This window comes from Cygnus atratus, chromosome Z (assembly GCF_013377495.2).
Source record: "Cygnus atratus isolate AKBS03 ecotype Queensland, Australia chromosome Z, CAtr_DNAZoo_HiC_assembly, whole genome shotgun sequence".
In the NCBI taxonomy this organism is placed as follows: domain Eukaryota; kingdom Metazoa; phylum Chordata; class Aves; order Anseriformes; family Anatidae; genus Cygnus; species Cygnus atratus.
This window is the reverse complement of record NC_066396.1, coordinates 43329272-43617629: the sequence shown is the minus strand read 5'-3', so window position 1 is coordinate 43617629 and position 288358 is coordinate 43329272. Positions and strand designations below refer to the sequence as shown.

General features: G+C 39.6%; 1 protein-coding gene and 1 non-coding gene across 9 annotated transcripts; both read right to left on the bottom strand.

Annotated features, from left to right (window-relative positions):
• Positions 1–48906: 48906 nt before the first annotated feature.
• TRNAL-CAG (transfer RNA leucine (anticodon CAG)) lies at positions 48907–48989 on the bottom strand. Its single transcript has one exon. It is a non-coding gene; the product is annotated as a tRNA-Leu (tRNA).
• Positions 48990–62438: 13449 nt separating this feature from the next.
• On the bottom strand, positions 62439–268524 carry NTRK2 (neurotrophic receptor tyrosine kinase 2). Of its 8 annotated transcripts, XM_035565266.1 has the most exons (18): positions 263271–264240; positions 245993–246067; positions 245685–245756; positions 239632–239700; positions 235814–235968; positions 221575–221711; positions 218463–218595; positions 216600–216899; positions 211640–211672; positions 206949–207049; positions 205372–205471; positions 181652–181723; positions 144327–144515; positions 112174–112304; positions 106130–106302; positions 102778–103012; positions 65898–66056; positions 63159–65081 (listed from the first exon to the last, which is right to left on the bottom strand). In XM_035565266.1, exons 1-18 carry the CDS (start codon positions 263489–263491, stop codon positions 64896–64898), a joined length of 2541 nt encoding a protein of 846 aa, XP_035421159.1. In that variant the 5' UTR covers positions 263492–264240; the 3' UTR covers positions 63159–64895. The 8 variants fall into 8 exon arrangements, with proteins under 8 accessions (XP_035421160.1, XP_035421159.1, XP_050572398.1 ...); XM_035565267.2 differs by lacking the exon at positions 181652–181723 and having other exon boundaries at positions 62439–65081; positions 263271–263818; XM_050716441.1 differs by lacking the exon at positions 211640–211672 and having other exon boundaries at positions 263271–263818.
• Positions 268525–288358: the final 19834 nt, after the last annotated feature.

Here is a 288358-nt window from a genome sequence, read left to right as displayed (position 1 = left end):
CTTCATGTCTCAATTATAATGGCCTCAAGGAATGCATTTTATGCTACATACATGTATTATACATGCACCTTTCTCATATCTTTACTCTTGGTCTTATTAAAGGTAGTTTGTCTGTTTGTTTTTTTTTTTTTTCTACATTGGCATTACTGTACTAAGTGGAGTGCAACAAAATGGAGTTAAACAGGTTTACACAGTCAGCAAGAATTTGTTTTTGCAAGAATGCTAAAATGCTCAGCTTAGTATTTCTGAAGCTCTGTAGTTTACCGGTGTCTCATAGCCTTCCAGACAACACTGCAGAGATCAAATAAGTTCTCAGACAACCTTCTTGTTCTGTCTGATCTCCCACTTTCCTCTCCTCATTGAAGGACTCTGACTTCATTGAACAAAAGAGCAGACCCAGACAGTTTTCTGTCTGGCAGTACTTGAATTGCTTAGGCAATTTGCCTAAGTGAGTGGTTTATCCTCGTGATAATGTGTTTTCATGTAGAGACTGAAATGAGAGGGCTTGAGGAGCATGCTATACATCAAATGCATGAAGGGCAAAGCCTTCTTCCTCTGTGTGACGGAGTGCTCCCTGATTATGGGGAGTCTGTGTTAAAAATACATTAAAGAAATCATTTCTGGCTGGCTGATGAACATTACAGAATTGTCAAAGTTTTCTAGGGAGTTGTTTTATTAATTTTTATTGGCAGAAACATGAGAAAACAAAGTAAGTTATATTGCTTTCAAACTTGGTTTCACAGACCTTACCCACTGTTGGTTATTTTAGAGATTCTGGAAGCTAAATAAAATTAGAGTGTGAATTTTGTCATGCTGTCAAAAACAGAACATCTTTCCCTATTTTGAAAATGTCCTTAAGAGCCTGCCATGGCTCACAGATCTTTCAGGGCTATTTAGGCTAACACACGAGAATTATACTAAATGGAAGAGTTAAGCCCAAATGACTACATGGGAGTTAAAAGTCGCGCATTTAACTAAGTATATTCCATGTTAACAAAGAAAGGTCTTAATTTTCAATCATTTCATTAGCACTGAACAATTTCAACTTCAAATATGGGATACTTGCTGCCTTAAATGTTATCAGATTGCTTTGAATGGGGTGTTCAAACGTAGATTTGAGTGCTTAAGAATAGGCAACCATATTTGAAAATATGACCCTTTTCAAACAGGTTTAAATAGAATACAGAGTTTTCTGCCCTCCATGGAACAGAGAATGAAAGATTCATAGACTTGTACCTTAGCCATAGCCACATGGCTTTGCTTTTTCTTGAGATGCTCATGAGAGTACACCACCTTTACAAACCAGATGTACTGACTGCTTCGAAAAAGTGCAGTGGTTTTACTCAGGTGCGCAGCTGAGCTCCACAACTGCTCTCTCACTCTCCCTCCCTGAAAGGGAAGAAAATAAGATGAAAAGGTCTCAAGGGCTGAGACAGGGACAGAGACATCACTCAACAATTATCATGATGGGCAAAACAGACAAAACAGAGGGAGATTAGTAAACTTTATTGCCTATTACTAACAAGCTAGAGAAGTGAGAAACAAAGGAAAGAAACTAAAAACACCTTCCACCCATCCACCCTCTTCCACCTCCTCCCCCTGAGCGGCCCAGGGGAATAGGGAAGTGGGGGTTGCAGTCACTCTATAGCACTTTGTCTCCGCCACTCCTTCACGGTCACTCCCTGCCCCTGCTCCACGTGGGGTCCCTCCCACGGGATGCCTTCCTTCCCGAACTGAGCCTGTGGGGGCTGCCCACAGGCAGCAGCTCTTCAAGAACTGCTCCCACATGGCTCCGTACCACGGAGTCCATCCGTCCCCCAGGAGCAAACTGCTCCAGCACGGGCCCCCCACGGGTGGGTGGCAGCTCCCCCCAGACCCCCTGCTCCTGCGTGGGCTCCTCTCCACGGGCTGCAGCTCCGGCCCGGGGCCTGCTCCTGCGGGGGCTCTCCACGGGCCACAGCCTCCTCCAGGCCACATCCACCTGCTCCACCGGGGGCTCCTCCACGGGCTGCAGCATGGAGATCTGCTCCATGTGGGACTCATGGGCTGCAGGGGGACAGCCTGCTCCAGCAGGGGCCTCTCCACAGGCCGCAGGGGAACTGCTGCTGCATGCCTGGAGCACCTCCTGCCCTCCTGCTGCACTGACCGGTGGGGGCTGCAGGGATGGTTCTCACTCTTCTCTCTCCCAGCAGCTGTTGTGCAGCAGCATTTTTTCCCTGTCTTAAATCTGTTCTCACAGAGGTGCCAACTACATCACTTATTGGCTCAGCTCTGTCCAGAGGCGGGCCCCTTTGGAAATGGCTGAAACTGACTCTTATCTAACATGGGGCAGCTTCTGTATTCTTCTCACAGAGGCCACCCCTGCAGCCCCCTGCTACCAAACCCTTGCCATGTAAACCAAGTACAAAAGGGTAGGCATGCCCCACGTAAGGACAGGTCCAGGTTAAGTGTCTTTATATGCAAAGAATCCCAAAGTGAATTGCTAACAGAGCAGGGAGATGGTTGACTGTATTATCAGAAAGACTGTGTGGAAATAGTCCTTCTTTAGAAGCTGGAGTCCTGAATGACTTCATCTTTTTCTACTCTGTCCATTGGATAGCAGTGGGAGCCAGAGTTTCTGATAAAATAAGGCTGCACAAACTTTATTACTGATTTTCTCTGTCCATATCTTTCAAATACTAGTTTGGATGCACATTATTGCTGTTATTTATGAAATATGTGAACAGCTAAAGCATTTCCAAACTGGCATACAATCTGTTCGCCCATGGCTGATGTGCTATAGGATGATGTGGAAAGGATATGGTTCTGATTTTTAAAAACTACACGTTTAAACAAATACTCCTTGTTAAGACTCAGTCCTAAACATCTAAAAGACAAAACATGGGATGTTCAGTCTGTGAGGAGATGCCAGATTATTTTTATCTGTTGCCTCATATGTGATTTCTACCATGTCCCTAAAATAATTTAGGAATCTCTGTGAAGCTGCTCAATCTAAGACTGCTTTTTCTTTGCTGTCTATAGGTGGCAATGCCATGCTGTTGACAGTGTTACCACCAGTGACCAAGCCTTTGACACAAATACTCTTGCAACTATCCAGTTCAGTGAAACCCGACCTAAATACAATATGTGACAGAAGCACTTTTTTTTTTCTTTTTTTTTTCTTCTTTTTTTTTTTTTCTTTCTTTTTTTTTTTTCTGAAGTACTTGTCTCTTAAAAGCAAGGTCACATCCTTGGCTGCCCTTCTGTGATTCTGCTCTGCACAAGCAGCAGTGATGCACAAACAGGTCCTGCAAAAGTAGCTTGCGCAGTCACCTTTCCTGCTAGCATAGAGAAAACATTTTTGTTGTCTTGTGTTTCAGCTTTCTGCATAAGGGCCATTTCTGGAGGACATGGAAAGCAGACAGTAGGCATGTCTTTCTGTGGGGTGGCCACATTCCTGTGGCCATGGGAGACTTGAAGGACTGAAGAGCAGGCACGTAGCTCAAAATGTTTTAGAGGGAAGCTCTGAAGTGCCTTAAAAGCAAAATTTATTACCCTGTCCCTGCACTTTATGCTAACGCAGTTGCCTAAAAACACATCATCATACTTTCACATATATACTTTCAAATTTCCAAGCCGGAGAACAGCTTAAACAGAACATGCACTATCTCCCATTTCCTTCAGCATCATAAGACAGCATGGTATTACATCCACAGTATGCAATCCTGTCCTGTATGCTGAAGTATCTGACTATACACTGAAATGGAAGTGATATGTCACTTTGTGCAGGCCACCTCACTATGAGCATTAAGACAAAAAATGGCTACTACTAGAGTTTGTAAGTGGGCTCTTTGAGTGTGTTCAACATCACTGATATGTTTGCACATTAGAATAAACTTCCAGTGGGTGGGTGACTCATGACAACTCTGCTACAGCTCAGGAGTCAACTTTTTGCCCCGTACTCCCAATGCTTTCAGATTGCCTGAATGTTTCAGAGTCTGAGTTACAGATAAATTGCAGAGAAAATATCTGATGAGTGACCTCAGAAACATTTTGACAAAAGTCAATACAATGGAAATGACTGTAGGTTAAGATAACCAATTACCCATCTCTTTCTAGCCTGTTGACCACAGCAGGCTAGATCTTTCTGGTGCCAGCCTAAATTACAAAAGGGCCAAACCAGTTAAAGCCAAGCATTCATTTGGGTCTACCTGATGAAATTGATTTTGAAACATTGGCATAGTTTGGAGTGGTTGCAGATTTCTTTCTAATTTCCTCCCAGGCTTACATGGCATGGTGTGAGCCTCTAAAGGGTACATTCTGAAAAGTTTTATTAGCAAATGTACTGATTTTATGTAGTATTGTGTTTCCTGCATGCTCTTCAGAGCTCTCCAAACTTAAAAATGAGAATGACCTCTTCCACTTCAAAGATCTTGGAAGAACATTACATAACTTACCATTAAAAGTGAACTCTATATTCTTGTTGTGAGGGGGCATTAATAAATACTTCTATAGTGGAGACTTTCCCTGTTTTCAGTTCGATGTCTGTATATATCAGAAATGGTTTATCTAATGGTTTTCTCTCAAAGAGAAGGATGCTGTCCCCAAGAAAGCATGTGGATTTCTCCAGGGTATCATAGCATCATTTTTACATTTTATGTAATGTTATGCACAAACCTCCTTCAAGGCAAATATGTAGTCTAACTCATACTCAGTTTCTTCTTGAAATAATTAATTTTGCAGTTCATAAGAAAATACTCTTAGTGTCAACTGACAAGCCACAAAACATTTTTGATATGTCTTGAGCAACACATGGAGCAATTAGAATGCACAGTAATAAAAAGAGAAAACAGTCTGATGGCATCAATATTTTGTTTTTAAAATCTTCATGCCCCTCACAGGCCAAGAAGGTGGAACACCAATGGCACTCCAGTGCTGCTAGAAGTTTCTGTAATTCCAATATTAATTCTTCATGTCATTCTGTACTCTGATCTGGGATCATTGAGTCTGTTTTTTGTGGAGAAGATAAGACAAAGAATAATGTCTCGGTATCCTCTTACCTTAGGTGATGGTAGTTCTTCTCTAAATATAACTCTAATCTGTCCCTACCCTGATGATGGTATCTGTTTTATGAAATATATGGAGCACTTCTTGGACATGAAAGACCTCTTAAATAAATAAATAAATATTATTAAATGAAATGAAAAACCCTCCAGCTGAGGAGGTTGCATTCAATCTTAACTGGCATGAAAACAAGATAAAAGTGTCGACACTCCAAGTATCTTTAACCTGGGAAAAATGCTGGAAGGTCAACACAGTTTTTGACACAGATTTTTCTTTTTTTCACAGAAGAAACATGGGCCAGAAAATTCAGTGGCCTGCTGTTTCCTTAATCGCACTGCACGCCTGTGCCTTCTCTGGAGAATGTTCTTCAGGGACACAGTTTGAGAGCAGATGCAGAGGGGATGCTCTAGAGGAGTAAATGGGGTTGCTGGCAAATATGAAGTTGCCATCCTGTTCACTGGCAGCCACGGTCTGAGAGGAAGCTTGCCATTCAGCTTGCTAAAAGGGGCCATGGAAACAGATCTGTGCACTGAATCCATGTCTCTGAATGTGACACCACCGACTCCCTTGCGATGGAGAATTGCTGAGACTATAATTTGTACATTCAGCCCCTATGAAGAGCTGACAGAAAAGACAAGTGTAGTGTGAGCCTGCATCTGTGCTATTATGCCAGCTGTGTATGTTTACCCCATGCACTTATGCACTGAAGTTCTTGCAAAAGGCGTAAATACAATGAAAGTCAAAATAATGAACTCTGATTCATCATGCTTTATCCTGACTGAATCAGAACAAGAATATGCAGTTACTGTCCTCATCTTAAATTATATCTTTTGAGCTTAGATAACAACCTTTATGAGGCCGAAACTGCCACTTAGAGCTTCACTGAACAAATGTTCAGAAATAACACCAGTATCAGCAGCAATGATAACAAAACCAAAGGAAATCTGAGTGAGAAGCCCATCTAGGAGCCATGCCTGGCCACAGCAGTGATGCAGGACTCTGCATTCCTATTCTGCTCTCCCTGTGTGGGCGCAGAGCTGCTTCTCTGCCTGAGGAAGCAAAGCTTTCTGACTTGCAGCATCCCTACACAATCCTGCAAACCCAACGGTGGTAGTACAGTGAATATTGCACATGATGCAAAGTCTAGCCAAAGAGTCTAGGCAGATCAGGGTTTTTTGTTTCCCCAGACAGCAGAGAGAAGGCTGTTCTAAAGTGGTATTTACCAACAACAGATGCTAAACATTAACATTTGCATCTGCATTACAGAATAAGCAACCCCTTTGAAAGCTATAGACGTAAATGCATTTGAATTTTCGCTGTCATTATCTAAAAAGTGTATATATATTTAGGTGTACATAAGTTACACATAGTTTGGCTACTTGGAGGAAACAAACACGGAGAGGACCTGAGGCTGTGGTAAAGTTATTTCAAATACTCACAAGTCAAAGAAAACAGTCTTGTACTTAGTTTTATTTAAATCTTAGCTAATGTCTAGTGATGGTCACAATTTTTTTCCCCATTTCTTTTGCTTTTAAATTCCAGACTTAGCTGAGTGACAATCACATAAACAGACAATAAAATTTCTCCAGGACGAATGAAAGCTATTGGTTGGGATACAGACATCTGTTACCAGTGATTTATCATCATACTGGAAGGTTATATTGAGTGTGGTACCACAGAGGATTTATGCTAGATGATGAATTTGCAACTAATGAGCAACATGATGGAGCAGAAAGTATGTCTGCAGATAGCACACAACATGCCAGCAAAGTGGGAGGTACTGCCACCAACTGGAGGCATGGGACAGGAATTCAGAACAACCTGAATAAACTGAAGAATCTACTTTTGAAAAAAGAAAGGATGGAGTATGGCCGAGTGCAAGACACCTTCGTAAGTAAAGGGAGGGAGATGGAACAGCTTGGTAGAAGTGCTGCAGTAGTTGGTGTAAGAGTTATGACGGATGGGAAGCCAAACACAAGTCAGTAGTGTTGTGCTATTGTGAATGAGGCAGACGTTGCAGACATTGCAGAGTTTTAATTGGCTTATGGCACATGTGAAGTAATCTTTCCAAAACACCAAGCCTTAATAACTGCACAGTGTCCCATTCACACATGGCACCTAGAAAAAGCTGACAACTAATTAGAGAGAGGCACGAAGAGAACAGCAAAAATGTTCAGAGCTTTCAAAAATAGGATACACAGGAACTTGAAAGAAATGGAGATTTTGAGCTTCAAAAGAGATAAGGTGAGTGGAGGGGCATGACAATTCTTAAAAGATATTAAACGATCTTGCAAAGCAGAAGCAAATAGTTTTTCTCTGTGGGAGGACAGTTACACACTGGAAAAGTTGTGCTTTCTCTGCCTAGTTGTGGTTTTTAAGAATAGGGGAGATAAACTAATCTAAGGAATGAGAAAAGCACGGTGATCCAGCACTGGGGCACACGCATGGACAAGATGACCTCTTGAGAGCTTATTCAGGTCTATTTTCTAACATTTACAGACAGTTTGGAATGCATGGCTGTGATTTCATGGAAATGGAGAGGAGCTACTTGCTCATCTTCTTTGCAGTCTGAGCTGGGTGTCCAGTTATTTTGGATTCCTTTCACAACGCAGACTCTTTGATTTGGTGATTTGACTTACTGCTAAGCAAGAAAAAAAAATTTTTTTTTGACCCACACTAGAATTTCTCATATTGGAACAGGATTAAAAATGCAAGGTAGGTCATAGAAAACCTTCAGCCCGCTGTGAAGGAGAGTGTTTTCAAGTTACCATCACATGAATTCAGGGCATTTAGCAGAGTCCAGATTAACCTTCTTCTTAGAACAGGTAGATTGAAAACCATTGATCCAAGAAAATAAAGGACCTACAGGCAGGAGGAAAATCTTAACTGTTAGGACTTTTAAAAATGGAGCGGTGTTTTGTGATACAGAGCTTTATGCTAATATTGTGTAAACTCTCTGATATAAAAGAAAAGCATTTATGCAAAGGTAGATTTACCAAGGCAAGCTAAAACTAACAAGGGCATGTGATGAATGCAATCCTCTGTCCCATGATTCACTGAGGCATGATTCCATGCTTTGTTGAGAGCTAGTAGATAGATGTGTACCATGCACCTTCAATCACACCTCTCCCTGAGCTGCCATTGTTCTTCCCTGATCCAGATAAGCTCTTTTCTTGCCTATCCCACAGTGGCTCTGATGTTCCCTTCAGGCACATGAGCTTACCAATCCTTGCTGAAGTTAGTGAGGAGCAAGGGTGAAGTGCTTCTTCTTTCTAGAGCCTGCCACCTCCACAGTTTGTTCATCTTCAGGCCTGAGGGTTGTTTGGAGCAGGGCATCATACAGTGATACAGGGATGAACCAGCTCCTTAGTGTTTCTGCTACCATCTCTGAGGTAGCAAGGCCACTGAAAGGGAAGAGAAAAGATAGCACTCAAACTGCAGAACCACAAAATACAACTCCATTTCCTCCTTTCCCATCTTTCCCCCCAAAAAAAAGACTAGGAAGATTTTATGTGCCTTTTTCATCCAAAATGACCATACTGTAAGTGAATGAGCTATTACTGAATCCAGGGCTCATGCTGCGTAAAAGTATGTCCAGGACAATGTCTGTACTGGACTAAGGTATGACAAGGTAGGCTTTCATTTGCTTAATCCCTCACCATTTACGTGTGGCTTTTGAAGCTTCTGCATTCTAGAGAGGTCAGCCCAGACCACCTTACGTTACTTAAACAATGCACAGGCTTTGCTGTATTTTCATTAGAACTGCCAAAACTCATTTATTTTTATTTTTTAAAATTGATTTATGGATTTATTTATTTTTCTTGAAGATGATCTATCAAGTGTGCTTAGTGAGGCCAAGGCACTGCTATTTAAAAGATGTTTGTCCGATGTGACTCATAGTTGAAGATAAGATGTGAGAATTTTCCTTAGGAAGACTTTACAGACACTCTTGCTTTCATTCCTCTGAGCAGAGCTTTATCCTATCAGGGAAAACCACAAGGAAATCAATGGCATTTATGTTCTCCAGCATGTAAGTATGGTAACATCTCTCTCTCTCTGTACCATCATAGTTTTCTAATGAAAGATGAGTACTGGGTCCCCATCCATTATGTCACTGTTACTATTGCTGACACTGGGTTGGAAATGTTTATAGGCATTTAGGTTATTTATAAGAGTGGTGACATTTATGCTTCCACTAGCATGAGTTGATGTCAGTGTTCATTATCCTTCATAGCCTGCTGTTCTTGTCAACATTTTCTGAATCGATGTTTATACCTCATGCAAAAACATTTGCATTGCAATGGACCTGTCGCACCAGAAGTATGAAGGAATCAATAAGAAATCTCAATGCTCTACTGCTTTAGGTTTGTTTGCCTGGCTTCTGCATGCTCTGAGGATGTACTCATCCCACAGGGGATGCCCAAGCTGCACCACAAACCAAGGGAAGAAATCTCTCACCTGTGAGCAGAAGGGAGTTGTTGAGATATGCAGTCTGTGCTGAGCTATACAACTCTTCTGGCTAAATGCAAATGCTGTCATGCAGATGACACAAATCCCGATCACCTGAAACTGTATTTCTTTGTAAAATTAATCAGAAAATCACTCTAACATTCTCATCTGGATCCTGTTTCTCCAGCTAAAACTCCTTAGCATCTTCTACATGGCCCTTTGTTTGCTTGTTTTCCAGTGTTTTTCTCCTTCCTTTGAGGGTACAAGCCCATTTCGACCATGAGATCAGGGCTTTAGGGTAGCATGCCATGATTGTTAAGGCAATCCCAGATTGTCATTCCCGGGCCCCTGGGAGGTATGTTTAGCCCACAGCATATTGAGCAAAGTCCATACCAATGAACAAAAGCAATTGCTCAAACCTGTTCTTTTCTATCAGTGCTGCAAAGGCACAATTTAATAACTTGATGAATGTGTGTCAAGATAACAGTGGCAGAGGCTTATATTCAGAAAACAGATTATCACTTTGCTCTCCACAGCAGAGCTCCACTCTGAATCCAGACTGACTCTGCCTTTACAGGAATGAGAAATGAACTTACGATTCATCAAACTCAAGGCATTCCTAAAACACCCAGAACACTCAAAAAGATCCTTTTTTTTTTTTTTTTTTTTGGGAGGGTGGGGAGGGGGAGGAGTGGTTACTTTCCTTGGTCCACCAACCATCACTCAGTCTCCTCTGGGGACACAGAGTTTTCACATCTCCCTTCTGGTCTGTGTTTCAAAAAGAGATGTTAGTTCCTGTGAGCCCTCATGCCATCCGTCCACCACAGCCTTTATACGTAGGCAAGGTAATTGCTCACAGAAAACCACATCTGTGATGGGCAATGCATTCACAAAGGCAAGGCCTTGATCTCCACTTCTTAATTGTTGGTGTTTGGTAACCAGAAATTAATGTTGTCATTGAAAGGGTGCTCCCGGGATTCTTCTAGGCAGACTCAGACCGTCTTGCCTCCCAAAGACCTTTCATTACTTAACTCTGGAGCAGTTGTCTCCCACTATAGATTTTTTTTGTCCCCCTACTAAATGCAATTGCAGCTAAATTACAGAAGTTAAATGAATGTATAATGGAAGCTTATTTTCTTCCTGTGTGTGCATACATGTGTGTGAAACTAACAGGGAAAGGCAGAATGAAAGAGAGCAAGTGTGAGAACTCATTGTTATGAAGCTTGTATTAGCAAAGAAAACTCATGTAAAAATCACCACTGCTGCCTTCGGCAACCAGGTGCATTGATCAAACACACTGAAGAAACACACACGGTGCTCTTCTTCCTGTTCCTGGTAGCTACACCAGAATTTGGCTCAGAGCTATAGCCCAGCAACAGGGCAGGGACAAAAACCCACAGTGCTACACATGACTAACACTGAATAAAGCAAAACCTCTGGGGTTTGGCTTTGCTTCTAGTCTTTTTCCAGATCAGAAAATGTCTGTGGGCTTGATAAGCTCATCTGGGTAGGAAGCACCAGCAGGCTAGCCAGTGACCCTCATGAGATAACCCACTGTGTGGTGCAGGTTGACCTGGTGATTTGAAGGTCTCTTCCAACTTAAATGATTCTGTGATTCCATTATTCTAGGTGTCTGCAGACTGTCTTCAGTCCTTAAAGAAAGGCACAAGCAACTCAAGTTTGTTGTCAGCTACTTCCAGACAAAAAGAATAAGCAGGCATATTTGCAGTCTCATCTCTTAGACCTGATCAAGAAAAAGGGTCTTCAGTGACTGTTCCAGGCAAGGTGGGATTCTCACTACCCATTGCTCCTGAAAAGGTCAGGAAGCTGTCAGCTGTGGTCCCAGGGAAAGACCAGGGTGCAGACTCTGCCCTGTTGCTCTCACCTGTGGAACACAGGGCTGGAAGCATCTGTGCCGGAAAGGGTAACACTGCAGACTCACACCAACACTGCATCCTGTAAAGCTGTATTATTTAGGATTTATGTGAGTGAGAAAACATTCATCCTGTGTGGAACATCAGACAAATCCTCATCATTTTGTGTCCAAGCTTTACGTAAATCCAGATGTTCCAATGCACTGGGAAGGACAGAGTCAATATGCTGTACAACACATATGTTCCCTCTTTATTCCTCCAAAACTTCAGAGGTAAGACTGGATTTTAGACCAGCATGACACGGATCTGTACAGAGATAAGGACATGCAAGAAATCTTACTTTCCTCTCGTTTCACTGTTGTCTCATCCAAGTTACCTGCCTCACATTGTCAGAGCCTCCAGTCTCCTCCTGGGATGTCTGGTTCCCTGGGATCCTCTGTGGGGGCTGCAGCTCATCCACTGGACAGTCTTGAAAACAGGTTACCGTGTGGCTTAGGGTGCAGGATATTTTCAGTGAAATGGGAAGCTGTTTTTGACTTTTAGGTAAGCACAAAAATTATGTTCATTAAAAGCCTTATGACGTGGCTTAGATGAAATGCTTTGGATCTCAATGTGGACTCTTCCCTCTCTGTCTGTTGTGTTGTGGCCAAAAGTGGGCTATTTCCTCCTGGGCCATGAGTAATGGTGGGATAATCAGAGCAATTTGGTTTTAGCAGAGTCAGAGCCTTAGTCAGGTGTGAAAGGTGACAGCAAAGCAAGAAGATGCCTCAATGGGAATTTATTCTCCCAATCGTATCTGTCACAAAAAATGCCATTGACTGACAGTCCTTCCAGCCATGCTACCTGCCTCAGATGCTGTGCCGCTGACTGTGGAAGTTACACAGTGCCTTCCAGGCAGCCCCATGGGGCATCTGCACAGCTGGGGACACCTTGCCAGCCTTGACTTGAAGTTCACATAGTCCAGGATGGTAGAGAGCCAGATACTTCTTTTATCCTTATTCTTTAGAACCTGATACTCAGAATTGGATCTAGATTGTAAAGCATGGGTCTTGTCTATTTTCTGTATGCCATATCAAGGTGAAACAGGGATGCTTTTGTGCAGACATGAATGCCCAATGAATCATTTTATCTTTTGTTATCACTGCCTATTACAACTCTGTTCTCCTGAGCGTTTTGGGGACTTTTCCTCATTCCCTGTCATCTGTCAAGTCAGAACACCAAAATATGTTTCCTCACAGACTCAAGCAATAATGATGAAAACCTCATCATATGTCTACAGTTTTTAGTGTGCTTCCCCTGAAAACATTGATAAACAGGTGTTTATCAAGAAAGGCTAATTACACTTCAAATGCAGAACATAGAAAGAAGCAGCTGCATTCTTCGGATAGGTCCTAAACCTTGGGGAGGGATCCTAGACACCTCTGTAATCAAACCAAGACCTCTGGATTGTGTTCTCAGAATATATGAGAAAACACATGATTTAGATTTGAAGCTCACAGCTTTAAAGCCTCTCTCTCAGAGGTATACCACATTCAGCAGCAAAGTTCCTCAGTTTTTTGCATTATACAATTCTTTGAATTATCCCTGTATACAAATTACCACTGACAGACCACTATCTCTCAGAAGAAGGCCTTTAGTGAATTCTTCAGTGGTTTTGAAGGTTCATCCTACTGGGCCCTAAAACAGTTCATCACACTTCAGTTATTTCGCATATATGTATCCCACACATTTTCATAACGACCTCCATGAGTAGAAACCATATGGGATAATTGCACAATATTTTTCCCTACCCTGCATTCCCTTATTCTCTTTAAAATAATAATAATAAAAAAATGCTACTCTTGGCTGCTCCTCCATGGGTCTGTTCTTGCCAACTCCCCGGTCCTCTGTGACTGCTGGTACTGCACACCCCAGGGGTAAAATTGCTCCCTCTTGGTCACAATTGACAGCTCCAGAGTCTGCTTCTAAGACCACCATTTGAGGGCTGGACACTCTCGGATAGGCTCAGGCATCCAAGAAGATACAGCACAGATTCATCACACAGGTGTTTTTATCCAGGGTGCTGCGATAGTTTCAGGCACCCACCAGTGACAGCGGTGCCCACTCCCCCAGAAGCCTGAAGGCAAAGAGTCCAGACTGTGTTCTCCACTAAAATGTAGTTAACTGGTTGCTCAGACATTATCTTGCACATTCTCATTTTACCTTTAATCTCACATTAGGAGCCTTTCCTGATCTTTCTAACTGATTAGTTACTTTATCCCCATCCTAAGTTCACATACAAATGTCAGCTAGTATCAGAATCAGGAGGTTGGTTCTTGCTGACAACTTTTAGTACATGCATCCTCCTACAATATCACAAAAGTCTTGCATAGCACTGATTAATTCTTTTATAGATTACAGACATTCTGTTTATTAGTCCATTCTTAGTTAAACTCTCAAACTCTCACTACTGTGGATGCCCAGGTACAGTAATTAAATTTCATTATTTTTTTCCAGCTTTTGTAGCACAGCTTTAACTTACATTTGTGTTAAAATTTGAGGAGCAAGGGACAAGAGACAGAGATAAAAAATGGGCTGTTTTCTCTGTAAGTGGTGCTGCTAGCTGCTCTCCTGGTAGTTGGAAGAAGTGGAGACAAGTGCTCCAAAGCTTTTTAAAACCTTTAATGTCCTAAGCAGAACTTCATCTACCTTTAGTGCTGTCAGAGGGCTTACTAGAGTTTTGCTTTTTGTGATCCATAAAACCAAATAGTTTATGGGTTTCAAAGCTCAACTGCATTATCTCTGCTTTAACCACATTAATATATGTCTAGTACGATAGCAGTGAGGAAAAGTTACCAATTATGCAAGAAGAATGATTGTCTGCTTCTGAGCAGTTTCAAATGCTGTTCAAGAATTGTTACAAAAACCATGAGGGCATGACAATGACAACTTAAATGCTGAACATTTTATATCCTTTTCTGTCCCTTCAAAGTTAAATCAAAATTAAAATGTATGAATTAATTTCAGGAACTGTCAACACAAAAGCTGATACTTCTCATCTCTTGGACTGACTTCTCAAGCTGGCCCATCAGCCCCAAGCAGCAGATAATTCATTCAGCCTGAGTGCATGCAAGGGGGCTAATATTTTGGTTTTAAGAATTTTTTATTTTCAGACATGAATTTTAGGGGGAAAAAAAAAATCTGATTCCCACAAACTGCTTTTGACCAGCTCTGTTGAGGGATAAGACAATGCAAGCAGTCAAACCAAACACTGCCTGAAAGCAGAAACCAAGGAAATGATTAGTCTTAAGTGCAGATCTCTTGTGAGATCTCTTGAGCCTAGATGACGCAGTTATGTAAGTTTAATTTCACCTCACTTGGTAGCGTGAACTCCGTAAGTGATAGTTGTGTATGAAAAGTCTTCTCATTATATTCTGCACAGAGATTAGCATTTCTGACTGTGAAATAATATTTGAGGATAAATCACTGCAAAAGATCCCATTACTCTTTGGAACAGTATGAACCAGAGGCTGATAACTCTGCTGTAATGTTGTCAGTATAGGTTTCTCACAGTTACATTACCATCAAGGGAGCAATTTTGAGAATATTTGCCTGATCAAAAATAAAATTTTGAATTGCAAAAATATTAGAGTGTTAAATAAGGATGCAAGTGTCACTTTAACATAACCAAACTTAGTTAATTTTAAAGCCACGGTTGTCTTTTGGTGTACAAACCCTCAAAGTGGTAACAGTAAATGACAAGAGTTAGCAAAACACTTTGAAAACTCAATTTCCTTTGTTTCTCAGTCCTGCAAAAGTGAAGCATTACAAGCATGTTGCATACTTGCATATATGTAAATAATAAGTAAGGTACCAATAGATAGCACTTGATAAAAGTTGGCATCATTTTGAGCTTTTGTAAGACCAATAAATATAGCAGCTGTGCACAGCAAACAGCATCCTTCAGTTTCTCTTTATACTAACATTTAACAGCGTACTCCCTTTTTTGACCCATTTTTGTCATTTTTGACAATTATGCAAACTGCCACATATATAAACTGTGTATTTGTGTTGTGATGGTTTTACTCAGGTGGGTGGCTGAGCTCCACCACAATCGCCCTCTCACTCCCCCTCCTCAAAGGGAAAGGGGGAGAAAAATACGGTGCAGAGGGCTCAAGGTTTGAGATAAGGATAGGAAGATCGCTCAACATTTGTCGCAACTGGCAAAACAGACTCAGAATAGCGAGATAGTAAGATTTATTGCCTATTACTAACAAGCTAGAGAAGTGAGAAACAAAGGAAAGAAACCAAAAACGCCTTCCCCCCATCCGCCCTCTTCCACCTCCTCCCCCCGAGCGGCACAGGGGAACAGGGGGAATGGGGGTTATGGTCAGTCTATAGCGCTTCTTCTCCGCCTCTCCTTCTCGGTCACCCTCGTCCCCTGTGCTGTGGGGTCCCTCCCACAGGATGCAGTCCTTGCTGAACTGATCCGGCGTGGGCTTCCCACAGGCAGCAGCTCTTCAAGAACTGCTCCAGATGTGGGTCCGTACGACAGGGTCCATCCCTCAGGAGCACACTGCTCCAACATGGGTCCCCCACAGGCGGCAGCTCCCCCCAGACCCCCTGCTCCTGTGTGGGCTCCTCTCCACGGGCTGCAGCTCCGGTCCAAAATCTGCTCTGGCGGGGTCTCTCCATGGGCTGCAGTCTCTGTCAGTGCAGGTCCACCTGCTCCACTGTGGTCTTCTCCACGGGCTGCAGCGTGGAGATCTGCTCCACCGTGGTACTCCCTGGGCTGCAGGGGGCAGCTTGCTTCACCATGGTCCTCACCACAGGCCGCAGGAGATTTCTGCTCTGGCGCCTGGAGCACCTCCTGCCCTCCCTCTTCACTGACCTTGGCACCTGCAAGGCTGTTTCTGATTCCTCTCACTCTCCCAGCTGCTCTGTGTGGCAGCATTTTTTTTCCCTGTCTTAAATATGCTCTCACAGAGGCGCAAAACAACATCGCTTATTGGCTTGGCTCTGGTCAGCAGTGGGGCCCTTACCTAACATGGGGCAGCTTCTAGATTCTTCTCACAGAAGCCACCCCTATGGTCCCCTGCTACCAAACCTTGCCATGTAAGGCCACTACATGTGTGTGTTTGTGCTTAGTTTTACACAGGAGTCGTTCAGACTTAGACTGAAAGATATCTGCCTGGTTCTATCAAATTTAGAAATTGAACATGGTTACACAGTTCTTACGTAAAACTGAAAAAGAGATATAACATAAACTTAAACCAAAAAGTCCCTGCCACAAGTAATATTGCTTTGCGCAAGTTTACACCATTTATTCAGAGGATCAAAAATCACTTTTCATATATTGTAAACCAGAGGCTAGTTTGCATGGAGCCTTGTGTACATGGTAATAACATATCAAGGAGAATCAAGTGAGCGGGGAAGTTTCTAAGAAACTTGTTACATACATGTGAAATACTAGATAATCTTAAAAATTGTCTTAATCAATTTCATTTTGATGTAGAACTCTATTTACTGAGACAGAAAACTTGGAACACCTCTTGGCGATTTTCCTGTGGTTTAATTGCCACCACTCCCACTCTGTGCATACTCCTGGTTTGGGTTAGATTCTCCAAGCACTGCAGTAATAGAAGATTCTGGGAGAAAAACCCTAAATCCTTTATGAACATTTTTTCCCTTACCAAACTGCCTGACATGCCTGCCTAAACTGGGCACCCTCCTTCTTTTCTGAGTGGAGGCCCAAGAGTCTCACTGTTTGGAACTAGAGATGCTACCATAATTTACTCACCTTAAGACTACAAAGATATCAATATGCCTGTAGCTATACCATCCATGCCTATGACACACTACTGAAATATATTTATGTACCATGAACATTTCTACTTATCAACTATGAGGTTATTCTTTACGTATTTATATTTATTCCTATTTTATATTTATCCTATATACATTTATATTTACATACAATCTTTTTTCTTTATTCTCATCCAGTTAGAACTTCGTACTTTGTCATTTCATATCACTCTCAGTTTTGACCACTGGTAATAAGGATTACTAAAACTGGCACCATTATTTGGTTGTAATATTTGCTAAAACAAGTAAGGAAGAAGCAGGGATGTTTCTTCTGAGTTATTACAACAAGCTGCACCATAGCTATTTTTAACTTCAACCTCTTCCTCTTCATTTTTCTGCCTTTAATCCTAATTCCTCCCCACTGCACGACTGGTAAAGTGATGCCTGTGATTCTGTCATAGTTCCTGTCCTATTGCATGCTTATCTTTCAGGAAGAGCAGATGTTCCCCTATGTGCCCTATCTTTATCCTCTGATGCATTTGCTTTGCAAACAGAAGATTGTATTTCCGTTGCCCTCTGTGTCTGGAGAAAAAGATACAGCATTAAGGAGTTTTTCTGTGTTACTAATCAACGGGCTTTGTAGGCAACCAGAATGGTCCCTATCCTACTTTGTCCCCATTACTACTATCCTCAGGTATTTTGCCTTAGTATTTGCTCTTTTTCTCCTCTCTTCTTCAAATCTTCATTTCCTCTGGTTTTCCATTCAGCTTCCTGGTCTGATGAAGGAACAAGAACTTGCCTGGGTGCACAAAAGTTATGATTCCACCTTGCTTTTATTTCCCCCATGTTCTAAGCACTGCCTTCTACCAACATGAGCTGCTGCAGGAAAGCTTTGGGCTTGATGACAAGCCACAGGTGCCATATGTGATTTACTGCTGCCTGACTTCCGTGCAGACAGAACTGTCTGGGAAAGTGTGGGAAGACCTGCCACCTACTTGGAGGGGAATGCAAATACAGCTGCTTTGGAATGGCTCTGAAGTCAAGATGTGACTCCATGCTCACCACAAACACTGTTTGGCGGCCCTAGGTTCCCATTTTCCAAAACCAGTCCCTATCCTTCCTTGTGTTCCCCAGAAAAATTCCCAGCTCTGCTCTGCACTTACACCTTGTCCACAAAAATCCAGAGTAAGTTGGACTAGATGATCTTTGAAGGTCTGAAGTATTCTGAACTATCCTATGTTCCTAAACAGGCTCAGATTAAGCCCTCATGTTCACGCCCCAGGCGGCTCTTCCACTTCAGCACATGGGGACTGACAACCGGACGATATTCTAATATGAACTAATCTCAGTGACAACACATTTCCTTGCCTGTTAGCAAAGACAGTGTTGGGAGACTTATTTATATGAGCAAAATTGATCATAATTGTAAATTATAGGTATATTTTAGCTTTTGGCTCAACTGCTTAAAGGCACTGGCCAAATGACATTGGCAAGGAGTACAGCACAAGACTGCATCTGTAGAGCAACACATGGGATGTCAACAACCCGATGTCCACACTGTATCCTTTACAGGAGATTTATTGCAAATAAGCTGCAGTCTGGGGCTGTGGCCTAGACACCCCTGAGAGGCTTGGACTCATCTTATTGCTCCATTTGCTTGTGGAGAATGCCCTACGATGAGAACCAAACCATGGTAAACAGGGCCCAAGGAGAAGCTCATTTCAAAACACACACCCCAGCTGAACTATTATGAGAACGTAAACTCATTTAACAGCCTTTAGCAACCAAAGTTTTCTCTTGGGCTATATGGGAGTTTGGGGTCTAAATATCCTTCCAGATCTATCCTCAGCTGCTATTGCTCACTGCCATTATTTACTGTAGAAACCTTTTGTTCTGATATTTATTCCATAAAGCATTTCCAGATACAGCTGGCATCAAGAATGCTGCACAAAATGAAGTCGTATTGGAGATTTGGAGATTTTTTCCATAAATAGGATGTAAGAAGCTCAGTATTATTCCTGCCTAGGTTATTATGAAAAGTTAGGCCTCTTATGAAATTTCCATAACCTTAACAGTTTAAAATGACTTCTGCTTTTTGTGTTATGGCAGGGAGTACACATGGATGGCAGGGCCTCATCTGGCATTCAACTACTGCACCCTGCACCACTCCAATCCCCAAAGGATATTGCAAATTAGGCAGGGTCAGAGCAGGGCACAAAAAATTATTAGGCACATGAGAAAACTGGTTTAGAAAGACAGATTAAAAAGACTGGGATTGTTTATTTGTGAAAGGCTGTGAATGAGAGGAGATACGATAAGAGCATACAAAATAATGAACGTTACCAAGAAAGCAGAGCAGGAGCCTCTATCCTTCCTGTCTCATAACATGCGTGACAATGAAGCATTCAAGGAAATCAAAAGGTGGCAAATTCAGACCTGATAAAAGGAAATATTATCCCATACAAAACATAATTAGCCTGTGGAAGCCATTACTGCTGACTGCCCTGCTGGCCAGGAATGTAGTTCAAAGTTAAAGTTCAAAACGAAAAAAGAATGTGTTCTTTGTATAGAAAGCTATATAATGGTAACACAAAAAGAAAAAGGTGTCAGAAAATCTTAAGTATTTCAGAGATGCAAACCAGTCAGTAGCTAATAGGACTAAGAGGAGAGAGGCTATGCTGTTTCCTATCTGCTTTTCACTTAGTTTTGTTTGTTTTTTTTTTCACTGAAGGTTAACAAAACCTTCTTTGAAAGCATATGGATTAGCTGCTGTCACAATGCATCCATCTGGCATCACATATGGAAAACTAAACACACGGCACCTGAAATTAATACATCAGGCTCTGAACTTCAATGCTAAGGAACCTGCGGTTACTACTATCACTGTCCCCTCAGCCACAGCGAGGGTAGCTGTCAGCACATGGAGCACAGCATCTTAAATTGCCTCAGCTCGATTTACCACAGCTTATCTGGAAGCACTCTAAGGCAAAGTGAGGCAAAATGCTGTCACACTTAGCTGGTTGTCACTTCATGCATATTTCATAGTCACAGGAAAGGTCTTTTCTGCTGTCTCTTCCACTGCTGATATCAGTTGGAGAAGAAACATTTATTTTTTACAGCTTGAGATCCTTCAGTACAAGGATACCTTGTCACAGCCTCTCGAGCGTTGGGTCTGTAGCATTCCACACCTCATGCACATGCGACAGAGGTTACAAATGAGAAAAAAAGGCCCTAAAGCTATAGCAGAAGGTAAAGATTGTGGTTATTTTGACATGATACTTGAAGATTTTTATCAATTCAGCATCCAAAAGGCAGGATGTTTTAACTTCTCTATCTCAAGCTTTACACAAAGGAATTTGTTCCATTAACATGGCAACAAAACCTTTTACTTACTATCATGCCATGACGGTGCTCTTCCAGTTCCCCCAACATTTTACAGGTTTTCTTCGTCTCTTTTTGCCTGATTTCTAGGCATTGAAGCAGCTTTAGGAGGAGGTGTGGAAAGAGACAGATGTGCCTTGGGAGGCGAGAGGAAAACTTTTGTGTTTTTGAAAAGAAGCAGTTAGAAGTGACCTATGGGGACAATTCAGTTCCTTGGGAAGGCTGACCATTGTTGAGATGAACGCTTCCTTTTGGGCAAGATGAATATAGGAATATATGTGACCATTTCCCTTACACATGAAAAGAACACTATGTGGTCTGGACCATGAATTTTGGATGAGACAGCAAACCAACAGTGCTCTCGATGCAGTGCTTTGGGAAAAGGCAGGGAGGTAAGTGATGACTTATTCCTGCACATGTACCTCAAAGAAAAACACATTGGACTTTCCTGCCCATGTCTATCTTGTTAATGAACAACCATCAAGCATCAGACTAAAATATATGTCCTATATCAATGTTTCCATTGTCTACAGTAGTATTCTGTGATATTTTGTTATAGAATTAAAGTGTTCCACCTCAGAAGTCCATATGTAACAAAAACAAGCCTAAGAGTCACTCGTACACATTCTAATAAGACAATCAAGGTCTGCATTGCATTGTGACTGACCTAGCTTAGTTCTTTGTCATGTATTTTATGCTTTTTCACACATAATCTCTTTCTTAAGAAAGATCTACTCATGATCTGGAAGACCACAATAAGTGACCAAGACTTGACATTTGTGTGGGGAGTTTGTGATGGTGCTTGTGTCTGACACTGTACAAAAGGGGAGTGACTACACGTGCTCCCTCGAGATCAGCCTGCAGTTCACCTATAAGCCTGAAGTTACTAAAAGCAAAGACATCTGATGCCTTTGGGAGTCCTGGAGACAAAAAGTGCCAAGTGGCCTTTTTCTGTAATTGAGGTAGCTTCTGTCTTCATTAGTTATAGCTGAATCACACAATGTCTGAGGTTGGCAGGGACCTCGGGATGTCATCTAGTCCAAGCCTTCTTCTCCAGCAAGCTCATATAGAACAGGCTCCCCAGGACCACATCCAGGCATCTTCTGCAGATCTCCAAGGGAGGAGACTACACAACCTCTCTGGCCAACCTGTGCCAGTGCTCAGTCACCCACACTTCTTATTAGTGGAAAATAATGTTAGCCTTTCCTTGGTGTAAGACTTTTCTACTGTGTATGGGTGTATTCTAAAATCACATAAGGTGTGTTCTAAAGACATGATTTTAAAACAGCTACAGCATAAATATAAACACATCACTTCAAGACAATTAAATCTGCAGTTTGGTGAGAAAAATAAAAATCATCATCTAAATAAGGACGTCATATGCACATAGAAAATAACTGGAAAGTAAATAAGAGATATTACAGGTTCAAAGTTTGAGAAGATCTTACCTTAAAGAATTTTGGGGAGTACTAAATCAATATTTTGTTATTAAAATGCCAGAATACAAAGCTTACAGAATATATGTGACATATGGATAAGAAAGCTGAACGATGATGGTAGCCCATAGTAATAAATGTACCAACCTTAAAAAATTGCTGTCTGTCAAGTTTCTTTTGGTGCAACACTGAAAATGCACACCAAGAGGCTATATACTCTCCACTAAAAGCATTAGCCTCGTCACTTCCATTTCCACCCTGAATTTCTAGGAGATATGCTACATTAGTTCTGCTGTTGCAGAACAAAAAGCAAAAAAAGAAATCTTTGAAGTCTCAGGTGAGAAGTTCAGACCAAATAAAAATGGCAGTAAAAGGAGAGTCAGACAGATTCTCTGTACCAAGCAGTTTGTTAATATTAGCATGCATATTGCCTGGTGACCACAGTGCAATTAAGTAGGTACATGTCCATAGCGTGTCTGAGAACAGTGTAGCAAAATAACAAGGTAAATAATCCTTTACTTCTTTCGGTGTGGATGCATGAAACAGGTTGAGACATCACAAGCTACTTCAGTGCAGCCTTTCCTTCAATCATTATTGATGTATTATTCAGATCAAAAAAACACAGTGGAAGCTCTTGACATTTTTTATACATGTATTATGCTTCTATCTCTCTTATATATGAGGGATAGCTTCAGTAGAATTCATTTTGATCTGCACCAGAATAATCAAGAATTACTAAACCACTTAAAGTTTTTTTTTCTAACTGTGTTTCTGTTTTTCAGCCTGCTTCCTGCCTTGGAGCAAGTTTTGGTGATTATTAATTAATTGCTTTATAGATTTAATTAATGAAAAAAGAAACATATAGAAATCAGCATGTATTTTAAAAATCACATAAGCAAAATGAGCACTATTTCATTTAGGATATTTAGAAGTAGTTGTTTCCAACTCCAGTTTTAAGTGGAATTTTCTTTTTCATGCCAGAAACAAAAATGTCACTTTAATCTTTTGACTGGCTCTGAGTGAAAGACAAGTAGACCAGGGAAAATTGGTTTCAGTCAACCATATGGTATGGTTGAAGTAGAGTAATTTTCCAAATCTGCCTACAGATCTTGGCCTGACATTCAGGAATTGTTGAAGTATGGGATCAAATGAGGATGAGAGTTAGTGTGTTAGGCAAATGCTTCTTAGAATTTCAACGTCTTCATTTTAGCAAGAGTATTTTTGTTGTTGTTGTTGTTTAAGTTTAAATATCCAAGAAGAGAATGTATTTATAGTCAGTCAATTAAGATCAGTAGATATCACAGGCTGTTTGCAAGAGTAGTGTTGACTTATTTTCTTACTTGTGAATGATAAGTAGTTCTACAGGAGTGGAGTACGAATAATGTTGCTGGGGAAAAAAAAAAAAGGGAAAAAAAAAAGAAAGGAAAGAAAAGGCTGCTGTACATTTTATTTGAATCAAGGAAGGTTCCTGCATGCTGTGTGCTGGGTGATCTGCCCCACTGTTCCACCTGAATGAAACGGAGCTCCACTATCCTCATCGAAGCTATTAGTACTTGTTATGATTACTGAGTACAAAAAAACTACATAGGGTTGTTTCTTCCCTTGGTTCAGAGAAAGTCTCATTTTCTTAGAATACCATAGCTCATATAAATGAACACAATGATTTTCTGTTCTTTAGACCCAGTAGTTTATCCATCGTCTCTTGAAAGGAGAGAAAGAGAGGGAGAATTCCCATTCATGGCAGTTTTTCTCACACTCAGCTCTTTCTAAAACAAAATCAAATGGTTGACCTCAAGCCACCTGTTAGTATTCTTTAAAGAAATCTTCCCAGTGTATTTTCGTACCCACCCAGAGAGACAGAGTTCCTGGAACTTTTTATCAGTTCAATGAGAGCTGGGAGGCTAACGAATATAAAAGAGACAGTGTTCTTTTAGCCAATTTCTTCCTGTTTTGATAACATCATCCTTAAAGAAAATAAAAGGTCTTCAGTTTCTGCTGATTCAGGGCCTTGGACTAGCTGTATAATTCAGATCCCAGTTTGAAAGAGACATCTCCATCTGCATACACAGACAGTGAAAATAAATGGGAAGAAGGACTGGTTCTCATACATTGTGTAAACATTTTGATAACTTCGGGGAAAGTTAGTCTCAATTAAGTCAGAAAGTGACATGAAAAAGCAGCTCAGACCCTGCTGTATGTCTGTGATCTATTTATATATGTTGTTGCCAAAGCCATTAACATAATGTCAAGCATGTAATGATAAACTTTAATAAGATATCTCTGACAATGGAATAGCACCTAAGACAATGAAGTATCATGGTTTAGTGCATTACATACTATAATGTACCATTAACAGCCTTTGTATGCCAGCCACACAGGGAAAGGGATACTATGGACAACCAATGAATTGCTTCCACACCCTCAGAGGAACTGCTTCCCCTCAGACTTACACCACTCAGCCACTTCAGGGACAGCCAGGTGTTTTCATCAAACCAGATGATTACACCCTGGGGCAAGGGATAAGGGGTGTGAATAAACTATTATTATGTGAGAATTTCACCTGGCAATGTGGTTCTTTCCTTACATATATTATTTTTAGGGCTTTATTTGTATTTATCTTCTTATATGTAGCAAGCAGTGAAGTTATCTGAAGCAGCTGAACACTTTTGCTTTTTTTGCACAGAAAGATTTCAATACTGCTGAAACAAGAGTGCATACACTCTTACTGTCTATCTCAAATGTGTGACTTCAAAAAAAAAATATATTTGGTTTAGCACATCATCAGAAAAAGCACAAACCCATTGGCCTCCTTCTTACATGACTCTCACTTCCACCCTCCTGGTGAACTGCTTCGATCTATCACAGACCTCCTCATGCCGTATATAAAATATGGATTATATATGTCAGATCTCTATGTTAGGAAAAACAAACAAACAAACAAACAAACAAAACTTTTTTAAACTTTTTTTTTGAGTCTTTGGATGTTTTTCAAATTCCCTGAGACAGCAACAAGTGCTGCAACTATGATCTTAAAGCCAGAACAGTAGGTCTTCAGCTCAGCTCAGAGAGGCTTTGAAGTGTCATTGAGGCCGTATACAGCCTTGGCTGATGATGCGTTTGGAAAGCAAACCAAGCTGAGTATCCCTCACGGCAAGTCTCCTTCTCTCCTCCAAAGCCCTCCTTGATGGTCCAATCTACCTGTGTTGTCCCTGCCCACCCCAGAGCCAACACCCCTACCTTGTCACCTGAACATCCCCAAGCCCTGTCTACTCTGGACCCCCACACCCCACACCCATTGTCGAGGGGGTCCCTGAGCTTGCCTCCTCAGCAGCTGTCCTCACCTCCCTGCCACATCTGTGGAGAGAGCCACCTGGGAGGGAAGCAGACTTCTGGCCCTTTGGCAGAGGTAAAATGTTCACGTGTCTGTGCAAGCAGTCTGTATACACTGCTGATTGCAGCCAGTCCTTTCTCCTGTGATAGCATTTATTTCCCACTGCTTTGCACAGTGTCTGGCACAGCAAGCTTCCAGCCTTCAGGGTCTCTACAAATAAAAAGTGGGTGGGAGGGAGGTTCTCGTGACAATTTAGCAGTAAGTTAACTACTCTATAATAACAGGTGAGGGCAAGCCCTACTACCCACGTCTGTTTTTGCTGCACCATTTTTCTGGTCCATGCATGAACTGCAGTGATTGCAGAGGCCCTTCCCAGCCTGAAGAGTGCTCTGCTGATTTGCTCTACGCCTCCTGAGCTCAGGGCCCTGCTCATATTCATGGGGGAATTAGACCTTGGCTGGTGAGGAAGTGCACGCCAGGAAGCTATTGGGGCCATTCTGTTGCTTGCTTTAAAAGATCATTTGGCTGACTGACCTTCCAGCACTACAGAGATTTAATTTGCTTCACGTGCCATTCCAGTATTTCTATTTCCCGTACACAGTGTGGTTCACGTGCCAGCGCAGTTAGTGCTACCTCCTAGAAGATGATGATGGGCATGGGAGTAAGCAGATTAAATCCTTTGAGGGCAAATGTGATAAACACAGCCGGGCTTTATAAGTGAAACAAGTCTGGGGGGTTAGCTTAGTCTCATTAAAGGTGCAGTAACATCCAGAAAGCATCTCTTGGAAGAAGCTGGAGTCTCTAATCAGGAAAGACCAAGGGAAAGATGATTGACAAAAAATGAAAGATTCAGAGAAAAACTTGCCCAGCATCTGTTCTCATTCTAACTAGCTTTGTCAGCTCCTAACCCATATGAATAGCAAAACTGCACCTGAATTTTGAAAAATAGTATTTTGAAAGAGAAAAGAAAATATATACGTCATGTAACAGATATTGAGATCAACTGTGTAAGTAAACTTTCTTCAAATGTGGCCAAATAGCAAAGAAGCAATATTTTTTCATAGAAACTAACCACTGTTTAAAACAAGGTCTCCCTATGAAGGATGTGAATGATCACAAGGTCAAATTAGCCACAAATGGCATGCTACAGGCACACGGTAAGCAGGCCATTGAAAAGCAGGGTATTAACTTTTTGATTTAAAAAAATGTGCCCCAGATTTCCCTTGAAGGTAAGGCATGGGGTATGTCATGTAATTTGTTTTTCTATAAAACTCCTTGATCTTATCAAACAGGAGACATTTTGCACTCCTATTATCTTATAATGTGCTTTTATGTTTTGGTAACCATCAAGTGAAATATAAGAACACAGGATTTAGAAAGCAGCCTGTTTTAAATAAAGATCAAGGCAAGCACAGTTGATCTGAAAGTTTCACTTCACCCTCAATATGCAATTTGAAGAGTTCAAGCTTCATTTGCTAATTTTTCTTTGTCTCACTCTTGCTCATCCATGTACGATACTATGTTAATTTTTTTAATCTACCATAACATTAACGATAAATATATAACAGTAGCAATAAGTGGTAGCTAAAAGGGAACAGAAGTTGGGTTTTTCTTCCTTTGTGGGAACAAAGGTGCTCACAGAAGAAATAAGGATGAAAAATTCTGGCTGTAGACATTTGTGCTTCTCAGGTAGGCCAGGTTTGCAAAAGAAGATCTTAGTACTATTAAATGTCCCATCACCATTTTCATGGAAAAGCATTGGCTCAACCTAATGCAAATCATCATCAGGGATTTCTCTTAAGACTCCCTGCAACTCTCATCCCACCTCCAAACCTCTGTGTTGCTGCCACAAAAGCTGTCCTGGTTTCCCTGCAGTGTTTCTCTAAGGCAATGAAAGTTTTCCTACCTGCATTCCTCTGTGCTTGTCAGGCGACCTGCTAGCTGCCCATTGCCTGCAGGACTAGCACCACGTAAATAACTGATATTTTAAGCAAAAGGTGTTGTGGACTGAATGAGGAGTTTTGCTTGACCTGAAACAAAATGTTTAGTTCAGTTCTGGGTATTTGAGTGCTTTTCAAGTGTTATTGCTAGATAAGTTTTGGGAGAAAAAATAATAATGTTTCTCTAGAGTGAAAAATTGAAACATCTCCATCTGAAAATGTCAAAACACTGTGTTCCAGAAAAGATATATTTTCTTTCTGTGTGAGCTACTTGACAAACTAGACACAAATTGAACAATGATTTTGGACATTCTAAATCTTCATTTTTTTGGCAGACCTAATTCCAACCCTAATATTTCACATAACTAGAGACAGTAGTGTAAGCATAGCAACATTCAATTTTAAATGCTGTGGGCTCCCCTGAGTGCCCCTCAAATTTTAGGGCCAACTTTTCTGATGCCAGCAGACATATTACAATGATCTTTTTTTTTCTATATCTTTCCTCTATGGACATGTGAAAGAATGTAAGGTAATGTAATTTGGATGTCATTTAATGTACTTGGGTTAGAAATTGCTTCACGTCTACAACAATTAGATTAAATAGCTATTGTCAGTGCTATGAGGGAAGAGCTTTCTTTTTCTAAATACAGCTCAGTGAAAACTGCTAGAAGTAGAAGTTCTCAGCCTAAATCTTTCGTTTTCCCTTACCAAACACACTTGCGCTCCTCTGAAGAGGAACAAAACCCACAAGGAACACTCCTGACAGCTGAGTCCCTGACTGTATCTTTCGATACAAGACCTCACTGGCAGCTCCAACATTCATGCAGGCAACAGAAACTTTTCACACTTGTTCAGAGCACTGGCAATTTCCTTAGGATGCCTCCAGCAGCATGAACTAATCATCCTCCTGTATGAAGGTGGTTAGAGGATACAGTGCTGATCCCACATAGTCTAATGCATCTGCTTGAATCCTTTCAGGAGAAAAGTCCAATTTGCCAGTAATTAACTTTTTGGAAGCTGCAAGAAGAACCCCGAGGACATGTATTCTTAATGACTATTTCAATAATTAATTTGCTAAAATAATCTATGAAATGCAGAAGTTTTGCTACTTCCAGACATGAGTTCCTGCTAGTCACATGTTTTCGGTTTGCAGAGGACTGCTGTCAAAATCTTGTCTTCCATAACTCATGTATCTCTTTAAAGAGTATTCCTCTTCTGAACTGTCAGAGGTGAATTTTAAGCAAACGTACGCTTGACTTTGAACAGTTCATCAAACCCATGGAACATGAAGGGCATAGATGTTAACTCAGGCAAATCATTGGAGATCGAAGGCATACAGAAATAAAACATGATCCAAGACCTCAGGTCTTAACTGAGATCCAGGAAGAACTAATTTCAAACTTATGTGCCTCTGTAGGCTTTCCATTTGACCAGCGAGAAGTTGTCATGGCCAGACTCTTTTTTTCCAGTATCAGAGTCTTTGAATGAAATGACAGCCAACAGTAGGTCTCTTTTTACATGGGTGTTTTTGAAGGTGGGTAAAAGAAAAGTTGTAAAAAAACAAGTATTGCACCAACTTTAAGATTACAAAACACTAAGATGGGTGGCTATGCAGATCAGCTACACCTGCTCTTATGGCTTGTGTGAGTCTGGCAGGTGTGGAAAGCATTACAGCCCCTCTGGAACATGCAACATATCTGAACAACTGTGATATTTGCATTGATTCTTCTGTCTATTCTTTGTTAACTTCTGACATTAGGAGCTGATTTTACAAGTGTAAAATATACAAATTGTGCTGAATTAAGTTTTCATCTTCCCTAATGCCACAGAAGCTCTTAAAACTATTTCTTGGAAATTTTATTCCTGGATCACTTTACAAGGATTTTTTTTTTTTCTATTAATTGGTAAATACCTCCATGTCTTGGCTGTCACTTTCTCATAGCTAACATAAATTAAGTGTGAAGTCACCATTCATTTCATGAATAATGTCAAGTAGGAAATGAAAAATACACTCATGGATGCTATTCCAGATATATACGTTGCGGAGAGGAGGCACAGATTACACTTGGTTTTCATGCCTTGCAGAGAATGAAGAAACTCCTTGGATTTCTTTGTCTTTTTGGAACAGGAATTTGACATCATCTTCTACCCATTACTCCTGATGTGAGAAAACCCTATATTTTTCTTTCAGGACACAATACAGATGTCCTTACTAAAGTTGGATGGGACTTCTGAAATTCACACAAAAGGAACAAAATTTTGCCCGGTTATATTATAGATATGTTTCTGGAGAGAATAATAGCTTTCCAACAAGACATTTTGTGCTAACAATCAAAAATATTTAACTGCAAGCATATAGACAATGCAGTTATGTATACATACATAAGTTCACACCATGCACACATAGACACATGTAGTTTTACATGTTTAAAATCATACTCAACAATACAGTTTAAATGTATCTACTTCATCTTATTGATATGTCTATGACTGCAGACTAAAGCTAATTTCTGAGAATTGTCTTTTGCAATGGCACTGCTTATCTTCAAAATATGCATTGTTGTGTCCCCTTTGAAATAATTAGGACTTTGACATGTCTATGCAGTAGTCAGCTGAACCATGCAATTTGGATTCCAAACAAGCTGCAGTGAGACACAGTTAAATTTTCTCTGGAGGTGGTTGATTGCTAACCTACAACTGGGGATAAGCAAAGGTATGAATTAACCTTTGTGAAACCAGTTGCTTTGTTAATAAGCAATGAGATTTTGTGGTGGATAGACTAGCTGATCTGCTTCATCGTCTTGTTGTTTTATATTTTAGTGATATGTCGGTATTTGCCATTATGGCAATCTTTGTCAGGACCAATGTTCATATGGAAGTCGCAGCTTTGATTAGAAATGAAGCCATGTAGTCCTGTCTACACTAATCCACTTAACTGTAAATAACATGTTTTTCTATCATTCTCTGTCCTTTCTATCTCCTCCCTATTCCTTTTATTTTATTTTTTCCCACTGTGACCACAGAATAAAAATACAGGAGAGCCCTGAACACTGAATCTATATAACATATACATAGCTAAGTAGAAGTACAAAGGCTTATAAGCCTTTGCTGTTTCTTAGTATATGGATGAATTTTCAGACAGCAGCTATTTTCTCCAAGACCAAGTCACCGAGGCTGTGTTTTTGTCATAGACATTTTCTCTGATCCTCTTTCTCTTCTTCCTGGCACATGTACCTCCCCGTTTCCACAAAATATGGAAATACCATTTTCCCTAGCTTCAGAGTTCAGTCCAGAGGTGAGCACCTTTCAGACACCACAGTGGGTCCTGATTAAGCAAATGTAGTAGTTGGGTCAGATGTTGAATATGAATAGCTTCATGGAAGTCAGTTGGATTGCTCTCACTGTGGAGAAGACACATAACTCAGTGTAATGCTTTGGGCCACTGCAAGCATATTTCACATCAGACAGCTGAATACTTCAGTGTACCACTCCAAGATGGCGTGTTACTAACCACATGTAAAATCCAGGCTTCACGTCAGGACAGGAAAGCCCTGTAATATTCAGGTTTTTTTTTTTTGTTGTTTTTTGTTTTTCTTTTCTTTTCTTTTTTTGTTTTGTTTTTGTTTTTCAAAATTTGTTTTCAATAGTCGATAACTGTTCCAAAAGAAAGCACAGAAGAGCTTCTTTCCTGCATCAAAATACTATATTCCTCTATCTTATAAATGAAGTTGTTGAAAGTAGATAATATCAAGACTGAAATTAACTTGAATTCTCTCCTTTATTTTGATACATTTCCTTAATATACCCCAGGTACAGGTTTGGATGTAATTGAAAGACATATTTTTGAAGACAAAATGCACTCCTCCCTGCAAGTACATGGACTGCTTTTTTACTGAAGAAGTGGGAAGCAAGGTCTCTTTCCACAATGTCCTTGTTTTATTTAGGAACATTGTTTACTGAGTACTCGTTCACATTTTTAGAGAGGCGGTCGTCCTCCCATGCTTATTATATAACATTGCTTTAGTACTACGAAAGAGTGAGACATATGCTAGATCGCTATGCTCTTCAACACAGTGATCTGCTGTCTAACAGCAATGTCAGGGTACCCTTTGAACATTTTGTTCAGTATTATATTCAGGATATAACCTGAAGTCCATTTGTCTTACTAGATTGGAAATCTTTGGTACAAAATCTGTTTTTACATTGATAATCAATAAATAAAAAAGTAAAATATTAAAAAAAAATTAAAAAGGAATGTATTTTCACTTGCTTAAGAATAATCAGAAACTCATCAGGTGACACATAGGTACTCTTTTTAGTGGACTACATTTGTGTGGGCATGTATGCATATTTGTCTATAAATATGCACATAAAAATGCATAATATCAAAACGTTCACATATATAGGTATACATGTGTATGTACATGCTTATATTTGTGTGTGTATAGATAGTACACATAAAATAAATAATTGGAATATTTACTGACAGATTTTATACAGGAGATGATGTGCCATAAATTCTTCATCATGGCTGGCACTTACAGTTTCTGGTGTATCTATGCACCCCAGTCCACTCTTTAGTTACAAAAAGATCTTCCAGGCTTTCCAAAGGTTCAACTAAGCTAGAACATTTTACAGTTATACACAAAATGACCGTGTTTAATTTCCATATGAGACAGGCATGCCAAACTGGGTTTTTAAATGGTTGAGGCAGTCTGAGGATGACCTACTTCTCTCTTGATAAAAAGAAGCCAGTTGAATCACCAAGAGGTGCCAAGTGTTCAAAGATAAACACCTACAAGGAAGTGATATCCTGCATCAGAGCACTAAAAGATGTTCTGCTTCAGACTTACAGACCAGCAGGAAGCAGGCTGGTCCCCAGCAGTCAAGAAGCCAGTGCTTTTACTCATTCAGTAACAAGGAAGTTTATCAATGGGGATTTCACTTTCCAAGGACATGTGCCTTTCCCTGTCCTCCTGAAGAGAACACTGTTTTTGGAACATATTTTAACATTTTTTGGATATACTTGCAAAAAGCCACATGCATGCATAAGTTAAGGCCAACCGTCCCTCTGGGGCTCATAACTTTGGTATCAGACATGAAGAAAAAGGTCATGAACTAGATTCTGAAGGAGTACAAAAACTATGTATGAAAGTGAAAGCATGTTATTCACCAAAACGGTCTGGAAATAGTCCTTCCTTGGCTGGTAAGTTACAATATTTGTCTTAGGCAAACAAGTAGCATGGAAAAAAGCACTTCTGCCAAGTACATCACATAGAATAGCACCTTTATAACAGAGATAGAGAAAGGTAACTCTGGCACTTCTCTGCAATACTCCTCTTTCAGCTAAAAGAGTTAAATGAGTATTAATGTACCATTTGGGACATTTCTTTAAAACCAGCAAACTATCAAATCATCACAATACAGCTAATTTATTAACAGAAGTGGGAATCATAGTATTTAACAAACCTGAGCGATCTGTATATATCATGTTAGCTACTTTTTAAGGTAAAATGAAAAGGAGATAAGAAGGAGTCTTTCAACAACTCTCCAGGTGTCTCTTACAAAAAGAGGAGACAATAGACACAATGTTTGAAAACAAACTCTACTCTAACTCCTTTGCTCAAAAACCCCGTGTTTGGAGGAAATGCTTGAAGCTCGGCCTTTTAAGAGATGTGGACACCAGTGGAACCATTCAGGTGCCTAGGAGTAGGTGCTGAATGCCATCTAGAATGCCCATGGGAATCTTGTCTGGTTTCCAGTTCCTACCCCAGAGGGAAGAAGATCTGGTGTGCGTGATATGCTGCATGTCAGGAGTACCGGGGAGAGCTAGAATCTGTCATTCTTCCAGGTGCCTCAAGATCCAAGTTCTTTACTTGAATTTTGTCCTACATTCTTAGACACCACTCAAATGTATAAGCCACTAAGGCAAATCATTATTATTATTTTTTAATTGCTGATAACGCAGCGAAATTTCATACAGTTGCTTTTGCATGTTGTAAGTGGCCAAAACTAAAATTTCTTGTTATTATTTTAGTCTTGGTCCCTGTGTAATATAAATCAGAGGACTTTCCTGAGTCAGATCTTGCTCAGACTACAACATAACTTCTAGAAATTTATGTCAATGCTATTTTAACATTTTTATTTATCAATGGTAAAAAAAATCTACCCCAGCCTTTCACAGATTCTTTCAATAATGTCAATAATATTTAGTGCATTAACTTTCCACTTAATTTTTAACATTGGTTTGGCCAGTTCTAGCTTCCAGACATTAAGTCATAAACTCTCCTCCAAAAGACCAAACACGTCAAGAGTTTGTTCCTCGTGTAGGCAGTCTCAGAAGTTTTGCAGCATGTCAATCCTTAGCCTTATTTTCGGTCAAGTAAATAGATGATGATCCTAGAGCTCTTTTTGTAAAGCATGTTTTGTTGTCTTTGATCGTACCATTAGCTCATCTTTGATCCTTCCCAGAACTGGACACACTATTCCAGCAGTAACTTCAAGGGAGTTAAACATGAAGACTAAAACATTTGTCTACTGCATCTGCTAAAACTTTTCCACATTCACAGTTTTCTCTCAATCAGTCCCCAGATCTGTAGGGACAAGCTATATCTTGGCTTTATGACTATGAATTTGGCTCTGTTAAAATGCATATGTTTGGGTGGCCAGGTTTACCAAATGGTTCAGATCACTCCCTCTCAAAGATTTGTCTTCTATATTATGTAGCTCTCACCAATATTTGTGTCATTTACTGTCTCTGTTGGTAAAGATTTTCATTCTTCTTCCACGTCATTAATAAATAGTATAGCCAGCTTTTAATTCACTTAATGTGGGCCATGTTGATTTTGTACTGTTCTAATTTCTTAATCAAAATGTCATGTGGTATCAGACCAAATGGTTTACAGAAGTCTAAATACATTACATTAACACTATTACCTTTACCAGTCAAACCTGTAACCCTAGCAGAAAAGATACCAAGATAGTGATAGCTTTACATGTGTCTTTTAAAATAAGCTTATGTGGATTGTACCACAGACCACTACTCCTCTGGGTAGCCACACTAATGATTTCCACATGAATAAATGACCCTGAATAATGTAATTGATTTTTTACTAGCACACAAAAGGAAAACTGAGAAAAATGTATTTCCTACAGCTATCATCCCACTCCGTGCAAGTATCTCTTCCCTACATTAGTTGCTCTATTACATAAGGTTTTAAGAAACATATTTTAATGGATTACAATTCAGCCCATAGGGATTTGGGGATGGGGAGTAGATGGGAGGTAGGAAGAAGGTGCTTATGGGTAGAATATCTAAAGATCTATGTGCCACTATTTATATTAACAAATTACTGCACTTGCAGTGTCAGAGAACTTTTTAAAGTAAATTAAATCTAGAATTCACTTTTTTTTTTTTTTCAAGCGCAAGATAGGTTTGATAGGTTTTTTGATATCTAAACTGATTTAGAGGCTGATTTTTACACATTCACAAAGAAGGTAAGTGTGGCAGAGTAACTCTGTCCCATAGTAGGACTGCAGAACATTCTTACAAGAAGAGTATTTTCATAGCAACGTGATACGTAGCCTACTACAGCCAAGGACCAATCAACTATTTATAATTAAAGGAAGTTAAGGGTTTGTGTTTTCCATATTATCTTTCCTGAAGGAATCATATTAGGAGAATAACACTTAAACACTTACAAACAAGGGCACAGTTAAGACATTCATTATGAGTTGTGAATAGGATTGATTTTAATGATAATTCCACTTGCCTACACAGTGTTCTTAGATGTGAAAAAAAGCCATGGGATTAGGCCAAATATTGTCATGGTAACAGAGAGAAAGGGAAGTCATTCTGAAAGGGTTTCCAATAAGCAAGAGCAGCTAGCATTCTGTAAGTAGCCTCAATAGAAGTTGACATCTGTTATTCATTTGTTGTTTCTAGGTTTGAAGAAAAGCAGGATAATTGGAAATAGTACAGTGTTCTGGGAACATATTGAGTGAAAGGGCTCTTAGTGCTCTTTAAATATTGGTCTATTTATCCTTAAAAACATTTAGCATGTACCTTCTTTGTCCATTTATAAATTGGACAAGCTAGTTGGAAGGTTGTCTAGACTCAATTATGCTCAAGCAGTGGAAGATCAAAGCAAGCCTCTTGCTTTTAATAAGGGGAACTACCACTTCAGCTGATCAGGGAACACCTATTTCTAGAAACTAAGGAGAAGATGAGTATGAATAAATGGTATAAAGTTATGTATTTATCTCAAGTTGGGGATAGGCTGGGAGACACATTAACCTGCACTAGAAACAGGCACCAATACTGTTGTGTTTCACTTCTTTTTCTCCGGCATACTACTGAGCCTCATTTAAGACCATCCTCACAGCTCTACTGGTAAGAAAAGGCAAATTGAAATCCAGCTATGGAACACAATTAAAAAAAAAAAAAAAATCAGATGTTCTTAACACTGAGGGTGTTTACCAGTGAAACAGGGTACCATTGTATTTTACTGTATGTGGAATTTTAAGACACTCTTCACAACGTTTCTCAAAAATTTGATGAAAGTTTCATCATGGGCTGCTAAACATATTCTGTCGTATGTTGGAAACCTTGTTTGATCACCTAGACTAGGCAACTTACCAAAGAAAGCCCTTTTATCCTGTGAATCCAAGAGATGTTTATGCATCTACTTTCTAGGGAAGTAGTTGATATGAGACACTTTTTGCAGTATGAGCTTGCAAGTTAGTTTACAGTTAAAGGCCTGGTCATCTGGTAGAAGTAAAGGAAAGACAAACAGCAATGACTTTGTTCATTCATCCTGAATATTATTTCATTATCTCTTCTCTCTTCATTATCTCTTCATAACAACGATGACAAAGAAATGTGAGAATAATACAACCTTAAACCTTACACCTTACCTGCTTCTACATAAATCAGAGGTCTGGAAGGATACTGCTTTACAAAACATTGATAAATTTTCAGGAAAATGCAAGCTAGCTGAATTTTGTACACTTCTGCCAATATTACAGGTATCTTGGAGATTTCAAAGGAAGTAAAAAAAAAACCTCTGCCTAAAGAAGTAACTAATGAGCAATTCAGTAGTGTCTGTGAAATCTGATTTTTTTTTAATAATTTGATCTTTAAAATATCTAGCCCTTTCTCACCTTAGGATTAGATAGTGCACGAACACAAGAGAAGACAGAAGGATAGAGTTGTAAAATGTATGTAAGTGCCCATGGAAGCACCCAGTGAAATTGTCAAAAGGCTTTTAGCACACACCAGAATGGTTAGATTCTTAATAATATTGAATTTATGAACAAATATTCCTCCCATAAAACAAAACAAAACAAAACAAACAAACAAAAACAAAAACCAGTACTGATTGAATGAACTTCAGTTATTCTGATTCTTTTTAAAGCTTGCAAACAATCATAAATTTGGCAAAATGAGAACATTCCTTGCTTTCTCACAAGCTAGAGCCACTAAATTAGCCCTGAAGACAAGCAATAAAAGGTTCAATCATTACACATAACTACCTGACCAAACATCTATTATTCATCCTGTTCATGCTTTCTACACAACACACAGGGGTCTCAGAGGTCCAAACTCAGTAAATGCTCCAACACAAAAATCTTCTCTGTGATAGTATGGGGTGATGGATCTGTGCAGGAGACATCAAATTGGCATTTATTTTTATTTGGCTGGCTTTGCTAGTAAAATCAACAAGTGCCTGGGGCAATGTGCCTGCAGGATAGCTCCAGCATCGCTCTCTATATGAAAGCATGTGCATACATGTGCACACACACAGCTGTACTCCCACACACTCCTTGGAAAGTCCCAAATCAAGGAATTAAATGTGTGGCATCCATACAAAATAAGATGTAAGCATAGAAAGGTAGTGATGTCCTGCTTCAATGCTATAGTTATTTTTTTCAACATATGCTCAGAGGAATAAGTTTCTGCCTCAGGGTTGCACCGTGCTCTTTGCCCTGAAGCTCTGATCATCTTTGCAGCATCCTGAAATGTCATGTTGCACCCCACAATAAACAGGTTTTATTAAACATCAGTACATTGGGTTTCACTTCACTTGCTTGCAATTTTTCTTGAGAAGGCAATAGCACATAAAACACTTGAGTCAAGAACCAACAAAAAGCCATAAATGATCACCTTTCAGTTTATAAAATTAAAACAAAACAATGACCAAAAAAAGTTCCAAGAAAAAAATTCCACAGATCATTCTGAAGACTATTTTAAAAAGAATATAACTGTGTCATGGCCCCAGTTTCACCTGCAATGTTGTACTTGTACTCTTGTTTTTTTTTTTCTTCCTTTCCAGACTATAAATTTTTTTTTTAACATTGATTCTCCCAGTTCTACTCATTCAGGCAACCTCCAGGGCAGCACTAAGCTGGCCAATAACTATAGATAATGTGCTAGATGCAATTTCCAATTTGACAGCAGAGTGTTGGAGCACTATTCCAAAAATGGCCCATGTTTCAAAGTGATTTCATTTCAGTCTGCATTCTTTATATGCAATTGTATGCAGACGTTGCCCTTTGGATACAGTGCATCCAGATATCTTTGCTCTAGCCTTCAGCTGAACTGTGTGTCACATGGGTCACATCTTTTGCATCTTTATCCCAAAATCAGGTTGTCCAAGTGTGTAATTCATGCAGTCCCCAAATTCTCTTGAGCTAATGTTGGCTGTGAAGGTAGGTGCTGCTCAGCTGAGACTCACTGTCCTGCGGGCTGCGGGGGAGCAATTAGATTAATAGCTACATATACTGGCTGTGCAACAGCTGGGGAATTCTTAGCATTTGTACAGCTTGGGCACAGTCAGATAATATTTGTGTACATGACAGCAAAAACAAGCCCCAAAACATAAAAATGATTGAGTGTGGGGGGCTTTGTTTATAGAGACATTTTGAAAATTTAGCTCCTACTTACTCTTGTGACTATTTGTCAGTGAAAGTCCAGCCTTGATTTTTATTTTATTTTATTTTATTTATTTATTTTATTTTATTTTATTTTATTTTATTTTATTTTTATCTCAGTTTACATCTCTGACAGTTCTATATTTTATTGCATTCTTCAGCTTTTGCCTGCATATGAACTTCATGCACTGGACCGACTGCTATCAAACAGGGATTATCACTAATGAGGGGCAAAACCTGAGGTGCTTTGTTCTCACTGATTGGCTTTCAGGGCTATAAGGGTTTTGTTGTTTCACACTGAGAGGTGGTGGGATGTACTTGGGCTGGTGCTGCCTGCCCCATGCCCATGGACCAGACTCGGCCCAGGGGGACCATCCATCCATCCTGCTGCTCTTCCATGGAGGAAAAGTTGCAGCCAGACCACCCTTGTGTCTGCTCCCATCACTCACCATTGAAGCAAACAAGTTATCTCCAGGAGTCAAAATGTCCGTGGGAAATGGAGAGGGTCCCCTGTGTGGGTTTGCTGAGAAAATGCAGGGCAGGGTTTAGAGAGCAAAAGCCACTGGTGTCGCAATGATCTTTACTGCTGCATGGAAGCAACTTTACCAACTTTAATACATGTCCAGAGGTAATCACCATATTCTGCTAGCTGTGGAAATCGCCTCAGATCACTGGAGATTATATAATAGGGCTGGAAATGAAATAGGAAGCTGATTTATTCTCATTGTCCATTACTGCAATTCAATGCAATTTATTTAAGGCCACTATCTCTCACTCTAAGGGAAAATGCAAACATTAATCTTCATAGACTGTATCTTGGATACCAGTGGTCTGGATAATCAGTTTGTTACACTCTGTGCATGCGCAGTCCTGTCATGTTCAGCCAGAAAGACAGAAGTCTAATCAGCTGCAGTGCATGTGTGGGCTTATGTACACACCACAGTTTAAACAAACAGGAGATAGTTATTGTCCGGAAATCAGTGATGCCCTCAGTTTAATTTTAGAGACATTTATTTCTGTTGAGTGGTACTTGTGTTCTCACATTTAAAACCTCAGTGGTCCTACAGAAACCTCATTTCTCTTTCTGGAGTTCTCCAGACATCTTTGTTGGGTGAGATATAGCTGAGCTCAGGTGATGGCGCAAGAGTTTACCTCAATTTTAGGACAGATTTTGCTCTTCCTGTTTATCAGTAAACCCATAGTTTACCTGTCCCACACAACACCCTTCTGGTACATTTCAAGGTGCAGCTACATCTTGACTACAGTGCGCATGTTTCATTTCCTGTGGTCCTGGAGTCCCAACCATTGTTTTATAAAGATGTACAGACTCAACAAGCAGGAGCCCATCCTACTTTACATTGAGCTGAAACAAACACCCCCAGTGGGAAGACACTCAGAGACGCTGACAAAAGCAAAAGTCATTAACTTTAGATTTCTTCATGACCCTACAAAGTATCTGTCCACCCATGCAATAGTGGCATGGGGTCAACCCATGTGACTTCTCCCACTGTCAAAGATAAAGGGAGGCGAAACAAAGAGAGGAGGGGTAAAGAGAGAAGAGAAAGTCAACAATGTCTCCAACTTGTTGGATTGGGAGATTTTTATATCCTTTGCACTATTCACACTTCCTCCTTGACTGCCATAGGCCTGGGACTAGAGCATGTGTTTTTGCTTTGCAGAAGAATGTGTAATGGGAAGGGGAAGACAAGCCACCCAAGAGACTCAGCTCAGGTAGGATGAGGACTCCACCGGTCTTGTGAATTTACATGACAATTCCTGCTTTCCCAGGCAGCCTCCAAAAGATCACATGATGCTTCAACAGTGTCAAACACCAACAGGGAATAAGACTTAAAAGTAAGCCAAAGAGAAAATCAGGTGTAGATAGCAGATAAGGGAACCAGATAATGGGACATTTGCAGAACAGTCCTTTGTGTACTAATCATGCAGAGCCATGCCCTGTAAAAACTGCTCTTCCATTGTGAATTTCACATCACAAACTAGTACAGCTAATTAACACACAAAGATATACACAAGGAGCAAGCCCTCAACAGCCAAATTAAGGCTGACCCAACCTTGCACCCTCCACAGAATCCCCCTGTAGGTCCCTTTCCTGAGCATGGCAGGGCTGGCTCTTTGAGCCCCCCTACAGCCAAAAGGTCAGGGGGTGTTTGCAACCCTGCAGGTTGCATTTCACCTTCTGACCTTGGCCAGAGCAGTGGGGCACGAGGGCCACAGCCCCTGCACTGTTTGGTCGAGCCCTGACACGTGGTTTCACAGCCCCTGTAATGCTCATCAATCCCTGCTGGCTGCTACCGCGCTGTTTGCGGTTTGTTCTCTAAATGTCTATGAGAAGATTAATAGTTTTGCTGCTAATGGGCTCCTGATTATAACTGAGGATCAGCAAAGGCTCTGGGCCAGATTTTCTAGCATCCGCTTGCGCAACGGAGAGGCACAGGAGAGGCGTGAGGGGAGCTGGGTGAGGCACCCCTCTCCCTGCGCCGTGAGTGTGGACCCCTGCACATAGACGCACACACGTGTGCACAGATCATGGCAGCTCCATGCCTGTTCACCAGTCTGCTTGCCTCAGACAGTCTGCAGCCTCGTGCAAAGCCAAGTCTGCTTACGCTGGTGTTGTCAGAGGAGGGACCCCACGGGCAGCTGGAGCCCGTAACAGTTCGGAATTAACTACTGCCGGTCATTATAAGCAGCATCCTTACACATATCCCTTACCCAAATATTTATAGAGGGCTGAACTTTGAGCAACCCTTTGTAAGTGCAAGTGTAACTATCCTGTAGACAGCCCTCGCCATGGACTCGTGTAGATTAGGGCCGCTGGAGAATCCCAGGAGACTCTTACAGCTGCAACAAGATACGTGCAGCTTGGATTAATTTAGGATTAGTCTCTGTCCTCTCTTAACATTTAAGTGCAGCCAGGAAAAAGAGCTCACACTCCATTTTTGGATGACGGAAGTAAAATCCTTGTGCGCCTCTACACATTTTCCTGCACAGAGCCACAGAAAAGTAAGCCTGGGGAAGCATTTGTTTTGCCCTGTGGTACCAACTTGGCATGTGTAAATAGGTCCAGGGAAACAGCAGGAACCAGTCCACAAGGCTGATGTCTGCCCCCATCAGCTATTGACTTAGACTGAGGGTCTGTGATTGATACCAACTGGAGATTTGGCTGCTGGTCCACTTCACGTAGCACAGCACAGATTAACTGTTGGATCAGCCAAAGTGACTTGTGAAGTTAGGTCTATTTTCTTGAGCAGTGTTGGCTGAAGACAAAGAAAATAAAGAAACACTTCTGGAAGCACAAAAATGCTTTGTTTTGGGTTTGGACCTAAAAATCACAAGGAGTCACAGGCTCTCTATGCAGTGAGAATTTTATAGGCTTTACACTTGTCTCAAATCCAAGCTCTGAATATCATCAAGGCAGGAACTGAAGCCAGGTCTCCTGTGTCCAAGAATGCTATTTAATCCCTGGCTCAGCAGGAGGAGACCACTGCTGCTTTCTCCTCACCACCTTTGTGAGTGGCAGCTGAAAAGATCAGAGAAATTACTTTCTCTGGTAATGTGCCCTGGGAGCAACACGGTGAGGAAAGCATCCACTGGTGACAGACTGAACTTGTTCTGCTGCTGTGACTTCATCGATGCCCTGCACAGCAGGAGAGAAAGCAGGCTAGCCCTGCTCCTGCACCTCCTCCCTAGGCACATCACCTAGGGAAGCAAAAGAGAAGCATGTTGGGAGTGGGGAAAAGAGATTTCTCTGGAGGAGGAGGCTGAGAATTGAAAGAGTTCAGGAAGTTCTGCCCTGCCGTCTGTTAGCTAAACATCAGGATTTATTACCAAGGATGGGTGTGTAGTTTGTACCTAACTCTAAGAGAGACACTGAAGGTTGAGAGAAGATGACAATTATTTAGATGTCTCTCAGTTAATTTGTTGCTTTGTAGACTGAAGACCCCTAGGCCTACAACCTGGAAAAACATACAAGGCACAAGCTGATCTCTCCAACACTCGCATTAGAAAGCAAAGCAAAACCATGACCTCTGTAAAGTCAATGTGAGTTTTTCCACTGGTTCCAATGGAGCCAGGTTTTCACCCTGAATTTTCCATAATGAAGGCCAGAATGTCCCCTTGATTTATGAACCATGGGATTTTTCCAGCTTCAGTGCATGTTGTCTCCTGTTTCCCAACAACACATGCAAAAGCTGAAGCACACCTCCATGAACCAAAGGGAGATACACAAATGCACTTAAATAAAATAAAGTTTATAACACTGGGGCACAGTGCTGACTGAGTTCACTAATTCCACTTCGTTACTGGTATAAATGCAAACCACAACATCACTTGTTTTCACAGGCGATTGCTGCAGCCTTAGAAAAGGAAGATCATGGTATTTACCTTACGTTCAGGATGAACAAACTGACATGAACAAAGAAATCGCATGGTGCCTATCTCCAGTTAACTGCTTGTTTACCATGTTGTCCTGCTATATTTAGTTGAGAAGAATTACAGCTTTTTTAGAGAAAACATTTCAGTAACTTTTTGCAGTTCTGCTAAGTTTTGTGAGTCCATCGAGGTCTCCAGTTCAACAAAGTAGTTGTTTCATTTTTAATACCTCAAATTCTAACTCAAATAATCATTTTTTCTTCTTTACATGTTTTCAGTCTTAATGAAAAAAAGGCTTGGAAAATATGATGTCACAATGCCACAGGCCTAGAAGATTCAAAACTAAGAATGGAAACATCACACAAGATCTTATATTTTGTTTTCAATTTTTTTAATTTTTTTTCTTGTACTGTGAATATTTGAGGTCACCAAGACCAAGCGCACTAATAGACCTTAGATTCAGGGAACTGAGTTGCTTTACAGTGCATTAGCACTTCCATTTTCAGTGTGATTGTCAGGTGGCATCAGGCTGAAAGATGCCATTTATGGGAATGTGCTCTAGAGTTTGGTGGTTTGCTCACCACATAAAGGAAACAGTTGATTTAAAAAAAAAAAGAAGAAGAAGAAGAAGAAGAAAAATCCATACAGCAGGGCCCAGGGGCAATTAAACAAAATGTACGGTAAGTGCTGGATTGTGTGCTTGGGAGCAAAGAAGGCAGGCAGTCCTGAGAGTATGTCGAAATGTATCCTTGGACTAAATGGCCCTGAATGGGCATTAGGGGACATAATGCATAAAGCAATTCAACATGAGAAATTCCACTGACGTGATAACAAAGTTAATAAGAGCATTGAGTGTATGAACAAGGAAGAAGTGAATAGGAATGGAGATAAAGGTAATTTTACCTCTCTGTACAGTTCAAAGCTGACTACTAGGAGAATCTTGCACAATAGTAAAATGATGTTGAAAAGAAGCTGAAGAAACACAAAGCTGATACTAGAGCTGAAACAAGTAGAGCATTTTCCAGACAGAAATGTAATAAATTTAGTTCATCTTATCAGAAAACAAGTGAAGCAAATAAACAAGAAATAATCTGATCATGGAAAGAAAGTGGGGAATGCTCACAGAATCTTTATTTTAGTACATGAAGGCACAACAAAGCCAGCATCTGGCATATAGTCCAATATATTTAGATGAAAACTGATGGAACACCTTTCCTTACTTGATCCAAGAGATCAGCCACTAGACACACTTGCAGGGGAAGTGATGAGTACCCTCCTCTCGCTGACCTGACTCAAGTCTAGCTGCCTTACAGGAAAATAGACATAAATAAAACAAAGCTAAAGAAGCATAATACAGCTGTAACTGGATGAAATGTAGTGGCTTGTGATGTACAGGAGGGCAAACTAGATGATCTAATAATCCCTTCTGACCTTAACCTTTGTAAATTGTTTCTCACAAGCTGCCTTAATGAGCTAGCTCCCTATTTAGGCCTGAACTGGCTCTGAGCTTCTTGGTCCAGTTTCACTGCAAGGACAGCACTTGGACACTTTCAGGGCCAGGAGCAATGCAGGTGGCTACAAAGGAGTTCATCTCTGGCATCCCACCACATCGTCATCAGCAGTGTTATGTAAGAGTTGGTTTCCGGGCTTTTTCTCTTGGTGGTAGGTTTCTGATAGTGGAGCTGGTGGTAGTAGAGCTGGTCTTTGGACTTTCATTGTGTTTATTAGCTTATCTCCTAAGAATTGCATCTGTCAAAGGATCATATTTTCCAAACTTGCTTTTGGGAAATCCTGTGAGGTGGTACCCACATCTGTGGGGCCACACATGAACGTGAGTGTGGAATTGCTTTGACTCTATGCTGAACAGGTAGCATCAAACCACAAGCACGTAGTGAACAATATCCTAAAATCGGATATTTTAGGGAAGCTCTTACTTAAGGCTATTTGTCTCATTTGAAAAAAGTCTCATCACTTGTTCCTCATGGGGGTCCTCCTTGCTTCAGCAGCTCTGTTGAATGTAGAATACGCTTTTGTTCTTCATCCTGTCAAGCCCTCCCATATATCAGTATTTCTGTGTGGAGCTGATTGACTTGTTAAGAGATTCAGTTTCTCTAGGCATCACAACAAAGACAGACGTCCATCAAGTTTGTTAGAAATTAGTGATCTCCTTTCATTCAAATTTAATCACCAGTGAAGTTTAACTTGCATTTGTGAAGGATGAGGCATTCTGATATGGCTTTATGGTTACAAAAAACATATAATGATTTTGATGCTGGAGCCAAAAGGACATCATCAGACAGGAAGAAATTGTCTCCTTGGTAATATTTAAAATATTTTCAAAATCAAGTGCCTTGAATTGAAGCTTTGCCTGCTCTTGAAGGGCATAAGAAATTCTCTAATGTATTGGAAATTATATCTAAATGTAATGAGCAAAAGCACTAGTACAGTTTATTTCCAGATGAGACCTTGAAATTCTACCCTATTGTTCAGATATCTTTGTTACACTTTCATCCTGTTAATTAATTATTTAACAAAATTATCCCTTCTTGTTCTCCATGTGAATAAGTAGTTGACTTAGTTATATTTGAAATCACAATCTGATGCAGTTTGCTGACTACAAAAGTCAGTGTTAGCTTCTCATGCTTATATATGTAGAAATACATCTGTGCAGACATATTTGCTCATATAATATAAATGAAAAATTATCTTTCACTTATTAAAAGAGATAAACAGGTACTACACCCTTCACAGGCTTTTATATTACATTTACACCGAGTAATAGGATGGAAAAATATTTATAATACTTATGGATTCATATATGCATGCCTGTGTGTTTTTCTGTGCTTGTATAAGATGTTCATAGTGTTTTGACAGGTGCCAACATTTACTGCAATTAAAACTGTAAAGAATTAAAATGAAGGTAAAGTAGAATAATGTTTTGTTTTGTTTTGTTTTTCAGAAGTGACTGAAAAAATATTTAGTTCCAAATATATGTGACATAACATAGTTCCAAAATACTTATTTGTATAAAACTGAACAACAAACCATCCTTAAATGCCTTTTTGATTACTAATTTGAGGCTTGACTTCACACCAGAATGAATACGCCTATGGACATCCCTGAACTCTCAACAAATTAATACACTTTCATGCAAGTAAGAAAGGTCTGGTTTAGATAACAGTTTAGCCCCACACTCTGCACCATAGTGGAGTGAGACAATATGCTTAAGAATAGTTTTGTTCTGCTTGCTTCTCTCTGCAATACAGAAGTGTGTGTGAAGGAAAGTAAGATTGCATTAATTGTCACAGAGTTTGGGGGATACTTTAAATGGCTTGCAGCAACAACTGAATACCACCTAAAATATCAAAAAACTTTTTACTGGAAAAAAATATTTTTTTCCTCAAACATATTCTTTTCTATGAACAAAGTTTTTTTTTTTTTTTAATGTAATCAGGGAAGTACAGCACAAAGCAAGATCTGTGTGTTTTAAATGGTCACCGTATGAACCATGGTTGAACCATTTGAAAATCATAGTCCTGCACTTGGATCCACATGTCCTGTTCTTGAGCAGAACTGGATGAATATGATTGGATAACCATTACTATTCCTTCTTTCTTCAATCAAACTAAAATATTTGGGGAATATTTAAGCAAGCAAGAAACTTGTTTGGTTTTGAATTATGCTTCTAGAAAAATTGTACATCTTTGAAAAATTTGTTAGTGAATGACACAGAACCAACTGGAAATCAAATTCCTTCTTTTTATGTATTTCATTACTGTTTTAAATAGTGTTTTTCAGAGTTTTTAATAATTTGCATTTAGAAAGAATGCTCAGAATAAAATTGCTGTCCTTCTCAGATCAGTATTTTCCATTAGCAGTGTTCCTTTCCCTCTGCTCTGTACAGAGACATTTCTGACTGACATAAAACAGATGAACTCAGCAGGCTGCTCCTACATCCTTGGGAGCAAACAAAAACAGAAGGCCAAAACAGAGAGGGGGAAAAAAAAAGTCTCAAAATAAAATGAAGCTTTTGGCAAGAAATTCTGTAATGTGTCTAGAGAACAGCACTCAAGATTACCAGTCAAACATTGCTACTCCTGCAAATCTAGCATTAACCTTTGTCATTTTGTTGATTTTTTTATATATTTTTTTTCAAATTCTGTGAACAAAGCATTGAGATCTTAATGAGGGCCACTGTCCTCTTGAAGGTGATTTCACAGACCATTACAGCTTTGGTGTTAATTAGACAGAAGTAACAGATGAAGACTAAAAGACAGTTTCTGCTTTCAAAAATGCAATATTTTCTCTGTGTACTTTTTTTTTTCCAGTAGTAAATTTTCACTTGCTGCTGCCACAACAGATGTATTCTCTTCAGTTTTCATTTTATTATCTTCTAGAGTTCTTCCAGTCATGTTCTAAACTCATTTTGATAACAACTGAATTACACCTTAGAAAAATCAGTTAAACTGCAACATTTAATAATGTGGGTTTTGTTTTGTTTTGTCTTGTTTTGTTTTTCATGTATTCTTCACTACCCTTTTCCTTGATTATTTGGTCAAAGCGGTGTTTGAAACTCCAGGACAATTCTGGGCTGGGCAAAAGATATAATTTGCAGGAATGGTTGTAGATGACTTTGCCATTACTTTGAAAAAAAAAAGATGCTCATGAAAACACAACACAATTTGGGAGTCAATGTGTTAACAGGTTCCAGATGTTTGCAGTGTCTAAGGAGGGATGTGCAGCTGTGCATATCCCTGTTTCCCAGCTCCTACTGATGTTATTCTGCCTTTACATCAATCTGTCCTTATTTTCTCTGCTAGCTGAGAGAGACAAATCAGCACAAATAGCAGAACAACTGGTATCGTACGAAACATTAATAAACATGCAAGGTTTTAAAGGAAGCCTTAGTTTCAACATGTATAGCAGTTGTGAAGATTCTAGTGAACTCATATCTTCACAGGAATGCCACTGATTTCCTGTTCTAGGTGCTCTGGACACAGGCATTTAGAAAGCCTTTTAGTTCAAGTTGTTAAGGAATTTTGCTCTAGCATGCTACCACCCAGTAAACAGGAGTATTATTGACAAAGGGATCTTGCAATGCTTCAATTCATAATGGCAGTCCTGGACAGTAGTGACATTTCACTGTATTGAAAAAACACAGTGCCTGTATTAAAGTTTCTAGGCATGGTCTCTGAATTGAAGATTATGGGCTAGTTACTTATTAGTGATTGTTACAGCGAATATCCCATCCTGCAGCATTTCTGCAAGGGGCTCTTCATACAGGAAGAACAGTCGATGCTCACACAGTTTGGATGGATTAAAGCCTCCCAAGCTTAAGCAGGAATGAATTAGTTGTCTGCCATATACAATGTAGTTAGCATGTAATGAATATGTAGTGAACAGCATAAGGAAAATCTCAGCACAATTATCTTCCTATTAAAGGTATTATCACTGTATAAATAACTTAACAGGGTGAATGGTGGCCTTTTAAAATAGGGAACATATAAGGTGGTTGTTTCTTGCCTGTGTTGGATTGTCTCTGTTATTCCTTTCTACAGATAATCATGATCCCTTGCTGTTGTGAAGACAAGTGCCCTGTGCAGTGTCAGGCATCCCACAACTTCCCTTTCACTTCAGGCAGTCAAATATCTTTTTAAGAAAAACTGCTTTCTGACATTACTGGTAGTATTTTTTTTTTTATCAGGCTGCTAAGGTTTCTCACTCTTTTTGCCTGATTCACCCTTTATGTCCTGCTAAGATAGACATATCTTCAGCATACCTTCAGCGCAATCTTTATCACCTTCATTCTCTGGTTCATCTTCATGCACTCTTACACGTGCTTTTTTCTTTGCTTTTTTTCCTTGCCAACACCAGAGCCCAACACTAACAATAAAGCAAAAAGACAACCAGGATCCACCGTGTATTAACACATTCACTTTTTTATAAATTTAATTTCTGTCTGATGTTCAGAGTCAGAAAACATCCTTTCTAGAGGGTGAAACCATCCGCTATGTAAACTTCTGCTTGAAACACTCATGCAAAGAATGTCTTCAGAAACGCCAGTAAAATTGCTGTTATTTGTTACTTGCATTTCGTTTGGTTTCATTTTCATTTGTAATGATGAGCATTCTGTTTACTCCCTACAGTTGGTACAGCATGGCAGAAATACTCACACAAAAGGCAGAGGCGGGCTTTTTAAATTTTTCATAGAATCAAGAAACAGTTGAAAGTGAGAAAGGATGTCTGGAGCGCATTTGGTCCAACCCCATGGGTCAAGGTCAAGCAGGTCCACCCGGAGCAGGCTGCCCAGGAGCACATCCAGGTGGCTTTAGAAAAGAATTGCTGCTTGTCAGAAGTGGGATTCGAACCCACGCCTCCACGGGAGACTGCGACCTGAACGCAGCGCCTTAGACCGCTCGGCCATCCTGACAACATGCATATTTCTTTTTTTTTTATTTCTCCAAATCATTAATTATTTGGTCTTCTGGACAATGGTCCTTTCTCTGAATTAATGTCTTAAATATATTGTGCTACCCAAATTTATCAGCTTTCAGGAAATGAGAGAGGTGGGGTTTTTGTTTATTTGTTTTCTCTCTCTCTCTCTCTCTTTTTTTTTTTTAATTTCAGCTTGTAGAAAAATGTATAACGGCATACAAAAATAATGAATAAACAGATCAAGTTTAAAAGAAACCTCAGTTTTAATTAAAGTGTCAGAAGCAGAGATACTCGTGAGCTGTTCTGCTCACGGCTACAGAGGAATGTCACCATTCTTCCATTTTGCATACCATGGATACAGGTGTTTATAAAGGTGTATAGACTATATTAGCAAGCATGAAATGACAGCTCCACATACATAATCCTGAGTTTTGAAAGCTTTGTGACATGATCCCCTCACTGTGTAAGAAGTCTGGTATTCCACTGAGAGTACCAGCTGGATCACAGACCATTGATCCCTGTCATCTTGGAGGCATAGAGTGGTCCCATGCCATGGAGATCTAAATAGATGGCATACAGTGTGCAATGCTTTTTTCATCTGACTTTTAATAGGAAAACCATTCACTTAATGTCACTTCTGTCTAAGTGCTCTACCTGTCACTGTTACAACAAACACCTGGCTGAGATTTTTTTAAGTCGCCAGGGGGATAGGAGTTGTGTGTCTGGGTAATCTCAGGCAAAATTACTAGATGATAACTGAAAAGTATATGAGCAAAATTTTTTCTCTTCCATCACTTTGTTTCCTTTGTATACACTTATTAGTAGTTTGCATATTACTACAGTTACTTTCACTACAGATTCCAGTTACTTCTAAACATCTTTCACATGAGAAAAACAAGTAGAATATAGGAAAACAGTTATATAAAAATCATTAAAATTGAAAAGAATGCTTATGAGCAAGAGAAAGAAGCAAAAAAACTGACTCCATTTAATGAGGTTGTGTCTGAGGAGATTTCATTAAAGATTAAAATTACTTGAATGCAGAGGCATAGTTTTCTAATTATTCAATCTGAGATTTCACTGAGCATCATCTGATAGCAGTGATGTTTTAAAAAGTATATTGTTAGCATTGTGCCTAATACCTCACAGTTCATGTGAAACCCCTGTTGTCAAAAATCATATTTCATAACAACAGCCATACCATCCCCTTTTGCTGGGAAATAATCAGGTATGAGTGGTTGTACCCTGTCAGATGAGAGATCTCCCCATGCCAGAGGCCATCTGTGGCAGGTGCTTGGAGAAGGTTGCCATGACAGGAGGAGCACACAGTAATAACCAGTATCTTGTCCCAGAATGTAAAATAATTGCAATGGAATCCCCTCATTTAAAGATTGTCTCACGTTTTGAAGTATTTTTGTAGATTTTTCTTATGATTAATTTGTTCAGAAACATATGGCTTGATTTTGGGGTGGTCCTATGTGGAGCCAGGAGCTGTACTCGATGATTCTTGTGGGTCCCTTCCAACTCAGGAGATTCTATGATTCTAACTTCTGAAACCACCTTCATCCCTGGTGTGCACAAGGAACTTTGGTCACATTAAAGCTTTGGCAGCTAGACTGTAGATGTGTAGGTTATCTTATCTTCTTGTCTCCGGAACAACCTCCTATTTCTTTTCAATGTCTCTCAGTACTTGTATCTGAAAAAGAGGATGAATAATAATGCCATACTCATTTTCACCAAAGCAGTCAGGTTTTGACAGTTCTCCACTCTAACCTGGAGAATTCCATTGCCTTAAATGAATGCTTTACCAGGCCATAAGGCACTCCCCAGCCACCACTCAACCGTGAGAAAACCCCAGTGGATGGTTTGCTTATCCTGAGGACTGAGCACATATTAGAAGCTTTCACTGTTAAAATAAAGTCAGCTATTACACAAGTAAGTAGCTATGCAGGCTGTTTTTCATCCTGAATAGCAAATTCTCTCTCTTCTCCTACTCTCCTAATCAAGTCGATGGTCAAAGTACAGGGGAAAAGCCAATCACATCTTCTTTGTTTTTCTTCTTTTATGATCAAGATAAATCAAATCAATTATGTTAAAAAAAAAAAGTTGAAAGTTTTGAGGTTGAAAGATTTCAGCTCATTATATTTTTCCATATATGTCATTTTTTCCACCTCCCCTCTTCTCTATACCATAGTTGCTTTTCTTTTCCATAGAACTTCTGGTTGGCAAGAGTTGCAGAATTATCTCTACTCCTTTCATTGCTCACCCACCCCGAGTCCACCAGCTGGACCATTAGCTGTTTGGAGGTTTCTTCCATGACCTCTCTGTCTCCACTATTGGAGCTCTTCCAACATGCAGGAAGATTTGGGAAAGTACAGAAGCGTAAGAAGGTAGCATAAAGAGGTATTGAAATATATATATATATATATATATATGCATGTTTTTGGATATATCCATATATATAGAGAGAGAATTTCACTCTGAGGGTGGTGAAGCACTGGAACAGGTTGCCCCATCCCTGGAGGTGTCCAAGGCCAGGCTGGACAAGGCCCTGAGCAACGTGATCTAGTGGATTATGTCCCTGCCTACGGCAGAGGGCTTGGAGCTAGATGATCTTTGAGGTCCCTTCCAACCCAAGCCATTCTATGATTCTATGAATTTAAAGTAACAATTACAGTTTTAAATTGAGATTTCTTTTAGACAGAGAAATGCTATCTCTTACAGTCTTAGCAACACTAGTTTTGAAGGAAGTCTGTATCAACAGAGAAATGTTACCAAACAGCTCACCAGATTTGCTTCCGGACTATGCATAGATTCTTGTATGAGGACTTTTACCAGAAACATACTTTAGCTGTTAAAGAAAAAAAGAAAAAAATAGATTGCCCTAAATAGGTGGAGAATCTGTAATAAAGAGCAAGAAAGAATCTGTCACTAGAAAGTTTAAATCATGTTAAGAAATGTTGTAAAGGCAACATAGAGTCTTTTATCCCCACTATTTTTTGTACATGCTGTTGAAACAATTCTCCTGTGTTTTGTTAAACCTTGTTTTGGTCCTAGGGTATGTCTGGATTTGCTATATTTCATATGGATTCTTCTCTTTTTTTTCCCTATTCTGTTCAGCACCATGTAGGTGACAATTTTTTCTCTTAAATAATGCATCTTTCAACACCAGCAAATAAAACATAGTGTTTTCGTGATGCCAAGATGCAAGTTAACAATATCACTCATACTTTTTCTCATATATCAATTTATTTTAAATTCTCTTTGTAATCCATTGTTTTTCTTTTCCTTTCTTTTCTTTTTCTTTCTTTCTTTCTTTCTTTCTTTCTTTCTTTCTTTCTTTCTTTCTTTCTTTCTTTCTTTCTTTCTTTCTTTCTTTCTTTCCTCCCTTCCCTTCCCTTCCCTTCCCTTCCCTTCCCTTCCCTTCCCTTCCCTTCCCTTCCCTTCCCTTCCCTTCCCTTCCCTTCCCTTCCCTTCCCTTCCCTTCCCTTCCCTTCCCTTCCCTTCCCTTCCCTTCCCTTCCCTTCCCTTCCCTTCCCTTCCCTTCCCTTCCCTTCCCTTCCCTTCCCTTCCCGCACCTTCCCTTCCCGCACCTTCCCTTCCCGCACCTTCCCTTCCCGCACCTTCCCGCACCTTCCCGCACCTTCCCGCACCTTCCCTTCCCGCACCTTCCCTTCCCGCACCTTCCCTTCCCGCACCTTCCCGCACCTTCCCTTCCCTTCCCGCACCTTCCCTTCCCGCACCTTCCCTTCCCGCACCTTCCCTTCCCTTCCCGCACCTTCCCTTCCCTTCCCTTCCCTTCCCTTCCCTTCCCTTCCCTTCCCTTCCCTTCCCTTCCCTTCCCTTCCCTTCCCTTCCCTTCCCTTCCCTTCCCTTCCCTTCCCTTCCCTTCCCTTCCCTTCCCTTCCCTTCCCTTCCCTTCCCTTCCCTTCCCTTCCCTTCCCTTCCCTTCCCTTCCCTTCCCTTCCCTTCCCTTCCCTTCCCTTCCCTTCCCTTCCCTTCCCTTCCCTTCCCTTCCCTTCCCTTCCCTTCCCTTCCCTTCCCTTCCCTTCCCTTCCCTTCCCTTCCCTTCCCTTCCCTACCCTTCCCTACCCTTCCCTTCCCTTCCCTTCCCTTCCCTTCCCTTCCCTTCCCTTCCCTTCCCTTCCCTTCCCTTCCCTTCCCTTCCCTTCCCTTCCCTTCCCTTCCCTTCCCTTCCCTTCCCTTCCCTTCCCTTCCCTTCCCTTCCCTTCCCTTCCCTTCCCTTCCCTTCCCTTCCCTTCCCTTCCCTTCCCTTCCCTTCCCTTCTTTCATTTACTGATTACCATCACTGTGTTATAGCAGTTCAGAAATGTAAGTACCACACTCTGGTCATAACTGTATGAACTGTTCTAATAACAGGAATGTGCATGTGAGCAGGCAATCTTTTCCCAAGTAGCCTGCTGTGGCTGGTATCAGTGAATACATGGAGGTCCTTATAGTACTGGCCTGCAGAACTTGTTCGGTGGCACCATATGCAACTGTAAATGCTATCCCTTGTGGTTGCCTGGCACTGCTGTGGCAAGTGTGGCCCAGAAGAGGAAGACCCATGCCATGGTCATACATACACCATGCCCCAGCTGTGATCCCAGGACTGCACAAATCAGCTGGTTTTCCAGTCACTTTCAGATGCTTCCCATTCTGGGGAAGGAAGCTGGTGGCGCTCCCTCTGCCTGGTGTACCACCATGCGCCCTGGCCTGGTGAGATCTTTGTCCTGGCCTGCAGTGCTTGGAGTCCCACAGGCAACACCAGCCACGATCCGCTGCATGATAAAACACAGCCTTATTCAAACACTGTGAGAGTTTGCACTTCTCTGAGAATATGGGCCAACTCCAACACCCAGTACAGTCAGGGGAGATGGATTGGCCTCTCCATGGAGAGCAACCTTGTTAGTGGCTCTCATTTAGCAGTCAGAGCTCTGCCTTTCTAATCATTCAGCAATTCTGCTCTGTTCCTTCCCAAGCGCCTAGCATTTCCGATTTGAAGAATTGCTTTCCCATAATTAAATGAAAAAGAGTTAGTTGCAGTCCTCTGCACAAATTACTACCCAGTGAATGTGCAATAACGTATTATAAGTAGTACCTTATTCTATTTATTGTACAGGTATTGATGTGTGTTGGATTTGTTCTATTTTGGAGGCACTGCCATGGTAACTAGTCTCTCCTGACAAAGGCTTTATGTCAGAGCAGAAGTGGAATACGCAGAAACTGAACTTCGGGTAGCCAGCGAGATGAAGGCTGCCAGCATCAGCCTCACCACAGCATCACCACAAAACTCCCTGGTGTTCCCGTGTTCCTCTGAGCCCACTGCTCACTGGGGAGTCACAGGGGAACAGAGGCAAGGCAGCAGCAGCTAGCACTGTCTTTTTAAGGTAAAACTCCACAAATCAGTGCTGCCTTGTTTTTTAAGGTGCCGGCTGCATGCACAGATTTAATCACGAGCATGTTTTTAAAGAGGAAATAGCAGCATGAAAGGGTTACCTTGTGCTGACAGCAGTACTCGGTGCCAGCAGAAATACTTCAGGTAACAAAACAGCCAGGAGAATGAAAGCAACACCAGTCATGTGTTGCTGCCTTTCACTGCTGTTGTTCCCACTCTGTGTGTAACAGCTTTGCTGCTATTTCAAGGTACCACTGCCGAATGCCATTTTTAGCTTTTGGGGGCCAGCCCTGGGTTGCTTTCTGAGTCTGGCACAAGACTGTGTCTACCTCAACCCCAAGCCCTTTTCTGCCACACTCACTCCCCTGAGCACCTCAGGTTTTGATCTCTGGAAGGCAAAACAGCAGTGGCAGTGTCTGATGCCTGGGCAGGGTCCAGGAGACATCCTCATCTCCCATGCCATATCCTGCCCTCGCTGCTGGCTCAGGCTTTATGCCTCCGCTGCCACCAGGCAGTGTCTGTGCACTATTGATCCTGGTGAGACCCGGCTGGTGCTGCAGTCAAAAAGTTTTTGCCCGTTGGTTGCATTTCTGGCTTTTAAAACAAAACCTTGATATGGTCCAGAGGAAGCTGGCAGCCAAATTTGCCTCACATACCATTCTGGCTTGAGAAAGCCATCTTCAAACCCATTCCTGAGTCACATTCACAAGCAGGTGTTTAGCATAGTCTGAAAATAACTGCCAAGCAACATTCCTCCTGTCATGACACTGCTATAGGATTTTGCACAGCTTGGGAAAAAAACACGACCTGTGATTGATACTACACACTCCTCTGATCCCTAGCCGGTTGCCTAGCACTGAAGCCAGTGATGCTATACAACACAAAGCGAGCCAACGAGTGCTGGAACAGCTTGCAGAGCACTGAGCTCTTGCCAGATTGATTAGTCCCCCACTGGTTAAAAAAAACGACAGCATTTAGTGCAAATAGGTGTTATTTTAACCAAGCAAAGTGCATATTTATTTAGTGGCCTCTGTGGTATCAGAGGCACCATGTTTACTTTCCATCTGCTTTCTCTCACCCAAACCTCTTCAGATTCTGGGTGGTTAAAAATGACTGGTGCTAATGACATTTCTCAACATAATTCCCCGAATCATGGAGCTGTGGAAAAAAAAAAAAAAAGCATAAATGAAAAGAGATGACCTGTGTTTGCAATGGATTGTTTGCAGAGACTTTCTTTCTTGTGTAACAGCTTGGAAGAACTGGAAGACAAACAGACTCTGTACTGAACCCCCCATGCTCAGGATGATGGGGAGAGGGGAACAGGGAATATGAGTTCCATATGTTTCTCTTATTTTGTCTCCAGAAGACTTGCCATTCCTGGCCATGATTTTTCTTGAAATGTTAATTATAGGCACTAGGGATATCAGCAGTGCTCTTAATAGACTTGCTTAGGTGCTGAAAAAAAATCGCTTGATGAATAAAAAGCCGGTTTCAGAAATAGCTGCTGCAAGAGCAGAGTGCTTGAAGCAGAGGACTGTCCTGCTGCCCATCCACATTGTGCCCAGCTACGGGTCTGTCCGGCTCCCAGCATGAGTGGTGGGAGCCCCTCGGGAAGAGGAGGCAGCAGGAGCCATACCAAAGAGCCAGAACAGGTATCTTGGTATTTCAATCTCAAGATTGTCGGAGTGGCAAAACTGTGCCAGGCAGAAGCGGGACAGAAGATCCAGAAGCTGGAGGGGTCACAGGAGAGGATTGAGAAGGACTATCAACCACAGACTGGCCACGGCCACACTGCTCACGCTAGAGAGGCAATCTGCTGCACCCAAGGGCATCCTGTGGGACTTCTCCAACTAGCTGTAGATGGACAGGAGGCTTGTCATAAATGAGGGATCTGTGGATCTGTAAAGACAGGGACTTCTTGGTGGCCAGCACTCTCCTCAAAACCCACATAAGCCAGAGGGCTAAAGAAATCTGTGCTCTCCTGCACAGGGATGCCCATGCCGTGTGTGGTCTGTCCCTCACTTACTGCAGGCTACGCAGGGACATTTGTTTTCATTGAGAAGATGTGCATGCTGAGCAAAGACCTTCCCATTTTGCTCCTTTGTAGGCACCACATCACTGACTTCTCAACACTGCACAGGGGCTCTAGACCATGAGTTCATCTTCTGTCAGCTTTGTAGGCTGCTTTAACTGTCATTCACATTTCTTTTTTTCCTCTCTAGTTCATGGACAACTATCTGCTTGTCCTTGTGGGTATTGAAAGCATCTGCCATCTTCTCAGTAGCAGGACACAGAAATTAAAGGGCACTTACAGGTGTGAAACCAACTGGTAAGGTACTGCTTCAAGTCCGATAGTGATTGCCTCTGCCAAATTTGAAGGTTTCGCCCAGGTAATACATTCTGGGGAGGAAGAGGTTTTCATCTTAAATGTTACCCATGAGTTGGGCTGGTAGGGCCAAGACGGCTTAAAGAAAGGTGCTCTACAGAGGAGGCTTTTTCTTTTGATCAGCTGTCACCAAAAAGTTGTAAATTACTTTCAGACTGTGAACAAGAATCTGATAAAGACCTTATCATTCCTGTTGCATCCCCAACCTTCCACTGGAGGTCTTGGGTGACCTGGAGCAGGAGACAGCTGTGGGAGCTACCTGTGTCAATATTCCCCTGCTTATTCCCAATGGCTTCCAACTGTGCCAGTTGGCAAACTCATATTATTTAACCTTGGAGACTGCTTTGATGACACTGTGACATACAAAACAACATTATCAGCTTTTATGTATTTAAACAAATTCATCCAGAAGGGAAAAAAAAAATAAGAGTAGCAGACCTGGAGTTTCCACGAAACTAGCAGTCATCATACCATGACAAAACATTGCTAAGCCTAGAAACATTATCTTCTGCATCAGAATTGCCCAAAATATGCATAAATAATTGGTGGGGTCTGTTTCATTTGTCTTTAAGCTCAGAATCTGGGACAGTAAAACCACACATTTCTGATATTTACATCACATTTTAAATAAGGGATTACTCATTTACTCTCTGATCCTGTCCCATACAGGTCTTCTTCTACTTGCATACCATTTAATACAGATCTCAGAGAGAAAAGAGCACAAACATTGAACTCTTTTATTCTTAGCATCCTCATTTTTCTATGTTACATTCAGTCCTTCCTACCAGAACCTATGTTTTATCACAAATATTGATAAGCTGCTTTGGTAAACTAGCCTGTCATTCAGTGTGGTAGAGTCTGCCTGACCCTATCCTAATGATATTTAAGTGTTGGTTTTATTTATTTATTCATTTATTGTCCTTCCTAGGGCCATCATTCTTCTTTGTAACACGAACATTTTCACTGATTTCAGAATAAATTATTATAGCCATTAAAAATAATAATGGGAGTAGTCAATAGGCACTGTGAATCACTCTAAAATAATACAGTGATCAAGATGATTGATTTTCCATTTACTGAAGCATTTAGCACAAAGACTTCATCACAGAATCAATTGTGGGAGTTTGTTGAGCCTTAGCAGAAGCAGGAGCAGGACTTGTACTGAATATCCCCTCCTGGCTGTTTTGGTATTTCACAGCTCTCTTTGGAGTTTATGCAGAAGGCAGGCACAGGAAGTGCCGGTGTGTCCCGGACTCTGCAGCTGGCTGTGGAAGGCTGATGCTGAGCAGCATCCAGAAGGGTGCTCAGCTGGTGGGTCACACAGTAGCAGAGGCCAGTGATCTTAAACATGCTATCTGTTTCATCTGACATGTTTTGGAGCACTAGCAAGCTCTTGTCAGCTTTGTTAAAAGGCCTTCTGTGAGCCCTTGTGCAGCCTGAACTGATACCTTTATACCTGCAATGTTGCCCGTCACTATTTTTAAGACAAGGCTCTGCTCTGTGACACCATGCTCTTGCGCAGGCAGAAAAGACAGAAACACACTGAAAACTGTTTCCCACACAAGGAGAGGTGAACAAGGGCGTCGAGGTACCATCATCGCCTGCTGTGCGCACAAGACCCCGTCAGGGGAGGCTGTGACAAGGCGTGAAGGGGCCATGGGACACTGCAGACACCAAGGAGCAGCAATGCCCGGTCCTGCTGCTGCTGCTGCTGCACACCCCTTGCCTTAAACCCCCCAGGGAAGGGGGAAGGTGTTTGTGGGGTGCCCCCTGGCAGCCCTTGCTGCTGGGACTGCAGGGCAGTGCTTACACAGGCTGGCCCTGGGGATTTCTGCAGCTCTTGCTTCTTCCAAACACACATCATTGCAAACAGAGGTGTTTCATTTTGGTATGGCAACACAACCCACTGTGTCTGGAAGACAGGCAAGCCTTACTGTGAAAGCAGGCAGGGCAGGTTTAAGGCACTGTCTGAACACAAACTGCCAACAAAACTTTCAGGTGTGGATTAGGGTTGCTTTCATATCTTTGGACAAACTTTGTTCTGAGGCTTCTTCTTTGTGGATTATTTCATTTTCACCTTTTGAACCTTTACAGCCTTCCTGCCTCATCTCTCTCATCAAGAGGTCTCTTGGCAGAGGGAAGCAGGCACAGTCAGAAAGTGGCTTTCATATTGCTTTGCCCTAATCTTGATGGGGGTTGGTTTAAATCAATAGCTCATGGAGGGACCTTCAAACAAGTTGCTGAACCTTCTTTTGGATGCCTAAGCACTCTGTGTTCTGAATGTTAATAATCATGTTCTTCAAGGATTTGGGTTTAATGCTCTTTTTGTTCACAACATAGGCTGATATGAGTTAAAAAGAACAAACGTGTCCGCTGCTACATTTTTAATCAGGCTTCAGTTTAAGAGACACATTTTGAAGGCCTGTTTATGCTAAAGGATAAACAGGCATTTGTAAAGCCAGCTCTTCAAATGGACTAGTGTTCAAATAGGATCTTCAGTTTGAAAAACAAATAGAAAAAAAGACTCTATCATCACATTCAGATTGGATATTTCTTTTTCCTATTACTATGGGTCTCCTCTTTCATCAACTAAGAGTTCAGGGTCCTTTTTTTTTCAGGGTCTTAGAGCACAAACATGTCATGTTTCTAATCACACTAACCTGCTCCTTAACTTCATATTTTTCATAAAGAATGTAGATAAACAAAGACATTCAGACAAAAGAAAACACAACACTTCATGAAAATTGTAGGTTTTTTAAAGTAATCATTTTACCTTTCTTTTGGATGACATTGTTTATTGTAAGACATCATTTTATTAAATACACTGTAATACAAGAGACTTTCCATGTCATGTCGAGAGAAGCTGGTCACATGATTCACAAACAAAACTTTTAACACTGATAACTAGGCATCACTTTGAAATCAGCCAAGATGCAATGAAGGTTTTGAAGCAATGACTGGTTATAACAAACTGCAAAACAAGAACCACTAAATATTTGCACAGAGACATCACATTAAAAGAGAAAAAAAGGAAAAAAGAAAGAAGAAGGATAGCTCTACACACCAGGTCACAGTTTGGTGACAATATAGAGATTTATATTTATGTGTAGGTATCTTCCTCTTTATCTCAAGTGACAAAGAGAGAGATATCTAGAAATATATATATACATATAGGTGGAGAGCAGGGCTGGGACAAATATTTCATAATTAATTGATTCTCTCTCTATTCAATTAAACAACAATGTTGAATTAAGTTACTTTTATATAAAACATTCTTAGCTGCTTTTCTTTAAGTTACAGAAAGATACATATAAGCTGCAAGATATAGGCCTCTGGAAAGATTTGATTTGATCTCTTTTTTCCTACACATTCCAATCAAATGGCCTCACTACTGGCAGCTTCTATTATCCTTGCCCAAAGTACTCAGTGTTTATAAAATACCAGCCGGTTGTCACTCAGAACCTTCTACAAGCAAACAAAAAATCCCCACAGACCTGGTCTAGAATGCATAGACGGTAAAATAATACACCCATCGTTTCCCATTTCTTCTCCTGAGACATATGTTTAAAAGATGGCAAAATAGTCACTCGGTTGCTATTGTGAAATTCACAGTGTTTTCCCTGCAACATGTAGAGTTTTTGTTGTTGTTGTTGTTGTTGTTTTTTTTGATTATTTTTTTTTTTGCTTCATATTTATGATGAATGTAGCACCCCCCACCCCCCTGCCCAAATAAAGGTGTTTAACTAAGGCTGTTAAAGGACCTCTTGATTCAAAGCAGCAGTGGTTCATCCCAGCCCTGACAACAAGAAAATACAACTTCCTGTGCTATCAAAACCTTAATCTTTGATTAGAAACCCTGATCTGTTCCCCAGCCCCTCCCTGCTCCCCTCCCTCACATTTTATAGCAGTATTTGAAATTCCCTTACAGGCTGCAACAACCCGGACACAGTCTTGTTCTAACACATATACAAGGTACCTTACTCATCCAGTGACCTGATCATTTTATTGGATTATTTTGTTTCTTTTAAAAGTGGTTTGTAAAGTCTACATCAACCATAACAAAAACAGTGTCTCAGAAAGGTGGGGAGGGTACACAAGAGGGAGGGGAGAGGGAAAGAGTGAAAGAGAAAGGAAGGAAAAAAAGGGAAATGAAAGAGAAACAGAAGCAAGAAAGAAGAAGGAAAGAAAAGGAGAAAAAGATTGAAAGAAAAAGTGAGGAAGAAATAGAGAGGAAAGACAAAAAAGAAAGAGAAAAAGAAAGAGAAGAAAGAAAAAGAAAAACAGGCATTTGCTTATTAAACTGTAGACAATATATATTGGTTTACAAATCAAAATGAGTGAAGTCTTTTAAGAAAGGGTACACTCCATCAAGCATCACGGGTGCTGTTGCTCTACAAGTATCTGTTCTCCACGACCACTTCTGAGTTCTGCAGATCTATTGAAAGTGAAGGACAGAACGTGGTGATAGCTGCTACTATTACTGCCGAATTTTGGCGTTCTTGATGTCCTACAAGTCGTGTTGCAGTCTGAATAGTCCAGCTCATTCTTGGAATTATTTCATTACTGCAGACAAGTATAAAATGCTAATGGAGCTGCACTGTTATTTTAGGACAATAAAACAACAATAGCACAAACCCAGAAATGACAGTCAAACTCTGCTTTTGGAGCTTGGGAGCTTATCTGTTCATTTCCTCATGAGAAATAAACAAGTGAGATGGGAATGGAAGAGATGTTTTTATGCAATCATTTGGGGAAAAAAATGTGCTTGTTGTTATATCTCCAACATTCTAGCACCGCCTCTGCTGCACACCAGTTAAAAAGTTGAATCTTACAAACATAGAAAAAGAAATATCAAAAGAAAAAAATTATTTTGGTTACTCAGCAGACTTTTATCAATTTATTAATAGCACTCTAATTATCATTTGTAATAACGTAGGTGTATGTAAATTTATACATATACACACAGCTCATACATAATGTGCATGCATGTCTGCACATATATAAATAAAATACAACAGACATAGGCATACATGTATATGCTATGTGTGTGTATATATATATGCCATATGCAAACACACATATATAATATATATTATATATATGATCAGTTCATAGCACAGTCCAGAGAGACTTTTTAAATGAGCCTGATTGTCATATTTATTCAGTGTACACAATTTAGCGGACAGTGCAAGCATGATGAATATGCACATAAACTCACCCTTCATTGTGATTTGAGCATATTTCTTCCACCTCTGCTCATTCTGCTACACTTAAGCACCTTTTCATGAACAAATGCAAAATACATATAGCTACAGTTTATAGCTTTTCTACTCTGATTATACATTTTATGCACTATCAAGAACATTAATGATGTAGGTCAAGGTTATCCATACTGGTGGCTCTGTAGAACATTTGGTCCTTTAGAAGTTTAACTTACTGCTATGTTATTGCACAATGCATTGTAACACTATTCATTCTCTGAAATTATTCTAGTAGTCTCACAAGTAAATCAAAAAGAAGATGCCACTAACTACAATTTCAAGGTTTTGTGGGTTTGTTTTTTTTCATTTGTTTTGTTTGTTTGTTTTGTTGGTGGTGGTTTTGTTTGGTTTGGCTTGGTTGTTGGGTTCTTTTTTTTTTTTTTTTGGTATAAATTCTTTCAGTGTTTGCAAAACCCACCTGTTTGCTTTCAGGCGTGAGCCTGCTTTCGAACAGAAGCATCTCAGATGCCATTTTCTGAAGCTCATAAGAAACTAAGACAGAATACAGCAGTCAGAAATTCAGCACCTCCCCCTCCACCACCTGCAGCCTTCTCCCACTGCACAGTATCAGTGGACTCTGACACCTTTCTTTTCTACCACTGTTATTTTGAAAATCAGTTCCAAATTTCTTTTAAAAGATGAAACTCAGATTCTCACGTGAATGGGTTTCACTGGACGATCATTCTTTATCTAGCTTTTTGTGTGAACTCCAAGACAGTCTAGATAAAATCTTAAGGCCCATTTTGTAGGAATCTTCCTCTGGCTTTTTGTGTGTTTCCAGTTCAGTTGCAATTAAGAAATAACACCTAGTTTCTTAAAGAAATACTGAGTATGGCTTTATAGATACACTGTCATGTTTATTTGTAATGCTGCCTTTTCAATGACATTGAGAAGGGTAAAATTCCATCACTGTCCAGTGAACAGTTTTCTTCTGAAAATGTTCAAAATCTTTATAAGCTAGCTCTAAAAGCTTCTGAAGAAAAAAACTAAAGTGCCTCAATAAATAATATATGCATGCAAATTATATATTAAGTGTGTTATGGGAACACTTACAAAAATAAAATGTTTAATTTATTAAATAAAATATCCCCAACGCAAAAATGAAGGATTATTTTGATCTGGCTCATATCAGTAAGAGATAACAAAAAGAGAAAAAGAAAACAAAGATTTTTTTTTAAATTTTTTTTTTTTCAGTAACACCCCCTCACAGAGGGAGGCAAAAGTGTTGAGGAATAGGTAAGATAGGTTTTCTTTTGTAAGAATTCATATTAAAAATAATCCTAACTCTAAATTTGAAATCCTCAGCTTCCGGTTTGAAAAATAACAGGTATGTCCATGCACTTGTCATCAACACAGTGGCCATGCAAATGTACACAAACAATGCCCATCCAACCAAAAATAAATTATTTAAGAAAGACTGGATGTCAGTAATGACAGCACTAGTACCAATACAAACATGGTGCTGAGCTCAGGGTCTTTGCACTCTGAATAGTAAGCCATAACATCAGAGTTATTTGTTTTCCCCAAGGATCTCACTCTATCCCCGCCACGGTTCAAATATAACCAGTGAACTCCATGCTTTAGATTATTCATGTAGTATCAGCCTATTGTATCTGTAACATTGTAAAGACATTTTAACATAGCTAATGTCTTTCATTATCCCCATTTAATGAAATATAAGTTATACTATTATGAGTTCGCTATGCCTACTAGAGAGTACTACAAGATGAGTGATAGTTTCTGCACAAAGGGCATTTATCGACAGAGACCATGCACAGTTTGCTCGCACGGTTTAAAAAAAAAAGAGAAAGGATTGAGGAAGGAAGGAATATGCTGCTGGACAAGCAGAGTGTAAGATACACCTGCTCCAGCATCTATAGCTTGTCCTGTCTTATCAAAATCCTTAGTTTTGATGTGTGATCCTGAAATTAATGCTGTACATTAATAAGCCTAGCTTCAGTCTTTATTAAAAAAGACTAGCTGGAGAACATTTTATACCAGTGGCATGACAATATCCTTGCAGAAGACAAAATAAGGGCATGTGTTTACTTTTCATGTTGTAACATAATTGTGTGCAGTGCAGGCAGCATCTTTTCCCTTTTACCATAGAGTTGTATCTGGCAATGAAAGGTACTGGCGAAGTGCCTCCTTGAACAATCCCTTTACTCTTCAGAAAGACTCTCCAGGGAAAGTGTTAAACCTCCTCTTGCCTTCCATCAAATCACTTCAATGTTTTTAGTGGGGTTTGATGCCATCTGATCCCATAGTTCCTCCAGATAGTGGATCACACAACACTGTCTTGTTTCCATCTGGCTTTATCTCCTCAAGGAATACTCGTTATGTAGAGAATACTAGTCTTCTTTTTCCATCCACATACTGAAGCAAAAAAATTGAGGTGAATCCATAGAAACTCTCAGTATCTTTACAGCAAATATCACAAAGTTTGAGTCAAATATATTTTCCCTTTTTTTCATCCACATCAAAGGCATGAATACAACAAGGCATTGTTAGTTGTGGTGAGCAAACTGCAGTCTGCTGATATAACAGATCAGGTTTTTAAGGCCTTTGTCTATGCAGAGTTACAATAATGCAGAAGCCAAATTGATTAGAAAGACAGGAGAGAAGAAAAAGATGATAGGAAATGAAAGAGGGAGAGAGAGAAGAGATATGTCTCAGTAATGTCTAAAAAGTCAATACTGTGTCTACAGATGGAGAAGTGCACATTGCTTGCCCTTTGAAAGCTTCTCCGCAACTTTGTCATTAATACTGTCAAAGTTAAGAACACATTTTAATGGAGTTCAGCGGCAGTTGAACACATTCATTCACACAGCCTGTAAGAAGAAATGCTAGGAGACTTTAGCCTAAAATATCCAGGTAGACTGGAGATGCCTTGGCCAAGTTCTGGAGGAGGGAATGGATTTCTTTGATGTTGAGCCTCATGTGAGGCTCCCGTTGCCAACAGCCCAGCATCAAGTCATACACTTCCTTGGGGCATGTGCGAGGTCGCTGCAGGACTCGGCCCTGAGTGATGCACTCAATCACCTACAAGAAATCACAAGCAAAGGATCAGCACAGCTCTGCGAACTATATAGGGCTCGTCTATGAAAGAGCTGCTGACAGCCCCAGCAGCCTCACTGGTGGCAGCCAACTGTGCAAAGGGTTGCATTTCTAGGTAGATGCATGGCAGCATCTAGAAAAAATCACTGTAAACATATATCACCAAAGAGCAGTAACTTCACTGATACTAACTTCATGCATGTCACCCCTTCTACCCTTAAGGAAATGATGGCCAAGAAGCACTCCCATACATTCTCTTTCTACCCGTCTACCAACCTCACTTCATCTCAAAAGGAAGCTAAATTTTCACCTTGCTCACACAGCACTTCAGCACCCCTTACATCCTTTGAGTGTTGCTGTGGCTAATTTCTGGAAAGGGGTTACTTCTGATTCCCTGTGCATTAAGAGATCTCCAAATTCCCTCAATCTATTCAGGAGTGGTTTAGGACAATCACTTTGCAGCAATGACATGTAGTTGAAATCAGCCAAAGACTGTTCTGGAGTCTGCTAAGCTCCTTTTCATTACCTCATGGTCCTTCTCAGTAAACAGAGCAGACTCTATCAAATACAAATGAAAAAGCTACATTCCAACCTAGTTCTGCTTGGTCAACTTCCATCCACCTTGGGGAAAAAAGGGTGAAAAGGAAGAAATTAAACCACAATGTTTATGACAATAAATACTTGACATTGGGGTTTTTGCCTTTACTAAATAAATTTGTTGCTGTCTTTGCTCGAGAGAAGCCATACCATCAGTTTCAATGCAAGCCTCTCCTAGGCAGTTTGAGAATGTGTTATACACACCTCGTTGTTTGAGAGCTGATACCATGGCTGTTTGCCGTAGGTAAAGATTTCCCATAATACAACCCCCAGGCTCCAGACATCACTTTCTGTGGTGAACTTTCTGTACATGATACTCTCTGGAGGCATCCAACGAATGGGCAGCATGGTGTGACCCCCAACCTGAGAAGAACAAATGAGTCAGAAATAATTCTTCCAGACCCTCACAAAGTAGAGTATCAAGATGTTAAATTACACAAATACACAGCTTCTATTTTTCCCATATGTTGCCATTTGCTATGCAGAGCTTTTAAGAGTGTGGAGCTGTGATCCAAGCTCCTCTCCTCAAATGACAATCCCTACTGTGATAGGTTTTTCAGTAGAATCTCCACAGATACTGTTTCTGAAATACGAGCTCACCTTTAACATTCACTTGGAACCCCTGACCCAAGGAACTAGATGTTCTATAAAATTATTAACTAATTCAGCCTAGCAACCCACTTCAAATTAGGCTAGTTTTACTCTCCATTTTAAGACTCTGGAAACTATAAGAAGATTCATGCAATGAAATCTGCACTGAAGATTTTTTCTACAAAATCAATGTTATCAACTGAAATCCACACTGGTCTGACTGCTTGACATAGTAGAATTAAGTTCTTTATGGTTTAATCTCCTAATTTTGATTGAAAACAAACAAACAAAACCCAACACTGTTTGCTGATAATTTCCAAAGTTAATCAGTGCATCAAACTATTTTTTCCCACATTAACAACCCAGTCTTACATAGCTTTACAAAATTTTCAGTTTTTTGGATATATTCCCTTGATAACAAAAAACTTGTAAGACGTGGACTCCCATCTCAAATCAAGTCATGTTGAATTCACTATTTTTTTCTTATTGAATGAATGCCTTTCTGAAAATCATTTAAAGCATTTTTCATTTTCCCCAGAATGCTTTCCTGAAGTCCAGTTACCTAACCATAATTTAAATAAATAAAACAGTTATTTCCAGTTTCTAAATAATTCATTTTTCCTGATATGTCCCATTCTGACCAGATCACATCAATAAAGAAATCCACTCAAGTACTTTTTAAATAGTACAACTGGCTCAGCTACTGTGATATAGATATATAGGCATTCTGATTACTTTTACATCAAGACAGCTGTGAATATTTCCAAGGAAGTGAGAAAAAATGAAAGCTTTTTCAAGGACATCTAACTTTTGATTAATTCTCATTTTCCTGTCTGAAAAATGTGTTTAGTTATGAAACCACATTTGCACTTTCAAGATTCTGTCAATTCAAAATATCATTTCTCCTTGTGGGACTTTACATATGTTGTTATAAATAATGCCCTCCTTGTTCTCATGTAAAAACAGCAAATGGAAGGAAGACCCAATAGAAGTTCAGTCAGGGTTCACATTATTTCTAAATCACTCAGAACATCCATTTCCAGCTATTTGTCAGCAATTCAGTGTTAGTGCAGCATACCAAAAACACAGCTATGGCTTCTAGAGCTCAGTCCTGTTCCATACATCACCACGAGTCAACTGTCACTACTGATTCCATAAAAACAGAACATCATGCCAAAATTTTCATGGACTTTCACGCCTAGCCTATTACAAGGGCACTTCTCCTCCCTCTATCTGAGATGCCATGCAAGTGAGGGAGGAGTATTTTATTTATTTATTTATTTTTGAGATATCAGATTAAAGGCAGGGTTCCCAAGTTTAATTCCTGACTGCACTGTGGATTTACTTCTGACTCATTACTGGCTGCTCTGCACAGATTTTAGAGCCCTTCAAAAGGGGACCCAACTCCTACAGCTTTCAGTCTAACTTAAAAACATACATGTCATCAGTCCATTGACAGAGTGGATACGTACTTTTAAGTGATTTTTTCCATCAGGCCAATTTGTCTCTGTGATACAGTTTACCCCTCTGATAGGCACAATTTCTGTACAGCCCTGTTCATTAACATTCTTAATCGTCTTTGACCAAGAATTCACTCAATGGCATGGAGAGTTTGAAATAACTCACAAACCTGCTGAGATGCAAGCAAAGCTTCAGTTTCCCACCTCATCATAAACTAGCTGGTGTGGCAACCAAACAGCTCCAAATCACCACTTTTACTCCTGTCTTGAGAGGTATTTCATTAGAAAGTCAGAAAAGTTAGTCCCTTTGAAACAGGCAGTCACATACAAGCGGCCAAAGGGCAAGTGCCATTAAAAGATGATTAGTGATGAGAGGCTTTTGGTCTCATTAAATATTGAAATGGCTCTTAGTTCTGCTCATCATATAGTCTCTACAATTGGTTCTTTTCAGCAATTTCTTTGACTCATTCCTTAAAAATTAATGACAGCTATAAACAATAAAATAAGCCTCTCTATTTTTTCTTATTTGTCACATCCTACATTAAGAGATTTTTTAAAAAGCAATTAAAAATACCACTTTCCAAATCTTTCCCATCGTTCCTTGCTACAGAAGCACAGTGTACTTGTGGTAGAACTCTGTGCTTGGTTTCCAGTGTCGTTCAGTACAATAAATACCTCTACAGCGATTATGACATATGACCACCAAATGATGGATTCACAATGAAGTGATCTGTAACATCACAGGCCTAGCTGCCTCTCTTCGCAGTCATAGCAAGACTGACTCATCAGTACTGATTCTTACCAGGAATTCAATTTACAGATAAGCACAAACCACAGGGCTCTTTGGTGTTCTTCCCACATCACCTTGCCTGAAGCTGTGTCCATGTCTGTCCCTGAAGGCAAAAGACTTCACTGTGCAGAGTACTGTTTCACTAATGAGAAGTCCTGAGGTGTCCCACCTCTATCACTGTCAATATCTATCATATCAGCCAAAGTTACCTCCATTGCCAGAGTCTTTGTGACAATAATATTAACCTCCTTGCAAAAATACTGATACTAGCATTATAAGGGGTGCTTTCTTGACAGATGGCATTGCAACAAGGAGAGGCAACACTAAGCATCACCTGTGGCAGGCTGAGCATCTTCTATCCCTGGTCCAAGAGCACCTTTAACTCAGATTTCAGTTCAGCCACATCAAAAACACAGGTCAGGGCCTGGCCAAAGGCAATTTTTCTACATGCACATTTCTTTCTCTATTAATGATCAGTGGTTACTGAGTCAACAATTACTTGGTTCAGAAAAGCACTAAGGGCTGTCTTAGGTGCATGCTTAAAATGAAGCATGTGCACCACAACCTTCTTGAACTGAAGCCTGGGGCTTGACATGGCAGTTCTCAGGCTGCCTGAAAAAAAATTGCCAGTCACTTGTGAGCTTCTTTTGGTCCTTACTGGACTGCTGAGTCCAAGCACTCACAGCTGTGTCATAATAGCAGCGAGAGATAGAGTGCCTTCCAAACTGTTGCTTCCAAACTCTCAGCAAGGTTAAGGGGTGTTTCCCAAGAAGAATTAATGAAGGAAAACATGAGTACACTGACTAAACTTTAAAGGTTCTGGGTGCTTCAAAGGTATACCTTCTGCGTATGCTTTAATAAGAAATGCAAGTATTACATGGCTCTCAGATACCAGCATCCTGCAGGATTCATCCCTGATGTGCACACTGTAATTGCAGTGCTGCTTGATACATATCATTTTAAAATGCTCATGTGCTAAGCAGACTACCACTGCAGGTGAACAACACCTTTATATTCAATCTAGCTAAAGTTGTGGCATGTTTAAAAGGATTCCAGTTTTAACTTAATATGCTATAATTTTAAAATCTGTAATATAGCTGTAAAAATGCTGCAAAAATGACCATTTTATGGATACAAACTAGGATATACTTTCTTTATGCTCACCTGAAGGCAGCTGCACTACAATGGTTCATTTTTTTTTAGAATTGCACTTCTATGAATCCTTTTTGTGACTTAAGTATTTATTTCTATATGTCAGTGTATGCAAGCGAGCTCTCCCTAGCCCTGCTGTAGCCTTGTATTAAGTTTACTAGTTATGTTTACTAGCAATATTGGGCTAGAATGTAAACCAGAAAGCATAGTGAATTAGCTTCTGCAATGTGCAAACTATCCACAGGGAGGAGACTACTATGCCAGATCAGTGAGCTATGATATTGTTCTCCAAAAAAGCACTTAAGGAGAAACTGCCACATCGTTCCATGTATAAGATGCTACATGTTTGAAAAAACAACATCATTCCACTTGTCACCACTTTCAGCACTCATTTGTTAAATTAATTTAGTACTTTGAAAAGTGCCAAATAAGCAGATCTTGAACACTGTTTCCATCTAATTACAAACATTAAGCTTCAAGTAGAATCACCATGTCTTAGCCTTGAAGCAGGGCATCTAATGCCAGAGTTAGCTAAAGTTTGATCACTCTCTGGCTTTGTATGTTCCATATCCTGCTTTGCAGGCACTACGAGATTGTGAGGCTTGTCTAATGTGGCAGCCTCTGTTTTAAGAAACTTGGCCAGTAGTAGGTAATTCTGTGGAAGCTGATTGTTGTTGCCCAAGAGTTTGCACATGTCCATCTGTCTGACCATCCATCCATCCATCCATCCATCTGATGTAAAACCAGCTTTCTGGCCATTAATATTACTGCTACAGACATGAGCCTTTGGCTTATCAAGCTAAAGGCAGTTGGCCAATGCGATTGCTGTAATACCATGCTCTGGTCACTGTGTCGACTACCACTGTCCAGCCACCATGGGAACACAAGGCTCTGTTGCCTGACAATTGTGAGCAAATGGATATGCTCACTCACAAAGAATGAGCACTGGCAAGAGGAGGGTGTGGGTAGAGCCAGGGAAGCCAACCTACAGAGATGTGGAAGAAACAGACTGTGTGTGTGGCTACACAGATATGACACAAAATAGGGACTGGGAAAGGTGCAAGAAATGTGCTAAGATGGCCACTCAATCTATTCACACCAGGCTTACCCCTTACTCATTTGTACTTGGAAGAGGAGGGCAGAGTGGATTGGCCACACTTTTGCAACGCATGCCAGCTGCAGCCCAGTCTTACCGTACTAACAGTGCAGGCTGTGGTGCTAAGGTTACTACAGAGGGCTTTGGGGCTTCAAAGCCATGCGTTAGGGTGCTGTAGGGGCTGATCAGTGGAGAAGGCCTAACTGAAGAATGGCGTAATCTCCCTGCCTACTAAATGCTGATGGCAATATTTGGAGAGGCTCCAGTGCTCCTTGAGGGGACACCAAATCCAACCTCCAGCTTTTGCAGGTATTTTATGGTATAATTCTTTTCTCATATTTCAATTGCCAGCTTCAAGTAACTGAAATCATGTAGTAAAATGTACAGCAATCAATTGCACAGATGGGGAAAACAGGCTTCCTCTTTTATGTTCACTATTCCCAGTTTCCCATGATTCCCTCAGTGTGGCATTGCAATAATGTGTGATAGTAGTTTGCACATTCTCTAAAGACCAGTGATACTCCTTCTGTCAACAGGATAAAAGTAATGTTTACTTGGTCCACCGAATGAATCTTAATGACTCACCCATGGGCTTCTGCCCTTATCCTGCCCAATACATTGCCTTGCTTGACTGCCGCATTTCAGAGTCCCACTGACCTCAAGCGCAGGGCAGACCTTTTGCAATTGAAGTCATGAAAGCAGCAACACTGCCCAGCACACGCTTAAAGCAGCTGCCATGTGACTAATATGTACCTAGTCTCTTTAATGCAGCTTGATTTTAGTTTGTCAAACTGGAATCAAGCTACAACTTTTCACCTATCTATTTACCCACTCCTAACAAAGAATGTATCCTCCTGGATACTGAGGGCTTACAGCATTTCAGGGTACTTTCCACTATTTATGTTTTGGTCTACTGACTTATTTCCCCATCTCAGGATGATATAACTGCAAAGAAATGTTCTCTGCAAAGACTATCACGTCTTACTGCTAAAACTGAAAACCTCTCCTCTCTTGGTGTACATCTGCTCTCTCCTCCTCATAAAATGCTGGCAAGTGTTTCTTGCAGCACAAGAAAAAATCAATAATTGTTATTTTCATTTCTTCCATGCCCTGGCCTTGCAGACAAAGTCAATGTCTCCTCTTAAAATATCATCAGTCCTGCCACTTGCAGAAAAGAAATATATTATTTTCACAGTCTCAGTCTGGATAACAAGCACATGAGGTTATGAATTATGAAATAAATTATGAAATAGAGCAGATTATATGCAATAACTAAAGAAATGTCCTTTCACTTTAAAACTGCTCTAGCTCATCTTAATTCAAGAGGGGCTCATGTCTAAAGTTCTTAAGTAATTCTACCAGGTCTTCTCAGAAAACTGAAACAATGTCCAGAATGACATTTATTACACTTTCAATTGTCTCTTAAGTTGCTCGACATGAGTTCAGTATTGTGTCAACTTTGTGTCACTGGAGATAAAATTCTTCTCAATAATCTCTGTAAAGCCATGAGTGGCATGGAGAAGACGGAGAAAGAACAATTGCTCAGTTTTCTGTAATGCGAGAACCACAAAACAAGAAATGAAATTTGTAGATGGCAGGGTTCATAATGAACAAAACCAGGCACTGTCATGTAACATACAATTGCTTGTGGAACCCATTGCCACAAGATACTGCAAATACCCAGGGCTTAACTGGGATCAAAAAGTGATTAAGCAGATTCATGAAGGATAAAATCTGACTAGGGCTATCAAACACAAAGATACAATCTCTGGCCCAGCAAGTGCCTGAGCAGTAGACTGCTACAGGCTAAGAGAGTGGATGAGGGAAATACTACTATATGCTAAAGCTGTTTTCAGACTATTCCTCAGGCACCCATTACTCACACCATCCTGGAGGAGAAGAGCTTCTCCTTTGGAGAACCTGCTCATGTGTCCCTGTGTAGATAGGACATACGTTTTTGGAAAATACAGTTCTTAATCAAATGTCTCAGCAACACTCATGGAGGGATAGAAGCAATTTTGCCAAAAGGATGGAATGAAGGAGATTAACCAGATGAAATTAAAATATGTGAATGACCCATTCTGTCTTATATCTCAGCGTCTTCCAAACCTCATTTAAAATGCTAAGTTGAAAGGATAAACAAACTATATCTATCACTGTGTTTTACACAACACAGCATCATATTGGATTGGCCAAACATAAAGGAAAATTAATAATCTGTCGTAGTTACAGAGCGATGGAGAACTTAGCTTTCCAAGAATGGAAGATGAAATGCCCTTGATGTAAGATAAGTGCTGAAGAAAGTGACACGATCTGCATTTCTGATTTAAAGAAAAACTTGTCCCAAGTCAAAGGGTCAGAAGGAAAGTTAACTATATAGAAACGCAGCAATGAGATGTAATGTATTACAGCTCATCAGTGCCCCAGGATGAAGGCTGAGTGAATGAAAAAAAAAATTGATTCCTTTAGGTTATCATTACTTTTACTTTCGGATGAGAAGAATTTCTATTCTTAAACAATAAATTATAATTTAAGTGAAAACAAAAGGAAGTACACTGTGGCAAATTGATGGGAAAGGCAACTGGAACAGAGTATTTCAATGAGTTCAGTGGACATCTAGATTAATTTTTGAAGATGGGAATTCAGGACCCTGGTGAACGAGCAGGAAGGGTTTACCATGGAAAAGCTGGCCTGTGGAACCAGATGTTTTTGTTATTTTTCCTAAAAACAAACAAACAAACAAAAACTTGTATTCTCCTAACTTGCCATATCAAGTTATGCCACAGCATACAGTTACTGATCACTCCAGCGTCATGACTGGTAATTCACAATATTGAGCTCATGGGAAGTCCTGTGTTCTGCTTTACAAACCGTGGTTGCTATGACACTTGTACCCTATTAATGTTCCCTTATAAGCACCCGAGTATCTGCTGCTTGTACCCCTGGGGATGAAGAGAGGTATCAGGTACCAGCAGACAAGCAGCTGAAACAGGGCATGTTAAAACCCTCACAGGCTCAGGGGTGATCATCTAATGTGTCCAAGTAATCAGCAAAACAAATTTTCAATGCAATATTAATGAAATACATTACTGTCTTTGTGATTTTCAAAGCAAACAGTTTATAAAATATCAAATTCCACTTTTTCCATTAACCCCAGAGAGTCTGGGCTACCAGGGCCAAAGACACATTAAAAGTAATCTTAACGTGCATTGGAAAACAACTCTGCAAGTCTCTACCATAGCTAAAATTCTAGTTTCTGTTTGCTCTTACAAGAAGGGGGGATGAGGTATAATGTGATGAGATGCTAACTGAACTGCACGGTCAATATCAACAAGTAGCAGGTACACTAGGGCAAACTCTGAAAGCCACTTCGTGTTCACAAGAAAATCTCCACACCTGATGTCAAGTCTGAAGAACCCTTTCCCATATTTCTTTTATTGAAAATCACATTTTATATTTTTTTTCAAATTTACTGTACTGTAGGCTAACATAGCATGTCTGGCTCTATTGGTCACATCAAATTACATCATGGTAGAAGAAGGGAGCAACAGAGTTTGGTTTGTAGCTTTTCTTCTCCTTTGTGAGTCACAGAAGAGTTTCTGTAATGTACACCGCATGGGAGTACTACAATTTCTAGTTGAATTGTCTCAGATATTCACATCCTTTCAGTGTTGTTAGATAGCCTTTCCCCCTTTCCCTGGATGGTTAACTTATGTAGCTTATAAATACCTGACTAAAAAACTGACACACATATGTGAGGCAACAAAATGGGTAGTCTTTAGTTTCAAAAATACTAAAATATGGGCATATCTACTGAGCCAACACATCTTTTCCACAGGTGGAAAAGGTTGTTTTGAATCATCAGTGCAAAATGGGGATAGGAAATTCAGTGATTTTATGTCAGCTATTTTGTCTTGTTCACAGACTACATGCATGATGTTGGGCAAGTTATGTCAGATCAAATCTACCAACTACTGACTACATGAAGAGAGTCCAGAGATGTACTCCAGTGGGAGGCATCAAGAAGGCAGAGCGAGGCTTCATGATTCAAAGGAAGAAAAGTAACCTTACTATTTCAGAGCAAACGATCTTTTCTGTGCACACTTCTCTTGATTTGCCTAAAGAGCAAGTAAATTATGACCTCCACCACAGTACTGATCTGTCTTCAGTGCCCACATTGAGAATGTCTACACTGAAGCTGTCAACAAGGTAGTCTATGCAGCTAGTCATCTACATAAGCAGGTAGCTGAGGGAGGAAAAACTATATTGGTTCTCAACCAGGTTCCAATAAGCAAGTGAATAGTAAGGCCTTTGTCATCCTCCTTATCTTCTGCAGTCTTACTGATGCTTTCTGATTCTCACTTTCTCTGGACCATAATTTCTTTACATAAACTGGGAAGAAAAATAAACGTTTCACTAAAATAGAACATAAAAAAAAATCTCTATTGTTTTCTTTCTGTGAATTCTAGGTTTTGACCCCTCACCTGTACCATGACATCACTCTAGGAGTTGAAACAGGCATTTGCTCTGGAATAAGGTGTCCATTAAACAACATGTAATATGCTCAAATGATACACAACATGATCATTAAAAATACCAATAACTGCTATTACAGAACAAATACATTACTCCTTCTTATGGAGTTTGCAAAATTTTATATTGATATTATCTAATTCATATGTTGAATTATTCCTCAAGCCATGCTTAAAATATTGTTCTTGGACACAACAGTCAAAGTATAGCCCAAGCAGTGATGAAAATGTTTTATAGCTCTTGGCTGTATTTCTACACTGGTGTTAAGGGAGAATTTACACCAGCACAGGGCCTGGAAGCATTACTTTGGTTTGGCTTTCTGACATAAAGCCTGTTGAACTTGTTCGTTACTAGAGGATCCTGCGGCACAGAAGAAGATCATAGCCATCTTTGAAAGGATTTTGGACTCTACAACAGGATTGCTGTATTTCAGGTAGGGGACATCTGTATTTCCAAACCACAGCACAGACTGAACAGCATATTCCGCACATCCTTCACCAAACACTGGTGGTGTATGGGCAATGGAGAAGAGATGGGTGTGAAGGAAGTGCCCAGCTACACCTACTTGCCATGTTTTTCCCTCACACAGTTTGCAGTACCTTGTGGGAGCATTCTGGAAAATCTGCCACCTTCTCCTAGGATAATGCTACTCTTTACTGTAACCATGCAGCACTGAGGTCGTGCCTTCTTCACGTATGCTCACCATCTCAGGATGAAGAAGAATCCCATTAAAGATTAAGTCCTCTGCTTGCTGCACTGCTGCGATGCTATTAATAATTCAAAATCAGTGCATAAATGTAATTTTAAACTTAGTTTCCAAAAGTGCTCACATAAAAGTAGGATCTGTAGGAAAACTGAGACCTTGGAGGTTTGACTCCCCCGTCCCCCTTTTTTTTTTTTAATGGCTCAGAGATATAAACCAATGATATTGCTGCAATTTTAAACAAAAGTAGAAAAAAAAACAAATCTAGAATCAAATCAAAAATTAAATCAAAAGTTAGATTTTTTTTTTAAGATCTCTACCTTTACAAGCACAGGTTAACTGTATGATTTTCCATACAAATATTGCATACAGGATTTCCAGACTCCAAAGCTCCCTAGGTTCAAGGAGGTCCTTGAGATGTTCAAAATAAGCCAAGTGTGAAATGAATGAATCAGTGAACACTTTTCTTAAAATATGAATGTCTCAAATTACTAAGATAATATATATATATATTTTTTTTCCTGAGATTGACTACAACCCCAGTGTTTTGCACAATTAAGGAATAATTTGGGCTAGGGCTCCCAAATCAGAATGTTTGAAAAATTGGTACTGAAATAAGTCATATTTAAACTAGCCTGGCACTCGGATTTTGACCAATGCTCATGTAATGCCTAAGTCAATGAAGTCCCGATCTATGCATGAATCTCATGAACACCTTTGTAGTACATGTATTATATAACAATAACACTTTTTTTAGGCACGTGTTAAAAATCATGAATAGGTTTACTTTAACTTCGTTATGTGATAGTGAGTTATTGTAGGCCTACTGCTATTTGTGAGTCATGTGTACTTCAGAATATTTTTTGTCTGCTTCAGATGAAAACTTTTGAAATATTGTTCCATAAAGCCTGCATTTCCATTTAAAGTCATGCTACTTTTATAACATTCTTTGGACATGTTTAGGATGATCCACACAGTGCACTCAATGATGTTCTTATTAAAATGTTATGTGCTTCAGGCCTCACTGTATAGTTTTCTTTGTTTTCTTGCCAGGCAAATCTATTATTCTCTTCGTACATTAGGCTGCAACCTTGACCCATCCCTCAATCCTTGCTCCTATGGTTATTTCCATTGCAAACTTCAGTGGCTCTTGTATCCATCAGAATATTTTTATGTCTCACCATGGCCTACAGAAGGGGGTGATTATGGGATTCCCATTAGCCTTGACCTTGTACTTAGACTGCAACCCCATTTTATTTTCCTTTCCTCTCTGTCAGATAGAAGTTCCCCTTCAAGAAAAATCAGCCATTGAGATAGCTAGGAGGCTTTGGTTAACAAAAAGCAGATGCACCACTAAATTCTCTTCTGAGAGGATCTTCCTCCTACCATAGCAATTCTGAGTTTAGAAGCCCATGGTATTGTGCAAGATCCATTCTTTATGCATACTCTAGCATACAGAAACAAGTGTTATCCAAGTCTCAAGTTCACTTTCCTGGTTGGCTTAGCACTAACTGGCTAACAGTGACAAAACAGAGTGCCCTACCAGCATTATAATTGCACATGGATACTGACATTTTAAATTAATGTCCTCCAAGTTACTGAACAGTGGATTTGTTATGCTTCTATTTGCTTTTTAAGTCTTTTGAAAACTTTGCATAGTTATCGGCATGAGAGATTGGGTGGTCTGCTGCTGAGAACTATGAACTTGGTAGTGAGGAAATGGAATTAATAAAGATCATGAAAATTCCGTTGTAAAATGTATGTCACTAAATTTTGACACATTACCTACATCTGCTTATATAGAACAATATTTTTAGCATAATAGTAAAAGTACTGTAGTTTATTTGGTAAAGATATTTAACTCAATGAGATCTTGCTGTTATGGTCAGCATTAAATATCTGATGGAAAGCAAGAGGTAACTCCAGATTTATACAAGAATTATTGAGCTAGGGAAATAGTCAGGTGGGAGTTAATCATTTGAAACCCTAAAATAATGTTTCCGGAACTTTCTTTGCCTGTTTTAAAGAGACAACAATGATCACTGCATATGGGGCAATATACCATGTAAAGATCATGTTTTATCAAACAGGAATGGTCTGACAATTCCTAAATGAAATTCAATCCAACTTCTTACTCTTCAAGGTCAGACAGCTTCCCAGCATCCATGTCCCCCTGTGACAGGCCTGACATAATAACAGCAAGAGAAAGTTATCATCTCCAAGACTGTCTTGGCTCTCGAGAAAGCAAGGGAGACCTCTCTCTGTTGAATAAACCTAATAGGATTATTCCCTCTGCCAGTACTTAATCAAATGAGGACCTCTTACTCTAATTAGGGCCTCTTTATGTTCAGGAAGACCACTTTGATGAAGAAACATCTATTAAAAATGTAAAAACTCAATACCCTTGTCCTGGGGGAAATGGGGAATGGGGAAAGGAAACAAGATGAATACCAACAGAAGAGAAAAGAGTTTGGGGATGTGAGGAACACAGAGGGTGAACAGGAATTTGGAAAAAAAGCAAAATGGTCAAGACCAGGCATGAGGGAATGAATCTATTCCATTATTTTACAATCAATCTATTATAAAGCATCTCCAAGAAGCAACCAAAGAAGAAAGAAAGAAAGAAAGAAAGAGAGAGAGAAAGAGAAAAAGAGAGAAAGAAGGAAGGAAGGAAAGAAGGAAAGAAGGAAAGAAGGAAAGAAAGAAGGAAAGAAAGAAGGAAAGAAAGAAGGAAGGAAGGAGGGAAGGAAGGAAGGAAGGAAGGAAGGAAGGAAGGAAGGAAGGGAAAGAAAAAGAAAGAAAGAAAGAAAGAAAAGAAAAAGAGACAGAAAGAAAGAAAAAAGAAAGAAAAAGAAAGAAAGAAAGAAAGAAAGAAAGAAAGAAAGAAAGAAAGAAAGAAAAAGAAGAAAAGAAAGGAAAGGAAAGGAAAGGAAAGGAAAGGAAAGGAAAGGAAAGGAAAGGAAAGGAAAGGAAAGGAAAGGAAAGGAAAGAAAAAGAAAAGAAAAGAAAAGAAAAGAAAAGAAAAGAAAAGAAAAGAAAAGAAAAGAAAAGAAAAGAAAAGAAAAGAAAAGAAAAGAAAAGAAAAGAAAAGAAAAGAAAAGAGAAAAAGAAAAGAAAAGAAAAGAAAAGAAAAGAAAAGAAAAGAAAAGAAAAGAAAAGAGAAAAAGAAAAGAAAGAAAAAGAACATGTTCTGCTCATTACTGCACATCTGCACATTACTGATGTTTTGAAAAACCCTTGATTCTGTATCACGCAAAAGTACTGGACATTTTCACAAAATTGAACTGTTTTAAGGAAGAAAAGTTGAAATGAAAAATTTTTGTTTTCCAGCAAAACAAAACAGCCTGGTGCTCCCAAAAGATTTCAGTTTGAATGGAAATTTAAAACATTTTGTGCTCAATTAATTAAAAATAAAATGTGACTGACATTAAACACATTCTACAGCGTTATTTTTTGATACTGTGCATCTTTGAAACTGGTTCTGAAGTGAAGCAACAACCTACAAAGTTTTCTTAAGAAAAGTATCAGCAGTGTCTACAGCAGGAGACCCCAGGAAGTAGAGGGGAGAATTATGCTTTTTTTTTTTTATGCTTTTTGTATCTTCCTGCAGACAGTGGCATCTCCTTGAATACGAGGGAGCCCAACATCCAGGGGATTCCCTGCATGCTTCAGGTCCTGGCCAGCATGGCAGAGTGAGGGACACACCACTACTCCCTGAATCATTTCTGCTATCACTTCCAGAAGGAATTCCTGGAGGAACTGTTCCTCTGTCCAAAAGTGCTCCATGTACAACTCAGATACTGAAGATCTGTGCTGAGGGAAAGCTTGTTTTACAGAGATTCAAGAGAGAAAAACAAGTAAACAATGCTTCACACAAGATCAATAAACCATGTCTTAAAACAACTGGAACCCAGATAAGGCACTAAAACATACTATAGGGACCAAAATATATTGGTAAGGGGATGGATTATCTGACGCATGAAAAAAAAACAAGCAACAGCAAAATGATTAATAGGCAAGTCTTTCTGAAATTTCTTTGGGCAGATTCTATCCATGGAAAGTGAAATGCTGGGAAAAAGCAATCAGTACTTATTTAAAAAAAATCAAAGTGTGAAATAGCACCAGTCAATGTACTATTAAGATACCTAGACTGTTTTCCTTTAACAGATTAAGTATTTTAGCGTGTATACATCACAACAGAATTAATGATTCTAAGAATCTCTGGCTGTCGCATTGCATTGTTTATCCAGAAACACCACAAAACATTTATAGTTCCTGTTCAGCAGTATAAAATACACACACCTCTGACTGAAATATTGTCAACACAGGACAAAATATTGCAAGTGTTTAACAGAGAAATTTAAAAACACACATACACACAAAATTGACTAGGCCAAGAAATTAAGAAAAACACCATTCCAAAAGAAACCTGATGCTCTACAGGAGGGGAGAGCATGTCTCTCATCATTGCAGCTGGAATCTAGTAGAGCCCTGCCTTCTGTAACCATGAGAATGCATCCTTCTGTCCAAGCAGCATCTTTTCTGTAAGTCATGTTCTACCATGTGCTGCAAGCTAGCTGCAGCAGAAAAAAAATCTCTTTATCTTCATCTGATTTAATGCTCCCCTCTCTTTCCTCTAACTCTTGTTCTCCAGCTGAATGTCACCATGATATCTGACCTATTATCAAATGCAAAAAATTGAGAGGGTCTTCCTAACTTTTGTCCCTGTTCCTGGACAACAGAAAATTAGGGGTTTTCCAATCTCTGCAGCTAAAAGCTAAAAGCTAAAAGCTGCAGAGCTCATCTGTAAGACAGCAGAGGTGCATGCCTCATGAGGTACCCTCCCTTAGCAGGCACGCCACTGCCAGAGCAAGTGCCAGCTATCCTTCAGCTCCCTCCAGCTGTAGCCAAATGCTTGTGACTCCATTTCTCCCTGGTCTGCCATGCAGCCGGGGCACCCCTACCACTGCTCACTTTTGCAAACACTGCCTGCCACAGCAGCTCTGGCCCTGCATACTAATTGGCACATGTAATGATTTTCTCTTGCTCTCCCTCCTGTCTCTTCCCGAGCTGCCGTCTGGGAGCAGAGGAGCCTGGCTGCCATGGAAACTGAGCATCCAAAAGCCCCAAACCTGCCTACCAACCTTTGGAGAAAATTCCAGTGGTGAAGCTCAAAAAGGGGATGCTTGTGGGGGTATAAAGGCAGAGGAGTGGGAAGGAATCATGCTGACCTAGGTGGGAACAAGGCTGAGCTGTTCTGCCAAGAAACCATGGAAAATGACTGTGTAGTGGGCACAAGTAAAAAAGATATTTAGGGCAAAAAGAGATTAACCTTCTATAACATACATTTTTATTCAAAATGTTTCAAATTTTTCAACCCCCTCTACCCCATGCATTTATAGTATGGATCAAATACCCAAAATGAGTGTGCACAGGCTACATCATCAGGGGGGTTTTGAAAACCCCAGATACGACTTTCACATTTGAAGGACTGTTTGTAGCTATCAAAGTGCTGTTTACAATAAGCAAAAGGTTCAAAGGGGCTCCAGGTCCTCCAGAACACAAGCTGGCAGAGGCCAAACCCCTGCCTAGGCAATAAGGCTGTGATCCCGTGCCCAGGCTTTCAGTCCTGCCTCTCTTTCCCAGGCTAGCAGTGGGACTGCAGTCACATGGAAATGCAGCCTTTGTGGTACTGTCTGTGTGCGTTGTTGCTTTTTCTGGGCAGGCACATAATTCAACTTCAGCACCGTGCTCAGAAATATTCTGGACCCTGCTTTCTGGCTGTGTGGCAATGGGAACTGCGCTTTTGTCCTCAGTTCTGCCTCCTCGGGATATCTGGGCTTGTAAGGGGGAAAAGTGTACACTTAAAATTGAGTTAGTACCCAAATCTCAGCTTTTGAAGGACACCTTCACTTGGTCCCAGACTACTTGTAAGCTTTAAGGCCACTAATGGAGTATCTCCTTGGATATCATTTTTTCTAAGCAAAGTTCCCCATGATATAATTTATTCATGCATGGAGCCCTCAGAAGGTCAATAAAACTGGCGTGCTCCCAAAAATACACCAACAAACAAAGCAAGGGAAAAAACAAAACACTGTTCTTTTAGTGGAACACTGAGAAAATTTTAGACTGGGTCAGCACATTTCTAAAGACTAGATGGAGCTGATTATGTCCCAGGCAGACCCTCTCATGCAAAGGACATAACAAATGTTTAAAGTCTCATTCTCTATCCCAGCAAATTGAACAACCAGCTTAATGTTGGGAATTCAATTCAGATCCAAGTCAGAATGTGGCTTGCCATCAAGCAGTACAAAATGTTGAAGCTGAAGTAATCAGGATAACTAACAAAGGCCCTGTTTGGTATTCCTGGGAGGTAGGGAGAGGTCCACTGCAGGGAAGCACAATGAGCCAGGTTTGGGGCTTGACAGCTAAGGACAGTCCAACCTTCTTCCCATAATGACACTTCCTTGTTAGCTAAGACCAGCAAAAGGAGACTTGTGTTTGGATTTTCACTATCTAGGTACTTTGTTTATGTTGTCTTGTACCTGATCTTGCAGTTACAGAGCTAGAATTCCCCCTGACTTACAAAGGACAAGGACTGGACCATTTAAATTTCAATACACTAGATCGGTCACACATGAACTGTTACTGCAGCACAGATTGGTGCATAAAAGATCAAGGAGTGCAGAAATGGTGTTTGTGAGTCACTTTCAAGAATACAATGCAACCCAAGAGGGAATACTATTTTACAGAATTTGCAGCATACGTGTAAGCCTCCTCTCTCAATAAATCAAGTTACAGTGATTTTATTAAATAACATTTGAAACAGAAAGTGCTATAGGATTTAAAAAATGAAAAAGATATTTATTTTTTTTTCAAGGAAAAGAGTATTTGGTGGTTAATGTTACCAGGACCAAATGGCATTCACCAAAATCTGAAGGTATGCAGGTGGGAAAACTGCAGGTGTATGACTATCATTATAAAGAACAACTGTACCAGAGAGCTAATGCATTACACATGGATAAAAACTGACTGTCTGCATCTTTCTGAGCAGAGTGGGAAACAAAAGCTTCTTTAGAAAGTGATTCCTTCCTACCAGCCAAGGAGTGACACAATGGGGAGTCAAGATTCATCTAAACAAAGGTGATCCAGCAGGCACATGTGCATTTTCAAAACAGCTGTGATAAGGCTCTACATCAAAAATTATTAAATAAACTAAGCTTCTGCAAGGTTTAGGTAAGGTCTTTCCATAGACTGACTGGTTAAAGGAAAAAAAAAAAAAAAAAGAGCAGGACTTGAAGGTCACTTCTCAAGACAGAGAGGTGACAGTAGTGAAGTACCCTCTAGAGGTCAATGCCAGGACCAGCTACATTCAACATCTTAAACAGTGGGCTGGAGATGGGAGGGTACTTCTGCTTAATCCAATTTTGTGGGTGATACTAAGCTCTCAGAGAGGCTTTATTGGGAATGATATTGCAAAACAGAGAGAGTAGGCAGTAGGTGAGCTTCAATGCTGATAACTACATGTGTGATAAACAGCTGTAGTAACCTAGTAACCTGTATTTATACTCAGAACTGGCAGCTACAGCTCAGGCTGGAGATCTTGGAGCTAGCTCTGAGAACTCAGTGAGCAGCAGCAGTCAGGAAAATCCAAGACACTGAGTATCATCAGCACAGGTACTAACAACAAGGTGTAAGTGCATAATTCTGCTGTGTGCCATTCTGCTGTCCACAGCTCAAAGAGGATATAATGTGTTGAAGAGGCACAGAAAAAGGGAGCAAAAACGCTTAAGTTGAGGCTCATAAAATCACGAAAGTGATGGATAAAGCAACAACAACTGAAGTACTGTTATTACCAAATTCTGAAATACTGTAACAAGAGGACACTCCGTGAAATTAGTAGGACATAAGTTAAAAAAAAGATAAAGTACTTTTTTACATAATGGATAGTAAACTTATGGAACTTGCTATCACAGTTGTGAAGACAGACAGTATCAGTAGGTTCAAAAACGAATTAGACAAATTCATGAACAATTGGTCCATAAACATAGTAACAGGAACTGGAAGGAACGTAAACATAGTAACAGGAACTGGAGGGAACGTACCTAACATCCCTAATACACATATTATAGATTCTAGAACAGTATAATTAAATGCCCACAAAAAGTGTCCCTTGATTTCCCCAAAGAACATATCCTACAACCATGTCATTGACAGAATACTGGGCTAAGTAGACTATGTGCTGTGACCTCATGATACTCACAACACCTTTCTTACATTAACCAATGATATAACCAGCAATCACTTCCGGGCTTAGGATACTTAATTTCAGACAGTGAAACACTTTCATAACTTAATACCTTGGGGGGGGAGGGATGGGGAAGAGAAAAACAATTTAATTTCAAAATAAATCAGAAACACATCTTTAAGAAATAAGTATGTACATAAGGCATTTTCATTCTTGGTGTTTTCACTCTGCTACAGTTCTAACCAGGGAATATCTTGGAGCTTTTCTGTAGTCAATCCAGAAGCCATCTCTTGCCTCTGTATTTCCAATGACTGAACTGGGACAACTGGGAAGGGTAAACTTTGCAATTATTAGACATGGACTACATAGAAAAGTAGCTCGTCATAATTTTCTCTTTCTAGTATCACTTTGGAGAGACTGCAGATCGCTTAAAAGCAAGTGATTTATGCTTAAGAACCTCCATTTTTTTGAAAGGCTGGAGTCTCATGTGGATATTGAGTTTGCTTGGGCAGGTCAGACAGTCAGGACAACATCTGCCTCATCAGAGGAAATCAGGCCAGAATGGGGTGTCCTGTTTACCTATGAGATGTCTCAATTTGAAGATGGCCCAATTTGCTTCTCATTTTCCATGCTTCTTCTCATGTACCATGTGCATTTCACATTAGAATGACTGAGTTAAACCTTCCATTTGGTAGGGAAATGTGGAAAAATCTCCCCTACATATTGAATTAAAATGTAATGGAGTTTGTGAAGATCTTTGGCATTTCATAGCAAGAACTGAAGGTGCTGGAATCTTGAGCAGACAAACATAGATATATTCATTCCAGAGTGAAAGATTCTGACAATTGCCAGCTCCGCCAGCACTCCAAACGTGCATTACGGAAAACAATTTTAATTACACGATTTAATAATATTTTTTTTCCACAGGACCTCTGTTTAATTCTGTATATTTGCTAGACTGTACTCAGGATACAAAGGAACAGTTCAATATTGTTTCTTAATCTCATCACTCAAGTGTGTGGCCACCTGCCTGAGTTCTTCCACATCTAATTTTATGCAAACACAACAATTCCTTGCAACGTGTCATCAATAGGATTTGACCCTGGAAGGTTTAGAACTGCAGCAGAGCCAACTGGTTCCTCTGCTATCCTACTAACTATACTATCTCCTATACTAGAAGAATGTAGAATAGGTCAGCACTGAGACCAGACACTGGCATAGTCATCACAGCAAACCTAATCATGTTGCCTCTTTGCTGACTTTCATGAGAAAGCACACATCCATTCCATTTTGGTGCATGTGGGATCCCCAGCAGGAGCATAAGCTGCTTTGGGAGGAATAAAATGGTAAATCTGTGGTGGAAGGGAACATAGCCAATGTTCCCTACTACTGATGTAGGAGACAAGCTCTTCCGAGTAGTGTCCTAGAATGGCTTGAGCAATCATGCTATCCCAAGCAGTGTACTGGAGAAGGTTAGGAGGACCTTTAACATTGATAAGTGTTTAGCAAACCACCCCCAGGAGAATAATGTACAAATCTGGGTATGCACATGCCTCTGCTCTTTTATGCACACGGAGGAACCAATTCTAGTGTTTACAAATCAAAACTTATTGAAAGCAAGTAATATCTGTGTCTTTTAATTTCAGGACCTCAGTATGACACACTGGAAACTGTACTGATGAGCATTTTTTCTACAAAGCAGAAGAAAGTGTTGAGGTGAGGGCTGAAAATTGCAACTTATTAGTCGAATGCCAGAAAAAATCTGGAAGGAGAAGCAAATTTTTTTTTTTGTTTTGTTTGTGTTTCATGGGGGTGGGGGATTTGCCATTCAGAGGGTAGTAATTTTTAAATAGTTCCCCGGTAATAACTATAATTTAACCTGTCTGTCCCCAGAAGTCTCCAGACTCCTTTTAAATTCTGAGTAGTTACTCTATAAAAGGCAGGGGATCATCCTATATAATTAAAATTACAGCTGCAGAGAGATGCTCTCTGAGATTTCATTGTGGAACAAAAGCTCCACTGCCACCTTGGGACATGTGTTTCCTGCCACTCAAGGTTCCCACTGCTTGCAATGGAGAGCAAGACTAGACCAACACACCCAGACACCTACTAGAAATCAAGCAACTGATCTCAGTGCTGTTCAACCTGGTCCAGGCTCAGCAACAGAAGAAAGGATGAAAACAGTAAGTGAAATTTAAGGCAACAACCACTGGTCCCTTTATAATAGAACACCCTTTATTCTAGGTGGTGCAGGGAAACAGGGAGTGAGACAGAAGTACTACTCACATTTTGAGAATAACAGATAGAGGTTTGCTTTATTACATCCTCTGCCATTCTGTCCAAGATGGGAATTAGCCTTTGTCCAGTTTAGCCATCTATACTCAGGAAGACTTGCAGATGGGTGTTCTGATTGTCATACCAGTGCTGAACTGCTGTTAGCTTCATCATCAGATTGGGGATCTCCAGAACTTGAAAACTCCAGGCACTGGCTAAGGCTATAATGGTTTTGTGCTCTCTGTGGAAGTATTTTGGAGCAAAGCAAATAGAATGTAATGATGAGTGTGATGAATTTGCTATACATTAAAACTCTAGTGAGAACCTGGTATAAACCAGCATGGAAGCCCCCACTTGCATGCAAAGCTGTAACTTTTTGACCTAAGAAACCTTCACTGAACCAGCAAGGGTCATAGTAAACCTTGTCACAGACATGCTACTCATGTTTTTGAGATGGCCATGGGCTGAAAAGATGGTAAGTTCAAGTTGTTGCCTGTCTTGAACGAAATGAAGATGTGAAGAAAATAGAAGGAAGATATAGAGGGAGCACAAGAAGAACTATTTGCTTGTATTCATCCTTTAATATCTTCTCCTGACTTCACCTTATGATAAACAGAGGACACTGGGAAAAGACAATGACAAATAAATATTTGCTCATCTTATGGTCAGACAAAAGCATTAGTGAAACTAGAACCCAACCTCCCTACAATTTTGAAGGTTAAAGTCTAATAAACACTGATCAAAGTAAAGTGAGGAGAGACTGCATGCAAAATTAAAAAATCATACTTTCCCAAAGTCATAGAGAGGATACAAGGTCTGACCTGATTTTTGTTGTGTGTGTGGTTTTGTCAGCAGAGAGAGAAACTAAAAAGTTACTAGAGTTGCATAGCTATTGACAATTATTTTGATGAACCAGAAATATTTTCTCCTCAAAATTCTTTTCTTGCCGTAAAACATCAGCCACTGTAAGATTTCACAAATGCTTGTAACTCTTCTTGGTATATTGTGTACAAACCAAAGATGGGGTGAACTGATTCAGATTTCAGACTTTTATAAATTGCTCAGTACCACTTTAAAACAACAATTTCCTCCCTGGATCATAGGGTGTCCAGGAGCCTCATTCCCTTGATGGTTAGAAACCATCTCTAATTCTAATCTCTTTCTTAAATTCCTTCATGGCCAGCTTATGATTATTTATTCCTTTGGAAACATCATCCTTCAAATATTTTTTCTTCCCTGATGTTTATCTACATTTCTGATGCATTCATATAGCACAGTTGTCTTAGACTCTCCTTCAACAAACACTAAGCAGGAGCGTCTGGTACTTCAGTTTGGAGAGGTATTCTGTCCTCTCAAAACCCAGGAAAATGGTTTATGGATATTTCAGGAGTATGGATATTTCTTGCTGAGACTAGCAAGAGTAGGAGTAGGACCTTCTCTTTGGGCAGCAGTGCTAATTTATGCTACTTAAATTATTTCCTGAACTCTTAGTCTCTCGTCATAAAATAGGCTCTCCATTTCTCTCATTCTTCTAGGATATCTTTTTTATGTATGCTCCAGGTCTAGCTTTCATATTCTCAGTCCCATTAGCCACTTTGCCTATATCTTTGTATTCATCACTGTCCTTTCAAGACCTGATGTTAAAAATTAATTTTGCTTCCAGGCCAAACTACCACTCCTTAACACATCATCATGTCTGTAGTGGTGCCACTTTCCTTCTTATTCTCTTTACAGTTGTGGGATCTTCTCTTGTTTATTTTAATATCCTTTTCAAATTCAATCCCAAATGCTTCTTGGCACTTTTCACTGTATCCCTGTAGGTCTTATCTTTATTTCTCTATTAGCCTTTCCCTCTTGTATCTTTTCACTTACTCCCAGCGTCCGTTGGGAGATGAAATCACAGGTAGTTCTGTAACCTATTGCTTTCTAACTCCTCTTCTGATTTAGGGACACAAATTCCAACTACTTTTTGCACTTTTTATTAAAGCAAATCCACTTTTCCCCTCCACATAAATTGATCCTAACAACTAGTTCCAGCCTTTTCTCAGAGTTGACCCTCTGAAGCAGTAGACCAGTAAGAAAACAGGGACTTCCAAAATTTTGAGGTTATAATTATTCGAAAATCAGGAGTTCTGAGAATCTCAGATGGTTTTAAAATCCATCGTTACCTCTCTGAGTTTGCTGCTTTTTGTCTTAAAAAGTATCTATTAAAGTGTTGTAAAATATTGCCATATTAAAAGGCGAAAAAAATCAGGAAATAAACATTAGATTTATGCACATATTTTTGCTTGTGTTAATTAACATGATGTTGTTTTCCATATCCCTAATGACAAAACCAAGCACATATAAACACAAGCCAACTATACAGCAGCTAACTTGGGCATTGTGAGTAGCACACACAGAGAAGTGTATGCCCCAGAAAAGGAGTATTCACTCTGCTTCTGGCTAGCTTTGCAGCCTGCATCAAGCTCATGTCACAGCTTTGGAGCCAGCAGTGTCTGCAAAGTAGTCATACCTTCAGTCTCAGGTTGTGTGGTGGAGCTGCATAAACCTGTCTGTGACACTCCTTTTTATTTCCTAGCTTATGCAATTTTAGCTATGCTTAAGCTATATTTGAAGGGCTTCTCACTGCATGTAGTACAGCTTTATCTGCTGTACAACCTTCAATTTCCTCCTCTCCTATTTTGTGTTTTATTCTACTAATGAAAGCTGATCGTGACAGAAAACAAGAGGGTTAATATTGCATAATAGGGAAGCATATACAAGCTGGCTCAGATCCAAAATCACCATTTAGTCCCTCTCCAAACCGCCATGGAAACATTTGTTGTTCAAAACTGTATGTTCCTCCAGGCATGACTGATGTAAAATATCGCAACTCTGTGTCTATGCAAACAGGTAGGAGTTGTACAAGGTGCATCTTTCAATCACTTTCAACAGAATTACCCCCTGCAGAAAATTACAATATTAGGCCTGTATATCTTAAATATCTTGTAAGCTTTATGTTGTAGATTCAAGTAGTATCTGTTGGCTTTCTGCTGAGGGGCAAATTCCGCTCACTGTGCATTGGCACCGAGCTTTATTTTAACATGGTTACGTTTTTCCCACACAATTACTCAACACTACATTCTTTTATCTGAAAAAGGCTGATATGGCATGAGACACAAGTCCTAGAATATGTGAGGATACTCAAGGAGCATGGAAAAATCATTTGACTGAAAAATGCTAAATTCCATTTTTCATTGGTGCTTTCAGTGCAGAAGATGACAAGACATGTTGCCAAAATTATGACATGAAATATTTAGCTCTATTTTGATCTCTCTTTTTTTCTCTGTGTCTTGTTTTGCTAAAGATGATTTAAAACTCTGCTTGCTGAATCCAAAAAACAAACAGCTCATGCATATGACAGGGTGCCAAGAATGCAGGACCCTGCCCTTCGCTTAGCTCACAAGCAAGAAAAATCTCCTACAATGATACTACCAGCCAGCTATGCTGCACTAAATCTCACCATCAGAAAATAGCACTGGCAGCATAATCAGATGCAAAAGGACTGTATGCAAAGCAGTAACTTGCAAAGAGCCCAGCCTATCAGTTATCCTTTCAAAGTGACTTGGTGGTGACAGGCATCTGGTATATCAATTGGGAAAGAAGGAAAGAATCTATATTCTCCAGGTTAACATCACAGTTTTATTTTGTGGGATAAGCTGAGGCAGTGTAAGAAAGGTAGATGACAAAAACAATATGGCAAATGATTTGTAATCATCATGTCTGTCATTTGTTTCCTCCTTTTTTTTTTTTTTGGCTGTATATTTATACTGGCAGCGAAACAATTGCAAGATTGATGTGTTATCAAAGAATAAAAGAATATCTGGCAATATTTTTAATGAACAGTTCTTTATCTTCCCAACATTCTATCACAAAAAAAAAAAAAAAAAAAAAACAGGAAAAGAAAATAAGAGCAAATTCTTTGCCATGACAAAATTTCACCCTTTCTGTGTATAACATTAAATCTAGATTTATAGGAACTTAATCTTGCATGTTATAAAGTAGTTTGAAGGCATCCCTTCATACACATACCTTGGAGTGGACAAAATGATGTTATAAAAAGATCTAATAAGGGAGAATAAGACTCCACCATATTTTACATAACATTTGAAAAACAAAACAAAACAAAGAAACACCCCTCTCTCTCTCCCCTCAACCTATGTTTCCAGCAAGTCATTTATTTGCTTCACATTGTGGCATGCATGGATTGGATCACAGGCTGATGTTGTGATTTTTTTCCCTTTTAGATATAACAATGAACAAACAAGTAAACCAGATGTAATGCCATTAAAAAGTTACAGTTAGTAAGGATAAAGGTAAAAGTCCTTTCCCCAGTGATGTCAGCTCCAGTTTTCCCAGTGAACTGGAGCTGGACAAGTTTTCAGTCTCTGAATATGTATGAATATGTCTTTCTTTCTTCCATAAAAATTGTACGGGCTACAAAACTAACTACTTAGATCATATTCATTTTCAATAGCAACAACAACAACAACAAAAAGTATTTTGTGGTTAAAAGCATCTCGATCCCTTTACTACATTTTATTTTCACTACGTACTCATTTATTAAAGAGGCTCATTTTTTTTGTAGATGTAGTTTTGCAGTCTTTTATTCTATTATTAAAAGTCTTGCACTACAGCTCTTCCTTATGGTCATGGCTTCTAATCATGTGATTATGTGATTAATTGAGGTGACATTTGTTTAAGAATGTACACTTCCAGGCCTTGCAGTTGTGGAGAAAATCTTGAGTACAGCTATGTAGTACATGGGACTGAAGTAGGGTTTCATGAGACATCAGGACTCACATCAAGTGACTATACTTTTAGCTTTTTCCAAAGTGTATCCACCTCTACCTTGAAAGCAGCTGGGCTTTATGCTCCTGCTGAAAGGGTGCTTTCAGACTTAATTCTTATACTTACAAAATTCGCATTTATACTCTCAGTCAAGCCAGTGCATACCTATTTGTTTCTGAGTCAGCAAAACAGACCTTTTGCTTGAACAGCTCTTTAACACCAATGAATATTTTACTCCAATACATTTCTCATTCACAATTCTTGCCCTTAGAAAAATGGCCAAAAAAAAAAAAAAGATACTTTATGGATTTTAGCACTTGTTTATTTGTTTAAGTGAAAGAATTTAAGTTGTTCTACTGAATTGGTGGATACGGAAGTAATTGTACTAATGTCTCTTCTAATAATTAGAGTTAGCAATATTTACCACTGCTGGTATGGAAAAAAAATCAGAGCATGTATTTTCTGTAATAGTGCTTAAAATGGTTTTGTCTCATCTACATCAGCAAGGATAAAGATTTATAAAGATTATTGCTGATGATTCATTAGTTTCCTTCAAAAATTGGGGCCACAACTTTACTGTTTTTCATGACTCAATTCTGTATAAGGTGGCTTAGCCAAACTCCTCAGAAGCAAAATTAATCTCAAAAAGTGTCCTGACTTCATATGGTTAGCTACCAATTTAGATCAGTTTCAACAAGTATTGGAGTTCCTGGTCACATTATGCAAATGAGAATATAGCTCCTTGAACAAAACCACACTCAAGTAGTCTTTCCTCATAATTGCCACAAAGGTGAAAAAATACCACAGGAAATTAAAAGTGTGATTATTCTAGGTCAAACTAAGTGTCAAAATACAATTTAAAGGCTAACTACATTCATCAGCAAAGAGAACAGATGCAACTCATGCCAAGTTATACATTTCCTTAGGCCCATCCACTCACCACATCAAACCTCTAACCAACATAAATACACATTGGGGAATAGCTTGAGAACAGACAAGATGACTTTTATGTATCACCAGAGAACAACACAAGGATGCAAGACTAAATAAGGAAATAGTTTTCAAAACCTCATTTGTATCACTTCTTATGCAAGCCCAGAGAGAGGTACCAAACTCTGTCTGACCAGAATCAATGGATCCGATTCTGCACCCAAACCACAGGCAGGAGACATTGCTGTTGCAAAATCAAGCCCAGGATGACATGTACAGGAAAAGAGGAATATGAACTGTTTGCGTATCAAATTTAATGCAAGCTTTTCAAATAAACAAAGGCTGGATAACAGCTTTGCAAGGATACTGTTCACTGGCAAGTAAATAGCAACTTCTAGAAGTAAATTCAAAAGTATTGAAGTAGAAATTTTTCTTGAAAGCATTTCTCTGCACTGGGAAGAACAAAGTTACTTCCCACTTCTGGCTTTTCTTCTGCAGATCTGTTTACCCATCTGATGGAGACACAAGCATTCCAGTCAACATAAGCATTGCTAATTTATTTTTTTAAAATCAACCCCTGATATCAGATGCATTTCCCCTCACTTATCATAAAGCAGGCCTTCATCTAATCCTAAAAGTTTTGTCAAGCTAGAGGCTTGACAGCATTTTGTAAGTGTTTTGGCTCCATATGTAAGAATATATTAATGCAAAGCCAAGTTATCGCTGAAGCTTAAGTACAAGTTCCTGGGCCTGCCAGATGCAAAATCATCTCAGTTTTGAGGTCCTCACCTTTTGGCAAACCTGGAAACTGTCCTGACAACCTCTCAAAAACTTCAATACTCTTCATGATGTCTGATATTAAAACAGGCTTCAGAAAGGTACATGGGTTACAACTATATAAGAAACCTAGAGCATGCTCACATCACGTCTCTGTCACCAATGCCAACAGGCTCAGACTGACCTATTTCAAACAGCTGAGGGACCCAGAAGGTAGTGGAGACCTAAGCAACCTGCAGTCCAACACATTGATTCCCTTCTTCGCTATTTCCACTCACCATCAGTTGCTCTTTCCTATGTGTGCACCAATCTACAGAGCCATATTTGCAGGCTCCACTCTGTATTACTAGCTGATACTGTCCTCATCTTCTTGATCCATTCTGTTACATATAGTATTTCAGCCTAATTATCTAACTCTTCCTTTCTGTGCTTCCTGAGTTCTGTATGCCAAGAGAGTGCCAATTGTCCTCTGGACCCAGGAAAAAAATGCATGTTTAGGAAAACTGCCTAGCAACTGCTTTCCTTTCTGCAAGGAGGGAGCCTATTAGCATAAGAAAATCTTCCAGCTGGAAGCCAGCAAAGACTCTGCTGGGAGGCGAATCTGTGACCAGCCCTCAAAGGAGAACTCAGCTTAGCCCTGCTCCCTCTGGGTGGCCTTTCTGTGCTGACCCCACCATCAGCAGGGGCAGCGGCGCAGCCGCACAAGGTGCGCCAGTGCTCTGCTGCAGCCAGGAGCTGCTGCTCCACTTTCTGGGTCTGCTCACAGTGTTCCCAGAGAGCTTTTTCTCATTTTGTTCCCACTTCTTCTCCTCACACTGTGTGCATCACACATCACAGCCAACAGCTTCAGCTGCTAACCTTTGGAGTTCTGTCATTTGCTTTGCAGATTTCCTGCCAAAAGTGACTGTCTGTAGCACTGTTACTGTATCTCTTTTTCCAGATATTTACAAATGCTTCCTTACCACAATTGCAGAATGACATTAGTAGTCTGCACAAGGAGCTAGCCCGTGAAGGAAGACTACAGAACTCACTTCATCATTTCTCTTGTTATTCTATGCCTGTTCTCTAGAAAATGCTGCCTGTAAACTCACTCTCTAAAACCCTGTGCTAAACACTGGCTCTTGGTAAAATCATAGGAGCAAGTCCCCACTAATCATCAAACTATGATCCGGCAAATTGTGAATGGGGTTGGGATTAAGGACATGGCCCTCTTATGTGACAAACATCTCAGCAGCAGCCAAATCTTTCCGGCACCTGCAAAGATGGCTTTGTAGGGCTGCACTGCTACTTAATGGATTACAGTTCTGCAAAGCTCTACAAATTGCAGTTCGTAAAGCTAATTTCAATGTGTGATTCAGTGCTTTCCTGCAATTTATATCCATATGTGTGGTTATTTTTAAGAATGATTCAGTTTTGTATATATAATTTTAAAAGGACTTTTAAAGTTAATGAGCATCTGTGCTAAGAGCCCCTTAACAGAAAAGCTTGTGTCAGCCACCAGTGATGCTGACTGTGTAAACTTCCTGCTGTTCTATAGGCATGCATATGGATCCTAAGGCTCTTACCTCCTGCATACATCAGGAATAACCCTCCTGAAATCCACAGAATAAAAATGACTTAGAAATGGAGTGGACAAAACCAGAATTTCCATCTATTTGAAAACTGTAATATCTGCTTTATAATCAAAGTGAGAGCAAACCATAAATTCTCAAAGCTTTTAACAGAAGCAAACAGAGGGAAAATTTCTAAACTCTTTGATTAAGATTGTGATTGGCATACACTCAGAACTTTCAGCAATAGTGTAGGTCAACAGAATTTCTGTATCTCATAGTGTAATTTTCTAGGTACTGGTTCCTGCCTGAACATCTTTTCTCAAGACAAGCTAGTTTTTAATGACTATTTCTTGATATTCTGCATAAGAACCATGTTGGTGTAAATCCATCAGGGACAGATTTTCAAAGGAAAGGACTGGTCACAAAAGCAAGCCCACTATGCTCTAGCTTTTCTTTCAGTCAGCTCCATTTTTCAGCCTTGTCATTATATTCTTCTGGTTTTGCCCTCGTTGATCTCACAGACCGAAGGACAATGTGCTCCAGGAATGGTGGAATTTGTTTCCTAGTTGCACATTTCATGTGAGAGAGGTCTTAAAATGTGGCAAAACAAAGTATACCACAACCTCTCAGTGAAAAAACTCATTTTCTGTATTACTGTCTTGTCAATAATGCTGCAAGATGGAGCTTAGTAAGAACTTGCTGTTAAATGCATGATACTACACATGCTGGACATCTGATGTTTCTTCTCCTAACACTAATATGGAAAACTTTCTTGGACTCCCCTCTTAGGATCAGTGTCAGTGGAAACAGATGGAAACAGAATCATAAGCGAGACCAATGACTGATGTGAAGATGATGAGAAAACCCCACTGGGAAGTGACTGCATCTATTGCCATGCTAAAAATGGCAATAAAAATGGAACTACACCTGCTTGAGACAAAGCTGCCTTTGGACACTGTGTAGCACTGAGCAGGTCATGAAGCTGCAGCTCAAGAAGAAGCACCAACAGTCAGGGATTTGTAAAAGCAAGCACCGTAAGAAGCACGCTTCCTGCACATAGTAAAATACACTCTCACATGGCCACATCGCAACAGGCATTGTCCTTTAGCATCAGGATGTTGTGGTGTATAAAAGTTTCTAAATGATGACATAGTAGTGACCTTTAGGAAGCCTCTGACAGCCCTGTAAAACCATTAGGCTTAATTCTGTTTGCAGTTATTTTAGTGTAAGTTCAGTTACTGCACTGACTTCAGGGAAAACTAGTTTACAGTTACATCTCTGTAGCTGCCCCACTATTTCCCGTATTGTTTCCAGTTGCATGAAATCATCTGTGCATGTCCTCCAGGGCTGCTGGAACCCTCTGTCCTCCCCAGCACTACACATGATGCAATGAGCCTCTGACGGAGGAGGAGAGCTGAAAAGTCCATGTAGGGAAGCAGATAATTTCCTTTTGAGCAATGAATGCAAAAATAGCAGCTAATAAAAAGCCTTCAAACTGTGCCTTCAAACTGTGACAATTCAATACACACACCTACGAGGATGCCTTGACAAGCTGGTTGACTTCTCAGTAACTCTTTCTTGTTTTCTTTAGTGCAGCCTCCTCCAAACACCCCCACACAGGTATCCAGCTTTGTAGTGATAGCTGAAACCTGCAGGTGTTTGCTGCTACTGCCCTTTTGGAACAGACACTTGTTCTTCACTGTAAACATTTGCATGGTGGTGCTTACCTGGCTAGTTATAGCCCAAATAATGATGAACTAGCCTTTTCTTTTTTTAGTCCCTTGCTGTCATGCATTAATTCTCTTTGCAAATAGGCATTTGGTACTGGAAATAGCTTAAGTGATATCATTCTCTGATGGTTATTTTACTAGCATTATCTTTTAGCAAATGTTTCATATAAAGAGTCACCAGAAAGCTGTATTATGCAGTTGCCAGAAATACAGCACTCTACAATATTAAGTATTAGGCTTACATGTGAAGGAAGGACTGTGCCTAGCAGCCGAGCCACTCTTTGCCATTTCACTACTCTAATACCAATGTTGTTTCACTGTCTTCAAAACCAATATTCTGGTTTTGCTGAGTGACGGGGGAGATCAGAATCAGGCTTACTTGCCAAGGGCTGTAATACTCCCAGAGTCAAAATGGTTTCTCAAATGGGTTTTTGACCTTTTTATGTAGAAAGAAGGTCTGGAAGCTGGGTATTTTTAAAGTTGGCGTAGAATATCAAATTGTGTAATTCTTAGTTTCTCTGGAAGTCTTCCTTGGAGTCTAAGAAGCATAACAACTTCTCACATCTTAAATGAAAGTTGCATGGGAACACTATGTTTCAAGAAGATATCCTTTTCCAGAATACTTATTTAACATTAACATTAACTAGAATTGATCAAGAAATAAAACACTAAGAAACAAAGACACAAAAATCTAGGAAACTTTCAAATCTTTCTCACTCCCTCAGCAGTTTACTTTTTGGTTCCACGATTCTGTTTCATTAGTTCTTTACTCACCATCAACTTAGACAAGACCTGAATTTTAATAAAAAAATAAAAAAATAAAAAGCAGCCCCCAAAGAAGCTAAAAAAAATGAAGAATGACGGTCTTTCTCAACCACCAGAGGTACAAGATGTGCCAGTCACCCACTTAGGGACTGAAACCAAAAACTTTAGAAAAGAGGATGTTCTTCATTTGGAAGCCACAGAATATGAGAGTGGCCCAGGGCACTGTTTGACAATACAGTGACTGCATGCCAATATCACACAGGCTATGTGAGTCTAGGATGTATTGTGCAGCACATTTTCATTAGAGGCAGGGAAGTATCTCTGGTCCAAGAAAAAGCAAAAACCTTATTTGGAAAATACTGCTCACAGCTCTAGTGATGTCTGAACCAGAAAGAGACACTTAAACTGTTGTTTCACAGACTGAAAGATGTAAGAGAAGGCTACTAGAAGAAAAAAGAACCTTTTCTCCTGATAGTTTGCCTTGTTTAACCATCCAAAACAGCCCAGGAGGGGCGAGCATTACTTTTTCTAAATACATTTGACATGTTAAAGCTAGGAAGGGAGAATAATGCTCTCTGTTGGAGAATAATGTGATCAAGTGGGTGTACTCTGGTCGTGAGTTAATTTCGGCTACTGATTAAGAAGAAGATTTGCAACCGTGACGAGGGTGAGGTTCTGGAGCAGCCTTCCAAGGAAGGCCCCATCAGCAGGATCCTACTTATTTTCAATGTCCACCTTGGAAAATTAATGGGAGGGGCTGTGTAACAAAGCATTGGAATTGGACATTCAAACTTCAGAGACAGAGGATTGCTGCTGTCCAATCTTGTGCTCTACCTGAGAGAGAGATCTGAAAACAAGCTTGTCAGCATTATGCAGGCTGCACCATATTTATGTATTTGACTAAAGTATTTCTTCAGGACTTGCACTGGTCTCCTGCATTTTTGTTTTACCTCTTGTTGAATGGTGTTGCTCTGTGTCAAGCTCTGTTCCCACACTTCTCTGAGACACTGAGGACAGATGACATTCATAAGCGGGACATTGGGCCAGATGTACTCCAAGGGATGTTACTAAACCCCTGAAATGCCTGGCTGGTGCAGCTGGCTTGAGCACTCATACCATTATGCAGCTAACTTGCCAAAAGTTAATTCTGACTGAGACAGACTTACAGGAATTGTTGTCACCATCTGTTGTATGTCGGGGTAACTGACTTTGTAAAACACCTCAGAAATTTTTGTCAAAAGATTTCTCTTTAGGGACCTAGGACAGCATTGATACCCTTGACATCTCTTCCTCTTGTCCCTTGGCAGATTGGAATTTTCATAGGATTTGGTGCTAAGGGCATTAATGAGTGTTGAGGTTTTCCATGTGGCTTGAGGAGGTCGCAGGTTCTTGTCACTCCTCTTGCCCTTAACACCTAATGCATAGCTTTCTGCAACAGAGAAAGGCTTAGGCTAATTTGACTTCTAAACCTCTCTGTAGCTTTTGGACAAGTTGGGCCTAAAGAAGATGAAAACTTTGCTAATAGTTCCAGGTTTCTGATAGCTCCTTCTGTGGTTTGTACAAGCGGAGGCATGAAGTCCTTATTTTCTCTACTGCTCCTTGCACTGTTGCATAAAGGCAAGTTAGTTATACAATAGCTAAATAGGGATTACACAACTTAGCTCCATAAATCTAAATCAGAAACAGAGTTTCTGTTCTGCACTGGACAGACATAAAAACATGGAAGGGTGAAGTTCTGGTCCTAATGAAGTAAATGGCAAAGCTCTTGCTTACTTCAGTGAGATCACAGTTTCATGCAAAATCTTGGCTTGAGCTTGCAGCTGGCTGACCAGGCTGGATATTTAAAGCATATCCCTGTTAAGTTTTTCCAAGTCCTGAGGTGAGATGACCTTCTTTTTTGTGTTTGTGTGTATGTGATAAGAAAATGTAGAAAAGTATTTTAAGACCAAGTACTGAGCAGCAGCTGCAAACTTCAACTGTGAGCCTAAAAAGGTCCTGAAGTATTCTCTGAGCGCAAGGAAGTATACTAGCAATCTGGTCATTCCCATGCTTCAGTGTCAGTACTTTAAGCCACTGAAGGCAGCTGATGAGTCACATTATCTGAGTATCAGATAGAAAGAAGGGAAACTCTGACTTGTGAGTGTTGGGAGTCCAAGCAACAAAAAGCAGACATCAACAAAACAAGTCCCTAATGAACCTGAGACCTAAGCTCTGCAAATAAATAACGTCATGAAGTGATGCACTGTGCTACAAGGCCTGCAGTGCAGCAGGGTGTCACTGGAGCTGTTTGGCACATGGATGAAAATAATTATTTGACAGTTGCTTTAGTTTGACCCGAGGTGGATGGCAGTGCGGGGAAGGAAAAGGCACTGCAAATTCTTCGTGACCTCATGATCATCTGGGGTGACTTTTGAAAACTGTTGCTGTTTCACTGAACGTTAGCATGTATATCAGGGCTCTCTCCACCCCCAAGATTCCTGTCTGATGAAAAAGAAAGGAAAAAAGAAGGGAGGAGGAAAAGAAAACCTGGTGTAACCAGGGCCACACATAACATGCATTCCCAACCCAAGGGTTATTTCTCTCCCTTTCTCTCTCAAATCTCATTTAACTACTGAGCTGCTTCAATACAGAGTGTCATTAACAATCTGACAGCAAACAAGTACTGGTGACCATCCTTATCTTACAAAAACAAATTATGAATAATCATCTTGGGCAAACCTAGCATCCTGACAAGGTGGTAGGATCTCAGTAAACAGATTCCAGTGCCTTAATAAACACAAATACCAAACTATTTCTTGCAGAGCTTTTTGAAGCTGTATAAATCCTTCCAATGAGCATCAGAGAAAGCTGTCAAGGCTAGGGAAGAATTTCTTCTGTGTATACGATTAAGTCTGAACAGTTAAAAGAGACTTACCCTGCTACAAGCAATTAGTTATGGTCGGTCAGTGCCATTCCAGTGTCATCAATGAATTTCATTGCTTAGGCCTGCCATAGACATAATTCTTAAGGCAACACTCTGGAAAGTCATCATAGGCTTGCTTATTTCAGTCAGACTCTGGCTAGCCCATATATGGCCCAAGCTGTGCATTCGAAAACCTCAAAGACTCAGTTGTGGCTTCCAGCTTTTATCAGTGTGAAATACGGTAGCAAGGCAGTCTGTGGCTCTGTCTCTCCTTTGTACCAGCTAAAAGACAGCTGGAATGTGGGGGGTTGGAGAAATGATCCTTCTCGATTTTCTCACTGTGCAAAACAAGTGACTACACAAGTTTAGGTTTCATACATTTCCATCATACTGCAACCTTACTTCATCAATTTGGATGGAACCACAATACTTATATTTTCATTCATCACCTCTGCCATGTGCCTACATCTTTCTCCTTCAGCCACGTTTGTGTCTTTTACTAACACCTCTTTCCACTTTCCTTTTCCTTTTACATTCCTTAATGAATTGACTTATTCATTCCCTCTCTCACACCCATTATTGCATCCTTTTCACACACTGTCCTTTTCTTCCTTTCCTTCTCCCTCTCTCTTCTCATTTCTTTATTTCTTCCTGGACCACACTGATCCTCCCTTGGCCTCAAAAGAGTGATGGGAAGGAGTGAAGGGGGGACGGGAAGAAGAAGAAGGAGGAGGAAGCAGAAGAGGAAAGGAGAGAATCACTCTGGAGAAGAGGCAATGAGAAATGCAATGAATCACTTGAACAAGGTACTTTGAAAAGCACCCCATGACTATCCAGGCTACCAGAACCTCACGTTTCAGGCAGGACAAAATCCTAATCTTGTTCTAAACTCCTCCTTCATTGGGTAAAAGCTTTGCTTGAGTGCTGATGCATAAGACTCAAGGATTAAAACCAGAAGTACATGAGCAGGTAAGATGACACTAAATTCATTACACCAATGCTTGCACCAAACCTACAGCTTAGGAAGCCTGTATGATTACCTAGCTTCTACCTGCTTTTGCCTGCAGTTTTTCTGCAGCAAGAAGTCTTTTTCTTTTTTCTTTTTTTTTTTTTTTCAAAAATTAGAACAAAACAAAGCATTTATTGTTCAAAAATGCTGTCTTTGTCAAGGCTTTTGCAAACACTTACTATTAAGCATGAACATTCATTCTTAATTGTAATGATGAACTGGTAAATGAATTCAGTCTCACTAAAATACGGAACAGAGATATGTCTCCAGTCCCAGCAAGTACTGTTCATTCATCAGATGCAAAATCAAGAAAGCCTGGCCTTTGGTGCTTACTTGTGTCTTTGCAAACAGAGTCAGTGATTACTATCCCATGTATTTTTCCAAGTTCTGAAATGAAGTCATGCTTATTTTACATTGACAAAATAGCATGAAGTGCCAAGTCTCCAAAATAAAAAAATATAAGAGGAGTCTGTTTCATATGTTTACTAATTACTAGGTTTGCCTTGTAAAAGAAGATACAAAGAACAGAGGAAACGTATTTCTCAGCTGTTAAGAAAAACAACACTTAACAAAAAATTTTTGTGTGCACCTTCCTCTGCCCTGTCAGGCATCAGCTGGATGTAAAGTCAATCCCTTTTCAGGCATCCCACAAACACCGGCACAGACATGACACTGTCATTTTATGGACACTGCAACCCAGTTAGGACGGATAAGGAAGAGTCCTTCATTTTACCTAAAAAGAAGTCACTGATAACAGGTGATGTGAGAGGCACATACAGAGAATGCGCTTTAAAGAGACCAAGTAGCTTATCTTACAAGATACAATTCCAGCATCCACAAACTAACAGCTTGCCCATGGATTGCCTTCGCAAGCCATAAAAACCTGATAGCCGCAGTTCCACTCATGAAGTTACACATGTGGTAACAAACAGCAAATGCTGTCAACTACCTGATCTGTCACAGAGTACAAAGACACCATCAATGACAATGATTAATGTACAAGGTCCTGTTAATCCTAGCAACTATAGGAGCCCTTTGCAAACTTCACACATCATTATACCACAACTGAGCCTAGGGAAAACAACCTGGGCCAGAATCTGAACATGCACCAAGGGCTACTCTTACCCACTACTGAGTTATCGCCCTCACCAGAGTGATGCAAAACAGCTCTTCAACAATAAGCAGTAGAATTAAAGAATAGGCTTAAAGCAGGAGAAGCCTGCAGATAGCTTTTAATGCACTGAGAAGTTAATAATTTCTGACCTAGTCTTTCCCTGAGATAAATACCTCACTCAGCACTGCTGTCCGCTACTTACAGATACTCAAATAAACATTATAATGAAACATTATAAAATACCTAAAAGTAACAATTTCCACTTGTCTGAGAAACATATGACAACATATTTTAATAACTCCGAAGTATTGGGCCAAATCTGATTACCCACTCTTCCTTTCCATCTGCTTCTTTTTCTTCTTCACTATAGCCAAGCAACCATGTAAAATTTCTGCCCAGAAAGACCTTCCTATCTTTTAGTATTAGAATTTAAAGTCATCATACATAAACAGGACATGCCAATCTTATTCTGATTAATTTGCTCCAAATTTACTGAAATGTTGTAACCCAAAACCAGGATCTCCATATGCCAGCCTCTAAATTACCTGATAGTGTAAAACCAAAATCAGTCATATCAGTACTGAACCAGACCTCAGTTGTTAGCACTTACAGCAGTTCACTTACCCTATAGTAGTCCGTGCTGTACACATCTCTAGACATCCCAAAATCCCCAATCTTCACCAGTAGGTTCTCACCAACCAAACAATTCCGGGTAGCAAGATCCCGATGCACAAAGTGCTGTGATGCCAGGTAAACCATACCAGCTGCAATTTGCTGGGCGATATGAAGCATCTGGGACTGTGTCAGCTCAGCTGGACGGTTGCCTTCTGCCATCAGTACTGCATCTGGACCATGTGCCCTGCATCAAAATATAAGCTGATAAAGTGACAGGCCACTTGTAAGCTACAGAGGTGAAAGGTATTAGTGAGCCTAAAACCACACAAGTGACTTACTCATATATAAAAACAAAAGGGCTATCGATTCATTGGTGAAATAGCAACAATTTGTCCCTTGGCTTTTTTCACTTACTGTTTTACTTCACTGAGTGAAAGACAGGTGGTTTGAAGAGCATTATACAACAGGTATATATACTGCTCACAAGAATAAGGCAGCTGGGTTCATAATAATACCCCCCTATCCTAAAGCACCACTCTTCTCCTGTTGAATCCTATTAACTCAAAGATATTGATATCAGCATTCCTATGTTTTTATGATTTTATGATAAGCATTTATGATAAGCATTACTAGCCAATCCTTAGCCAACTAATAAGGTCAGCTAACAATCATTCTTCATTCCTCATTCATACACCTTATAATATTTTGAAAAAGGACTTTCCATCCATTCTACTCTTCTAGGTTTTCAGAAGCCTTTTTATTTTATTCCTGCAAAGTATTTTTCCAAAGAGACTATCTCTGCTCTTCCCTTCTCAACTATTTTTGAAAAATACTCTACAACCAATTTTTGTTTTCTCTCAGAAGTCCTTCCTTCCTCCAAAGTAGAGTTTCAGAGAATCACCTTTCTAATCAATGAAGGCGAGGCCTTAATTCATCCCTAAGGGAAGGGCACAGGAGTTTGGAAAAGAGTTGTAAATTAATCAAAATCTGTGAGATCAAATCTGACATTACTTATTAGAAATATGATATTAAAATTGCCCCAAGGGAAGAACTTCATGAGCAAAGTGACAGATGTGAGAAAGAAATGAAAGAAGGTATGTAGCATTGCTGGGATTGCAGCTGGTACCAAGTAAAGAAGTTAACTGCACTTTCTCTGCTACAGGGTACAGCCAAACATTCAACTGGTCTGGGTGAAGCGGGATATACAGGAGGATATGAAACCTCCAACCAAGACTCAGAGGAAAATTCCTGTTGAAAAGCACTGTGCCTTTTCGTTGCACTGATTTATTTTTATTTTTATTTTTATTTTTATTTTTATTTTTATTTTTATTTTTATTTTTATTTTTGGCTGCTCTCAGATATGAAGCTCCAAATCACTAAATTAGAGAATTCTTCTTTCACTGGTTTCCTTGAGGAGATGATTTGTATATAATGAAACTTTTGGATTATTTTTAACACTCCACCCATCTTCCACTTGTGGTGCTGTCTGTAAAAGAGGTGCTCCTCAGTGTCTGCAACAGTCAGTAACATTGACGGAGATTTCCTTGGGTTCAAATTAGCCTCCACTGTCCAGAGCAAGCACAGGGCAGGCATGGCTTTGAGGCTGTGGTCCTAGATCTGAAACAGCCTTTGGCTACACACAGACAGCAAGACTCATTTGGGTTAAATTTCGGATTCATTTTTCCCGTCAGCCTTTGGTGGCGCTGCAGGGTAAGAAATTCAGGCTTTTACAGCCCACTTACAGCTAACCTCTGATCTGCAGCACAAGCTGCGGCAAATGTGAGAGGAATGACAAATCGGAGCTTAGGTTAAACAGCTTGTCCCAGCATAATCATTTTATGTTCTAAAGACCAGGGCTGATTAATAATTAAAAAAAAAAAAAGAGAGAGAGAGAGAGAAGAGAGAGAGAAAGAGAACACCTAATGGAGGAAATATACTGTCTGCTAAACTACCTTTCTGTACAACAATTCAAAGTCAGAGTTAGGAGGTAAGAAAAGGCCAAACAAAAATAATCAAAGAGTAAGTATTTCTTATCGTGACAGTGAATCAGCTGCAAATCTGGCCTGTTCTAATGGAAATTCAGTGCTCTCAAAAAGTACTGGGACAGTGTCTTTGGAAACCACAGTTTTCTCCTGGTCCATGGCAGAGGTCCAAGCAGGCAAATGTAAATGCCCCAACACTGCCCCGACAATACACTTAAATCCTTTGCCAAAGAGACAGTCAGTCTGGGAAAAGTAGTGTTTGCTCTGCATCCCCAGTTCAAGAGCTAGTCTCTCTGCCAGACCTGGCAGCCCTGCCAAAAAGGGAGGATGCTAGTTGATGTCATTTGCTTTTATGTGGTGGCTATTTGTTCACTAGAGATTAGAAGGACAGCAAACTCATTTCACAAAGGCAATAAAAATGCGTAAATGGTGACACTAGCAGTCACTAGCAATTTCAGGCAGATAGAAAATCTAAACCCATTTAAAGGGACATTAGTTTGATTATTTTACAGCTTTGTCAGTAGCATGCATTACACAGATATCTGTCCAGTATGGTGATGCCCCCACTTATTTTTCAGCAGAAGAGATCTCGGTACATTGAAATGTTTTTTGTGATACCTTTTGATGGAAGTGACATAGAAGATGTTGAAAGAGCAGTCCTTTATGCAAATGTTTTTATGTAGGAGCAAAAGCTGTCTCTTAACTGCTTATTTTTATGTCAATGAATGTCCACTCGTGGAAATGGCACATAGATAAGGCCACTGTTCAAATCTTGCTGATTCATGAGTTATCTATTACTCTAAACCTTGAGTATCATCTATTTATTTATGACTACTTTACTGCCAAATTTCAATTTATAATGCACATTCATGAACAGCTTTATGAAATAGACCCCAAAATGTAGTGTTTTCCACCACACCAAAGTTTCCATAATTCACAGTTCTCTTGCCACAGATTAATGGCTCTCTTTCCAAAACAATCAGAGGAGGGAAGAGAAAAGGGGTTAGATTTCAGAAGCTTTTAGATGCCTACAGATAGCAATAGGTATTGAGTGGGATCTTCCAAAATGCTACCAGAAAGCCTTCAAGAAGACAGTTCTTACTGTAAACTTTATAACATTTCAGAATACCCTGAAATATACTAAAAAGTATATTTCTTCAGTTTCCATTCCTTCTGAGGTTTAACTTAATGGTATTTCCAAATACACAAATAAAATGAGTTCCACATCATAGCACACAAAATGAATGTTGCACAGATTTGCACTTTCGGGTGTCTGCATTTTTAAGGGATAGGAGTTAATTTGGCATTAAGTACCAATAGCTGCCTACCTTCATTGCCCACTTCTAGCTCTCCAGCACAATACATGTTGGTGGGTTTACCTGAGGAACTTGTTAAGATCTCCATGCTTCATGTACTCAAAGACCATGATGAGCGGATCGCCCTCAACGCAGACGCCATAGAACTTGACAATGTGCTCGTGTTGCAGGTTAGTCAGCAGCTCTGCCTCACGGTGGAAGTCCTTGCGGGCATTGTCACTGGCATCCTTCAGTGTCTGGCAGAGGAAAGGAGAATGTGAGGAAGAAGAGATGTTCACAGAAGGTAGCGAACATGTGGGAAGACATTGTAAGGGTAAGACAAGGACATTATACTGCATAAAGGATGGAAGTACATTTTTAGTAACTCTTTTAGAAATGCAGATGTGATGTTTAAGTGCAATTTAGTAAAGGCAGTAGAATTGTTATTCCCCTGCCCCATGTCACAGTATAATCCCCACCAAAAATTTTTTGTTATAAGAGGATGTAGGAATACTCATGATCTTGCTGTTTCAAGTGTTTTCCAAAACACAGAACAAACAATCTGATCTTATCCAAAAAACATACTAGTACACGGCTGGTTTGTATCCTTTAGCTTGTAACTCAGGCAAACCCCTAGTATCCTGTTGGTATTTACCTGTGCTCTTAAGTTCCTTAAAATAAAGCTTTGCTTGCTTAAAATACTTAGTGGAACATAGATGCATTTCTTATGTATTGCTGATGTAATTACTGCTGAAGTTGGTCCCTGTGGTGCACTATACATTCAGTAGATTTGTAGAAGGGCAGATCCTTGGACCAGACCTTACAACCTGCGACTTCAGTCAGAAACTCTTTTGAAATAAAGTAAATTTACTTACATGACTAAGATTAAGAAATGTGTAAGTAACTGAAGTATCAATCCCAAATTGATAGACAGAGTGTAAGTAGATGCAGGTCAGAATCTTGGGGAGGCAGTTTTTATTTTTCCCCCTTTTATTTATATAGATCTAAAATCCTGCTCATTTTCATTTTGTAGGAAATATATCAATGTTGGATCAAACAGGAGGCTTGAACTTTGTATAATGAAATAGAACTAATTTACCTGCCACTCATAAGCAGTTTCAGATCTCTTCTTAACTACATTTCATGAGCAAGGAAACACTTTCATGCATGAAACCAAAAGCAAATTCTGACACCAATTAAGTGAGGAATAATCATAATTGACAATAAACCACTACTGTGCTCTACCTTCAGAAGGTACAAGGGTGGTACTGTATTAATTGAAAAAACATTTTTAAAACAGTAAGAGAATGATAGCAGGTTAACAATGTTCACAAGTTATTAATCACAGAAACTTACAGCTGGGCTTTGTACCTCCGTATTTTAACTACCCCTAGACTTAAAACAAAAGACAATAAGACCCAAAACTAATAACATTGCTTTAACTTAGGATGTTTTTTTCCTGGCTATCTATTTTCTACTCTGAATTCATATAGACAGCATGGGACCAACCACGCTCATCAGAGCAGACACAGAACAAGTTGATACAGTGCAATCATTCTGCCAACAAACCCAGTTTCTAGCTGTAATAGTCATGGTTTGTTCAGGGTTTTTCTTAAACAGAGAGAATTCAGCCCACTTTACTAGTATGATACCTATGCTTGTATGAATGGGGGACTAGGGACTAAAAGATGACTGTCAGAGAAAATGCTTTCTTCACTTATGAAACGGCAGACATAGACCTTAAAAATGAACAGCTGGGGTGAAAAGAAGCAGGGCTGAGTGAATAGCCATTTATCAGACTACAGGGGCTTTTCTCTGTAGATTTCAGGCTCTGTGGATACCAGAGGCAATAGAAACTTGTCGTGCCACAACGACACTTCCCTGAAGAACCCCTTTATGAATCTCATGTGTCTTCAGACACAGAACCCTTCTTTCTCAAGTTTTACCAATAATGATGCAACAAGGATCTTACAAGCCTTCATAAGCTGTGACATATTAGTACACATAGTCATATCATCTAAGGTGGATATCAAATCAGCTCCCCATCTATGGTCCCCAGCAAAGCACATCTGAACCAAGCAAGGACTGAAACTGAAATATCTTCCAATGCATCCAGGCTCTGCGATGATGCCTTAACATGATGCAGGCACCAACTCACAGTCCAATCTATGCTATATAAAGAAAGCACCCGGAACAATTCTGTTGTCAATTGAGTCTCCTCTGTTGGTTTCATGTATAAAGCAATTGGACTGTAATTCTCCTCAGCAAGAGAATTAGAAAACAATTCATATAAAAATAAAAAAACATTTTTATATAATAGCAACCCGGGAAAAAAATGATAGACAGAAGCACGGGCTCATACTCTTTCCAACATACTCTTTCCCTGGAAAGACAGTAAAAACGCTGACAGCTCTGCCCTGTGATGATGGCTTATTGTATATTTCAGGAGAAGTTTTTTATCTCACAGAAACAGCAAAATTATCATATGACAGAGCAGTTGCCATGGCAATTACACATTTTTCTGTCAAACAGCAAAATGCAAAAAGGTCTAAAACCCTGGCAAAACTCAGAAAGGGTTTCTATTACCAAGGGCAACCTTAAGTTCTGTAACCCACCATTGTTGCAGCCCCCACTCCTCTAATTTTCATTATTTCATGCAGCACACAGCATAGACACAATGCATGAGAGACAGCCGACATAGGCAAGGAGGAGATTGGAAAGTGAAAAAATTAATAAGCACATAACATTTACATAGAAATGACAGGGAGTAATGCATTTAACTTGTTTTCAGTGTAAGGAGAAAAAAATAAAAACAAAATAAAACCATAAGAGCACAAGACGGAGAAAAGAACATATTCATTATTTTTATCAATACTGACAGCAAGCTCTGCATGCAAAGCACTCTCACCAATCAATGAGAGGTTTTCCCAAGCAAGAACTGGTACACAACCACAAGTACTTTCCGACCAGTAGGCTGCTTGGCCAGCAGCTAAGGAGGAGGGGACATATTCTGTTGGGCAACAGAAGCATTCCCTGGCTGGTAGAGGAGCTCCTCATCTGCTGAGTTCAGCCCTGTGACAGGTGGACCACCACCCCTTGTTTAATCTCCTTCATCAAGACCTTGCCCAGGTATCCATATAGAATCTGGACCCTGCAAACTTGCACTGCACAGCACTTGCTGTGCACAGCAAGTGCAAGTCACCAGCTTTTTAATCCACCCTGACACCACGGAGCTGTAACCCCAACAGCAGGGGGATCTGGCTCTCACCAGTATGACGTGGTAATGAAACTCTCCTGACAGCCTTTCTTTACACTCTTTCAGCTTACTGCTCCCCAGCACCACAGAACATCTGAGAGTTGGAGAAGAGTTGGAAAGCTTTGGTTCTCCTCTGCAGTGCCATGGAAACATTCGTCACCTAGTACATGCATCAGTTTGCTAGACAAGCACAACCCTGGAGCAAGCAGCACAGGGTGAATCCTGCCTTTCCCACTCCCAGGTCAGCAAAAGGCAGCTGCTAACTTCTGTCCTGCAGGTCATCCTCACCTCGAGCTCCCAGCTACAGACAGTTTAAACAAGGGCAAAATTCTGACTAGGAAACCAGCCCTATGAGTAGACAGTACAGTAGTACTGGCCCTGAATCCAGGCCTGAACAACCACTGTGGCACAGCAAAAACAGCCAACAGGGAAATGAGAACCTTTCCTTCTCCCACCCTCTGTTCTCTACAAGTGTCTGCAGCACATTGCGTACTGATCTGATTTGAAAACTCACCTGGGGTGGGGGGAATCCCATGCCCAGACTGTCCTGTGGTTAAACTCCGTGCTCGCAGGTTTTGATCCACAGTAAGCATTTCTGAACACTCAGTATTCCCCCCAAAAGTCCCAATGGTCAAAACAAATTTAACAGACTATCCTACTCCTCTTCCAATGAGGAAAAGCACAAGCATTTGGGGTTGTTTATGCTAAGCCTGCTTTTGTATCTTCCCGGATTTCTCTGGAACTCTTATCTCCCACACAATTTGCTGCAGCATCAAGGTCTCAGATATCAGCCTGCTAGTGAGGAAAAGGATGAACGTTGAATCAGACATGGAGATGTTTAGGCCAAAGTTTTAGCACACTTGCACAAGGCCATACAGTTGCATAGCAGTCGGCAAGCAAGGAGACCAGCCACTGTCCTGAGGGCTGCAGGTAGATGAGGTCATGCTTCCTTGTTGCCCCAGTACCCCTGGCACTTCCTTACTTCATACCAAACAGATGCTCCCACTGGGCTCACTGGATCTATTTCACAGGGACAATTTTGCTGTGGCTTTGCTGAGGGGGGTGGAGGTGGTGGTGGTGAAGCACTGTAAAACCTTTGCTGTTAGCCAGGAAAAGCAAACCTTGGCTGCTGGCATCCAGGTCTGCTCCTCGAAGAACAAAAATCAAACACTTTCAATGCCAAACCCTGTGGCAAATGTTGAGGCCTGGACACAGTCCAGTTCACCAAAATATTTCTCTTAAAGATGTGACTTTGACCACTATCTAAGAACCAATATGAGAAACCTAAAATGGGCATAACCTGTCCACAGAGGTTATTCTTGTCATGGCTATCTGTGCAATAGCTTTTGATGCTAGGAATAATTGATTTGGTAAAAAAAAAAATTTAAAAAAATAATAATGCCAATCCAGAAAACTGACAGATTTATCACCTAAACCCATGGAGACACCTCTCCCTTTGAAGGCTGAATACCCTTGTGAATTACACTGAGAAAGTGCAGCAGAGAGAGAGTGCAGTACAGCATTTAACAGCAGAAGTGCTAGGCTCAATTTGGTCAGGACTTTCAAAGGCAGTGAGTGAATGGAGAGACTTTTATTTTGCTATCCAGCACTTCTCTGAAGTGATAGAGAAATGGAAGTTTCCACTCTAGTTTCACCAAAATACAATAGAAAATTTATTCAGTTCTAGTTTTGTCATCTCTTGTCTCATGCTTTCTCCCATCTATGATATGTCCCTTCCAGGCTTCATTTCTCCTTACCAGTCAACATGACGGAACAACTCCAAAAGCTTGTAACTCTGACAAACACACACACAAAAATGTTATTTTTGATGGAGCAAGACAGCACTCTACAAATCCATCCTCCTTCTTATGTTCTTACTACCAGATTCAAAACTCTGTGCCTTGTTTCCATTTTCAAAAAGATGATCTACGTGGTTTCTTTTACTGTACAGCTTGATCCAGAACATACACATGGTTGACTAATTGTGGCTGGTCAGACAAGATTATTTTCTGATCCCTAAACACAGCCCAAATTCTAAATGTGTATTCACCCTGCATTTAATGAGATACCTCAAACGTTGAACACCTCGTTCAGCTTTCAGCAGAACAACAGATGGAGATAGGAGATTGTTGCCAGGGAGACTTTGCAAGCTCTTTGAGTGTAGTATCACTGATAATGTCTTCTAGTGTACATCCATAGCTGATGGTGATGACCAACCCTTAGGCCTTCCATTTTGGGGGACTAAAAGGTTTGCTACCATGAAGCATGTTCAGTGTACAAACCCAAGACCATGCTGGAAATTTCCCTTCTATTTTGGACTGTGTTTTGGAAGGGCTGACTGGAGCTGTATAATCAAGAATCACTCCTCCAGGTCTGAAATATCATGACTTCTGGATTTCCATATAGACAGTGTTTAACAGCACATGAAAATATTATCCACAATTTTGTGATTAATATAGCTGCCAGGAATGTTATGACCATTAACCACAGATAATTCAATTGGCCAATTAAGAGAATCACACAATCATGAAAAAAAAAAAAAGCCTTATTTGACTGGCAATTGCACACATAACCTATGCACTTAGCTGGTTATACATTATTTTGTTAGTCACATGCATTTTCAATGGCCTAGGCTTTATCTTTCACTAGTCATATTTTAAATAGATCAGAAAACATTTTACCCCTTTGTAACACTGTTTTCCCCCTTTTCCTTATGAAATTCAGCTCTCATTTTATAATCCACAGCAAGCTCACATATCACATTCTCTTAACACCCCATTAGCCTTGTGAACCCTTCCACACGATCATTTACAAATAAAATAGCATTAGTTGCAACTACTGTATTAATGATTGAAACCCTAGACTCTTTTACCTTCACTGCCACCAAGATCTTGTCCTGCTCTGGACAGAGGTTGTAGCATTCTGCCAGAAAGACTTTCCCAAAGGCTCCTTCACCAAGTTCTCTTTTAAGAACAATATTGTGGCGCTTGATGTGCTGAACAACTGCAAAGAAAAGACAAAAAGGAGGAAAAAGTGAGCTGCAAGGCCTGGATGGGACAGGGTCCATGCTTCCAGCCACTTGGAGATGGGTTTGCCTGCAGAGCACGGTGTACATGGTAAAAAGAATCAAAGCACCCATATGTGATTCATTAGTGCCTTGCCCCCCAAAAAATTGAGTTATAAATATATTTATATTTGGAGAGTAGTCCATTTGCTGGATAAGAAGACATGGAATTAAGAATCACCTGGGAAAAGGCTATCTATCATCATGTTTTGATGACTGCTGTAGAGCATACTTAAAAATGAATGCTGTTGCAATTTAAGGAAAAAAAAAAGAAAAAAAAAAAAGAAACAGAATAAGAAAACACGAGCAACCTTTCTCATATCACTTCTATTTTTGTACCTCTAACAATAGCTGAACTGTCTTGTCCAGAGACAAAAATGTTTGGAAGAAAAAGTTTTAAAATTAACCTAATCCAGGAAAACAAAATGTGCCCTCTTTCAACTAGATTCAACTTGCTCTCTGGTTCCCTTATCACTTGTTCATCTGCTTTCCCTCTGTGAGCTATATTGCAGTTACCTTAAGATAGAAATTTAATTCTTACAAACATGATTTACAATATTGCTCTGAAGTAAAAGAAATAAAAGATAGACTTTAGTCTTTAGCTTTAGCTTTAGTCAGTGTCATGGACAGAGACTTAGCTGAATTGCTGCCCAGAAGCAATTGATTCAGACATTAAAATCCTTGAGCATTTTTGTTCATCTCATTTTATGTTCTCCTTTCAGTGCAAGCTTCCATTAAAAGATTTAATATTTAAAAGACTATACCAAATTTTGTACAATGCACCATCAATTTGCAATGTTCTACCTAAATAAAGCAGCTGCAAGGTCAGTTTAACTGGCCAACTCAACAGGGTGGACTGCTTGTGTTGCTGAAATTGTACAAAACAGCCAGTATCTACTGGCACATTTAACCTAAGAGCATTTAGCTGCTTTTGCAAACACTGAAATTCAATCCTGCTCAGACAGAGCCTATTTGCAACTTAAATCTGAAATGCAATGGGCTAAAGAGTGTTGCATAGGCATCAGGCTGCCTTCTGCCAAGATACAAATCTCCACTGGACCACTTAGCTGCAGGGACAAGGGCTGAACCCTGTCAACAATCTGGGATATATTCAGACACAGCCCACCCCCTGGCTCCATGCTTGGCCACATGCTTGTTCCAAACCGAGTGACCATTAACTTAGAAACTACCTTACCCCCATTACTGGGGGTGGAAAATGGAGTCCTGCTAACATCAGCAGTGAAAGGTGCTGATAGCAGTGCTAACATCATCAGACAAAAGGACAGTGCTTGTCCCCACTGCCATCGCCAGCGTTTGGAGAGTGGGCCCACAGTCTGTGAGAGGGAAATCCCCACATCCCCCGCCCCCAGCTGTGGAGGACACCCAAGAGCACATAAGTACACGTTGCAGCAGTGGGCACGCATGAGGGGAGCCTGGTGCTGAAGCAGTGCAACAATTGCTTGGCTCTCTCCCCACACCCAGGCCCCTTTTGCCCACCTGGGGACTGCAAGGCCCTTGGGCAGCCGTGCCTATGCCTGGCTGCTGTGAGGGGATCCAGTCACCATCAGACCGGGCCTGCTGAGCCTGAGGTGATGGCAGCCTGGACGCTGTGTGGGACCAAGAGCAGAGACATTCAGCTCCCTGGTACCAGCGTCATCACCTTAAAATGCCCACAAACCCCATCAGCTTTTGTAGCAGAGAACAGGGCTGAAGTCCTGCCCTATTGGAGTCAGCAAACCCCACATCTAAAGGGGGGGGCTTTCACTTTGCTGTCATTGCTGCTACCAGAGACCTGGTAGTGACCACAGCCAACTTCCTGAGCACTGATTGCGTCCTCTTCACTCTGAACACCAAACACTATTGATGTGTGCCCTGGAAGTAAGAAGACTTTTTACCATGTTCCTGGAGGATTGCACAAACAATGGAGTAAAAATAAATAAGACATGTATCAAGTATTTCCCTATAGTATACTTACATCTGCTGCTACATGCTCTGATATAAATCAAGCATTTGAATAAACAACCTGTCCCATACCAAACTGTCAAAAGCAAAACACTGCAAGCCACAGAAGAGCTCTGCACAGAGTATGTTTGCAACTTGTTATGCTCTATCCTTTCTGTTACCTTTCTAAGCTGAGCAGAGTCGCTAAACAAATAAAAAATGACAGTAAATGTGACTAAATACATTCAGATTAAATACAAGAACAATGTAAGTAAATCAAACACATATGATGTGACAGAAATATGAGCTAAGGAAAAAATCCGTTTAGCACACTCAGGGCCCCGGACACCATACTGACACCATATTCAGTAGGAGGAGATTCCAGCAGGAGATACACTGAAAAATGCAAGTCAAAATCTGCTTTCAGTTAATATCAGGATAAAGCCAATTAACTCTATAGAAGTCCAAGAGATTATCCTGGATTTACATTGAAGAAACAAAGCATGATTTGGCCAAAGAGGTGGCATAACTGAATTACCAAAGAAGTGGTCTCATAACATTGTCTCACAGGCAAAGATACACAAATATTCAAAGGGTGGTTATGTATTTGCCTCCTTTTGACTCTAAATGGTGATTGCCCTTGAGCTGCCATTTGTGCTTTTAAAAGCATGTCATCCCTGGTTTAAAAGATCTTGTTTGATTACTGTAAAAAATATGTTACATTAAGCTAAGAGCTAAGTCAAGTTGAAACACTTAAGAGAAAAATGAAACCTAAAATATGAAGTGAGACTGAGCAAACTAAACAGGGGTAAATGCTGAATAGAAGCTGTGGTGTTAAATAATATCCATGAAAACCCTGCCCGTAGAAGCACAGGGCTCTCCTGGATGACTGCAAGGAACAGGCTGGTAACAAGAAAGTGGACTGCAGAAAAGGATTTTCTTCTCATCTTGTGATCCCAGAGGCCCTCCACCAAGACAGCTGGACTGACAGTATTTCATACACTAACGAACAGCATGTCACATTGTCAGTGATGCATTGAGGCCTTATCCTGTAAACACTATCTGCAGGCATGGGATTTCACTCCAAGGTAACCTACCTTTGATGGTGAGGCTGAACAAAGGGGATCACTGCACATTCTGCAATGGGTTCCAAGAAAAACAGGCAGCTCAGGATCACCTCACCACATTGTATTCACTGAGCTGGATGTGACTGATTTTGGGCATGGACAGCAGGACGCTCAGAAGCACAAATTATTAGAGTTTCTGCACGTAATTAAAAAATAAAACGCTGTGACAGAGTGAAAGTGTTTCCCCCTTGGTCACAAACAATACGTCTGAACATTTTACCACGACATGTGACCATTACACCATCTAAGATAACCTTCTGCACAGCATGGAGCATAATACTGATTTAAATGACTTGTGCTTGGCAGGAAAATACCTCCTGAAAGGAGCTGTGTCAGTCTTTATTTGGAAGTCTGAGCTATTCTCTTGCCCTAATGTGTAATCATTTTCATTGCTAATAAAACTGCAGGCTTTCTTCTTTTCTCTTTTAATTTTTAGCTTGTCTGGCTTGCATCTTTCTTCCTTGGGTTTTAGTAGATTTCCTCTGCTAGCTCAAGCACCCTTTTAAGGTCTGGTGCAAAATACACATAATCAACATCATTCTTGCTATCGGTAAAGCAAAGCCATGGAAGCCCATTGCAGCCCATTTTGTCTAGTTTGCCTGTCACTTTTTGTGTCTCTTCTGTGGAAAAATATTCAATATCCTTTAAAAAATGTAGTTGTTTCCAGTTGTTTTTCCAACTGGAAGTCACATCACTCTCTACCCCAGGTTGTGATATAAGCATAGAATCGGCTCCCTATACCCCTGCACATCCAAAGATCACACTAATCCTTTTAAGGCTAGTTTTACTAAAAAGCACAAAATTTACATACATACACATGAACATGTGGCATTCATGAGTGTCTCACCATGTGAACACCTTACCCAATTACAGTATTACAAATGCTGCAAATTTCGGTTATGTTCTCACATACCTTATGGAAACAACAGAGCACAGGAGAGATCTCTGTACTTACAGAGAGGCTAAATCACAGGGACTTTCTGTCTGATGGACAGTAAGAGCCACAGCAATCAAGCTCCATCCTTACTGCTCACTGAACTGCCAACACTAAAAGACTCTGTTGTGTTGCATACCCACTTAAATTATCTTCTAAGTCTCCTTTCCAGGGTACTGTTTAAAATTTTGCTAGTGGTACACACGTGGAAGATTCTGATGAAATGTGTTTTACCAGGAGTCTAGAGAAGAGAATGAGGATCTTCAAGATGTCAAATAAGCAGACAAGGTAATATTATAGACAAATTTACAGTTGCATAAGAAAAAGCAGCAGCAGGTAAGACTCAGCTTATGATGTGACATGAGTTGTCACAGAAAGACATTTTGCAAAGTTTCTTCATTATCTTCTTCCATTATTTCTCTTGCAATCACTAAGACTCAGCTATTTCTAAGATCTTGCTAGAAAAAAAAATAGGTGTAAATGGCTGAGTGATTGCTCAGATAGTATACCAAATTTGTACAGCATTTGTCATTCACATAAAAGGTAGGGTGGAATTTCAGAGAGAATCACATAGCAGGAGGATACAAAATCACTACAAACAGCAGACAGCAAGTCTAGCCCAATGACCTTCAAATCCTGCAGCAGCATCAGTGGCAGCAGCTCTACAGTCCTGCATGCTACTGACAGAGTAGAAATTCTGGCACACTAAGATATACACTCTCTAACATGGCAATAATATGGCAGCAACAAAACCCACCAACTTTATAGAAACAAATAAATCGCACAATATTAACAAAACTTGCTTGTCAGAGTTGCCTGGATGCAGAAATAGGTCAGCTCAGTTCTGAGAGTATATTTCTGATTATTTGATGTGTTCATCCCATACAACATTTATTACTTATTATTCTATATAAATTTTTGTGTAGTGATACTGTTGTTTAATTTTTACCATAGAGCAGCAACAAATCCTCATGCAAGACTGGTGCCTTGTTCTTGTAAGTGCACATAAGGAAGCAGTCTGTTTTCAGGTTATAGTGCACACTTGAGACACCTCTTTCATTGGATTAAAATAAGCCAACAGAAAACCTGCTCCTTGGGTATTCTACTCCAAATCAGAGGTACTGGTACGGGATATAGAAGACAGAACACAAATGATCCACAAAAGAACTACTAGGTCAGAGAGACACTCAGGCCTTTTTACGTTATCAGTACAAGTATGGCTTCTGAATCAATCTGAGTGTCTATCAGTGACTTCTCTGATTTTTCACAGGCATCAGACTATACAAGGGGCCCTGAAGGAGATGTTTAATGGACAAGCTGAAGAAGGCACCTCCATGGGCCTAGGTCTTCCTGAAAGAAGAACTGGAGGTGTTTTATGAAAAATAAGTACTCACCAGAATGGCATAATTCCCAGGGACTTCCCAGCTGTCAAGAGCTACATCCGGTGATAAACCTGATAAATCTGTGACTTCCACAGCTTTGCCTTTCATTTGCTTTGTTTACAATTTAAATCCTCACAGGATCTCTACTTTGAACTCCAGAGCTTCCATTGTCTTGACGGGGAATTAGGTTTCCCTTTGTGATACAGCACTGCAGCTCCTGGGAAGGTGCCCTGGCAACAGTCCTTCCCAGGGCAGGTGGGGCACCGCAGATCTTGTGCACTGAACACTCACTTTGTTTTAACTGACATGGCCCTTCTCTGGCTGAAACTCAAGGGTTTGCTGGATTTTGCGGGTATATATGTGATTTGTGGTCAAGATCTTATTTTCTTGTTTGGCCAAGGTCTTCTCAGTGTCCTACAGATAGGCATATTGCCACTCTCAATTACATCCTTATAATCAAATAAAAACTACTCCATAATAAGTTATAATAACAATGCTAACATAGTTTTAAATACATGAGTTTTATGAGCTAATTTCACCCTACAGGAAAACAAGAATTATGAAGTTGAGTGAATTTTTCCAGGCATTAATTTTACCTTGCATACACAAACAAGGCCCTCAAGCCTTAGTAATCTGAAATTGTTTTTGATTTCAATGATAAATATGTCCTAAACAGGGACTTGTCCTGTGATGTGCTAAAAAAAAATTGGGGATATATCAGAATAACTGAAAGCTGAATTTAGCTGACTACATTCAAAGTAGACAGTAGATATTATTCACTTTGTTTTCTCTCTGTATGCTGCTTCCTGCTTAGCAACAGGTTTTCAGCACTGTGCTGCAAATCAGCTATAAGTAGAAAGCTGTTGCATTTTTGACCAAACTTTGCCTCTGCAGATGTGCATACACTTAATTCGTAAGTGCCAATCTCCATGCACTTCTTCCAAATGGTTACTGAGTTCAAAACTTGAAGCCTTTGTGCATGAGTTGCAGTACAAAACATCTGCTAGTATTATTTTATTATGGCAAATCTGGTCCGTCTTATATGTCTAAGTAAACTGGAAACAATGATGTCACCACCACCACCCTTCTCTTAGCTCAGACCAGGAAATCCTTTCCCTCAGCATGACACTAATCTTTATGGAACTTCTGTGCCACAGAAACAGAAGGACTCAGGAAAGGATGGGGAATTAACATGGAAGAATATCTCTAGATGCTTGCAGGGGAGAAGGGCTAATAAACATTCTGCCTTCAGAGCATTAACTCTTTTTCTACCTTTTTTCAGAAACCAGCATAGTCAGAAAAGCATCCCAGGATGCCAGTCTGAGAAGTAGGACCTGAAAGAAACATCATACATTCAGAGACTGAGCCATATTCAAGCTTTGCCTAAGTGGATATAGAGGTGCAGTTAAAAGAAGATGACCCATTCTTGATGTAGGCTTCTCTGCTTTACTTTTTCTCTTCTTATTTTAGAAGGAAAAGAAATCAGGAAAAGAAATTATACTGCCTGAAAACCCTGCACAATGGGTGAGATGAGCAGAACCATCTTAAAAGCTGAACAGAGCTGGGAAAGAAGTTATTTCCTCTTACAGATGTTTTGTCCTTCAGTGGTTCTTCATCCTTCCCTGGTGAGGCATTTGTTGTTCTGCTTTCTTTCACTGACAAGCTGGTACTCCTCTTTTCTGGGGTGTGCCATCTACAAAGGATTACTCCCCAAATAGCTTTCTCTCCTTGGCCTCTGTTACAGTTTCAGGATCCCAGTGCTTACTGATAACAAAGGCATTTGTAGCTAGCAGTGTATACATGCATAGTACACCCAGAAAATTTATCTTTACTGCTGGGCTATGCCAGACAACTCTGCTACAGCCACTAAACAGTCAAAAGATTATTACATTGAAATAGCTTCAAACAGAAGCCCTACAAATTCCCAAATGAAGTCACCAAGGGTTTACAAGACACAACGTGCTTAGGGTTTTTCAGGACCAGGTCCTCAACAACTGCAAAGAAAATATCACATTTCTTTTGTCTTGTTGCACACTAAATGGGAAAAAATAGTGCTCTGTTTCCATGCAAATGCAGCATGTTTCATTTTTCAGACTTACAAGACCTACCTACCATAGACCATACACTATCTCCTCTGCTTACCTGGCTCCTCCATTTTGTATCCTCTGAAAGGCTGAGACTGTAAAGTGCATTTTCATTGTATGATAACAACACAACCATTCTGTATGTAGAAGTCATGAGGTTTTTACAGCCTGTATGATGTCTCGTCATTCTCCAGGGTCGGAAAACCTCTCCAAATCCTTGGGATGGATAAGAATAAGACTGTGGCATGCCTCTTGCATTAAGCTTTGCTAAAATTGACAGTGGTGCTCCTACTTGGAACTACTCTGCAAATTACACTAAGCAATAGCCCAGCAGGATGTGAAAACACTTCAAAACCTCTTTCAATAGCAGTAGGATAGGTGCCTATTCTAATTGTCCTGGTGGAAAACCCAAACTGCCTCATGGTTACAGTGAGAAAAGAAAAGATGTCTTGACACTGGGAACAGTAAGATTTCCCAGATAATTTCTCTTGAAAAAAAAAAAAAAAAAAAGTTATATTTTCTTTCCTCCCCTCTTGGATCTGCATGTTATTTTTTTCTAATATGAAAGCTAGCAAATCTAACTAACAGGTCCAGCAGAGAATATGAGAAGTCTTCTTCCATTCACTTGAGCTCTGGATATTGTTATCTGTCAGCTGAAATAACATTTTCCTACATTTCAGACAAATAAGAAAGAGTCCTCCTTCTTTGTTAAAATAAGTTTGATGAGGGAGCAAAGTCTCCTCTACACAGCCTCTTGCAAACAGCCTGCCCAACATAGAACCCATTGCCCTGTTAGCAGATCCGAGGCAGTCTTATGCTCTGCACATCCCTGTAGCTGCAGACAGACAGGCACCAGTCATCCAGTCAGAACGCGTCCCCTCCGTCCAGCCAGCAATCCAATCACAAATAGGTAGGGGACATAAAATAGGAGCAGTGAGTGCCACGGTTTCACTACAGCCAACAGGTAAACAGGTTTGCTTCTCAGCAAAGCTCCCTTCAGACAGCTGCTTAAATAAGAACTCTGTAAATTTTGACAAAATTGTATACATTCCCTCCCACATATCAACGAAACTTTATTTTAGAGACAGAAAATGAACACAGATGCAATAACCAAACAGCAACTATGTGATACATCCGAAGCTAATGAAAAACAAAGACCTGTACTCCTTTAGGGTAACAACAGCTTCCTAAAGGATCTAGTATGTTAATGAACTGTCAGAGCCCCAGTACCAACAGCAACAGCACACTCAAACATCCACTAAATGGGATCTTTCAAAGCTGTGGCCCATGAAGAGGCTGAGGACAAGTTCACTCTCTGCCATTATGCTTTCAGCACCTAAAAGCATCTTGTTTTTGAGTTGATAATTACAGTGTGCTGAGCCAAGCAGCTGTCACTAAGGAACAAGAGCTGCCCAAATGCAGCAAAATGCATAGAAGTTTACTGGCTGATTTATCACACAATAATGAACTCAGTTACAGCTTTTTTCTGTCTTTTACTTCCATGCATCAAGAGGGAGGAGAAGAAGAAAAAATAGAAAAAGAAAAAGAAAAAGAAAAAAAAAGAGGAAAGGGAGGAAGAAAGAGCTTTGAACATTTTGTTCCAGTCAGTTTCCAAGAAAGAGAAAAACACCAGGCGAGATTCAATTGAAGGATGCCCTCCCACAACCCACTGTTGCTGGAGAAGTAGCCACTGGGCAGATACCCGAGACATGTATTTCCCAAAGCACACAGACCCAGCCTTTGCAGAGATGTGAACTTTTGCTGATGGCAGCACACACACATAGCAGGGGAAACAAGAAGAAGAACAGCAGAAATGGCTGAATGAACTTTATTCAGGATCTGACACATTATGTCAGTATAATGAACATGACCTACGGAAGAGTGTTACACTCATAAGCAGACTGAGTTGGCAATGCTGACCAATTAGTACCAGTTAATTTTGCGATGATAGGTAGTACACATGCATGATATTCTATAAAAGCTGAATACGTGTCATCATAAATCAAACACTCTTTTCCCCCTGTGCTCTTTATTCTTGGAAAGTACTTACAGTTGAATCTTCTGCAATACTTGTTTGCTGAAGTGAATGCAAATGTTAATTCCGTGGGCCTCTGCTAGAAACAAAAAATGTTTTGGCCAGAGAAGTTCTTTTCTCACTTAGCATCTATGTGACTATTGCTTTTTTTTAAAAAAAAAGAAAAAAAAAAGAAAAACAAGTCTGTTTTATTTCAACTACCATACACCACAATATTACAGCACAGTTTAGAGAAACTGTAGTCTGCACAGGAAGAAGATAGGAAAAATGTAGTTTTTTTTTTTTTTTTTCTCCTGTTCCTTCTGAATTTCATGTTCTCTCACTGAGCAGTAAGTGCCACTGCCTACATATTCATTTACTCGGAAAACATTTTGAGCAGCAGTAACCAACAAAAATGGCTGCTACATTTGTTCAGCTGTAATGGTAGAATACCTCACATGCTTATCAGTAAAGGAAGTATTAAAAATGACCATCATTTTCACTGTCACTAGTCAAACAGCTGGATTTTTCTCTCTAGTTGCTCAGAACTGGCACTTGCAGCTAAGGAAACAGGTGTTGTCCGTCGTTATCATGCTGTCTGTACTAAAATAAAACACTGAGAGGCGTGAGTTACTGCTCAGCCCTGTAGATGAGATGTCACCAGGGTAGATTAACAGACTAGTTCACAACCACTGTTGATTAACTATTGCCTCTTGCTAGACAACCTCCAGCAGGAGGCTGAATAAAGTTTTGCTTTTAAGAAGGACTTGGTGTTAAGCCAGTTAAAGCTACTGGGCCTTTTGGTAGTCCAGAATCCACAAAATGGTCCAAATGCAATTTCCAGGATACTGTCTTTCTAGTCTGCCCTTCTGATCAGAATTTTAGAGAAAAGAGGAAGGGTCAGAAGCTAACATGATCAGGTATAAACCACTTCCAAGATTTAGTGGGTAGTTTTTCCAGCATTTTCCCTTATACAGCTCACAACTAACTTACAGGGAAGTATGGTGTTTTCACCATTGCTTCTGTCGCATTTATTCTTCCCTTTTAACTCTCTCTTCATTATGAGAATTCAGCCACATGTTCCAAAAATATAACAAGCTCTAACTGCAAAAATAACCATACTGATTTGCATTTTCCCTTACAGAGAAACTACAGAGAGGCAACATTGTTTATTTCTGAGACCTAGACAGACATACAGAGATGGAAAGGTATTTGTCATCAGGACTTCAACAAACAACTTTTATGATGCTCCTTCTGAGTGAATCCCTTCATCACTGTTTTCCTCATCTAGAAAATAAGGCCAGAATTGTCTAGATGTCTTGTAATAGGTCTTTGTTTGTTTGTTGGCTCTTTTTGTTTGTTTTTAAGATTAATTGCTTTCTATTTGGGCTGTGTCACAAAGCTATAAAGTGCTTTACATTCATCAAAGTTCTTATTTGGTGTATTTTGATAACAATGGTCCAAACTCCTCACTGTCATCTTAATTTCCAAATCTGAAGAAAAGACTCTTCAGATGTGCATTTGACCTCCTTATAGTTTAAGTATATTAAAACATAGTCAAAAATAAGAGCAACTGAAAAAAAAATACATTCATGAAAAGGATTTTACAACAGCTCTATTTCCCTTCCACCGTCTTCATTGTTACCTTTTATGCCATGAAATTAATCCTGCTTTCACCCACAAAATGGAAACTGGGAAACTCAGTGGATCATTCTAGTTTAACAGTCACAAAAAGAAGCTGCTGAAGAAAGCAATTAAGAAACCCACAACACCCTCTAATTAAAAACAAAACAAAAGAAAACCAAAAGAAGAACAACAGAAACAAATGACACACCATGAATGGAAGAAAATATGTGATGTCTGCTGCTCAGTTAACTGCCCTAATTCCTTGCTTACTCCAGTCTGTATGTCGTTAGTTTAGTCTTTTATGTGCTATCCCACATAAAAATAAACAGGCCCTCAGGGATTAACAGACCACAACCAGCACTTCAAAACTACTTGCTGCAGCTTCCTTTCCACACCTTCATAAATGTAAACAAATCAAGGTTTCTGAACAGGAGCTACTGAAATGCTTTTCCTTCATATTGTGCCAAACAGGCATCAGAAATGCCAGTTGTGTAGATCAGGGAAAATGGCAAGTTGCATCTTACTAAGGGCTATTCTGGCTAAGCATCCAAATACTATCATTGGGGAAAAAATATTTTTAAATCCAGAGCATTTTAAAAAGTATTTTTGATTATAATTAGCCCAGTTGTAAGTTAGTTGCAATAGCTGGGGGCAAGTGGTTAGAGAACCTGCATTATCCCTGCTATTGCACAAAGTACTGTGATTTCACATATGGGCCATGGTGAAAGCTGTAGTTAAGAACAGTCATAATGACTTCTGCTTCAGTACACAGTTTTTAGTTCAAGCTCAGCTCTACAGGACTCCTATTCAACTTGCTCAAATCAATGACAGGCTTGCCACTGCCATCAAGGGGAACCTGAAGCATGCACTCTCACAGAAAAGAGGTACATCTTGCCTCAGAAACACCATCCTTCTAATTGGACAGGTAGGAACATGAATGTAAAGACAGTACATACATAACAAATTTGCTGCATGATGCAGCTTCCACCCAGTAATTTGTATCTGCATATACAGTAGAGAGGAGGATCATTCACATCATGGAGTTTATTGTCTCCAGTGAGAAGTGCAAGCCTGAATTGCTCATGGGCACAACTCAGAGACTACGTATGGGCACAGTGAAGATAAACTCTGAAAAAAGAGAAGGAAGATGACTAGACTGCTCTAGCTCAAAAGAAAGGGAATCTTCAGACCTCAGCTTATTAGTAGTACTAATCGAATTTCCTCCCGTTTTTGCACTTAGGCATTTTAGGCCCTGTTAATTTAGATTTGTTCATCCTGAACAGCCTGTTACAGCTGCTCAGGAACAAGCCAAACATCTGCCCTGCAAAGACTTCTCTTAGATACTTCATACAACATTTTGATAAAATGCTGTTCCTAGTACAGCAAGAGTTTGTCTGTATCCAAACCAATGTCACTTGTTTCCGTACAGCGATTCTTTTCTGTTACCCTAGACAATCTTATTTGGGATATGCTCAGAAAAAAAAAAAAAACAGACAAACTTTTGCTGGCTTATTTATCACTACTTAGTGACTCAGCTTTATTTTGATGCTATGTATGGCACAGCTGCCAGCCTGTTGGAAATATTTCTGCATCCCATTTGGTTAGTGATCCTACAATTTCAAAAGCTTGTGATCTTGTATGGAAGTTTGCAGATGTAGTTCCCTCACCCTCCCCAGCTATAGCATGACAATACATGCCAGAACACAGGCTCTGGCACAGACTTTGGAGACGGATGTGGAAAGGTTACACAATTTTGCAATAAATTCATTATGATCAAGCAGCACCAGTTAAAGCAATCACTCTCCTGGCCAAAGAAATAAATAAGGAAAAGAAAAAAAAAAAAACAACCAAGTCTTCGCTTTTCTGATGTCCTGTTGCATCAAAGCACAGGTTGCAACAAGCAGAGAAAGTGTAATGTGCTTCAACGTCTTTGTCAGTTGCTATGGTACAGTTTCTTATGGAAAATTCCTTGTTCTGCGTGATGTTTTTCCTGCCTCATTTGGGATGGCAGAACCGTTCCTTGTGTCACCTGAGAAACCGGGCTGTCAGTTTCCACCTATTGGTGAGAAAGAAACTCATCAACAGCAGAACTCAATGGAAAATTCCTCGGGCAGACGTGTCTGCGCTGGAGGCCAACATTACACTGGGGAGGAAAGGTCAGGAGCCGAGGGGGCCACGCTGCCACACAGGACATCTGGCTTCCACTTCAGGGTTGGCCACAGATTTCCTGCGTGAGCTGGGGCAAGGCATTAAACCTCTGGGACTGCCCACTCTCTGGCCAGTGCACAGGGGCCCCAGGTCTGCAGCCAGCCCACAGACCAACCAACTAGAGGCAGGGTATGGGAGCCTCAGCCCAAAAGCTCTTCAGACAGGGATTATTTGAGGCTGCGGAGTCCCACAGTGCTTTGCACAATGAAGTCTTGTTTGGGCCTCAGAGCTCTAAAGTAATGTATGCAAATAATAACGGATAATTGCATCGTTCTCTGTCTCTTAAGGAAAAATAGCAATACAAGCAAGGTGGGAAAACTCCGGTGTTGTTGTATATAGCCAAGCAGGAAAAAACATTTGGCTTTTAGGGGAGATCTGCAATCTATTTTCTGCACAGATTATACCAGAAATTGCCAGAAACACAGTATAAATATGGTATTATAGCATCACACTGGTGATACAAAGCAATCAGGAACAGGGTTTTTTTCACTAGGGGAATTTCTTTTATAGATTAGTTGGAAGTAAACCGATTTTAATGTGATATTTTTCCTGCTGGAATGTTTCTCCTTCCAATCAAAAAATAATTAAATTCCACCACTTTTGATTCATGACAAAACCACAGCATGGTTAAAATAAAGAGTGTTAACATTTTAATGCAGTTGAATACCTGCTGTACTCCAGAACAGCAAAATTCCCCTGGGCTCCCTATGGTGATAAGAAGAGCTTTTGACCCCTCTGAGGAAATGGGTTTTGAAAAAAAAAATGTGTAAGTGCTTGAAAAGAGACTCCTTCACTAACTTCTGTCATGAGAATGAAGAGCATTCAAGATGTGACAATGCAATTGCACTCTATGGGACAAATTTTCTGTTGGCGCCAATATTTAAAGCTCCATTGACTTCAGTGGAGTTTCACCTTTTAATCCAAGAAGGTTCAGACTAGTTGGATATCTCTTTCAGTTACATACAACCATTTTTCTCTTTTAGAGTCCTTCCCTCTCCCAGATGATTTCAACATGAAAATTAATGAAAACACATGTAAGAATGAAACATACATGCTAAATATTAATTGCATATGTCAGAACATGCAAAATTTCGATTCCCACAGCACTGACTTCAGCATAAAGCAAATCAAAAAACTTGACTGAAAAATTTCAAAGGGCATAAAATAAAGTTTCAAAGACTCGGCAACAGGAAAATGATGATTTTGAGTTACCTTTGTGGCTTTCTAAAATAATCAAATTTAACATTGAAAGTGAAAAAAATGTTTATTTTGCCACAAAAGGAGATCAAAAAAGCTTAAAAACAATCTTGAAATATTTACCAAAAAAAAATTTGTATTTTAATACATCAAATTATTTCAATTTTATTGATGGTGCACAGTTTTCCCATTTCAAACTTTCAGCTTGAAACAAAACTGAATCAAGTGCCCTTAGCTTTAACTTTCATTCTGCTTTTAAAGTAGAAAGTAATTTTGAAATGCTGAAATCTCACATGGGAGGAAAATTCTATTTTTGAACAGCTTTACCTCTGTACATTTAAAATCTCAGCTATTACCACGCTTTAGTATGGAGCTTTGGAGTAAGAGGAGATATACCAAAGATGGAATAATTCAATAAAGGTTGGATTATTCTGGTTGTACAGCACAGAAATGGTTCTTCTACATGTTCTTCCTCTCTGACTTAGCATTACAGTGGAGGAACCAGTCATTCAAGCTATCACTGGACAAAGAACTGTATGCCAATCTCATATAGAATCCTATGCAGGATGTCAGCTCATCAGCTCGTTGCTCCACTGATCTTTTTTTTTTTTTTTCCTCGTTCTTATCCAGAATTTATCAACTTTCACTTCCAAGAAACTTACTCAGCAAAAGTCATGGGCAAGTGGAGGAAACAATGTGGAGAACGGAAGTCAAAACTAAGGTTTAAGCACGGCAAAGTTATATGCAAGTTCTAATGAACATACAGAATTTTGAACCAGAACCCAAGATTTGAATACAGGTGACTTTTGATAAGCTTTACATCCTGATCTCAATGCGATGACATGAAAGTCATAGCTCAGAAAATCTCTCCAAGACTGAACAAAATGATAGTCATCAAAGAAAAATTCTGCAATTTAATTCCTATGGTACTGAGATTAGTTGTCAATTTACAAGTCCTTCAGAAGAGCAAAAGCTTTGCATGCAGAAGTCATTTTTGTGCTAGAACCCACCATCAGAACTATAATGGACAACCTCATCTTCAGTGAGGTAGGTGCTTTTACATGATTATTCGTAACACAAAGAGAACCTCCAGAACTGCTCCTATAGTTTTCCACAACCAATGCAAGTCATGATATCTTTTAAATATCCATTTAATTCAAGAGTCACAAGAACTGTTCTTGCATTTCTTCTCCAACATTTCTCCTTGTATCTCCAACAGCAGAAATAGCAGCTGTGGGCTAAGGGGGAGGTGGGGGGGGTGGGGGGGGTGGGGGGCAGGAAACAGGGACAGAAATAACCAGTGACCCAGAAGAGCTTTTTGTTCTTCAGCTGTCTTGTACTCTATTGATCCTTTCTTGCTCCCTAGAGACCAGAGACATTTTATAATTATGACCATAATTAAATGCCATCAGGGATTTGAGAGGACTTCCCTCCTGAACATCCATAAATGCAATAAACATCAGTTTAAAAGCTATGAAACCAAATCAACGAAGAGTTAAAGCTGCAGATACAAGGTCCTGCCATGCTGACCTCCAGTTCTCCTGACTGAGGCCAGAGCTGAGCCTCCACAGGAGCAAGGATAAAATTCCCTTCCCAAAACAATTCAGATATTCAGTTAGTTGGCTGCTTGGATGAAATGAAAGAAAGAGGAAAAGGTGGATTAACAGATTAGCCTAGTGAAAGGCAATTAAAAAGATCCTTAATCAAAGGTGACTGCTTCTATCAAGTTGGGTATCAAAAGCAAAGCCTACTTAACCAAATCATTCTGTTCCCTGAATCCAAATCCTGCAAGTCACACTGTCAAGGAAGGAAAACCTATGTAGTGACTTTAATTCCTTGAACTTTGGAACAGTATAGCTGCAAAATATTGCCTTAATTGGAGTAAATGACCAACAGGCCTACCCTTTTGTCATTCTTATCTTTAATTTCCTTTACCTTCCCCCACCCTCTCCTTCCTTCTCTTTGTCTCAAAGAGGGAGATTTGTATTCATCATTGTCTCACAGGGTGCCACTTCTTATTGGACCCCTTTCTGATTATTGCTTAGATACATGCAAGTAGTGGGCTTCTGTACTTTCCCTGCGTTTTCCCTATTGTCTGAGCATGATTTATCTGCTTCATCTTTGTGATGTTGGTCCAGTTTTGTCCAGTCTAATGAGTTTTACTAGTAACTGTGTCTAGGACTTTATATTTATGATGACAACTGCCATAAGCAGAACAGTGGTCATCCTTAACAACATTCTTGTTGGCTTGAACAACACCTACAGATAAAAATATTTTCTCCATGTTTACAACATGAGAGGTATGCCCTGTAGCAAAGTCTGGGCATGCACAGTGAATTGTCTGCATATGGAGCAGCTGTCTGTATAAGGTAATGAGCAAAACATTGAAGTCTACAATGCACTTGTTTCATTCTATAATCTTGCTGTAAGAGTATGATGTTAAGGAACTGAGTGTATTTATATTCTTCATTTTTCAGTTTGTGGGTACAGCATGAATTTTGAAAGCCTTTACACTGTTTTTCCCTGACAACTTGCTCCACCACATTTCATTGGGTTGGAGAGGAGAGAAGAGGGTTTTTTCTTCTATGCATCAAGCCATCATCCATGGATCAGACTGAGAACTAGCTGATCTCAGAGTTTGATATACATTCACACAGATTGCACAACTTAAACAACAATGCACATCAAGAACCTCAATAATTCAAGTGTATCAGGACATAGAACTGCTTAGCTTGCACAGTATTGAACATCTTTTTAATTTGTTTAAAAACAGCAATGTCAAACCTAGTTCCAAATAAACTCTTGTCAGAAACAATGGGGTTTGTTGCCGATTTGGTTAGATAAAGCTTGTTCCATTACTGAATCTGAGATACAAAGAAAACAGTGCTCACTTGTCTTGACTCAAATGTGTTCAAATAGGCTTTTATCCCTGGATTTCTTAGCCTGATTACCCAGAGCATTTACCTGCCATGCAAAGATCCAAGTTCAGCTCAGCACTGCCACAGCTTCTGAGAATCTGCCAGCACAAAGCAGTGCAGGGAATGAGGGACAGCTCATGACTTGCAGCCACAGAGGGTTTATACCAGAGCTCGTAAATTAATATTCCCTTTTCTTATTACAAGAGCCTGAAGATCTAAAAAAGATTTAAACCCAGGATTGTTATCTTCCCTTAGACTGAATTTCCATTTAAAAATTTGCGTCTCTTTCTTAAAAAACAAAACAAAACAAAACAAAAAACTTCTAGCATCAAAGTGTGTTTCTCCAAGCAGTTTTGTTCTTATTGTTTCCCTGAATTTCTCTTGTCTTTCTGAGAGGACCACCTGAAAAAGACCTCGGTAAGACAAGAGAAATCCAGGGGACTATTCTGACGCACATTTTCTGCAGAGTGTTGAGGTACTTTTTTACTACAGGGCAGATGCTAGTTTTTCAGTTACCCAAATGTCTCCCAGCACAGCCTCTGGCTGCAGTCATGGAAGAATACAAGTTTCTAGAAACAGGTCTTGAGATGGTTTAGCTAACAGTGTGGGTTTTGACATATATGCTTGTATACAGTATGATATACCCATAAACAAAGGTCAGATAGATCATAACAAAATGTTTCTTGAAAACTTTTATGGACATTTGGATGGAATGACTGGTCTGATGAGGCCAAGAATTCACTGTAGGTGGGCAGGGCCATTTATATACGATGAAAAATAAATATTGCATGCTCAGGCAGAGTCCATCCCTAGATCAGACCAAACTAAATAAAAGTCAAAGTTTTCTCTGTACTATTTCTTTCTATTATTAAGGAAAACACCCGTAGCTTTTCTGTGCTTTTTCCATAGAAAATGTTGTAATTATTTCTTTGTATATATTCTGTCAGCAAATACAAGCTGCAAAGTCGAGACAGCAAAGCTGTCTTCTGCAAGAGCAGTGAACACCTGTGTGCTTTGTTCTGTCTTGAAACCATCCTATCTTGCAGTCAGGAAAATTTACCTGAAAATTTATCTTACAGAAATGTACAGGCTCTCCTACATATTATTTTTTTCATTGGAACACTACAAGCCGTTTAATGTTGCTGTTCATCATAGTCCTGTTTCACAGTAATAAATGGGCTTGAAAGACTCCCATTGATTTCAATGGAAAATCAATTCTTGATCAGGCCTCTCGAGAAAAGCTATCACTGAAAAAAAAAAAAGAAAGAAAAAAAAAGCTGAAACTTTTTTCTTCTTCCTCATTTGTGAAATACATACTTCATTTTGCACTGCATTTATTCCTCAGCATGGTACCATTTCAGAGTTCTCTAAAATGCTGCCTTCAAAAGGCAAAAAAAATGTAGCCTTAAAATGCAATACAAAATCTTGATAAAACTGCAAAACCAAATATCAGACAATTCCAGTAAGGAAACATGCAAAATCAGAATACGTAGTGGAACAGACTTCATGAGTTGGGAAAGAGCCACCGTGCAGCAAGATAAGGTTTCTTGGCAATAGCTGAATTCCGGTTAACTTTCAGAAGGGTTCACTATACCTGCAAAGAAAGCAAAGCCTTCCTCTCCAGCAGCAAAAGCTAAGAGAAAAAAGGAAATACATTCTTCAAGCAGGCGCACATGAATTTGAGGCTTCAGTCTGTGCTCCTATACCACATCTCCAGGGTGAGTACTGTGATTTACTGTGTCTGAAGTCATGCCTCGCTGAAAAATGCACCTAATGTCTCCTCCCAGGGTGAAGCACAAGGCTGAAAGGATTCTGCCGACATGGCTAAGTTCAGCAAAGAGCATTTCAGCATCACTGCTGATGCCTGCTGGGGCTGCCAGTGGCAGCTGAAGGGGTCCAGCTCATGAATCCAGCATCCCCTGTGGTGGCTGGAGAATTGATGCAGCTTGAAGTTGAAGGCAGCTTATACATGGGCTGGAGGCATTGAGGGATGGTGAACCTGCTTCGCAGCTGCAGAGGCACCTGGCAGTAGTCAATTCTCCAGGCACCACTGCTATTTCTGGCAAATTGAGGGAGTTTTTGGACACTGAGGGAATCAGAGACCACCACCAGCCACTGCCACCAGCGCCTGCCACACTGCAACAGCAAGGATGTCAGCAAGCAACCTGCACCTTTTAACTGCTTCTGATCCCTCTTCTCTGCCCACCCAGTCCAGAGGGTTTTGGCCACAGGAAGACAGTATGTTGAGCTGGTGGTATGTTGATGATGTCTGGGAAGCTGGCTACCACTGCTATACCACTACAGGGAACCACACAGGGAATATCTACTGGTTTACTCAGAGTTAGCATTTAAAAAGGACATCAATCTTTGTGTTGCAAAGCTTAAGCCAAACTCCAGGTGTTGGAAGATCTCGAAGAAACACACTGCTTAAGGATTATTAGACACTTATTTGATGAAGGGTTTCTAATCTATACAGAACCAGACACGTTTGGGTTCCAGAAAGTTACTACTGAGATCCACTGTAGCAATATGTCCATTCCCAAACTGTGCAGATACAGTAGGCAAAATAAGGTGAGAATTTGCCATCAACATAGACATCATGATAGCACAACTTATTTGACTCCCAGCTAAAGATACAGGACCTTTCTGCACTGCTGGTGACACATGTGAGCTTCACAGACCCAAGCACCACAAGCACATTACAAAACTGACAGTCCTGGAGGGAGTGGCCCTGTCTAACCGGGTACTTCTATTTGTAAATCAGAGGATGAAAGACTGAGTCCATAAGCTTTTGCCTTGCTTTTTACCACCCAAGAAGGAGCTTTTCAAGTTTTCCCACATGGTGTTGGTCAATGCATTTCTGTCTGGAGGCAATCCTATTGCTATTCCAGTCTCAACAGCCTCCTGAGTGGAGACTGCAAACACAGCAAAGCAGTTGCTTTTCTTCTGATGAGAATAAAACAGGGACAAGACAAATCATGTCCTCCTGCATAGGCAGTCGGAGCAAATCAGTCATGTATTGTTATTTCTTTGCCAAAGGCTGAGACTGAGGTTCTTTTGTTTCTTTTCCATTTGTTTCACCCTTTTTCTGTTCCTCCCTACTTTGTGTGGGACATGTTCCCCTTGATGGGTATTGTTTTCGGCTATTTATTTATTTATTTATTTATTTTTATTAAGGCAGCCACAGGCCTTCAAGCTGTGGGCAAAAAGAAAAAAAAATATGAGAGAACATCCTTGAAAGACAGCCTAAGAAACCAAATCTAAACAGATCCTAAGCAACACTCAGAAATGTGAGGAGCTGCGTGGGAATGGTTTCATCACGGAAATATACTAACTGGAACTGTGGCTCAAAAAAGGTATTTGTAATGGCAGTTCAAAATTATGTCAGATCTGTATTTCCCTCAAAATGATACAAATTGGAGGTCATTTGAATTTAGATTTAGCTTCTAACTATCCAGTCCTGGACACGAATAACCATACAATAGACTGTCCAATTTTCCATTCTTTCTCTACAGTGCTGTGGGGAAAAAAAACAAGGTAGGGGGAAGGAAGAGGAGGAGGAAGTGCCTTCATGAAGGGAGCTTTCCATCTCCTTAACTCTGGCTCTAAACCTTGGATACAACTGAATGCTGCTCAAGGGATTCTCTTGGAGACTGAAAGCCTTTTCCTGCACCCTGTGACCCATACAATCACTGACTTAAACAGAGTCTCCAACAAACAGATTTCAAAGGTATTGAGGTGTAAAAAGACGAGTCAATCATTTACTGGAATCGTCCAAAGTACTAAGCTGATTTAGAATCTGATTCCTACTGACTAGACTTTATATTTCCAATCTGTTCAAGGGCTTTTCAGGAAACCAGTAAGTTGTTGACTTGAATACTTTAGCACCTGAATACCTTTGAGATTCTCATTTCATGTGCCAAGCTGACATCTGAGAATGGAATTTGGATTTCCATAATGCATAAATTAAAAAATAAAATAAAATCCCTAGAGATAAGATTGGCTTTACAGAGATACACTGAAATTTAGAGAAACAGTCAATAATTGGTATGCACATACCATGTATTTTTTCTAAATGCAAACAATACTCCCATGCAATATGTTTTTAATTAAAATGTTTCTGTTTAATTGCCCCCAAAAGCTAATGCACAAGTTGTTAGCTAAAGGTATTGCACAACTTTTCATCAATAGAACTTTAACTATTTCAGACCTCATTGCAGGGTCTTGACTCCAGTCACTTGACACTTTTTCCCCTGCAGGGGTCTTATACTTCAGTCATGGTGATTTCCCAGCAATGTGCAAATAATAGTGTTTAATTATTGTGGGCGTTGATGGGCTAAAGATAAGACTTAGCGAGTGTTCACCCTATATCAGATCTGTATGCTTCTTGCCTTAAGTGACGTACTGGCCTTTGAAGAGCAATAACCCATCCTCTGTGGAATGTCCTGCTCAACTACCTGGTCAGCTGCTGAGAAATTCATACCGACCCCCACAGCCTGGGAACTGCTGTGCTCAAGGGTTGCCTCCACCCCTCAGTCACAGCCCCAGTAAGCGGAAGTCCCTTCTACATCTTTGACAAAGAGAGAAGCTGGTACTGAGAGGCCCTTTTGTTTCTGTCCAACAAACCCAAATAAAGCTAGCTTAAGGGAAAGTGAGAAAGGGAGGGCTCTAAAGATGACCATAAAGATACATTTTAGCCACTGGATTTTTATTTGTGCTAATTCATGATAGAAGCATATTCCTAGACTTGTCTACCTGTGTAATCATATTTTTTAAATGTGTCAGAAAATGGTGAGCTCAGGTATTCTACTATATAGATTATATGTCCAAGCTAAAACTGGTCTATTAACAACTCTTGGTGAAAAAAGAAAGAAAGAAAGAAAGAAAGAAAGAAAGAAAGAAAGAAGAAAGAAAGGAAGAAAGAAAGAAAGAAAGAAAGAAAGAAAAGGGAAAAAGAAAAGCCTTATCATTTTTCCCCAACTGCTGTTGTGAAAAATGAGAAGCCTGTTGAAAGATTTAATTAAAATGTTAATGCTGAAAGACTGATTTGAAGAATATTACAGAATATTTCAGAGTATTAACGAAGTGTTTTTACCTCTGACAACATTTTAAAAGGCTGCTACATTTCCTTTACTGCTGACCTACACTACGCCATAACACAAGAGCAGCTAACCCTGAGACAATGAGATGCTCCCCACCAACCCCCTGTCAAAAGCAAACTGAACATACTCACTCATACAAACTTTGATGCCACTTTTGTTGGGAAAGTTTTCTCAAGACAGATTGTCAGTGAAGCTGCACAGACCTCAGACTAAGATAGTCTGGAGATCAGAAACCCCACAGCAGCTAGTGAGCCCTCCCTCTTGTAAGGGGGAATGGGGCAGGAGTACAGCTTTCCATGTCCCAACTGCATGGATCCACCACTAATGGGATAGATACTGTGGGGAAAGCACGTCTAGTACTGAATCTGTTAACCATGATGTAGTAAAGGGAGGGACAGAGCAGGTGAAGCTCTGGCTGGGCACAAAGCCTGCTGTGCAAGCCAGTACACCCTCATGCATACAAAGAAACATGTAAATAGGGGGGTAAGCACACATTCAGAGCAGCCAGCAGACCCTTCTGCAGTTCTGGCAGGTACGAGAAAATAATCTTTGAGTGAGCTTGTGCTCAGGGCTAACTACATTTTACACACTCATGATTTTTAATAATGATGCAACTACTTGGTGATGACCTCTAGAAAATAAAAGTAGGATTTATGATATTGTTTTGGCTACAAAGTTATTTGATTTAGTTCTGATTTTCTTGTACTTCAGTATTTATCAGAGCTAATATTTATACATATTTATATATTTGTATTTCTTATTTTATTGTATTTATTCTGATTTTATTCTTATTTGTACTATCTTGCTTCCCTGGTATCCATATTTCTTATTTAGCCAAAGCTCTCACTGACACAAGGAATAAATCAAAGGCCTAATCCTGCTCCCATGCTTAGGCTCATGATAAAGAGGTTTTCACAATAGATTACTTTTTTCCCATTCAGCTTAATTATAAGTACTACCCATTTAAGCACTGCAATGTTTCTTTTTTTTTTTTTCCCTCCCATTATGCATTTACATACATATGCAGGTTTCTGCATACAAAAAAAACATACTTAGAACTTACTACGCAGCACAGAGTCTGAAAGGCATAATTTAATCATTACAATATAAATAGTGCTATTTGTCATCTATGTATTACTGATTTAGCTACATATTTTGGTGGCAAAATAGTGTATGTATCTCTAATACTGTTGTATTTTCAAATGACAGACTGAAAGTAGCAATGTTACCTACTAAAAAAGTGCCATGTGTTTTGTTGTTGTTCTTGTTGTTTTTTCATCTTGACTACTACCCCAATTGCAGAGAATGTTTATGTAAGTGTTTAATTTCAGTTTATCTTTCATAATGTCCTCAAGCGTGCATTTCACATGAAGCGTGTGGTGGGGCTTGATGCTGAAAGTGAATTTCAGTGCTCTGCTGGAGAACAGCATGCTAAACTGAAGTTAACCTGACATATTTACAAAACGAAGTGCACACTCTTCCTGAATGTTGGCACTGGGCACTTTGCTTTACTAAGAGTGCATGTCTCACTTTGTCCCCTCTCATCCTCTGTCTTTGTAATTGAAATGCATTCTTTGGGTCTTAGTTGCTCATATCTCCTTCCTAAATATCTGCTGTTTAGCCAGAACTATGTTTCATGTGCTGTACTTCTAGCTGATAACATTACAGATCAGAGTCCAAGTTGTTGCTCTTGTAGTTGCATTTCCAGCAGTAGGACTCTCAGTGCAAGTCAGAGTTTACCAAATAATTCAGGTCATAGAACACCATTTTGTGTAATGAAATGCAAGCATTTTGCTGACAACATTACTGCTTGCCTTTTTTACCAGGTATAAAAGGACTTCACGGATGGATCATGACCGGAATGCAAGTAACTTTTGGGGACAATATGATTCGATAGGTTCACCTCTATACTAAATGTGGAAATAGTCCCTTTCCTTCCAATTCTGAATCATTAAAGAGGTAAACTCCTCCACTGCTCAAGTTGAAGGGTTCAGCCTTTGGGAGAAATTTTTCCATCTGTTTGAAAAAGAAAAAAGAAACCATGTCTGCTGAGACTCAGAATGAGCAGCAGGTGTTAAAAAAAATCTAATTTCTCACAAATTTATTTATTCCCTGTTACATTTTATTTGTTAGGCAGAGGAAATATGAGACCAGACTACTGGGAAAATTATGTGAGACTCAATATGACAATATTATATGTATATATATATATATATATAATATATATATATATATATATAATAGCAGACAAATCGATTGCCAAGCTAATAAAGGTCAAACACAGCGCTAAGGAAATACACCACCTATGCATGTGGTTGACATCTCTGACATATGCATGTCTTGGTGAACAATTGCAAACACACATAATTTAAGTGGTGACTGCAATCAGGGATTGAAAAATGCAACACAAAATACAAAAATATTTAGTCAAGCCAACAAAATACATCTTCATATATCCTTATGTCTCTATCTAGCCCATAAAATATCTTTAGAGTAAGGCACACAGGGAACACTAGGGAACAGGACAAGCAGTACATTTAATATGTATATCCCTCCTCATAATCTCAAACTCATTCATTGTTATTTTTCAGCATTTAAAGTTCTTTGGCTTTCAGCATCTAAAGATTCTAATTTTGGTGAAGTGAGTGCCCTGTTAATCCTCCCAGCCTCTGAACCACGATTGCCAATGAATGTCAAGTCTGGCAAGTTCAGCTTGGGTAGCGAGGTGTTTCCTCTCAGTATGGATTTCACGAAGATTGATTGTTTTTGCTCCTCTGTGCTCTGGCTGCTGAGGTCAGGCTGTCCTTTATAGGAAAATGAGCTGCTTATAAATTTTCAGCTCTGCAAACTTTGGGGGTTGATGGAAAATCCCCAGGCTTACAGTTTAGCTGTCTAAGAAACCACAACAGCAGCTTTTCTTTTGTGGTCACTGAGATGTAAAAGCCTTTCAAAAGAGATGAAAATGCTGACAGAGTCTTTCTCTTGGGAGACCCTTCTTCTGCGCATCGGGACATAGTCTATTTTTCACCCTGTAATGCATGTAATGCATGTAAAAATTACACCTATTCCTGAAAACTCTAGGAGAGTGTAAGGTGACAGACAAAACCTGGAACATGCCACTTTTGTTACATGGGAGATAAAGTCAAGTAGAGATTGTCCAATGCTTGCAGTTGGCTCATTGAACCTTTTGGGATTTTTAAATGACACTGTGTAGGATGGGCACTACAGAGCAATGAACACATCTTCTGCTCTGGGTTAAACATTTGGCAGACCCCTGCAGCACACAGGCTCTCTCCTGGTGAATTTTCCTTTTTGCCTGCCGTTTTCATGTCACCAGATTCTCATGTCTGCACTCTGCAGTGAGAGCCCATGCCCTGAGAGAGAAGAAGGAGACGCTGCCATAGCAGAAGCACATGTGCTGGGGACAGGCTCTCCTGTGGAGCTCCTGGGGCAAGGATGCCTGAGAAATACATCCCAGGTGACCACAAACCCTCTTTCTGTTAAACTTGTCCTGGCAATGTAGATAACCAGTTCTTTTTTTTCTGATCAAATGGCCCCTTGCTAGTGATCCAAGGACTAGGGAGAAGGTTGTCAGCCCAGCACCAGATCAAAGGCCTGTTGAGGCCTGAGTGATCAAAGCCACAGAAACAACTGGTCTGAGCCACAAGCAGCTGCACCCTTCCACCAGCCTCCTGGGAGAAGTAATGCACCTCTGAGAGTCCAGGAATCTGCCCTGGCTGCCCTCTGCTCTGTACGGAGGCTGAGCCAGAGCCGCATCCCCTGGGTGGCAGGGGTGGCCAGCTCTGCATCCCAGCACGTTGCAGCCATGCTCAGTGCTACCAGATTGTGAAAGAAGCTTGGAAAGAATCACAATGTCATAAACAAAATAAACAGCAGGAACAAAAATTCAGACCTCTTTCTGTTTTCTCAGACTTATGGGTTCTGGCTTACATTCTCAAGATCTTCTTCACAATTTTTCCCCTTTAAAATGAAATCTGAGATCATCACCAGACTCAAAAATGTGGCTTTAATGTCCAATACTACAGGAGTCATGATAAAATGACAAGAATAACACTCCTATTTCTTTTCTCTTATAAAAGTCATTCAAGTAGGTGGTGGACAAAAGCGGAGCATTTCTGCAACCTTCCTGACTAACAGAGATAACCACAGTCTGGCTTTATATTCCTTTAAAAGAAATCTATAGTCACAGAATAAGGTAAGTCAGAAAAAAATGAGATCACCACTAACTAAATGGTGTAAGAATCCCTGAACTAAAAATGAAAATGCCTGAAAGTAAGTTGGCAAGTTCAGTGCTCAGAATGGGATAGGAGAGGGGTTAAAAAAAAAAAAAAGTTATTTTCTTCAGATCAGCAAAATAAATCAAAATTAAGTTACAAAAATTATTTTGATCAATTTATAAACAGCTGCTGACTTTCCTTAACAGAGGCCAACAGAAGAAGTACATTAATTTTTCACAGTGGGTATGTAGACAGCATCTTGTCCACTAGCTCAAATGATTCAAATGCATTTTTCTATGTCTATCCACTAGAACCTGAACTAAGACACTCACAGCTGGTAAAATACTGAAAGCAGTCAAGCTAAGTACAATAATTGTTATTACTTTCCAATGGAGTCTAAATAACCACCTATTTCCTCAACACAGTATTGTAAGAATAGGGATGCTATTTGTGTGCTAATACAAGTGCAGGTGAAGCACAAAATATTACATTGTGTCAGCACAACCTTTCATTTTTGTAAAATAACAGAAGTAAATCTGAAGATTGCATGACATTTTTTTACCCAATGCATATATCTAAGGTGCACATTCACACTCTGGTTCATGAAGGAACACCCTGTACTGCAGAAATATAGACCAAATATTAAGACTACCCATGAATACATACCAATTTCCCACTTGAAAGCCACAATCCACACCACATCATTTGAAACACAGAGGCCAAGGGTATGGCCAGTCACTGAAAACATCTTGTCACTGCCTCATACACTGACTAATTAACAAGCCTGCTCAGTATGCTGTTTTCTACCATCGATATCTTAAGGTACAAAATCAAATGAAAGCATGAATATGCTGCAAAGGGCAAACTGACACTAGTGCAGTTGGTATTTATTCACCCTCAGGGGCCTGAAATCTGAAGCTTACAAACCTTTTCATGAAAGTTCCACCTTCTTTTCAGTTGCACCCAACAGCCGTGATGACTTCTTGGGGTGAGGGTGCAGGGTGGTTCCTATTGGAATGAGATTCAGAGAACGATTTGATTCGCCAAATCCCAAAACCACCTGCAAAGAGCTTCTTATCCAAGGTCTGTCCTGAGAGTCTCAACTTGGGCTCTTCCACTGGCATCTTTTGCATGCCTTCTTCTCAGGTTTTGCTTTTCACATTACTACCCAGCACAACGATGTTATTTACTGACTGCATTTCCAACATTAATCACTGAAATATAACAATAATGGGCTGATATATTCTAAGACCTATGCAGCAAGCTAAGTGATGAATGAAGAAAGGCCAGAGCTGTATGTGGGGTCAATTGCTTTTTTCCTTCCACCCTGTTTCAACAGGTCCGTCAAGCTCAGTTGATAACTGTAGCAACTACAACTTCCATGTAAGAACGTAGAAAACTATTTTTTGAAACGTCGTGGCATTAATAGAAAGATCAAATAGATACGTTGCTGTGACATCTCATAGGATTAGTGAAGCCAACCTTTTAGCAATGGTTAGCCACCATGCCCCCAACATACTAGATCAACCATTTGATTTCAGAGGAGAAAAATCTTTTCAAGGTTTGCCATCCAGGGTCTCTGCACCTGAGAGTATTACTTCACTACAAAGTTATGGCCTGATTTTCAACAGCAACAACTGAATACTGTTGGTAATTCCTAGGCAAAAGGTTTGCAGGTTGATGCTAATATAACACAATGTGGTTTATAACAAATTAAGTGCAAAGAGTGTTTCACCATCTCCAGGTGGTAAATTCTCTCACATCTGAAATAACAGTTGTCACTGTTGGCTAAGTACCACCAAAAGGAATTACCAATTGATTTCACACAGAAAGGAACCAAGAAGTCTGGTATGTGTCTGAAACATGTCAGTGCACCGCAGACTGTAAACTTCCAAGGTAGAAATAGTCACGATACTGGAGTGGGATATGAGCAAGAAGCAAACAATGGTCCGCAGCAGAGAAGAGTCAGGAGTGTTGGGACAGGTTGGCAGATAGAGAAGTTCCAAAGCAGCATTAGTGAGTTTGCTAGCAAGGCAAATGGATAGTTAAGATGGTGGGCAGTTGGAGCTGGAAATGTCAAACAGTACCAGTTGGAAGATGAAGGGTAATTTTCTACTGTTATGCCAATTACAGGTGCATATGAGCACTTGGGCTGAAACATGGGACAGAAATGCAGTCCTTCTGAGTGATGACTGGAAGCCAGCCCCTGAAGTCACCAGGGGCTTTGGTCTTCATCAGTTTGCATTTCCCACCTTGAAGGCTGTCTCTCAGGAGCAGGGATGTGCTACAACTATTAGCCTGAGACTTTGATTCCTTAGAAGCCATCACTTTTTAGGATTTAGTTACTCTGCAGCTAAAGTAGCAATTTACTGATCCAGTGATGGAATTTCAAATGAAATTGGTCACAAAATATTGTTTGATTTTCTTTTAAACACATGCACTTTGAATACTTCCCAATGTACTTGGAAATGATTATCTGTAGAGAAGTCAAAATACCTGTTATGTTGATAAGGAAACTCTACTTGCTACTCAGAGCAGATGTACTCCAATTTTTGTGAAAACTGCAGTTCAATCTGCATACACCTTCATCTATCTCAAAGTCTCACCTTCTTCCACAGAACAGCATACACTAAATACTTAAGAATTGTTTCCAGCATGACTGTCAGTGGTTGCTGTGTTTAATGCTAGCAGACAATGGAACTTAGACCAGATAGGACATAACCATAAATGTTAATTATCTTGCTGACGGTGAAACCAGATGATATCTGGAGCTGGCATTATCGTAAACAGGAAAAAGGTATGAGAGGTACTTAACTTAGAGCTTTAAAAATACCAGATATGCACATCAGGAGGAAGCTAGCAGGCTAAGAAAGGACAATTACAGCTCTGTACTAACAAGTGAGTGAGAGAGACAGAAGGAGAGAGTATGTGAAATCATTAATGGGAAGACCATTTTTATACCAGACAATTTGTATTACCTTCTTTATTGGACAGATGCTCAGTGTGGTAGGAGAAATATGTCTTGGTTTATATACTGCCACAGTTTACCTTATTTTCTTTGCTACAACAATAAAACACAAAGAATGGGACCACCATGGCGATGTGGCAAAATGCAGAGCATTAGCCTCATATGTCTCCCTGAAGCACCAAAGCAAAGTCTTGAGCCACATCCTGCAAACATTTATGCACAAGCTGAACTTCATGTACTGTGATTAATTTCCCTGACACTGTGTGGGTTTCATTGTAGCACACAAAACCAAACACAGACTTACGTATTTTTAGGATCAGGCCCTACTTAGCACTACTCAGCTGTGATTTAATGCGATTGTACTTAATGTGCAGCTTACTAAATGTGAGAGAATTTTGTGTTTTGGTACAGTTTGTGTTATTTTTTCCTCAGAACAGCATGTATGTTGTTTCAACATTAATGTTGAAAGTGAAATACTCTGTAGTCACTGATGTTTATTTAAACAATTATAACATTGTCTAATGCAGCTGGGAACGGAGGTACAGTAGCCTCATATTTAAAAGCATGGCCTTTTATATAACATTAAAGAGCTCTAGTGGGCATGTTGCCCATTTCTGATTCCCTAGTGGCTTCTATTTTTCACAGGAATTAATGTTCTAATCACAATGCATCTGTATAACATTTTCCTTGTGCTGATCAAGTATCAGCAAATCAGTGATTATTTAATGCATCCCACCAAATATGCTAGGCCAAATTATACAAATATGCTCTGGTAGAAGAGATAATGGGGCACTTCTAATCATAAAATAGTACCACACACACACACACAACGTAGTAAAAGAACATTAGGGATATGTAATAAAAGCAGAAAAATCCCTCATCTTGCATGGCAGGATCCTTTTTTGTAGATTGTGCTTAGAGTAAAACTCAAGATGTAGATGAGTGTCAATATTCAGAATTAAGTAGTTCAGTATCAGTCTTTACAACCTTAGAGATCATGCATATGTATATGCATGCAAGCACTCATTCACAGGTCAAGCAAGATTCTTATCATGCAATGTAAACTTTGCAAAGTTGGAGGCAAAGTTTTCTGATCTAGGCAGCAGGCCCCTAAACAACAATTTGTATTTTGAAGCTGTATCATTCTGGGTAGGATACAAATAGGCTGTAGCATCCCTTAGTTGCACACCCAATGCTCAACAGCTGCATTGGAAATCTCTGGACTGACTTCCCAGGGAAACACATCAGCCGTCCATGGACACTCCACAAATGTACGTACATTCATACACACATACACACACAAAGACACACAAAGAAGTCTGATATACTTAAAAACCTAAATGTACTGATGAAAAAAAAAAACAGTACTGCAGTTGTTGTTAATCACAATACCACTTAGGTATTTTTTTCAGTTATCTGCAGATAATATGGTATATATAGTATATAGTACAGTATATAGTATATATAATATAGTATATAATAATATACACTAATAGCTGGTTCAAAAATCAACATTTCACATGTCCAGTTCTACAACTGAAGAGTAGTAGCTGCAGTTAGGGATACTCTTTTTTAACTATAAAGAGTTAATTATTTTTAACTCTTTTTACTTTTTCACATTTCATCTGCTTCTAACTGAACATGAAATAATTTCTATGTGACATCTATTGTCCACTGAGCAACCTCCTGCTCTGCTTTTCAACATCTTTTCCAGTTACAGAGATTGAATTATACAATTAAATTAAAATAATGGAATTTTTAATCCTTATTATTCTTATACCTTTACAAATACTCAGATTTCAAAATTAGGTTATGTTCATTACCAAAATGAAAGCAGTGAGTATGTAACAACACTGACTTTGTTTTTGACCCAGCATTTGTTTTGTCCCAGGAAAGCATTCAGTGCACAAGACTGGCTAAAGACCACTGAAATCAATGGAAAGGCTACCAGTGACTTTAATGGAATATGGACTGGGCTTTGAGCATAACACTGATGACTTAATTAACTCATTACAAGGGCCGAATTTGGCTTTGACAGATATAAAGCAGTTCATCCCATGTATGTTTAACAAACTGCATACATTTTAACCCTACCCTTCCACTCCCAGGAATTTAGACCTTTATTTTTTTTTATTTTTTTTTCCTGTTAGCTCTGTTAAGGAGCCCCAGCACTTGCACACAAAAAATGAATGACTGGAAAACATATATTTGTTTGTACTTACAGGTGTCTGGCTTGAGCTGACTGTTGGTAATGCCAAAGTACTGAGGATTTTCGATGACAGGAATCTTTGTCATCCCAATGATGACTGCGTCAGGACCCCCCTCAGAAGAAGATGGAGTGTTACTGCCATTTGAGATGTGATGGAGAGGACTGGCTGAATCATCATCATTGCTTATAACTGAAGAAGGACCTAGAATTATAAAGAAATATTTGCCTTAATTCAGAACATTTCTTTTCCCTCAGACCATTCTTTTTTTTTTTTTTTTCCTCCATCTTAATAGTCAAATGCTCTATTTATGTACCTTGTTGGTCTTACCTCAGGAATTTTATATGTCTGGGTGGAGATGGAGAAATAGGGGGAAAAAAAGAAAGGAAAAAAAAAAAAGAACACAGTAGTAGGCTATTAGGAGTTGGAATGTGAAGTAAATTTTTGCACTGGTAGATCACGTACATTAAATATGTCAGGGTCCAGCATAGTCTGTTATTGAGAAATATCCCTAAATAAGGTATGAAATACACATAATAAATTTTTACCTTAAGATTTTCTCAGATCACAGAGCAATAATACCTTTTCCTACAAACCTGGGGAAACACCTGCCTTCTCTTTGAGGTGGCATTATAACAAGACAAAAGCCAGAGAGAAGATGGGCTCATCCTAAACTTGGAAACTGTCATTTCTGAATGACAAAATGGCTGGGAGCCAAAATCAAGAGGACAATGTAGACAGTCACAGAAGGTGCAGAGTACGTGCTCAGAGTAGTGGGAAAGACCTATCTCACACTACTGTGAGATCTGGGGTCACTGCACAGGTGCTCCTCCAGAACAGGATAATATTCCTCTGGCTCCTGAGGCCTCATCCATACCTGAGACTAGTCACATTCCAGAAAGAGGTTTATTTTGATCGGTAATTTAATGACAGTTTTTGTTGTTGTTGTTATTGTTGTTTTGTTTTGTTTTGTTTTCACTGTGTACTCTATACTTTCAAAGAAAGCACTATGGTGTTAAAACCTCATAACAATAATTAAAAAAATGCTTAGCAGCATGCTCCACTTCTGTGAGCTACAGGGGCTTTTGAACTAATGGCAAGATCAGTGCAGATACCATTTGAAATCTTGTGATCTAACACTGCTATTTAAATTCTTCATTACATCTTCCACTATACAGCCAATATTCAAAGAAAACCAGAGTCACCATTTAGCAGTGACAACATGTTGCCTAATCTGCCCATTAAAGAACCAGCAGAGATCACGCATGCCACATGTCAGACCATTCTCCATCCGTGTTAACCTGTGTTTTTGGTGTGGCATTCACATCTTCTAATTTTAACAATTAACAGATGATGCTAGCAACAGATGGAATGATTCACCCTCTTAATGTGCCTGTCCTGGAAAGGCATCCTCAGATGACACCTGTGTTTGCCGTACCAGCAGAACTCATAGGTGGGGCAATTGTCTCCCTAAAGAAGGGGGTAGCACAGATAATCTTGGCAAAGACAGCTGTTTACTCCAAGTCACCAGCCACTCCTCTGCAAAATGTCCCAAACTGAGCTTTAGGTTGGATGGAAGAGAACAGTGCAGAGGCAAGACAGATCCAACTAACCCCAGCACACAGATGACATCTGTATTTGCAGGAGAGATGGGGGACATAGAGACAACAGCAGATCATGTAGAAACATCACGGAGAATGTAAGAGAAGATGAGGAGGATGCAACACAATATCCACACAAATAATGAATGAGGGCAGGCCCAGACACAGCAGCCAAGAAAGGTCAGGTTTATAGAAAGGAAATTTAGACTCTCTTACTGTTTTGTGGTGCACTGTATCATAACAGGAACACTTTATCATTACATGGTATGGCTCACAGGAATAAAACTTAAATAATTTGGCATGTTGGTATTCAACCGTAGCTTTAGAGGCTCAAGCATACTCCCACCCCTGTCCCGCTTTCCCTTCTCCCCGGTTGGTTTAATGGTGCATGAGGGAAATGTTCTCATAGTTTGAAAAAGTACTTCCCCCCCTAGCCTGAAACATTAGAGGTAATTTTTCAAATGCCTTGCACTTCACTGGAAAGTCACTGTTGACAAATGTAAGTGAAGCCTAGATCTCTGCAATTTATCAAGTGAAATACTAATACCAAGGCTGTTTTTGTCATTACTGATCACTGAGATTGATTCTACTAGGAAAGCTGCCAGGATTAAGAGTTTTTGGTGAAGATTTCTCTAATGAAGTGCAGAACCCAGAACCTGTGGGAAAGGGTCCCTCAGATGGCACACAAGATACTTATGTGAAGTCACAACACATTTTTCAGGTGCGTGGGAGTCGTGTGTAGTAGAATTAGAGTGCAAACCCATTTAAAACTGCATTCAGTTTTTTTCTAGAGATCATCCTTAGGTCTCTCAAATTTCTGAATGTCAAGCTAATGGCACCAAAAAGCAGGCAGGCAAATACACATTTTCTTGAGAAAATAGAGTCCTTTAATACATATTATATAGTCCTAATATAGATTTTGTATGAGGGTCAAATCCCTTCTCTTACAGCAAACAGGCAAAATCTCTTGCCTCTGTAATTTAATAGACACACATCTCTTAAGTCCTTTTCAGACTTGTTGTTCTCTGCTGCACAGGAGGAGGCTCCTTTGTCATTTTTTGCTTCCACTATACATGTAGTGATGGCAAGGAAATACATCCATTACACATTCTGGATGTTAGAGTAGTATAATGAATAGAAACTTATTCCATTCACCAAATCATTTCTTACTGCTCTAAGACCCATTTTTGTGTGGTGAACTATTTTTTCAGTCAGTATAAGCTGCAAAGTGCTGCAGGTGAAAAGTAGACAATTGTTCTATAAATCTATTCCCTCAATTAAGATAACTGGTAAAAGCTAGTCTTCCTTGTGGCATGAAATAGGTTCCAAGTATATTCATCTCTCTGACGTAGCTGAGGAAAATGTGGAAAATGAGGTGATTCCTCAGTAAGTATGCAGTAGTCTAAGAAAAATTCAACTCTGGGAACTTTGTGCTGTGTCCCTTGGTGTCCTCTCTCATTTACTAGAAGCTAATCGGCTCGCGCAATAGTCTTTGGAAACAGTTGTTCGGATTCAAAAATCCTATTTCCTTTTACTGTGTATTTCTTCTCTAGTTAAGCCAAACAGAACTCAACAGATGGAAATTTTTGTGTATCAGAGGCAAGCTGAGCTCACATCCTTTCAAACAGCCTCTTTGCTGGGACCTTTTAGTGAATATGAGCAAACTGGTACACAAACTGTTTCCATATTTTCTTGTATGCCAGACTACACTTTCTGTGAAGTTGCATTTCATCTTTTGAATGCACTAAGTCACATTACAATTACAGGCCAGCATTGCAGCTCACTCCTCACAGCAGCAGCCTCTGACTGATATTCCAGTAATGCAAAACCATTTTCCAGAATGCAAGATGAGACCATCATCTGTGCTGACAAGAAACTTGAGCAGCCCTGTTCTGAATTTGCACTAAGCTCAAATCGAAAGACAATTTGTTAAAGTACCTTAAAGTGTGGTTTCATGGAGATTAAATGGGGTCACTTCATTATTTTTCAAAGGCAGAATGAGCACGATAATTACACTTATTATAGATTCTGTTTTTTATCAAATCTGCTGTTGATTTCACATCCAAAATATGAAAATTTTGCACAAAATGTCTTTGGTGGAAGTGAAAATCATGGGTTGTCAGCAGCCATTAGCTATTGCCAATAGCAGACTCACAGTCAGCTTGACCTTTTAAGAAAACTGCAGAGGTTTTCTCTGCCTTCAAATGTGCTGCCCAACATCTTCACTAGATATCACTTTTAGACTGTGTTTCTTATCTTAAGAAGACAGAAGCTGGAGCCAGATGAGAAATGGTAGACTGCCTTGGAGAAGAAAGATGAGAGCTACACTCTGCAGGGCTGAATGTCTCCTTCCTCTGATGTTAAGCTAAAATATGCCCATTCTGCATGGCCTAGACCTAAGTAAAATCACCTCTGCATACAAAAATAGCAGCTATCAGAAAAAAAAAAAAAAAAAAAAAAAACGCAGTGGCATGTAAGAAAAACAATTATATTCTAAACTGGCTTGCTATGAAAAAGCCAAAATACTCCCCACTTCCTAGGCTGTGAATGAACCTCATGGAGGTAGTATGAGGACGAGCAGAAAGAGTGCTGCTATTTCTGGCCAGAAGAAAGAGGTTCATGATCATAAAATACATCCTTTCCTGCTGCTCTTTTTGCCATCAGAGCTAATGCAGTTTTAGCATGCATGCTACCAAGATCTACCCACACTGTTATTTGCTGGGGCTAGGTTTTGCTCTGCCTTATTCCAGATTTCTGCAAATACTTGGGTAGCTGGCTGTGGCAACACATCTGACTACTGTCTGCCACTGAAATAATCCACATGACCTTCCTGTGTATGAAAGTACAGAAAGAGTCCCAAAGTGAATAATATCATGACTCAGCTAAGCAGGCTCAAAAAAAAAAAAAAAAAAAAAAAAAAAGGAAAGGTTCTCAAATGCAGAATCAGAAGGAACATATGGTTATGGTTTGCACCTGGCATGGTCTTGCAAGCACATATTTTCAGACTTTAGTTTAGATGGTCACAAACAATCACTGTGTGCATCTACTTCTCCCTTCACCTACTGTGTTGAAGATGTAAGCAATCTACTCCATGCATACTCTCTGAACTCTAACAAGAGCTCTTGAAGACAGCAATATCCTGCATGCCCCTTGCAACACCCTTCTCTGTGTCACACATCACTTGAATTATTCCTGAAGTTCACTACGAAAGGTTGAGCCAAGCTGGGAGACAATAGGAGTAGTTAATTCTCAAAAAACCAGACAATTTTAATTTTATGATTGGAGCTGTGTAGTTACAGGGACACATCTGCTTAGCCGGGTGTTAGAAGGCAGCTCAAGTAGAGGATTGTTTATAGAGATGACTTTTGTGCTGTGATGCCTTAATGACAATAGCTCCTTCCATGACAAATGGCACTCAATGCAAGGAAGATTCTTCAATTGATGTTGCACTAGCATTGGCTCTTCTTGCATCAGATCCTTGTTCCCATAGGCACAAGGAGCAGTCCATGCAGGGATGTAAGGTAATGGCACACAATCCAGTCAAAAGCAGGCCTGTAAGTACATGTCATGTTAGTAAGCATCACCTCTGCTGGATTTTAAGGCCATACTGAATCTTCTCTATTTCTCCTTTTGGATGGGGTGTATTTTTTCAATAGTTAAATACCTTGTTCTAAAAAATAAATTATTTATGATTTCTTTCCCTATAAGACTCCCATATTTGCTGTAGGTTTTTTTTTTTTTTTCAGGATTAAAAGGTAATTTATTTTTTTCTGCTTCAGCAAGACCAGAGATGCAAATTCGCTTGTTATCAAGCTAAGATTCACATTTCTTACCAGAAATGACATCTTTTAAGCTCAACCCTTGAATCCCTGTTTTATCTTTCATTCCCTCTAAAAGACAACTCATCATTCATGACTTGGTGCACTTTTTTTCTGACCAGTGCTACAGACATTACTTTGAATATTCCTTTGCATTCCTAAATTCAACAACTGTAGGTAACTGTGATATTGAATAATGTTTATGCAGTTCTATTAGACTGCATAAGGAGCCCAGCCTAATAGAAGGTAATGCAATTATTGCAACATTACTTTATATTACTGGTCTCTTAAAATGCTGCATGCTGAATACAGAGAATTGAATTAAGGGGCATAAATAGAACACAAGGAGAAAAAAAATCAAAGCCAGCTGAATAAGCTTTCCAAGGAGAAACCAGTTTAGTCTCACTTTGGTTGCTGGAGCTGTTCAAAGTAAACTCAGATTCTTCTGCAAATCCAGAGTGTGCTTGTTAAAATGATGCTCTTTGCTTTGCAGCTGCTGATAATTTTGATGAGGGAACACTCACAGCATGGTGCTCCTATGCTTCCTCAGCAGTTCAGCTGTGCAGAGCAATAGCATTTCTTGCTTCTCCTCACCTTCCAGCCAACCCTTCTTGTCTCTTGCTCCCAGCCCTGCCATGTCCCCAGAACACAGCCATTAGTGTTAGCCTTATTGCTGTCATCTCAGTAGTCACTGCCATACTTAGTTTCCAAATTAGTATTATGGGGCTGATACTCCTCTGATTGTGGTGAAGGAAATACAAGAATAAGATCACCCCAAGCAGCATTGCACCCAAGTATGATGCTTCTTGCTTCTGCTACAGAAGCACATTGCTCTTCAGAGCTCAGTGTATGCCCTTCTACCCTGGTGCAGCACGCTGAGCCAAAAACTACATTGTAGGCATTACATTTGTGACTCAGAAAAGTGAGACTTGCCATGCTTGGGTGTTTAGAGGATAAATAATTTCACATCTTCTGATAGGTATCATTAATCTGTTTAACTGGTGTGCACCCACCAATGCTTGTTTAAGCTTGCACTCTCTCGGTTCTTGATAAGTGAGGTAAGAAAAACTTTCTGATGCTGCCCAAAAAGGTCAGTTCCCATCCCAGAGCATGCCCCCAGGAAGTCAGGGGAACCAGAATGCATGTTGATCCAGAGAGCAAGAAAACTTCCCCATACCCAGCAGACTAATGCCTCCAGTCAGCACATGATTTAGAGACTCCCTTTCCAACAGTCTCTGAATCACAGAAGAAAGAGGGCTTCTCAGAGGTCTTTTGCAGGAAAAACTGGCTGGAAATAGAGGTTTAAACTCAAGAAGCACCCCCCAGGAATCGATTCACCTACAACAATTGCAGAACAAAGGGGAGACATTTGTTTGGAAATCATAATGGAGCCACACTACTTTGACACAACATTTCACTTGGGTGATCAAGTCCCCAAAGTGTTTTGCATTTGTTTTCAAATGAAAATCAATGTTTTGTCTTTCCTTATTTGTTGCAGCTCCATGAGAAGACCAAATTGTTTAGTTCTCACTGTATCACATTCCTGCAGAGAAAGTAAATTAGTGACAGATTATTTTCTTTCTTACACAGAATAGCTTAAGCAACACATACCCATGACTGTAATTAAATAAAAGGTGTGTTAGAAAACTCTATAGTGCCAAATATTCAGTGTTGCTAGGTGTGAAAGGTCAGTTACAGTAACTTAAATGCCTTTCGCCTAAAAAGCACGTTCTTCTTGCTGGAAAACTTATTTCAGATGCCTGACTCCTCTACAGAACATGTAATCTGGGTAATTTCCACTGAAATGGCTGTGCACAGATTTTAGCCACTCAGCTATTTCATCAGGCCTTTTTGTGGTGGCTTTACATCCAAGAGCCACAGCTGCTTATCTGTTTCATTCAGCTTTGTTCTGGAGCATGATTGTGAAAGAGACCCAGTCAGTGCCAATTAACGGCTTTTTTTTTTTTTTTTTTTTTCTCACAACCTCATCTACATTGTCATGTATACACACATTCACACATTTATTTATGCAAAGCCTAGAGCGTTCCAGAAGTCATAATATCTGCAAGGGAGGTTTCCAGCTAAGGAATACACCCTAGGATCCCCTAAGGGACCACTTCATAAAGCAAGTGACTCCCCAGAAACCATGCAACCTATGGAACAAAGGGACAGATGTACAGGTGTCCAGGTCTGGGACAGGCTGTCAAGGTCATTCACCCAAGAAACCTACTTTGTAGCACTGCAAACCCATGTAGGAAGAAAGACAAGGTCTCTAATACATATATTTTTTTTCCGGGGTGGTCTGTTCAAGAGGTAAGGTGGGTAACCCCCTCTGTCCAATTCCACGGCTGACTGTTCCCACGGATGCCATCAGCAAAGCCCCATCCCACAGCACAGAGGTTGCTGATTTCTTTCTCCTTTCAGCCAGTGAGGCACTTGAATAACAGATCTCACAGCTGCAATCTGGTACATACCTTCAAAATCTTAAGCACCATGACCAATAAATCCTCACAGTTCATCCTCTGCGAGGTACATGCTACTATTATTCCCATCTTGGAGGCAGCGGGAAGAGCTCTGTTTAGCTTGCTGATTTGCCCAGTGCTGCAGGCAGGATCTTTGTCAAAGTCATGGCCAGGACCAGGAAGGACAGCCAGCCCCTGGTGCCAAACCAGGGAGCACCTGGAGAATTATAGCTCTCCTTCAGCCATAGGATAAATGGTGGCTGTACAGCTGCCCACCACCCCATGGACATGTTCACAGTATTTGCAGCTCAGCTGATGTGCCCTATCTTAAAGAATGAGGAATTTATGGCCTCTCATTATTGGTAGTCAAATGAAACACAGATCTGAGACAAAAATCTAGCAGGGATGTGGTGTATTAATCAATATAAGTATGTGAGCCAGAAAAGTAAGGATACAGGGCAGCAGAAAATGTGAAAGAAGGAAAGGAAAAATGATTTATCTTTTTTAATATAGATCACCAAGACCATTTATTATAGCCACCTGCAGGTTTAGATATCTAGGAAACGTGGGTAAAATTACAGTCCTTCAAAAACACTACAGTGAAAAATCACTGCAATAAGAAACAAGATCACCTGGAATGTGCTTGCTGTTGGCATCATGTAAGAAAGAATAATTCACCCCAAATTAGATCCTTGTTGCTTTTCATTTCATTTAGAAAAACTATTTAATTAACAATTGCTTACTCAACACTTCTCATAAATAATCTAAGGGTTAACGTTCCCATTCCTAGGACTGGGAATGGTCCTCTGTTGTCTAGAAGACAAATACAAAGCGTACAGAAGCAAGACAAATTTTTTCATGCTGCTTTGACAGTTAGTCTTTGAGAGAACGGCAAAGCCATCTGGAATAGACAATTTGAATAAGTTTGCAAAGTCTGTTTAGATAGATATAGCTAAACATGGTGAGAAAATATGGTGGATATACTAGATTGTGTTGAAATGTTCGCTGATATTTTTTTGATTGTTTGGATTGTTTGTTTACTTATTTATTTATTTATTTATTTTTGCATTGCTAATTCACCTTATTCCGTTCTTTAAGCTCTCCCTGATTAGTTTCCTGGAGTACAGAGATACAATCTACAGGCCTTTCCTATCCAAGCAAATCAGCTGAAAACATGACATGGAAAATCTCTAGAAATACTCTAGAGAAACCTAACAAAAAATGAAGAATTTAAGTGTTTTTGTTTTTTTTTTTATTCTTAAGAGATATCTGACGACATTCACAAGGACAGCCTTCAAGACTTTTGCAAATGGAAGGAAACAATATATCATGCTAAATGGGATTCAGGAGTTGTGTGATAAAATTTTTCAAATAAGACCGAGGTGAAATGTTACAAAACTTCCCTCAGTCATTGGAATTGCTCATTAAAAAGTTCAGACATTTCTACCTCTGGAGATCTTAAAGCTATGCCAGGCAAACATCTGTTGGGAAAGATACAAGTATAGTAGATACAGGCTTAGGACAGGGAAGAATGGTTCCTTTCCAGCCCTAATTTTCCATGATACCATATAGGTAGACCTTGAATGGTCTTATGGAAAACACTTTGACACTTCAGATGTTGACTGATGCCTATTCAAAAGTGAACAGACATGCAGCTCAATAAACACATTGCTTGTATAAATAAAATACATAGATCTCACTGCATTGGCAGTTTATTTTTCCAGGCTGCACAACTAAGATGTATAGACAGGTGAGAAACACACCATTAATGTAGGACTCCAAAGTCTACAGTGGGGTTATTCTACTAGAATATAACTTATATAATTGAATTCTTTACCTAAAATCCACCCTCACCCCCATACCCCTCCCCAGCCTCCCATCTTAATTGTTTCTGAAGTTTTCATTAGTGAAAGTATTAGTTACATGACACTGTAAAACAAAGTTTTGTATCATTTCACCTTTTTTTTTTTTTTTTTAAATGAAAGTTTCTTACAAGCTTCCAAAATTATGTGAATTATAAAGGCAACACTATATTACATTGAAGTATATCTTTCAGTTTGTTCTCAACAAACATCACAGCATAATAGCTTCCAATTCATTTTTCATATACATCCACACTAGCTAACCTTAAACATGACAATCTTTACAGAAGCAAAACTAAATGATTGCATGCAATCAACCCAAACATCACACTCAAGTGATAAACAGTATCTGCAGAAATGCAGCATTCCTGTCTACTCGATTCTTACTGAAGCTATCCTACAGCCCAACTAAATATTTTTTGGTATTGCACCAAGTCCCAGCCCAGCTCCTCTTCATCTCCAAACACTCCCCATCCTTGAAAACAGGCTTTGAAAACCAAATTCAAAGGCCCATCTACACTTTACAAGGAGGTCATGGGAAACTGGTGAACCAACTTACCAAGCTGGTGAAACAACTTACCAACAACCAAGTCCATCAATTTACTCTTTGTCAAGTACTCCACTGTCCACTTGGGTGAACAGACTTTGAGTACCAATGGCCCAAATACTGCATGTGTTCAGGAGGCAGTATCATTTGGAATAGAACTGCTAGAAGGACAGGAGGCTTCAGCCCAGGAGAGAGGCTGCCCAAAACTGGCCCTCCGTGAGCACAAAACAAGTGGTAGCTTACTTTTCTTCCCAAGCGTCCATGTCTGACTTTTATTCCAATTTACATTAAATTACTTAGGAACAATGAATGACTCCTTTTGTGTCTCTCTCACCACAGTGATATCATTGGTTTTCTATACAGCCTCTGTCCCTAGAGAACTCAGCAACTATACACTTCTCTGGCCTTCAGACAGAGATCCTAGCATCTGTTCAGAAAACCTTGCTAGCTTTTGCAGATTAGCCAGAGTCTTCTGGGAAGATTTTTGGTGCTTGGCAATCATGTATCACTAGAAATTCTTGTGATAGAGATTCAAAGCCTCTACCACGTTTTCCAACATGGAACAGCCTTAGCAACAGACTTACTCTAGCATCTGGAGGTTTTCTGCACCCCTAAGAAATCATACAGAGAAGAAAAGCAACCTCTTTCCATTATTTGCTTTCCATATCCACAGTTATAGCTTTCTGGATTATGCTCAGCTAGATCTTTTGGGACATTGTCTAAAAAACAATTCAGCTTTGGAGACGGGAGGAAGCTAAATGAACTGTTTGGAAGAATATCCCTGCCAATACAGCTTCAGATCAAAGATGTAGATTCGCTTCAGAACAACGCCCTTTCTTCCCAAAACACTATTCCTAAGGTTGTGAAGCCTCACATCCTCTTCAAATGCAGATCTCAAAATTCCTGCAGCAGAGCAAATGACACCTGTGTATATAGAAAGGCATCACTTCAAATTTCAGCCTGTCCCAGCACTGTCATTCACAAGCTGTGGAATCAGCTGCACGAGTTGGCTGAATTGCCTCTAGATGTTGGTCTTCTACTGACACTCACAGCCACCTCCTCCCGCCTGTCACAGCATGCCTCCTGTCCTGCATATTTTCTCTCCCTTCCGTCTTTCCTTGAAATTGTCGCTATGGCAAGCAGGAAGCCACCATATGCAGAAAGCTGTTTGTACCATACCAACCAGCTCAGCCATCCCAGAGGTGGCCACACTACAAGCTAAGCTCTGGCTGTTTTGCTACTGCAGACTTGGAAAAGGATACATTAACTGTGAAATTGGTCATGAAAACACAGAGGGTTTGCCAAAATATTGGAAGGACCATTGTTTCTATTCTGCAGGGCTCTTTTTTTCAAGATGTTGCAGAGAATATTTTCACAAATAGCTTCTGCAATGCCTGAGACCTTTGCTAAGCACTCTCCACTATTTTATTTTTTCTGATGTGCCTTCTCTGCTTATTTACTTGCCTCCTTCTTTATGAAGAGTTTTGCCTCTATCTTTGTAATCATTTCTTTCTTGATCACCAGGTTCCTCTACACTGTCTTGTTTTGTCATCATCCTGGATTGTTTAACTCTTTGCAGCTTCCTATCACTTTCTAAAACACTTAGTATATTCAGTTTGCAATTAACCGCATGGCTTCCTGTGTTGTTGTAATTTATATATTAGTACTTGTTATTAGTACTTGTTATACATTAGTACTTGTTATTGTCTAATTTTGGTTGATACTCATTTATTCTCAGAGTTTAACTTTCTCTTTTACCAAAAAATCAGCCATGGCTGTTTCTTAGCAACAGATTGATCAGAACAGATTTACATGGAAATCAAATACTCTCAAAAAGGAACTGCTAAAGGAAGCTGATAATATAGCCTTATTCCTGGCCATTAGCAGAAAATACTATAGTGTATAATATAATGGTTTTGTAATTCTGTATGAATCTAAAGAACACATGCAGAACATTAACACTAAATGAAGTAGAAGATGATATAAACTTTCCTAATTAGTGTATCTCTGAGTTGATCTCCAAGAATAATCTCTTGCCTGAAGAGACTGCAGAACAAAACAAATCACACACAGCCACCATCCTCCCTTGCGCTGGACTAGAATCAAAACTGCAGTCTGCAATGGTCACATACAAACAGGTCTCAAAGGACTAGACTACAAAAGGCAGACACATCCATTTCACAAAAAGTGCACGCCCTTACTTCATGCATACCGATCCTAAATAAACAAGCATTAGACTTCAATGCAAGAACATGGCCATTTAGTACTTCATTCCTGAGATTTTCACAATTTCAGGAAACTGAAACTTTTTCATTCTTGTAGTCTTCAGAAAGGACCAGTTTTCCCTGAAGATTTTTCTACACCTCACTTTGCCAGACAAGGTTTTCCTCTTTGCCTTTTCCTCTTCCTCTTCCTTTCTTTTCCTTTTCCTTTTCCTTTTCCTTTTCCTTTTCCTTTTCCTTTTCCTTTTCCTTTTCCTTTTCCGTTTCCGTTTCCGTTTCCGTTTCCGTTTCCATTTCCGTTTCCTTTTCTGTTTCCTTCTCCTTTTCCTTTTCCAACCCTAAATAATGTGCTGAGCTCCAAATGGCTAGTTCATCAAAAGTGCAAATAAAATTAAATATGAGGATAGGGCGAAAGAATGAAGCCAAATATGAAGCGTGAAACCCTATGAACAGAAAAAGTGAAACAGCAATACCAAAAGTCTAATTCTCTGAATTGAACTAGCAACAGAGATTAATTTACCAAATTGACAATGGTGCAAAGTCCTTATGAATGACAGCAGAATCAGGACAACTGTCTTTTTATTAAGAATGATGACATCCTTTTTGGCAAATGAAGACTTGTGCTGCTGTGGCACTTAGTTCTGTCACTGAAAGGCAGCATCTATAATATATAGCTGCATATGAATTATGCTAGGAATGGGTTAAAGTAATAGATCTGTATTATTCCCAAGAGGCAATGCCAAAAAGGTAATTGCCCATACTTGTACCACTAGGTTATAGAGAATGACAGTTTCATGTCTTCCTAATGGTTAACTGAAAATCTATAAAATCCGTTTCTCTTTCCTGCTGAGAAATTAATGCAGAACCAAAACCTGAATTCCAACTCTGGTCATACTCACACAAAACTCCCAGGGAGAAGAGTAAAGACAGTACAATTTCTTTCATGCAGAGATGTAGAGGCTACATAGCTAGTTTTTCATAAGGGTGCTGCTGGGTTTATTAAAATCAGCAAGACCTACATCTTTCACCTTTCACTCATGCATTCACAAGGACTTAGAGAGGAGGGATGGATATGATGGGGACTAGTCAGGTTGCTGGCCACAGAGATAAGACACCTCCAAAGAGAGACGGCAGGAAGCAGCCCACACACAACAGCCTCACTGGGCTTCTCCTGGGGCGGCTGAGCTGCACCATAACCAGAGCCTGTTGTCCCTAGCTAGGCACCAGGCTCTGCAGGAAGGGGACACCACACAACCTCAGGGGTCTCCAGTTTGGCTGCCAGCTCCCACCACTCAGTCGTGGTATGCTTGGTAAGTACACAAACTCATTTAAAAGAGTGCATGGTTCATCAGCTGAGTGGTTTGGATGTCTTTGTGCTCCAATATAACTTCACAGAGGCATTAGAATTTGGTTTGATAAGTACCAACTTTTCTTGCTTTACCAGCCAATTTCTCCACATGGTAGTAAAATCCAAGGAACAAAGATATGACAACTTAAAACTGCTATCTAAACAGTCTGCAAAATAAAACAAACATTAAGTACTAATCTACGAGCAGCCTGTAAAATGATAACTCACCCTTTTAAGTTTTTACGAGAAAGTAAGAACAAGAACATCAGTACAAATGTCATTTTTAAAATGAAACTTCATTTTCAAGAGTAAGGTAGCAGCAGATTTCTGATGTTTTATATCACTAACAATGCCCTCTAGCACCAATTTCATTTCAAATTGCCAACAAATTATTTCTAAGTTAACTGATATTTATACCCAGGGATATTTATTGTAATGCTTAAGAGAAAAATATATTATTTAGGAATCACCATCACATACAAAATAAAGATCAATACAGTACTAATTAGTGACTCAGGCACCAGCGTAAAGATGTCAGTGTTACAAATTAGAAATAAGTCAGTCCTGCTGATTTAAGGTCATTGATCTGGGTTCAAAAGGAAGTTTCAAAGTAAATATCATACACAAATTCATTCAAACCTAGTAGTAAAAAATTAGATTACTTTATTCACTCTGTTCGTAACACATGACTAAAACTGCAATATAACAGTATTTTACACCTACATAATCTTCTACATTATCATTTTGTAGAAAAAGTGAAACTACAGATAAATACAACTCTTACAAGGAATCTGGCTATTATGAATTAAAAAACACAAAAATCTTACCATTTTGGAATTAAAATTTTATTGCTTCATTTTGTTAGCATTTCCTTTTTATGTTAAATGTCTGGCAAGACCTAAGATGTTTACTCCTACAAATGTTCACTGAAACTGAATTTTAAGTTTTAAAATTTACCATTCCCACATAGTAGGGAGTAGTGGTACTTATGAATGGCAAATATTTAATTTGACCTCTTAGCTGATTTGTATTGGTTAAAGGATCCGACTCATGTCTTTCACAGTCTGATTTTGAATTCCTTGTAGTTATGCATCCTATGCTGATATGTTCATTGCTGAACAGATAAGATCTGTTAGCATTTTACAGCCACGTACAGGCTGCACAACCTGTGCACCTGCAATTCCAACATATAGGTAGCAATGACAAGAAGTTACAGATGGCTATAAAAAAGCAGTTACATATTATTCAGGTACAATTTAACGTGGTACACTAACAGCCTCCCCTCCAATCCTGAAGCGGATTAAATGACTTGTATAAGAGAAGGATGTGACTTCAGGCAGGACCACACATGCATGCACAATCTCTCCTGTTCATAACAGCAGTGATGACAAAAATCTCAGATGAATAAACGCTCCTGATTTATTTTATAGGGGAATACAGTGCTATGCTGTATCTGGGGTCAGAGCCAGGGCTCTGGTGCAACTGAATGAGCCAGGCAAGCATCTGCACAGACTCTTTGCATCCTGCAACATGCAGATGGAATTCCTTACGAATGCAGTGAGTTAAAGTTACATTTATATTCTGTATTAAACAAATAAATCTTACAGTAGCCTGATTTATGGCACCCGAAGCAAGACCTGGATGTCTCCAAATGGGGAAAAATTCTCAAAAGCTTTTCTGCATTTTCCCTCCCCTCCTGGGGATGATCAAACCCTTTGTAATTAGACTGATGACAGGATAACTCAGTCTCTCTGCCATCAATCCTCAGCTTCTCTGTTTAGTCTGCCAAAGGCTGCCCTTTCCTGGCATGAGTATCTGTCCCCTGGCAATCACTGATCAAACTGCTATCGTGTGGGCTATCTACAAATTACCAGTGGTTACAGCTGCTCTCAGCCTGGGCAAAGTTTAGGCCAGATGCCAGGAGCAAAAATGCTAGAACTCCACAGTGATGAGCAATAGCTCTCAGAGACAATGTCACCACCTCCCTGTGGCAGGTAACAGCCTCACCTGGGTCCCCAGGCAGGATGCTTTAACAGCAGCAGGGCTGCACATTCGTTTGGATTCCAATGAACCCTGAAGCAGCAGCAGGAATGGAAACTTGCCATCCTCTTTAGAAAGGAAAAGCAGTGACAATAAACCTCTCTCCCTTCCTCTTGAAGAGGCACACAGCCCTTTGCACTTTTCTGAACACAGTGATTTGAGGGTGATAAAGTGTGACTCTTTCTTTACCTGGAAAGAGATTATACCAGCTCCCAAGGGAAAGCCAATGCTAACACATGAGAAAGATTAACCCTGTCTTCCTCACAGAAAGCTGGCCTCTGAGCCTTCTGCTTTAAAAGTTATATCTAAAGTTCCTGGTGGTTATTCCAGAAAGGAAATGCTCAGGTAGTTCACAGTCAACTTACCTGATTTTTGTTCATATTCTCACAAGAAAACAAATGTAGGGTTGATGGTATGGATCATATTTTAAAACCATTATTACATGCATTGAAAAATAATGAGAAAGCTCATCAATTAATAAAAACACAGGAGAACCTGCTTGTGTGGCAGAATCCTTCTAGACCTACCAGGGACTGAGACTTCACTCAGCTGCTTGCTGTCCAGAAAACAGACCTCATCAGGACAGGCAGGCAGGTATGTTACAACACAGAAATTGTACCTCAATCTGCCACAAAATTAGTTTTATCTTTTATAAGCCAAAAGTAAGAGAGAAACTAACTTCCTGCGGCTGCCATCTAATCAGCTGACATTAGCAGAAAAATCAGTGAGCAGGGCCTAGCATGCTCACTGGTACTCATTATTACTTTAAATTTTGTCCCTTGGCCTTAAGGTAACACACACTGTTTTTTAAAATTTCATATCAAAGTAGGAGTCTCATGTAAATGTTTTCCTCTGCAAAATACAGACATATCAAGACTTCATTCTTTGTTCTAATTCTACCACTTAATCTTTACAGCTGTGTACTATTTTATCAGGAGTCCTAAGACATTTAATAGAGATGAAGCAACTCGTTATGACTCCATGAATTCATTATGTGCAATTGCACCAGGAATCTGTGGTGCTGCTACCCCTCCTGACCTTCAGCTTGGGACCACCTGGGGCAGGCAGAAAAGTGTGATCTAATTCATGAGCTCTGACCTCAACACCATGCAAGGCCTCATATGGAAGTATTAAAATTGGATGCATCTTTAGAAACAGAAGGAGGAACTCTGGCTTAGGCATCACGGTCTACGCCAGGACATCTACTGGAATAAAGACATGAGGAAAAATCAGCATGGACTGACAATGAACTGAAAGAAATATTACCTGGCACTTGGACAAAAGGTTTATATAGAACCAGCTGTTTTCTTCAGTTGTGTCCCCTGAGGCATGAATGGAGCATTCATTACTGAGGCATTACCACCTTCGATTTTGTACACACTGAAATTATGCTAAAACCCTTCCATGGGAAAATGCAGTGACACCTCAGTAGGATGACACCAGTCATCAAGAAACTGCACAAAGAATTGCCCATCTGGCAATGGCAGATGCGCAAAGAATGTCACCATTTTCTGTTTTTTACTTCTCATACCTAATATTAGCTACTAAGTTATTCAGGAAATATCACCTGTGCTGTCATCAATATGTTGTTCCCAACACACGCTTGCATTATTTCCCTTCCGTATATCTGCTCTCTTGGGAAGGCGTCATGACTAAGAGCAGCCAGATGAATACTCTGCTTCTTTTGGATGTGTAAATAGCAGAGCACTTCTACATGGCAAGAGTAAATGAAGGTATGAAAGACACTGTTCAGACTGGGCATCTGGGAAAATTTCTGTACCTTGAGGGTGGTCAAACACAAAAGGCTTTCTAGAGAGCTGGTTGGTGCTTCATGCCTGTCAGTGTTCAGGAGGCATTTAGGCACTGCCCTCAATAACATGCTGTAACTTTTGGTTAGCCCTGAAGTGATCAGGAAGTAGAACTAGAGGATCTAGAAGGTCTCTTGCAACTGAACTATTCTATTCTATTCTATTCTATTCTATTCTATTCTATTCTATTCTATTCTATTCTATTCTATTCTATTCTATTCTAATTTCTATTCCGTCCTACCCTATCCTATCCTATCCTATCCTATCCTATCCTATCCTATCCTATCCTATTCTGTCCTATCCTATCCTATCCCATCCCATCCCATCCCATCCCATCCCATCCTATCCTACCCCATCCCATTCCATTCCATTCCATTCCATTCCATTCCATTCCATTCTGAGGAAACCGTACCTGAATCTATGATTCTATGATTCTAAGTCTGCCATGATGAAAAATGAATAATGGCATCATATGGACTATGGGAAAAAAATATGAATTTTCAAAATACAGTAGGGAAGCAAATTGCATACATAAAGCAAAGAAATGTTTTTAAGTTACTATTTTTCAACTACCAGAGAAAGCCATTTCTGTTAAACACAGTATCAACTTGTGCACCAGACAAGAACTTTAATCCAAATTCATTTTCAGCTCTCTTTCAAATATACCTTTCTACTGTCTTTATCTACTTTCTACTGTTGCCGCACACTCTGAACTGCAATTTCATGTTCTGAAGGGATTATTTAACTGAAACTCCATTCTCTGTTTATAGACCTTAATGACAGTCTGGCTCCTTTATTGCCAACTCTGCTCTGATGACGGAAGTCCTAGAGCTCTGGATAGTAACTTAGAAGCCAGACAAAACACTATCATTTAAACATAAAGTATCTGTCAGCTTCAACAAAGCAGCTACTGAACTATTAGTTTAGAAACCTGTACACTATTTCCTTTTCATAGGTAAAACACGTTGCTAAAAAAGTATTTTGATAGAATTATCTGAATATCAGAAATGAGATTTTTGTGACTTTTTGCAAATCATCCTCAAGAACTGCAATATTCAAAGACCTGCTATGTGCCAGGATTGTGTGCATATTTGTTTTAGAGCCTGACTACTAACATATTATAGAAGAAGCATCAATTGATGAATCTGAAAACTAAACTTTAAATTCATTTTACATTTAAAATAGTAACAGGATTATAAAGTAACCTATGAAATTAATTTTTATATATAAATTATACAAATAAAAATATGCAATACATGTTGTTTGTATTTTTTCTCACTAAAAAGAAAAAAAAGCTTTACTTTTACAAAAATAGTGTTAAATCACAATTCATGTTTGTTAAAAAATGAATCCTTGTCTACATTTTTACATTGATTTGGAGTACTAAGGAATATTAAGTCTCTATGTTACTACTTATTCTGTTTACTTCCTAAATTGCTGGTCAGTGTAAATGGCTATTTTCACTTTTGCTTCTACTCAGCCTCATTTTTTGACTGTTTTTAGATAGTAACTTCTTGTTCTGTCGAGGATGCAAATTTTATATTACAGTGTCAATGGTATATTACAGTTCAATGGTAAGCTCCATCACCACTCTAAAAATATCCAATAAATGTTCTTTGATTTAGTAAAGCTTTTGCATTAATCTAATATTTTATATTCTTTGAATACTTTCTTTAAAATAATTGTATATCTACCAGATTAATTAATATTATAATTTACCTTTAGTAGAAAGTCTTATTGAAGGCTTCTCATAAAATGGATCTTTACCTCAAACTTCTTTGTTTTAGATAGTGACAATACATCACACTGGTTTCAAAAGCACATTTTACACAGATTATGATATGAAAACATATTCCTAAAATATACTGTGTGACATTACAATTGTGACAAATACATGAAAATGTAGAAAGTCCCTGTGGACATACAAAGCAGATTGGGTAAAATGCTCAAAGATACACTGTGATCCCAGTAGAGAAAAATGTGACCAAACACTTCACCAACAAGAAAAGGAACATGCAATGCAATATCCACATCTGCTACATTCCAAATACAGTAATAAAATCCACGGGAAAATATGACATTCCCTAGGAAAAAAAAAAAAAAAAAGTAAAACTTGGGCTGAAACTGTGACATAACAGTTTCAACTGTTCAATTCTTAATTATGTACTCTGTTTCATTACGCCCATCAAAAGACCCAGATGGTCCAGCCCAAAAACAGAAGTTCCAAAGCAGAACACACCCTTCAAATCACACTATTGATGTTTCCTCAAAATAGTTTGGAAAATCAGCATGTCATGCTTGAGTATTCAACCACCCAACTTTTCCTACTTAAAGTTCTGAGTAGATGAAACATTGCCTGAAATGTAAAACTTGCTGTCTTATGGCCAACAGCTGAATATGCACTCATTTGATCTGAATAAAAGCATGCCTGATTGAATGTACAAGTTAAACACACATACATTTAAATTAAATAGAAATAAAATTATCTCTCACAGTTTGTTTTTTTTTTGGGGGGGAGGGCAGGAAGGGAGAGAAGGTTGATTTTTAAATAGGGTAGCCATTCAAGATGCCATAAAAAAACAGTTAGGGAGATGAGTCTTTCTGTGTATCAGAAAACAAAAGCAACCGTAAGCACATTTATAAAAACAGGTGAGGAACTCCAAGATTCACATATTTTCCAGTACACAGCAAAATGATTAATGAAATACTAGATGTGAGCACTTTACAGAGAGTGAAAAACACAATAATAATGAATTACAAAACTTTATTGTCCTGTTAAAAATAAGTTCATCAAGTATACTGTTTTTAAGTATAGATTGTCCAAATTGTTATGGTAGTACTTGGAAATAAAACCAATGATTGTCTTTTATTTACAAGAAATATAAAACAGTTTCTCTGTGAAGAATTAGAGGGGGAAAAGAGAGAGAAAGAGAGCAAAGATTTACAGCTTGCTGATGAATTACAGCAAACAATTTTTATTTTATTTTTTAGGGTTCTGTAATGGTAGAAGTCATTTTTGTGCTATCTTTTGATATATATACATATTTTTTAATTTTATACTTTTATAACAACAGAATAACGCTCTTCCTATTTTTAAATATAAGCTAAGCCTAAGAAACAGCCAATGAAGGGCTCTGAATGACAGCAGAAGACATTTTAAATGTGTTTGCCAAAGTCTTTGGTCTCAGCAGCACAGCAGCTCATTTCTGCTCTTACACTAGCAAATCCACTAACATTCAATGAAATAGCTGAGTTCAAAAAAAAAAAATCAGGAAAAAATCAGGATTTCTTTTCCTGTTTTATGGACATGCCTGGGGAGTGAGCCAGACACTGCTTACATCAATGAAAAACCAAAACCATGAGAAGAAAGCCACAACCTCACCCTTTACTTTCTTGAGTATCATATAGTTCCCTGAAATCTTACATGGTAGCTCTTATCATTCCAGCCAAGGAAAAGAAGTTACAGTGAAAATGCGTATGCAACAAGGGAAGTCTCCTCCTATATTAAGCCTAATCTGCTCAGTAACGCTGGTGTGAGTTGCTGCCTCTAGGGACTACAGGAAAATTGCCCTCTTCAAAGTGAAAGCAGTTTGGCTCTAAATTGCCTGCATCTCTGCTCCAAACCAGGGCACATGTGCTTATCCACCACACTCCTTGCAGCTGCAAAAATACAGCTAATCATGGAAGCATGCTACTAAAATTTGAAGGATAATGGCATCTCCTCATCGCAATAATACACCCCATAATGTGGACTCTTTCAATCTATCTTTTTTGATGAATAGTTCAATTTCTGAAATCGATTTCTAATATAAAATATGAATAACTTCCAGTTAATGTTGAGGTTTGATTAAAAGGCAGTAACCTCTTTTAAAAGTCCAATCAAATAATTTACATGCTTGTGGAATTAAATAACTATATTTATTTCCAATTAATAAATCATTTGTTATTTTAACACCTCATTTAATTTGTATGTACAAAAGATACACAGAACAAATGAAAGCCAGCTTCAAAACCTTGGACATACACATTTCCATGAAAGTGGGACAATGAAATGGGCAGTGAAACATGTCAAACACACTGTACCAATATTCTCTGTGCTGCCTATCATGCTGTATTTATTGTTCTCAACACATTCAACCATCCATGAACTCCTGCTGTAGAGATCAGATGACAAAATACGACACAATGTGGGCCTACATTGTAATCTAGACTACTTTACACCATCACATTAAGATGGCAAATCCCTTCAAAAGGGTATTCAAAGACCCTGCACATTTATACTGTAAGGAAAAGAGAGTTTACAGCACATCAAGAAGGAAGATGTCAAGTCTCTCAAAAAGAGAAGAGAAAGAAAGAGAGAACTTTGCAGCTGAAAATTGTAAAGAGAAGAAACCAGAGAGTGCAATGAGGAAGAAGAAAGTACTAAATATGTTCAGGTAAACTTTGGGGGTTTCCTTTTGAAAGGAAAATGAACATAATATTTACTTGCCAATTCAAGAATAAATTCAAGATTATTGCAAATGTTGAATATGCAACAGGCAAAGAAGGGCTGAATTAAAACGATGTCAGAAGGGGTCCTTCTTCTATTTGTCTGATAATGGCCTCCGACTTTACAAACCACTTGAACATCTTCAAACATTCAAACAGCTGCATAAGAAGTCCTGTCCTTCATGCTGATGATTAACAGTCAGCATGTCATGGACAGCCAGGTCTCAGAAACAGGACCTTTGTATGAATACTGTTGTCAAGAGAGCCAGTAGAAGTGCATTGGTCATTCCTACATGGCAGGCTTCCGTAAGTCTTTTAATATTTGAAGAACGGTGCTTAGGGGAGTGTCTGCACCATAGGAAAGAAGTGGATTTTGAGTGCTTCAGCCCACAGTCAAAAAAACGAAAGAGCAATTCCTGTGAGAGCTATTTGAAGTAGAATTGTTTCCAAGTAGTTGTCCACATATTTTCTTGGCATTGTCTGCTGCCCCCAGGGATCTTGCTCCTGCTGAAATGAATGGCTCTCTTCAGTGCTGTGTGGGACAGATCCAGCTGGTACTCAAAGGCAGTGGAAAGGCTGGGGAGTGCCTTGCTACCCAAACACATTACAAATGTGTCACAGCAACCTCTATAACTCCCATCAATAAAGGACATGGTCCCCAAGCACTTTCTGCAGGAAGAGCCATCCTGAGGTCCCCCACCCCACTTGATGTGACAGGCAACTGCAGCAAGTACATTACAGACCCCAGGCTCCGCCTGGGAACAATGCACTCATGTGCAATATAGACCTGGCACTTCCCCCAGATTTAACAGGAATGGGTTTTTTAACAGCCTTGGTTACATGCCCTGCCCCACACCAAAACTCACCCCTAGGACTGCTCCCTCTCCAGTATCCCAACTAATCTGCCCATCAAACTGCTCAACAGCTTATCTCAGTATTATTTCTCTGAATATATTAAACCTCAATTTGAAGCAAAATTGAGCACAAATCCCTTCTAGCAGAACATTAGAAATATGCTTTTATTTTAGTTTCATGTCTGGCACATTGAAAAAAATAGAAACTCTGCCTTTAAACATTTCATAGCTTTTTTTTATTGCTCAGTGAAACAATATAAAAGCTTTTTAGTATCAAATCCTCAATGTTCAGCAATTTTTACCATGTTAATGGTTCCTGCATGATTCTTAGTTTGAGTCTCACTTTATTTTAAGGAGGTCAGGAATTTGTAATTAACTGAGCCCTTTGTAAACTAACACCATTTGAGCAGATCAGAATCTCAACAGTTACAAGCAACGTCACTTCAAATCAAGCTGAAAAACAGGAGCTAGTGGGTACTATGATTTCCAATATAGAAATTTAGCTCCCTTAGCTTTAAGGCACTCTGTCTACATACTGAAAAGAAACAATTTAAGGAACACATAGTCTTTTTCCATCAAGCATTAAACATCTGTATTAAGACACAATTAGTAACAAATCATGTGCTGTAATTCATAAGGATCTGTGAATATCTGCATCAAGTAATAGTGCACTGAGTGGCTAATATAAAAGATATAATACAAAATATGTAAGAAAGATATTCTACTATATATAAATATATATTTCACTGGTGCATAAATCAGTTGTGGTTTATTAAAGTTACCTCCATGATTATATAAAATCCAACATATTGTGTCAGTACATGCTGAAATACTTGAAGGTCAAAACTACTCCTATATCATAAAGATGAACTGCAAAGTGCTACAAAATAAGTTACAACAAAATATGCAAAATTCCAAATCAATAACTGTGCACATTTATGCATATAAATATTATGAATCAGAAAGAACTACCTTTTAAAATGAAATATTTCAAAAATAATCTGCTAAATTCCAACTCTCCAAGTCTGTATTTTCCCTGCCAAAAGAAAAAAGATCAGACTCTCACCTAATTTATTTGGCAATAAATTGTGAATGCATAACTCAAATAAGCTGACTTTTCCCACATAACTTAAGACTGGAATCTGTGCTACTGGGTGAAGCTCTGCTTATGATCCAACTTGTATCTGATGTAACTCCACTGACTTTAGTTCAAAAATCGCAGATCTAAATGATTCTCTGTTGGTTTACATTCAGCTCAATGGCATTGGTTGTTATTTCAAAGGAGAGAGGGATCCCTGGGTAAGCAAGAAATTTGAGAATAAAATAATTAAAAGAAAGTTAAAGGAGAATCAGTATCTAAAGAGAAGGTATCTCCCTAAACTAAGATTATTTCCACACAGACATAGGGAAGAAAAAAACAGATATTCCCAATATTTTTTTCTGAGGAACAGCAGAACATTTGTTGACATCTAACTCCAAACAGGGAGTATGATGGATATCTTTAATAGCTGCCATCCCTTCCCAAATCACCATGGTATGTGCAGGGTGACAAAGACACTACAATTCCTAGGTCATCAGTAGACTTCCAGCTCCACCATCTTCTTTAATGTGGGGAGAAGAACACATCTTTGGGACAGATTTTGGAGAAGGAAAAAAAAAAAAACATGCAACTGCAGCTGCCCTTCCATAGCCAGTGACAAGTGAAAGAAAGTATCTCAATACATACACCCAGAAGAATGCAAATGTGGACATATTTTTTGACTAATGACACTATTTCCAAAATTTGACCATAACAGGAAGAAAGAACTTGATGTCAGAGACTGATGAAAACATAAGAAAAAACTCAAAGGACTGAGTCTTAAAAGGCAAAAAGAGAGTAAAAAAATATATATAAAATATACACTATCGCAGAAAGAAAGGGATAGTGTATGCTTTAGAAAGCCATTGATGTTGACAACAGTGTTTCAATGGAAGAGTGAAAATGGCTGAAATTAAAAAGCAAACCCACTCACAGGGAAAAAAAAAATATCCAGACAGAAGTGACAAAATATCATCTCATGTTTTATTGTTTGTTTTAAGGAATTAAAATCAAAAGCTGTGAAATGTAATCAAATCAAAATTCATAGAAATATATGCATCTATCTATTTCAGTCTTTTGCTGCTAATTTTCATAACAAACTTTCAGATAGAAAAAAAACAGAAATTTCACCTCTCTTATAACGATTCCTTAAACTGAAAAGATCAAGTTATAAACTCAGGATTTCATAAGTAAATAGCATGAAAATGAGTGCCTATCATAATTCTCAAATGCATCCCTGTTCTTGCAAAATGCTTGTACCTTGACTAGTTTTTCTCATTCTAGTAAACTCTCCTCAGAGGACAGTATACTGAACAATTAAATGTACCTCTAAGTATACAGTCTGAAAGACCAACTGTATAGTGTTGTTGTCCTTGCTCTTGGTTCAGAATCAGCATTCCAGTCTACTAAAGAGTTACACTTGCCCAAACTTAAGGACTACATTGCATAATCATGGCCTATCTGAATATGTAAGCAATGGCACTTGTTCAAAACAAAAAAGCATTGATGAGCAGAATTGCCCCCTTAATCCATATAGCTTATGCTTATACTCTGCCTCTTCCTGCTAAAGTCAGTGGAACCACATGCATAAATATGATTTATATGGCCAACTCTGCAATTTAGTGCTTTAGCATTTAAGGCCCTATCCTGTCATATGTCAGTATTCCCACTGAAATCAACAGATTTACACACTTAAATTGTTTGTGGAAGAGTTTTACGAGCTACTTATGCAATAAAATAAATGCAACTTTGCAGTTCACCTTTGATAAATATTATTTATAAAAACAACATCTTTCCAGTTAAGTTCAAACAGAAAAAAATTGACATAGGACACAATGTAATGTAATTTCACCTCAATGTCATTTTGAAGACACAGCAAGGACAAGGCAATAGGAAAGAGTGTGATAGCTTATTTCTGGACTTTCTTGAGTTTTTTAGCTGCCTCAGGGCTTGGCTTCACCCCGCTCTTGCAAAAACAGCTACTGACTTGAATGTACTTCTAGAATTCTCCAAACACAAACAATGTCTAAAAGAGAAGTCCAAGGGAGGTGGCACTTCACTGGGCAAGAACACTGTCCACTCCCTAGTGTGCAGCATACAGCTTCCACAACAAGCTCAACAGCCCCTCTCTCATCTTTTCCTTATTTCATTTACCCATCCAGTGGGATCTTATGAAATAAAACAAAACCTAAAAGAAACAAAATAAAATATGAGAAATCATGCTATGAGAAAAAGTCAAAGAAAAATTAATACAAAAGTCCAAACAAATGAAAACTTGACAATCAAGCACATAAACATAAAATGCATTTAAAGCATACATAAAATGTCAAATAAAAAGGGTTCATGAATGTATGAAAATGACAACATTAGCTCTATCTTGTGGCCAAGGATTTTGTTCATTAATTCAAAATGCATAAGGCATGTTACCCATTTGTCTTTAACACTTCCAAATGTTCATATCGAGCTGTAATATAATCAATCTAGCATTCTTCAACCAACGGCTGTAATTTGCATGGGCAGATAAACCTACTTTGCACAAAGGCCTATGGTGAACAAGCCTGGGTGCACAATTAAGTTCTCTGTCTTTGGCCTGGTCCATCAACCAAGTGAAGAACACAGCAATACCGCAGAGTTACTGTAAGTGAACTACCAGGTTACTCTGTAATCTTTGTTTCATGCTTTAGGTCATGCAGATAATTTTCTCTGCCCACTCCAAACAGGTTCCTGCTCTTAATGACATCAAATAGCTCTATAATGGCTGAAGAAAAAGCTGAACTGGGGGAAATATTATTTAGTTACCTTATAATCTGTTGTCTCTGAATAACAACAGGAATTTAAAAATCAACACCTAAATACAATTGCACATTGAAGTGCAAAACCCCTCGGTCACATTCTAATATAGATGAAGGAAAAACCATATGCACCTAACCCCCAGACATTACCTTACCATCTAAGGCTAAGAACCTTAAAGAAAATCATGTTTGGCCCTGTGTGAAATAAAACTACCTGAATCTATAACATAAATACTTCCTGGAGCAGCATTGTCTTACCCAGTCTGTTGTTATCTGATGCAGTTGAGTTATTATGCACATCATTGTTCACAGTCACCATTACTTGTTCTAATGACATTTGAAAAAAAAAAACACGTGAGTTGTACTATAATCCTGCAAATGTAAACTCCATAATATATATATATATATATATTGTGGTGTGTTTTTTTTTTGTTTGTTTGTTTTTTTTAACCTTGTTTTAGTAAATTCTCAGTATTTTTAAAGAACTGAAAGCTTAAATATATCCCGGAGCACTTTAACAATTCAAGGCCAGATCTTGATTTGCCTCAAGTCAATATGACTTTTGCTATCAGTTTCAAGAGAAGTTGAATTTGACTGTTAGTAATTAAGTAACAATGACTAACTCATTTACATTGCATTTCTTGCTTGTTTTAACCTTGAGGCACTCCTAGTACTTCCACCCTGGAAGAAGGTAATGGCACATTCAGAAGCTGAACATGCTAGTTTTGAGCCACTGCACACTTCCAAAACGGTGTCTCAAAATTCCTTTTCTCTGACAATTGATAAGATTCAGTTTAAGTAATCAACAAAAAACAGAGACCTGGCTAATTCACAGACATAAATATAATAAAAGTCTACTATAATGTCAAGAAAAATGCACACTTGCAAAGTTGACCTGCATGGCATATACAAGTGGCAAACTCTGTCTAACAGAGTTTGAGGAAGATTGAAGATCTATCTCTTGAGGTTGCACAAAGGTGGCCATTTTTTCTGGGCTTTTCTGAAGTATTTTTACTAAGTCACTGTAGTTAATCGTTATGTCCATGGTATTTTTCTGAAGGAGGTATGGAGGTTAAGGATTAGAGGGAAAAAGAGTATCATCACAGTTTTGGCAGTATAGCATTGAAAGCTACTGCACGGCTGCTACCTTCCCTTCAAAGTTCCTAGGCTTTGCAGAATTCTCCTGTGTGAAACTTTGGTTTCCTAAATCTGTGAGACTGTGCACATTCTTGAAAACTAAGTCAAAGGACAAAAATATGTATTTACATAAGCACACATATCTATGCCATACTTTTGACACCAAGGCAAATCATCGCAAATGAAAGTTTTCTCGACTTTTAGTTTGTTCCTTACCTGGCCTGGTGCAACCACAGTGAAATCAGACTGTTGTGTTTAATTTCACTTCTGAATTTTCATTTGAGAAGTTCTTAATCGATGAACTATTACTAAGTACACAGCATTATGCAAAACACAGGTAGGCAAAAAGTCCACTTATATTCTTAACTGTATCTGTATATTAGTAACTCTTCTAGTCATCAGTGATGTTGAAAACAACTATTATGGAATGAGAGTCAGACCTAGGTCCTGAGCAGTCTGCAAGAGTCAACAAGGCCACAACGGAGTACTACAAGTCCTGTTGAAGGCATGAGGATTAATCACAAGAAATACACCTCTTAAAGGAAAGAAAGGATTCATAAATTCATGCCTCAGTCTACAAATCTGACGCAATTAAAGTGTTCATGTGCACAAACACTTACTATCTATTCTAACATAGAGTCAAAAGTAACAGGACATTCCACGTAGCAATAACTTATTTTTCCAAGCCAGAATCAGTATAACTAGAACAACTTTTTACAGGGGCTTATTCATTTACATATAGGTAGTCAAACTCCACTTCAGGTCAAATGCAATGAATGTTATCCAATGGAAACCAAGGCAAAATTTACAAACACACAGAGTTACCACACTTGTTCTAAGTGTCTAGGACATGTGTCCAAGATGTAGGAGACAGTTGAATTCCTTTCAAGTGCCCCAACCAAAACCCTCTAAAAACAAAGTATTCTTCCAATTTTATATATCTGGCTCTTCTATTTCTTTCATGTTTCTTACATGTTCCCTGTCCCTGACCAAAAAAAAAAAAAATCTTCTTTAGTATGTAATGAAAAAATCTAAGGAAATTGAACTAAATTTTCAGGCTTTCATTTTGGTGTAGAAAAAAAAAATAAAGGAAAGGGGAAGGGGAAGGGGAAGGGGAAGGGGAAGGGGAAGGGGAAGGGGAAGGGGAAGGGGAAGGGGAAGAGAACAGTATTGACTTAATCCACTGAAAGACAGAAAGCAAAAAGGTGAAGTATGTAGAAAAGAAAAGAACACAGAAATACAGAATTTGGGGGTTGGGGTAGTGGCTCTGACAGGACACAAGTGAAACAGAGCAAAGAAAAAGGGCCGGGGAAAAACAACAACAACAAAAAAATGTGGAAATTGAACAGGAGTGCTTCAAAAATGGTTCCAGGGGAAGTAAAAAAGCTACAAACCCATTAAGCAGCAGGCAATATGGACTTAATTTGTACACTGTCTCTCTGACTATTTGGAGTAATTGAACTAATAGAAGCAAAATATTATGGGCAGTGGGCATTTAGAAGATGATTTGCTGTGTCCTAACTGCCAGCCTCTCATCTGGCTTCTCAGAGTTCAAAGGAGTCTGTTAGGTTGAGGCAAAACCTGATTTTGGCTTGAGTTGCTGTCAGGGCACTGGATTCTGAGTTTAATATTAGTGTTAAAAAACACTGTTGTTATGTAAGCTGCCACTCAGACTTGCAGAGGAAAGTACACAGAAGAAAAAAATAAAAAAACTCAGAAGTGGAAAAGAGAAAAAAGCTATCCATCTTCCCTGTACAAAGAGTGACAGAACTTCATTCATCCTTTAAGGGAACATTATGTATCTGTCTCTCTCCTGAACATAATAAAGAAAATACAAAGCAGTTTAAAGCATAACACAGTGATACTTTAGTTCAATATCAGTTTATCATTCAGAGAGTTCTGAATTCATTATTAGTCTTAAAACAAATTTGTATTCATTATTAGTCCTAAAACAAACAGTGATTTTGCAATATACTATTTTGGGGACACAAAATTTAATTGCTCTCCCCCAAGAGCATGTGCTAAATAAAGGGTAGCATGATTTATGTTATTAATATAGATCCAGCTGAGCCAACAATGAGGATTTTTTAATATATTTTTCATCCCACAATTTGCTTTCTGGAAGTACGACAGCCAACTATCTCATGAGCTTTGTAAATATGTCACTCAGATGCTAGCTGATCTGTAACTTCCTAAGAGTTCACTCTCATTGAAAGCTGGATAAAACGCCTCTAAGACCATTTGGTTTTAGCTTTTCTATTCATTATACTAAAAATCACATGGTTCACAAAAAGAAAAGCATAACAGCAAAAAATCCATATATTTATACATACTCAACTCATTCTGAAAGAAGAGCCAGTCATAAACACCTTTCTTTTTATATGCAAAGAAACCACTCCTTTCTCCTTTAACCAGCACACAATTTGAGCAGTTAATGGCATCAAAATATCTAATGCATTTCACTGTCAAATTTGGGAATATCACTGTTATGGAGATAGTCACACATCCATCAGCTCAATTTCTACCTGCCCTGAAAAACCTTGATCATGTTCCTTGTCACAGGTCATGTTCTCTACAAGCCTTCACCTACATCAGTCGGAAAAAAAAATGTTATGACATGGTCTTTTTTGAATTTCTCCACAAAGCAATAGTATAATTTTAGTTGCCTAAGATTCTTTGTACTCTAATTGGATATGAAAAGATACATTCTGATGAGCTGTACGTAAATTGGAGGTCTGCAGGCAAACTTTCTTGATCACTACAAACCTGATCTAAACTCTGCCAGAGTAAATAAAAGTTTCCTGTAATGATGACTTACCTGAATTTACAACCAAGTTTCATTTACTCATATCCCACTCTCCAAATATGCCTATAAATATCTGGAGTTGCATAAATTCAGAGATCACATATGTAAACCCAGGTGCTCAAGGGAAGGCACAAGCGACAGAAAAGTTGTTCAATTAAAAGTTCCTACGTCTTGTTACAATTACTCTCTTCACCAAGTACATATGGTTTATCCAAAGCAGAATGTTACCTGAGGCTTTGATCCAAACAGAATATTTTGAAAAAAAAAATCTATTACTTTTACTTTTCCCATCTTGGAGGCAATCAAGAATAACATGACATATGTCTCTGGTCTTTTAAAATGAACTGTGATTTATAAGGAGAAAGCTCAAATTGCTGAGTGGAAATAAGAAAGTAAATAGAGGATGTAGCTGGATTACCTAAAAAGGCGTTCTTATCAAGTTTGTCAGTTTCTGATTTCAAATAGAAAATTAAATGAAATAATTAATTCCTAGTTTTATTTGCTTTCTTGGATCCGAGCCACTGCTTCAAAGAGCCGTGCAGGCAAATGCAGTGGCAAAATGAGGACAAAATGTCACCTCATTTTTATTGGAAAACAGGGAAAGGCTTCTGGAGAGATTTCTGTAGAATGTTTATTGCACAGAGAAGAATAGTCTTGCCTCTTTAGAGCAATGCCTACACAGCAGCAGAAGATAAAATACTTTGAAGAAATCCATACTTTTCCTTCAGAATTTTGTATGCACTACGCTCAATACTACCTTGTGTTTCAGAGCACAGCTGTAACATAAACGTATAACACAACTTTTTCTTTATTTCTAAACACCGTTTTTACTGCATAGGACACTAAAATAGTACTTTTCATTTACATCATTAAAAGCTGTAATGATGTACTTATCTATTATTCTTTTTACCTAAAGATAAAAACATGAATAGAAGACAAACAAAGGAAAACCTAAAAGCTAAACATACAGAGAGGGACACACTCTACTTTACTAGAGGGCCAGGAATTCCAGAAAATGTGGATCTCAATTTCACATTAGTACTTTTTTCCAGGTAATATTTTCCAGTGACTTATTTTACTTAATAATTGGCAAAACTAGGACCAGAAGAGATTAACCAGCCTACCCCATGAAGTTGTACATCAAGATAAAGAGTCTTGATGCTCTTACTCTGTCTGCTTACAAAAATAGGAAGTCAGTATGCAATAATCACAGAATCACAGAATCATCTAGGTTGGAAGAGACCTCCAAGATCATCTAGTCCAACCTCTGACCTAACACTAACAAGTCCTCCACTAAACCATAGCACTAAGCTCTAAATCTAAATGTCTTTTGAAGACCTCCAGGGATGGTGACTCAACCACTTCCCTGAGCAACCTATTCCAATGCCTAACAACCCTTTCAGTAAAGAAGTTCTTCCTAATATCCAACATAAATCTCCCCTGGCACAACTTTAGACCATTCCCCCTCATCCTATCTCTGGGCACGTGAGAGAATAGATCAATCCCCACCTCACTGCAGCCTCCTTTAAGGTACCTATAGAGAGTGATAAGGTTGCCCCTGAGCCTCCTCTTCTCCAGGCTGAACAATCCCAGCTCCCTCAGCTGCTCCTCATAAGACTTGTTCTCCAGACCCCTCACCAGCTTTTTTGCCCTTCTCTGGACATGCTCAAGCACCTCGATGACCTTCTTGTAGTGAGGGGCCCAAAACTGAACACAGTACTCGAGGTGCGGCCTCACCAATATATCAATATATCATACTAACATCAGGAATATTTATAGTAAACCAAAACTTAAAGAGTGTTTGCTCTCCTTTGTAATTCTTCAAATTAATACAATGTTATGAAAAGATTTCTTTTCCACTATCACTAGCTTTTCTACAATGTTTAAATTTATGCTCCACAGATAAGGATATATAGTTTGTCATTTTATGGATGCTGCCACCTGTATAAGATTTTTAAATGGGCTTAATAAAATTGGAGCCATTAACATTAGTGTTGTAGGCAGCATTCGATCTACTTAATTAATCTACCTAATTAATCTACTTAATTAATCTACAAGTTCATAAAATGAGTAAGGGGGTCAAACAGAATTATATGTACTTTATTAAAGGACCCTATAAAGCTGTTCTGTGTGAAATGAGTTAGGACCAAGAGATAGTAAAACTTGACCTGTCTACTCCAAATTTTAGAGCCCAAAAATATTTGGGGCTAAGATTCTCCTACATTGCCAACACGGATCAGTTAATATTTTAATCTGTTTTTCCCTTTGTCTGATTTGGAATTTTTATTTTATTTCTTTGTATGATACATTGGAAAGTGTGCTTATTTTCCAAGCAGACAGTAGAAAATGAAACATTTGCAGTCAGCACTCTTAAGAAGAAAATGTTGTATCTTTCTCAAAGAGAATCATTACCCTCATGTCTTCCAGCACAATATCTAACAGGCATCTCCTTTTACATCTCTGTTTCTGATGCTGTGGTTGCTTTGCTTGCTATTGATTAGTGACAGTCACGGACATTAAAACCTGAGGCTCAAAACACCAGTGCTCAGAGCTAGTCAGTGCATTTATTTTTCTCAGCTTTTAATTCAGGTGCAGGTTAAAGTAAAAAGACAGAATGTGAATAAGCAACCTTTCAGACTCAAAAACTCTGCAGAAACGCAGCTCCCCAAAGAACCTCAGAAAATGCACATTAATAGAAACCCCCTTCTCAGGAAAGGGCATAACAATTACTATCTGCACACGTTTTAAAACATAGATGTCTGCAGGTTATTTTACACTTCATTTGCACGAAACACTGCATGCCTGAGAGATCAATCAATACATCAAGGAACATTTTCTCCAAGCTTCCTGCAAGTACTTGAAAAGTCAAAGCTGTTAAGAAAAAAGGCTGTTTATGTTATGACATCCCCTGCATTTCTGTTTAATATACTCATTGGTATGCATATAAAATACAGAAATGGTACTACACAGATGCACTTTTGACAAGTGTCAGTGTACAGCCACAAAAAGAAAGATCAGAGAACATGAAGGACACAGCATAATGATGTCTTACCCCTTTGAAAAACAGAATCAGTCAACTTCAAAACCATTCTGTCTGACTCTACCTGAATACTGAAGCCAACTCTACCATCACTTAAGTTTGCATAATTCCAAGGGTAAATAGATATTCCACATTTTCGCTACACGGCCTTTTGACTTAAACTGGTAAGGCAGGTTATATATAGAATAAGGGAAAAAATGTTGCTTATTCTAGTACAGTAAGAGTTACGGAACTCTATCATGTATATTCATTTATAACGGGATTATTTTGCTTACTGTTGCCTTACAATAATTTCAACTTCTTTGATCATTACAGGCCTCATAGTTGTTATTGAACAATTCTCCAGTTTCCTTTCTATGACATTTTAGCTTGAGACTGTGAAGTCTGAATGCTTCTTACAAGACATATATGCTAATCACTGGCTGCATCTAGTAAAACAGTTCTCTTTCTTTTACTCCATTAATCTCAGCTATCTCTCCTTACATTTATTACCATTCAGGAACTTCCATGTGGCAGTTAATGATCTTCCTTATAAAATCTGATCTGTGCAAATGCTATTGAGAAGTAGCACGGTCAATGATTAGGATAATGGACTGAGAGCAAACAGCCAAATTCTAGCTAGCCTAGTCATTGTTTTGCTTCACGAACACTTCTACATCATTTCTGTGCATCTTTTCTTCCTTCATCCTTTGCAGACCTGAAGGCCTCAGGGCAAGAGATTACTGCCACACTTTGATACAATCTTGGTTCAAGTATTCCACCCCACAAATCCTCTCCTGGTAGAAAAATGAAGACACAGTTCCCACAAGGAAAAAAAAAATATCTTTAACTCTTATCACAAATCCTTATGCTACAGGGCAGGGAAGGGACAAACTGACAGTCGTCTTCCACTGAAATTTATGCACATTTGTCCTCCTCCAAGCATCACAGGGGCTTTGAGGGCAGAGAAGGATGACACACAGGACAGTTCCTTGTGAACCTCACAGTCTGTATTTATAGCCCAGAAAAGCCATCCCAAAGTCTGGCACACATTTCTCAAGCATATACATTAAGGTCTTGCACCACTTATAATGCTACAGGAACTTTCCTGTCTCCACAGGTACTGCATTAAGTTGGAATCACACTTGAGGACACTGCTTGTCTGTGAATGTTCTGGTGGTTCCTCCCAGACACTGAAGATGGAGAGTATTTTGAAGGAAAAACACTGCACAGATCAGTACTACATAAAGCAGTCCGAGTCTCCTGAAGAACAGTTGCTTGGAACCAAAGTGAAAATAATGTGTTCTTACGCCTGTTTGTCCTTTGTTTGCTTTGTTCTGTTCTCAGCTTTACATGGGCACAAAATGCATCTTCATTCAAAGGAGCACTCTTCACAGGATGCAGCAAAGAACAAAGGGGAGAATGGTACTGCAAGACTGTCTTGAGGAAAAAGGGAAGCTCCTACTCTTTGTATTTATAAATACTACCTCTGGCACATATCTGACGGAATTAAATACTGTATTTAACAGGCTAATTGCACCTAAAGTAAAGCAAAAAAGCCCCATCTGAAGACTCAGCCACTTTTGCATGGGAGAAAGTAAACAGTTTCACTAACTGATACAATGTAATTATAAACTTAGTTAACATGAAAAAAATTAGACATGAGTCTATAATGGTACTGTTTAGTACCTTATTGCCTTAACTGCCAGCAGAGTCTATTAGCAACTAAGTCTATTAGCAAGCAAGTCTGTCTTTTTTTGATGTTCTGTTCCTGCAACTGGACCTGTTGGGTTTCTCATCTGCGTTTGCTACACAGCGTGCTATACATGCTATATATCCTTTTTGGATCCTATTTATCTGCTACCACTGATGCACGACGAACCTAACTTTCAAAGCTGTGGAAACAGCAACAAAATCAGTCTTTCTGCACATGTAGACCAGCCTTGTGTCCTGCCACCCAACCAAAGAAACCCACTCCAAGAGGTATTTCTATCATAAATTTTGTAGGGAAAGGCTGGTACAAATTAGAACACAAATGACTCCACTAGAACAGAGTAATCAAGTGAATTCAGATGGGGAGCCAACACAAAAAAAGATCCAAACGGCAGTTACAAGCCAAAAACTTGCTCAGGACATATCTATGTTTGTAAAGAAAAATAACAAAAGGCCTAAAATCTTCTTTTAGTGTGTATCTTTTTTTTAGCCACAATTATTTCATCTACACTTAATTACAGCACTTTTTTGGACTAAGATAAATAGATCTCTCCTAGTCAATCTCCCACTATGGTTCAAAGCATGGATCAGGAATTATTGACAATACAGAGTATGGATGAAGCCACCTTTTTGAGGGAGTATGGAGAAAAGACTTTTAAATATATGAGCATTATGTACACCTTCCCCTCTGGGCGAAAGAATACCCTCGTCCTATTTGCTTTGACGGCACATTCATAGTCTCAAATGCTGCTGTACTTTGTCACAGAAGTGATGAAATTATACAGTACACACAAACTACATACTATACCTACTTTCCAGGGAGACTACGTAACAGATAATACAGAACTGAATTATTTCTGATTATCTGAAGTACAATGGAATGGAAGGGGTGAGTCAGTTACGTGAAATGCACTTGCATTGCAACTGGTCAATTAACTTTCAAAATAGTCGTACCAATTTTGTTAATGGAGGACACAAAATCTTGGTATTTGGCATGTTCTAATTATTTAGGCTTGGTGCCATGACCCAATACTGATGGAACAGAAAACAATTTTTGACATTCTCTCTGAAAAATGTATTAACAGCTACTTGAGAGCTCTTGTGATTTTATTCTTGTCTGGACTGGAAAAGAAGACGATGATTGAAAACATGTTAGCAAAAAAAAAAAAACCAAAAACAACAACAACAACAACAACAAAAAACCACTCATCTAAAGACACTAGTCTAAACGTGGTATTTCGGCCTTTTCCCCAGATATAGAAGCTGGGTTTGCTTACACCAAATGGATTCTTATCAAGCTCTACTTCAAAATGTATTTCTAATGAACAAAAGAAATGAAAATGAAAAATAATGAAAAAAGACAGCAAGTTGCATTCTCATCCTGTTATTTAATCCATCCCAATTTATCAAATATTTCAATAGAATAAAACCTGTTTCAAGGCCTGTTAAAAATCCTGGCATTTAAACAAAAAGAATTTCCCAAATTCAGAAGGAATTCAGAACTAACGATTCATCAATAATTCTTTACAATTTTGACTTCATGTATATTTTTTACACCAAAAATGTATAGATTATATACATACAGGACATATATATCCTGAAAATTAAACTCAAAACAACTGTAGTATTTTACAACCACATCTGTTCTAAGAAGAAATAATTCTGCAAATTCACTAGGTGTATGTAGAAACAATATAGTCTTTGCTGTTTATAGATTAGGAGTCTAAATAGCTTTATCATCTCACCTTCATTGTCGCAGTCTTGCAACGAAAGCCATATTTGATCTACCAGACCAACTCCTTTTACTTCACCATGAACTGGAATGGAATGCATTACCATTAATGCAATTGTCAAGGGCTTGATTTGCAATTGCCAATTCTACTATATTTTATATTCACATTTCTTCACCAATTGCATTATTTTCCATCCTACTCTGCAGCAAAATATCCACTGCATGATACTTCTAGCTGTTCCCCATTCACATTTTTCACTGTTAATGATCTATACAATGAGAAGGACTGTCACTATTAACTGGTATTTTTTTGGACTGGATTCTACTTGATACAGCTTGTGCATGTGTTTTAGAGCATTAGAAAACTGCATAGCTTAAAAATATGTATAAAAGAACTACAGCATCATGCATTATGATCAGTAGCGAGGACATATTCCTCAGTCACTGGCCAAATTCTTCTTGGTGCATATCTTTGGTCTGCAAAAATGAACATAACATTCAGATAGCTCCTACTGAAGTCAAGGGTCAATCCTTAGTCATATTGCATAGAGCACATTTTTGCTTACATTTTATGGTTTTCCACTGGGGCGTTTGCTTTAGCTGGGGATCATATGCAGACCTAAGCTGATTCATTAATAGCCAAGTCAGTAATTCACTGTATTAAAGAATTCTCAAAAGATCTATCATCAAAGCAACTTGTTTAGTACCTGGCCCTACTCCTTACTCCTAGCACTGAAATTAATGTCTAACCAACTAGCATTGCCTAAAGTTTCTCCCAGGTCTGCAGTGCCAGAGGACCTGGATTTCTCTTTCTGTTCCTATAATTCAGCATAACAGGTGTTCTCTGCCTGTTATAGTCATTGGTAGCTCAAAATTCAAGACTTTCTGTCCCAATTTTTCAGATACCTATGCTAAGTATTCTTTGCAACATGAAAACATGTATTTCATATGCAAAGACTACACATCTGCAGCCAGTAGACCTGGACATATGTTATGAATTCAATGCAGGAACAGACATACAAAAATAAAATAAATAAATTTAAAAAAAAGGAATCACCAGCCAAATGGCAGGACTTAATTTTAATCATCCATTTAAATTATATTGCTTGAAAATTTGTGTAGTTGCACAATTATATATACATGTATACACAAATACCTTCCAACATACTTCACATGAGTCGCTGAACAGCTTTCTCCTTGGAAATTATATTAACTTTAAGTTACTAGTCCCACACAAAAATGCAATAGAAATAGATTTTCTATTACCAGCATTTTATGAACAGCATAAAATCAATAGGGTATGTATAAAACTGATTTGAGCGACATTAAATACGATGTCAGTAGAATGAGTAAAGTGAACTATGTACATTCTTTGACTGATTAGGGATTACAACACACAGCAAATTTGGAAACATTGTGTTCCACAAGTATGATTAATTGCGTTCATAATGTTCTACAATACAGCTGACCTCTAGGAGCTCGCTCTCGAAATTATTATGATACCTCAAGAGTTGTCTCTTCACTGCAGACCTTTATCCTGTCTAGATTTTCCTAAGAAGCTGAAGATGGAAGAGATGATGTCTTACATTTTATCTGCTATTTTTCAGCCAACATAAAAATTATACTGGACCAACTTTTTTGGTCCAGAGAGCAGCAACAGAAGGCCTTAGAAACACCTACTCCAATCTCATTGCTGCAGAAAGTGCCACCATTATCTCCACGAGTTTTAATGTCCAGGTAACTGTTGCCAGATCATGTATCAACACAGCCAACACAGGTAGGATTCAGCTCAAAATCTGGAGGGCACTCACAGATGTAACTACCAGCATTAGTGCCACTGATGCAGGTTGTGGGATCTTCACATTCATTAACGTCTGTGCAGTTACCAGAATGAGCTGGATGTATTTGTAGTGGTACAGTACACTGTAGTAGTACACTGTACTACTACAGATACATCCAGCTCATTCTGATCAAGTCAACAGATCTTAAATATCACTTTCACACCACAGAATTTATATTTTAAAAAGCAGATCATGCTTAGCAATATGATGTCTACATGCAAACTGAAGTATATAAGGATAGGCAGCCCTGCTTGCCTCTTGACAAAGTATCAAATCTGTATTTTAGCAGCCTATTCAGAAAGCAATTGCTTGTCTGAGAGAATAATGAGATTCCAAACAAAAGTACAATTAAGATATTCTGCTGTATTTGTGGGTGACTGTTTATGGTATTTTTTAAAACAGGCAAGGTATGTTACAGCGAGAAAGCTTTCCACCCCCATTAGAGGAACATTGTGGCCTTTCTTGCAATTAAAATAATGAACCTGGGACTCCCCTTAGGATTTACAACATCATTTTAGGATGTGAGGTTAGTTACTCAGTAGGTCTATTTAGTCTACACTGAACCAATTTCTAAAGAAGGAAAAAAATAATGAACTAATAATATGTTTTTAAACATACTTTTCACACGTTGTTCTGGAAAACAAATTGCCAAAATACATTAGGAAGGATATCACCCATGTAGTGGAAGCATCTTTCCCCTCACATAAAGAGAAACATTATTTTCTCAAACTCAGCTCAATTTTGCAAATCTTTCAGAATCAAATACCTGAAATAAGTTATACCATTGTTTCACAGATGCACATACTTTCCTGTCCATAACACAACCATAGGATTACTGTGGACAAGAAGAAAAGGGAAAAGTATCATTCATGACTGCCAACCAGTGTGACCCAAAGCTATTCATCAGCACAACTCCCCTGTACTTTCATCAGAGCTGAGCCCTCTCCTGTAATAATACGGCTTTACGTCTGAGCTTGACAATGCTAAGAGTTATTGATGACAACCTCGATTACACTAGTAATTAAATCCTCCAGAACACTCATATGGCTGGGGAAGGGTTATAAGAAGGACAGAGACCAAGCAGCAGTTATGACCTTGAAAGGAAAGTATTGATCAGATTTTGCCTTGTGAAAGGAAGGAGGAAAAACTGAAACCAACCATCCTGAATCATTAATGATCACCCACTGCATGCTCCTAGTTCCAGTTTTTTACATATCCAAGTAAATCTTTCTTTAGGCATCCTCAAAAATAGAGTATTTACAAACTATTCATAAAGAGAAACCACAAATTCATTACAGACAGTATGAAATACATCCAGACAACAACTCAGAAGGTGTCCTTTTTTTCTGTATGTTAGACTATGTGTGCTGTATAACATATGTTACATATGTTCTATATGTATACATATATGTGTGTGTATATGTATTATGTTTATTACTGTGAGCAACCAAAAAATGCTATCGATTGCCAGTGCCACTACCTAGGCTTTCCTCAGTACCCACTGATGTAGAATAGGATTATTCAGTCTTTGGATCTTTCCTAGAATTGAAAGGCCTTTGAGCCCACTTTCTATGAGGAATATTCATATGGCCCTTAAAAAAGGTGTTGGTTTTGGTTTTGTTTTGCTTTGTTTTTTAAATGTTCTCCACACAATAGAATGGAAAAATATTACATGAAAAATAGTGATTTATACGGCAGGAAAAATCCTTGCAACTTTATGGTCCATCCATCAGGAGCAAACTGATCCTGTGTGGGCTCCTCTCCACGGGCTGCAGCTCCGGCCCGGGGCCTGTTTCTGCAGGGGCTCTCCACGGGCCGCAGCCTCCTCCAGGCCACATCTACCTGCTCCACTGGGGTCTCCTCCACGGGCTGCAGCGTGGAGATCTGCTCCATGTGGGACTCATGGGCTGCAGGGGGACAGCCTGCTCCAGCAGGGGCCTCTCCACAGGCCGCAGGGGAACTGCTGCTGCATGCCTGGAGCACCTCCTGCCCTCCTGCTGCACTGACCTTGGGGGCTGCAGGGCTGTTTCGGATGCCTGACTCTCTCAGCTGCTGTTATGCAGCAGGTTTTTTTTTTCCCTTTCTTAAATCTGCTCTCACAGAGGTGCAAACAACATTGCTTATTGGCTTGGCTCTGGCCAGAGGTGGGTTCCTTTTGGAGCCAGCTGAAATCAGCCCTTATCTGACATGGGGCAGTTGCTGTATTCTTCTCACAGAGACCACCCCTGCAGCCCCCCGCTACCAAAACCTTGCCACATAAACCTAACAGAGAAGATGTATAAAAATTTTCACTACGTTCTCCTTCTGACTATTTCCACCTCAATACACTGTGTGATTTTTCTGCTAAGGCCTCCTTTCCTACAAGTTATTTCCATCATCTTTCATTTGGGTAGGTCCAGCTGCTTACTGCAACGCAGAGGAAGCCTCCTCTTTCCTTTTTGGCTCAACTAGCAGTCCCACTGCAAATCACTCTCTATCTATTGATGTACTTCTTCAGAGAAGTAATAACTTCTGTTATTAAGGTTACAGAACTGTTTTTTTTTTTTATTTCAAAAAGCCTTTATTCAACTAATCTACCATGTTAAGAGTCTGGAAAAACATTAAGCCAAGAAATTTTTTTAATGTGATCGAGCAAAGAGAACTTGAAGAGAGCCACCAAACAACTTAATGATCATTGATTGTAGACATTTTCTCAGAGATAGGTACTCAGCAGAGGTAGGTACACAAACAAGGTCCAAAGATGAAAAGATTTTTCTATTTACCACCCAACATAGGAAGGAATAAATGCAACAACTTCTTTCCCCACTGCCACACAGCAATGCACTGGCAGAAGTCTATAGATTGTATCTGCACAGAGGAATGCTTAGTGCTATCTAAGACAGTGAGCTCGTGGATGTAGGAAGTGGGCTGGTTTCAAAATGTCCATGTGATTAGTTTCTCTTTTAGCTGCCCACTTAATTACCAGCATTTACGCTTTCTAGAGATCAGATATCTTCCTTAACTTTAACCATCTAATACCCTCTTTTTCAAGAACAATATGGCAGCATTTTCAAAAGCTGAGAATTACTACTACCAGTATTACAGTCAGGTATCTTCTATAGTAATAGGATAGCAAAACCCACTAGAGTAATACTGAAACATCAATACTTAATGATTACTGTTGTAAAATGAAATGTTAACAATTGCCTTATACAAAATATATAGGTCATTAAAACTTCAGTATTGCAAAATCGCGGTCAAAAGCAGATTATATGTTTTGCCCTAAACTCTGAAATATAACAGGTCTGCTCACAATGGAAATTTATATTTTTTTATGCTAATGAACAAACATCCAAAAAAGATTAAAAGTTCATAGGTAAAGAACAGGTGAGCTGGGGAATAAGAACACTCATTTAAGGAGAGAAAGAGATAAACTGTGGATTGCAATGACAGACTATACAGATCAAAAGAAATGTGAAAACCTACACTATAACAAAACCAGAAACCAATGTATCTTCAGTCTCACTGCAAAATTGCAGTGTGACCACACAATAATTTTAGCAAGAATCTGGCAATGGACAGTTTTACATCAGAAATTACATGGTGCTATGCAGACAGAGAATTGTTCTGTTTATGTTTTCCCCATACCATTGTCTGATCTATAAAAATATAGGCAATGAAAAATGACTATTTTTCGTTTCGTTGGGTTAAAAATTGGCTGGATGGCCAGGCCCAAAGAGTTGTGGTGAATGGAGTCAAATCCAGTTGGAAGCCGGTTACTACTGGAGTCCCCCAGTGCTGGGGCCTGTCCTCTTTAATATCTTTATCGATGACCTGGACGAGGGGATCGAGTGCACCCTTGGTAAGTTTAAAGATGACACCAAGTTAGGTGCGTGTGTCGATCTGCCCGAGGGAAGGAAGGCTCTGCAGGAGGATCTGCATAGGCTGGACTGATGGGCTGAGGTCAACTGTATGAAGTTCAACAAGGCCAAGTGCCGGGTCCTGCACCTGGGGTGCAACAACCCCGAGCAGCGCTACAGGCTGGGAGATGAGTGGCTGGAAAGCTGCCTGGCCGAGAAGGACCTGGGAGTACTGGTTGATAGGCAGCTGAATATGAGCCAGCAGTGTGCTCAGGTGGCCAAGAAGGCCAACAGCATCCTGGCTTGTATAAGAAGTAGCGTGGCCAGCAGGTCTAGGGAGGTGATTGTCCCCCTGTACTCGGCTCTGGTGAGGCCGCACCTCGAGTACTGTGTTCAGTTTTGGGCCCCTCGCTACAAGAAGGACATGGAGGTGCTCAAGAGAGTCCAGAGAAGGGCAAAAAAGCTGGTGAGGGGTCTGGAGAACAAGTCTTATGAGGAGCGGCTGAGGGAACTGGGGTTGTTTAGCCTGAAGAAGAGGAGGCTCAGGGGAGACCTCATCGCTCTCTATAGGTACCTTAAAGGAGGCTGTAGAGAGGTGGGGGTTGGTCTATTCTCTCACGTGCCTGGTGGCAGGACGAGGGGGAATGGGCTAAAGTTGCGCCAGGGGAGGTTTAGGTTGGATATTAGGAAGAACTTCTTTACTGAAAGGGTTGTTAGGCATTGGAATGGACTGCCCAGGGAAGTGGTTGAGTCACTGTCCCTGGAGGTCTTTAAAAGACGTTTAGATGTAGTCCTTAGTGCTATGGTTTAGTGGAGGTCTTGTTAGTGTTAGGACAGAGGTTGGACTAGATGATCTTGGAGGTCTCTTCCAACCTAGACGATTCTGTGACTCTGTGATTCTATGACATGTTTCAGTATCATGAATTGGACAGAATACAAATGCCATATCCACTGGTCTTTAGGACCTAAGAATTAATTCTTTCTGATAAAAACAGAATCTTATTCCCTTTACATTTCAAAAACACCACAAATCTTCCAACTGTTGGTTACACAGTCGTGTTCGGTCCCATGGCTCTGGCATAGACTTAATAAAAAATCAAGGAGGAATAAAATGCAGTGAGATGTTCCCCTGTCAAAAAAAGTTCACAATCTTGGCTATAACTTCCAGAGTTACTTAACATCAGAGTAGACCTCTAATGATTTTAAAAAAAAACAATTGCGTACCATCCTACACGTCTGCAATGTACAGACCAAGGGCAAAATTCTCCTTCTCCTCCATGTATGCTACAAGTGTGAGGAGTTGATCACAATGGTTATTCTCCAATAACCTGGTGCCTCTGTTTCCAACTATGGTGCTTCCCATGCTGAAAAAGCAATAGAATGTGGCAGCCAAGCTACAACAATGTAGTTGTGATTTTACTTGCAAACTTCAGTTGTGATTTTACTTGCACACACTAAAAGTCACTGTACTGCCTGAAATATCCAGAGAAAGCCTGGCCACTGCCTGAATTTGTTACTGTATTCTTTGATGTGTTCACATCTGATCTTGTGACCATATGGGAGTAGCGCAGGTCAGATTAAGTAAACCTTTGCCAACAGAGGTGTCCTGGCTAGGGGCCAGGCTGACTGCCACTGTACTGTTTAGAGAGTTTTGCAGAATAAGCTTTCTCATCTTACCTGCAGTGGCTGTGACATGAGAAAACTTATTTCTTGGCCCTGCCAGTCCAATTTTCAGTGCCACTGGTCTGGGCCCAGTTCATCTCAAACTGAGGTTTAATGTTTTGTTTTGTTTTGTCTTCTTTAAAGTGTGCAGGAATTCATGATCACATAGATACACAGTGGGGCAGAGCAGAAGACAGCTGACTGCAAGACACTGTTAGCTAAGGAGCAGGACATCTGCCCCAGCAGAAGGACAGCTCTTTTCCCCTGGTCCCATGATATTATTCTGAAACATACATATCTTCAGGTATCACGTTTCCAATTAACAAATCAACCTCTCAGCCATACAATTTCACTAATTGCTAGATCTTGATTTCAGGTTGGCAGCAGTTTGAGAGGGGAGAAAATCCAGCTTGCCAGGCTTTCACTGTGGTGCTACAGAGCTCAGAAAAGCTTCTGGCACGAGTTGGACAGTTACTGTGACTGAACTAGGTTTGGTAGCCTTTGCAAGATACCTGTAAAGGATGCATTCCCAATACTAACCTGACCTGGAACAAGCGCTTACACTGTTGTGATAGGACACATCCTCTGCCCTTTCTCTGACTGAGAACTCATCAGAGATGACACTCTCCACAGGTCTCTATTCTCCCCCTTTACTGCCTTTTCTCTTCCTTTCATTGGATAGGATTATCAATTCTTTTCTTTCTGCATTCACTTTCCCTCCTTTTTTATTCCCTCTCAATGATGTCACAGGCCACCCTTGCAAAGCCAGGTTGAGAACACCCACAACCTTCCAGATGGACAAGAACTCACACTACCCATTTCTGCCATTTTTCCTGACAATGGAAGTTAGTCCCACTTTCCCCATCATAATTAAACACTGCATCTTCAGTCTTTACAACTTTTCCACAACTTCTGACACCCATGTTAATCCTTTCCCCCTCTTCTTTCTACTCAGGATATAATCAATCCTTCTAGTATGAAAATGAAAAAGGTTGTGATTTTTCACTTCTCTGCTTGTTTTCCCTTGGTTATACTACAATGTTAACCAAACAAACTGTTCTTTTTTTTCCCCTACCAGTTTAAGAAACATACTATCTGCTCACCAATTCTAGTCTTCTCACTCGCCCCAGAGATCTCCCCTCCTAGATTTCCTTACGCCTGTTTTCAGCCCCTCCTCTGCTCTTCTCTATCATTTCTCACTTCAAGAAGATAGGCTTTGATCTTGCCTTTCTTTTTCTTTTTTTTTCTTTCTTTTTCTTTTTCTTTTTCTTTTTCTTTTTCTTTTTCTTTTTCTTTTTCTTTTTTCTTTTTCTTTTTCTTTTTCTTTTTCTTTTTCTTTTTCTTTTTCTTTTTCTTTTTCTTTTTCTTTTTCTTTTTCTTTTTCTCTTTCTTTTTCTTTTCTTTTTCTTTTTTTTTTCTTTTTCTTTTTTTTCTTTTTTTCTTTTTCTTCTTTTTCTTTTTCTTTTTTTTTTTCTTTTTTTTCTTTTTCTTCTTTTTCTTTTTCTTTTTTTTTCTTTCTTTTTTTTTGTTTTTCTTTTTTCTTTTTCTTTTTCTTTTTCTTTTTCTTTTTCTTTTTCTTTTTCTTTTTCTTTTTCTTTTTCTTTTTCTTTTTTCTTTTTCTTTTTCTTTTTCTTTTTTCTTTTTAATAATGTCCTCTGTCCCTCAGACTACTACCTATATTTCTCATTGATCTCAGTGTAGGAACTGCAGAAGGTTCAGCTAGTCTGTTTGCGTGGTTTGTCAGCCTTCTGGCAACAATCTTCCTGGTCTGGATTGAGGACCTTACTCTAGGGTAAGGTATTATTACTCAGGTAATATCCTGACCCATAACTGCATTTCTTGCTAGCCTTACCTAACATATCATTCACCTTCTGTGCTAGGAGTTTTGCATGAGCTATTTGTTCTGATCCAAATTGCCACACATTGTATTTCTTTATAAAACAACCCTTGAATTTCTTTACAAAACAAGCCTTGAATTCCTTACAGTAAGTCTCATAAAGAAGCAAATGTAATTATTTTCATAAATTAATGGTCAAGGTGATGCTAGTACAAAGAACATCCAACCAACTGTACTTCTGCTGAAGACAGACTAAAATATACACAGAGAACTTCAAAACATTATTTTGCAGAAAAGGTAAAACAAATCTGTTCAGTTTGGCTGCAGGAGTTATGCAAATTTATGCAAAATTCATTCTAATTCACTTTGTTTTTCTATCTTTAACATTTTAGACATGTTTATCAAATTAGCAGCCCTTTTAATTAAATGAAACAACAGAAATGTGTCAGACATACGACTACATTTTAAAAGGTGAATCTTGGGCAGTGAAGCCCTGAGTTATTTCAAAATTTGATGTATTTGTGTTTTAAGTGACTAACCTATGAGAATACTGGAAGCAAAAAAATATTCAAACACCGTAAACTTCTGTTAAAGAAAGCAGAAAATTATCTTCAGCCACATTTAGGAAGAAATTTATGTGCATCTAGCTGACAGGTTATATACCAAACTAGGAATGTGTAGGCATATATGAACACGAACATGAATATACATGGATGCCTCAGTCTATATAAAAAGGATTCATCAGTTCAGGCTTCTACCTGTGTTCATACTTACCACTAGACACTTGAAGTTTTCTCACTGGCATCATCAAAATACCTTTGCTGTACCTTTTATACTTGCTACACACACGAGCCAACGCAGCCAGGCACAACTGAAGTGCATTGGAGGGCACCCTCTGAAACTTCCATTCCTCAAAGTCCCTCCTCCATAACTGTTTTGTAGCCAAGACTCAAGAAGGAGAGTTGGTCCCTGTCCATATCTTGTCCAGAGCAGGCTAAGTAGAGACCTTATTAGCTGGGTCTCTTTCCTATTACTTCCTTTGTCAGTTCTGCCATGTTGGCTGGAAGCAGTGCTCCAGCATAATATTGATATTTTATCCCTGATTTAATAAGCTATTTCAGAACCACTCTAAGATGCCTCCCTCATCCAGAGCCCAGTGTGTTACAGTGCCAAGGTTAATTGAGGAGCTAAAGGCCAAGATTAAGTTCCACCTATTCTCTGGGAGGATTTAGTTTCCCATGTTACTACAAAGATACTTTCCTAGATGCACATGGAAGCTGACACAGCCAACCGCAGGACCTCTGCCTGCTGCACTTCTCTCCCTAAAGAAATACTAACCCCCATCAATATAAATGAGCCCGATTCCCATCTACATTCAGTTACTGGCAGGCTAGTATAATGGGGTCATTGTGTAAAAAAGAGCCAGGCTCACTGACCTTTTCTTTTTTTTTTTTTTTTTTTTTTTTTTTTTTAAAGAAGGATGCTGTCAGCATACCAACATCTTTAGATACCAGTCATGCATTCTGTGCAGCCCATTTCCTCTCCTCCTTCACTGAGTCCACCCCCTCCCCCCCTAAAAAAAAAGAACAAGGACAGGACTTCAGTTTTAAACATTAACAAGACAGCTCTTTGACTTGGTGACAGTAAAAACAATAAATTCTGAAGTCTCCACTGTAACACTGAGGTTTCTCTTTTTTTTCCCTTGCACTAAAACAAAACAAACTAGTGACCAAGTTGTTGAACTGAAAGAAAACATTTAAAATGAAGCATTTTCACAACATTGCTCACTATCCTGAATGATTTTTCAGTACTGTAACAGAGGAAAAAGGTTATCAGTAGTCAGCTGCAATGGAATGACTTGGAAAATCATAGGGTATGCAACTAGCTGACTTTGAAGTATCTAATTTTTAACTAAACTTGAAGGTTAGGACAGCTGGAAGAGGTACTAGGAAATTCTCAGAAGCTCTATGCCTTGTAGTTAAAAGGCAAGTAATAAATGACAGGAATGAATTTAGTGTGCACAAAATAGGAGATTGCTGTTCCATTGCCAGTTAGTGTATGCAGTAGTGCACATTAAAAAAAACATTTTCGTACATGTAGTGGTCAGTGAGAACAGTGCTCAGACTTACGCCATGAAAGCACCTGTTTGTAGAAGCATAGTTTGTACTTAGCAAAAGTGTTGTCTTGCCTTCTGGGAGCAAATCAAGGTTTGCAAAAGTTACCATCATTGCTGTATCTAAGCACTTAAATGCTAGGCGATGTCATTGTGATTAATAATGAATGTATATTGTGGCATGAACATTTTTGAAAGTACACAGATGGATCAGCCAATTGCATAAATGACTGCAAACACATGGTAGAAATTCCTCTCCCTTTGGCACCAGAGGGTAAGGCTGTGAGCCCAGAGCGCCACAGGCAACATCAGTGTGCTCTGGATTGCTGCTGGAGAAGGAAGGTACTAGAAGGCAGAAAAAGACAGTCCTGTACTTCTCTCAGGAATATCAACTCCTCATATGAATTTGGTATCTTGGGGCCAGAACCATGCCACTGATGCTTCCAGGCTATGCGCGTCTTGCAGGAACACACAGACTCTGACCTAAGCTCAGTAGCTGTCTTAACACACCACAGGGAAAAAGCAGGGGACTCAAACTTTCGCAAGTAGCCTCAGGACAGCATGGTCCAACAGCCTGAAGGAGCAAATGCTCCTCATTTTCTCTGTGGGTTTGCTATTGTGCTCCTCTTGCGCATCCCACCTGCCCTGTGGCATATGCCATGTGCAAGACTCAGGTACAGGCTGCTTTTCCAAGCACAGAAAGAAAAAATGTTTCCTCCAGTTCCTCTCACTCATGCTAGATCTTCTGGTTAAGTACAAGGGGATTTTACCCTAAATCAATTCTAAGAAATTCCAAACTATACCTTTGCCGAAATAAAGTCGGGTGTACTTACTATATACTTTACTTCACGAGACCAACAGGATGCTTAAGAGACAGAGACAAGGAAAGTTTTTTTCCCTTGCCAACCTGCCTGCGTGAGACAAATATAACTAAGAATGCAAGAACAGCCATGTCAGTCCAACCAAATGAACTTCTATTGCCCTGCCTCCAACAGGGGACAAAAATGCATGCCTAAAAGATCACATAAACACAAAGCAAGTGCACAGACACATTTATGCAGAATACCTTTGCAGCCCAAAACCTTCACGTGCCAGAGGTGATGACTTCCTGCTTAATATTTGTGTCACTCAAACTCACATCCTCTGTGCCATTTGGCTGTCTCACAACCTGCCCCCACAGAGCCCTTGGGGTTAACTGTATCAGTGGCAGGTTGCATGGATTCTTCAGATGGCAGTAGCGGAGCCTGCATTGATATTTGCCTGGAGCATGCAGGCAGAGGCCAGTGCAAGAGCAGCACAAGTTTCAGACACCACGAGAAGCAGCTACAACCTGCTTAGCCAGCAAGCTGGCACTCAGAAGCACAGAAAGAGAGAAATGTAGCAGGAGACACTATCTACTAGTCTCTGAAGTGATTGAGGGCTGTGAGAGCTCCCAGGAATCTCCCAAGAGGAGGGCTCTGGTCAGAAATATTTACTGGTGTAGACACAAACACAGAAGTTGGCTGCCCATTTAGTTTGATGCTCAGGTAGCTATGGTGTGAGAGATACTCAAAAAATAAACAACTGCAATCAGAGCCAGCTGAGGACTTAAAACACAGGCTGCTTTTAGCACTCATCTCCACATGTCATAGGGAAAGGGCAGGTAACAGTGCAGCTCCAGAGAATGCAGAAGGGAACACTACAATGGTCCTCTCTACATAAATTAGCTGAAGCCAAGAAATTCTGGTTCAGACATCAGTGTGGAAAAAGGAGTATTTCTGTGAGGTACATTCCTGCTGCTGTCTATTGCTGCAAATCACAGCAGTGCAACTTTTTTAAACAGCACAAACGTACAGAGACTAGGCCACAAAACATTCTCAAAAGCCCTTAGCCATCCCAGGTTTCAGCCATGGCCACCAGCTCATGCGTCTGAGCACTGCCAGCTGAAACAGAAGGCTCTTGTAACTCAACTCACTGATTTTAAGAGTTTTTCTCTCCAAGTTTACATTCCTCACCATGTTTTCTGACCAGAAACAAAGTTAAAATTTCTCCTACCTGAAAGTGCCATAGAGGGTTAAGTCTTCATGATGTGGCTGGAGACTAATTTAGGGGTACTAGTGTTACTCACTAAAGTGATGGAGAAATCCATGGGGAAGATGTGTTTAAAATACAAAACAAATATGAGAAAAAAGGTTCAGTTCCAAGTTCTTATCCATGCCAGCTCTGTATTATTACACATTCAATATTCAGAGTGGACAAGAAAGAGAAGAGCTGGTGGAGGCAGGAGGACCCCAGTCAGATGAGCTGGCCAAAGTGCCAGGAAGAAGTCATGACAAATGCTCTGTAATCAGTCAGGGATGCCTGCAGGACTTTTTATGAATACTTCTTCCATGTGCATTATTCCACTTTGTGCCCCAGGGCATACACCTATACCACGCAGTTAAAGAAATAACAGTGGTATTAACCTTTAATGCTAAGAATAAAACTAATCTAAAACTAGTAATTGCTCCTAAACAGTTACTTTGTCCATTTTACTTCATGATGAAGGACTCATTACTTTCCTCACTCCCACCACCGCTTTCTTTAGGAAGCTCCAAAAATCAAACAGAATAACGCAAAACAGAAAAAAATCCCAACTCCTCCTTTTGTTTTTAAAAAATCTCAGAGAAATAAGACTAATCTCATTTTGCTAGATCCAGCTTTTCATTTCCATACTGGAAGTGTCAGTTCTTCCTGGTTTCTGACTCTGGCAGCATGAACAGTGTTAAAAGGGACAAAGCAGGGCAGAGGGCAAAAAGAAGGGTGAATGACGGACACTTGCTTGTTTAAAAAGGCAATTCTGATTTTTAGGTAGGATACAGAGAAGGAGTTAGGATAAAATGGGTTTTGGGGGCAGCACAAAAATCTACTTGGAAATAGGAAAACCATTCCTATTTGACCTCATCATTCATTTAAGCCTTTAAAAAAAGGCTTTATGTATAAAGATTTTTCTGATCCCTGAAGTGGAATATCATCCATACTGGTGACGGCATGTAGCCCTAATGTCTTAAGTAAATAAATGTGAAGGGCTAAAAACAGTACCATGTGAAGCAAGGAGGCATACCTACGTCACACAAGTGAAGAAGCACCAGGGAGGTATAGTATCCCCAGGAAGAGAACAACTGAGAATGGCTGTGAGTCACTTGGAGGACATGTGTTCAGCTACCCATAAAGAAAACACCTTGGGGAATTCACAGGTTGCAGTAGTGGGGCTGTGTCAACAGCTAATACACAGAGCTGCTCCTAGGCTGTAGATATCCTTGGTGAAGATAAACATGCATGGGAGGGTGGGTGTGGGGGGTGAGTGTGCGTTTGTGAAAAAGAGATATAAAAAGGAGCCATTCATTCAAATAAAGCAATCTTATTTGAACTTTTGCCCAGAATTGAAACAAAACCTAAAGTGTTCTTTTTGCTACATATTTGAGTAGCTTGACTACCTTTTGTCTTCATTTTTAATTCCTGTGAACTTTTGTACTTCTTGATTTTTTCCTAAGCAGCCACAGCACTGCTACAACAATGGTTTTGCATTGTTTCTTGTTCATTCCAAAAAAGAAGTCACAAATATTGAAAAAAAATATCTATTTTTGATGCTTTTTCCAAATATTCTGGTCCAAAGAGTGTAATGCTATGAGAATGTACAAACAAAACAAAGGCATTTTCAGATGCATTAAAGGAAGCTGTTGATAAAAGACTACTCCTGTGTTTTTGCAAAATCAGACAAGAAAGAACAAGCAGTTTTCCTGGTTTGGAGAAAGTTCAAATAACAATCAGAAAACTTTAAAAATCACGTGTAATCTCTGAGCAGTTTTAGCTTGCAGGGCTTTTCTAGACACACATTTACCTGGAAGATACTTCTATGAGACTCAATTTTTTGTGATTTCATCCATGCTACTTTTCCACTGCAGGAAGAAGAACAACAACAGCTGTGAGGAGAGCTACAGCACAGTGCTCTGTGCTAGACAGACTCTGAGACCATGGTGAATCTTTCCCTGTGGTGTGAAACTCAATACCGAAAGCTTTTACAGGAACAAAATAAAAAAGGGCCCTCCAACTGTACTAAGATTTCAGCATCCGTTAACAGAATTCATAAGTAGTTAACATAGCCAGGCATTTGAAAACACAACATTATGAACCAGATAATTAGAACATTTTCTACTACTCAGGACAAGCACAAGGTTTCCCAAGCGAAAAAAAAAAAGAAAAAAAGAAAAAAAAAAAAGAGAGAGAGAAAAAGAAAAAAAAGAAAGGGGAAAAAAAAGAGTTCAAACTTAGAACCTGAAACAGAAATTAATGCAGCTCTATCACAGAAAGAATCCTACATCAGTCTTTGAAAGCTGAGGAATGCAAACGGATGGAAACTTACATAAAATCTCACAGGTACTGTAAAAGCTGTGTCACTAAGTCCTAAGCAACATAAATTTGTAATCCCCACTGGCAATTACAAGTGGTGATCTCAGGGGAGACTCACATACATGAATCAAGTAATTCTGATGAAAAAGGTGTCACTGCACTGGAAAAAGCATGCATTCTACCGTAAACTTTTGGTATTTCCCTGTCTTCAGTTCAATTAAGCCAGTATTCAAGGACAACACACCACCACTCGGAAGTGGTTTTGTCCACATGCCACCTTTATTTTCCCCTTTTTTTGTTCCTCGTCAGTGAGTCAGCACGGCCAGTGACAGAACAAGTAGCAATGGGCACAAACTGAAACAGAGGAAATTTCATTTAAACATAAGGGAAAAAAAGTGTACTGTAAGGGTGACTAGACACTTGCACATGTTGACCAGAGATGTTGTGGAGTTTCCATCCTGAGAGATCTTCAATCTCAGCTGGACACAGCCCTTAGCACCCTGCTGTAGCTCATTCTGCTTTGAGGATGGGGGGTGTTGGACCAGACACTCTCAAGAGTGACTGTCAGTGCCAGCTGTTCCAAGATGTGTGAGTACAAGGTGGACCAGCCACCAGGAGCAGCAAAAAAACTGCTCTAACACCTATGCCGGCAGCCCCTCTGAAATTAGCCTTTTTCCCAGATAGAGATGACACAAAGGATCTCATTTCTACCAGGAATACTTTATATTTATCTGCTTTTCATGTTCCCACCTATGTTGTTTAAGAACTGCTTGGATTTTTAGCATCTAGTTTTCTATTATCGTATATTTGCAGCATTTCTCAAATGGTGATCTCCATGAAGCACATATGTACTTTGTACTACATAGAACTTAAAGTATTGGAGACATGGGGCTACTCAAAATAAAATAAAATAAATAAAATAAAATAGGCTGGCTTTGCTGTTCTTTGCTCCTTTTCTTTCTTTCTGATCCCTCAAAATATCTGAATACTTCTTCCAATCTATTTTTGTGCCTGCTCTCGATCTGATTGCAGATAAACATTCAATTATTAAGATTAAGAACAACATTCTCTCCTACCTCCCATTCCTCTCATCCTCTTACTTCCTCCTACATCCAGTCTTCTTTCTCTTTAAAATTCTTCATGGGCTAGACCACAATTTCCCCTCACAAACTAATGCACTTCTGAAACAGCATGATCTGCATATAGTCAAAAGTTCATAAAAGCGCATGAAAGTGTTCACCCTTTGCACAAAAGAAACTGAAAGAAAAACCCCAGCTCTGTAAAGTAAGGACTTATGTGGCAACATGGATGCACACTGAACACAGGGTCAAAACACTCTTCAATTTACACCATTAAGTCTGACTCTTCTCTTTGGCCGTTGCCTTGATCAAGCTTTCTTTTAGGAGCTGTGCTATCCTTATAGGCCTCAGTCCACATCAAGGTAGGTAGAGCCCTGTATATTATGACTTTCAGCTCTCTTCACTTCCACTGCATCCATTATTAGTCTAATTTCTCCTTGGTATCTTTCCATTTCTTTCCTAACTTGTCCTTTTTGTATCCAGCGTCTCCCTAGTTCTCCAGTTCATCTTACTTCTCTCTTACCATATACATGTGTAGCTCTTCATCCCACCACCCATTCATATGCTTCTTTTGGGGAGAGGGAGAGAGGGGAATACAGCAAGCACTTGTTTAAACTTACTTTACATGTATATTTTATTAGTAAGAAATATGAGACCCCAGATAATCATGTGTTAACAAGATCCATAGCAGTCTGAACCATTAAAAGCTGCCAAGAAGTTAACAACTCATTTTCCGCCTCAGTCATTATAACTAAGTGTGAATTTTGTAACCAAAGGCAATCATAGTCAAATGCCCCATCTTATCATTAAAAATGTCCCACCTTCAGATTTGAGATGACTCCCTGAGTCCTTTCTTATATATTTGGTATGTCATTCACTGGCTTGTTCCTGCTTCACAACTGGAACTATGTTCCTCTTTTAAATCCTGCACTTTAGGATCAGACTCAGAAAAACTAGTAGCAGACAGAAATAGAAATCTGATATCTAGAGACCAAATTTTATATAAATAAACAATGGATAGCTAGAAATGCCTTATAGTATGTTCTGAAAGGGTGACACGGCCCCAGAGCAATGTTTTAAGAGACTCCTCTTTTCTTTATTGGAACAAAAGAGAATGAAGGCTTAAATGTTTTCAGATCTTCATAAAACCCTTTATACAGATGACTTGCATGGATCAGTTCATAAGAACTCTCAGTCTTTGAAGTACTTGCAGTAATTTGCTGCTTGTAAGGTAATTTGCTTAACACAAGGCACTCACAAACAATAACAAGTTTATCTTCCAAATGTCCACGTGATACATAAATATTACTGCCCCCATTAAACAAGTGATGCACCTGATACAGACAATTTGTGTTATTTGCCCATGGCTATAGTGATTGGAATGCCAATGTCAAACAATTAAAATAACTTCTTGTGTCTGGTTCAGATGAGCAATATCACCATTGTCTTCACATGTCTACACACTAAAAATATTGCATATTTGAGCACATTCATTTTTTTCTACATCTTATCATACAACACTGACGCACATGAGTTAATAGCTCCTTTATATTCTACTCACTGACTAAATAATGAAATGTTGTAAAGACATTAAAGGATTGACACCCACCAAATTGGCACTAGGGTATGTACAACACAATACTTCTACAGGTACAAATGGAAAGTCAAAAAGTTCAGTATTCAGTGACTCAATGAAGGTCAAGCAGTAAGTGTGCCCCCATGCTACAAACTGATCCTACCTTTTGAGCAAAGCTCCTCTTAGTTGTCTGGCAAACAAGGTAAAAATGTCAAGGAAGCCCTCATGGGAACCTTATTACCTATTTGAATAGTAGATCAAGTCTGCCAAACTGCAGGCCCTTGCTGAAGATGCAAAGCTTTTATTTTGCATTTGGTTTAGAACTAAAAGGCATAAAGGGTTTTCTATTCTAATTGTATATCATTCTTCTCTTTGTAAGCAACCCAATTGTTTAAGCAAGACATGCAGAAATGCATGAATTAAATAGAATATCTCTCCCTTTTCCCATACCGGTACTTCAAACCACTTGCTGGGACTGATCTGAACTCTCCAAAATCTGAACTCTTCAACACTCCAGTCTGAATGAAGAGGGTTTGTTTTAAAATCTCATGCAATCACCTTCTTTGCCATAACAACATGGAGCAAAATAAAATGTATTAAAGCAGAGAACATACTGACCTTTTGGTATATGCCTACAGACAAATAAGAGAGAAAAAATAAGACAAATTTCTCCTGCTGGCAGTAAGTTGCATCCAAAAAAAAATATGCAGAAGCCTCAACAAATCATCATGTTCAAACTGAACAAGATACCACTCTACTCTAACTTGGACAGCACTATATTTAAAGTCATATGAATACAATTACTTGGGCACACAATGATTAAAGACTTTAAGGCATTGTGGACACATTCACGGACACAGAAGCTGTTACCACAACAGCAGAGTGACAATATTACTAAGCACAAAGGCAATATTACTAAGCACAAAGGCATTTCTTACCTAAATGATAATACTGTAAGACAATTGAAAAATATGCTACAATCGAAGACGAGTTCCAGTCTGCCTTCTCCAACACTGCCTTTAGCAACAAAGCTCATACTTAATAAGATTTTACAAACAAAAACAATATAGTGAATGACACACAAAGAAAACAAATCCACCACTATGGAACATGCTCATATTGGAATAACCAGTTTTGTTTAATTACAAAGTTTTCAAGGACCATCATGGTCTAGAACAAAGTTACTGAAATCACTTGAGAGATAAAGCTATCTAGAAGTAGGAGAAAATATCTGGGTTTGACTTTGGCAGGCAAGATCCATGGGTTTGTTCCTAAATTTTAATCAGCTTGGTGAAAAAGTACTGCATCCTGACTGATAGTCCTAGTTGTAAACTTCCACACAAAAGTCATAACAAGCAGCTATGAAGGGCCTGAGGGTATGGTACTATTTTGGGGTCATTTGTCCCAAAAGGAATACTTTTTTTTTTTTTTTTTGATCAACCCACTTGATGTCTGGTCAGAGAAAGACAGATTTCTGTATTGTGAGCTGCACACTCTCAAAGGACTGCAAATGGGGCAAATCATCGACAGCCAGCAGCTCCATTTAGGGCATAGTAGGCAGTTCAGAGAGAGCTTAAGGAAAGACAAGCACCATTCAAAGGGTGATCCTTAAACTCACAGATGGGAGAAGACAGCTGGCACTGGCCAAGTATGATGGGAACTTCAGACTTAGTTTGTTATGTTACTTTGCACTGCACTACCACACAAAGCTCAAAGCACGCACAGAAGCTTCATACAAACATTCAAAAAAACCTCACTAGCCCCAGTAGGATTAAGTACACATTTGTTTCCCTCTACTTCTGTCAGATTCTATTTGTTAGTTTGTTATGGGACTGCTTTGGGGAGGAGTGAGTTCTCCCTCCTTTCTGGTTTTGGTAAAACCTACAGAAACTCTACAGCTTCTAAAAGCAGCTGTGATAACATTCTGGTCTGCAGCCACCCACTTGCAGTGCTCCTAGCATGTTAGTTGCACTATAAATGTTGTCCTTTTGCTGGAATATGAACACCTTGTGCTAAAGTTTTATGCAGTTCAAATTGGCAGAAATATATTCACCCTTTTAACTGAATTATGCTGTTTCAAACTTTATCCACTGATCTACCTTACATGAGTTTGCTCTGTACTTCCATCCATGCATAGTGGCATGTTGCTATATTAACATTTGCAAAATATAAAGTTGTTTATTTTGCAATTAGCTGTTATTTACATTCACATTTTTTCAACAGTGGAAGTAGAATAAAACAGGACTAGAATTATTCTTCTGCAAATACTCTAAGGGAACTCACAAACTTTCTCCTGCCCTCTCCTCTCCTGTTCCCCTGTTAGCTTGCAGTTTCATAAACTGGTTAGATGGAGTCAGACATATACACAAAATGATAAGAGATGTCTTGGCAGCCTTCAGTGAACTCCCACCATAAGCACTTTCATATCCTCCAGCAGGCAAGCAAGCCAAGGTGTTTCATAAGAGCAACCCACAAATCTTAATGAATACACTTAAGATATTAACTGAAGAATTCACCATTTATGCTTCTGCATCTTGCAAGAGTCTAAAAACCTCACCTCCAGATTGAAGAAACCAAGAGGATTTTTTCACACAAAGCCGTTAACAACAGACCCCATATAAAAAGTGATTAAAATACACACAAGCAGAGCAAAAGAGAGAAATAGGTTTCACCAGTTACTCCAATGAATTTTGCAATACTATCTGGAAGTCTAGCACAACATGAGAGCTTACCCACAGAACAGTATCTTTATTCATACTAACCCTATTTTAAGCCTGTTTGTGCACAGCTCACAGACCAGCTCTATACTGATACTGTTCCTGAAATCAATCATCAGAACCTGCTATTTCACCGAGCTCTAAAAGACAAGTGAAAAGAAGCAAGGCAAGCGTTAAAAGAATTGCCTCATATGGTGCTACCCGACGCCAGCTAGAATCCAGAACATCACAAACGAAATATTTTAGTTTTATTACTGGTGGTGAATGGGTGAGCTGACTTCCTTGTCATCATCTTTATCTGCAAAAGCACTCTACTACTACTGCTTAGGAATGAACATATCCCAGACTGTCACCTTACCCTAGATATACAAAATGAAGAGAAGCCAAAGAGAGGGTAAGTTATTTCCACACAGCTCTTCAACTTCTCTTGGTAAGAAACTGATCTGTACAGCCAATATACTGGAAACCTCCAGAGGACCTGTCACATAAACTGGATTCTTTTCTGCACATGTATAGTCATGGGGAGAAGGCAAGGGGGGCACGTGAACTCTGTGGCAGTCTCTGTGTCTGCTCAGCATGCATAGAGCTTCCAGGTACAGCCAGTGCTTATGCAGCATAGCTCAAACAACAATCACCTGCTCAACATCTCTTTCTGGGGGGACTAGACACTGTTAGTCCCAAACTCCAACGATTTTCAAGCTCTGTAAGCAACAGAATTATTCAGCCAGGACACAGTCCAAGTAGGGGATAGATAATCCCCATGCAAAAGATGGGATAAACTAGCATTAAAAAATATGAGGCATAAAATAAAGTCTTCAAGACAATGCAGTTGCCTGCCATGAACCCAAAAGGGATGAAAATTTCATCCCTTACATAAAGATATTTCCTACTGGACATACAGCACTGATGCCTATTTGCACACTTCTTTTCTGATTTTCAGTGGAATGTTTTTTCCCTCCTCATGTACATGGTTACGTGAGAAACACCACTGAGTGCAAGTTTGAGTTCTCCATTTACTGAGTGATCAGGGTTTTTTTGTTGTTGTTGTTTTGTTTTGTTTTGTTTTGCTTTTCTAAAGTAGTTTCTGAAGAAGGATGGGGAGATATTTAATGAGAGGGTGTCTGAGGTGACCATATTGTGTTTTCACAAGAAACAGAAAAATGAAGCGCTGCCTTTTCTACATCTCTGCCTGAAGGCAACTCAGGAATTTCCTTCTTATGAATGCAAAATATTCATTCACATTTTGGGGAAGATTTGACAAGATTTTTTAATCATGTTTTATAGATATTTTCCAAAGCGATCTGGATTTTTATTCTCTCCCACTTCCCTACTAAGAGTGTTTATTAAATTTCAATTATAAAATAATGTCTATATGCTAAGTTGAGACTAATTTTGCTGTCACTTAATTCAAAGGCATATGACTCAGAGAGTTCATGGGTAGCTGACCCGATCCTGTTATTCAGAACTTCCAAGAAACGTTACTTTATTTTGCTTTATTTCAGTAATGCTCATATACCCCAGGTTGTTTACCTTCATTTATTAATAATCAATATATATTTATGCTGCAGACTTTTCAAAGCAGGTAATATTTTATTATTAGTCTAGGTCTTACATATTGATATGGTGTTCTAATGTCAAGTTTTAAATATTGCTTTATTATCAATTCTATAATTCAATTCTAATGATGATAAATTGAGAGAGTGTTTCTGGGACTTTGGACTATGGATAGATCCATACGTGAATGCTCACATGTAAATGCAAACTTTGGAGAAGTTTGAGGTTCACATCAGGCACAACTGAAAGTCATTCCTTTCTAATGAAATATTTAAGTTATTTGTAGCTCACCACTACCAGACATACCACGCCTGTGATTAGTTTTTGAAGGACTGTATGTGAACTGCGATCTTGTATCACAGTAATTGATAACCATCACTAGTCATATTTAGAGAATAAATAAACTCTGTACTGGTTGCTGCCCTTTCAGAATTTTATGTAGTCATTATCCCAAAGCATACCCTTAATAAAATATGAGCTAGATAGACAATTTTGCAACTAATAACCTACTGAAGTCAAACTTACTGATTATGCAGTATGATAACCCCTTCCCAAAAGGGACACACACACTTGCCACTCTCTCCTGCTGCCACTTACCAAGATACGCACAGAAGCTCAAGAAAACGCATCCATCAGAAAGTGCCAGTGAGACAGGAGGCACTGCAATTGCACCTTCCATTCTTGCTATTGTTTTCCTTGCATCTACCACCCTAAAGCAACATTTGAAGTATGGTCTGAAGTACCTCTGATGTACAGCATAGATTCTCATACTTGTAATCTAATTCATTTCAAAATAAATTTTAAGTTCCTATCTTCTTTCTCCCTGCACTGAACAACACACTACACTCAGATAGTATTTTAGTCCAGGAAGTTTCCCACTGGGCTGTGCAAGCAGGAGGGAAAGAAATGGGATTTGTCATAAGAGAAAAAAAAAAAAAAGAGGCCCAGAAGGACTTGATCCAAAATTCTGTATTACCACCTACATTTGTCTCTGCCCTTACTTACCTGATGAATAAATGAAACACTAACTGTGATGGCTCTTTATCTGGTTATCTCAAATGCTCTTGGTGCAGAAGCCTAATGTATAAGTTTGTTCAACCCGCAACAATTATGACATATTTAAGACATAAAAAGCAACCCTGCTTACCTTTCATTCCAAACTTAGAGTGTCTTCCAAACTTCAGAATAATAAGCATTATTACTAAGCCAGTGCACACCAGCGCTGCAATTCCCACCACAACATACACCTAAAAAAGAGTACACGAATAGGTGTGTTTGTATTGTTCTCATGATCTATCTTCCAAAACATTTAATGTACATTCAGATTAAAACAGTTAGGTAAAGAAATTCATTTCAACCAGGAAACATTTGCACCCAGTTCAAAGAGTAGAGAAAACAGCCACTTCTTGAAGTTTCTCCCTTCCTTCTATCCTACAGAGGACAGAGATGCAGACACCTCTGAGAATCACTTTTTCAACATCCTACATGTTCAAGGCAGGGAGGGAATGTACATCTCCTCCTTCCCTTCCAACAGAGTGGCATGTTACAGGAAAGCATGTAAGGAAAGCATATAAGAAAAACTTTTTTACTGTGTGGGTGATCAAACACAGGCACAGGTTGCCCAGAGTGGCTGTGGAGCCTCCATCCCTGGAGATACTAAAAACCAGACTGGACACAGCCCTGTGAAACCTGCCCTGATTTAGCTGACCCCACTTTGAGTCAGGAGGGGAAGAGGGGCAGAAAATTTCCAGAGGTCCCTTTCATCCTCAGCCATTCAATTATTCTGTTATCAGAGAATATAAGAGTGGCTGGGATCCTCGAGATGGGGGACTAGAGGCTTGTCAGTGTTATGGCATTTAACAGACAGGAACAGAAACAAACAGAACCTTCAGCAGCCCATCCACTGCTCTCTCAGGACTTCTCACCCCCCAGCCATCAGCACTGGAAGGAGTCGCTGGTTGGGTTTCCTCTGATTCCTCCCCCGCAGGAGAATGTCTCCTGAATGCCTCCTTTCCCCCTCCTCCCTAGCTCTCAGCCCGTGCACTGTTTCATAACACACACACTCTGCATGCATTGCCTGCTGCTGTGCCAGGGCACTGAAGCTGCGGGGCAGCAATATTAACCAGGCTAGCCACCCAATGACAGTTTCCAGCAATTCAGCTCAGGACAGTGTGAGAGGCAAGGCAGCAAAGAAGGAGACCCACCAATTTAGCTACCTATGCTAAAGTTCTCCTGCACATGATCAAAGCACTAGACAAAAACACGTTTTAGAAGAATAGGTAAAGAGTCTGAAAGTTTGTTACAGCACATCCTCTCTGTTAGGAGCAGCTGACTTCAGGACTGGAATTCAAACAACAATCTTTAAATTACCTCAGATGCCCTTGTTTTGTAAATATAGAGTTGCTCTCCTTGCCTAAAATTGGCCTGAAAAATTACAGCTAGTTGTTCAGAAAAACACAAAAACAATTAAATAGCAATTTTACTTGGTCTGAGAAGTGATTCTCTCTTTCAAAAAATGGGGCAATGGAAGGGTAGGAGTGGGGTGCACTGCTTTAATTTTTCTTTTTTTTTTTCTTTTTTTTTTTTTTCTGTTTTGATCACAACATGGTAATAGCTCTGATGTTCTAGTAGCTTAGGGTCCCATTACAATCTCTGCAGTTTCATTAGTTGCATAGTCAGAAAGTCTGCCAAGATTACAGATCAGGAAACAATGTATATACTTACAGTGATGCTATCTTCATTCTCTTTGTTGGAAACATCCGTAGAAGTGATTTGATTACTGTTATTTGTGGTGTCTCCAAGATCATTAGGCGTGGTTTCATACTCTTAGGAAATGAAAAAAAAAAAAAAAAAGGTTGCTTTTATAATTTCGTAACCTCAGAAGGGAAATGGTTGTCTTTATTATTTCAGCTCTGTAGCACAGTAAGGTCAGCAACACCTCTTGGGACTCTTTGAACTTGCTATTGTACCTGGTACACTTGGTGGGAGATCTCTGTGACAGGTAATCTTAAACAAATGTGTTGTGACTGAGAGACTTGACAACAGAAGCTGCTCCTCTCTGCAGCTTAACAGAGAAGCAATCTACACCATAATCTCTCTCTCTATTGGGAAACCTAGAGTTAAAAAGAACTCCATCCATAAAGCTATTTTTATGTGTTTCTGACTTCCCATTAAAAATGAAAGATGGTCCTCTACACTGAACTTCTCTAGCCTTGTATTCAGCCAAATATAGGACTGTCTTAGAAAACTAGCTTGGGGACTTTTGTTTAGCTGAGGTGAATTTAGCATATGGCTTTTTAGCTGGCTTATTACTCTAAAACATGAAGTAGCTGTTTTTCTTAGTTTAAAAAATATTTTAAAAATACTGTTGTGTGCATAGAGGTTAAAGTTTAGCATGATAAAGTCATAAAGGTAAAACTTTAAAAAGTTACATGCCTGAGATAGTATGAAGAAATTTGATTTATCAAAATAATGATAACTGACCGGTCTACAGGGTGAATCCGGAACTACTCCATCAAAAGAATGAACAGGCTTTAATTATTTATAATTATTTAAAAATGAAACATATTTACAGTCCATGATTTTTTGTCAAATTTATTCAAATGAGATAAAAAAATTAAATAGTGTGCATATGAACTTCGAGATACATACATTAAAATAAAAAACTGAATGTATTTTATGATTACATCTGAAAATATACACAATGTTTCAATTTTATGACTGTAATGTGTACAGATCAAAGAAACAAACAAGGGCAATAACTGCATCTATTACTCATGCACCTCTAGCATTTTAATTTAAATTAGCAATTAATCCTGTATTTCTTTGCACATTTTGATTAAAAACAATGCTATAAGCCTACAGATGAAACTGTAGCCATAAATATGAAAAAGCAAAATGCAGAGGCATAGTTCTCACTAACCACAGAGGCACTAACCCTTGCTACTTAGAAAGGGGAGGAAGGGAGGGCTGCAGCTTGGTAGAATTTGCCTTCTCTAGCTCCCAAGGCCATTTTGGAGAGCTCAGCTGGCAACGCTAGCAACAAGCTGCACCAGGTTTTTGATCTTCATGCATGCACAAACACATTTTCTTTTGCAAAGCACTCAGCAGGCTGGAGATTTTTGGTATATGAACCCACACAGCTACCTCTGCCACCAGTGCTACAGTCAGTACAGTCAGGTTGTCTAATCAGCTCATGTAGTCTATTCTGGCTCTATACCACACAAGCTGAAGGACAGGATTTTTTTAAAGCCAAAATACATACAGAGCTTTCATGGGAAACAAAATTTAATTTCCTGGTCTTTTACCATTTGAACTCTCCAACTCAGCTTTGTATCTCTATGCCTATAGCTTCCTGTGCAGCAAGGTCAAAATAGTAATGAAAAGCAAACAAACAGCATTCCTTACTACAGGCAGCATAAACGCTACCCAAATGACTCACCTGCACAAGCAGCCTGGACACTGAGGCAGAGTGCTGTGCAGACCAGCCGCTACTCTGACTACAGGTTTTGCCACAGCAAAAGAGGAGACTTGTTCATTTGTAGGCAGCACATGAGCTCTTCACCAGTGCAGAACTCAGCTTATAACAAGTATCTCAGCCTACAAGACTGGGTTTCCTTTACAGCTACCTTCACTAAGTACTCACTAAGAGTTTTGACCAACCCTATTTACAATATCTTTATAACAAGACCAATAAACAAAACATATTGAGAACCTTCATTGCTCTCTATAGTACAAGTTTCTAGAGGGATTTTTTTTGCTCTTAAATTTACCTGTAAATAGTGGAGGGCAAAAGCAGTTGCTCTTTGCAATTCTGTTTACGTCCACATCTGTACTAAGCTACTGGGAAGCATACCCTGAAGGACTAATGAGAACTATGCAGAATATTTCATGTCTAGTTTTTGAGTCCTTTGAATGCAGTTTTATATTAAAATGGGCAAGAGAAAAAGTAGGTCACTTCGGTACATTGGTGTTGCATTGCCATTTCCCACCGCATAACTGTGAAACATTTACATTTGAATGAGTGCCAGATTTTCAAAGCCTCTTGAAATGGGTGAGCCAGGCAAGGAAAACATGCACAACAGCCATCCAGCCAAAACCAGGCAATTCTGAATTAAACAAATTCTTGTTCACTTTATTATGCAATCATGCTATAGACACATAGCATTCTGATACAGACAGGGTCACGCCTCTTGACTCACACTATGTGGGACTCATATTGCTTCAGGGCCAGATTCCCTGGTGCCTAGCACCTTATGCAGTTACCTATAACTGTGCCAACTGAGGTAAAGCACATCTCGAGCTGGATAGTATCCTGTAGCTGCTTTAAAAACAAGGTGCGAAGCAGCTGGGATACAGATGAGAGCACCACAATAAACACTGGGGCGTCATTGTGCACAGTCCTCCTGGGGGCTCAGTGCTACGGGGCACGTTGTCTCTGCCATGTTCATGACCACATTAGAAGAAGCAGGGTGGCACGGAAACATGAACTAGCAGCCAAGGAATCTGGCTCTGTATTTGGTTTCCTGCACAACCCTGGGCAGGTTGCTCTGTCTCCACCAGTACCTCCTGCACAGGACCACTCCAGCCTCTCCTCCTTGCCCTTTCCAGCCACGAGGGACCAGTGACAGCTCCACGCCACCAGCAGGTAAGGCTCTACGTGCAGGGAACCCCCCAATGAACATAACATCATGCAGACTTCTGCTGCATCCCCAGTTCTTCTGTTTCCCACAGTATTTTTAAAACACTTAATGGGAAGCCTTTGGAAACCACCTCACAGGGAGTGCAAGACACAGAAGGGTCAAGTCCCAAGGGACAGCTGGGGAGTGAGTGGGCTTTAAACCTCCCTTCCAACATCATCTGAGTTGCGGGTAAACATTAGCACAGAGATCAAGTGGTCTGAAAAGGAGTCGTGGAAAAGGCTTGGTCTCCAGGGGGAGCTAATCCCAGCGGGTTCCCATGTCAGTTATGTAGGCTGTGGTTCTCCACAGAAGTGAAAGAGCTTCTCGGCTTTCCAGCCTGCCTCATATATTCATCTCACCAACTGGACTTGTGAATTTGGAATAATTTAGGGAAACACTCTGGAAAGTGTTTCTCAAAGCAAGCACTGAGTCACTGAAGCAAAGATCAAAGACAGCAATTTCAAAAAGTACGAAGAAAAGCCAGAAATAACAAGGAATACTGCTTTCATCAGGATGAGATCTTGCTGGTTGTGATTCACTTGCACAACTTTGAGCACACATTTTGACAGAACGAACCAAAGTCACTTGAAGTACAGTGCTCACATGGTTAAAGCCATACACATGCACCAGGACATTGGCAAACAGATCAGAATAAAAAGCTTCATGTACGTATGTACATATGCTTATATAATACAACGGAATTAAGAAATTGTGCAAACCACCATCACCTTCTGCAACTCCTATCCCCCTCAAAAATAATAATTTGGAAGGAGAGGGAGGGGAAGCTGTGCTTTAGTATTTCTAAGCACTTAAAGCCAAAATGGTGCTTCAGTTGCACATTTGCTAAAGTTTAATGACATGGAATGGAATCAAAGCAATAACATTTAAATCAGGTTAAAGAAAACTTGACTTATGGGCCATTTCATCCTAATGAAAGTACTCCAAACAGGATCAAGCTTCCACTGGAAGCTAAAGGGTGTTGGGGTATATTGGTTAGAATGGACTTTTCATGCTCACCAGAAGTGTACCAGAAGTACTACATAAAACTAGCTGGTTGTTTTGCTGTTCACAGATTCTATTCTAATGCATGCTGGCTTCCACTAGGTACAGCCTAAAACATTTTGCCTAACTAAAAACTAATGTGAACACCATGTCATCAAATCTTCTGGCACCCACTCAGATATCACTGAGCTGATGCTTTGCTTATGTAAGAGAGATTAAGGGAAGGTACAAATGAGAGGACAGAGAAGAATAAATTGCCTACAGGAAAACTTACTTGTGCCATCCTCATTTCTAAGTGGGATTTAGGGGTACATTTTTGGAGACTAAACAAGTATGAAAACATTCCTGAAAAAATAAATTAAGTTATATAAGGAGAAATCATGAACTTCCTTTCCTCCAAGAAATGCCTCTGAAAGGTTCACAAAATCTCATGCCTGTGAGCTACATCAGACTACTGTCATCCCACAGAACCAATTGCAACCATTCATAGCAGTGGATTTATGCCTCTCCTAATGTGAATCAAAAAGCAGCAGGGTAAGTAAAGCATCACATTGCCCTTACCGATCTTAATAATATAAGGCAAGAGAAGAACCGACAACACAAAGTACCTTTAGAATTGTATTGTAACATGTGCCATTTCATTTTAACTGAGCCTGACATTCAATCTTTTAGTGGTTTGAGTTCCTTCATTTCTATCATTAAAAGAAAAGAAAAAGAAAATCAAATATATACCATAAACGTCTGGATCCACAATTGGGCCACTACCTGTACATGGAGAAGAGAAAAATATAAATAAATAAAAGAAAAAAAGAAAAAAAAAAAGAAAAAGCCTTTGTAAATAGATTGTAAATGCTGAAAGAGTAAGACTTTCTTTAGGATTTTTTTAAGGGTTGACATGTTATTTGCAATAGCATTTATCAGTACCTACACAAACACAAAACAACATCAATATATTACACTACCTGTTAATCAGATTACATTTCCAATTATTTTACAGCTATCCCAAGTTAGAACTTGGTTTCACGTACTCTCTGCTGTTAATGTGTATCTGAAAAAAGTGCAACAATAACTATTCTTGTTGAGAATCAATGTTAAGGTTCACCCTGACCGTAAGCAGACTTCAGTGGGAGTTATCATCACTGACTTTTACCTGGACAAAAAATTTTGCAATTTAAGCACTACGAGAGCAAAGTGGTTTGCAGCTACAACACTGCGAGCTGTCAAGTTAAGGGCTAGAGGTAGCAATGAACTACACAGCCCGATCTCATTCACTCTGTGAAAGGATGCTTCCCAAAAAGCAGATGCACAGCTGAACCACAGAGTTCTTTGTACCAAAAGAGTCTCCCATAAGCCAGCCTTTACAGAGGCAAATGGACACATCTAGTCTACACTTTTCTAAATTTTACTAGTTCCACTTTGCAGCTTTTTCTAATTATCACACATATGTAAGGCTGAGCACATATGTGAGTATAATGCACAGAACGCCCACTGAAATTAGCAAGATATTAGACTATACACATCCTGAAAGATAGTAGTGTTATATTTCAACATACCCATTCATCTTGGTTTATAATGTATTTATAGCATAGTATAGCTTATCTAGTAGGTTCCTAACCATCTTTTCCTTGTATTTACTCTTTTTTTTTTTAAATAAAATTAGCAGATAGTTAAAACTTTTAAAGATGAATTAAACTTCAAAAAGCATAACTCCAGTACTGTGCAGTAATTCCACACCAGTGCCATTACATTGGAATAAAGCCACTGACAAGTATGACCAGAACTCAGTTGTTTCTGCTTATGTCAACAGCGTGAGAATCTGTGCTGAAAATATGAAACAAAGAGTTGGAAACTATCTGCAGAATGGCAGCAGATAATTAGGTTTGCTTTTAAATGCATTTGAAGATATTCTGGTATCCAGAGATATAGGTTAATAGACCCCATGGGAATTGTCAATCTGCAGAAATAAGTAACAAGTGAAAACAGGCTGTACTACTACTGTTTGTCCTCAAGCAACTTCTGACCAGGGTTTTCAGTTCACAAACTTTCATGGATTCAGTTTTTCCATCCATAAAACATCCATTTGATGAAAGATGGTATTTCAAATTTACCTTCTGTAATCTGAAGGAAAAATAACATCAACAAAACTCCCAGGCCTTTATTTCCTGCTAACATGGCAACTTTTTTGTTACTATTTACTGGAATGGGCTAAAGTCATCAAACTAGTTTAACCCTTAATTCCTGTTAGGGGCATTTAAACTAGGAAGTCATTGACTCCATTCAAATACCTTTTGCATAACTAAATACTTCACTTCAAATAAAGTGGCAAAAATCAGGTTTTTGAAATTTGGACCAAACCCAAATTTCTATTTAGAATTGCCTTCATAAAAGCATATCTACTCAATCATCAAAACATCACTTGAAGCTATTTTACCATTAAACTTCACCGCAATAATTTTACATGTTTACATGCAATTATTTTTTAAGGCAAACAAAGAGCAGTGTAGTTGTTTTGGTCCCTGTTAGAACAGGTTGCTGTGTAAATAAACTATTAAGAATCTGATCCTATTCACTCATCTTTATAAAGTACATCAACTTGATTTGCTTACTTCTTTCTTTATAAAGTTGACATTTCCAAAATAAAGCAGCAGCAGCAAAAGACTCAATCCAAAAACATACTTTTCCAAAACAGACCCATGTTGTTATGCCACATTAGCAAGATACTACTTTAAGGCATATTTAACATTTTCTTTTACTTTTGCACTATACTATGTGACTTGAATTCCTTCAGCTGAATTTTAGAGTACAGGGCTGGTAGATGACAGAGCTTACTTAGTTGTTATTGGTAAAAATCTCTCCAGCACTCATTAGTTGTTTTGGATCAACTTTGGGAACAGCTCCCAGAATGTAACTTGGATGTTTCTTGCCTAGTGTTTGTTGTAGTGTAATCTCAAACAAGCATATAATCGTCAGCTGGAACAGCTTCACTGGAATTCAAGAATTTTAGCAGACTAAAACTAGTTTAAAATCTACCTTGCAGAATCTGAAATTTCTTCTTCTAGACTTTAGCATCTAAAAGAGACTTTTATTTTATGATACTAACAATGATATCATTAACTCAATCCAAATCCCACTATGGTATATGTTTTCCTCTCATTTATGTCTGCAAAAAATGATCTGCAAGAAGCATGCTGGAAGTTGAGAATATCTTAGCACAAATTCTGTCTTCGTTATCATGTTTGATGCAACTTTGAAAGTAAAGTATTGCTCTGTTGATGACAGAACATGTTTCAGACTTAGCTGTATTTTACATAGATGTATAACTTATAGGTGAGGGTTTATATATATATGTGGGTTTTTTTTGGTTTGGTTTTGTTTTGTTTTTTACATTCAGTTCATTTGCTCGTAAGTGATGCAATAACCAGAGAATCAGTTCAAAGCCTAGTGAGGATACCCCACCCCATGAAACATCAGGACAGGTATTTAATTCAGTTATGAAGGCATGGAAATGAACATAATTCCAGGGTGTGGACCTTAATCTTTATGCTTCGTTGTACAATATGTGGGCCAAAAGAAGAAACTACACAGTAATGACAGCACTGAAGAAGCCTTTCAGGTGTTTAGAAGAATCCTAACAGTGTTTTAAATTATAATACTTAATAATAATAATAATTATAATAATAATAATAATAATAATGGAGGATTCTGTTTTTTTAACATTTGCTTTTATGTCACCTTCAGTGGAAGAGAGAAAAATGTTGTGAAATATTCTAAAGCCCAGTGCCATGATTATTATAGGAAAAAGCTCCACTAATAAGAACAACACTGAGAAGGCTAACTAGAGAAGCAATTTCCCCTGTTGTTAATTTTTAAGACTAGTTTGGTGCCATCCTCTATGCATGAACTGATTTCTGATGCAGTTACATCCTGCCTGTATGTAGTCCTGTTTCCTCTATACTGTTTTTGTGAAGCTTAATCCACCGCAGAACTTGGGAAATGTTTAAAGAACACAGCACAGATTATCCGGAGACCTAAATTCCTTATGAATATAAAAATGATGGAGCAAATAATAACTGTGTCTTTCTAATTGGGAGGATGCCTTCTGTTCTATTTAGTGATTTAAAAGGCCACAACTGGAAAATTCTCAGTGTAAAGGCAAAAAGAGTAAAAGAAAAACAGAACAGAAAGAGGAATTTGGATCAAAGACAAAAAATGATAAATTCTTATAAATGTATTAGGGAAACTGTTACTCTGATGAGAAAATGAAGCCAGGTTCATATTAAATACCCAGAGTGTAGCAGAGCTTCCATTGCATAGAGAACATGGACGAGGTGAACTGTATTGCTGAGCTGCTATAACAGTATCAGAGGATGCCAGTAGCTGAAATCATGGCATGTTCCTGTAATGAGTCTATTTAAGGAAGAACTGCAGAGAAGAAAGAGGAGAGGAACGCTAAGGACAGCAGGAGTAAATACAGCCTGGCTGTAACAGCTCTTCACCTTCTCTTTCTAAGTGTGGGAAAGAGAAAGACCTGCCATCCCTTTCTCCCTTCAGCCTGAGCTGTTAGGAGCAAATGTTAAATACAGACCATATTTTTACTGTCTCTAGCCTGCAATGCAGGAGAGAGAATTTAAATATTCACTTTTTTTTTTTTTTTTTTTCTCTCAGATAACACTGGCAATGTACATTGCTGTTTCAGAAAAGACGGCTTTTTATATCCTGTGATTAAAAAACCAAACGTAGATATATGCTCATATTTTCAAATACAATTGTGCAATTATTTGCACCAAAACATGCCTGTATTTCCACTCTTGCTGTGCAAGGTACACTCAGAGGTTTTTCTACATGAAACAATACATTTGCACGTATACCTTCTTACCCTTACAGTCACTTCACATATGGTTTTGACGATGTGGTGAACTACCACACCACAGTGAACATTAATCACTGACAGGAGTCCCTGCAGTTCATTGAGTTAGTCTACCTTGAGTCTGCTCTCATACATTCAGAATGGCTGAGGCAGAGCCTCTAGAGCAGAAGATGCAGATATTTAACAGCAACCATCTTGAGCATGGATATTCCTAGGCATGTAGGTCCCCAGCCTTAACTGAAATGAATGGGAATTGGACATCAAAATGCCTGTGAGGGCCTGAGACTTTGACCATCCTACCTCTGGACTACCTGTTTTCTCTCCAGCTCCCTCTGGTGTTCTAGACAAGGTATTATCGTCAACCCACTGGACTGCATTACTGATTTTGCCACAAGGCACTAGGCGCTAATGTAGGCATCTCCGTGGCCTTGGATACACTACCTAGCTGCATTCACACATAGTGTAGAAAACCTGTGGAGTGGTTGAACGGGCACTCGTTGCTTTCCAGATCAGAACTGAGGCTTGAGGAAACATTTCAGAAGCAGCCGCCTTTCACTAGCCTTAGCTGACACTGAGAACGATTACCCAAAGGAAGGATTTAGAGAGCAGTAGCATGGCCTGCCTTGAGAAGCAATAAACAAGAAGAAAACTTTAAAGGAAAGCATTATTTTAAAACTGATTTTGACAACACTTATTCAGAGGAAAAAAAAAAAAAAAGCATATAAAATATTTCCTGAAAATCTGTTAAGCTGGCCAGGAGCACTGTCTCCACAATCCCATCAATTTGCAACTACTAACACTGGAAAAAAAATAAATTATACTCACCATCTCCAGGCACTGACATGAAATGAGCATCAACCCGCTTTTCATCTTCTCCATACTCATTCTTTGCCAGTAAGGTATAAGCACCATTATTCAGGTGTGTAGGGTTGTCCAGCTGAAGGCAGCCGTGGTATTCACTTTGATTGATAACATGTATTTTAGTACAGATGTATTCAGACTCATTCAGTATAGCCCCTTCATAGAACCACTGCAATGTGGGCTTAGGGTTCCCTTTCACTGTGAATGGAATACACCAGTGGTGGTCCGGGGTTGGAGACTCAATAAATGTGATATTTGGTGCAACTATATTGGAAAAAAGAGTGAAGAACATCAGAATATCTTGAACAAGCCATTTTCCCCAGCCCTTCAAGTTATCAGGGAAGTATTTTTCATTCAAAGGTACAAAAGCATGTTACTTGTAGGAATTATACCTATTTGCAGGACACTCACACAGGACACTCACTGGCTCTGCCTCGGGTACTACATTCACAACTGAAATTAAGCCATTCTTCAGAAAGAAACAAAACAAACCAGTTTCAGACAAAGACTGAACACCACTTAAATCCCACACTCTGCAAGGTGTGGGAAGTTCAGTTACTGAATCACTGAGATGGGAGAGAGAGTGATTTTAGCTTTACTTTTTACTTTTAGCTGAAAAAAATGGTGCAGAGGAGTGCTGAAAGAACAGAACAGTATTGAAAATATTTAAAAGTTGGCCCAAAGCAAGCAGTACTGGAAATATCCTCAGCCAGGAATCCAAACTTTCAGATGATTTTCTTCACAGAATCAAAGCCAGAACAGATGACTTCATTCCCTGGATTCTTCTGACAGGGAAGGACCATTTTCTACTATACATTTTCTCATTATTTGTTCAAAACTGCTAAATGCCTCAAGTTTACAGACTTGTTCTGTTTCCCTCAGGAGACTATTACAACACCTTGCCCATTATTTCACTATTGGGAAATTTTGCTTGATATTTATTCTTAACTGCATCCAATTTTGTCTAGTTACACTCCCTTTTATCACTCATAACAGTGCCAAGCTCAGAATCTCATTTACGCTGTTCAAACATTTCTAGTTTATGTTCCTTCCCATAGCTATTACATATCCAATTTCAACCTACAAACCATTTGAGGTACATCTATAGTGTTTTTTCTAGTTTTCTCTGTCATGAGCACATGCTGAACAAAGTTTGCCATCTACAAAGCGTTCCATTCCCAACTTCAGTTGAACAGAAGACTGCAACTTGTGAAAACATGCTGCCTTGTTCACACAAAATGAATTCAGGCTGGAATCTTAGATCTAAGAAGCCAGTGTCTCCATATTACATGTCCCTTCCCCCTTCCTTGGCCCTGACAAATAAGTACATTATTCAAAGCTATGACAAATAAATTTACATCTGGCAGTACAAATGTTGCAAGTGTGTTATTTTTTGAACAAACCAGTTGTTTATTTAGATAAAAAAACCTTTAATATTTGTAGTCTCTTTATAATTAACTCTATGACCCTTTTGATGCATTCACACTTCTTAATTCCTAAAATAGTGTGTACATATACGCACACCATTACAAACCTTCCCACACTGACGGTCCCACTGAGGACTTTGGCTCTCAGACCATTGCTTACAGGTTGTTCTAACCGGAAGATAAAGCATTTAGAAAAGTATTTTTTTACAAACTCGGAGCAGAAGATAAATTCAACAACTGCTGATTGAGCTATTCCCGTTATTAACAGCAGTAGATAGTTCACGTGCTTAAAAGATGTTTCTGTTTCTGCAACCTGTGCGCCCTCAAAATATTTGTAACCAAAATAGCTGTTACTAATGCAGTTTGGCCTTATGAGCTGCATGGAGGCCTGTGTACGTACAGAATACCGTGAGCTCAGCAGAGGCTTGGTCCTCTCCCACAATGTTCTCTGCCACACATGAAATCCACAGCCCACTGTCCATGGATGAGACGTTCTTTATTGTTAGCGAAGCAGGATTCTTACTTGTGTCACTCTACAAATGGTCAGAAAAACATATATGTGTCAACTGAAGCCTAAAGAAACAAGGGAGAGGCAGGGAATCATTGGCCACAGCTCAACAGCATTTTTCGTTTTCCCTTCCCTTTAGCTCCATCGGTCTGTAATTAATCGAAATGTTACTTTGGCACCTTACCCAATAGACACAAAAGACAGAACCATCGGTGGCTGAAGTTCCAAAAGTGTAGTCCTGCTGCAAACACTGCACTTGTCCATTTCTCTGTCTTGTTCCTTTCACTTTCTGCCTTTTCTAAACACTTCCCCTCTAGAAAAATGTCTTCTTATTCATCCACGCCCTTGCTTATCCCTTTCTTCCATTTCATGACTTATTTATATGGTCCATCTCCAGTCCGCTTGAATTTTTCCTCCTCCCCTATATTCTGTTCAGTCCTTCTTTATTGCCTTTTGTCTCTTTGCTATTAAGCATGGTATCTTTTCCACTGCTGCCTTCTGAGCTCTACTGCACTGTGACAACTGTGTGTCTTCTCCCTCCTCCTTAGCCAAATTTCTCTTGAAAGCTTCTTCCTCTTGTAAACAATTTATGAGAAATTACATCCCTTCTAATACCTATAAGCTACTGTCCAAGTAATATTTTATGTGTTCGAGCAATAAGGCTAATTAAGATAAGAATTATGAATCTTAGAACTCTTGATTCTTGTGATTCTTAGAAAGCTCACGGCACATTTACAACCTGAAATGCCATATTAAATATGCAGCTATGCTACACTGCATAAAGTGCATAGGGCCGAATCATTAAAAAACAAAACAAAACAAAACAAAAAACAGCTAGCAAAGCTAGTTGTTAAAGACACTGTTTTCTTAAACTGAGTCGTTCGTGTGATCTCCAAATAACTACTATTTCCATACTTGAATTTTTCATAAAATGCAAGACTACATTCTTAAAATGAAAAAGAACCAAAACATATTCAGAAAACATACAATAATTAGTATCCTTTTTAAAAAACTCCTTTTGAAATACTTTTCTTAGTGTACATGTATGCGTCAGTGTTGCACAGTAGACAAAAAGATAATGCCCTGCAAGTATAAAACCACAGTGACTTTCAGCAGCAGTCAGTGGGGACATGTGGGGACACTCCTGCATACAGGACCAGAAGTTTGAACCTCGAGGTCCCATCTAAACCCCACTTGAGTTAAATGCCCCATTGATATCAGTGTGACATTGATATCAGTGTGACACTGATATCAATCTGTGATATCAATCAGGCAGTGTGGAAAAGCCAAAAAGCCCACTGCATATTTCTCTATGTGCAGCTCTCAGAGGTGAGAACTGCTTAAAGCTGGATTCAGAGCAGAGGGCTTCAATAGTGGATTAAGGGCTGAAACCTATAGCAAGAAAAATCTGACATAAACAAATTTATATACCAGCATAAAAAATAATCATATGGTGAAATGTAGGACTAGAGTATAGTTTTAACTTCTGTTAACATTTCTCTTTGTAAAACAGGAAAGAGAGAAAAAGCAGGCAAAAGCAGCATAGGAGGTGAAGAAAAGGGAGTCAGCAACACAGATATGAAAGTGAGAGAAAGGAAACCAAAAAAACAACACTCATGGAGAAGGGAAGGATAGTTGCGAATGAGGCTTAAAAAGCACTCATTCTTCTGCTACCGAAAAGACTACCGTGCTCCACAGCTAAGGTTGTAGCCAGCCTATATTATGAGACCCACCGAAATCTCACACATGAAGTTATGCCAGGACAGAGTATTTCTGGAAAGCTTGAAGAAAACTGAACATGGCATTTGAACGATAGGAGGGTTAAAAAATGAAGTGATCTCACTTTTTGAACAGCATCCCACATTTGTTTTGTCTCATAACTAAAAAAAGGAAAAAGAAGAAGAAAAAGAAAAAGCACAACTTGGCATAAGTTCCCCAAACTGTTTTAATTTCTTGTTCTTTATGATGACTGGTGCCTTTGGGTAGTTTTCCCGATTAGAGAAAATTTTAGAAATAAAACTAGAGCTCTCTAGAATTCTTTCTTATGGAAGCTGAGAGACATGCTAATCAAATCCTATCTATACGGCCCAATATAATGACCTCAGGGCAGAAAGTACAAAGGTAAAGACAGCCCAGAGGTCCTGGCATTCTCACACTGTAGGAATAGTTTTAGAAGTACACATCCCACACTTGTACAGACCAGAAAGCTTTAGGTTGTCTGCACCCTCATGAATACAGGGTAGCCAATGACATGAAATTGTAAATAACAGAAGGCCTTGCACCATGAAAATTATGGCAATTTAAGGGGTCAGCAGCTGCACCTGGTTAAACACTTCTTATGAATAACTCCATCAGAATGGACTGTCTATCTCCATTGTGCATACAGTCCAAGGAAAGGGCATATAACACAAAGTTCTCAGAAAATAAAATTCCCACTCTCTCTGGCTTTGTTGAGGTAACATCTACATACTTCAATAAAAAAAAAATCTTTTTAATAAAACCTTCACCTTAACTTTCTTGACTCTCTGTAGTTACTTTGTTTTCTTGAAGGAAAGTGAAACAAAACACAAAACAATTAATGCTGACAAACAAAATTGTCCAACCAACAGTTAATATGGACATGAAGGTTTTGGCTTGAAAATATAATAAATTAACAACTTAAAGCTTTTTTCATGCCTTGGGTAGGTAAGAGATATTCTTTCTGTACAGGTATATGTCATACTGAGAAAGAACTTTTGCTTCAGTGTCTTTATTCACTATGTTAACCCCAAGAAATTACTGCACTTTCATTTACAAATCTGAAGTAACAAGTGTTTGCCATTTTCCAAAAGCACTGCAATAGCTGCCCTGGATTGAAAGAAACTGGGAAATAAATTAAAGTCCAAAATCAATCTTCTATTTCATCTTTTTGATAAGAAGTTAACTAAAGCTGGACATGAACTTTGTTCAATCCATCAGCAGATATCTGTACAGGAATTATCACTTCTTTGAATATGAAACTTACCTCATGGTTTGAAACAAAATTAGTGAGCACCCAGGACACATTAGGGGGTGGCCCTCCAGTAGTGTCACAGTACAATGTGATGCTCTTTCCTTCTACCACGGTGATGTTGTAATTGCTTAAGTTTGCTGAGGGTAAGTCTGTGATAGAAACAACAACAACAAAAAACACATGCTTTTGTATGTGCCAGAAATAGACACTGCTCAGTTCTAAGCAAACTGCATAAATACAAGCCAAAACAACACTAAATTAGATATTCACTGTGGTCAGCTACTGTTGAATTAGAGAGTAAAAACACCATCTTCGGAAACTACAATCTTTAAGCTGCTACATAACATTTTTCTGCGCCACCTCTGCTTCACATCTTCAGAAAACATTAAGCTAATTGTATAGGAAACTGTTGCAGGTGGGCAAACAGAATTTATCCTAACTTCAGCTTTTAACTTAAAAAACAAAACAAAACAAAACAAAACAAAACAAAATACTAAAACCTTCCCCTCATTCTTTAAACCTGGAAATTTAGGCTGTCTCTGTTACAGTTGCAAAGAAATCTTTAATTTTCCAGAAAGTAACTTACACTGTGGTATTCTCACTGTTCTCCACAACACTAACAGGAAATTACCATTAGCCCACAGAACCACACAAGAGATTACAGCCCTCCCTCTCACACAGAGACACGGCTCACAGAGAGCAAAAAACCCAAACCTTCAAGTACAAAATGAGGGAAACAAAGCACTGAACATATCAAAACAGAGGAGAGAAAGGGCAGAAGAGAAGGTTGGCTATTGCACAGGGCTGCTTTCCAAGGCATCCCAGCAGGCTTAGCTATTGCTCTCAGTAAAGCCAGGGTACCTGGTGAGATGGTACCACTCACCAGGAAAACAACCCAAATTTTGCAGAAGACAGGACTCCCCCTCCAACTCACAGAGTTATAAACCACTCTGCACCTCAGTCTTCAGCACCCAAAGTAATGTGAGCTTCCAGAAGAATAAATATATAAGTGCTTCCAAATGCACAAGGAATGACCCTCCTCAATAAAATGTAAGCAATACCAATAGACACCTTTTACACAGGGCCACACGCCACATTTCTTTACTAAGCAAATAATGATGCAGCATGCTAGAAATATTAATTCTTTCTTAAGTCATTCTGCAGCTTCAGGTGGAGCTGCTATGTACTGTAAAAAGCCTTGCCCTCTTTTATGATGAATTTATGCTGGAGGGTAGGAAGGCCCTGCAGAGGGACCTGGATAGGATGGGTCAATGGGCAGAGGCCAGTGGGATGAGGTTCAACATGGCTACGTGCTGGGTCCTGCACTTTAGTCACAACAACCCTACGCAGCGCTACAGGCTTGGGGCAGAGTGGCTGGAAAGCTGTACAGAGGAAAAGGATCTGGGGGTGTTGGTCAATGCTTGCCTGAACATGAGCCAGCAGTGTGCCCAGGTGGCCAAGAAGGCCAACAGCACCCTGGCTTGTATCAGGAATAGTGTAGCCAGCAGGACCAGGGAGGTGATCGTCACCCTGTTCTCTGCTCTAGTGAGGCCGCACCTCGAGTACTGTGTTCAGCTTCGGGCCCCACAGTACACGAAGCACATCGAGGCCCTGGAGCATGTCCAGAGAAGGGCTACGAAGCTGGTGAAGAGGCTGGAACACAAGTCCTATGAGGAGCAGCTGAGGGTACTGGGGTTGAAGAGAAGAGGAGGGGTCCAGAGAAGAGACTGGGTCCAGAGAAGAGGAGGCTCAGGGGACGCCTTATTGCTCTCTGCAGCTACCTGAAAGGAAGCTGTGGGAGCTGGGGGTCAGCCTTTTCTCACAGGTAACTAGTGATAGGACTAGAGGGAATGGCCTCAAGTTGCTCCAGGGGAGGTTTAGGTTGGAAATTAGGAGACATTTCTTCTCAGAAAGAGTAGTCAGGTGTTAGAACAGGTTGCCCAGGGAGCTGGTGGAGTCACCGTCCCTGGGGGTGTTCAAGGAAAGGTTGGACGTGGTGTTTAGGGACATGGTTTAGTGGTAGGGTGATGGTTGGACCAGATGATCTTGGAGGTCTTTTCCAACCTTAATGATTCTATGATTCTATTTCTCATCAGCCGTTCTATGCAAGTTTTACTTGCAATTTATGATCTCAAATAACCTAGTTTATCTGCTATGCTGGATGTGTATGCATGATCCTACAACTACTTTTCTTTTCCTGAAACAATGTTTTTTTGTTTGTTTGTTTGTTTTTGTTTGTTTGGTTGGTTGGTTGGCTTTTGTTTGTTTGTTTGTTTGTTTTAATACATATATATACAAGTTAGAGTACAGAATTTGCATTATGGACTTGCAGGTATGAAACTTTACAGAGGGACTTCTTTACTTATGTAAAAAGCCCCAAACAAACAAGTAACCGCCTTGTTAGTGTGAACTATAACACTTTAATATGTTTGCCAGAAGTTCAATAGAAGCTATATGTATTGGAAATCTCTACTTAAGTTTTATTGGTTCAATAAAAATGAAATGAGAGGAACTAATAGCAAAGAGAAGACTAATCATTTTCCAGGCAATGCTTTCTTGCCTGATAAGATTTGAAGATCAGCACAAGTACATGATAACTGTTTAGATAATTCTAGTGCTTTAAGCAGAGCTGTAATATGATTCTCATTATAGGCATCATGGATTTATTCTATTATTTTCACTTTATAAATCATATGTGGAAGTTTATTGAGACAAAGCTGGACAGTTTGTACGCCTTGATGCAGTAATCTGTTACCGAAGGTAGCCATCTGCTCTCGCCTGCTGTGAATTCAAATCTCAGCAGTGTCTGTCAGCTAGTTGGGCAGGAAATAAAACTAATCTTAGGGAACATTTGGATATTAATTACATTGGTTAAGGAACAAGGAGAGAAGTAATGAGATCATTTGCTTTATAAAGTTACCCTTTCACACCACCTCTGAAAACCTTTCCAATTGCTTTTGCCAGACTTGGATATGCAAAGACTATCAGGCTCCCTTCTTCCTGGCACAAGTACTACAGACAAGGTCTACATGATAGATCAGTGCTTCACTGTTCAAGCCTACATGGTTCCTAATAACATATCATTTCACATGAAACCTGTCATTTAAGCAAGAATTAAGCTAACTTTGGTCTCTTAGATCCCTGCTTTAATAGCTGTTAAGTTCTGAGACAGCTTCGTCCTGCTGTGTTATTCACTGGATAGACAACAGAAGTTGAATTCCTCTTGTACTGGTTCTTGTTCCCACATCCCAGAAGTCTGCACATACCATGCTCATGTTATATCTCTGAGGAAGACAGCTATATCATGCTTGAATCCTGCCAGAAGATTAAAAAATAAAAATGCTTTTTATTCTGTAGATTCTTATTGTTACACTAAAAACCAGTTACAGGGTCTTGCAGAAAACATCACAGCAAAAAATTAAGACTATAACAGCTATATTATATTAATTATATTGTATTGTATTATATTTTATAGTGTAATCACATAATTGTATGTGTTTTCTTTTATTCCTTTCCCAGTCATGAAAGGGTGGGGAAACACAAAAGAATTGCCTTTGGATACATTTTTGTTGGTTGCATATCTTGAGCTAGTGAACTTTTGTTCACCAATGTCATTCTGTCTTTTTTTTCAGGTGGCACTCAGACTACTCCACAGGCAAATACACATTAGTTGAGAGAGGTGGCTCTGTTTAGAGAAAACAGACAGCAACATAAGAACTCAGATCTAGAAAGGTGATATATTGGACTTGCCAGTAAAGCAGTGAGACCAAAGAGCAAAATCTGTACTTACAAATAACTGCATACAAAAAGATATAATACTCCCTAACAGATACATATGCTCAGTATGTATACTCAGAGTAGTGTGAGACTATTTATAAGAGTCAGTAGCATTTTGACACCTACAATACTACAAAGATACTCAGCCATGATGCACTTATTCCTAACTTACTTTGGCTAAACATGGAGTTTTACATGAATATCACTTATGTTAATAGATGCACATTTAAAAGGATTTTTGTATATAGCAATCAATGCAAGCAACCACACGACAGGTTCAAATGGTTTTGTATACTGCCAGCACAGTGAGTTTAGACTGTACCACAACAACCCACACAAGGTAGACATGACATCATCTTCCCACAAGTCTCATCCTGATATCTGTCAGACGGAGATTAGCCTATGCCCCAAAGCCTGAAACATGGTATTTTTTTCAAACTTTGATAGCATTAATTATTATAATTCTGGATATCAGTAATAACCGTGCTAGTATCTGATTTATTTTTTTAAGTTTGCTCTGTTCTTAGCCTTAATAGCTTTCTACAGCAATGAGTTTCACAGGTGTACTGTCCAGACTGTATGCAAAAACATTCTCTTTTACCATATCTGAAATTTGTTTCTGAATTCCAAATTCATTGAGTGCTGTCCTAAGTTTAAGTGTAAAACTTCTCTTAAAGTGTTCTAAGAGGACAGAAGAGAAGTTTCTGAATGATCTTCTTAAGATCACTCTATTTTATTTGTTTTTCTCATGTCCTTTTTCTTTTTAATATCTATTCAAAGCTTTCCAATCTCTCAAAAAATAGGAGAACAGAACTTGCTATTGAGGATTTAAAATTGTAATGTTGAGTTTAATGGATGGATAGCAAGGGTGCACTTAAATTTATGTGTTTCATTATGTATAGGTATACAATAGCCAGAGAAAATCTTTTTTCATATTGAAATTGATAACATTTTATTCCAGGGAATAAGTAACTGTATTTGAATAAGTAGTTACTTCCACTCACCCCAGACCAATGGGGCAAAACAGAGGCAGGCAGGAGGGACTCATTTATGTCCAGTGAGTCTCCCTAAGTATCATGTCAGGCTTCAGAAGGAACAAACCCTCCCTTAAGAAAGGGGGACCTATTTACCTTCAAATCAGTGCAAATCAGTGGCCTGAGGCCCTGTTATAGTGGAACTGTGAAGAATAACTAGGGAATAACTCATATATTCAGCTGGGACTTCAACAATCACAAAACCAAATATTTTGGCTAAAATTTTCTAAGGTTACAACAACATTTGGCTACACAACTGTCAATGGCAATTAATAAAAAGAACATGTCTAAATTCCTACAGCTTTCAAGGACCTCATGCTGCTACTTACTACTTTCTACAGAAAAGTTACACTAGTTTTGGTAGAGCCAAACAGTCACTGCATCTGTCAAAGGAAGTGTATGACCTAATTAAACAGCAACTGAGTATTAATGCAAATTATGGTCAGCAGCTCAACTCTCAGCACCAAGTTCATATTCTAGCCAATGTACTACAGCAACTTCTAGAAGAACAGTGTTGGAAGCAAGGAGAAATGATTTTACCATTACCCCCAAGATGTTGCTTCGTTGTTTAACTATCTTAACAGTTACAAAAATTTTTACAAAATTATTTCCAGATTGAGTTTTTCAGTTTCCTTTTTCATCTATTCAATTCTGAGATTTCTTCAGCTGCCTGAAAACCTTAGTCAAAAAGTTTTCTCAATATGGTCAGTTACCATCACTAATACCTAAAAAATGACATGATGAAGAAATGAGTACCTGAGAGAACACTATAAATTCATTACATTCATTTATGCCCTCCTCTGCACATTAAACCCCTGATTTTCATCAGCCTGTCTACAAACTCCCACGAGTCTAGCCATAATGCCTTGTCACTAAGTGGTTTTTAATGTGGCCCATGACATCTCTTTTTAGCTTGGCACATTTTTGCAGGTCAACCTGTTCTGTGGTAAGAACAAACAGTTTTCAAGAAAAAAATGACATTTTTTCCTCATAACTAGTCAACTGCATCTGAATTTCCATAAGGCCACATTAATCCTTATCTTAAATCCCTAATCATTTTTTTTAATAAATATATCAGACCCAGAATGATTAAATTAATGCTAAGGCCAGCAACCATCTATCAAACTGAAGCATGTAAAGGCAGAACCACTGATTTATAAAATATCTGCTATGATTCATAAGATACAGTGTCCCAAATCCAGTCTGCTTACTTCACATAAGTTTTAAACGCAGTCCAAGTTTCTTGGCTCCCCTGCTTTTGCTTTTTCTCTCTAGGGAGAAAGTATTCAACTAATTACAGCACTACACTACAGCTTAGTAACACACACTACTTATGCTGTCTAGAACCTGAAAACAGGATGGTTGACAATGCAATTTGTTAAGAACTGTGCACATGGATCTGCAAGTTTCAGAGACTTTACTGTCTCTAAACACATTTTTATCAATACATGATATAAGAAAAATAAGGTTTTCTCATATAATTCCATTAAAATTCTGCCTTGTTTGAAAATACAGGAATGTCTACAAATTCTAAAAGTCTTTTCCTATGGCCTTTTATGGGTTTAAAAAAAGCAACACAAAAAGTTGTCTAGTAATTCCAGCTATAAAGCTAGGAGCTGTTGGGTATGTGATTCACCTCCTGTGTTTCACTTAGCAACTATCTGCAGCCAACAAGCTCCAAGCCAAATTTCAGCCATGGGGTAAGTGGGCACGTTTCCACCAAAGTCTGCAGAATCACAGTGCCAAAAATCAGCCTGACCACATCTTTAGAGCTCTGTAAAAATGACAGTCCAAAAGGTTATATACAAAACATGGAGAAACATAAATCATTGTTTCAATTTCCAGTTGCATTACAACCCCAGAATCAAAATGTTCAATACATAGAAATAATTGCATAAATCTCACAGAAGCTATTCCAAGATGACCCCAGCCATTTTCAGTGAAATATATATATATAAGTCAAACAAAATACAGAATCAGAAGAAATGAGAAACGCATAAAATACATTATTTTAGCAACCAGAGGATAGAGAAGCCTGCATCTTTCTGCTTCACTGCTCTAGCCATCATGCACTACTCTGCATTTCTCCACTGTAATTTTGCTATGGTGCAGAACACAATTCGGAACTTCTATCAGATTAAAATGAAGACTAAAGGCACTAATCTAAAAGGTAAGGTGAAAGAAGGAGAAGGAATCCTGGCTTATGGCCCTTTTCACTATTTTATTTCCACCGTATATGCACTGAGTGTCAATGTAAACTAAAGAAACTGTCCCAGACAAAAACCTCTTTAGCTCTTGAGGAGAATATACAACCACTAAATAAAGCACTGAACAGAGATATGCTCTCCAAGAAGTACAGCAAATCTTGGTAGGTATTTTCCATATTGACTATGGTATTTTGCATAGGTCTGGCAGCATTAAGCTAGAATAGTCTCAAATACTATACAGGCTGGTGGTGAGAACATTATCCCTGAATTTGTAGGTTAGATTCTGCTGAATCCAGAGAAGGGTTACAAAATCCCCTCAAATAGCCACTAATTTCTTTTTCTTTTTTCTTTTTCTTTTTCTTTTTCTTTTTCTTTTTCTTTTTCTTTTTCTTTTTCTTTTTCTTTTTCTTTTTCTTTTTTTTTCTTTTTCTTTTTCTTTTTCTTTTTCTTTTTCTTTTTTTTCTTTTTTTTTCTTTTTATTTTTTTTCTTTTTCTTTTTCTTTTTCTTTTTCTTTTTCTTTTTCTTTTTCTTTTTCTTTTTCTTTTTCTTTTTCTTTTTCTTTTTTTTTTTAAGTAAAATCAAATAAAAGGAGAAACTCTTGTTATGCCCTTTTGAAAGGAAAGGCATGAATTCCTACCGTTGAGAGAGACTGGGTCCAAACGTAGAGTATCCTTGACAATGCCTTGCGAAGAGTCCTTCTGCTCTGAGTTTAGGACTTTCCCATGCCTTTAGCCTTTCCTAATGGGCTGCTGGAAGGCATGTGCACACTGAACAAGCTCATTTCAGACTACCTCTCACTAGATGTGCTTGCTGCCTCAGTATACCTTCTTAAAAGTCCTGTTCTCTTTCGTACCGCGACAGATCTGATACTCACAACACACACCTCGTCAGCCTATGGAGGAATGTCTTTCTGCAGGGAAGCAGAATGAGTGATGTGGCAGCTCACTGAGCCACCCAAATATGTTAAAATATTAAAAGACATCTGCCTCCAATCATGACATGCCTGATTGTCACATTCAGCTGGGAACTTTTACAGAAAATAATTAAACAAGTACAGCCTCTACCGGAAGATGATGATTATTTAAAGTATGCTTTCCCAGAGCCAACACACACTTATTTTGCCTTTATGCACTCCATCACTCCCTGGTTAACTGAAATTATCACTAGAAGCAAAATTCTGCAAGTAGAGCCTGCCTGTGCCACCACGAAGAACACAAAACTTGCTAACCCATCTTCACAATTACAGAAGCAAACACAACCTCCGCAGAATGTTCAGGGTGCACAGCCGTGCTGTCTGTACATTTCAGACAGCGCTTCAAATGCCATCGTGAAAGCTAGGCAGGCAAAAAACCACCACCTGCTCTGTACCAGAACATGTTCACATGGATAGAGACCCATCTTCTGCACTCAACCTGTACAGACACTTTGAAGCTTGCTGCTGAGTTTTCAGACCAGATGGAAGGCCTATGAGCTATGTGTCCAAGGCTTCTTTCCCTAGCTATTTCAGCTCTGGAACTTCTGCCCAGGCCCTTCCATGTCACTAGGTCTGGTGTGGGTTCTAGCGGAAGGATACTCATTAAGAAAGGATCTTGCAGCACCCGAACCCTTTAACTGACCTTGTCCCCAGTATTAATATCAAGTTTGCCTGCAAGAATTTTCAGATTATATAATTTTGTAGAGGCTGCTAATCTCATCACCACTTCCCTTGCTAACCATCTCCAGCCATGTTTTCTCGCAAAATTCCCTGAATGGTTAAGGAAATTAAATTACGTCGGGAAAAATTGTTCTCAACTGGTATTTAAGCTTCAGTTTATCCACATCAACTTTCAAACGAAAACCAAATACATTCAGTGTAGTTGGGGTGAATACAGCAGCCACAAGTTTAATAGATGAACTGAGCTAAACAGCCTTTGTAATGCAAGTTAATCAGGTTTAAACTAGCTTATGAAAACCTTTAACAAATGGCTTCTTATTCGCTCAGTGCAAGGAACGTGGTTGCAATTCCTGTAGGTTTATCTGGAGAATTCCATGTGTGTCTAGAAAATAATGCTAATGTGTCAAATATTGCAACATGATGAACGCATGACCCTGAAACAGAAACATTTTCAGAGAATGACATAAATAAGTAAAATTATGGGTTTCACTTTGATACCGAGTTTGCGTATGACTGAAGGGATGTCTTCATGAAATGTCTCAATTTTTAAAGTGAGAAAGTCTTTTCTGTGGAATATGGTTGTCAGTCTTCATCACAAGTTACATCACAAGAACAAAGTAGGAATACCTACAGCCAATAGCCATATTGCTATTCTCCCTCGTTAGATCAGTACTCCACACTTACACAGATGTGCCAAGTTAGGCACAGAGAATAACTTGGCAAATGTGTACAATGCATTGAGTTCAGGATCAATACCTGAATGGTCAAGAAACATTTCTTTTCTTTAGGTATTGTTCTAGCACTTTATATTTCTAACCAGCTTTGTATTATAAACTTACTTCATTCAAGTTCATGAAGAAATTAAATCAGTATTACAAAATGAAATTCTGCTTTTTTTGAAAATGACATGTTCACATACACTGCACATATTCAACTAACATCATTCAGAAGCCCTGATTTGCATCGCATATGTCTAGATATCTGTATGAAAGTTAATGGTCACTTCATGAACAGATCAAAGTCTGCACGCTCACAAGTAAGTTATGTACATGTCTTTGAAAATGAGATTCCTGTTGCCTTTTCAAATATCCATAAATCATTGCTTATTTTCCCTGAAAAGCTAGAATAAGGAAAATTATTTTAATTAAGTTAGGAAAATTCTAACTTAACTTTGGAGCAACAGTGAAACCCTACTACTGTCAAAACACTTATAAAAAAAAATGCAGTCCATGATCACAGATAAGAAGTAAAACTCTTATAGAGAAAATAAGAACAGTTTGCCACCATACATCATGCATAACATCTACTTCTTGAGCCAAAATAAACAACACAGGCTGGAGAGCCCATGAATATTCTAAAAGGTAAACATGGAGAATGTTTAAGGCTTTTTTTAAACTCACTTCATTCTGCCTGTAATGTTCTCTTCCTGATACTCTTATCTGTGAATTCTGGCTGATAATGGAAAAAGATGTCAACACCCACTGGATTATGCCTTGGCTTGTGGTTTTAGACTGCATTGTACTGTGACTGCCTGAGAACTAATGCTTATTTTATTGACTCACAAATACTACAAATCTTTTCTGTAAATTCAAAGAAATAAACCTGTCAATCCTTCAGTTTGCCTTTTTCCCCCCTTAGAATTTATAACTGCCTGCCTCCAATCTGATATTTCTTTTACTTATTTACCTCTAGGACAAAAATCTACCCCCAGAAAGAGGCTGAAATGAAGCCAGACCCAGTTCAGTCCATTTATAATCATCTGAAGAGTTGCCTGTAAAAATGTCATGGCTTTCCCAACAGAATGAGAAATGGACAACCCATTTCTGTATGTTGTAACTCTATATTACAGCAATGACTTCTAAAATTCTGTTAGTTACATACAAGAAGCAGCACTAAACTAAGATCAACACCCACCCCTTACAGTACCTCATGCACAAAGGAAGAGACAGAAAAAAATTTAGCAGTCTTAAAAGCATGCCTTAGGTCAGACAAAACTTCTGCATATATAAACAAATAGCCAGTCTGCACATGTTTGCTATATGTACAACAAATTGGTACATGAGAATAATTTGCCACTTTGTTCGGTATACTTTAGCTAGCATGTATGACCAATGACAGACAGAAAACATCTGCAGAGACAACATATGATAAATAAGCACACAATGCTGGTAGAATAAACAAAACTGAAAGCCAGATCAAGCCCCACACCAGCATATATAAAACAATCTATCTGATTAACTAAACTGGCCACATAAGGCAAAATAACATAACCAGACTGAGATACAGAGCAACAAAAAATCCATATGGGAATGCAAATACAGCTGTAGAAGCCATGCCTCTCCTGAAAACACAAGAAAAAAAAGACATCTCCAGTGTCAGTGAATTCAACAGTAATAGCCAAAAGATTGAATATTTACCAGGGAGAGCAACCAACACCTTAATAATCAGTCTCAAAGAACCTGCTTTTGCCTCCCTAGCATTCAGTGAGCTCCAGGTGATGTGCAAACTGATAGACTTTCAAGTGAGTTTACCCTACATATAGAACATGTCTTGCTTCTACAGACTTAACACACCAGTGGCAACTGCAGCCATCACTTACAGAAGTAGTAATGAGACCCAAATATTTACTTATTTACTTCGCATTCTAGATTTTCTAACACAATTTACCAGGTGGAAACAACCCAACCCAAAACAAAACAAAACAAAAGGATGGTCTAGGCAGCAATGGTGTCAATGTTATATGGACAACCAGCAAATGCAGCGAAAAAGGAAGAACTAATCACTACCAAATCTCTACACCAAAAGCTTTACTAAAACTACTGTGGTAGTAGTAGATAAAAACTTTCCATATAGTAATTAAGTCTGACTTTAAAACTGAAAAGTATCCAAATATTTTCATCATACATAACCATATTTCAAATGCAGTTGAAAAAATAATGCTGTGAACATCACAACAACTGATGGACACTTTTAATACTGCATCTGGAAATGATCTTTTAGTGAGTCAGCATACCTGATTTTAAACCTCAAGAATCGAAATCACAAACTTGATGGCATCTAAATTGCAACCAACCTTTAATCAGCACATTAATGAACATTTCCACCATATAAACAATAAGTAAAGTACCACAGAACTTTGCTAATTTTCACATCAATTATCTACAAACCAGAGCCTTGTGATCAAGAAACCACAGTGGTCTCTTCCAAATTCCCAGCAAGAGGTTTATTAACAGCCCACAGTGGCGAGATGTCCTATTACCAAGACATTTACTACATACTGTACCAGCCACTTAGTATAATATCATGAAGTAATTAATAACACCTGCACACACACACACACACAAAAAGAGCATGTTTGCTCAGTTCCTAAATCAAAAAAATTAACAAACCAGAGTGAAGGGATGAAATCCTTTTATTAGTGAAGAAAATTAGAAAATGTTTTATTAACAAAATTCAAAATCTGCATGCCTAAAAAAAATTCTCTTGACATCAAAGGAGCTAGAAGGGTCATGTAGTTCACAGGAAAAAAAAAAAAAAGTAATGGCTGTAAATAACGTATGTCAAAAGCTCAATTCTTCGTCTATTTCAGTTCTACTTACTAGCCTCTCAAACAGTGTTAGAAATTAAATAAACTAACTACACCAGTGGCTTTATTTTTTTTTTTAATTGTCTTGTGCTTTTAAACACAGAAAAATTATCTGCAGAGATACTGAAACCAACAGCCATGCAGTGGACCTTTCAGAACACAGGCCATGGTCATGAAGACGGTCATTGCTCCTCACCTGGGATTCCCTATTCTGTGCCTGAGAAATGGCAGTGTTGTCACCTTTACTAAAAACCTATGTCCTGCATTTGTTCATATTGGAAAAAAAAAAGGTAAATTAAGTTTAAAAAAAAAAAAGAGAAGGGAAAATAAAGGAAAAATACAGGTGTATAAGATCTAGCGAAATTCACACCCTGTAAACCAACATTAAGCCAAAAGTGTGAATCATCTACAGGTCTCTGTGGATATCCATACAAATCTTCAGCAGAATGCAAAATTTGCCATATGCAAATTTCGCATCTGAATGTCATATATTCTCACATTTCCTTCTCTTTTCCTCCTCTGTTTGGAAGTACTACATTTCCTTCTCATGTCAGGTATTTTAGTCAAGATGTGCCCACATGATGTACACACGTGCATACATACGTCTACACAGTATCAACAGGTCAGTGCCAAATCTATTGTGACTGCAGATGGTCAAGAACCAGGAGAAAGAAATAATGTCTCATAGGCTTAATCCTGGGTATTTACCACCAAAGTTTTCAAAGGAAAATCCTATCTGCCTGGCAGCTTCTAGATATGCCAGCCAACGATGTTATGAGAGATTATGCTGGGGTTCCTATTTCATACCAATTGATTTCAATCCACCAGAAGACCTTTCTATATCCAGCAGATTAATCTACTTTCTATTCCATCCAACTGAGACTGGGGCTTGGTTCTATTTAGCTGGAGTTGGTATCATCTCCCATTTCAGGTAAAGCAGACCCTGCAGCACACAAGACCCCCTGAACAAGTTGCATGTTATTTTTCATCCCATCAGATACTATCATGATTTTTGTCCAGGACACCTGGCCCTAGCAGGATGCAAGACACAAGATTAATGGAATGGTATATGGTTATGACACACATTACCACCATTGAAGGCAGCATGTGTTAAGGTCTGCAGCACGTCTCTGCCATAGCTGTTCCTTGCTGGTGGCTGCTATCAGTGGGTGCTGTACCCTCCAAACACACAGTCAAGAAAAGGACGCTCAATGGATAGTGGAAAGCAAAAACTCCAGACTTCAGCAGGTCCCATGTCATGTCAGAAACACCCAGACTCTGTCCCTCATCCACAGAAGAAAAGATATCTCTTCATATGGTGGGTGAAACCACTTTCCAGCCGTCCCGTATACGGGAAGCAAAGCACAGGGATGGCCTTGTTGTGACATTTTCCCACTATCTCAAAATCCACATAAGCTAACTGAAAACAATATGTTGCAAAATATTACAGACCTAAGCTTGCAATGACTCTTGCATAAGTTATACGAGTGAACTCAGTAGACTTTTATCTGTGTAGCAGAGCTATTCCCTAATTTGTTGCTGTTAGCAGTCAGTTTTTCTGAATTTTCCTGTTCTGTCTAGTACAAGAGTTTGTAATTTTGAAAAAAAGTAAAGATTACATTAACCTCAAATAGCTTAAAAAATGAAGGAAGAACAATTTTGTGTCTGTTCAGCTTGGAAGAATTATTATTTAGTTTAACAAAGGCACATACTTTTTATATAATTCTTGTGTGTTATCTATAATTCATGTTCTGTTTTCCTGCACTTGAATAATAGTACATTTTTAAAGGATCAAGGGAAAAAAAAGCTGTAAGTGAAGCTCCCAGAGTTATTCCATATGGGATGAAAGACAGTCACCGACTGGTTAATAACTCCCCTAAAGCCTTTTCCTTTAGTAGTGCTGTCATCATCCTGAATGTTATCTTGTAAAAGAAGTTTGTTTTACCTGTCTTACAGTTATTTAGCAGTAAATTTATTTTAAAAGAATATTACCGCAGTTTGGGACCTTCATATCCATCAAGGCTGTCCTCTTGTTGTTGTCATCTAAACAATACAAATCCTGAGTTTCTGTGTAAAACTTGGTCTCTTGAAATTTCTTGATCCACATAATTTCACAGGAACACTTGAATGGATTGTCCACCAATATCCTACAGAAAAAGAAAAAAAAAAAAGAAAAAGAAGAAAAAAGAAAAAATATATATATATATAGAAAGCGGAATGTATCATGCATGTAGAAAAAACTGAGGGGCAAGAGAACTCAAAGCTCTCAGCTGGGTCAAAGTAGAAATTGAACTCGTTAGTTGAGAAAAGTAAGGACCAAAGACCTCAGTGCAATGCAAACTTCAAGTAGGTAACTGTTGTCTTGCAGAGAATGAAGCCCTACTTGCACTGAGAATCCAGACTGCCATAGATCTGAGACATCACACAGGGGGTTCAACTGCTATCTCCAATCCACTGGTGAAAATCAGGAGCACATAGAGAATTAGACTTTCCATCAAAAGTTCCATTTTATTTCATAACTCTTAAGCAGAGACCAGAATTTCTTTGACTTGATGATCTTAGAGGTCTTCTTCAACCCAAGTGATTCTATGGTTGGCACTCCACTCAGCTACCTCAGAAAGACCACATCAGACAGGGTTTAATGCTCTTAGGTGAAGTAGATAAATTCCTTGGAGAGTCAGTCATGTATTAGAGGCAAACTCTAAAGAACTCTAATCATAACAAAGAAATTTACCTAACCTTAAAGGTACATCCATTACACCACCAGAAAAACTCACAGTAAAAACCTTAAGAAATGTTATGATGACACACTAACTGAAAAATGGCCCTGAAACAGAAATGTTTAGAATAATCTAGGTATGAAGTATGCTGTACAGAAATAAAACCACAGGTTAGCAAACTTACTAAATTCTACACAACAATGTAATGCAATACAGCCAAACTGAAATATGAACAGAAACATCTCAATAACTACAGAAGTGACCTGGTATGATTTTTTCTCCTACAGGCACAGATCACAGATGACAGTCACAGTGATCTCACAGATGAGATCCAATAAAGTCTCTGTGAGCGACTGTTTGAGTATCTCATTAAAAGGAGCACAATTGTTCTTAACAGAATTTCACAGGTATTTCTGGTGTACAGAAACGACCTCAAGTTGTTCACTGTATCTGTGCTTGTAAATACAGGAGGGTGTCTCCTGAGGATGTGAAGTGTGCAAATCATGAAAAGCTCAGGTTCTTAGAGCTGTAACCTGTTACCCCAGAAGTCATCTGTACTTCTTTGAGGATAAAAAGCTGCAGGGATCATCTCTGCAAGTCTTTTAAGAGCAATTTGTATTCACAGCAGTCATCAGCTGGACTTCCACAGCACTACTGGGTGGATAAGAGTTGCTTGCGCAACACAAGAATATGAGTATTAGGATCCCTTGAGCCAAAACCTACCACATGCATTTTCCAAACAGCAAGATTTACTTCTCATCTTCTGTTTCATCATTTAACTTTTCTTTAAAAGAAAATTTTCCCTTAACCAGTGGCTGAGCAGTCCTTTTCCTCCACTGTTTTATTTTGTACTAAACCCATCAGAGGAGCTAGGCATATCATAGGCAGCATGCTGGACAGAGTATGATGGCCCTCCACATATGCTTGTGTGAAAGAAAGAATCTGACCTAGTAGAGGGAAATTACATGTCTTTATCTTGTTTGCTGTAATTTTACAGCAGCAGCTACAGCTTGTTCTAAAAGAAGAAGCCTTTCAAAGCAGCATCTCCTTCTCTACAGTATCTGGTGAATATCTCCTTCTTCACCCTAGCCTGAACTTTTTCATCCATTTATGATTTTATTTACAAGTGTGCTAACAACAGGATACTTGTTTTCCAGATTTAGAGCCGGCTCCTCAGTGGCTATTTATGGCATCATTCCCTCTCAGATTCCCCTACCAACACTCTTAACCCTCCTCATTCTGACTTTCCACCTGTGTATTATCTATTTATCAACAGAATAGTTCAACTGATAATAGTCTTACCACTGCTTTTCCATCTTTCATACCCTATTTTTTTCCCCTCTTTTTCTTTCCTTTACATTTCTTGCATCATCTCACTTAACAGTTATGAACAAAGCAACACTGACTTTGTTCTCCTTCAAAATCTCTGCAAGCTCTCACTTCACTGACAACCTAAAAGAAACTGTTCAGCTGAGATGGAGAGGTTCAAGCATGGTTTGATCTGTGCTTTGGAATAAACTTGTTAATGGCAGCAGACTAAGTCCAAGGAAGCACCTTGGACTGGGATCAGAGTATGCCTTCAAAATTGTAGTCACTTCCTTTTTTGCATACTTCCTAAGCTACAGCATACCCACCCTTACAGTTCCACACACCGGGGGGGCAAAGATGACCCCATTTCTTCACTAGCTGATTAGATACATTAGGAAAAGCCTAATCAATGCACACTGTACACTAGTCTAAGTCTTTCATTCTTTTTCTTTGAGGTCATGACAACTACAAAACATACAAGTTACAGACAAACACACACTAACAGTGGCTTCTGGCAGAGACTAGATAAGGGACTTCAGCAACAACAGGCCTATGCAGGACAGACAGCATTGGAGTGCTCTGCAACTACCTAGTCTTTCCATCAGTGTACACAGCAACAGCCAAGTTACGAAAGAAAATTCCAGCCAGCAATGTTCCCTGGACTGTAAAGAAAGTGATTATACCAACTTAATTATCAACAAAACATACCTAAGGGGCATAACCTCTTTTTGATGCACTGGGATTTACTTACTTCATTTCTTACAGGCTGAAATCCACCAGAAGAGGTTCAGAATTCCTAGGCTGGTGCTGCAATTCTTGGACTGGCATTCAGGCAAATTCTTGACCCTGCTTTGAGCTCCAGGAGAGCAGCCTCTCTCTGTTCTGCAGCCCCAACCCTGCCCAAGACTCTGCATGCTCTCTGCAGTCCCATGTATTAGCAAAGACTGCACAAGATGACTTTTTTTTTTTTTTTTTTTCATAGAAACACAACTCCAGGCCTTAGAAATTTTCTCAGGGAAATCACTGTGGAGAACCATTAATCAAAGCATTATACAAAAAACAGCTTCTGCCTTCCTTATGATCTGTGTCAATAGCCCCAGTTGCAAAGTCTTTTGTAGACTCTACCTTTTCTGCAATCCCGAAATTTATCAAAGAAACAAATACAACAATACCTGCCATACAGGCGTGTTACATCCTTTTCTCCCTTTTTTTTTCTTTAAGTACAAAATTATGGAATGTACACTAATACAGAATATCTGCTTGAAATAGCAGAGAATAAAAATATAATATTGAAACAATCAAAAATTATATGTTTGTCAATGCTTCATTAGCAAATGATTTTATAAGGTACAATGTAACTCAAAGAGAAAGTAAAAATATTCAATAGTCTACCACAATGATAGCAGCTGTGGGGCCAATACTATATAAGAATTTAAGACAGAGACTTCATTTGAAGATTTGGAGATAGCAGTGTTTTTACTAGCTTAAATATTTAATACAAACACCAGTCATTTTGTGTGAAGCAATCTCATAATAAGAATATTTTAAAGCTGAAGGGAAGAGGCTATTTGAACCTGAAAATTTGTTTTGAAACATACACCTGACCTCCCTGAAGCCCTGGAATGAATCTCTGTATTTACGTCTCTGGCATTGCTGCTTTCTTTGGATCTGAACTTCATTCCTGATCATTGATGGATGTCTACCCTCAACAGAGCAAACTTCAAAGCCTTGTTCTTTCATTCTAGTCACAAATAAGCTTTATTTTAAGAAACGGTAACTTACAGATCAGACAAACCGAGATGGCGAAAAGGTTTCTTGGACAAACTCGAGAGCTTGTTTCTGGATAAATTGCTACGGGAAAAGAGAAAGATTGCATTAATTAGGATTGCTTCTTCTTAAACTGGAGTTTGTGTCTCTTTAAATGACCAAGAACTCAAACCAGCTCTAAAAAGCCCTTACTTCTTTGACTACAGTTGGAAAGAAATGGTGCTAAGTCTCTATGGTTCGATTGGTTTCAAGCATTTGAATTTAGTCTGTATCTGAAGTCAAATACATTCAAAATCAAACTCAGCAGGGGTCAATATTTTCACTTCTAGCACTTCTGTTCATTGCAGAAAAGCAGCAGATTTAATTGTGTTTCAAAAGTATTTTGTCAAGTCCAGGTGTTAATTACATGCTCAATTTATTCATAAGTGAAATGGGTGTATCCCTTTCTTTGATGCTGCACCATGCTCTGTACTCACATAAGCCCTTCTCACATGCTAGCACACATCCACGTCTGAGCCTTTTAGTTATTCTTTTCAAATTGCATGTACAATATGCACCCACACGGAAGATCAAAAGGAAAACTGTAAAATGCCTATATTGGGCTTTTTTTTATGTCAATTAAGCACTTACGGTTTCCAGTGGTAATTAAGTGAAAAGTCCTCTCCCATTATGCAAAGAAATGTTCATCTGAATCAGAAATACTCCTCCCCTCCCGGGCTTACAAAATTGCTTTCTCCACCCCACCCAAAATAATGTTGTTTTTCTATAGTCTTATCAGTCCATCAATTAAAGACAGTAAGAGCAGTAAGCTGTAAAACTGCCAGCACTACAGTGTAAATCAGTGTTCTGAGCCAAAATACCACATGAGTTTTATGTGGTATTATAAAGGCGCCAAAGGGGCTTCATAGTTATAGTTGCATTACATTTAAAACCAAAGATTAGACCTTTTTTTTTTTTTCCTAACTAAAGAACACAGTGTTTACTTCCCAAACTTTCAGTCCTTGATTTCTGAGTACAAGATAATTTTCTGAGAAATTACAAGGACACGAGAATGTTTGTAGAATGTTCAACAAACATTCAGAAGAGAATTTTTATAAGATTTTATTTACCATACTTCTTTGTTGATTCTTTCTAGCAAACAACAGCCTGAAGTTTACAAATTGTGTGGTTCTAATGTTGGACAACAAAATAGGTGAACTATTATTTCTTTGTCATGTGAATTTGCCTGTCCTACGGCAGATGCAGGTGGACCGTTATCATGTATATCAAAATTAACTTACAATTTGCACATATGACGGAAGTCATGTTTAAGTAAAAAATGTCACTATGATCTTTTCCCTAATAAGCAGAAACTTTAAGTTTTAAGGCTGAAAGAAAAAAAGTTAAATCTTCATGTGGCCTTGTGCTTTCTCTCTAGCACTGAGGCAACATGAACCACATTAAATCTCACCATTCCATGGGCAGCTCTTCACTCGGCATGCAGGAAAACCCTTCTAGTTCTGACACTGCTAAGCAGCACATGCCTTTCCAACAGGCAGGTGCACAGGCAGTTCACTACTTTAGTGGGAGGCAATATATTCCAGGTCACATGAGGACCAGGTTTGACTCTGGGTTCACACAAAGCAGACGATCCTGTACATCCATACCAAGAGGACCCATCCATCATACAATGGAAAATCTCTATCTAGCTGAAGCCATTTCATGTCGTACAAACTGTTTAACAAATCCAGTTTTGAAAAAAAAAAAAAGTATCTCAATAGCTTTAATTGTATTTTCAGACTTTTACCAGTTGTACTTGATACATACCAGAAAAAAAAATGTAAGAAGCAGTACAAAGAGTAACAAAAGTAAACCTTGTGCCTATATTCTTGGTCATGGATTGATACATTTAGTAATTCCAAGACTGTAGTCTTTTCTTCCACGTAGTTTAGTGTCTTAAATTGACAAGTAATTCATCAGAAATTGTTCAGACACCATTATAGATTTAGCATTTTAAATAATACTTTGACAGTAAATTTACTGTTTTAGGGTTGGTTCTTTTTTTCATAATCTGAGCACTTTATATTGATTATAAAGATACCTTCTGTGGTCTCTTTAATTCATGTTAAGTAAAAAAATCAGTACCAGGCTTATTATGGAACAGTTAAGGACTTCCACTTCCATGGAAGGAGAATATAAATTAGTTCCCCAGTTCAGCTACACACAAAAAGATCGTCATGAGCAGCCCAGAGAAGGTCTGTCTGGGGTCCTAAAGACTCAAAAAAAAAAAAAAAAAAAAAAAAAAAGTCCTCTGGAGTGCAGAGTCTGGCTACACCTAAGAACAGGACCAGAGTTCAGTCAAAAGCACAACTGTATTTTACATACAAATATCAAGCTCACTTCAGACTAGCTAGCCCTTATACAATTAAAGAAATGTTGTGGCAATTCAGGCAATGCAAGAGCAGCCTGAGAAGCTGCATAAATATCCACACAGCTGGCAACACTGGTGCAGATCTTCATTGCAATGTCATTGAGCCACTATACTGCCTATAACACTCCTGGCAAGATGAGACAAGAAGGAGAGGGAACAGACAAAAGGAAAACCAGGGAGAAGACGTGAAGAAATGGCCATTCTGCTACACTCAGTCTCCCTCCACAGGCAGCTGTATGATCTGCCTATGGCTGGAGCCAACCCTGTGTGCACACTTGGGAAAATCTGCAGCTAGGTCTCAAACAGTTTCATTTGTCTGCTTTTCCTAAAATTTGTAGACATACAAACATATCTTAACACCTAGAGTTGTATGTATACATTGCACACAAATCTATGATTCATCAATGCAATTATAGACAGTCTGGCACATAATTATTGCTCTTTTTTAACATTTCAGGAAAAAGACACTTTCTGTGAAATCTGTTTCTATGTTTTAAAGGCGCTGACAGAATACCATGTGTATGTGTTACACAAGTCCGTTAAAATTACCGTTAGCAGCAGATAAACTTATAAATTACTGCACTACCAAACTAGGACTGTTTAATAGCTTGTTAAATGTGACTGTTGACTAATTTGAGTCTAAGGTCAATGAGAATACCAGACTTAGACGAGCAAGACTATTAATTCCATTTAAGTAACACCTATTAAAGCATTCTCTTCCTGTTTTTTATATTATAAATCAAGTCTTCTCATCATACATAACTCTAGAAAGATATTTGGGCTACAGAAGTTTGGCCACAAAAATAATATAATGACAAAATAGGGCTTAGGGAAACGTGTTAATAAGTTCCTTATAATCTGATATTTTTATATGATTCAGAATATAAATGGTACTTTTATATCATAAAGCTCCTTAGCTATATCAAAAGACTTTTAATCTAAGAAAGAGAAAACTGCAATGGTGTCACCAGCAAAATTAAAGTTTATAGAGCTACCTCTTTCTTTAGGAAAATGTAGTTTTTGTTTTCTTTATAGGAAATAACATACTACTGTTTTAAAATAAAGTGCAAGACTTCTCAAAGACCTGTACAGGTTACTCTTGCAAAGTAAAACGATTGCAGATCTTAATAGTCATCACTGTCCCAACCAAAATGGGGGCTATGCCTCATTCTCAGTGCTGTCAACAGAAGTTTTAGTGCTGATGACAACAAGCACTTGTTCACTGGGGCTTTTAGAAACATTTTAGTGTGCATCAAGACATCCCAGAGAAAATAAACTAATGATTTTTTTGCAGGGATAATAGATCAGCCTCAATAAAAAATGTCTGCACACTTACTGCTTTGTCAAGTGTATATAAAGCAGGTGGTAAAGAAATCCTGTGGTGTTGTCACTTAATATTTTCCATCTTATCAGGACTTATCTTGTTTCTGCTAACATTACTAATTTCCCACCAAAACAGAAAATAATGTGAGACTGAATAAGTTCCTGGTTCACAAAGTGATCATTCTGAATCAGGATTCCACGTACATCAGTCTAACAGATATCAGTCAGCCTAATTTGTTTCCAACAGGCAGTTCCATGATCTAATAAATCGTGATTACCAATAGAAATGCATTCCATGTTTGCCTGTGTGAAGAGCTGAAGCTCTTCCTGTGTCTGAAGCATTGTAAAGACACCTTGTTCACATGCCCTCTCCATTACCTTTTGCAGTACCTACTTGCCCATACAGCTGGGAAGGTCTTTGAAACATCCATCTCCCTTGCTGCAAATTAAATTCATTATTTATCATCCTACACTCATGGTCATGGAGCAAACTGTTTGCTCTGTTCATCATAATCACTCTCTTTTTAAAGATATGAAGATGTATATTCCCTTACAATCTTCTTATTGTACTGAACATACTCTGTTTCTTAGTTTCCTTGAATGATTTGCTTTACAAAGTCCTCTGCTGCTCTTCCCTGTAATATCTTTCTAGACAGGTAGATTTAGTGTCCTAATCTCTACACAGTATTTGGAAACATGCCTTCCCAGCAGCTAAAGTAATGGGAAAAATCTAACAAAAAATTCCTTTTGATCCCAGACTGTTCTGGTGCATAAAGCTGAAATTCTGTCCCAGCATAGCCACTCGAACTTTGTCTGCAGCTGTACCTCTTGGCCAGTAAGTTTTCATTCCATATTCCCTCAGTCAGTGCACATGCACTTGGCTTTATGGAATTTTATCTTTTACAATCATAATTCACTGAGTAATTGTCACACAACTAGACAAAGGAATTTGCTCCTGGAAGATATTTCTTTATATCACCAACTGATTATAGTAAAAGCTATTTACTTTATTCATGACTCTATGAAGTAATATGTAAGCCTCATAGGCCAGCAACGTCTGTTTCACGCTCTTCTACTGACTGTTCCACATTAAGGGCAGCAATTACTGTTTAGGCAGATACAGATATTCACATCCACTTCCCTCCATAAATTAATTGCTATTCTTTGGAAAACACAGGTGCAGAAAGTGATTTCTATTTTATTAACAAAGCCCTGATCTCAGTTCAAAAGTCCTTCCATATAACAAGGAAGCATCTTGGAAGCCTGAGGCTTGGCATGATGTCTTCTTGATCTCATTAGGACCTAACAAAAACAAAGGTTTAAGTAAATGCTAAACATATCTAACGAAGATGGATTGACTGAAATATACACTTGCATATTTGGCTAAAACAGACTACCCATGAGGAACTGAGTCCCACACATGATCTCAACATTTTGTAGGACCAGATCCACAAAATGTAAGTAGCAAAGTGAACTACTCTGTGTCTGTCTCACCAAACAGAACTACAGTCCTTCAGGGACATCTACTTACACACACATACAAAGACCAAAAAAAAAAAAATCTTTTTTCTTTTTGATCATTTTTCTCTGTAGTTTTATATATTAAAAAAAAAAAAAAAGCTGAATTCAGCCTTTGCTAAATCTGAAGTGTAAGTAAACTAGAAAAACACAGTTGAAAAGCTGCACAGACACCAGCTCTGATTCCTGAACTGCAAATTGCAGTTGGCTGTGAAAGTAACCTCATTCTTATATTCTGCTTTAGATGTACTGGTTCAGATCATGAGTGAACTTCTGAAGTGAATCTTCTGATCATCGTCACTTACAGGACTTAAGCGCACAGTCTCTGAGCATACACGCTGGTCAAGTCACACTTGAAGATATGCCCATGCATGCACTTACTGCACTGCAGCTGCTAAAACACAAAACACATTCAGCCCATTGAATCAGACTAAAACCGGTCAAACCCACATCACTGAGTGTGATGCATATAATGTGGACATCATGCCCTCAGCACTAGTTCAGTTCAGCTGGTAGAGACACTGCTATGCTGCTCCCCAAAAAAGACACAGCCAGAGACCTTTGTTAGTGACAGGATAATGAGCTAGACAGTCTTTTTACCAGCCCACATTATGTTCTTGTGATCTGCCAGTTCCTTATCATACATGTCGAATGCCCTGCCAGTTCCTTACCCTATTTGAGGTTGATTAATGACAGAAGGCCATTATAAGTCTGTTTTGTTAAAACATTTTATGTTAAGGAAATGGTAAAAGAGAGAAGAAAAATTAACAAGAGTTGGGTACTTTTGATTTAAAATGTAGATGCTCTCCTTACTCACATGTATTGTAGGTTGACGTTTTTCGTAAATGCCTGACGGGACACAAACCGTAAGCCTGAATTCACCACAGTCCTATAAAAATAGATAAAACTGTTAGAACAGTTTGTTTACAATACATTGGTAAGAATAATGACAATAATGGCAAAAATAAGAATGTGGATGAAATCTCTACATGGATGAACTGTAATGTCTACAATTGTCCTTTGTAACATACAAAGTCAGACCCACTCTCTGAGGGGGTCTCTACATTCTTCTGTCAGAGAAATAAAGAAGAAATAGCCTTAAAAAATATTACTCTGTGTACTTACAGATTTTTAAGTCCGACATAAAATCCAACTTCATTGTCATTAATGCTTTCTAATTTTTGCTGGTTTGCGATATAACTGTTGAAAAAGCAAGACAGGAAAAGTATCAAAATGGTTCCTTCCATGGCTTTGATTGGTCAGGGGGCAAGCACTGAAGCCTGAAATGTGGCAGCGGTTGGTCCCCTGTCACAACTGACACTAAGCTCTAACTGGAGCATCTGCAATGCAAACGTGATCCTTAAAATCTTCTCCATCGTTTAAATGGTACTTTGTGGGACAGGACTGAAGGAGAAACAGTTGAGTTTTACACAGGGGAAATGAAGCTTTGCTCATTGAGGAAGGAAGTCACCCTGAAGGCACAGTAAAAAAAGCTGCATTACCGTGCTACTGTTTTCCATGACACTGCTTCCCTACATCATGGATTTTACAACAGTAAAAGAGTCGGTCTTAATGGTGGCAGTGGAGTTACTCCCACTTACATTTGGGGTGGACTGCCCTTCTCTCATGTTGTTAGCCTAATTACTTGTTAAACTGATTTCCTCTCAGCACCAAAGCAGTCTGAGTTCTATTTACAAGGTGTAGCAATAGGAAAACAGAGACAATGGTGGATGCACTTCATGGAACTACATATGCAAGTGGAATTTAAGAGAAGAGAAACTATCATGTAGAACAAAGCACTGTGAACCCACTCACATAAAAAGAATATCCTTTGGGCCTAAGCCCGAAAAGGATGTGGGCGTGCAGGCTGGTCCTTTGCGTTATTACCATGTGAGATCTACAAATGACCAGTGGCATCCTGTGGAGTGGAAATGAAAAAGTTGCATGGGGAATGATATAATCTGTTACCTCTACTGCAGCAAGAAAAAAAAAAAATTCACAGTGCAAATCATGCTGTCTAGGAAGAAGGAATAAGCAGAAACTGCAACTCAGCTAAACATTATGGGCTGAAAAGTAAGCTTGATGTAAGAAATCACCTTGCTAAAGAGTCCATGCATTTCAATAGATAACTCCACTCACAAACGTAGAGATGTACTTGTACTTTCAGAAGCATCCAAAAATAATTAAGCCACAGGTTTTCCTAAAAAGGGGGAGTTTTTGCTAGAATAAAACTTGTTTTCACTCTAAGCATTTATCATATTCAAAGAGAATTCTGGTGAATTAGAAAGGAAGGTGGATTGCTTTCCCACAAAAAAACTAATGTATTTCAACTAGTACATAAAAGAAACTGTGCGCTCACATCCCAACAGAAGATTGAGAATCCCAAGAGCTGGGCTTGGCCAATTCCAAGTTGCAAAGGTGACTTGGGCTACACTCTCTCCAAGTGCCAGGAAAAGCAAAAAAAATTCCCTGACTGGCATTCATTGTCTCTTGAGAAAAGAAAAGCAGTAAAAAGCCAATGCATGACACTGGACAAAACACATTACCCCTGCATCATATGACACTGACAGCTCTGCAGATCTTCATAGGATAAGAATAAGAGCCATCACAAGACAGTAACTTAGTTTGAATTTAGTACGTGCTTCCTTTGTATTTTAAAAGCAATCTGATCTCTTAGGGTTTATTAATCTATTTTTTTATTGTTATTGGGCAGTAAATTTATGTATTTTGCCAACCAAAGTAGTTTATTAAAGACTATCCCACCCAAGAGTCCTGCATGTGGATGAATTTGCTGTATCTGAACCTGACCCAAAGAACAGCTCATTGTTTAATTATCATCTTCTCTGTCGCTTGGATCTTATCACACTAAAATGCAGCTATTCAAGAGTCAACAAAGATATCTTCTTCATCCTGTCTTCAGTGTTCAACCGATAAGAACCCTGATGAGATGGACGTAGGAAAACCACAAATGAGCTGGAATAAGGGAAAATGGACAGAGAAACACAGGGAGAAGGGACTCAGAAAAGTAAAAGAAAGTAAACTCAGAAACCAGTTGCACTACCTGAAGATTAAGCCATTGGAAGAGTTCTGACATACACTGCCATAACACAGATCCATTACTTAAACACAGTTATTACACATCGAAATCTGACATTGCAATTTTAATCATAAAAACATTTACCCAGAACCTCCCACTACAGTGGAGGAGCTACAGAACTTTGATATAATTTGCAGTGTCACATAAAAATATATTAGTGTATTACATTCTGTGGTAAACCTCAGCCAGTGTAAAACAGCTCAGCTCTGCTGAAGTCAATGAAGCTACCAACACAGCTTACATCAAATGAAGATCTGAGCACGATCACAGAATCTAAAAAAAAGAAAAAAAAAAAAAGATCACATCTGGAAGGAAGACACAACATAAATGTATCATCTTTTCTCTTTTCTATCTTTCTCTTATTGTGTCCCTTAAAAGAAAAAAATAAGGGGTGGGGGGAGGGGTGGAATGGACAACCATACTTTTCTCTGAGATGGTTGCAGTGAATGTGGTGAATTATGGTGAATGTGGTGGATGATTTAAGATGCCACCTTCTCACTAACTGAAAAGACCAAAGAACCAAAAAGAACCATCAATTATCCATAACTGCACTTCAGGTAGGAACACAGAACTCTGGGTTACCCAGTTACACCCAGCTAAGTGTAACTAGCTCAGAACAATAGCTGCTATGCAATACATTTGTTAAAACGCTCTCAGTCCAGAATATGACAGTAAAGAATATTTCACACAGTTGAAAATCCTTGCAGAAAGAATGGACAGATGTAATTTACCATGAGCAGGTTCTCTTATGCTTCCTTACTTGCTTAACAAGCCTGTTTTAAGTTAAGCCTTTGCAGCTATTTCATAGCAGTAAGAAAGAAGAAAGTACAGTGACTAGCTCTACACTTTCAGGGGAAGTTGTTCTTCTGTTTAATTTAGAGGCACATTTGAAATAAAACCTCTTCCCTAACTGAATTCTATTTTTACCTTCTTCACAACTACTCTACCTTGATGTTACTTATCATCAAACATTAATACTCTAAAAGCTCTGATTTGCAGTGGGCGACACTGAGAAATGTAATTTGCCTGCCTGCCCTTAAGAATATCCACCCTGTTCTTTAACTGAAGGTTTTATCGTAGCACAGAAGAAAAACATCCTGACTCATGGCTGGCTGAAGTCACATGAGGGGCTTGGAAGCTCCCCCTGTGCACCACAGCAAAGTGCAGCACCGCCAAAACCTGGCTGGATAACATCCAATCAGATCACACACAGCAGCTCACAAATACCAATTACTACCTCAAACCAAACCCTCAGCTGTCTACAGTACTATTCACTTGATTATGCTATAGCATTCTGTCTCTCCTTCAGTGAGTCATCAGTAAACAGTATTTGTTTTTAGACCATCAATTTCATCTCCTCTTTGTAAACTACTGATTAATTCTAATAAAGGCATTCAGAATCATACACCTACTGACTGCACACTGCAATCTATAATAACACGTTCATCTCAGCGTACTTCAACAGCTATTGAACAATGCCACGCACTCATGCTTCACGGTTTCTGTAACATTATTGAAAGGATAATTTAAAATCTCATTGTGAAAGAGTTAACTCTTCCATGTTCTTTTTTAAGAGGGTGGTCTTCTGCTCCTTACATATGTGAAAGACTGTAGATTAAGTTTGTACAAAGCTGGGAAAGCAACCCCACTGAACTATGAGAGCATAAAAAGAAAGCATATTCTGCACTTTAGAACAACTGAGCTTCTTTTGTGCTTTAAAACCTCAAAAAAGTATCTCACTCTAACTTTCAAATGTCTTTCAAAACATTCTTCCTTAACCTGAAAAAAAAAAAATAGTCAGCAGAATTCTGTGTCCCTATTTTATCTAATTTACCCTATTTCCTCTTTACTAATGTACGTTAACGTACACTATTTCATTTGGAGTTACAAGTTCATGCTGGAAAAATTTACTGCACCCTAGTCCTTGACAACATAGATGCAAGCAAACATTGTAATTCAGCTCCAGAAGTAATTCTGTTGCCAGAAAGCTCCCTTTATGGGAAACATATTTTCTTAACACTCTAAAAAATAAATCAATTATATGTTTACCCCTGGTTCATACAGCTGGGAAAAAAAAATTGAAAAAAAAAATTGAAAATTAATAAACATTCTCTAGTGAAATGAAATGTTTCTGAACTTTGGGAAAACTTTATACTCTGAGTTATTTTTTCACTAAATCTTTAGGGAGAAGGCAGCACACTCCAAACATTGAACTGCCAGTAGATGAATTACCATTTAATGACAGGTCACGTATGTCCCTAGTATACACTACTGTGAGAGCTGTATGTAACATCCACAATTAAACACTGCAAAGTTCCCTAGTGCTGTATTTTCTTACAAAATCAAATGTCAAACCAAGTTCATCAAAAGGCAAGCTAAAACTTACAGACATTTTCGGCACACCTGGGCTGATTTATGGTTATGCATCAAAATCATGCAAAATTTTGTAAGCTTGACACAATACTTGATGAAACTTGGCAGATTCAAATGGGTTTCATTTGCAGCCCCTCTCAAACCAAACTTAAAATAATGCTCGAGGGGTGTGAACTCGCATAGTTTGAAAATGAAGCATAGAGCTATACAATGCTGCATATCAGGAATGCAGGTTTCAGACAGATGTAGGGACCAATGACATAATCTTTACTCAAGCAAGAAATCTTTATATGTAGGACCACGCTCCCCCTAGGAGGGAAACTCTAACAGCATTCAATGAGTGTAATACAGACACCTACAAGAAGAAATTTCTCTACAGATATACAGGCTCAATTTTATTCCAATTATTAATTCTGTATTGCTGTCCTCATCTGGTATCATCCGTGCCAGATTTCATTAGGCCAATATCAAGAAACAGAACTTTGACAGCTGAAAAAGTGTATCCTAACTCAGGAAAGAGGCACAGCATCCAATTGGCACCGTGGACTTACCCAGAATTCAGCAGTTGTACAAACAGGTGCTCAACTCCTTGGCTCTTTGGTGTCTCCTGACAAATTGTGAGCAAGTACTGGTTTTTTGTTATTGTTGTTATTGTTGTTGTTGTTGTTGTTGTTGTTGTTTTTACTGTGAATCACCCTGTATACCACAAAGAGTAGAAAATCAATTGCAACTATCCCAGGTTCCTTAAGTCATCCTTTAAGGTAATTTTTCTTCTCATCTAGAGTATTTGGCCATTAGCCAGGGAAGATTAAATCATAGAATCATAGAATATCCCAAGTAGGAAGGGACCAATAAGGATCATCAAGTCCCACTCCTGGCACCACACAGGTCTACCCAAATATTTAGACCATATGACTTAGAGCAGAGTCCAAATGCTTCTTAAGCTCTGGCAGGCTCGGTGCTGTGACCACTGTCCTGGGGAGCCTGTCCCAGTGCCTAACCACCCTCTCTGTGGGTGGAACCTTTCCCTAGCACCCAGCCTGACCCTCCCCTGTCCCAGCTCCATGCCGTTCCCTCGGGTCCTGTCGCAGTCCCCAGAGAGCAGAGCTCAGCACCTGCCCCTCCGCTCCCCTTGTAAGGGAGCTGCAGGCCACCATGAGACCTCCCCTCAGCCTCCTCTGCTCTGGGCTGAACAAACCAAGGCACCTCAGATGCTCCTCATATGTCTTCCCGTCTAGGCCCTTCACCATCTTAGTAGCCCTAAAGGAGGTAGCTCTCCACATGCCAGCACAGGCACTCTAGAACTGACAGAATTAACTCTGAGATCTTCCTTGGCAGTCACTGGAACACACATTTTTTGAGAGGCATACACACAACCTCTTCACTCCACATATCCCACATTCAGATGACACACTGTTCGGGGCTATCCAAACTAGATGTCTCATGGCGAAGGTCAGTGAGAACAGTTAGCTTGAAGAATTCCTTGTTCTGGACATGTGGCTGCACCACCTGCCAGGAGACAGCGGCACTCACACATTTGCTCCATGTCAAAATACTATGATTACCGATCAGTAGTATCCAACAAGTAGCAAGCAGTTGCCATTGGGAATTACTTCTCCAGTCTCTCCTGATATCCTGAACAATTAGTGTCATTTCACCAACTTAAAGTAGGAGAAAGGAAGAATACAGTGGTGATCTCAGTCTGGTTCTGGTGCTGCAGGGGCAGATCCATACTCTTGCTTATGACTACAACTGCTTGGGAAATGGAAACCCCACAGTTTACCAGCCAGCCTTAGTTCACTCTTTACAGAATGCAAACATGAAGGCAAAAGTAAAAATAAATGAATATGTCTGCAATGCAGAGTTTAAGGAAACAGTTACTATATTTAGAGGCAAGGAAAATGAAACATAATGCACCCTTGGGCTTACTTATGTCTCTGGTTTGGCTTCAAGGTGTTTGTTTTTCTTCTCTTCAAATAGCATACTACCAAATCTAGCCAACTCTCAAGACACTTCATGCAGCTATCCAGATTTAAGATTCATGCCTTTGACAAGCTCCACGTTCAGAACTACTTTCCCCAAAATGAATGCAGAGCTTATTTAACTATTTTCTCCATCAGGATCACTATTCAGAGACCTGTCCTCCCCGCTGAGCTCTATGAAGTTCATACAGTTGATATTTCACCAAGGCATCAATTTTTGACATTTCTCGAGGTCAGTTGACAACTACAGTCTAGCTTATCCTTAGCAAAGATGTTTTGTAAATGCTGGTATTTGTTGATATACTCAGAAAGAAGTATCAAACTGGACAGACAATAAGCTATTAAATCAAAAAGCGTATCTTAATCACTGACTTTAGACTTATCTGCAAAGTACATTTTACCTACTGCACAAGAAATCGTCTCTGCAGACTGTCAAGAAGAGGCTTAAACTGCTATACAGGTCCTTTATAACATGTACACTAAAAATAACACATATAAACACACAGAAGAGGAGTAGTGAATGTGGTTCTTTATTAGCTCTCTAAAGGGAACATACATAAGAGTAAACAACCTTTTTTTTTCTTCTTCTTCTTTTTTGATTTGATAGTAAGAAAAAGCATCTTGAAGGGACATATAAATGCAAACAAATATATGTGACAATTCATTTTCCCACAAAATCACCTACTGTCGTGACTTTTCAAAGAATAGTAACACAATTGCTCTCTTTTTCAGCACTTGTACACACTACCTCCCTAGCTGTTACTGACCTGGATGCAAAATGAAAATGGAAAAACATCATTCCGTAACAGCACAGTAAGATTGCTCCTAACCATCCTTTAGATGTGCCTTCTTAGTTCTCTCAGTGAATGAAAACATTAAAGCATTTTGGTTGATGTCAAAACCTTCGAATTCTTTTCTTCCCAGGCATCCAAGCTCAGGCAGTGACTTTGTGGAGGGATGTCTTAAGTAAGTTGCACATCCTTCAGTTAGATAAGTACTTGTTGACATAAATCAGTCTGCTTCACAACAGTTCAGGTCCTTTTCCTGTCTTCAAGTTTTGACGTGTTCAGTATTCCCCGCGTCTTTTTAATCCAACATAAGAAAGTCCCTCTGAAATTCCCTCTGAGGTCAGTCGTCCTCCCACATATATTATTTCCACTGTTTGACACTTGGCTTTATTCAATTTTAAATTACTGGCTCTTGAAATGTCACATATTCTGTTCAATCTTTTCTGATATTCACCGGATCATCAAGACATATGACCATACCTGGTATGCTTTCCATTGTACCACTCACTGTGTGCAATACATCTTGCACCAAATACAGATCAAAAGGTAGTACTTCCAAATGATGAAGTGAAACTACAGAACTTGAAGCCATCTATTCAGGAAAATCCACCTGTATCCTGTTAATGCTTTAAATTTGCTGAATAATTTGACTCCTGACATCTCAAACAATATTCCCCTTTCCATAAGCCCCCCAAAAAATTGTCCTTGCTCTGATTTTAAATTTTGAGAATCTATATACGGTTATAATCTCTCTTCTTTTTGTCTGCAACCCCTTTTCCCTTTCAAAAGAGATACAGGTTGTCTTTCTGAATTTCCATTATACCAACTTACTTGATGTTTACCTCCCTCTTCTAGGCTCAAAACAGGTTGCCACCTTCTGTATGTCAACATCAATCTTACTGTTTGTATTTAGCCAATACATTTCACAGAGAACATTTCAACAGCATTCAAATTACTTCTCTGCCACAATCTTCCAGGGGCACTTTTTGCTATTCCACATTTATGGTTTCCTATTTCTCTTTCTTTTATCACATTTATTTTCATTCTATTCTCTGTCCTGTCCATTTCTCTTCACTTAATTGGCCAATCTACTGAATTTATAGCTTCTTCCATTAGCATTCCTAAAAACACTGCTTTCTCTTCACTCGAGGAATCCTGCTCTTCGCTTAATGTAAGTAGTTTCTTACTTGCACTGAATATATTAGCATAATCATGTGTTTTTTACACTTTCTGAGCATTTGTCAGTATCCAAAGTATTTCTAATACTCATGCTCACTAGCACATTGCTGCCACTTTTTCGATAACCTTCCATGTTCATGTACTTGGCCAATATGATTTGGGGGAAATCCTCCCATGCAACGGTACATGCAGACCCATGTTCTGTGCCTTTTCTTCAGGTTTCTGTTTGTATTGCTCTTCATTCTGCTGCTTGACATATACATATTGCCTTTTCTAAAGTGAGATCAACTTAAAATGCGTTCATGGACATCTTTATTGTTATACTTTAGGAAAATCTACTCTTTTGTAAGTGACAATTTTCCATTTTAACACATTTTTAGTCTTTGACCAGCTTCTCTACTATTTTACCTTCAAACTATACTCTCACCCTGCATATACCTCTTTCAGAAGGTGATCTGTTTGGTTTTTTTTTGCTATAGTGGTCTTCAAACTATTTCACCATTTCTACAAACTCACCTTCTCTTTCTCCACTACTAACTTCACAGCATTCTTCAGTTACCTTCACAGCTTTTGCCCCTGCCACTGCTTAAGAGTAGAGTAATATTTTTCTCATCTGCCAAGCTGTTTATCCTTAAGGCTTTTGTAACCAAACCACTCTGCTGCACACACCTTTCAGCACTCCTTCAGTTTACATACCTTTTGCAACGTAACCAATCCCCAGAATATATGAAGTGCAACTACACAACATAGGGCAGATATTTCAATGATATCTCCAATTCTGTAGGTCTCTCATCTCCTAAGCCTTTCAATTCAGACACCCACTGTGAAGAGCAAAACTGCTTTATGGTAAATTGCCCATTAAAAGTCATATGAAGATCCAGAAGTGCTCTACAGCAGGCAAAAACTGTTCATACAACCAGACCAAGAAAGCAGAAGGAACAAGTGCCCCATCTCCATGCAAACAGGAATGCCATGGAGGGTTGGGAAAAATGTTCAGGGCAGGGAAGATCAACATAATCTTTCTTCCACCCACTCCCAACTCCAAGACAAGGGGTATCTATTTCTGCAGCTGTGACACCTAAGTCCACATCCCCCAGATGACAAAAGCTCCCGGCAACAAGACAGCTACTGAACATAAACATGGTCCAGAGGATCTGCAGTGATGTCCAGAGCTGAACAAAAAAAAAAAAAAAAATCACATGCAGGTTTGAGATTTGTGCCAAATGAAAATGTTTGTAAATCTATGTGCATCTGACCTGAAAAGTTTGAAGTTTTGTGTACATGTGTCAGTATGTATGCAATACACAATATTGAAGAGATACTTAAATTCCTTCCACTTTAAACTGTAAAATACTTCAGCATAAGCCTAAGTACACTACTTACTCCCACTGAAGTCAACAGAACAGCTCCCAGCATGACAGAACTGTACGTGTGTTTACCAGGTGAAGATCATTGTATGCATAATGAGTTCCAAAAACAGTTTTTAGAAATTAGGAAGATGCAAGTCTGGAGGGAGAAATAGGAGATGAATAAGCAGTAGCCTGTTCACCTGCCTACCCAAAACAAAATGCAATCTCACCTTCCAAAACTAGACCCATATTCACCAAATAGGTTCCACTGATTTAAAAATAAAAATAAAAGCCTCTCTGTGTGAGGTAGAAGACCACAGGCTTGTGAGAAATGCTGAATACAGCTGTTCACCATGGTCCAAGAGTACCAGGTTCAATTCTTACCTCTTCCTGAGGGAATGTGACCCCGGTGTCTCAAAAGACACCATAAAGCACCATAAAGCACTCTGAGAGAGGGCTGCCTCAACCCTACCTGTTCATGTGGCTCTCATTTCTTCCATCACTGAACACTCAGGAGAGCAGGACCCAGACACCTCACTGCACAAACGAGCGTCATGGTCACTTAGCTAAACAGGCTGTCCTGCTCTCTGGCTCAGAAGTACATTTAAACACTCCAGGCCAAGTAAGGCGACTCAGACAGGAAGAATCAAGGCAAATCCACATCTGTATGCCACACAGGACAGCAGTTGTGATGCTGATGTGCAAGACCCAGGTTCTGACCAACACTCTGCTTCGAGCCGAGACAGCCCCAACGTGTTCTACTGAAGAGGTTTGCTTGGACCGCACAAATAACTCACTCCACAGCCTAACACTGCTCACTGGAGGAAAGCTCTTGCATTTCCGCTTACCTTACTGAACTAAGTCCCCCAGGTTTTCTTACTGAGAGTGAAAGGGGGGGCCTCCATCAGGTAATTCGCAGTAGGAATCTAATTTAGCCTCCTGAATCACTTCCTGGAAGAAGCGGGCTCTCCGTTGCTGGCAGGAGAGAAGCCAGCTGCTTTAAGTGCCTTTGCCGCACAGTCTGAAAGGAGTTGCCAGATTTTCAATGCTGAGGCCTGGGACAGTCCCAGACATGCTGAGCAAGTCCAGTGCGTGACACTTGCAGCACATGCTGTGAAGTCTCCCAGTGCATGCCCATAAGTCTGACATGCCCACTCTGCGCACTTGATTTATCTGCACATGCTCGCTGTGCCATCTGGCATTTAGAAAATCAGACAGTTGTTGCAAAAGAATGGGAAAAGTCACGTCCTATGCACGCTTCATGTGGGATACAGCATCCGATTGTGTAATATGCATTTCACAGAGTATCTGCTGAATATGGCCCTAATTATTTTTATATGTATGGTTCAAAAACAAAAAAGGTAAAAATAAATTCATTTAAATCTAAGACTGGGAGATTTCTTTTGTCCCAACAGTCAAACCACAAGGTAAAACAGATAACTCGCCTGGCCCCAAATAGAGGTCCATCATGGGACTCTTCCACAGGAAGCCCAGATGTGTCACCATTTCACTGTTTTAATGTTTCAGCAATGGGCTAACTTTGATTAAGACATTGTCCTTCTTCTATTTAAACATCAGGCAGATGTATATAGTGGACCATATATTCTCTGTGGAGCCGGTATAAGCTTTGGTAAAGACTGTAGCTGCCACTCTTTTGCATGAGGAAGTACTGTGCAGGTTCAGTTCAATATGGAATTAGTACAATTTTGAAAAAAAACTCTCTAAAATACTCATTCTCAACTTCCTGTTGACTCAACGTATGTAGTCTTCACACAGTAGGAAAATGCAGGGAAGCCAAGAAAACTTCTAGACAAGCATACATCAAGCAATGGAGCAACAGGCCACTTCTCTTCCAAAAGTAAATCAGGCAGGAAAATGTTTGAACCGGTTATTTTCATGCCTTAGTTATGTCCTCTAAACTACTTTGCATTGGTGAAATGCCAACTCTGTCAAGTTTTGCCATTGACTTTAACGAGTTCAGAAAGCGAACCTCAATTTTCCCCTAAAATAAAAGGCATCAAGTGAAAGGACCTTGCTGGGTCATGATCAGGAGGCTTAGCAAAAGGCTGGTTCGAGTCACACTGTTCAAAGATTACAATCTTTTAAAATGCCTCTAAAAATGCCTTGGGCCTTGGGCCTGTCTTGCTCTACTTAATTCTGCAAAAAGTCTCATTTCTTGAGGCCTTGACAAGGAACCAAAAATATTGACCTGAAACCCGATCTTCAAGAACATATCCTACCAATGACAACCCATGCCAGAAACAAGAACAGCTGAATTGCTACGAAATATGTTTAACAGTTTCAGCTATAACTTCTGTCAATAATCAACATTCAGTGCCGTTTGTTTTCTTCCAGGAATATTTTAAAAAGTTGCATATTCACAACAAAATTTCCATGGCATGGCTCCTTTCCCATAAGTGCATTATGGTTCTTCAATGTTATGTTAATAGTAGCTATATAAGAAACAATATCCCTGTATACATATTTCAGTGGGGTTTAAGCTTGGTTTGCTTTGTGTGGTTTCTGAAAATACAGGTTCACAATCAAAAATTGAATTAAGGTGTATGCCCAATATATTTTATTTCAATAGCAGCTCTGTGCCTACATACATTTGTATAAAAAGATCTTAGCAAACACAGCGTGCAGTAACAGAGCAGTACAGGCATATGGCTTTCAAACCTCTACTAATTTATTTCTCCATTTGAAATGCACATAAATGCTGAATTAATACAATCAGTGCTCCACTTTTTAAAGGACGGTTTTCAAAGAGAGGCTTTTCAGGCATAACAAGCTAAATATACATTTAACATCAATAAGCACTGAGAGGGTTTTTAGGGTTTCTAGAGTTCTCTGTTTCATTTTTCATCATTTATTACTCTTCACTACTGGCTATGCTCATCCAGCTTGGGCAAGGATATTCTGCTAGCCAACTTCACTGACGTGTTGTTAGACATTGCTGCAGTGAGAGATGACAAACAGGGGAAAGAGGGAACTGCAATACAAAAAGAACATTTTTTTTTCCCTCTTACTTGAAAGCAAAATCCAAAATGGAGAAATAAGGCTCTTGTTTAGTTATGTAAAAGCTTTTATTTTACCATGATTTGAGGTCTAGAATCTTACTAAGCTGCCTTCTCCCTTACACTTCTGGAATTAAAAAAAAAAAAAGAGAGAGAAATCCAGAAAATGTCATCCTAAAGATATTGCAGGGTGGACTGCCCAACCCTCTGTTTTCTTGTTAGTAGGGAAGGAAGCACAAGTTTCTTGAAAACAACATATCTAACACCAAAGCCTCAAATTCTTACAAACGGCCTTCATTTTCATATATAAATCCCAACCCTCTCTTAAAACTCAAGTGACCAAAGACATAGAACAAGAGGCAGTGTTTTGCCAGTCCACTCCTACACAACACTGAGCACCGCCTGAAGGATGCTGTGTTCCTCCAGGAAAAGCTGGTTCACCCCAGCCTGCCGGAGACAGCCCCTGTCAGCCCCCGAGGAGCCCATCAGTTCTTACCAACTGGAAGGACGAGGACTAAAACAAGGCATAATGAAGATCACTGGGAGCAAAAACATCCAGCATATACAAAATCCTTTATTTTGTGACTTCTGAAGTATTTTTAAAGCCTGGAAATTAAATATATATATATATATAATTTTCTAACGCTTACTTTCAACTCACCTTAACCTGCTACCCAGATCTTTAAAAGTAGATAGAAAGGAAAAAAAAAAAAAAGAAAAAAAAAAAGACAAATAAGACAAATTCTTAAAATGAGCTTTTTTATCACCACTCCCCCTACCCCCTTTAATAATTTGTAGCCTCATGCCTTGTATTTTACTATATAATTCCAAGTCACCAGAAATAGCTTTGCAAACCAGCCAAGCCATGTATTGCTGCAGAGTCTAAAGTTCCTTTGAAGAAGAAGGGGCTGGGGGTTGAGAAGCCTTGAAGATAGTTTTACACTATATTTAATCTACAACAGCCTAGAAATCTAAAATGAAAGAGACCCAAAATACCAACAGCGCTGATCTTCATATGAATTTCAACATGCCTTTTTTTTTTAGAGCAAGCTCACATGACTTGTTAAATAATTTACTCTATAAATTACTTATCCTGTCTTATTTATTAACAATTCTAGAGTGCTTTATATAACTGCATTAGTAATTTACTTTGTGGTTTTGAAACGTACGCAATACACAATCACCTCTCTCTTTTACTAGGCAAGAGCTAAGTCACCTATTTGTTGGCAAGCAGTTCTTCCTGAAATACACTCATTAATTTCAAACCCCCTTCACCTGAATAAACATAAGTCAACATACTAATGACTTGATACCAGAGCTGAAAAACTATGCCAGGAATATACTAACAGTGCAAGAAGACACTTTGAAATCAAGATCTATGAAGTGTCATAGACACAGAGATATACTAACAATACATTTTATTCAATGAGAAAGTATTAGACCAGTCCTTTTACAAAAAGTCCTGAACATTTTTGAAGTGACTCATTTACTACCCTATTAATATTCTTGCTCAAGTGATCTCACTAAGAACTACTTACTTGCCATAGTGCCTGGATTTAACAATGCTTATATACTCATTTTGCTCTCACCACTCTTGCTCCTTAGCTCTTAGTGTGAGCCTCAATGACTGATAACCATGACTTTAATGCAGGGCCCTGCTATGGAGTTCCATTTATCTCTAATAGCATCACTAGTACCAAACAGTTATTACAATTGAGCTCTGTTATGATAAGCGATTTTAGCACTGGCACATGCTTTCCAGATCAAGGCCAGCCCATGTCAGCACCCTAACCAACTGTACAAATCTAAAATCTCACTAGAGACAGGGATTTTCATTAATCTGCCTTTTATTCACCAGAATGAGAAAACTGTGCAAAATAACAAGGAAGGGAAAGAATGAGGAAGATGACTAAGAAAAGCACCAGGCAGAAATACTCCTATGCCCTCCCACACCAAGTTTCAGCAGCTGGGCCTCACAGGGCTAATGCAGGAGTGCTCTGGAAGTCTTTCTGCTGATTTCTGTAGATTTGGATGCAGATCCTACCAGAAATAAAGTAATAGCTGGACTGGGAAGAGAGGATTTATTAAGCTCTAAACCACCATTTACATTGTGGGCCAAAATAGTGCAGAAGCTCCCATGTACCAGGCAGTGGAGGCTGCCCGATGCATGGGACTGCAGGTCTGTTATTCCCACCAGCATCACGCCGGCTCTCTCCCACCTCTCAGAGCCAAGGGGAAACCCTTGCTGCCCACTTGCATCCTGCCTGCTCAGAGGCATCCACCCAGCCCACAGCCAACAACCATGGTTGCCGCATGCCCACCCTGCCTGTTCAGTTACCACAGAAATCCCACCACACACAGCCCAGGTGAGGATCTTTACTCATCTCATGTGCCCTTGGAGTCAGTAGATGTTTTGCCTAGGATCACAGGATCCTCTCCAGTCAAGAGGAGGGGATAAGCAATAAATGAAGGATTGGTCTCAACAGGCATGCAGGAAATACAAGGGAATAAATTACTAGAAATTAAGTGTCTTATGCTCTTCTCACTCTCATTTATACTGAGAGTAATTCCACCAGAAACCAACAGAATTGTGTTCCTGTATCTACAGAGCACATAAAAGAAAAATCAGGCCTGAAGCTTCCTAAGTAAAATGCAAAGATTCAGCCTCTTAAACCGGTTTCTTAGATAGAATAAAGAAAGATGTAGTGTTAAAAGCATGTCTTCGTGATCTTTATATGCCATGGAAGAACTGCTTCTTTACATACTCACTGCTTGCTAAGTTTCCGCAATGAAATAATGTGACAGTTACTGCAGTCCAACTTTTAATTTATGTCTGCAAATTAAAGGGCCTTCACGTTTTATGTCAAAAGTACGCTAGAAAAGACCATCTTAAATATGTGCAAGAGCATCTCCTGAGAAATCCATGACTCAAAATTATTTTTAGAACACCAAACACAACAACATGCAATGTCACAGAATGATACAGTAAAAATTGAGAAGAACTGTAAAGACAGCGATGCTGACAAAAACATAGGGCAGAATGAAAACGAAAGGCACCAATCCAAAATGACTAGACATGTTTTAAGTTGATTGTGGCTGGAGTGTATATTTACATATGCATTTATTCCTCTGGCCTTTTAAACGGTTTAAATTCTAGGAGGAAATTGCTGCATTACCTCCAAATTGGAAGTACTAGATAATAAGGCTAGCAAAGCCTATGAAGATGAGCAGAGATGCATAGCTTGAAGCAATTCTTTTTAATGAAGCAATCCACAGAATATTAAACAAACATCTGAAACAATAACTGCCGTAACAACTCAGAAAGGTTGTTCCATTCTCATAGGTCCTAAAAATCTGCCAAATGTAGGCTGTATGTGAGTAGTAGAAATGAATGCCACCAGCTTTTTCGCCAGTTTTTTTGCCAGGCACACACAGGGAAATGCAGCAAGCTGACTACAACAAACTGCAGAAAGATAGCCCAGAGGTTCTAGAATTAACCTAATATCACACAATATTTCATGGCATTTTTGTATTGTTTCTAAAGAAAGATGAAAGAGGAGAAGGAAATAGAAGAAGAGGATAGAGGAGAAGGAAATAAAAATTAAACAGTGAGAAATCTGTATGGATTTGGGGCAAAAATATTCTGGATTTTTTTACAATAGAAATGTTGTGGGTAACAATCCAGAAACAGCAGGGGCTGGGGAAGATAGACAAAACAGCTTTAGAAGGCTTTTTCTCCAGGACCTGTATGCCCAGTAGCTGAAATTTTGCTCAGCAAGAGTCTTTGCACCTTTTCTCAGGCAACCTATGTGGATGCCACAGAGTACAGAGGCTGTTAAAGGATGTAGGATTGAACATGAATCACTACACAACTCCCTCACCGACTATCAACTGCAGGCAAACAAGGATGGAAAAAACACGAGTGTGAGAGAAAAAAACAAAAAACTTTTTGCACCTTCCTCGCTAATAGTGAGGGTTTTCTAATCCTCCAACACTCTGAGAGCACAAGTCTCATTCCCCCACGGGCTCAGCATTTTCTCCTTCAAGCCACCTTATGGAGAAGGGCAAAGCAGGCTTGCATGCCTATGGCCAGGGCAGGGAAGATAGTTTGCTCTCCCTTTCCCTTCCATCAGAATGTGCCACATCCCTACCTTTCTCTTTTTCATTCCTTTTTTTTTTTTTTTCCAGTTGAAAAAGGGAATTGAAAAAAAGGAGAGACCAGTGACGGGGGTGAAAGCCACCCATCGAAGCCCGCAGGAATAAACCGTGGCCGCGAAACTGAAATCGATGGACTAATTAAAAACCCGCAGCCGCCGCAGAGGTGAGGCAGGGGCCGGGGGCCGCAGCCCAGCGCCCGCCCCGCGGATGCTCCGCGACCGGTGGCGACCCCCGCGCCCTCCCCGCGCTCCCGGTAAGCCGCACCGGGGGCCGGCGGGATGGGTCGTCACGCCGGCCTCGCAAGGGCATCTCCGTGAGGCCGAGCCCACGGAGATGGGGCTAAATCACGGCCGCGCTCTCTGACCCCGGCTGCCCGCGGAGCGAGTGCGCTCCCTCGCAGGGAAGCTGCCCGCCGCCCCCCCCGGCCAGCAGCCCCCCATTCCGGCCGTGCCGTACTCACATCTCGGTGACATTGTCGCCCTCGGCGCTCCGCTGCGGCACGGGGAAGGAGGAGATGCCCGGCACCGGCTCGGCGCACCAGATCCGCCAGGAGCTGCAGCGGCAGGACGCAGGGCAGCCCAGAGCGCCCCGCCAGCAGCCCAGCACCAGGCAGCACAAGCCCCACAGCCTCGCCAGGCCGGGGCCCGGCCTCCGCCTGCTGGACACCGTGCCTCCCCCCATCACCCCAGCGCTGCCCGACGGCCTCCTCGGGATGCTGCGGAGGGTGCGCAGCCTTCCGCGCCGCGGGCCGGCACCACGCGGCCGGGGCTCACATGGGCGCGCCGCAGCCGCAGCCGCCGCCGTGCCCGACCGGGGGCTGCGAGGGGCGGCGGGACTCAGGAGGGAGCCGGCACGGCTCGGCACGGCTCGGCACCTGCCCCGGCCCCGCGGGTGGGCAGCGGCGCCGCCTGCCCCCGCGGCGGCTCTCGATGATGCTGCAAAACGCGCGGAGCGGCAGGGGCAGGTGCGGAGGCTGCGCTCCTACCTGCGGGGGCTCGGGCGGCCGCTGCCCGCGGAGGGATGGACAGAAGGAGGGAGGGAGGGACAGAGAGAGGGAGGGGGGGAAAGAGGGAGGGAGGGCGGGGAGGGAGGGCGCAGCCCGCGGCGGCGGCGGCGGCGGGGCTCGGGGCGCCGTGCTCGCCGCTTTACGCACCGTCTCCTCCTCCCTCCAGCTGATAATAAAGCAGCCCCGGCTCCTGCTCCAGCCCAAGCCGGGGAGCTGCCGGCAAAGTGACGTGTGGCTGACGCAGAGAGGGGCAGAAACTCCACAAAATGAGCCTGAAATCCAAAAAAAAAAAAAAAAAAGCGACAGGGGAGGGAGGAGGGGGGGTGGAGAGGAGGGAGAGAAGGGAGGGTGCCGAAGATTAGATACCAATAGGCAGTCTGCGCCTGAGCCTTCACTCACGCACGCACATAAACACAGACTCGCACACGCGTACACACGCACACGGACAGTCGCGCACACGTACGCACACCCCCGCGGTGGGGAGCGCCCCGCCGTCGGTGCGCGCTCCCCGCTCCGCCGGGCGCCGTGGGGGCTCCGCTCCGCGGCCCCTTGTGCCCCGGGACACCTCGCCGAGGGGTACCGGGCATCCCCTCCGGGGCGGGGGACGGCGGCACCCCTCTCGGTGGGGCGATGAAGGGGGCCGCTCTAAGACCCCCGAGAGGCTGCGGACGAGCGGCCCCCCGACGCCCCGCTGTTTCCCCGGACAGCCTCGTCCATCCCGCAGCATCTCCGCGGTCTGGAGAGCCGTTTTTGCGCTCTCTTCCGCCCGGCTGCGGGTTTTCCGCAGCGGTTTCGGTGCCCCGCAGCCCGCCGCAGTGCCCGGCGCTGCGCGCTCCGCAGGCGCCACCGCGCGTCCCGCCGCCGCCGTGCAGCGCCCCGGGGCCGCCAGCCCGCACCGCGATCCCCCTGCACACGGGCACGGCTGAATAAGGTCAGAGCCCTGAGGCAGGCGGTAGCCCCCGCAGCCCATCGGGGTGACCCCCGTCTCGGGGTGGCTGGGGGAGGCCGGCTCTCGGAGCTGAGGGTCGGTGTTTTCGGGCAGGGCTGACCCACGCGTGTGCACCGCAGGTTTACAGAGAGAGTGATGGGGGAAATTGGGCTGAATGACAACGACGTCGTTCTTCTCATGTCTGAAGTGGTGTTTCCTCCTGTCCCGATAAATAACGGGCAGACCTTGCTTCGTGTTGGCAGAGTGCTCACTTGCCTCTATACCATTACATCCAAAGGTGGTGATGGCCCATTCTGATCAAACTACCCGAGCTTGGTATTTCAGAATGAGTAATTCAGAGCTCTGCCACTGAATTCAAGAAAGAATGGCTACTGAATTTTTGTTACAAAAGTACAGAACAAGTAGTCAATATGCTGTTTAGAAAGTGCTCAGGAATCAATTTGGTATGGCACTTATTAATTCAATGAACACTCCGTTCTTTTTGCATTTCTCAGGCTACAGAAAAAATCCAATTCTTACAGGGTACATTCATAGGCCTTGCATTCATAGTCACAGGCAGGGTTGGGTTTGCTCTTAAAGAACATCTTGCTAACAAAATCATAGCCATATCTAGCTGTAACTCTGATTCATGCCTCTCTATAGGGCAATGAGTGAAAATTAGATAAAGAAACATAAATGAAAATATTGTCAATCATGTTACCATATTTAGGACAAATTTATTAGAAATGTATGTAGGATTATTATATAAATACTGGTATCCTATTTGGAATGTATCGCTTCCTTGCCAAGTCCAGCACTCTGTCATTTCTAAATAAAAACATGATCAAGAGAGTCCCAGGCAATAAGAAAGCCACATAATGCAGCATAAGAACATGAAAGGACCATAAAAGATATTACTCAAGTACAAGACATTTTGTCTACAAGTAACACAACACTGGAGAAAAAGGCATTAATTTAAAGTGCCATTTTTTTTTCTAACGAGAAATGTTCATAGAAGTATAGCAAGTAAGATCATTTCAAGGGACAATCTTCTAGGTACAATCCCAGTAGGATGGGATTTTTAAAGGATCTGGAGAAAAATGCTTAAGAGGAAAAGAGAGCAGAAAGATTACTGGCACGAATGGCAATATGATTCCATTTTCGCAAAAGCTTGGGAAAGGTCTCTAATGCAGGACAGAAGTAAAGTTTCCAAATCTTTTTGAAAGTGACTGCAAAATCTAGATTAGTGTTCACACAAATCTGTTTACAACTTCAAAAAATATGCCTATTTCCCTATCTCTTCTTGATGAATACAAAGACATCAGCTCTTAAAGACAGTAAATACTTATTGTAATACTCCTGGTGATTTTATGACAATAAGCTTACGCTTGTCTAATCACATATAGGCACATATTGGACCTTATTACTTCACAGACATTTCAAGTCTGTTTTCTAAGATTCTAGGAAATTGAAAAGTTCTCAAAGTTTCAGATAAAACCATGCAGCTCAATCAAACTGGCTCATTATGTCATTCAATAATGTTGGAAGAGTGAAGTTCTGTAGGTAAGACATCAAACTTGTAAAGCTGCAGGTAAATGTTAAATGATACTATAGTACATACTAGAAAACAGTCTTATCACCTGTTATAGAAGGTGTTGGTTTGGATTTCCACAAGAGCATTGCTGAGTTGTGTGATAATCCTTTCATAGAAGGGCTGGGACTTACCAACATAGATTGCTGATATTGAAAATGACCAGATGTCAAAGTGTATTGGTAAAATACCAAATTCCATTAAATATATATTCCCCGCTCCCAACTTAGCATTTTATCAAAATCGGTTGGTGGGCTGGAATAGAGATGGAAAGTACGCAAAGTGAAAGCTAGGGAGTGCTCCACCTAGAAATACCATGGCTGGCCTGCAGTACTGGGGGAAGGAGCAGTTCTTTCACTAAGCACAGCTAGATGCTTGGAGTCTTAATTCTAGATTTAAAAAGGTGAGCTGCACAAAGAATTGATGTGATAAATTGTGACTTTATTTCCACATGAAGGTTTTTATTTATAAAGGTAACACCACTCTCCTATGCTTTTTCTCATAAAGAAAGTAGTAAAGAACTGCTTAAATACTTCCTATGAACTATTACTTAAAGGAGAAGTGCAACTAAGCCACCAGAGAAAAGTAGCTTTCTGGTAGTTCTGTGAGAGCACACACCATTCCAGAGGTGTTAAAACTAGAACAAAGACTTTTAAATATGACAAAGCTATAGAGTGGTCAGAGGCCTAAAAAATACAAAGTCTGAGCTAGGATTGAATGAACTGTCTTTGTTCAGTGTGCAAAATACTGAAGGGAGGTGCAATAACACTCCTGAAATATGTAAAGGGCTGTCCAAAGGGATAGGTGTTGATTTCTTTCATTGTCTGTGAGACAGAAAAAAAACTAATGGACTTGATTTACTGCAAAGAAGATATATGTTAGACATTATGAATACTTTTGTATGGTAAGCATAACAAATGGATCACCATGGAGAACACTGGAATCTCGAACAATTGAGCCTGCTTAGAGCAGTGAGGAAAGCATCTCCCCAGAGCAGGTGAAGCAGAGTCAAATTTGCCATTGGTAAGTGAAAACAAGTTAACAGCTTTGCAGAGATTGCAAGTTCCCTTGCAATACACATTTCTTTGTCCATTTTTTAACTACCACATTTCAAGTTATGAGAGCACATTTTTCTGAATATGTTAGAAGAAAAACCAGAAGATGCTGAAATACTCAAAGTGTTTTCTTGAAATTACTGTTACCTGAAATGGAGCTTGATCACCCCAAAACCTTAACTCATGCAGTGTACATCTTTGTATATCATAGCATAGAAATTACAGTAAATATTTGTAAAAGTGCAAGAACAGACTTGTAGAAAAGAGGCAAGAGCTGAAACTCAAAGAATCTATGTGAGAGTACTGTTATTTAGGTGGAAAAATAAGGAACTGTACTACAGAGCCTGGGGAAAGGTGAGGGCATGAATTGTGTGTGTACTGGGGTATTCTTTCTCATCCAAAGGCATACATACATAAAGACCAGTCTTACATACCAACACCAAATAGAAGCATAGAAGCTTTGCATCTTAGCTGTTTACATTTTGCTTATTGTTTGGTGATTCCTTGCTGTCAGAGGAGAGCTCATAGGAACTCTGGATTTTATCGGAAACCCTTTGTTTTCCAGAGAAATATGCTAATTCTAATGCAACTTTCCACATGAATAATTTCTTGCATTCAAAGTGAACCTGTGGTCAGAGAGACACATTCATACCATGACCCAGAGCAAGCATATTGAACATCTGCCAGGCTAGTATGTATGTGGAGATGTACTTGTCCCTCTTCCCAAAGTTCCCACATCTTTTACCCCTGTGACAAAAATCAGCTTCCACACAGCTCCTTCAGAACTTCCTCAAAGCACAAGGCGGTCTGTAAGTGCCCTAGCCCAGCTTTTATTATTTCCAGTATTCCACCTGTTCACAGGTTTATCCAGATATTTGATCATCGCTGATTTTGCACTCCTGAATAATGGAAGCATTTTCTCCTTCTCTGCTTCAAGCAGTTGATCGGTGCTTATTGACTTTAAAGTGAAGCTGAATCCTGCCACCTTGTGATCAAGAAAATTAGCACACCATTTTGTTTTGTGAGGAAGGGAAGAAGGATGAAAGGGGAAAGGAAAAGTTAACTGTACCTACCATATTTATAATAAGTAAGGAATTAAATGAGAGCCTGAAGGCCTAATGGTTGGGTCCAGCTGGAAATGGCTTGCTGGGGCCTCCTCACAAGTGCAATCACTCTGCTAGGAGCACTCTTCACACTGCAGCATGCCACTTTTCATATCCCCACAAAGTTTCAAAGATGTGGGGTTTCAGTGGCCTTGCCAGTGATCTAATAATGAAAGCAAGGCACTTAACCCAGCCTCTTGGCCTGTAGTCAGTTTCTGTCTGATGGCCAGAGGTATGAATCACAGAGCTCCTGGTAACTCCATGTTTCAATTATTTGCAGTGTGCTACAAAGGGTAGCGCTACATGCTTTTCATCACAAAGCAATCACATCATGGGGTAGAGGGAAGGATTCTCCTCATTTACAAAACTAAGCTAGCATTAGTGGAGGAGGCAGTAAAAGGCATGAACTTCCATTTTCTGCGGAAGTCCAAGGCAGCACTCTTTCTTTCTCTGGCTGACAGGACTTCACAGGAGCTGCCTACTGTCTGGATCACTGTAAGTTCCTACCCCTACTTCACTCTATTTTGTCCACCACTTTTCTGAGTCACTCTGCAGACAGCCAAGCAGGACAGCTGATTGATTCTACATTTAACTGTTAAACTGCCTTCTGGACACCTCTGACAGCAAATGTAAATGGTGTTTTCACCTATGAGATGTCAGCAACAGGAATGCCAAAGCAGCTCTAATACTGCATTTGCTATTTGTGTCAAATGGTATTCATTCAACTTTTTATCAAATGTATGGACTTGCTCAGTTCACAGAAATCATTTTCCCTCAGATTATCCAGCTGACTTTCCTTATGCCTGTTTGCACACAAATATTTTGCTATGGAAGACTTGCTTGTCTTTCTGATTACAAGGGTTCAACAGGTGGAAATTGCAAACATAATAAAAATCTGAAAACAGGTTAACAATTTTCTCCCAGTTTAAAAACAGCCCAAATAGTAAGGATTTGGGGGACATGATGAACTGATGAAATTCTGCACCCTCTTTTACAGCAATTAGTGTAAACAGTAAAAAAATAAACAAGCAACCCCCCAGTCTTTTTTATACCAATTGAAAGGTTCAAAAATGAAACCTCAAAACTTAGCTGTAGCAACATTTCAAGTCAACTTCAGTTGGTATCACAAATTACTGACTAACTACTACTGACATTATGTGTTGTCACCCATTCAAACAGACTACATACCATGAATGTGTATCACTCATGATTGTAAGGGTAGAACAGGATTTTTGACTCCTTACCTTCTAGGTTATATATGGTGCACCAACCTGAAGAAGGAAATAGTTTGTTGCTCAAGATAGAAATCATTTAATTTATGATGCAGATATGCTTAACATGGCCATGCTACTTTCTCATTTGAACTGGGATCACTGGTCATCTCCTTCCAGAGGCTGTTACTCCAAGGGAAAATATTGTATCTACAATTGCACTTATTGCACTGTGCTGATGGCACAGGAGGGACATGGTAACCCTGTTCCACATCGACAGATGGTGTCTGAACGTGCCTCTTCACACACTAGCATAGACAACAGCCATGAACAGAAATAAGCAGTCAAACTAGTAGATACCTAGAAGGTCAGAAATCGATAGTTTCTGACTGATTGGTTTAGGATTGAGAGATCCTGATGGCCTGCACCACAGAGGTGAATGGAGGTAATTCTTCCACTAAGGTTATGGATAATATACTATGAATAGTTTGGTAATTCTAATCTCCTTGATCTGAAAGTATGGCAGCACTCTTTTTTTTTTTTTTCATTCTGCTTCTTTTTTTTTATTATTCTGCTTTTTTTTTTTTTTTTTTTTTTTCTTTTGCAGGATTTAGTCTGCAATGGAATCTATGAATATCCTTTTGGTTAATACCTTTTCCACCCTGCTGTTTCTCTCTCTCCATCAGCTATGGATAAGACCACACCCTTGCTGATTATTCTCAGTGGCTCCCCAGCCTTTGCTCACCACCAAGACATTGTGCCTTCTCCCCATCTCCTCTGCATCCCTTTCCTTCCAACAACACCTGGATTTGGTCACAGGGAATAAGGGATTCTCTTACATAATGCTAATGTTCTGCAGGTTTCTATGGTACTTCCACTTGGTTTCCCACAGCAACCACACAGTACAGGAGACATTTTAAGCTGTACCATCGTCATCATTTCTTAATCCTTTTCCTAAGATTCAGATAATATTGGTTCTTCATGCTGTCACTGTCCAGGCTCCACTTGGTGTCAGTTTTTCTGAAGTTCAAACAAAGTTTCCTTGTGTTTTGCAACATCTGAAAACATGGAAGAGTTGATAGCTACCATCTATTCACTGAGAGTATCATAAAAATACACAATCTGAGAACATTTAGGTTTTGTAAGTGCTAGCATGAATTAATCTCAGTATTTTTGGTACCTTCTCTAAATTGCTTGCTAAAGCACAGTACAGCTGCCTCCCCCTATCAGCAGAGTTTATTGTGTGAAGCACAGTACCTACAGTTCTGCACAGGAAGCAGGGCCTGTTGACTGCTAAGAGGATTCACATTCATTTAAGGTGAATTCAACTTACAATTTAAAGTTAATAAAAGTTGCCTATTGCCATAACTTTAGCTTATCTATCCTGCACAGCTTAGTACTCTAGAGTTAAATGCTGTTCAAATTTTACTTTTTTACCTTGGCCTTCTGTTCCATCTGTTAGCCTGAACTGATAATGCAGAAGTTTTATACCTACTTTCAGTGGAATTTGCTAGAGCTTTTTGTAGAGATTATCTTTTTTAGATGTATGAAAATTCTCATTAATGTACTCCATTCAAGCCCAACATACTTGATTATATTCCCTATAGCGTTTTTTTTTCACATTGAGTGTTGATGCATGAACTTTCACTAAACGTATTTTTATGTTAAGCATTTCATGCAAGAATTACAGAGAAAAAAAAAAAAAAAAAGGGAATGAAAGGGGTGGTTCTTTCTTGCTCACCACTGTCAACACAAACTGAAGGTTTGCTTTCCTTTACCATAGTTTATTAAACACTTTCAAAACCTCAAATCAAAGTCTGCATTCTAGTTAACTGGTTTTTTTTCTAGGGACATGATCCAAATCCTGTCCATAATCAATGTCTACCTAAGTTCATTGGTCTTTGGGTTACGCTGTAATTTTGATGTGATGGCTACAGACTTTCTCTGCCCACTAGCAGACTTAACTCAGCAGATTTCTGAGAACATGCCATGAGCCAGCCCCAATTAACCTTCCAAGCACTACCTTGCACTCAGTGATTCAGCTGCTCTAGCTCTTTGGCTGGGTCCCTGTGTCTTAGGATGGTTCCCTCATTCCAAAAGAAATCTGTAGATTTTAACAACCCTTCTACCAGCAGCAAGTTGCAAAGGCAGATCAGGACCTTCTATTGAGGGTGCCAATATGACGTATTTAAACTTGGGTTTGCTCCATTATTTGCAGTTTCATCATTCATCCTACACCTTCTCTTTTCAGATGTTTGTACATTTATTTGCCTTTTACATAAGCTGCTTCTTCAGGATCTGTTTCTGGCAGAAGTACTTCTTTATGGCTTCTCTTTCTCCCTGGATTTCAACTGTCATGTATCACACATCACTTGCATCATAGGCCTTCCCCCAAAGTTTTTGGCTAAGTACAGATATTTGGGTAGACTTCTGGAGTTATTTCCAATTCCAGTGACACAACATTAGCAGCTTTCACATGCCTGCCAGACACATATCTTTCTGTCTCTCCAGTTGTTTCAGGGTTTTCAGTCCATCCCAGCTACGGGAACAGCAGATGAAATAAACTCCCCCTGTAATAGGGAAATGGGGACATCTAATGTTGATGCACTGTTCCCCATACCTAGGAGGTGAAGTCTGCATTACATGGGCCTAACTTACTCATCACAAGTACCACTGGGTACTGTACATTTTTGTTTTGCCTCTGCAGCAGGAATTCTCTGATTTTGTTAGAATTTGGTCGGGCACGTAGAAAAGAAGCTAAAAGAAAGACAAAGGTCTTAAAGCCTATTAATATCAAACATCAAACAGTAGCATTTTCTAGCTGTGCCATTGCGAAGACCTCTCTTGAAGAATGGTCATCATCTGACCTAGATACATTTTCCTCAGTAACAGAGGTTGGCTGTAGCAGCAGGATTCATCTTATTACATGCAGACATTTACAGCATCACTCTATGTTCCTTTCGTATTTAACAGGAAGAAATGGACAGTGCCTGACACATTTCATAGAATCATATAATCATTCTGGTTGGAAAAGACCTCCAAGATCATCTAGTCCAACCATTAACCTAGCACTACTACTAAACCATGTCCCTAAGCACCACATCTGCATGTCTTTTGAATACCTCCAGGCATGGTGAGTCCACCACTTCCCTGGGCAGCCTGTTCCAATGCCCCACAACCCTTTCAGTGAAGATTTTTTTCCTAATATCCAGTCTAAACCTCCCCTGGTGCAACTTGAGGCAATTTCCTCTTGTCATATCACTTGTTGCTTGGGACAAGAGACTGATCCCTACCCTGCTACAACCTGCTTTGAGGTAGATGTAGAGTGTGATAAGGCCTCCCTTGAGCCTTCTTTTCTCTAGGCTAAATAACCCCAGTTTCTTCACTGCTCTTCATAAGACTTGTTCTCTAGATACTTCACCGGTTTTGTTGCCCTTCTTTGGACACGCTCCAGCACCTCAATGTCTTTCTAGAACTGGGGGGCCCAAAACTGAACACAGTTCTCAAGGAAATCACTTCGCTACTCCTACTGGACACACTATTTCTGATACAAGCCAGAATGCTGTTGGCCACCTGAGCACACTGCTGGCTCATATTCAGCTGGCTACTGACCAATACACCCAGGTCCCTTTTCAATGTGCAGCTTTTCCAGCCACTTTTCTGACAGCCTGTTGCATTGCATGGGGTTGTTGTACCCCAAGTGCAGGACCTGGCACTTAGCCTTTCTGAACCTCATACAGGAGGCCACAGTGCATCAGTCCAGGCTATCCAGATTCCTCTGCAAAGCCCTCCTACCCTCAAGCCAATTAACACTCTCGCCTAACTTGGTGTCACCTGCAGGGTTACTGAGGGCACACTCAATCACCTCATCTAGATCATTGATAAATATATTGAAGAGAACTGGCCCCAATACAGAGCCCTGGGAGACACCATTAGTGACCATATAGTAGATGTCTAAATAGTTCAGATGGATCATGTCCTGAAAGTACCTGTTTCTCCATTGACTGCAAGAGATCTTTGGGTGATTATCTAGATTTGGAAGACTGTTTTCCAGATAGGTACATTTAAGTGGATGCAGATTCTGGAGAGAGTTCAGTCTTTGAATGACCCATTGAGGAAATCTCAGCTGATGTGCCTGTAAATATTTAGAGGCTAGAGGCAATACAGACAATAGTACCTTGACTCGTGGATCATAATTCCCAGACAAATGAATTTTTTTTTACAAGTCTTAGCCATCTTTTATTTCGGTCAATAAAATATAAAAGGCTAGGAAGAACATTCGTCATAAAAACAGTAAGAAAAATCCCCCACAAATTCAGGTGCATCATATTCCAATAGCGTTTGCATACCTACAACATTTAGTTCATTGACCAGTAGCCAGTAACATCATGATTCAAGCAGAAAATTGTCTCTTCATCATGTCTACTTGTAGAGGAACTACTTGGCCAACTGTGTGACTGTTCAGCAACAACAGTAGGTGTCTGTTTTCCAAGATCCACCTCTGTAGAATTCAGCCCAGTTTTTGCCTTTGGTATATAATCTCAGTCTTCCTATGATTTTGGAGTAATTGATTGCATTTTCCCTTCTGAATCCCAGCTACACAAACTCTTCAACCTCTCCTGATCAGTGGCTGAAGACATTATGTATCCTCAGGAAGCCAAGTCAGTTCTGAAACCCATGTCCAGACTCTAGCCCTGAAGTCCATGTCCTTGTAGCCCAGTCCTGTTTGATTTCTTTTCCCACCACAGAAACCCTTTCTTTTCTTGTACTGTCCTGGCTAGTATGCAAAATCTAACATTTCTTGTGGTGCATTATTTTCCTTATAGCCCCTGCACTTGGGACTAGACACCCCTGATGCAGTATGCTTCTTGGCACAGGACTGTGCCTCATCAGAGTTTTGTGCAGTCATGTCAGCCAGGGTTTACCCAGGTATAGCTAAGAATAATTTTCTCTAGTCATGGTTCACACATGGCCAAATCTAGATTATGTTCTGGTTTCACCCTTTAATGCAGGTACACCTTACATACGGTTGGATGTACTATCTTTTTTGGCAACCACAACTGCTGAGCCAGTCTCGACCTTGCTGCAGCTATAGGGTTTCCACCTGGTCTGGGACGCGTGTGTCTGGCCTCACTGCCACTATTTGCATGACTAGGACTGCAGGCTATGGTGCTTATGGTCAAAAAGAGATGTGATTTTTTCCAGCCCTTTTTAAGGAAATAGGTTCGACTTTCTACTTCATGTAGCACATATATCCACATTATCTCTTCTAGGGAGGCTCAAGAGGAGTCACTGAAATCCAATTTAGTCTTTCATCCCATCACAATTTATCAGAGTGCATCTTGTCTGTATTTGTTTCATAGGATGGACCTTGCACTGTAGTACCTGCATCTTTTTCAACCAGAGGTGGGATGGGGTAGTTGAAGAGTTTCCCAGGCATTCACACTTCCACAGATTCCAGTCATAAGAGCCTGTACAATGTACACAATCCCTTTCTTTGCTGTTTGAACCAGGAGCAATATTTCCTGAAAGGAAGATGGCCTGATGGTTAAAAGGTTAAAAGCTTTGTTAAACATGTATGTGTGTTGCCATTGATTGTCGATTTGATGATATTTAAGTGTACTTTGAAATGAAACCACTGATGTAGGGCCCTCTCCTTGTCATCCTTACTCAATTCCAGTGTGAAATAGCCTAACACATTGTCAATTTATTAATTGACCACAGAGAGGGGGTCAAAGGACTGAAGTACATGGGTGGTAATTACTGTGGTTTGATAAATCTGGGTAAGTGAAAGTTCACTATAGCTTCAGTGTAACTTTTTATGTAGTGAGAAAACTAACAAAAATCTGGGGCTATGTTTACACAACACATATGATACAGCTGAATGCCAAAAGATCTTGTCAGGTAATTATCTTTAAAGCTCAGATCCGGAGATGCTGCTTCAGGAGCTTGTTTGATTTGGCAGGTCAACATAGACTCAGCCACATGTGGGAATAAAAAAAAGAGTCACCATTTTGAAAAGCAGATGAATATGATCATTAATATGGTGATGTGTTTAAGTGGAGCTCTTTTTATTGTTTTGTGGTTTCAACTCTTGTAGGAAATTCTATGGTTTTTTGTTTGTTTGTTTTTTTCTTGTTTGTTTTGTTTTGTTGACCAGATGTTAAAATAAGTTCTTTACCTTTTATTCTTTAGTTGCACTTGGATTTCTAAAATTTGTATTTAATTCTTAAGGTAAGATAAATGAGGAGTAAATGTAAACAGCAATAACACAGATGATGTATACATGATGTAATAATAAAATGAGTGTGTTATTCAATTATTAATAGATTGTTTTTATGATAAATACATAAACCATTTTTGTTTAATATTATAACTCCAACATATTATTTTTCACAAATATATAAACTTTTATATTCCAAGCCTATATATAACAATATATTTATCACGTTGAGAGAATTAGTCTGGCAGCACTACCCCAGAAGCCACTGGTCCAGCTAGTCATTTGTAAAAATTGTCTAAGATCAATTTACTAACACTAAGTATGTTATTTCTGGTGACCTAGAAATGCAAATCATAAGTACAAGAATGCAAACGCTTTAAAGCTGACAAAACAAAAATCACATGCTTCTGTGAACAAAGCAGCATCCATGAAAATGTGTTTTGACTGTTCTTGCTTTTGAATTAACATCCTGTTCTTGAATATACGGGTTGATTCCTCAGAATTCACAGAGGCACATAAAGACCAAGGTCTTGTTTAAAAATTTGTACAACAATGTAAAAACAGGTTGTTATTAAATGCATGGAAGTTCTTCCTCTTCCTAAGATATGGTTTCATCAAGCCACTGTGTGCATTAACACAATCATATACGCAAATCCTAAGCAGTATCTACACAGGCAACTCAGTTACACTGAGGACGCTGTTCAATTGCTACTCAGCAAATTGCTACACAGCAAATGTTGGGTAAGCATGATTCTGGGGAAAAACAAACCAACCAATAAACAAACAAAAACAAACAAACAAAAACCTTGGAAATGCTTCCTAATTGAGCCCCAACATAAGGGGACTTCATAAAATCAAAAGTATCTCTGAGGAACTGCAAAGAGACTGGAACACAGAGCTGGCTCACGTGTGCTACTAGAGAGCATTCAGTTGGCATGGACAGGGAAGAGCAAAAAGACCTTTTACCTCAGTGATAATTGTTAGGACATGCAACAGTCTCCCAGGAGAAAAAAAAGTTGGAAACACCAATATTTTGTATATTTAAATCACATTAAATAAAACACTAGAAACTCCACCATAGGAAATGGACTTCCACTGGCATCCTAATGCTCCAACCCTACTGCTGCCCAAATTCATAATACCCAATATCCTAATTTTCAAACCTGTGCCTACCACTTCTTTTTCAGATCATCTCCATGGTTACATAAATACAGAGTTGGGTACAATCAACAGCTGAGATATTTTCCATTTTGCCAAATGAGACAACTATCAGAACTTTTCCTGCAATTAAAAATTTCCTTTCTCTCTGCATTGGAAGGGGGAAAAAAAATCACAGAAAAAATAAATATCTCCATAAAGTCTACTTTGTTTCCTGTGTCATTTCTTGACTGCCTTCCCTTCATAGAAGACAAAATCTTACATCCCAGAGCATCCCTTAGCTTTTTACTTTTATGGTATACATTGGCTCTGCTGGACTTCAGAAACTGAAAGAAAATGTACTTGACTGGAAAGTTGCCCAGTGGGCTGTTGCTGGCACATAATTCAGCATTTGACCTTTAAGCTGAATCTCAGTACAAAGTAGTGGATTCTTTTAAGGTTTTGCATGCATTTTGACTGTAGAGTGTGACACCATTGAGAAATGCAAAGTAATTGCTTCAATATAGCAGCGTTTTTACTCCTGCTTAAACGAAAGCAATGCGAACAACAAGAGTAGTGTGCCAGCTGTAAGCAAAAGGTTAACACTGGAAGGTTCTTAATAGGGGCCTGGGGCACTGGTGTAAGTCAGGGTGTGCTGAGTCTTCAAAGCTGCCTTTATCGACAGTGTCAGTATCTCTTTGTCTGACAATAATGGCGCTAAAAACTCTGCTCATCACAAAAGATATAGTGAGACAAAAGGCCTGACTCGTCAATGAATTATCCTACTTTCGTGCCATGCTAACTCCTCTAAAAACAAGCAGAAGCAATGACAGCTAAATGAAGAAACAGAGGTGCAAATCCAGCTCATCTCAAGGCAAAGGTTTTGTTCATTAACAACATCTTCTTTTACTGAAACAGAGCACCAGACAATATTACAGAATCAGAGTCACAGAATGGTTTGGGTTGGAAGGGACGTTAAAACTCACCCAATTCCAACCCACTGCCATGGGCAGGGACACCTCCCACCAGACCAGGCTGCCCAAAGCCCCATCCAGCCTGGCCTTGAACACCTCCAGGGATGAAGCATCCACAGCTTCTCTGGGCAACACCACCCTCCAAGTAAAGAACTTCTTTCTTATGTCTTATCTAAATCTACCCTCTTTCAGTTTGAAACCATTACCCCTCATCCTGTCACTACACTCTCTGATGAACAGTCCCCCCAGCTTTCCTGTAGGCCCCCTTTAGGTATTGGAAAGATTACATGCTGTATTTTCTAAATGAAACTATGTTATAATCACCATAACAAACTACAGGAATGATATTGTACCTGTCTTAATTATGTGTTTATGGCAGTTGTCATCAGAGAGTTCCAACACAAGGTTTTGAAAATTATTTTTTTTTTTTTGCATAGCATGCAAATGAAAAAAAAAGATACAATGCAATTTGAGGGACATTCTGCAGGAAGGCATGATCTTGGCAGAAGACTTTTTACTTCAGTCTCAAAATGAAGGCACTTTCTGGACAAAAGTTGTATCTAAAAATAGGAACAGGTGTTGTTGCAGGGTTTCTGAAAGAAGATGTTGGCTATATGCCATTTACAGACCTGTAGGCAAAGATAGGTGTGAATATAAAATGCATGCCTTGGAGTAATCCTAGACTTTGTAAATCATTCATCATCTGAAAGACGCTGGGTGTGTGTTGCCTCGTACTGGAGGGGAGTTCTAGGATCTTAATGAGACAAAGGTATCAGAAAAATATGCAGAAGTGTTAGCCATTTGATTATATTTTCTGTGAGGCTGAAGAGATGCTGTGGAATTTATCCCTAGTAATGCAAGGCAATAACCTAAGACACTGAACTCCAGACACTCCTGAGAGCTCATGTTCATAACCTTCAGTTTTGACACCAAACACTGAATGACAAAAGCAACACCAGTGGGATCCATGTGATTGCTTCTGTCAGAAAGTGTCACCAAGATAATAAGCATTCCCCAGGTGTGCCCAGAGATCCGGTGGTCCCTATTCCCAAACTCAGAGAGATTATTAACACACCAAAACACGATGTTAAATCACTTCCCAAGGCAGTGCAGCAAGTTCGGAGAAAGCCAGAAACAGCTGGGTCACTGTAACCTGAAGTGTGTTCTGTTTTTCTTTTCTTTAACATTTACTCCTTTTGCAAATTATTTTATAAAAACATCATTTTGTACCATGAATTAAATTAAACCTTTTATTTTCCAACAGAAATACTTACCTATAATTCCTCCTAGTAGATGAAAGAGAGGTGCGGTTTGCAAAAATGTGAAATCAATGTTCTTAATTACTCTTTATAATGGAAAATCTGACTGTGTTGAAAGTGACAAGAAAATTTTCACCTACTTTTGCAGGATCAGAATTGAACTTCAGACACCCAGAACCAGATACAAAATTTACTGAAGACAGTGAGATTCTCTTAAAAATTTCAAGAAGACAGATAGACTTTTTTTTTTTTAATCCCTCCCACAGGGCGCACCTAAAGTCTAAGAAATTAACACCATTTCTGAATGGTCTGTTAAACATTTTCTCCCTCTCTGTATCCCATTCCCCTTCAAGTGCTTTGAAATTCTTTGGGGCAATTCAAATCTCATTCAACAGAATGGGTTTTCTGATGACACTTTGACATGCTTTGTGTGCACCATCATCTTATGGAGTCCAGACCTTGTAACAAGAAATACAAGTTCCCGCAAGTGTTGATCAGATTTCTATCTTGAGAGAGCAAAGTCATGGAAATTTTTATAACTATACCAAATATTGCTAGCCTGTGCATGGTGTGATTGCCCTTCCTGGATCAGAAACCTGAAGGTTTGGCTCACAGGCAGGGAGTTGGCCTCCTGTACAAAGCTGACATCATAATTAATTAAAAGAAAGTCACTGTACTGCTGGCATTCTTGAGATGAGGCATTAGTGTAGCACTTTCTGGACAGCATCCAGTCTTACAAATGATATCACAAATTGCTTGGCACAGATACAAGCTCTCATCATTAAGGGAAAGTGCAAGAAAGCTATTGGGATTCCTACCGTAGTGTAAAAACAAACAAGGAAAAAATAAATAAAAACACCTCCCCCCCCCCAAAAAAAAAAAAAAACACCTCACAACATACAATTACTTATTCTTCAGGAAAAAAAAAATCAATCAAACAAACAAAAAATCACATTGGTATTTAATAGCAAGAAGTGAATTGCACCAGACTGCTACAGTCTATACTAAGGGTTAGCAGTGACCACAACTCCCTCATCACAAATAGGAAAGCTTCTGTATGCCCCCTAAAGTCCTTGCACTCCTCTCATATCACCACTCTTCAGTAATATGATATGTTTATTCATTTTCCAAGATAAAGCTGAGCATAGCTGATGTGCTTCTATTGATTCTTTTCTTCTGTATTTCTAGGCATTTTGTTTAACAATGATAGCAAATGGATGAATAATACTATCTCTTCTCAGCAGTGTCCACAGTCAGTTACTTTTTTAACTGTCTGTACTACTATTGGTTGATCATCCCCTGATCTCTCCTATTTCTCCTTTTAAAGCAGGTCTTCCCAGCAGGGCTGATGTCTGTGACAAAGCTTTTTTGATTCTGATTCCCAGAAGATGTGGAGAATGGACATTCTGGTGACTATGACTCAACCTTGGAAGCTGCTGCAAGTCCCAGTTCAGAAGTTCTCCTTCTTCCAGCTTGGTTCCACAGCAGTGTAAAACAATTCTTGATCTCTGAACACTGCTCATTAATGAGAAAAAAGGGAAAGAAAGAAAGAAAGAAAGAAAGAAAGAAAGAAAGAAAGAAAGAAAGAAAGAAAGAAAGAAAAAGAAAGAAAGAAAAAGAAAGAAAGAAAAAGAAAGAAAGAGAGAGAGAAAGAAGAAAAAGAAAGAGAGAGAGAAAGAAAGAAGAAAAGAAAGAAAGAAAGAAAGAAAGAGAGAAAAAGAAAGAGAGAAAGAAAGAAAGAAAGAAAAAGAAAAAAAGAAAGAAAAAGAGAAAGAAAGAAAGAGAAAGAAGAAAGAAAGAAAGAAAGAAAGAAAAAAGAAAGAAAAAGAAAGAAAAAGAAAAAGAAAGAAGAAAAGAAAGAAAGAAAGAAAGAAAAAGAAAGAATGTTAAGCAATCTAATTTGTGTTAGTAAATGTGTTTCACTGTAATGGCCAAAAGCACTATTTCTCTGCCATACTTTGCCTTTTTTCATAGTCATCCTATGTTCTGATTGGGATACAGATTCTAATTTCTGAAGGGAATAAGTGTATTTCTTTAGTTGTTTTTAGGGGATAAATTTACTAGAGCAGCTCATTAAATCACTAGCTTACTTGTTTCAGTTTCCTGGATCTACCTTATGTACATGCAGAGAAAAAATTGATTGCCAAAATGCAGAACATTTAGCTTCTGCTCACTGTCTTTCTCTAGTCAATACCTACTTTAACATGTAAGGTCTGATGTAGCCTTGTATCTATAATTATGGGATGAGTTCGTAAGTGCACAAATTAGCTTTTTTTTTTTAATGGGGGTAGTAAAGGATAACTGGTACTTCTGTATTACAGATTGATTGGGAACATCAGACTCATACCCATGTCATTTGGTGCATCCCTTCAGGGTTGCACCATAAAAAAAGAGATAGGTTCATCTTGAGCCACGTCTTGGTCAGCAGCTGCTGTTAGACCTCTCTATATCCTGAGGTACTCTGTAATTCTGTGCCACCGGTTCAGGACTAGGTGAATGAACTAAAAGGAAGGAGGGCAAGACCAGAAATTCCCAACATGATATCATATACTTTAAGCTCTAGATTTCTACAGTTGCTCAAGGGAGTTAAAAAGAAGTTGCTTAAGATTTTATTAAAAGTTCTAGAAAATCATTACTACTTATTTGAAAGAAAATAAACACAAGGAATTTTCATAAACCATAATGTACATCTGGCATGTAGAATGTTTTAAGAGATTTACATTTTCAAAAAGGATTTTGACTCTGTAGCCACTTGAGTAACTCCAAGTTACTGTTCTGCCAAGCCAAATTCTTTTCAGTTACAGGATTCAACAAATAAAGTTGAAATAGAGAAAAAGAAAATGATGAATTACAAGTATGCAGTCAAGTTTTAAAGAGAAGAGCAGTTTTTTATTTTCTTCAACTGCACAACTCAGTATAAAACATCTAAAAGTCAAAATCACACTACGAGGTGACCTCCTTTCCAGTTCTACATTTCAGTCACAGCCCAGTGATGAGTCCAGTCAAGAAAGTCTAGAGATTCCCAAAAGCTGAGTATCCAACCAGATTTTTTTGACAGTTTTTACTCCACTAGTTCATTACAGTTTTCTGCAGGAAACAAAGATAGATAGAATTTCAAGCCATGGAGGTGACTTTACTTTCCTTTATTTTTCTTCCTTCCATTTCCCTCTAGTGTTTTGTTTGTTAGTTTGGTAGGTTGATTGGTTGCTTGTTTTGTTTATGTGTATGTGTCTGTGTGTACTTAACTGCAAATGAATTCATTTCCACCTTCTATTTTCCCACTATCTTTCACTTGCATTAAAAGTTGATCTGTTTATTAGAAACCTCAGAAAGATCATTCACCTGGCATGTAGAACACTTAGGGAACAGTTGTTGCAAAAAAATATATATCAGAAGCATCTGTGACATCCAATAAAATATTTAAACCAGTGTGAAACAGTATTAGCTTGTTTTCACATGAGGCCCACAGTGTTCAACCAAGTCCATGTTCTGTGTACATTTTTCTTCTTGTTAAAAATTTAAAAGGCAAGCTTCTAATGTCTGAGCATTAACTTAAGTTGTAGTCAGTCTGTAAAACAATAGGAGAGATGCTATTAAAAGTATATTAATAATAAAACAGATGCTTTAAAGAAAGCTTAGTATCATGGCAAACAGTCTACTTTGCTTTACATACAGCAGGACTGGTTGAGAGTTACTATGATTCAGGCAAGCTTAAGAGCAGAGCTTGGGGTGGAAAACTAACTTTCATCTAAAGAAACGTGGCTTGAGTTTCTTGCTTACGTAACTCCCTTTGGAGAAGAATCAGGTGTAGCTTTGATTTAACCCCTGAAATCAGTTATTGTGGTCATAGTTTACTTCTAAGTAACATCAAGACCCAAGTACAAAATAGTCATCTAAGGAAGATCAGATAATAGTGTGTAAGGTGGGCAGAGTTTTATGCTGTCAGAAAGTTATGACTAAGGAAAGAGATGTGGTTGTTAATCCCCAGTAGTTTCAGCAGCATGCAAGTTTCCAGGAGTGAGGCTTGATTCCCATTAGCCCAGGATCTGAATGCTAAAGTGCAACAAGGCCATCCTCAGCAGTAGCATCCACAGGCAAGGCCACAGATCTATGTTTACTCTAGTCAGGACGTAGTAAAAGGTTTTAAATACAGCTGTAGAGCCAATAGCAGTACTTAGAAACACCTACTGTATCCCTTCTGCTGCCACCTTTCTTAACTACTATAAAGGGGTTCTATTAAAATGTATTATGAAAATCCTACATTAGATTTGGATAGAACATGGTAACTATTTCCATATTTCCATAGTCTGTACTGCATTTTTTGCAACACCTAGCCTTGCCAGTACTACACACACAGGCTTCCCCTCAAGAATACGCATACAGTGGTACAGATGCACCTTTATATCCATTCCAGACAGACACAGACACAGACACAGATTTCTAGGTTGGAAGAGACCTCAAGATCATCGAGTCCAACCTCCGACCTAACACTAAGTACTCCACTAAACCATATCGCTAAGCTCTACATCTAAACGTCTTTTAAAGACCTCCAGGGATGGTGACTCCACCACCTCCCTGGGCAGCCCGTTCCAATGCTTAATAACCCTTTCGGTAAAGAAGTACTTCCTAACATCCAACCTAAAACTCCCCTGTCGCAACTTTCGCCCATTCCCCCTCGTCCTGTCACCAGGCACGTGGGAGAACAGACCAACCCCCACCTCACTACAGCCTCCTTTAAGGTAACTGTAGAGAGCGATAAGGTTGCCCCTGAGCCTCCTCTCCTCCAGGCTGAACAAGCCCAGCTCCCTCAGCCGCTCGTAAGACTTGTTCTCCAGACCACTCACCAGCTTGGTTGCCCTTCTCTGGACTCGCTCAAGCACGTCCATGTCCTTCCTGTAGCGAGGGGCCCAAAACTGAACACAGTACTCAAGGTGCGGCCTCACCAGAGCCGAGTACAGGGGCACAATCACTTCCCTAGACCTGCTGGCCACACTGCTTCTTATACAGGCCAGGATGCTGTTGGCCTTCTTGGCCACCTGAGCACACTGCTGGCTCATATTCAGCCGACAATCAACCAATACTCCCAGGTCCTTCTCGGCCAGGCAGCTTTCCAGCCACTTATCTCCCAGCCTGTAGCTCTGCTTGGGGTTGTTGCGCCCCAGGTGCAGGACCCGGCACTTGGCCTTGTTGAACTTCATACAGTTGACCTCAGCCCATCACTCCAGCCTATGCAGATCCTCCTGCAGAGCCTTCCTGCCCTCGAGCAGATCGACACACGCACTTAGCTTGGTGTCATCTGCAAACTTACTGAGGGTGCACTGGACGCCCTCATCCAGATCATCGATAAAGATATTAAAGAGGACCGGCCCCAGTACCGAGCCCTGGGGGACACCACTTGTGACCAGCCTCCAACCAGATTTGACTCCATTCACCACAACTCTCTGGGCCCGGCTATCCAGCCAGTTTCTAACCCAGCGAAGCGTACGCCAGTCCAAGCCCCGAGCAGCCAGTTTCTTGAGGAGAATGTTGTGGGGAACGGTGTCAAAAGCCTTACTGAGGTCAAGGTAAACCACATCCACAGCCCTTCCCTCATCCACCAAGCACGTCACTTTGTCATAGAAGGAGATCAGGTTCGTCAAGCAGGACCTGCCTTTCATAAACCCATGCTGACTGCGCCTGATCGCCTGGTTGCCCTGCAAGTGCCGCATGATGACCCTCAAGATAATCTGCTCCATGAGCTTTCCTGGCACTGAGGTCAAACTGACAGGCCTATAGTTCCCCGGGTCTACCCTCTGGCCCTTCTTATAGATGGGCGTCACATTGGCTAGCCGCCAGTCAACTGGGACCTCCCCCGATAGCCAGGACTGCCGATAAATGATGGAAAGCGGCTCGGCCAGCTCCTCCGCCAGTTCTCTCAGTACCCTCGGGTGCATCCCATCCGCCCCATCGACTTGCGCACATCCAAGCTCCTTAGCAGGTCGCCAACCATTTCCTCATGAATAGCGAAGGCCACATCCTGCTCCCCATCCCCTTCCACCAGCTCAGGGCACTGGGTATCCAGAGAACAAAGAAAAATTTTCCAAAGAAAAATTCTGCATTAGTGAAAGCACATGCATTTGTATAGCTGAAACAGACACCTAGCTTTTAAAAACAATTAGTTTAGGGCTCATATAAGTTCATGGTAGCTGTCTTTATATCTGAAGGAAAACAAACAAACAAACAAACAAGCAAACAAAAGGTCCTCTGCTTTGTTCAGGTCTTTACAGATCTATTTGCTCTGTCTGCTGTTGCCAGTAATTTAGGCTTATCAAGCACAGTACGGGACAGTTGTGCTGAAGTACCTATAACATTTGTTACAAACACTGAAACGAGAATTTATCTTTGGCAATTACAGGAAATAAAGCCAAAATATCAATACTTCCCTTTCTAAAGTGGCTGGATCCATCCCAGTCATGAAGAGATAAGTTAATCCTTAAGCTAAAGAGGTTCCTACTTCTCAAGTTATGGATGTGAATATGCATTAAATAAGTTTGGGTTGGGTACAACCAAATGTCCTTCAGGCAGTTCTTAAACCAAGATTTTTTTCTGTGCTTCACTGAAATTACTTGTCAATGTTCATAGTAACACACTGCCTCAGGTCTGTGGAAGTGTAGAACACGGAGAGATACTGCTTTAATAAACATAGATTTATATCCTGCTCCTCTTGTAATAGCTTCAAAGACTGATAGAAATTAAGCACATAGGTCTCTTGGACAGTCTCCATCTGACCCAAGGTGGTTTATGTTTTACAGTAAAATTATTCTTTAATACCAAGATTAGAAGCCAGTCACAAACTTGTTTCTCTACAACCGTCATGTCTGGTATCATGCTTATCAGAGGTGATCTGCATGACCTGAAGGAAGATACAAAGTTCAGGCCTGAGCCAAGCACCATCCTTAACATATAGAAATAATCTCATCTCCCCTGGGTACGTTTACGACTTCATTGTCCTCCCTAAGATGGAGAGAGAGGCTCCTTGTCTGTCCACAGCAGTCTTATTTTCGGCTGCAGCACAAGTCATCTGATTTGCATAGTCAATGGGCTAAATGCTGGCCAGAGCTCAGGGGAGCAGGGGTTTTTATGCTCTCCATGTTGTTCTGCATTGCATTGCCACATCCTGTGCACTGGACCTGGAGTTAAGGAGTCACAGGAAATAAGACCTCACAGCTGGGAGGAGGAACAAGCTCCATGATTCAGCTGTACAGACAAAGCCAGAAATATAAAACCTGTGGCTTCAGTTATCAGAGGCAGCCCTCAGCTGCACACTTCAGAGACTCACTTCCTGATTCTGCCCACAAGATACAACACAGGAAACTTGGGGTGAGCCCCTCCAGGCTGTGTATCTAGAACATGTCCAGGAAGTCTGTGTTAGCATCACAAGGACTCCAGTTTTCACCATGTACACATTTAAGAGCTGCACTGTAGAAAATATTTATAACCTGTTTTGCATTTATATATTTTCAGAGAAAAACAGTTAAGGATATCACAGGCTCCATTCAGATCAGTGCATAACAAATTAGAAAGGACAGTCAGGATATGGACAGTCAGGTAAATATAAAATTCTAAACATGAATTTGTGGGGTTTCCAAATGGTGACAGATCAAATGATATGCAGTAATCTGTAAGACCTCTTTATCCATCCCATCACTGACTGCTGTTCATTCCACAACCAGCTATCATTGGTGGCAAGACACTCTCCAAGCAAGTTTTGACAGATAGAGTGACAGATGCTTTGCCAAGCACCTGCTGTCTCAGGAATTGCTAAATACTTAGCCGTACAACACATCTTACTATTTCAACTGCATAAACCATTTTAGCTTTGAGAGACAAGAAAAATGAAAAATGAAAAAGTGAAAAAAAAAAAAAAAGAAGAAGAAGAGAAAAGGGAAAAGAGGAAACAAAAAGAAAAAAGAGGAAAAGAAAAACAAAAGAAAGAAAAAGAAAAAAAGAAAAAGAAAAAAAAAAAAGAAAAAGAAAATAGAAAAGAGGCTGTGCCCTTTAATCCTTAATTTATTGGTTTTAAATTAGAAACCAAAATAGAGTCAAAAGCTCTGGAAGGGAGTTTATAACAAATATATTGAAGTATATTGAACTTCCTGTGTAGGGAACCTAAACTTTATATTGGTTTCAAATGTGTAGTTTTGTCTCCAGAGCATCTGCAGCCTCTACTTCTCCTTGGGAATTCTTGTGCTTTCCTCAAAATCTCTATGTTGTTAAATCCCTCATTTTCTCTCACTCTAAAATGAACAGGCTCTGGTGAAGGTACCATCCTTTCAATATGTTTTAGACCTGCTTGATTTACAGGCTGATGCCGACTGGTAATGTCAGCTCTGGGAATCAGTCCTAGGCACTTTAATGGGTCAGACAGAAGAACTCACATCATCACTGGATCTGAGGACAGAGCGAATTACTGCTTGGAGACACAGAAATATTTGGGGGGTCAGATAATTATACAATCACACTTAGAAAAAGCAAGTGAAGGGGTTCCAGTTTTCACCCTTTCAACAAAGCAAAAACATGGTACAATACATGAGCACACCACCACAGAGCTAGAATTTTTTTAAGTGGAATAGGATTAAGCACGGTTTATGTTTGTATTTTTAGATCTGTATTTTTGCCATTCCTGATATGCCAAGGAAATCTGGAAAGAATAAGGCAGTGGTGATGACCTTCTTCCCCAGGTTGTCCTTTCCTTCAGCTCTGAGTACCAAAAACTTACTTGTTGTGATGAGATAGGCTCTGTCTTTGTTAGTGGGATAGTTAAATAAATGTGTTCCCCTTACTTATGGCCTACTTCTCCTCACCTCTTTCATCCCTTTCAGTTTACTGAGACACTTTATAACAAGGGCCTTTTGTAGCTGAGATAAAGTTTCTAAACCTGAAGAGAGGAAGTCACAGCCTTTTGAGGACTAACCCAGGACTTTTGCCACTTAAATGTGAGAACTTCAGGATATAGTGCAGTCATAAGTTACCTTCCAGGAGTACATTTATGAAGGGAAAGGAGAGAAATGAAGGATTTATA

Excerpts from the sequence above, each read along its gene's own strand:
- NTRK2 (XM_035565266.1), bottom strand. The coding sequence starts at position 263,491 with ATGGGGGGAGGCACGGTGTCCAGCAGGCGGAGGCCGGGCCCCGGCCTG. Across the intron at positions 106,303-112,173 it reads AGATCTTGGTGGCAGTGAAG|ACACTGAAGGATGCCAGTGA; the intron begins GTAAAAGAGTCT and ends TTCCTCTGCCAG. Across the intron at positions 103,013-106,129 it reads GATCTTAACAAGTTCCTCAG|GGCACATGGTCCAGATGCAG; the intron begins GTAAACCCACCA and ends ATTTTGATGCAG.